The sequence below is a fragment of the Muntiacus reevesi genome, chromosome 1 (genome assembly GCF_963930625.1).
Source record: "Muntiacus reevesi chromosome 1, mMunRee1.1, whole genome shotgun sequence".
NCBI classification, from domain to species: domain Eukaryota; kingdom Metazoa; phylum Chordata; class Mammalia; order Artiodactyla; family Cervidae; genus Muntiacus; species Muntiacus reevesi.
Window position 1 is genome coordinate 104,108,345 of NC_089249.1, and position 271,599 is coordinate 104,379,943.

General features: G+C 39.9%; 2 protein-coding genes and 2 pseudogenes across 4 annotated transcripts; all 4 read right to left on the reverse strand.

The window, feature by feature from the left end:
* Positions 1–14,869: 14,869 nt before the first annotated feature.
* On the reverse strand, positions 14,870–18,282 carry GPR88 (G protein-coupled receptor 88). The gene is made up of 2 exons (XM_065927639.1): positions 18,234–18,282; positions 14,870–17,874 (listed from the first exon to the last, which is right to left on the reverse strand). The coding sequence occupies exon 2, from the start codon at positions 17,803–17,805 to the stop codon at positions 16,654–16,656; it is 1,152 nt and encodes a 383-aa protein (XP_065783711.1). The 5' UTR covers positions 17,806–17,874; positions 18,234–18,282; the 3' UTR covers positions 14,870–16,653.
* Positions 18,283–43,933: 25,651 nt separating this feature from the next.
* On the reverse strand, positions 43,934–224,613 carry CDC14A (cell division cycle 14A). 3 transcript variants are annotated; one of them, XM_065907964.1, is made up of 16 exons: positions 224,480–224,613; positions 223,591–223,681; positions 203,352–203,427; positions 191,607–191,699; positions 160,823–160,902; positions 138,114–138,180; positions 134,906–134,968; positions 117,355–117,442; positions 107,517–107,747; positions 100,251–100,389; positions 85,228–85,387; positions 67,443–67,558; positions 65,528–65,575; positions 62,909–63,031; positions 61,866–62,202; positions 43,935–46,098 (listed from the first exon to the last, which is right to left on the reverse strand). In XM_065907964.1, exons 1-16 carry the CDS (start codon positions 224,526–224,528, stop codon positions 46,069–46,071), a joined length of 1,791 nt encoding a protein of 596 aa, XP_065764036.1. In that variant the 5' UTR covers positions 224,529–224,613; the 3' UTR covers positions 43,935–46,068. The 3 variants fall into 3 exon arrangements, with proteins under 3 accessions (XP_065764046.1, XP_065764036.1, XP_065764029.1); XM_065907974.1 differs by lacking the exon at positions 65,528–65,575 and having other exon boundaries at positions 43,934–46,098; XM_065907957.1 differs by lacking the exon at positions 43,935–46,098 and having other exon boundaries at positions 61,680–62,202.
* LOC136156555 (U2 spliceosomal RNA) lies at positions 202,631–202,774 on the reverse strand (annotated as a pseudogene).
* Positions 224,614–254,184: 29,571 nt separating the features above from the next.
* LOC136163207 (high mobility group protein B1 pseudogene) lies at positions 254,185–254,816 on the reverse strand (annotated as a pseudogene).
* Between the last annotated feature and the right edge of the window lie 16,783 nt (positions 254,817–271,599).

The following is a 271,599-nucleotide window of genomic DNA, read 5'->3' on the forward strand; positions in this document are numbered from 1 at the left end:
CTGAAAACACTGGGAAAACCAGCCTTTGAGGAGTAGTGGGCAGAGAAGGAGGAGCCCACCACGGAGATCAAGATGGAGCGGCAAGAATGGCAACAAAGGATGACCTCGTTGTAAATGCTGCAGAGAAGTCAGTTAGATAAGAGATCATTGTCACTGATGAGCTGGAGAGTGTGGTAAAATGAGGGGCAGAGGACTAGGTGAACAAAGGAAAGTAGAGACAGCAAGAGAAAATACTTCTTTCAAGAAGCTGGGCTATAAAGGTAAGAAGAGAAATAAGGCAGTGTCTGGATGAGATAGCTAATCAAGGGAGGATTTCTTTGCGGAGGAGTCAGCTTGAACATGTTGAAGAGCTGACTTGAAGGATCCACGTTGAAGAAACAGGGGAGAAAGAGAAAGGGAAAGAGGGAACTTAACTGATAAATGGCTTCACCGAAGAGATCAGCGTCCCAAGGTCAACTGACTCTCTTTCACTCTCTCAGCATTTATCTGGTGTGTATTATATAGTAGGAAATATGTCACTGAATAAGACACAGTCTTGCCTTGGAGAAGCTTATGGCCTACAGGGACATACAGACAAATAAATAAACAAAACAATTGCTAAATATATGGAAGATATGAGCTACAGATTAATCACAGGGTGCTATGAGAGCATGTAATGAAGTGAAAATGTTATTTGCTTAGTTATGTTTGACTCTTTGTGACCTCATGGACTCTAGCCCACCAGGCTCCTCTGTCCATGGGATTTCCCAGGCAAGAATACTGGAGTGGGTAGCCATTCTCTTCTCCAGGGGATCTTCCCCACCCGGGGATCAAAGTCAGGTCTCCTGCATTGCAGGCAGGTGCTTTATCATCTGAGCCTCTAGAGAAGTACCCTAAGAGCATGTAGGGAGGTTCAATTTTAGGAAGTAAAGACAATTTCCAAAAGCCAGAAAAATGAAGGTAGTAGGAAGGAATCACCTGATTTTGAAACAAAAGATACAGTTTATGAAGTTAAGGTGGCTACAAAGAGCACTGATCATTTTAGAAAACGAATTTAGTGCTTTCCTTTATAAATGTACATAGCACTGACCATTTTTGCATGTTGTCACTTATCCCAACTGTAATGAATGTATAATTTGTGTAATTGCTTGCTTTATGTTTCCCTCCCCTACTGGACCTAAGTCCCCTAAAGGCAAGGGCCACAACTGTATTGTTTGCAGAGTAGCCATGTGATAAATGATTAGAACCAGAGATGTAATAATTATGCTTCTGATTATCAATGTGAGGAGAGTCAGAAGAAGAAATCACTGGAATATGTCCCACTTAGAAGCAAAGCACATTAAAACCAACTGTATCTGATTTTTGACTGCAGGCTCTGATGTTGTCTCTTTGCAGATGAAGGCTGGCCACACTGCCAACAACCCACGTGTTGCAAATGCATCAAGGTGGCAGTCTATTTTTAGCTACAGCAAATTACCATTCTTTTATGCTTTTAGATGTTCATCTCTGCAACTGAGTTGTCTTGTTCTTACGTTTTTCAGCATTAAGACTGACTTCTTTCATGAAGAAAGAAGATAGTCTTAAAGACAAAGAGCACTTCTCCTTTCATCTCCACCTCAACTTAGAGGTTCAAAGAGCCTTTTGGGGCTTCTTGTTGCTATTCTTGAGAACAAGGATGATCCTCCGTACTTTAAGTAATGACACTGCAGACTCCAACTGGGGTGTGGGAAACTCAGTCCAAAGAAAACAAAATGAAAATTGGACTGCCAGAGACATAGTGTTCCATGAAATTCTATCCAATTGGTTAATAAGAAATTGACATTGTATAAGTGTAGGTTTTTTTTTTTTTTTACTATATTTGTAAAAAGGTCAAGTCATATAAAAATGAGCCACAGGCTCCCGCCAACAAATGCAGCTTACATAAGGTCTTGAATATGGTGATGTGCTTCAAGGTCAGACAGCTTCTGGGTCAACAAATGTTATAGAAATGTTGTCAACACAGAGGAGGGAGCTCAGAGAAAGAATCCTGTTTAGTGATTGGGAGAGGAGGAGTTGAAGACAACAGTGGGCCTCAATAGCAGATAGGCTGTGGTGGGGAAAGGAGGTGTAGCTTTTTAAGTATATCTGTGGTATTATTTTACATTTTAAGAAGTATTGTTTTGTGATTGTTGTTGTTTAGTCACTAAGTTGTGTCCGACCCTTTTGTGACCTTATGGACTGTAGCCCACCAGACTTCTCTGGACATGGGATTTTCCCAGGCAAGAATACTGGCATGGGTTGCCATTCCCTTCTCCAGGGGATCTTCCTGACACAGGAATCGAACTTGGGTCTGCTGCATTGGCAGGTGGATTCTTTACTGCTGAGCCACCAATACAGTCACTAAAAATCAAAATTTGGTATACATTTCTTGATTAATAAAGACATGGATAAAAGTTTCAGAATCACTAGGAGTGAGCTTTGTGTTTAGTTTTAAGCCTAAAAAATCCAATCATAAAATATGTTTGGATCAATATCATCTTCCCTTCCTACTTAATCTTACCTCCTTCTTTTCTTTATGTTAACTTTTTCTTTGCAGTCAAACACCTGCAGTCAAACAGTCCTGCTGCCATGTCTGTGGTAGGGAGAATAATGCCTCCCTCCAATACATCATGTCCTAATTCCCAGAACCTAGGATGACGTTACCTACTGTGACAAAAGGGACTTTGTGCTAAGGTTAAAGTTAATGACCTTGAGATGAAATAATCCTGGATTATCTGGATTAGATTAGATTGAATTGATCCAATCTAATCTCATAAATTCTTTAAAAGTGCAAGAAGAATGAAAGACAAAAGACAAGAGTAGATCTACCCCCTACCCCACTGATGGCTTTGAAGCTGAAGGGAGGAGACCGTGAGTCAGGGAAAGCAACAGCCTCTAGGAGCTGGGACTCATCCTCAGTTTACAAAGTGTCAGTCGCTCAGTCCTGTCCTATTCTTTCTGACCCTGTGGACTGTAGTCCACCAGGCTCCTGCCTCCATGGGATTTCTCAGGCAAGAACATTGGAGTGGGTTATCATTTCCTTCTCCAGGGGATCTTACCAACCCAGGGATTGAACCCGGGTCTCCACCATTGTAGGCAGACTCTTTACTGTCTGAGCCTCCAGGGAAGCTCCAAGAAAATGTGGACCTCCATTCTACACCCTCACGGAGATGAATTCTGCCACAACCCAAGTGAGCAGGAAATAGATTATCCTCCACAACCTCCAGAAGGGAACACAGCCTGCCAACATTTTGCTTTTAGTCTGGTGAGATTGTATGAACTTCTAACCTACAGAACTGGAAAATAAAAAATATGTGTTGCTTTAAGACACAGATTTTCTGGCAATTTGTAATGAAAACAGTGAAAACCTAATACACTGTCTTTGCTCCTACCTCTCTCTGTGTTTACAATGCCCTTTTCTCTCCTCAGTTCAGTTCAGTGGCTCAGTCATGTCCAACTATTTGTGACCCCGTGGACTGCAGCACTCCAGGCTTCCCTGTCCATCACCAACTCCCAGAGCTTACTCAGACTCATGTCCTGTATATTCAGGACTAATTTCCTTTAGGATGGTCTGGTTGGATCTCCTTGCAGTCCAAGGGACGCTCAAGAGTCTTCTCCAACATCACAGTTCAAAAGCATCAATTCTTCAGTGTTCAACTTTCTTTATAGTCCAACTCTCACATCCATACACTACTACTGGAAAAACCATAGCTTTGACTAGATGGGCCTTTGTTGGCAAAGGAATGTCTCTGCTTGTTAATATGCTGTCTAGGTTGGTCATAACTTTCCTTCCAAGGAGTAAGTGTCTTTTAATTTTATGGCTGCAATCATCATCTGCAGTGATTTTAGAGCCCCCCAAAATAAAGTCTGTCACTGTTTCCATTGTTTCCCTATCTATTTTCCATGAAGGGATGGGACCAGATGCCATGATCTTAGTTTTCTGAATGTTGAGCTTTAAGCCAACTTTTTTATTCTCCTCTATCACTTTCATCAAGAGTCTCTTTAGTTCTTCACTTTCTGCCATAAGTGTGGTGTCACCTGCATATCTGAGGTTATTGATATTTTTCCCGACAATCTTGATTCCAGCTTACGCTTCATCCAGCCTGGCATTTCACATGATGCACTCTGCCTATAAGTTAAATAAGCAGGGTGGCAGTATACAGACTTGATGGACTCCTTTCCCAATTTGGAACCAGCCTGTTGTTCCCTGTCCAGTTCTAACTGTTGCTTCCTGACCTGCATACAGATTTCTCAGGAGGCAGGTCAGGTGGTCTGGTATTCCCATCTCTTTAAGAATTTTCGACAGTTTGTTGTGATCTACACAGTCAAAGGCTTTGGCATAGTCAATAAAGCAGAATAGCTCAGTTGGTAAAGAATACGCCTGCAATTTGGGAGACCTGGTTCGATCCCTGGGTTGGGAAGATCCACTGGAGAAGGGAAAAACCTACCCACTCCAGTAATCTGGCCTCGAGAACTAGTCCATGAGGTTACAAAGAGTCAGACAGAACTGAGCGACCTTCACTTTTCTCTCCTATATCTTTCCAAATCCCACATCATTAGTGAAGCCATCCTGACTTCAACTCCCTACTCTATTCTTTTTAACAGTATATATATTTATGTGGGGCAACTTATTGTTTGCTCCTATTCATGTTCTGTCTCCATAATGAGATTGTCAGAACCTTACACACAAGGATGATATATTAATATCTTCAGTCCATTGCAAAAATAGCCAGAACTTCTTTCCTTCCACAGTTTTGCAAGGTGACTTTGAAGCTAGCCCCTTGAAAAGATTATTACATTCCTCCCCTCTTTGAGGCAGGGTTAGTCCTGTAACTTGCTTTGATCCCTGTACATTGGCCAATGCAGAAGCAGAAACTTGATGCTGAGACCACCATCACAGGAATGAGCCAGGACTAATGCAGTTATCCAACTGCTAGCTCAGTCAAGAGCTGATCAAATGTCAGGCAGGTGTGTGAACCATGGACCACCACTGACTGCAGACTGGGTTTAGCTGAAATCTGCAGAAGAACCACTCAGATAATTCCATCCAAATTTTTGACTCTCAGATTCATGAGCAAATTAATGATTAATGTTTAAAGTCACTATTCCAGGGTACTTTGTTAAGTAGCAAAAGTTAATGCATCTCAGTGCCCTGCATTGGGCTATTGGTGACTAAAATTTTATGGTACTCATAATGATGGTAATGACAATAATAACAATGACAAAGATTAAAGAAAGCCATATTCACTTCCAGTAAATCAAGAAGGCACGTGACATTGTTTCCATATTCCAACACCAGGAAATTTCAGTGCTTATAAATTGAGGAGTTTCACATTTTTGTTCAAGTGAATTGGAAAGCACAGCATCTATAGCTTTTAGGTTTATTGATCTGTTATTGGTCTCCAACAAATCCACAATAGCTCTATTCAGTTTTTATACTGGTAGCTTTTAGTGTTTCAATCCATCTTGCATTGTGTCAGAACCTTGAGAGGAGTCAGTCTGTCACAGTGCAGCACCAAATCTGAACTTACAAGCAGACTTTGCTTCAGATCTGCTGGGGACTTCATTACATGCAAAAACTCAACCTGGAATTTTCAACAAACATAACTTTTATCCAGTAGCCAATAATAGCTCATTTCTCATCCAAATTTTCTTCTCAAGGTCTTTCAAAGTATTGTGTTTACGAAAGTTTTTAAGTGAGTTAGATAGTATGTAAGGCCCTGATATTTAGCCTGAGAAATTTTAAATACAATGCACTTCTTTCCATTTAAGAAAAAAAAAAAAAAAGTTTGGGAATGAGGTGGGAACATAAAGGAAATGAACAAAAATAGCTGCAGAAATGATGAAGTCACCAAGTCTGGTATATTCACGCCCAGAGAGAAACGTCCTTGGTCACCTAGGCTGACTTCTCTGTTGGCTGATGTGGGTAAGGTTTTAGCCAAACACAGTACTTTGGACTAATTATTTGAAATGTTATAAGCTCAGAGCGAGAGAGATTTTGTCACCTCCAAGCAGAAGAAATATTATATAATCTTAGAAATTTGATTTCAAAGGCATTTCAGAGTTGATTTGATAAAACTTTCCACATAATAGACATTCTTTCCAGAGCTAGTCCTCCACACCGTACTTGAATTCCTCAAGTATTAGGAGAGTCGCAATTTCCTAAGACAGCCTGTTCTATTTTAAGCGCATATTGAGACGAAGTTCTTTCTCAAATTAAGCTGAAATCTATCTCCACCCACTGAGCCAAATTTTGCTCCTAGAACCACACCCTTCACCCATTTCCTCCCTTCTCTGCAGCTGGGTGTTGTGTTTGCCATACCAAGGTTTGGAGTTAGCTGGACTTGAATTCAGTGGTCAGCTCTTTCTCTTCTCAGTTGAGTAAAGTTAGCCAAGTCTAACTTTTAAAAAATCAGCGTTTGCAACTACAATAATGGAGTCATCATAACTGCCTTATAGGGTTGTTTGAAAATCAGAAAAGGTAATATATATAAAGTGCATGACACAGTACTTGACACACGTTATGTTACCAATAAATGGAAGCTGGCATAATTATTTTGTTTGACAGCCTTTCAGATATTTGAAAGCAATTTTATTTTTTCGTATATTCTTCTCTTCACCACACTGAGGATCTCCTTCAATTGTACTTCAGAATATGGCAAAATTTATTCTTTCCTGGATCTGGATATTACATTTGTTTATAGTTTAAATTTGCATTTAGGGTCTAGTTTCAATGATACCAGGCTTACACTCCTAATACAATGGGCAGTTTACCTAGTCCCAGAAACTGTAAGCCATTTCCTTTAACAGATAAATCTGGATAGAAGAACAGCTCTGTGGCTCATCTACTGGAAGCCAGGGCTTCCCTGGTGGCTTGGGTGGTAAAGAATCCACCTGAAATGAGGAGATCCAGGTTCAATCCCTGGGTTGGGAAGATCCCCTGGAGAAGGTAATGGTTACCCACTCCAGTATTCTTGCCTGGAGAATTCCATGGACAGAGGAGCCTTGTGGGCTATTGGCCATGGGGGTCTCAAAGAGTCAGACACAACTGAGCGACTAACACATAGACACACACCGGAAGCCTGCCTGTTCCTCCTTACTGCACCCTCTTTCAGTGTCTTTTAGAAAAGAATGCCTTTTTCTCATTCGTCTGATCTCCAGAGAAGGCACCTTTGCTAGTACGGCCCCATCTGTTCATCTGTCCCTTGGAGGTGAAGGGGATAGGCAATCCCACCAGCCAAGTTCTCAGAGTAGAGCTAGTTTAACAAGGTCTTGAGCCCAAGAGATGTGCTATCTTCCTCCTTCTCACCTGGACCAGCGAGAGCCAGTTGACTTGCTTATTCCAAGGATTAGACTGGTAGGGAGACCATTATTAAGCCCATCTCAGGCTTTACATTTAGTTACATCCTCTAAATGAAACTTCATCAATATAGAGGTGATACTGTGGGTCACCATTTACATACATGTTCTTACGTATCACATGGTCCAAAACTCAGTGAGTGAAGAGGGGGTGCTATTTCCTGGCCACTTCCAGACCCCAGTACGTTCTGACCATAATACGGAAATAATCCCACCACTTGAGTCCTGATGTTTGAGGAAGCCTGAGGACCCTTATGGCAGAAAGTGAAGAGAAACTAAAAAGCCTCTTGATGAAAGTGAAAGAGGAGAGTGAAAAAGTTGGCTTAAAGCTCAACATTCAGAAAACTAAGATCATGGCCTCTGGTCCCATCACTTCATGGGAAATAGATAGGGAAACAGTGGAAGCAGTGTCAGACTTTATTTTTGGGGGCTCCAAAATCACTGCAGATAGTGATTTCAGCCATGAAATTAAAAGACGCTTACTCCTTGGAAGGAAAGTTATGATCAACCTAGATAGCATATTAAAAAGCAGAGACATTACTTTGCCAACAAAGGTCCATCTAGTCAAGGTTATGGTTTTTCCAGTGGTCATGTATGGATGTGAGAGTTGGACTGTGAAGAAAGCTGAGCACCGGAGAATTGATGCTTTTGAACTATGGTGTTGGAGAAGGCTCTTGAGAGTCCCTTGGACAGCAAGGAGAACCAACCAGTCCATCCTAAAGATCAGTCCTGTGTGTTCATTGGAAGGACTGATGCTGAAGCTGAAACTCTAATACTTTGGCCACCTCATGTGAAGAGTTGACTCATTGGAAAAGACCCTGATGCTGGGAGGGATTGGGGGCAGGAGGAGAAGGGGACGACAGAGGATGAGATGGCTGGATGGCATCACCGACTCGATGCACATGAGTTCGAGTAGACTCCGGGAGTGGGTGATGGACAGGGAGGCCTGGCGTGCTGCAATTCATGCGGTCGCAAAGAGTCGGACATGACTGAGCGACTGAACTGAACTGAACTGAACTGAACTGAAGTGAGGACTGCTCTCACCTCTGCCTGCTCCACCCCTGCCTGCTCCACCCCAGCAGGAGTTCTCTTTCATGGAAACCAACCCCTTTCTCATAGAAACCAACTATGAGAGGGTCAGAAACAGAAGGAGATCTGGTATATTGCAGCTTTTCACGTGTTCCATATGTTCACTCTCAAGAAGCTAAGTAATAGGAGTCAGAGAAGATCCTGTACCAGTGCAACAGACTTAACAATACATGACTTCTAAATGCTAGAAACTGCACAAGGACTCACTCATTTTAGCCAGCAGACCATCTGTAAGTTCCAAAAATGATATCAAATCCACTGAGTAGGTAACAAGGAGTACAAATAGCAAACCATAAATCCCATACATTGACAAGCACTGGATAGATTTTTCATGATATATATATTTTTTAATGCCAAATGTTCACAACTCAACTTCCTTTATGGGTAGCCATGTGACCTACGAGATCAGAGACATCTTTGGGAGAGCTTCTTAGCATTTCCTCTCTCATGAAAAAGAGAGACAAGCAAGGAGAAGCTTTTCCCCTCTCCTCTGTTTTGGGTTCTGACATGTGACTGCAGCAGTCATCTTGGAACCATCACACCACAGACCTGAGGCTGCTGGAGCAGAAGGATGCAAAGAACCTGGGCACTTGTTGACATCACGATGCTACAGAACAAACCTGTTATCACAGCGGCCCCCAAGCTGCCCAGTTTTCTCTCACTTAGGCACAGTGCCCTGCCAGGAATCTCTTCTGGAGCTATTCAGTTATTGGAGCCCAGGTGGCCCCATGGAAAGCAGTTTACATGGGAAGGTAGCCTGCACATGTAGGAGTGTTGCAACAAATAGTCAAATTCTGCAGGGCCCAGGCAAGGAAGAAATAGAAATGAGTGAAGAAGGCCAGGTGGTCCGTGTGGTATGGGCCTGTGTATGGTCCTCCAAAGGGCCACTGCTGCAGCTTATTTTTGCTCTGCAAGAATGTCGAGACCAGTGTGCTCAGATAGTCCACTTTCTCAAGGGAAGCCAGAATTTTGTATTTCTGTGTGTATTCTTTATCTTTAAATGTTTCCAATGAACTCTAATTTTAAAATACATAGAAGAACTGCTTATTTAAAGGCCTTATACCCTAATGGTTTTTGGAATTTTTTAAAAAAGAAAAGATGCTACTGAACAAATTCGGGAAACTGCCCGCAGACTTCTGAATTGTGTGATGATGAAATGCCATCATTGTTTAAGAGCTGCAGTTAGGTAGTCTACTAGTTATAGCTGGACATATGCCAACTGTCATAAGCCCTAGGCCCCTCTTTATAATGTCTTTCTTCTACTTACACTTTTTAAACATAAACGAGTGTATGAATGCACATACCTATAAATGCATGTCAATATATACTTTCTGGTTTATGTGCAATTAAATACATAGGAAAGAGATTTTTAAAGTAGATGAGTATAATAAAATGCTGAGTGGTAATGAATGATATAATTTCTTCTATATTTCCATATTTTACAAATTTCCTATGAAAATAGACATTAATCTTCACATAGAAAAACACACTGTATTTTCAGGAAATAAAACTTTGGTGGGACAAATTTTTTTGTAGTACAATAATAGAATTCAACCATGCCAACATTTCATAGACGTTTCATTTGGCTAAAAGCAGAGTATCCACTAAAGCATGACTATACAAAGGATCCTACATACTTATCTACTACCTGAGAACAAAAAAAATGGGGAATGGGCCTAATTTACAACAGGAAAGATTAAAAACTGAAGTTCTTTCTGTCTAATAAAAATAGCAGTGGTCTAGGCTGGCTGATCTCCCGTGAACTGACAAGAAGTAAAGACTTTACCACAGCTGTTTCTCCCAGGATTTTAGCAAAATTGCATGGGCATTGATTAGTAATGTTTAAAGCTTTTATAAAACAAAAATACAAAACTTTACTATGCAAGGCCCAGAGAAAGAAGTACATGACTAATTATTGAATATTTGTTCAGTAATTTGACCTTAAATTTAAAGTAGTAATTAGGACTGAAACTCCTTATTGTTGTTTTTGTCGGTGTGAACAGAGCTTGGATAACAGGAATGTAAATCTTCCCCCAATCAATCAGTCACAGTCAGTTCAGTTGCTCAGTCATGTCTGATTCTTTGCTATCCCCTGGACTGCAGCATGCCAGGCTTCCCTGTCCATCACCAACTCCCAGAGCTTGCTCAAACTCCTATCCATCAAGTCGGTGATGCCATCCAACCATCTCATCCTCTGTCGTCCCCTTCTTCTCCCACCTTTAATCTTTCCCAGCATCAGGGTTTTTCCAGTGAGTCAGTTCTTTGCATCAGGTGGCCAAAGTATTGGAACTTCAGCTTCAGCATCAGTCCTTCCAATGAATATTCAAGACTGATTTCCTTTAGGATGGACTGGTTGGATCTCCTTTCCATCCAAGGGACTCTCAAGAGTTCAAAAGCATCAATTCTTTGGCGCTCAGCTGCCATGATCATAGTTTTTTTAATGTTGAGCCCCACAATGCCACACATTATTACTCTCAGATATCCTTTGGCAATATGTGAGTTGGGAAATAGGATTTATTCTCAGTCTGTTTTAATAAGAGAAAAATATACAGGCAAGGAAATGATCAAATCTTTTTCTCTCTCAAAATTCTTATCAGCTATAAACATATATGAATTATTTAGTATATTTCAGGTAACTGGTTACTAAAAGATAAAAATGTGTAAAATTCTTAAAGAGATGGAAATACCAGACCACCTTACCTGCCTCCTGTATACAGGTCAAGAAGCAACAGCTAGAATTGGACATGGAACAACAGACCAGTTCCAAATTGGAAAAGGAGTAGGTCAAGGCCACATACTATCATCCTGCTTATTTAACTTATCTTATATGCAGAGTACATCATGTGAAATACCAGGCTGGATGAAACACAAGCTGGACTCAAGATTGCCAGGAGAAACATCAGTAACCTCAGAAATGAAAATGACACCACCCTTATGGCAGAAAGTGGAGAGGAACTAAAAAGCCTCTTGATGAAGGTAAAAGAGGAGAGTGAAAAATTTGGCCTAAAACTCAACATTCAAAAAATGAAGATCATGGCCCAATAGATGAGGAAACAATGGAAACAGTGACGGACTTTATTTTCTTAGGCTCCAGAATCACTGAAGATGGTGACTGCAGTCATGAAATTAAAAGACACTTGCTCCTTGGAAGAAAAGCTATGACCAACCTAGACACTGTATTAAAAAGAAGAGACATTATTTTGCCAACAAAGGTTCATATGGTCAAAGTTATGTTTTTTCCAGTAGTCATGTATGTATGTGTGAGTTGGACCATAAAGAAGGCTGAGTGTTGAAGAACTGATGCTTTTGAACTGTGGTGTTGGAGAAGACTCTTGAGAGTCCTTTGGACTGCTAGGAGATCCAACCAGTTTGTCCTAAGGGAAATCAGTCCTGAATATTCATTGAAAGCACTGATGCTGAAGCTAAAGCTCTAATACTTTAGCCACCTGATGGGAAGACGTGACTCATTAGAAAAGACCCTGATGCTGGGAAAGATTGAAGGCAGGAAAAGAAGGGGACGACAGAGGATAAGATGGTTAGATGGCATCACTGACTCGATGGACATGAGTGTCCAGGTGGTGGGGAAGGACAGGGAGGTCACAAAGAGTTGGACACAGCTGAGTCACTCAACAATAACAACAGCAAAAGATAAAAGGCAGCATTTGCTGTAAAAAGTGAAGAAATAAAAAATAAACAAAAAAAACCTTTCCTATCTAGTTTCAGAGATGTCACAGACATAAAGGCAGAGGTAACACAAGGGAGTATGCGGTAAGATCAGAGAGGTGTGGGAGGTCTGTAGGGGCAGAGATTATGACCAGGCGAGCTCTGATGAGGGGGTGAAACAAAAGGGACCTTCCAGGAAGGAAGGATGAGGGTTGGGTAAGTGATGAGACGTGAGGGGTCACTACCAAGGTCCTTGAAGGAACAAGTTACAGACACAAAACGTGGGCCATGTTTAGAAGGCAGTGTAGAGAACAAGTAGGCTATAGTGACAGGTACAAGTAGGAGAGACAGAGAGTGGGGGAATTAGGGAATGGTCACATCCTGGAATCACCGATGCAATGTACATGAACTTGGGTAAACTTCAGGAGAGAGCGAGGGACAGAGAGGCCTGAGGTGCAGCAGTTCATGGGATCAAAAAGAGTCAGACGCAACTGGGCAACTGAACACCACATCATGGAGGGGGTTCCACACTTGATTAAAAACTCTGATTTTATCTGACAGCACAGTAGTGATGTGCTGTCATGGTCTCTCATGTTCTGGATTCAGACAAAACTTTGAATCCCAGTTCCTCCCTTCAGGTTGCCAAATAATCTTAGGTACCTTAATTACTGTTCTTTCTTTACTTTTTCTCTTCCTTCCTTCCTTCTTCCTTGGCATCACTTTTCTTTAAACTTTTCATTATGAAAAATTTCAAAGATACATACAGTAAAGACAACTGTGCAAAACATCCCAGTTACCTATTAAGCCCTTTCAATAACCACCACCATCTGACCTCCCTGGTTTCGTTGGTATCCTTCCCACTCCCTCCCCACCATCCTCCTTACTGACAGCAATGGGCTTGATGTGATTAAGTACCTGGAGATACTGTGTATGCTGCACCTGTTTCAGGTGGGGGGAGCTAGGAAAGGACACCCGAGGAGGAAGTAAAGGAAAGCAGCCTTGCCCTTAGGTGAGAGATTCTGAGGGTCCAATCTGGGTCCCGTGCTTTAAAGAACCTGCTCCCGGCCTCCTCGGGCTAATTCCTTAACCACATAGAAAGGGGAGCCAAGGAAATGTGCCCTCCCCCAGGCAGAGCCCGTGCCTTGCCCTGGTACCAGACCCCCAGAACTCCCTTTCTAAATGGCTTGAGGTCACCTCTGCTCTACCCCCTGTATGTGCCATAGATCCTGGAGTTGGGCAATGGCTGGTTGAGAGGTGGAGGTGTGCAGAGATAGGACCTGGGCTGAGTCCGCACAGGGAGTCCCCTCACTCAGCATACTGATTGGGAAGGGAGAGGCAGAAAGAAAGGGTCCCTCCAGCCTTGTTTCTGCAAGCCGAGAGCTCCTACACGGAGATCCATTCTTACCCCAACACCCCAGAAACATTAAGGGCAGGCTTTTGAAAGTGAGGGACATCTACAATTTTTCTCAGCGTTCTTGAATTTAAGTTTATGCCACTGACGCCTTTGGTCAGGTCATCTCCCTGGACTGCCATTGAGCCAGATGAGCAGTGTCTGAGTCCCTGGGAGAATGGAATAAATGTTACACGGGAAACAATGAAGCTGCCCAATTCAGCGGTCATCAGAAGAACAGATTTACATTGAAACAGGAGGTCAGAGCAGACCCATGTTTTCTTTGGTGAGCAGATCTTTTCAAGGGTTTTCTCTATCAGAGAGTTAAAGCCCTATAGTATTAAAAAAGAAAAAAGAAAAACACCCATGGATGCCTCTGTACAAAACAGAATTATTGTTTAAGCACATATTTCATTTTGGAAGCAAGAAAGTGTTAGGTGTAATACCTATTACATCCTAGAATTTAGCCATTAAAGTGCAAGGATGGGTGAGTGGGGAGTGTGCTATATGTCTTAATAGGCATATACGTAAAGAAAAAAAGTAGAAAAAGTGAAGCAGGACAGCCCACAACAGCAATTAGGACTTTTCATTCCTGAGTGGATAATATGTAGTTTCATTTAAACAGGAACACAATCTTCATTAACTTAATTTGTAAAAGCAGTAACTCCAACTCCCAGATCTTGCCTGAGTAAGGCATTTTTAGACACATCATTTCTGCTTCTAAATTAAAAATGAATCAGTCCTGTGGAGTTAATTACCAGTAAATACAACCTGAAGTAGGTCTCCCACATGGCACTGAGCCAGCAAAGGTGGTTCTGTGTTAGCCAGAAACACTGCAAGATATTGAATACTTGATAAAGCTAAGTTTATGTGCTTGTCAACTATTTGCAGGAATAGCAGGGGAAATTGTTTGTAGCCTCCACCGCACGAAGGATAAAGGCCTAATTAAAAGAAGACCTTTTGATAAGGAACTTAGACAAGAGTCCCCCAGCTCCTCCCCACAAAAAAGTAAAATTCAGTTCTCTGTTGTTGCAGCCTTTCCCCCAAATCAGTTACACTTACAGAAAGGAAATTATACCTATTTCTTTTCAATGCTGGCATAGGTATCCTATTTAGTTATAAAAGATAGAAATAAATTTAGAAACTAAATGTAGAATCAAATAAAGCCAGAACAAAGAAGTCACTTTTATCACCAGTGCTTTGGGATACAGTATCATCTGTTACAGTGTTCTCAAAGAGATATTGAAGAAGACCAGAGACAGAAGAAAAAAACAGAGGAATAGTTATCTGAACTTTAATTAAATATTTAAATCAAGAAAAATGGGAGCAGATGAAACCTTAGTAAGAGAGAAATGGTGCATGCACAAAGGGATTAGATTAATAAAATGACTTAACTACTGGTGATGAACACATCTGTTTTGTTTTTCTGCAAACATGTCAAAGTTTCCTGCCACTCCCATAATTATTCAAATGTACAAGTGTTCCCACTCTGCTGGCTTACAAACATCCAGGAGGCCAACAATTTGGCTCCTGAATTACACAGTCGAGGCTGTTCAGCCCCAGACTGGATGTAATGAGCAGCAGTCAGAATTGTTGGTAACTGATTATTTTATTACTTTTCTTTCATTTTAATTTTATAGTGATTTCACACAGTTTTGCATTTCAAATATTGAACATCCCTAAATAAATTTACTAAAAGAGATGAAAATGGCAAGCCTCAAATTATACATTTTAGAACAGATTCCCACTTGAACTGTTCCTTTTTATAACTGAGTTCATTATACCTTCTTTAACATATATGATATCAATGTTAAGTGTCATGGTAATACATATGAACTACATTTAAAAATTGTTACTTTCTAATGTGTGGCTTGTCTAAACCCTAAAAGAGCACAGGTGGCTTTGCAGAGTGGTTCATTTGCAAGACAAAGTCCCACCTGGGAGTTTTCTCATAAATTGGATCAAGACAAGAATTCTTGGTAGCCAGAGGTGTCTCTATGTCTCTTTTCATATAATTGATGGCTGCTTCTTCTGGTGTCTGGAAGAAGTACAATGTCCTTGTCCAAGGAGTATTGCTTTAGTATACCACATGCCCAGTCAGTTCTAGCATCTAGGAGCATGCAATAGAGGTTAATATTAGCTATGCAATCATGGTGTTATTCGTGTTTAATTAAATCATGTGCATTGAGATATTTTAAATGTTAAAGAGAAAACAGAAGGACTTATTCTCCTTAGCAACCATTATAGTACAGAAATTTCACAGCTGCAATCACACTCACAAGGCAGGTAAATTGATGACAAAATGAGGGTAACAACAAATGTGCATGCCATAGAAAACCTGACACTGGTACCTAAAATAGATAGCGCCCTTATTTTTTTTTCAACATTCCATAGCTGGCTCAGATCATCAATCAACACAATGGAAACCTGTCACTTTAACACTTAATGTCAATTTTCAGTCTTAGAAGTGCAAAGGGGAATGTAAAATAATAAATCTGAGAGTTTCCCTCCTCACTGGCTAAGATTCTGTCTCATCCGGGAATGATTTTACTTTATAAAAACCCTTTTACAAAGGGCCTGAGGTCTTAATGACAACTTACTGGTGTGCATATCTGTGGCTTCATTCTTCGGGTCATTACAGAAAGACTAAATTGTAACAGAAGCATCATTAAAGATAGGTTACTTTCTAAAATGCTTTATAAATATTATTTCCTTCATCAATATTATTCCCTTTGGCTTATGCACACTCAAGGCGCTTTATATACATCATAAGACGATGAAGGTGGGAATGGTGATCAAGGTAACAGAGCTGTTTTTCCAAAACTGTTAAAAGAAAGTAACCGGTTCTTTCGAAAAGTCAGTGTGCAAGTTCCTGAAGTTTCCGGTGTTCTGACTGTAGGATTTCCCTAAAACACGGAAACGAAGGGTAAAAATCAGGTGGCCGTCTAAAATGACTTCGCAGCCCACATGTACACTGAAACCTCGGTTCAGGTATCCCACTGGTGTCGAAGGCGAAATCTTCGCACCGATTTATTATTGAGCTTCGCCCGCCGGAGTCTTCGTTCAGGCTGGGGATACTTTCCAAGGGCAGGAGGCGGTGGTGACCAAGGCCGTTGGAAGGCGGGCATCTCCGCTTCCCGCGCGCCCTGCCCGGGTCACCAGTGCTGGCCGGCGGCGCGAGTGCCCAGCTGAGCTTGGGACACCGCGGGCACGGCCGTGGCGGCGGCAGCAGCGGCCGCCGCGTCGCCGACGCCAGGCAGGACCGAGCGCACGGAGCGGCGGAACTCCTCGTTCCTCCACGTGTAGAGCAGCGGGTTGAGCGCGGACAGCGCGCAGCACAGGAGCCAGCTGGCCGCCTGCACGCCCCAGGGCACGGGCAGCGAGAAGCCGCTGGCCAGGCTCACCCACACCAGCGGCTGCGTGGCCAGCAGGAAGACGCAGCAGAGCAGCAGCACCGACAGGCCGCTGAGACGCCGCTGCGCCCGCCGCGGGTGCAACGCCGCGGGCAGGGGCTGAGCCTGCGCCGGGAGCTGGGCGCCACCCGGGCCCGGCGCGTGCGGGGCGCCCGGGAAGGCGGCGGCGGCGGCGGCGCAGCCGGGCAGCTGGTGCAGCAGGTGGAAGTTGAGGACGCTGACCCGCTTGACGCTGACGCGCACGCGGCGCACGATGCCCAGGTAGCAATGCAGCAGCAGCGCCGTCTGCGCCAGCAGCGCCCCGGCGGCCAGCAGCGCCGGGTAGTGGACGCGCGGGGGCGCGGCGCCCGGACGCGGCGCCCAGGGCGGGAGCAGCAGCACGAGGCCCAGGGCTAGCGCCCAGGACAGCGCCAGCATGCCCGCCGTGTGGCGCCGCTGGTACAGCGCCTGGTAGGTGGCAGGCGCCCGGGTGATGAGCAGGTAGCGGTTCAGGGCCACCAGGCAGTGGGACAAGAGGGACACGGTGAGCCCGAGGCCCAGCAGCCCGCCCCGCAGCAGGCGGTAGCTGCCCCCGGCGCCGTCCCAATCCCCGGGCGGCTCCGCGGAGCCCGCGGGCAGGAGCCCGAGCACCGCCTCCTGCGGCATCCAGAGGGCGCAGACGCTGAGGTCGGCGGCGCAACCGTTCACGATGAAGGCGTTGCTGGTCGTCTGAAGCTTTCGGAAGGACGACACGAGATAGATGACCATGCCGTTGGCCAGCGTGCCCCCGATGGCTAGGCCCGAGTACAGGAGGGACACGGGGATGCGTCGGCCCGCCCAGGACTCCTCTTCCTCGCAGAGCAGCAGCAGCGATCCCCCGGTGGTGGAGGAGGTGGACGTGGAAGAGTTGGTCATTCTGGCCAACTCTTCACACCTTGCTGGCTAGCGTCGGTTTCTCGCAGCGCGGCCCATCCTGAAGCCCTCCTGCAGGGAGGGCAGAGACCTCCCTTCAGCCCTCTGCCACCGACACAAAAGGCTGTGGCAGAATAATGGGCTGGGGAAGGGGGTAGAGGGAGCTCGAGGAGAACGGGGGTGGCAAATGACAAGTGCCTGCCTCGAAAATGTCTCCAGTGCCGGAGAAAGGCCTCTTTGCACTCCGCAGGCACCAGGGAAGCCTTGGGACAGAACAACACAATCCCTGTCCCTCAATCGCCCCTCTCCCCCTAAATACACACATAGATACACACGTGGGAATGGCAAATGGAGCCCCTAGTTTCCAGGAGAAAGCAGAGATATGCCACCTGGGGGAAATGCCAGAGGGAAAGGGGGTGGGGGTATCTTACTTTCTGGCTGGTCCTTAGCTGGCGGGTAGCAGAGGGAGGGAAGCCAACGGATACCTCCTCAGCGGCAGCATCTGTGGTCCTGCGATCAACAGGAGAAACTCAGCTGGGATCAGTGCCAGGAGCAAGTGCCTCCTTCCCAGGGCAGCATCCACACATGGCCCTCGGCAGAAGCCAGCAGCTGCAGGGAGACTCCTCAGCTGGCAGCAGGGCTGGAGAAAGTAAAGTGGCAGGCTGCAAGCCGGGGCGGGTGGGCAGGTAGGCAGGCAGCAGCAGCAGCAGTAAGGGTGCTTGGCTGCAAAAGCAGAAGCTGAGCTCAAGAGGAGAGCACCCCCGTGCTCAGAAGCTAGAGTGGTGGCTGATGCGGTGAACCCACTCGAAGCTCTCTCCTGCTCAGTTATACATCACCCAGGGAAAAGGCAGCCTTTCCATGCCGGTATGAATTATTCAATAGCTTCTAACTTGTGAAAGGGAAGAAAAATATCTTGCTCAGAAAGTCCTGTAATTAACAAGTTTCTCTGTCTTTTCTGTCTCTCAATCGCCCTATTTTTCACCTTGCTTCATTTTTCTTTCCTTCCCCCCCTTCCATCAATACTTGAATAAAATGTAATATACCCCCAATGTATTTCATCTTGGTCTGATGCATCCTGAGGATGAGATTTTTCTGAGAGATAAATATACTCCTAAGACCCAGGGCTGATCTTTCCATCCCACATTTTCAGAGAGGATTACTTTATGTCCTAATTGAAATTCACTTTTCTTTGGTAAGGTGGGATATGGTTTGTAATATACAGAAAATCCTCAAGTCTTAATTGCAATCAAAATTTCAATTTTCTTTCTCATCACCAAACTCCTTTCTAGAGTGTGGCTTCTGTTTCAGTAATGAAATAGAGGGTAAAAATGAAATGGTCAGAAGATTGCATACCAGTGGGTTTCTGGGGGAAAGCAAGGGGCTTGAATGATCCACACTGTAAAGAACAGAGTGATCTGTTTTTACCACAGGATTTTTGATCCTGTGGTCTTAGAGATTTGCAGTCTGATGTTGGAATCTTCCACAAGCGAAATTTTTCACAAAAGTCATCACCCTTCAGAAATCATTTTTCACTGGGAAAGTCATTTATTTGAAAATTTAACTTGGAAACATGGCATAATAGAAAAAAATGCTAGGTGGGCTTTCAGGACACTTGGGTTCTAAGCTGGACATCTACCAAATGACCTTGTGATGGATTGTTTTTATCTTGTCAAATAAGGAGTTTCACTCGGTGACTTCCAAGACCCTTTCTGTTCGAACTTTCTCTGAATGCCCATGCATAAATTTTACATATCTCCACCCTCCTCTGACACTTGAAATATCCCTACTCTGTCTAACATGTAACGTAGTCTCAGGTCACGTGGCAGGAGTTTTTTCCAGTCTGTTCCTCAGGGTGCCTGTTCAGGATGAAGCACAAAATGCCCCTCCTCTGCTTCCCTGTCTGTCCTTCAAAAACTGTTAATGACTACTAACTCATTAATAGTTAATAGTCTATTAACTATAGTCTATTGACTATTAACCCCATTAATATCGGGGTAGGATTAAGCAGGACCTAATTAATTTAGTCCATTTAGGTGATATCTAAATGCAATTAGTTGAACTGGGGGATTTTTTGCCAGTGTCTTTTATCTGTTGTTATTTCTCTTAAGGCTTTCAGTACAGCAAAGGCAATGAGCTTGCAAGAGAGCCCTCTAATCATTCGTAGTTAAAACTTGTTGAAATAAAAATTTCCTCTCACATCAGGGGGATTCAGAGTCCAGGTTCTTGGTCCCAGCTGTTGCTGCCTTACATGGGAGTGAGTGAGTGAAATCTCTGCTGGGGGACTCAGGTGTCTTGCAATCAACATACACTTCTGCCAAGTCCCTGCCTATTTAGCCCTGGCCTGGCAGGGGCCCAGTTTTTGTTTGGGGGTTTGTTTTTGTTTTAAGCTACTGAACTTACATGATATAGGGTAGGAGATTTTTCTATCTTATTTCCAGCGTCAGAACAGTATTCAGTTAGAATTAATATACTTGTTATTGAATCAACAAATGGATGAGTGTTTGTTATTGTTGTTTAGTCACTAAGTCATGTCTGGCGTTTTTGTGACCCCATGGACTGTAGCCCACCAGGCTCCTCTGTCCATGGGAGTTCCCAGGCTAGAATACTGGAATGGGTGGCCATTTCCTTCTCCAGGAGACCTTCCCCACCCAGGGGTGGAACCCTCATCTCCTGCATTGGCAGGCAGATTCTTAACCAGTGAGCCACCAGGGAAGCCCGTAAATGAATATATGAATGATTTCATTTGTTTTTCTCCATGGTGAAACAGTCAATAGTTTTCACTAGACACTATTTCCTCCTACCGCTGCAGCAACTTGCTCTGTGAACTACCCCATCTGATGAATCTTCAGTCTACCCTCCACCGCTTGCTTTCCATTGGCCTTACAAAAATGTCAATTTCATTACAAGTAGGTCTTCCTTGGTAGCTCAGTTGGTAAAGAATCTGCCTGAAGTACAGGAGACCCAGGTTCAATCCCTGGATCGGGACGATCCCCTGGAGAAGGAAATGGCAAGCCACTGCAGTATTCTCCCCTAGAAAATCCCATGGACAGAGGAGCCTGGTAGGCTACAGTTCATCAGATTGCAAGAGTCAGACACGACTTAGCAACTAAACCACCAAAGTTTCCTTTTCACCTCCTTCTCAGGGTGCCTACACAGCTCACACTCCTGACAAAACTGCTGTCTTTCTGCTTCTACTTCCTCACTACTTCTGCCTCTACATTCCCATTGAATGCCTGTGCCATGCTGCTTTTGGCTATCACCACTGAGACACTTTCTAACTGGCCAAAGATCTACCCAGATATAAAGCTGCCTACAGACATCTCCACGTCAGTGCTCTATGGGCATCTGAAACCCCAAATCTCCAAAACTGATCCCCTCCTCCTCTCCAAATTGGTTTCTTCTCCTGTGTTCTATCTAAATCTCAGTGACCAGCATCACCAGTATCCCAGTACCTCAGAATCCTAGCTATCACCCTTGATTCCTATTTTCAATCTTATTCCCAATATCCATTAATCACCAAGTGCCATTATTCTACTAGGTTAATCATTTTTCACTCTTTTCACTAATCTTTATTCACTCTTCCACTACCTGGCATCAGACAACCATCATCTCTTCTTTGTGTGTATGTGTGCTCAATCATGTACAGCTCTTTGAGACCCCATGGACTCCACCAGGCTCCTCTGTCCATGGAATTTTCCAGACAAGAATACTGGAGCGGGTTGGCATTTCCTTCTCCAGGAGATCTTCCAGATCCAGGGATCGAACCCAAGTCCCTTGTGTCTCCTGCATTGGCAGCTGGATTCTTTGCTGCTGAGCCACCTGGGAAGCCCATCTCTTCTTTGAATTATCCTGACAAGCTCCTGACTCTAAATGCAACCTTACCTCCCTCCAGCCAGTATGATCTTTCTAAAACCAAATCCCATCACTTGAATCTTAAAGATAAAATAGTTATTTTTATCTATCCCCCACCCCCGACTCTAATATACATTCATTGGAAATAGGAGCTTTATTTCGTTCACCACTATTATTGGCAGCTCCCAGAACAATGCCAGGCACAGAGTAGACCCTTAGTCAATATTTATAGAAAAAATAGTAAGCAAATGTCATATTCTGCTTTAAGTCTTTTACTAGGTCCATGTTGCCCTCAAGGGAATTGTTCAGTATCATCATTGCTAATGATGCACACATACCACATGTACCATTGTTTTGAGTATTTTTCATGTCTTCTTTTATTTAGTCTTTATGCCAGGCCAACACGGTAACCAGGCTTGGGCTTAAATTTGCAGGCCAAGGAGTCCAGCTAGAAGTCTGTAGGCCACATGTCTAAATATTTTAAAATCATAAACCAAGCTATCAAACTATTAACTGAAATATGTTCTATTCTCCTATCTTGACAAATATACAGAAAAGTTAGGCTCAAATTTAGAATTCTCAGATTTATAAATTGTTCCATGCCACTGAAATGTGACAACTTGGAGAGCTTGCCTCTGGCCCACAGTTCACCTGCCACCCCCCCTTGTTTTTTCCCCCACTCTCTGTTCAATCATCACACACCAGAGAGGCCTCATTTCAACACAGGACATGCCAGCCTGCCCATTCAAGTTTCACTCACATCTTTCTCCTACAGTCACTCCATGGTAACATCTCAGACCTAGGGTGGTACCTGGAAGGCACAGTCAGTCATCAGAAGGGCAGCGCCAGAGATGTTCATACAGCTCATGGAAGTGCATTCATGGTCATTGGGCACTGAGTTCTGTGGTCCTGGTGATGAACATGGTCTAGAAAGGGAGTGTGAGGTTTAGGGAAACTTGTCCACTTAAATCCATTTAATAGATGGGAAAACAGAGTCACAAGAGGTTAAAGAACTTACTCAAAATCTAGGAAGCTAAGGAAGTGGCATGACTGAGATGCAAATCCAGTTCCCCATACTCAAGGGTTTCCCCAGTGGCTCAGCAGTACAGAATCTGCCTGTAACGCAGGAGCCAAAGGAGCTGCAGATTCCATCCCTGGATCAGGAAGATCCCCTGGAGGAGGGCATGGAAACCCACTCCAGTATTCCGACCATAGGATGCTTATCCTATGAACAGAGGAGCCTGACAGGCTACATACAGTCCATTGGATCACTCAGAGTCGGACACGACTGAGCATGCACACACTCCCCATACTCAATCACTAGAGTGTACTACCTCCCTGGGTGAAGTGTAATATCCTTAACATGGATTAGCTGCTGTAGACTTAGCTGATGTAACAACAAGACCCAAAGCTATAGAGGTTTCAAGAAACATAGCAAGCAGTCCAGATGGAAGACAGATCTCTCCCCCACGCCCCCCCAGGGTTGTCCAGACACCCAAGTATCTTCTTAGTGCTCCACCACCCTTTAGGGGATAGTGTTCAAAGTGTGGTTCCCGTCCAGCAGCATCAGCATCCCCTGGAAACTTGTTAGGAATGATTCAGACCCAGTGACTCATAATTCCTGGTGATGGGGCCCAGCGATCTGTGTGTTAACAAGCCCTCCAGGTGACTCTGATGCTATAGGTCCAGAGCCACTGCGCTGGAGTATTACCCCTGTCTATGTGGCTGACATTTCCCCCCACTACCATGTCCATATTCCAGCTGGCAGAGATGGGATAAAAAGGAAGAGGGCAGCCAGCTTCCTTTTTAAATATATGAATGGAAAATTCCCCAGGTCGCTTCTGCGCACGGCCCAGTGGCCTAAACTTTGGTCACAGGGCTGTTCCTTGCTGCAAGAGAAGCTAGGGCCACTCTGAGTGCTCTCAGGCCTGCTGAAGGGAGAAGGGAGAGGATAGACCCTGGGCAGTGGAGGGGCAGTTATCAGCTTTATGCAGGTTTAAACCTGCAAGTTTAAAACAAAGACTTGTGATTACAGTCCTATAAGCATGGTGCCTAGAGCAGCATATCAGCTTTTCAATACCCTTTGAAGAGGTTTGGTATTTGGGGGGGGGGGGGCGGGGGTGAAAATTACTTGCTCTGAAATACAAAAAGGGAACTTTGAAATAGAAAGGAGCATGCTATTAAATAGTCAACAGAAATTCAACTCATTGTTACTTGTAAATTAGTTTAAGATGGAATCAGGATACATTTTCATGTTCAACATGACGGGGCTTTCAAAAGCATCGAGGTCTGCAGAAATCTTAAAACCTTCCCAGCTAAATCCCCACACGACCTCTTACAACCTCATCTTTCCATCTCACCTCTCTCCCCAATCTCTGCTCCAGCCTAGCTGTGGGTATGCCCTCCCCAAGAGTGCCCCAGAATCTCCTCTCCTTCCCATCCAGGCATCTCCATTTGTTCAGTGCCTGCTATTCCCGAGGCTCTCTCCACAATCTGCCCCGACTCTTGACCAGCTAAGTCTTACTGAGCTTCCAGGTCTGAGCTCAGACTTCACCAAGAAGTCTTTCTGGATCTCCATGATGGACTGTCTAGTCTGGGTGCCCCCCAAAGCACCTGAGCATGTCACTGCTACAGCCGAGCTTCCTGCCTATGGTTATTATCTATCCAGACTGTAACCTAGTCCAGGGCCAGGCTCTGTTTTTGATCAGAGTGTCTGACACGTTGTAAATACTTAAACATTTGTTTACTGAATAGGTCTCTTGGGAAACTTTGATATGTAGGACTGGCATTTGAATCTCAATTTCCTTCTCAGGAGATACAACCAGCATCAGTCATGCTGCAAAGCATTGTGATTTTTCTCAAACACTTTAAAAGCTTCCTGTAACCGTATCTTCATGCTTTGTTCCAATAGATTATTTTCTTCCATGTTTTTTTTTAAAATATTTTTAACTTTTTATTTTGTAATGGGGTACAGGCAATTAACAATGTCCTGATATTTTCAGGTGGACAGTGAAGGAATTCAGCCATACATATACTTGTATCCATTCTCCCCCAAACCCCCTCCCATCCAGGCTGCCACATAATATTGACCAGAGTTCCACGTGCTCTCCGGTAGGACCTTGTTGGTTATCCATTTTAAACATAATATCCACTAGATTATTTTTAAATAGAACTTTTGCTTATAACAGTCCCCCTCATATAACCCCACACCCGCCCCCAACGGCATCCAATGTTGACTTTTCTAGCTCTCAATTTCATAATCCACCAAACTGGATCAAATAACTGTCTCAGTTGGGCCGGTTGGATCTAGCAACTGTTTCAAGTGCTTTGGGAAAGTGACCAGTAGTAAGTGGCAGCATGACAAATTTCTCATTTCCTGTGCCTCCCCTGTCTGCTGCCAGCCAAGCCGCGGGGCCGCCTTGCTACACATAACATTGAGGCCATCTGACATCCCATTTCAAATCCCAGCTGTATTTCCTCAGACCTTGGGATTCCTCTCTGGGAATCGTGTTGGTATGGGCCAGTTTGGACTGTAGGAGAGGTTGTTCAAAGAGCAACAGCTTTTGTTTCCTCACAGCCAAATTTAGGAGTAGCTCAGCTGCATACACGCATTTTACCATTACATTAAAGCTCAACAGGAACATTTTTAGAAATTAAGAATTTAGGGAGTCATGAAGCTGGAAATGACCTATGGTTTGTTCCTTCCTGAAATACATGAGAGCTTGGCATGATGGTTCTTAACTTTTCTCCTGTCCTCAGAGAGAGTCCCTATTTTCTCCCCAGTGACTGCAGCCCACTGTAATAATGTAATCAGGAGAATGTAATGTGGTTCTCTGCTGGGGGCTAGTTTGCATGCCAGGGTATATTTGGTGATGTCTAGAGACACTTTTGTTGTCACAATTTGGGAGAGGTGGGATGTTATTGGCATCTAATGGGTAGAGGCCAGGGATGCTGTTCAACATCTCACAGGGCATGGGACAGACCCCACAACAAAGAATTATCCAGCAGAGAGGTTAAGAGCTCAGGGTCAGATCCAAAGTCTGTTTGTTACAAGCATGTGACCTCAGGCAAGTGATTTCACCTTTACAAACCTCAGTTTTCTCATTTATAAGTTGAAGATTATGTCACCTACTTCTATAGAGTCATATAATGATTGGATTTATGCAGCTTCATGAAGTGGTCTGCATATAAGGGTGCCACGCCTGTCGGTGACACAGGTGATGCCCCACACGGGGCAGGGAGTGGAGATGCCCCAGTGGAACAAATCTGAATGGGATGGGTATGAGACAGTTCAGATGAGCCAGCTCTCCAGTTCTGAGCATCACTGGCTCAGCAAGTCCCCGTAAGCATGTTAAGGGAACTGTGACCCTGCCTAAATTTGTGTGCAAAAATGCACATGTATATTTGTGTGTTTTTCTGGAGGAAAAAATGGAAGAATTTCTTAGCTGCTCAAAGGAGACATATCTCAAAAAGGTTAAGGATCACTGATATCATCCAGTCTCCTCACTTCACAGAAAAGAAAATTGATACCCAAAGACAGTGAATGATTTAACCAATATCACACACACAGTGATGGATCTGTGCCTCAAACCAGGTTGTCCCACTAAGTCAGGTGGCCCCACTGAGAGGGGCTAAGAGATAAATTGTGCTTAGCTTATAAACAAAATAGCTTCATAACAAAATACATGTGTGTATTTAGTCACGTCCAACTCTTTTGTGGCCCCATGGGCTGTAGGCCACCAGGCTCCTCCGTCCATGGGATTCTCTAAGCAAAAATACTAGAGTGGGCCGTCATTTCCTCTTCCAGGGGATCTTCCCAACCCAGGGACTGAACTCACATGTCCTGTGTCTCCTGCATTGCATTTAGATTCTTTACTCACTGAGTCATCAGTGAAGCAAAGCAAAACATCATAATTAACACAATTCCTCATTCTCATCCTATCAACTTTTATAAATCTCTGCGTTTGTCTTTTCAGTTAATTGAACTGTGATCTTCAAATCTCCTGTACCAAAAGTACCCAGGTCTGCGGCAGAGCTATTAATATTAATACAGTCTGCACCCTGAAATCTGCATTTTAACAAGCTCCCCAGGAGACTCTTTCCTTCACTAGTACTGAACATCACTGTGGTTGAGGATATGTAGACTGATCTTGTTAGTTTCTGAGTGTTGATTTGTAAAGTTGCCAAGGCATTTCTTTTCTGAACTACATTTTCAACTTTTCCAGGAAAACCAATTTGAACTAAAATTGCTTTGGCTTGGTCTCTGTCCAGAAGTGACTTATTTCCAGTAAGGGGTTTAATATAGTTTATTTTTTAAATCTGCTTAAAACATCTTTCTGTCTGAGAGAAATAGGAACTAGATGGAGAGTTTCATGTTGTCAAGTGTTTAGGAATATTTTAGGCAATTTTAATGATGAGAGCAATTTAAAAGAGTGCTCTGTATGTGTGTTCACATATCACTGAAAAGAAAATAGATCATTCACTTTTGGGTTTGTGAGCACAATTATCATCATCTTTAGTTAGAGGTCAGCCGAACTGACAAGATCACACTTGAAACAAGAAAAGTCTAAGAAATTTCCTTGTAATTTTAAAGTCTAAATTAGATCGATTAGGAAACAAGACAACCAGAAGCTACTATTTCTACCTCATTGAGGCAATCAGTGGTGGTTAGAAAAGCTAATATTTTCTATTTTCCTCATCTCAGAAATAAGGTGCCCAATCTCTATCAGTTCCCTGTCAGTTTTCTTTTCTTAGCATATTTTTTTATTTCCTAATCCTTGAAAACTTTCTCTGGCTAGTGGGCCAGCCCAGGGAACCTGGTGAAAGTGGCTTCAGAATATGTGTTAGAAACCACCCCGTCATGGAATTTGAGTCGAGGACATTGATCCATTTCTGACTGCATAGTACACACCTCCACTCAGGTGTCCCCCAAATACTAAAGGTAAAACTAACCCCTCCTTTTCTTGGTGCCTATTAAATTCGGAGGGCTTGATTCTCCGTGGGCTTGAGTGCGAGAGGCAGCCAGTGCCTCTCCCGGTGACTGAAGTTGCAACAAGAGCAGTGCCAGCAGACATACTGTTTGTGCAGAGATAGATGGTGCGCCTGCTCATCTAATCCTGGGTCCAACTCGAGCATAAGTTCAACCACTTGATGGCCTTTGGATTCTACAAGCTTCTTGGGTCCTAAGCTAGTTAAAGTTGGGTATCTCTCACAATCCAAAACAAACAAGCAAAAAATGCAGCCAACACATGATTAGATAATTTCCCCAACTGGGTTGTGAACTCTTTGAAGATATAGATGAAGGCATGGAGAAGATGCCTTCCCACCCTTGTCCCTCTTCTTTTTATTCTCTTATTTCCTTGGGTTCCCAGCACGATACCTTGAGCAAGATCATTGTTAACTGATAAGGAGGGGCACTAACTGTTTCTGAATCTAAACCTTGATTTTGAAAGCCTCCCTGAACAACTAAAAATCTTAGTTTAAAAGGCAGTGTTAAATGGCTGGAAACCTTGGCTTTCTCCCCTCAATTCCTTAACCCTACTGTACACCAGTAATTAATGAAGTTTCTTTTTTAACATATTTAAAGGCCAAAAAAGCAATTTCAGGCCACATACCCCACTTTCTTGTATAATTACTATGAAGTAAGACCTTGGTGTCACTATTTTTAAAACACTCCCCAGGTGATTCTCATGCAGCCAATATTTAGAATCATAGTTTCATATCTCATTTTACAATGTTTTAATGTTAAATCTGGCTTCTCAGATGTCACTAGTGGTAAAGAACCTGCTTGCCAATGAAGGAGACAGAAGAGACTTGGGTTCAACCCCTGGGCGGAAAAGATCCCCTAGAGGAGAGCGTGGCAACCCACTCCAATATTCTTGCCTAGAGAATCCCATGGACAGAGGAGCCTGGCGGGCTACAATCCATGGGGTCGCAAACAGTCAGACACTGTTCAGTAGACACTGAAGTGACTCAGCACACACACACAAAATGTTAAATTTATATACATCCTTTAAAGCGGCCAGCGGAGGAAATTGTGTCAGGAAAGTTACTGTCTGATAAGGCGTTTCCATGCCTCTATTCCTGCGGTCCCTCTGGGATCCCCTCCTACACACAACCCTGCCGCCTCCCTGAGTCGATTTTGTCCCTTTGTGAGAAGCAAGCAGTAAAGATGGAGCAGGCAGTTCCTCTTCTCTGGAGCCTACCTTCAAGTTTCAAAACTATAGACCGACCGTGTCGGGCAGAGAGCTGGAAGCAGTCACGGCAGCGGTTGGCTCTGCTGGGCTCAAGATTGTTGTTGCCTCTAATTCCTTGCCAACCGAACACATTCAGGTTTTTAATTAGGAAAAAAAAAATACCAACACTAATCCTACACCTCCTGCTGTCCTCAAAACATCTCAACAAATGCTTGTTCCCCTGGGAAGCCTCCTCTGCCCACACTCTCTCCTTCAGTTTGAGCTGCATTGCTCTCAGGACTGTCAGTGTTTCCCAGGAAAAATGTGTCATCAGACTGGATGCACGTTGCTAAAGTGTCTGTGTTCCTCCCAAGACTGAACTTGAGCACAGGGGCTTTTACTTTATATCTGTAGCTCCTTGTCAGCCTCTCATGAGCTTTGTTGAATAAATGAATGAAACATTGATCTACACAGTCAGCTTTCCAATCTCTGTGGGTCAATACAGGTTATTTTCTTTGACACCTTTCTCACCATCTCCATTCTTTCTAGACCAGCCAAGACACCAGAGACAGTGGCCCATTAAACTTTCCCAAATGCTTTCTGATTCTTCAAAGTTTCTTTCAGCAGAAAGCTGTCCTGAACCAGATTTCATTCACTTAGACTTCTAGATCTAATGACAATGAGTCTCCCTAAGAAAATAAAATCTCCATAGCTCTGAATTTCTGAAGCACTCAGAGAAAAATAGGGGCTTCTCAGGTGATACTAGTGGTAAAGAATGCACCTACCAATGCAGAAAACCAGGGTTCAATCGCTGGGTCGAGAAGATCCCCCAGAGTAGGAAATGGCAACTCACCCCAGTGTTCTTGCCTGGAAAATTCCATGGACAGAAGAGCCTGGCGAGCTGTATTCCACCGGGTTACAAAGAATTGGCCACAACTTAACGACTAAGCACAGCACAGCAGAAAAAATATGAAAAAAGGGTGAAGTGAAATAAAAGGGTCCACCCTATCCTTCAATGAGTTGGGGTACCTGGGATAAGTAACAAAGGGCACACAGTCTCAATCAAGGATGTCCTAGTCCAGTGAGGGGCAAAAAAATGACAGTTCACCAAAGCCACAGTAAGGAAAGGCTTTCTGAAGAAGGTGGAAAGTAAGCTGACCATCAGAAGGGTTGGCTTATGTGGCACTGAAAAATATGTAAGAAGAAGCCTTAAAGCATAACTCATAAGAGGATACAGGGCCTATTTTTATCCAGAACATCATTTGGAACACTGAGCCTATTTGTGCAGGAACAAGAGAAAACACATATTTTGGGTGTTCAGATAGAGTCATTATTTAAGTACAGAACATGCTTTTTTTTTTTTTTTCCAGAACATGCTTTAGAAAAAAAATTCTGAAAGTCAAATCTGTTATCACAGTTACTTCAGGCTAGCAGATTTGAGGGAAAGGAGGATTTGAATCTTTTACTCTGTACAGTTCTGATTATTTTATTTTACAAGAATCATATTACTTTTTTAAAGTAAAAATAACATACTGACTTAAAATCACAACATATGCTTTCAATGAAATATTAAGTGAAAGTGAAGTCACTCAGTCGTGTCCGACCCTTTGCGACCCTGTGAACTGTAGCCCACCAGGCTCCTCTGTCCATGGGATTCTCCAGGCAAGGATACTGGAGTGGGTTGCCATTTCCTTCTCCAGGGGATCTTTCCAACCCAGGGATCGAACCCAGGTCTCCCACATTGCAGGCAAACGCTTCTCTCTCTGAGCCACCAAGGAAGCCCAATGAAATAGTAAGTAGGATTCTAATTCTGATATGTCAGGTATATTAATGCACAGTGTTTGAGCCCATTAAAACTAAAAGAACAGTACAATTTGGGAAAAAAAATTGCCCAGGACTTAGTAGTATTTGTTGTTGTTGTTAAGTTACTAAATCGAGTCCAACTCTTTGTGAACCCATGGACTGCAGTATATACCAGGCTTCCCTGTCCTTCACGATCAACCAGAGTTTGCTCAAACTCAAGTCCATTGATTCAGTGATGCCATTCAACCATCTCATCCTCTGTCACCCCCTTTTCCTCCTGCTCTCAGTCTTTCCTTGACTGGCTTGATCTTCTTTCTGTCCAAGAAACTCACAAGAGTCTTCTCCAGCACTACAGTTTGAAAGCATCAATTTTTTGGCACTCAGCCTTCTTTATGGTCCAACTCCCATAGCTATACATGACTTCTGAGAAAACTACTGTACATGACTACTATAGAAAGCTTTGACTATACAGATCTTTGTGGGCAAAGTGATGTCTCTGCTTTTCAGTATGCTGTCTAGGTTTGTCATAGCTTTTCTTCCAAGGAGCAAGCATCTTTTATTTCATGACTGCAATCACCATCCACAGTGATTTCAGAGGTTTTATTATTTGGACAATGTAAGAATTTGTATAAAAAATTCTTAAAATGGCTTATTTATTAGATGTTGCTCATTGTTACGTGGCCTTTACTCAGGCATGTCAAAAGATACATGGCCAAGTGGCTGTGGAAACTACAAACCTGAACTTTGTCTTTTTGCCACCTAATCTTTTCAATGCTACATTAAAACAATTTTTTAAATTTTCAAGAATTTAATTATCTTTCATTAGATTCCAATGTATGAATTCATGGCCTTTTTAGTTTTTTCATACCACCTCAGACTCAGCAAAAGATGATTAATTTATATGTGTGTCTCTAAGACTCCCTACCTTGAAATATGCTCTACTTTCAAAGTAATAAAGCCTGTTGTGTCTGGTATTCTGTTTTGATGTGTTCTTTCATAGCAATCAGGTCATATTTAAAAGAGTCTGTTTGGTTACATGTAATACAGCAAAAAGTTTAGGTGATGGGCTTTGGCATTAAGGCTGTGTTTAATCTGGGCTGTCCCTCTTGCTAGATGTAGGACCTTTGACAAGTCATTTCACTTCACCTCTGTTTCATCTACCTAAAACCTCTGAGGTCTACATAGTAAGATACCTTACAGATTTACGGCACTTAGCCCATTGTCTGGCTTCATCACTCAAAAAAAAAAAAAAAAAAAATAGCATATTCTTAATATTCCCCCAAGGTTTAACAGCTTTTGCAGGTCTGCACATGACGGCCTAGAAATCTAACTGGGAGAATTTGAGCTGATAAAATATCTTGTTCATAGGTCTTTTCCTTGGAATATTCTGCCTGGGCAATTTGACTCTCACAAGACCTGATTAGGTTAACTGGGAGGCCAGTGAGCATCTGTAACTCTCTCTGCTCAAGAAGTCCTGTTGCTTTGTTCCAAGTGTTTTAAACTTACATTCATTTTTTATGTTTTACTGTTTTTTAAATCCAGATCTTTTTTGTTTGATTTACTCTTACTTAATTTATTTTAGATTATCCTACCTCATTCTTTTAAATCTTTAGTTCCTTAATGGCATTTTTCCACTGCATATTTTATTCTTTTATCTTATTTTAAGCAAGTCAATTTATATAAATCTTTTATTGTTTTAATTTTTTACATATATTAATTATATTTTTGATTTGATTTTCAATGTTTTTTATTTCAGTATTTTTTAAATTGCAATATTTTAGAATTATTCTGGTTATTTTTCCATACTAAGTGAAGTAAGTCAGACAGAAAGACAAACATCACATGATGGTGTCACTTGTACGTGGAATCTAAAAAAATGCTACGAATGAACTTATTTATAAAACAGAAATAGAGTCACAGATGTGGAAAACAAACTTACGGTTGGAGGGGGGAAGCAAGGAGAAGGATAAACTGGGATTGACACATACTACTATATTTAAAATAGATAACTAACAAGGACCTACTATATAGCACAGGTAAGTGTACTCAGTACTTATGATAACCTATATGGGAAAAGAATCTAAAATGAGTGGATATAGATATATCTGATTCACTTTACTGTACAGCGGAAACTAACACAACATTGTAAATCAACTATACTCCAGTAAAAATTTTTTTAAAAAGGAACAAAAAAATATATTAACCTGTATTTTTGTTTCTTTTTACATATTAAATAATGGGTAAACATTCAGAGAAAAAAATTTTAGACTAGTTCATTTCTTAAAGCAAAGTAGATTCAGAGAGGTTTTTCTCTTCTAGTTTTCCCTGAAAGAGATTAGAATACTGGAGACACAGGGTGCTGGCGTGTCTGCTACAATAAGTAGTGTTTAGTGAGGGCGAGTGTTAGGACTTCCTAATGTATCCATTTAAAAACAAACAGAAACCAGAACCCTGGCCCATGTGGAACAGTGGGGACTCAAAAGGATAGGTCCTGTCTCCTGGATCATAACTCATTCCATCCACAAAGAAGTCTTTTGATAACAGAGACTTCAATTCCACTTCATAAGGTAAGATTAACTGCCTGTTAATTTAAGTGGGCTTTAGTTACTACAGATCAGTTGGCTAAGATACAGAGTGTGCAAAATAGGGTTTACATAGCAGGCCTGAGACCAGTGTCCTTGGAAAAGCCTGCTTTCAAGGTTGGCCTTGGCTTGCATCTGGGAACTTGGCTGGTAAACAGATCCTTGTGCTGTTATCAGACTTCCCTTAATGATAAGGGTGCTTCATTGTCCTTGGACCAGGAAAAGAATAAGGTTTATGTAGACTGCCCTCCTGCTTTCCTTCTTCGAGTCTGGAATTTTGGTTTGTGCTGGTAGTGGTTACTTACATGACTAGCCCCAGTTAAAAAACCCTTGGGTGCTGAGTATCTAATGAGCTTCACTGGTAGATAACACTTCCATGTGTTGCCACCACTGGTTCCTGGAGCACATCCTATGTGACCTTCTGGGAGAGGACACTTGGAAGCTTGCACATTGTTTCCTCCAGACCTCATTTCCAGCAACTTTGCTGATTTTACTCTGCATCCAACTGGAATTAGTCTTAGCTGTCAGTGCAACCATATGCTGAGTCTTGTGAGTCCTTCTAGCAAATTGTCAAACCTGGAGTTGGTCCTGGGATTTCCAACAAACAGGGCTTCTTCTGTCCAGACTGGCTGATAACTAATCTGTCCTTGGCTTATTTCCTATTTTAGTATCTCTTCTGATCAGATGGGTGAACTTTCCTCTTTTGGTTTACCTTAGATATGAAAAATCCTAACCATCTGCCTCTTAGATAGGAATCCTTAATTCAGGATAATTTTCCCCAAGATTGGACTTTGTGCTAAGTAGCTTCAGTTGTGTCCAACTCTTTGAGACCCTATGGACTGTAGCCCGCCAGTCTCCTCTGTCCAGGGGGATTCTCCAGGCAAGAATACTGGAGTGGATTGCCATGCCCTCCTGCAGGGCATCTTCCCGACCTGGGGATTGAACCCAAGTCTCTTACGTCTCCTGCATTTGTAGGCGGGTTCTCTACCACTAGCGCCACCTGGGAAGCCCAAGATTTGACTTTAAAAGAGGCCAAACTATTCTAAAGCCTCAATTTGTCAGCTTTGTCAATTAGCAATCTTTCTCAGCAGTTCTACTTGTTGTGAGAGCTGCCATCTTGGGGCCAGTATCCCCCATGTAGCCTCTGGTACTATATCTGAGAAAGAGAACTCCAAGGCATGCTTGCTCTGTGGTGAGGGGACAGGAGAATCCAGGAGCCCAGTGATTCTGCCACCCACGTTTGCTCTATTTAATGGTTTCTAAAGTGTCCTCCTTGGACACAGCGCCAGGCATGTGTTCTTTGGTCATTGAAGTCCTGTGATCTAAATGGTAAGATAAGTTACTGGTAATTCTTCGCAGGAAAAGTCTGCAGTTGACTGCTATATTTGTGAAAGACGTGGATATGAAAAGTGGCCAAGGGAAAAAGTGAATTTTATATATTTCCTCAAATCAGGAAAGCTAGGTATTTCCAATTCTGCTGGTCACCATCAGTAGATGCCAGTTACTTTACAAGCCAAGCTCGAAGAGAAGCTAACTGGTTACCCTTCTAGAACTGGACAGAAAAAAAGGGCCTGGATCTTGCCTCTTGGAGTGTGGGATATCTCTGAGAATGTCCATGGGATTTTCCAAGCAAGAATACTGGAGTGGGCTGCCATTTTCTTCTCCAGAGGATCTTCCCAACCCAGGGATTGAACCTGAGTCTCCTGCATTGCAAACAGATTCTTTTTTTTTTTTTTTTTTCCATTTATTTTTATTAGTTGGAGGCTAATTACTTTACAATATTGTAGTGGTTCTTGTCATACATTGACATGAATCAGTCATGGATTTACATGTATTCCCCATCCCGATCCCCCCTCCCACCTCCCTCTCTACCCGCTCCCTCTGGGTCTTCCCAGTGCACCAGGCCTGAGCACTTATCTCATGAATCCAGTCTGGGCTGGTGATCTGTTTCACCATAGATAATATACATGTTTCAATGCTGTTCTCTCACAACATCCCACCCTCACCTTCTCCCACAGAGTCCAAAAGTCTGTTCTGTACATCTGTGTCTCTTTTTCTGTTTTGCATATAGGGTTATCATTACCATCTTTCTAAATTCCATATATATGTGTTAGTATACTGTAATGGTCTTTATCTTTCTGGCTTACTTCACTCTGTATAATGGGCTCCAGTTTCATCCATCTCATTAGAACTGATTCAAATGAATTCTTTTTAACGGCTGAGTAATATTCCATGGTGTATATGTACCACAGCTTCCTTATCCATTCGTCTGCTGATGGGCATCTAGGTTGCTTCCATGTCCTGGCTATTATAAACAGTGCTGCGATGAACATTGGGGTGCACGTGTCTCTTTCAGATCTGGTTTCCTCGGTGTGTATGCCCAGAAGTGGTATTGCTGAGTCATATGGCAGTTCTATTTCCAGTTTTTTAAGAAATCTCCACACTGTTCTCCATAGTGGCTGTACTAGTTTGCATTCCCACCAACAGTGTAAGAGGGTTCCCTTTTCTCCACACTCTCTCCAGCACTTATTGCTTGTAGACTTTTGGATAGCAGCCATCCTGACTGGCATGTAATGGTACCTTGTTGTGGTTTTGATTTGCATTTCTCTGATAATGAGTGATGTTGAGCATCTTTTCATGTGTTTGTTAGCCATCTGTATGTCTTCTTTGGAGAAATGTCTGTTTAGTTCTTTGGCCCATTTTTTGATTGGGTCATTTATTTTTCTGGAATTGAGCTTCAGGAGTTGCTTGTATATTTTTGAGATTAATCCTTTGTCTGTTTCTTCATTTGCTATTATTTTCTCCCAATCTGAGGGCTGTCTTTTCACCTTGCTTATAGTTTCCTTTGTTGTGCAAAAGCTTTTAGGTGTAATTCGGTCCCATTTGTTTATTTTTGCTTTTATTTCCAATATTCTGGGAGGTGGGTCATAGAGGATCCTGCTGTGATTTATGTCGGAGAGTGTTTTGCCTATGTTCTCCTCTAGGAGTTTTATAGTTTCTGGTCTTACATTTAGATCTTTAATCCAGTTTGAGTTTATTTTTGTGTATGGTGTTAGAAAGTGTTCTAGTTTCATTCTTTTACAAGTGGTTGAGCAGTTTTCCCAGCACCACTTGTTAAAGAGGTTGTCTTTTTTCCATTGTATATCTTTTGCAGGCAGATTCTTTACTGACTGAGGCACCAGGGAAGCCCCCTTAGAATTTGTGCAGTATGGTGCTAAAATTCTACCTGCAAGAAACCTAGATTTAAAAAAAAAACGGGTTTCTAAAAAACTGGAAATAGAACTGCCATATGACCCAGCAATACCACTTCTGGGCATACACACCGAGGAAACCAGATCTGAAAGAGACACGTGCACCCCAATGTTCATCGCAGCACTGTTTATAATAGCCAGGACATGGAAGCAACCTAGATGTCCATCAGCAGACGAATGGATAAGGAAACTGTGGTACATATACACCATGGAATATTACTCAGCCGTTAAAAAGAATTCATTTGAATCAGTTCTAATGAGATGGATGAAACTGGAGCCCATTATACAGAATGAAGTAAGCCAGAAAGATAAAGACCATTACAGTATACTAACACATATATATGGAATTTAGAAAGATGGTAACTATAACCGTATATGCAAAACAGAAAAAAAGAGACAGAAATACAGAACAAACTTTTGAACTCTGTGGGAGAAGGTGAGGATGGGATGTTTCAAAAGAACAGCATGTATATTATCTATGCTGAAACAGATCACCAGCCCAGGTGGGATGCATGAGACAAGGGCTCGGGCCTGGTGCACTAGGAAGACCCAGAGGAATCGGGTTGAGAGGGAGGTGGGAGGAGGGATCGGGATGGGGAATACGTGTAACTCTATGGCTGATTCATATCAATGTATGACAAAACCCACTGAAATGTTGTGAAGTAATTAGCCTCCAACTAATTAAAAAAAAAACAAAAACGGGTTTCCTTTCCCCCAGAGGGTTTTGGTTGTTTTTTTTTTTTTTTAGAAGAAAGAAAAATTGACTTCTTTAATCTCAAGTCTCTGGGACTCCTGTATCTTTCAAGTTTTACATCTCAATACAGAAAGGCACATGTTACACTTTATAGCTTAGTCTCCATTAGCTGTCAGTTCAGTTCAGTTCAGTTCAGTTGCTCAGTCATGTCCGACTCTTTGCAACCCCATGAATCGCAGCACGCCAGGCCTCCCTGTCCATCACCAACTCCTTGAGTCTACCCATACCCATGCCCATTGAGTCAGCGATACCATCCAGCCATCTCATCCTCTGTCGTCCCCTTCCCCTCCTGCCCTCAATCCTTCCCAGCATCACCGTCTTTTCCAGTGAGTCAACCCTTTGCGTGAGGTGGCCAAAGTATTGGGGTTTCAGCTTCAACATCAGTCCTTCCAATGAACACCCAGGACTCCTCTCCTTTAGGATGGACTGGTTGGATCTCCTTGCTGTCCAAGGGACTCTCAAGAGCCTTCTCCAACACCACAGTTCAAAAGCATCAATTTTTCGGCACTCAGCTTTCTTCACAGTCCAAATCTCACATCCATACATGACCACTGGAAAAATCATAGCCTTGACTAGATGGACCTTTGTTGGCAAAGAAATGTCTCTGCTTTTTAATACACTATCTAGGTTGGTCATAACTTTCCTTCCAAGGAGTAAGTGTCTTTTAATTTCATGGCTGCAATCACCATCTGCAGTGACTTTGGAGCCCCCCAAAATAAAGTCTGCCACTGTTTCCACTGTTTCTCCATGTATTTGCCATGAAGTGATGAGACCAGATGCCATTATCTTAGTTTTCTTCCTTTATGTATTTATTATAATTGGAGGCTAATTACTTTACAATATTGTGGTGGTTCTTGAAATACATTCACATGAATCAGCCATGGGTGTACATGTATTCCGCATCCTAACTGCCCCCCCACCTCCCTCCCCATCCCATCCCTCAGGGTCATCCCAGTGCATCAGCCCTGAGCGCCCTGTCTCATGCATCGAACCTGGACTGGTGATCTGTTTCACATATGATAATATTCGTGTTTCAATGCTATTCTCTCAAATCATTCCACCCTCACCTTCTCCCACAGAGTCCAAAGTCTGTTCTTTACATTTGTGTCTCTTTTGGTGTCTCGCATATAGGGTCATCTTTACCATCTTTCTAAATTGCATATATATGCATTAATATACTGTATTGGTGTTTTTCTTTCTGACTTACTTCACTCTGTATAATAGGCTCCAGTTTCATCCACCTCATTAGAACTAATTCCAATGCATTATTTTTAATAGATGAGTAATATTCCATGGTGTATATGTACCACAGCTCTCTTATCCATTCATCTGCTGATGGACATCTAGGCTGCTTCCATGTCCTGACTATTGTAAATAGTGCTGCAATGAACATTGGGGTAAACGTGTTTCTTTCAATTCTGATTTCCTCGGGAAACACAGTTCTTACCAGCACCAGATTGACTAACAATTAGAAAATGATACAAAACAAGAGCAACAACATGTGCAATGTCTATGAGGCCCCAAATCAGTCAGACACTGCTTCCTGAATTTAGGTTTTTAAAATGGAATATATAAAATAAATTAGGGACTCTCATTTGTTTAACTTATATCGTACAAGTCAGCACAAGGAAGACTTGAGAGTTTCTCGCTTAATATGTGTCCTCAAATTTGTAGTCGTGTTCTGGCTTTAGGACTTTTATTTATTAGAACAACTGTAGTCTGTATTTTGTAGGTTTATCACACTCTAAACAGACCCGATCCACCCTGCTAAAAACATTACTAGAATGGTAATCAGCATATAGCGAGCCCTGTAATATCCTCATTTGTCTCCTAGTCAGTAGATTTCAGTGTTAACTGTTTGCCCAGGGTTTTGCTCTAACCAGGGTCACTGAAGACAGAAGAACAGATTATAGTTCTCCGTCAACACTTTCCTCTGTAAGTGGGATCTTTTCTGATGCCTGTTTGTATTATGATTGAGAGCTTCTTTCGTCTTTTCAGTGTTGTAGCATAGTTAAACTTGATATGACAGACTCAGGGAACCATGGTGTATGGAAATGTCTTGTGGACATGGTTCCTGGGAAGGGGTGCTCTGTGTAAATGCAGAAATGAGAAGCTGTATGTCTCCTGAATCAGAGGGTTCAGGGGACGGTGTCCCTGAGGCAGCTGTAGGGATTGGGTATTCATGCTCCTTTTAAACAATCTATTCTGCTGATCTGTATTGTTTGGTGGATTCTTTTAACCATTCTGTAGTGAATTACATCCACAATGTCTTTAGAAGATGCAAGTTCTAATTAGGTGACCATTTCTGAGGAAAATTTTAACCTCTTTTAAGAGTGAAAGTCTTCAGTTGTGAAGAGTGAAAGTCTTCAGTTGTGAAAAGTGAAAGTCATTCTGTCGTGTCCAACTCTTTGTGACCTGATGGACTGCAGCCCACGAGGCTCCTCTGTCCATGGCATTCCTCAGGCAAGAATACTGGAGTGGGTTGCCATTTCCTTCTCCATATCTTAGCTTTTTGAATGTTGAGTTTCAAGCCAACTTTTTCACTCCCCTCTTTCACTTTCATCAAGAGGCTTTTTCTCTTCACTTTCTGCCATAAAGGTGGTGTCATCTGCATATCTGAGGTTATTGATATTTCTCCCGGCAATCTTGACTCCAGCTTGTGCTTCTTCCAGCCCAGTGTTTCTCATGATGTACTCTGCATATAAGTTAAATAAGCAGGGTGACAATATACAGCCTTGACGTACTCCTTTTCCTATTTGGAACCAGTCTGTTGTTCCATGTCCAGTTCTAGCTATTGCTTCCTGACCTGCATATAGATTTCTCAAGAGGCAGGTCAGGGGGTCTGGTACTCCCATCTCTTTCAGAATTTTCCACAGTTTATTGTGATCCACAGTCAAAGGCTTTGGCATAGTCAATAAAGCAGAAATAGATGTTTTTCTGGAACTCTCTTGCTTTTTTGATGATCCAGCGGATGTTAGCAATTTGATCTCTGGTTCCTCTGCCTTTTCTAAAACCACCTTGAACATCTGGAAGTTTACAGTTCACATATTGTTGAAGCCTGGCTTGGAGAATTTTGAGCATTACTTTACTAGCATGTGAGATGAGTGCAACTGTGTGGTAGTTTGAGCATTCTTTGGCATTGCCTTTCTTTGGGATTGGAATGAAAACTGACCTTTTCCAGTCCTGTGGCCACTGCTAAGTTTTTCAAATTTGCTGGCATATTGAGTGCAGCACTTTCACAGCATCATCTTTCAGGATTTGAAATAGCTCAACTGGAATTCCATCACCTCCACTAGCTTTGTTCATAGTGGTGCTTTATAAGGTCCACTTGACTTCACATTACAGGATGTCTAGCTCTAGGTCGGTGATCACACCATCATGATTATCTGGGTCATGAAGATCTTTTTTGTACAGTTCTTCTGTGTATTCTTGCCACCTCTTCTTAATATCTTCTGCTTCTGTTAGGTCCCTACAATTTTTGTCCTTTACCGAGCCCATCTTTGCATGAAATGTTCCCTTGGTATCTAATTTTCCTGAAGAGATCTCTAGTCTTTCCCATTCTGTTGTTTTCCTCTCTTTGCATTGATCGCTGAGGAAGGCTTTCTTATCTCTCCTTGCTATTCTTTGGAACTCTGCATTCAAATGGGAATATCTTTCCTTTTCTCCTTTGCTTTTCGCTTCTCTTCTTTTCACAGCTATTTGTAAGGCCTCCTCAGACAGCCATTATGCTTTTTTGCATTTCTTTTTCTTGGGGATGGTCTTAATCCCTCTCTCCTGTACAATGTCACGAACCTCCGTCCATAGTTCATCAGGCACTCTATCAGATCTAGTCCCTTAAATCTATTTCTCACTTCCACTGTATAGTCATAAGGGATTTTTAGCTGTCAGTAAAGGTCAGTAAATACTAGATGGATAGATGATACATAGATAGATAGTTATATGGACTATTATTATACTATTCTGGTCTCTGGTTTCAATTTGCCTTTTAAAATTTCTATTCCATGTACCTGACATAATCATTTTGGGAGATCTGAATATCCAGACTGACAAACTCACTTGAAGATAACCTCTTCATTTGAAAAAAATTTAGACTATTGAGGTATGATTGACCTACAGAAAGCTGAATGTATTTAATATATATAACTTGGTGAGTTTGGAGGTAAGTATACTTCCATGAAAACATCACCACATCTATGCCATAAACATATCCATCACCTCTAAAAGTTCTCTCCCATCTTTATCATCATCATCATCATCATTAGTTTTATTTTGTGGTAAGGACACAACATATGATCTACCCTCTTAGCAAATTACTCAAGCAAATAACAAAGCTTCAAGATAAATGAGTTCTAGAGACCCATTGTACAGCATAGAGCTTATGATTAACAATCATTTATTATATTAATGTTTTGAGGAAAATAAATCCCACTAAGGAGCCCTGCAGCTAAGGTGTGCACTTGGTGTAATGTGCCCAGCCTAAGAGAAGATCCATGTTCTATGACGTTTGGGAAGCAGTTCATCTCAGCTTTCAGTCTCAACCTCAGTTGCCTCCAAGTTTGCTCTCTGAATCCCTTTGTTTTCAATCCTCCATGCTATGCCTGCTCCAATCTTTGTGTGTGTGTGTGTGTGTGTGTGTGTGTGCTCCAATCTTTGTGTGTGTGTGTGTGTGTGTGTGTGTGTGTGTGTGTGTGTGTGTGTGTGTATGCATGCATGTTCAGTCATCTCTGACTCTTTGTGACTCCATGGAAAACCACCTTAAATGTTTTTGGGAGAGCCATAATATAAATAAACAGAACCCATTCAATAGATCGTTACCCCTGATTCTGAAGTTTAATGTAAATATAAACATTTGCAGCTGGAGTCATTTCCACAGTTAACTCATTTTTCACTTGTGATCCACCTTCTCAATAAAGCTTTGATCAACTTGATTCAAACCAAATGAGAAATAGCAAGTGATGATGAAAGTCATCTTTTTGGTGGTATTCAACTTAAAGCAAGACATGGTGAGTGAAAAGGTCAATTGATTAATGTTAAAGTAAGTCATGGTGAGTGAAAAGATCAAATAATTTATGTTCATCCATTAAAAACCAATTCTAAATAACTGAATTTTGCATTAAAAGCCATCTTCCGATATAAGTTTCTACTTGCACTAACCATAAAAAAAGTTTTAGATTCTCTAGAAAATTTATTTTTCTCCTTCTTGAGATGAGTATCATAATTCAATCCATAGAGAAGGAACTGGGTGGGAATAAATTAACATTTCAACCCAGCTCAAAATAATGCAATTATTTTCTACTTTCCTTTCTCTGCCATGGGTGCCACCTCTATGCAACTGATTTCTCTTATGCTGCAAATTGTATCCTGTTGTAATTGGATACCTCTCTAATTAATCTTCTCAGGAGACAGGCAGTGAGCAAATTCTTGCTTTGCTCAGTGTTGCCAAGAGCAGTGCAAGACTTTCACTGGCATCAACTCTGCCTTACGAGGGCACTGGGGAAAGATCAGGCTTCTTACATGACATGAAACACCACAGGGTATTGTTCAGCTTACACACTGAGCTTCTTCCTCCCAAAGAAAAGTGTAGAAACTTTTTAACATAGTGTTGGTTTAATACATGTCACCAAGGAAAGCATACAAATGAGAACAATCTTGAAAATACATTTGTAGAGCTTACTGTTGGTAAACTCATGTTCCTATTGTTATGTAAATCACAGCCAAATCCATAACAGGGTAGCCTCTCCAGGTGTATTTTGAGATTTAGAAATCATTTGATATCTAAGGTAACAAAACCACGTGAACTCAAGATTTCAATAGGTGAGAAATCTGCTGGAATTAATTGGTTTTTTCTACTACTTTTTTTTCATAGGCACTATATCTGTAGAAAAAGACTTTCTGCCCTTCTAGACAAGTTCATGAATTCAGAAGAAATCTCCTTCTCTCAGATGTGGGCTCATGACAACCTTGGTACCCCAACTAGATGTCTCAGGCAGTGTTGTGAGAACAGCTAATTGGCAGATTCCCAACTCAAGAAGTGAAACTATCTTCCCACCCACAACTATTCCTATGTGTTCTGAAAAATTTTAGAAGATAAAAGAAAGGTGACAAACGTCAGGAACATCACAACCCAAAGAGATCCAGTTTAATACATAAAATATCCCCAGTAAAAAGAATGCAACTTCTTCCTCCCAAGCCAGCTCTTCAGGGCATAGACCCAACAGTGGCAAGGTGTGTGATATCTGATTTATTTCTATAATTTCTCCCTTAAGAAAAACAGCTATTCTTTCTCAAAAGAAACAATGATTGATAAACATTGATTATTTCACAATTCCTGTTGCTCAGGAGTACAGGACCAGCTTATTAGCACAGTGGTTCTGTGCATGCGGGCTGTCGTGTCTGACTCTTTGTGACCCCATGGGCTGTAACCAGCCAGGCTCCTCTGTCCATGATATTTTCCAGGCAGCAATACTGGAGTGGGTTGCCATTTCCTCCTCCAGGGGATCTTTCCAACCCAGGGATAGAACCCGCGTCTCCTGTGTCTCCTGCATTGGTATGCAGATTCTTTACCACAAAGCCATCTGCGAAGCCTATGACCAGTAGTCATAAATGATCAAGCAAGCCCAAAACACTGATAATGAACAGTGTTTTATTAACAAAAAGGAAAATTATATATACAAGGCTGGATATTATCTGACTCTTGTGAAATTCAAAGTATAAGCATTTCTTTGTGCTCACTGTCACAAAATTCAGGAATGGCCACAACCTGGAAAGTCAATAAACATCTGGAACAGAGATTTTCAGAAACTCAAAAGTGAATTAAATGTAGAGTGAATTAAATGTAAAATTATAAAAATACTTCAGTACATTGATACTCCAAATCCAAATGACAAAAAACAGGGAGAATGTAAATTGCATAAAACTTTTATTATTTATTAGCAGTGTATTCTTCTACACCTTAAAATAGAACAAAATATCTTTTCAAAGGTAAACTATTCATAACAAAATACATGTCAATCTTTATTACTGGAGTAGAATCACTTTGCTATATACTTTCTATATTATACACATATTCTTCTTGATTTGTCTATGTATGTACATGTGTATAAATAATTTTAAGACATACCCATGTAGATACATATGACTAATATACACATATAATTATGGAAAATTTACAGTAGTCAATTTTACAATCATTTAGTAACTGCACACAATTAGTATTCACAGAACTAAAACTGTCTATATGGTTCCCTTTCCCCCACTTCTCAAATATCATCTGAATTACTTTTCACTGATAATTTTGAAAAAATACTATCATTTCCCTATACAATTAACTGATCATTTTTTACAATAACTCATAACAAAATATTTTACTATTTTAGCTTTAGAAAAGGTATACAATTTAATTCCGCTTAATTTTTGATTCCTAAAACATACAATTCCTTTTTTTTCATCAGTTTAGTGCAATCATTTGGTACTGCAGTTTTTGAAGGTTAACAAACCTGAGTCAAACATTCAAATGCCTTTTTTAAAAAGTAAGACATAAACAAGATGTTTTGCTGAAGCATGTATAACAGCCTCAAGGTACCCCCTTCTAATAATACCTGATAAATAACTCAGTGGCTGATAGTAAAGCACGTCATATGAATCTGCTGGACCGCCTGAGTAGTCCATTCTTGAGCAGCATGGAAGATAATGAGGATCTAATACTCCCCAACTCCCCATGAAAAAAAGGTTCACAGGCTTCTGGACCCTAAATATAAGATTACACTTACGTGAAAGGACTGTGAAGTACCTAGGAGTCCCTTCATTTTCATGTTAGGTTTCAGATATGCTAGCTTGTGTGCCAGGGGTTTTGTGATCTGTCTTAAACGTGTTTCCTTTACTAATACAGAAAAGTACTTAGCAGCATCCTTTGAATCCTCTTTGCTGATTTAAAACTTGCCAGACCATGTGCGAATACAGGCAAAAACCTCGTACCAAAATCAGAATACTCTAGTTTGACTAAGAATTCTTTTGTGAGAAGGAAAGAAGTAAAAGCATTTGAACTGTTGAGTCATTTCATAGAGAAAAACTATGCTTTCAAGGAAAAACATTCAGTGAATTTTGATCTTCAACTGGATGTTAAATTTTCTTAAACCTCCAAAGAGGCAAAACTAAATGGTTCAGCAACAAAAACAAAGGGAAAAGAAATGATCTCAATAAGCTGTATCAAACAATTGTACTCTTGCTAAGAGATAAACCTGGATAAACTTAAGCTAGAGTGAGTTCCCAAAAGAATGAACTGATCTGCCATATTCGTAGTGGAAACATACAAACCACTTTCTAAAAACTTTCTCCTTTACTTTTTCTTAATAAAGAGGAATTATTTATTCATTGTAGATAAAACCACACTAAACAAATTCAAAATACAAATTTTTGGTAGGAAACAGCAAGAAAATCTAAGTCAAAATATAGTCTAGTTTTTACATAATTTTATATATTTATAAATTTATCAAAATAGTCTTTTAAAGTTCACAATACATACATAATGTAACACTGTACATGTAAATGTAATAACGAATGTATTACAGAAATACATTAAAAATAACCTTCCAAAATACCAAATTCAACATGAAAACTGTCTTAAAAAGTTGACATCTCCATAAACATAGTTTCAGTGCATTTAGAGTAGTCATTAACCAGAGTTTTCTGGTTTCAAGTCTCATGAAGGTCTTATCTGAGTGCTGTCTTTAATTTAAGGTAAAAAGGCAGAGATATTCTTCCGGCAAGCAGTTGTTTTCTCTCTACATTGCTCATCCAGATGAGGAAACTGCGTGTAAGAGTGGAACAGCTTTCACCGGAGTGGCAAGGCCTTAGTAATGAACATATTCAGATTGAAGGGACTGTGTAGGGAGAGACATAAACGAGGTTAAATTCCATCACACACAAAATTTCTCCTACATCATGCAGCTTCTTCCTTCAATACAAAGCAGTTTGGATCTGTTATATAAAAGATGTATGAAACAAACTAAGAAAAACAGAAAAAGATGAAAGAAACAAAGGATTTGCTAAAAATGAGATATTCAATGAGGTAAAGTGATTACAAGAAAACTTTATATTTTAAAAGGCTTACTAATTTAGTACTAGTGATTAAAAATTAAGTATTATTTGGAAATTGATAGGTAGCATTAAACTCACTTCTACCTTTGAACAATACTATTGAGTTTTACTCAAAAGCATTAAATGACATTTGAGACTAAATTAAAGATTATTAAAGTATATTTAAGGAATATATTTTTTAATTCAACACATATCAAATAAATATTAATGCTTCTAATACAGTAGAATTAGCCATCATTTAAAAATAAGACTCCTTAAGAATGTTGTAAACACCTTATAAATTCTTTCCACTTAGGGGGACACAAAGCACTTCTAGTTTTGAAATTTGATCTTAAGACCCAAAAAGCTTTTGTGCAGAAGAGTCTTGCAGTCATAACATAATAAACAGTGGGCAACTTTCAAAAAAATAAACACAGTGTTTCCCACATCACATCAGATAACGACATATAAAAGAAGCATGCTTGGGATATGGAATCAGAATGCACTGTTAACAGACATAAGCCAGGGAAAGATAGAGGGGTACAGAAAAATTCACCAACAGTTATTTTTGAGCAGCAAATAACAGTTAGAAGAAACATAACATTAAAATTTTTGCACGATTCTAATCAAATACCTTAGGAAAACAAAGCTTACTTGATTTGCTACCAAATGCCCTTTTCTCTTCCTCCAATAAATATTTTTCAAATTTATCTGCAGCATTTTATTAATAGCTCATCAATTCTGAGACCAGTCCATTTTTTGATAGTACAGGTATCAAAAAAAAAAAAGGAATCTGTTCATTTTGCAAATAATTTACAAAAGGATTCAAACTATCTTTGATTAGCTTCAAAATCCCAGTGAATTTTATATCCTACCAACAGCCATTTACTATTGTACCTAAGAATCTATCAACACCATAAGTCAGAAGTTATGGTCCCTGCCCTCAAAGGGCAAAAGACCACACTGTCACACAGACATAAAGTGAAAAGACAAATGTGCCAACGTTAAGCAATAATATACACAGAGTAAGTAACACTGTTCACAAGCAAAGGATTAGGCAGAGTGGAAAAGGAAGGCTGGATGGGGGTAGGTGTGTTCTCAGGCTGCAAGTTGCAAAGAGGTTAAAGGTCAAGAGCATTAGGGAAAAAAAGGAAAAGGTTTGGGAAAATGACTACATGATGTAGTTTATGTAAAGGCTTCAAAACAGTAGAAGCGATCAAGACTTAGGGTACTACATTGTAAATATATCTGAATTCACAGAGAGAATATAAGAGAAAGTCCAGTGAAACTGGTCCAATGCCTTGAAGCCCATTTAACTTGTGAGACAACAGCTGCCAAACCTAGCATTTAGAGCTTAAAAGTGGACTATCATTTTTCTAGATGCTTTACCCCAGTTTCTTCTGAAATCTGGCCAGTAGGCCGAGAGGGCAGAGCCACAAGGTCTTTGGAGCTGCAAAAATGCCACATATGCAGGCTATACATTGGTCAATGTTTTCTTGGCAATATTTTAACTCTCACTTTTGTTCTAACTAGAAAAGTTACTCATGTTATCACTAATAGAAATTATAAAGCTCCTGTGATTGCTTGAAAATTTACAACAAAGTTGTTTTTGCAAGTATCTAAAAGTTATATCAACTCTCAATAAATAGAGATACAGCAAATGAACAGATGCTAGACAAGTGACCTTTGTGAAACTAACTTTCTTCCAGGGCAAAGTGTTTTATACATGCAACAATATACAGGGAGAAAATATGTCTGTACATATATTTACATGATTTATGGAATCATGATATACACTGAACTGAAAAATGGAAACATTTTCTAGAATATTAAGAATTTCAATCATTTGCGTGAAGTATATATTCATTAGTCTTCTGTCAAGCTGGTTAATTCATTCAACAATGACTGAACATCAGTAGTATGAATATATTAGGTGCTGTGGGATAAAAATATGATACCAAAGTTCTTAAAACCAAACCAAACATATTCCATGTTTTCTTTATATGGTGTAAATAAAGTTAAAAAAAATAAGAGATCTGTAAAACAGGTTTAGCACATTATTCTGACATCAATGTTTTTTATAACAAGTTAACTCCTCTTCATTTTCAGTCTAAAACGAAAATCTTAATGGAAGTGGACCTAGGGAAGGAAGAGAACTGTTAAAATCTACATGACCTATTCACTTGAAAAAAGTATAGCTAGTATTTCAAGGCCTTTTAACTGGGGGGACAATAGTGACAATAACATTTAGATTTCAAGCACCACATGTTTATATAATGGGGTTGTATTTAGGGTATCTGGTTCAATTGTTTTCTAAATATACATGTATCCTAAAGCTATTAATGTTCCAGAAAACACAATAGCCAGTTATTAGCATTTTTCATTTTTACAGTAAAAATGTAAATGCATCATGTACTGTATAAACAATATCATTATTGATTTTATTATTCAAAAGATGGACTTATTAAAGTACAACCACCTGGAATTCTTGATAAATTAGATATGCTACAGGTCAATTATTCTATAAAAGATACTTATTGAGTACTTTCTACCTACTAGGCACAATTCTAAACATCTTATGTGTGTTAGCTCATTAAATGCTCTGAACAGTTCATTTTAGAGATGGGGAAACTGAGGAAGAAAACAATAAAGCAACTTGCCTAAGATCATGCCACTAGGAAGGAATTTGAACTCCAGCAGTCTGGCTACAAAGCCCAAAGTCTTAGCCTCCACAATAAAATGCCTCAAGACACTTTAAGCATTCGTCCTGTGATTCAGTCCTTATCAACTGAACATTCTCTATCACCTGACACAAATAATGAGTAGTGATGAGCCTGAGTAAGTAAAGAAATATTAACAGACAAAAGAGAATGTACTATTTATTACTGTAAATAAGATTTTTAAATTATTTTCCATAGGACTGAACCCAAAAGAATTCTCAGTAATAGTCCATAAAGAATTTTCTTTTATTAGAACGCCCATGTTTAAATATTCTGATTAAAGTTTTAAATATTCTGATTAATGATAAAACTTTTTTATCATTACCATAAGGATACCTAATCAATCTGAAATACAAAACCAACAAAAAATCCTCAGCAAAGACAAAGATATGATTACAAAGGAAGGGAGACCTAAGGTGTAAATATTATTTTACAAAGTAGTACTTATTTAAATAACCAAGAGATTTTAATTTCTCAAATAGAAAATTCAAGTTCATGTGCCCATTGAGTTCAATAGGGTTTAGTGAGTTAAGACTAGATCAAGTTTAGCAAGATTATATAGTATTTTTACGGTATGAATACTGTAAACAAATAATAAAGCAATATCCAGCCTGCAAATGAAGGATAAAACTACCTTACATTGCAGTCCCCCAAATTTTTATGTCAAAATATAAGCTTCCATCAAGAATTCTTGCTCTGAATGCAGCTGGATTTGACGCAAAACATAGTGTTAGGTAAGGAGATCAAGACAATTTGTTCTGTTCTGGAAATGCGCTACTAATCTGTTTTGGCAGATGTAGGTAGTGACTTTAAAAATTTAGCTACTCTGGAGGAGTTTCTTTTTTAAACAGCCCAGTTATCTAATCATGGTAGAAAAATATCTAATAATTATAGATATAAATCCTATACAAATAGTTAACAAATAAAACTATAAATTGACTATTAAAAACAGCAAAACAACAAATAATTATAGTTAAGGTCTTTGCCAGCAAATCAGTGCAATAATGTCTTAAGGTTCAAACAACTTGAACCGAAAGACCCTATGATCTGGTGTAGGTCAAAATCGCCATGGGCTTTTGCCACACTTACTTCTTCTTTCTTGCATTTCCCCATTTTCCCAAGTCACTTAAGGAAGAAAAAAATAATCTACTAGTTACACTGGTTTGAGTTCTAACTACATAGGCAAAAAGCACCTACAAAGGAAAAAAGTGATTTGTTTCACACTTTGCCATACATCTGAAACTAACACAATATTGTATCAATAAATCAACTATACTCAATTTTTAAAAAGTGATTTGTTAAGTGATTGGCCTCCAACTAATAAAATAATATTAAAAAAATAAAAAAAATAAAAAAAGTGATTTGTTTTCATGGTATCATTGATAATTAAAAGAAAAAACACATTTGGCAATATGGTATCATATATGTAAGTCCAATATTTTAAGATTTAGTGAACAAATGAGAAAAAAATAAACACTGGGGAAAATAAGTTTATCTATAACTGCCTCTACACTCCTGGGCTTTTTATGGCTTTGTAATGGAGTTTCCAGTTGTAGTGCTTGTAAGTTAGCAACAAACAAAATGTATGCATTGATACATATTTCCACACTATATTCCCATATATACATATTCCCACATTGATACATGATTTCACACACTAGCAGAAGCACAGCTGAATAATGTTTTATTGGCATCATATTAACACAAAAAGGCTATGTTCTGTGATAAAATCAGCTTTGAAAGAGGTGTAAGTATTTTTCTATAGTGTTCTCTAAGCATGTCAGGGACCCAAAGACTTAACAATCTGATTTTGGTTAACTAAATGCTATATAACTATTCTTTCACCTTCCTACATAACTTTTAATAGATTCTTTTTTCTGGAGGAACTTAATATGTGCTCTTCAACAATCATAAAGAGCTCAATTGTTAGGTGACAGATTGTTGACACCCAACTTGACTCAGTCAACCATCACATGAGTTTTCAGTTCATCTGAACACCAAAATTATATTGATGCAAGCTTGGTTAAAATGTATTTTCTCTTATTTTAGTAAAGTCACATTTCTAGAAAAAAGCAAACTCTCAGATTATCGTGTATTAAAGCTAAAGCTGAAACGTTGTTTACTTACTAGTAGGGCTTCCTGCGCTTGCCATAATAATGGGCCCCTAATTAGCCCTCTGCTTAACATGTGTGAACCTAGATATGTTAACCTACGTTTAGTTCAATAAATATTTATTAGGTGCTTCCTATACTTTGGAACCTGAGAAAACAAAGATGCCTCTGAGAAGCTTTAAAGCTGACAGAAGAGAGAATCATATACAGCTGATTCTCTCAGGGTCGGGGTCTGGGGGTAGGGGGTTGTGAACAAAATCCTGTAAGAGATGAAAAGGTATTCTGCCTGGATGGGTCACAAATGCCTTATCAAAAAGAAAACTAGTGAGCCAGGCCAGGAAATATAAAACCAAGCAGAGACAGGTGGAAAAGCAGAGTAAACCACCTGTGCTAGGACTCAGCAGGAGGCAGAGCTTGAGTCAGGAAGCTGGCTGCAGTTGCTGAAGAAGAGGCGGTGGGGAGGCACGTGGACTGATGGAGAAGGTGCCCGAAGGCAGGCCAGGGGTCCAGATCAGACCCTGTGTGTGAAGTGGAAATACCGAATGATGCTGAACACAGGAATAGTTTGATCAGCTTGTCTCAGAAATCTAGCGCAGCAGCAAACTAGAGGAAGGCAATTTAAAGGGCCATTTCAATAGTCCACGAGACCTCAATGAAAGCAGCAGTGCTAAGAATGGACAACAAAATACAGATATTTCAAAGGGAAAACTGCTAGGACTTAGTGGCTGGATGTGGCAGAGGGAAAGGCAGAAACAGTGTCAAAGACAATTCCAGATTTCTAGCTCGGATGACTGGATGTACAAAGATAATCAGTTAGCCAGGAAATAAGAGGAGGAGAGGACCAATGAAGGAGCATGTATTCTCCCCCAGTATTGCCCAAGGGAAGGTAGAAATGTAAGTCCAATGCTCAGGAGATGATCACCCACACAGAGAAGTGGACCAAGGTCAGAGGCTGGGGAAAAATCATAAAGGGGCAGGCGGACAAAGACAAATAGGTAACTATTTAATGGGAAGGGGAGGAGAAACAGGAAAATAATATTCCAAAACTCAAAATGGACCAAAATAATAGGAGAAAAGGGTGGTCAGTACTGTCAAATGCTGCACAAAGACTAAGAAGAATGAAAACTGACAAGAGATCATCAGACCTGGTTTAAAGAAGTCAGTGGCAGCCAGTGGGAAAGACTCACCAGAACAGGTCGGGGGTGGGGAGGAGGTCCACGTGCCTTTCTGGTCCAAGTCTGGCCATAAAGGAGACACTGTGAGAGATGGCAGAACTGAGGGAAGCAATTGGTAAGACCGGCCTATTCCTGATTGCAGGTGAAGAGACAGGCAAACAGGGTGTAGGAGATTGAAGATATAAGAGAGCAGGGCTGTGGATAGGCCAGCTCCCAGAAACAGTCTGCAAAGAACAGTTCAGGTTCGTGGAGTTACCACTGAAAAAGAGTACAGCTTCTGTTTTTGAAAAGGAATAAAAGGACAAGTCAGATGCAGATATACTTTGGGGTAGTTAAGAGAAGAGTTAAGGGGAATTATTCCTGAAAAATTATATGTTCTCAGCCTCTGGAGGTTGGAGGATTTGTGCTGATGAAGAATGTGAAAAAGTTTTGGAGCAGTCAATGACTCATTGGAAAAGACCCTGATGCTGGGAAAGATTGAAGGCAGGAGGAGAAGGGGACGACACAGAACAAGACAGTTGGATGGCATCACTGGCTCAATGGACATGAGTTTGAGCAAACCCTGGGAGACAGAGGACAAGGAAGCCTGGTGTGCTGCAGTCCATGGGGTTCCAAAGAGTCGGACACAACTTCGTGACAGAACAAATGTGGGGAAGAGAAAGGAAGCCAAGATAGGCCAAGTAAACTCATCATGAGCACTGAAGGGTCTGGGTAAATTAGAAATTTATTTGAAATGGAATCAATGGACAGTCATGGGATTTTCTCCAACAGAGCTCAGAAGAGACTATAAACAGATAGGAGATGGTTGAACTGATCTAATTTTGGAGGCTAGTGATAAAGTGGCTACAGAAAAAAAGTTCGAGTGGAAAAGAGAATGTTGGAAAAAGGAAGCAGAAATGACTATGTGGGTTACAGAAGGAAGTAAACAGAGAGGGAACAGGCAGGGGTCATAAAGAGGTCACGCGGAGGAGTTAGTGGTAGGGGGGAGTAAATGTTTGAGAAGAGTCTTATAGAATCCAAGATATCAGAAGCAACGCTCTAAGCAGTAAGAAGGTCCGTGAAATGGAATTCCAAATGAATAAAAACAAAGATCACAGGAGTTAAGGAAGCAGCTGTGAGACTGAACAAGTCACTGCCTCTTTGAGTCTTGATTTCCTCATCTGTAAATTATGGGTTAAACAAATACGATGATGGTCTTCCCTCATAGCTCAGTTGGTAAAGAATTTGCCTGCAATGCAGGAGACCCTGGTTCGATTCCTGGGTTGGGAAGATGATGTATAAGCATTGTAGCTAATACAATGTGAGGTACATAGGAGGTAATCAATAAATCATTGATGATGATAAGGATTAGAAAAATGTTACAGTTGTCATGAATGCTCGTAGAAGTTTGGTAGCTAAAGAGTAAAGCTGGGGACTTCCCTGATGGTCCACTGGTTAAGACTTTGCCTTCCAGTGCAGGGGGTGTGGGTTTGATCCCTGGTCAGGGAGCTAGGATAGCTTGCAGCCCAAAATCCAAAACATAAAACAAAAACAAGTCAAAGAGATTTAAAAATGGTCCACATCAAAAAATCTTTAAAAAATAAATAAATAAAGCCAAACTCCTCAATATGATGTTATTAGGAGGTAGAGATTTGGGGAGGTAACTAGGTCATGAGAACAGAGACTTCATGAATGAGATTGGCATTCTTATAAAAGGGACTCAGAGAGCTTCGTCACCCTCTTACAGTTACGCAAGGATACAACGAGAAGATGACAGTCTGCAGTCCAAAAGCGAATACTCACCTGAACCTGAACACGCTGGCCCACCAATCTCTGACCTTCAGCCTCCAGAATTGTGAGAAATAGACTTGTTTATAGACTGCTAGTCTAGGGTATTTTATTATAGCAGTCAAGCTAACATACTATTTTTTTATATCCTTTCTTTCCACTCTAATAACCTTCAATCAGAGACTGAACCTGAGGATGCCAAAGCCCACACAGATGATGACCACATTAATATCACAGGAGGCTGAAGGCTCACAATGGTCTGAAAGAGGGAAGTATCTGCAAATACTGTGTGTATCTAAATAACATCTATGCACATTTAAAGGCATTATCGGGACCATGCTGACCTCAGAACAAGTCAATGCTTTGTCAACGGACATTACCAAGTCTCCTGGGAAGGGAACAAAAGAATACCAATGCTGAAAGAAAGCCAAAGGTGTGGTTCAATTCTGAGATCGAGCTCAAGATCTTGACAGTATTAGTATTTCTTGGCGGGAAAACTGCATCAAGTTTAAAGCAATGCCACCGGTGGGTGAACCAGAGCCTGTTACACCGAGTGAAGTAAGTCAGAAGGAGAGAAACAAATACATATATTAATGCATGTGTATGGAATCCAGAAAAATGGGACTGATGAATCGGTTTGCAGGGCAGGACGAGAGATGCAGACGCAGAGAATGAACTTGTGGACAGAGCAGGGGAAGGAGCGGGTGGGATGAGTTTAGAGGAGCAGCACCGACAGATATACACTGCCCTGGGTAACACAGAGCCAGCAGGAAACAGCACAGGGAGCTGGCTGGGGCTCTGTGACCACACGGCGGGGGATGAGGGAGGAGGGGCAGGGAGGCCAAGGGAGGGAGGATATGTGTGTACTTAGAGCTGATCAACCGTGTGGTACAGCAGGAACCAACACAACACTGCAAAGCAATCATGCTCTAATTTAACATTTGTTCAAAAGACTGAGTTAGGAAAACCACTGGCAAGGCTAAGACAACAAAGAAGATGAGGAAGCAACAGAATAGAGAAGAATGGGAAAATTCCAAGAGACAAAGAATGGCCATGACACAATCTGAAGCATCACTAAGAGACTAATCATAAACTGTTTGAAGATCAATATATAAGTAAATAACAAAGCTTAGTATAAGCTACTACTTAGTGAAAATTTTAAAAGTCACAAAAAAGATTTTAATAGGCGAAACCCAAAGCAGCTTTCAAAAGAACCTTATTATAGGACTACTTATCTTACTTATGTTTATATATTCTAGAGGTCAGTACAATAAAAGCTTGTAATAAAAGGCTTTCTCATAAAACAAAAATTAATGTAACCCCTGACACAGAAGTAATAAAAAAAATTTTGTTGCCAACATGAATATATATACATATTTTTATAACAAAACACATTATTTTACAACCCCTCATGTTCAAATGTTATAAAAAAATGTTTCCTAAAGACCATAATTTTTCCTCAGGTAGTTAAGTATCCATTTATAAAAATAAATATACCATTTAAAATTCATAATAAAAATATGTTAGAGCTGTTAGTCGTATATTATTTAATGTATCTGTACTATTATGGGCACTGAAATGCAGGTCATTATTTAAAAGCACAGAATATACCAAAGGACAATTGTTGAAGTATGGACTGGGGACAGCAGACAGGGCTCAAACTGGACTCCTGCCTTCAGGGTTTCTACCAAGAGCTCCCGTCCCCACGATTGCCAGGATTATCTTCATCAAATCGGATGTGATCAAATCACTCCTGCTAACGCAGTTCCAGCAACTCAAACTGCATCTCCTAGTTGGGAATCAGCTTACTTTTCCAGCCTGATTTTAGGTAACCACCTAAAGCTTGAGCTGCACCGGAACACTCATTGCTCTTTAAAAAAATCATAACTACAATTATTGAGCACCATCTATATGCACTGTGTAAACTACTTCAGATAACTTATCTCAATTAATGATCACAAGCACCCTATTACAAAGATTATCATTACCACTTTAGTTTTAAGGCCTCACAGGCACACAAACCCCTTTCATAGCACAGTCATATGTCTATAAAATTTACAAAAATTGTTTGTACTCTTTATCTTAAATAGGTCCCACCAAATTGTTTAAGTTTTAGGATGCGCAAAACCTAGCTATGCTCCTGATTATTATTATTCCCATTTACTGAGGCTCAGAGAGGTTAAGTAACTTGCCAAAGTACTTGCCAGAAGGAAATGGTAGAGACAGGATTTGAACCCAAAGAACCTAAGAACTATAGTGCTAAGGTTCTACCTCCGTTCTTGTAGCTCCCATTGCCTGAAATGACCATTCCTACTCTTCATATTTTCATCACTAGATTCCTGGAAGGCTCCTATTCATCCTCCAAAGCCCAACTAAAATGTTACCCCTTCTTCACAGCATTTCCTAACCCTTCTTGAAAAAAAGAGATATCCTTTACATCCCTCTATTTTAAACACCTATCACGCTACTTCATGGCAAATAGATGGGGAAACAGTGGCAGACTTTATTTTTCTGGGCTCCAAAATCACTGCAGATGGTGACTGCAGCCATGAAATTAAAAGACACTTACTCCTTGGAAGGAAAGTTATGACCAACCTAGACAGTATATTAAAAAGCAGAGACATTCCTTTGTCAACAAAGGTCCGTCTAGTCAAGGATACGGTTTTTCCAGTGGTCATGTGTGGATGTGAGAGTTGGACTATAAAGAAAGCTGAGTGCTGAAGAATTGATGCTTTTGAACTGTGGTGTTAGAAAAGACTCTTGAGAGTCCCTTGGACTGCAAGGAGATCCAACCAGTCAATCCTAAAGGAGATCAGTCCTGGGTGCTCATTGGAAGGAACTGACGTTGAAGCCGAAACTCCAATACTTTGGCCACCTGATGCGAAGAGCTGACTTATTTGAAAAGACCCTGATGCCGGGAGGGATTGGGGGCAGGAGGAGCAGGGGACGACAGAGGATGAGATGGCTGGATGGCATCACCGACTTGATAGACATGGGTTTGGGTAAACTCCGGGAGTTGGTGATGGACAGGGAGGCCTGGCCTGCTGCGGTTCATGGGGTCTCAAAGAGTCGGACATGACTGAGCAACTGAATTGAAACTGAAACGGTATATATATGATATGAAATAATCAAAAGAAAATGCTTTTTTGTAGTCAAAGTGATCCAGGTGCAAATTATGGCTCTGCAACATATTTGTGGTACAACCTAGGGCAAAATATTTAAACTCTCAAACCCTCAAGGTATTTATCTTTAAAATGGAAGCAATAATTATTAACACAATCATTCATTTAAATATCCAAACATCCATAATATTCAGGAAGTACTTGACGAGCACCTACTATAAGCAAGGCACTGAGCATAAAAGAGTGAAAAACAGAGATACCGTCCCTGCTCTCGCAAAGTTTACAGTGTAGTGGAGGATACAGATAAGTGGACAGATGATTAGAATGCAAAGTGAGAGTCTAAGTGTCACAATCAAGACCAAGGCAGGGTGTACAAAGGCTTACAGGGGAAGCACGGTGACCTAACCTAGACTTGCAGGGTCAGGCAAGGACAAGGCAGATGACTAGCAATTCAGTGGTAAGTCTCTTAAAAATAACATAGAGCAAATATTCAAGACAGATACCTCAAGCAATTTCAATTTAATAAAATACTTCCACCCCACCCACACCATAATCACACGTCCTTCAACTCTTTTAAGATTTGAAAACTCCTCTGAATGTCAGGGAGGGAAAACTGATTTTTTACAGTAAGTAGGTCAACCAAAATGAAACTTGGTGCATTGTGCTGGTCAGTAGAAACCTCAAGACAGGCCAAATAAATAAAAATAAAATCTGCTTCTCAGAATTCTGTCACAACCATAAGGATTCCTTAACATTTGTTCTTGTTTTCTGTGTTAAAGCATTTAATGACAGAACAAGGAAATCATTTCCACGTTTTTCTGGGGGCTGAATTGCTGCACGAAGTGAGAAGCAATTGCAGCTTTCAAAAGAGATGCTAATTGCAGCTTTTAAAATATTAGACGCCCTCTAAATACCCGCCAACCCCCGTTCCCTAGGAGTTTCTGGGTCTTTCTTAAAGGTAGAGGAAGGATACTGCAATCTAGACTTCATTTCCTACCTGAGGATTTAAAAACATTTTTTTGCTGAGTGATATAGTCCTATGTCTCACATCTTCAGAAGCACTGGAAAGAAAGACCATCTTATTTAGACAAGAAACCTGTAAGAGTTACAAAAGCTGCACTGAAGCAATAAAGGAAAAACACTCAACCTCCTACTTTATTCTGCATAAAATGGGAATTTCCATCTTAATTTAGACTTTCTGCCAGTGAGCCAGCAGGGATAGGGCTTGGACCTCTCCCTCTCACAGAGGTTTTCTAGGCAAACATGAAGGAAGAAAAATCGGCTATAAGACACCTACTGTTCTTATCTCCTGGGAGGGTGAGAGGGAGGAAAACGTTGTCCTGCTGGCAATTCTATTTATAAATGCTTTTCTTTGCAATAAGGTGACAAATTTAAGAAGGAGAAAAGGGAAGAGTAGCAGCTGCCCACACAGAGTATTACTTTAAATTTCATTATTGGAAAGTCACTCTCTTCAGGCCAGGAGAGGGATGAGGCACAGGAGGAGAGGTGAAGAAAAATAACAAAATATGGAATGAAGCCAAAATTAAGGTATACAGACAGAGTGGCTAGTGGGACCAACATGGGAGCTAGGCAGTCCCCACACTACCAACAGAAAAGAGGAAAACTGAGATCCAGAACAAGTAGAATGCTATTCTCATCAAACTAGCAATGCTTGTATTGGTAGGCATTCAGCTACCTACCAATTAGGTATTCCTAACTGAGCACCAAGCTGAATACCAAGCTAAGTGTTCAGCTATAAGTGTGGATTACAGTTAAGTCCCCTATATACGAATCTTCAAGTTCTGAACTTGAACACAGACACAAACGTGTGTTCGCGTGTCCAATCAGGTAAGTTAGTTCACAAGTCTGGCGTGTATTGTCCCATGCATGCACGCATCTTCTACAAGGGGTTGCACTTTCATGTACTTTACTGAACAGGACTGTATAGGGTACACTAGAACAGTATCTTTATTTCAAGCCCAGGATGTCCAGAAGCAAGCATAAAAGCAGCGGTGATGTAGCTGGTACTGCTAAGAAACACCAGGACTTGGAGGCCCAGAGAAAGGACAAAGAGAAACAAGAGGAAGAAGTAAGTGAAGAACCAAAGAGATTCATGATGCAGGAGATGGCAAGGAGATTTTTCTTTGAGGAGGCACTGTTAAGTTTTTGAGGCCAGGACCCAACCTACAACAGTACAGGAAGATTGCATCAGCCCTTCAGAATGCAATCCAGTGCGACCGTGTCATCTATGACGAGACAAAAAGAGTTACTACACAGACATCTTGGATTGCTTTTTTCAAGAGGGTAGATAGGATTGAATCCAACAAGGAAACAGAACCTGTGCCAACAACATAAAGGTACGAGTGAAATTGCATCCTGCCCTCCGTCTTCTATTGCTGATTATCTTTCGAGTCTTCCATCTCCCATCTCCTCTCCCTCCTCCAGCCAGTAACTCTTCTTGCCTGGTGACTTGATGCCAGCATACCAGCTGTACTGTACTGCTGCACTATACTATGCACTTGTCAAGGTACGGTGCTGCAAAATTAAAAAGGTTTTACCTTTTGTGTTTGTTTCTGATGTTTGTGTGAAAAGTATTATAAACCTATTACAGTACAGTACTATATAACTGATTGCATTATTAATAGTTGGGTACCTAAGCTAACTTTGTTGTACTTAAGAACAAGCTGGACTTGTGAATGCACTCTCAGAAGGAACTAGTTCTTATGGAGGGGACTTACTGCACATGAAACCTTTAGCCACAAAATCTGCAAGATATTCATGTAATTATCTACATGTGTAACACTTTTTCTGAAAATGGAAAGGTTCATATTATGGTCTAAAAAAGAGGCTGACCCATAATCAGTATATGAAAATACCGACTGAACTCAACTCCTGCTCTGAAGTACATGACTTGTAAACCTAGTTATGAAAATGTAAATACACTTCATTTTCCATCTAATCCCAGTTACTAGGATTTAAGGTATTTTTTGGGGGGGGGGGGATTTAAGTTTTATTGATACACGTATACCCATAACTCAGTGGGATTAGAGTCAAATTAAGGGATGGGGAGCCAGAAAGGACTGTGGGTGGACAGAGCGGGAAAAAAAAACTTAGAAAAGAGGCCTGAGGTAGGGATGGGTGTAGTAATGAGTCCAACACACACACAGAAGCACACACATATGAGTATGCATGCACTGTGTCTTCACATTAGAAAAGTGGTTTCTAAATTGCCATATGAGGAAAGTGGGTCCTCTTAGCTAATACCGTGGGGTATAGGTTTTCACAAAAGGCCCTGAGAGGCCCACTGCTGCCTGCATGTCTCCTCCTCTTCCCTCTCCTGCAAAAATCACCTCCCCAGAATAATGTTGCTTCAGTCATGTCCGATTCTTTGAGACCCCATGGACTGTAGTCCATGCCAGGCTCCTCAGTCCATGGGATTCTCTAGGCAACAATACTGGAGTGGGTTGCCATGCCCTCCTCCAAGGCATTTTCCTGACCCAGGGATCCAGCCCATGTCTCATGTCTCCTGCATCGGGAGGTGGGATCTTTACCACTAATGCCACCTGGGAAGCCCTCTCCCAGGGTAATAAAGGCTGAGGAAGTATCTGAAGAACAGTGGGCATGAGGGGCACCGAACCACAGCCTCCCCAGAACACTAGGGGCTTGCCTGTGCCTGAGGCGAGGTTGCATTCTAACATTGATTGATGCTGCCTTGTGTGGGATCTACGTCTTCCTATTTTGTCCTCGTTCTCTCCAATCAAAACTTACATTCCCATAGATCTCAATTCCCTTTGAAGCAATCAACATATGTGTTTAATGTGATTCTTGACAGGGGGGTGAACCAACAAAATTTTACCCTAACAAGGATTACTGGTTAAAAATTGGGCTTGGGGACCGAAATGAAGAACTCCTGGGTAAAATGTGTATGTAGATCCTCATCCTGTCTCTTAGAAGAATGAGAGCACATTTTAAACACCTTCCTGTTACCCCGCCTTCCCCTCTCCTACATCCCAAGTACCTACCCATCAGCCTTCCCTTATCAACACCCTCCATCTGCCATTTAATCAATTCTGGGTCAGTTTCCTGCCAGAAGGTGACACAGTCAGGGCTTAAATTGCCACTCCTGAGAAGATGCTGTTCATCAGCATGTTACATGTTTAAATACTCCACATTCATTGATATACAATGTAGAAAAAGCCAGGATACCACCACAACCACAGCAGATGCTGCCTGCCATGACTCAGCCCCTGACCTTGCACCCTATACTCAGAGTGATTGGAGAATGAAACTGAAAAGTAACTGAAGTCAACAGTGCCCACAGTGAAGGGAATGAAAGCTGCTTCCTTTCCTAGAGATATCACAAAGGAGAGGGAAGAGGAGAAGAAAAAGGAGGAGGAAAGAAAACCAGGTTGAAACTTGGCATTTACTTGAAGAGGAGCCAGCGGAATGTGCATGCAGAGACAGTTTCACGGCACAGAGGGAGGCGTAGATCAGAAGGCTTCCTTGGCGCTATTAAATTTCTTTGGTGGCAGCCTTGGCTGGGAGGGCAAGGCACAAAAGGTGAGCTCAGGGTTCGGAGGGCCAAGAGGAGGTGTCTGCGAACTTGCGGTCCCAGCCAAGGCACAGAAGTCACGTTCAGGGTTCTGGGGGCCAAGAGGTGGTGTCTGCGAACTTACGGGGATTGATCGGCTCAGGAACCTCGCTGAGGAGGAAGACAGGCCGGTGTAGGAGGGCCGCAGGGCGGTGGAGTGTTCCTCCGTGGTCTTAGCGCCGTGGGGGCCCGGCTGACTGCTTGGGGCACTCCCGCTGCTGCTGCTACTTCGGCTGTACTGGTTGTTGTTGGGTTCAGGGTAATTTCTGGCAGGCGGCTGGGAGCTGCCATTCAAGAGGTTGGTGAACGGGTTGGCGATGAAACCCATCTTGGAGGGTGATGCGGTCTTTTTGTTCTCTAGATCGTCAGCTGCAGCATTCAAGTTCCCTAGAGAACTGGCTAGCCGGGAGTTGATGGAAAAGCTGAATGAAAAACACAGGTCGGGGGGCGGGGAGGACATAGACAGCCATGTATACTCATGCAGAGTTCAAGTTTCTAGAACCCATCAATCAGAACATTCGGGGAAGGCGATGCAGACAGTTCGGATCAATGCAAATGGTGACAGAATAGTTCCTGGTGATCTTATAATATGTGGTCTTTAGTTATACCTGGCAACTTCCTCTGTCAAAATCAGTTAAGAATCTAGACCAGACTCACTTTGACCAGAGATCCTGAAATAGAATATGTGGGGGTTCTCTTTGCCCTGAGGCAGGAAGTAAATGAATAGGACTGTGTAAGGGGAGAGCACAGAGCTGCTCTAAGTACAAGATGTAACTTCTATTAATATATATTCAATCCTATGACTGCATAAAACATCCCTGCCCAGTTTAGTTCTGCCCCTGTGCATCAGGGAGGGGACAACAGTATCATATAATATCAGTCTGTGCAACTGAACACCATTCCCGGGATCACGGTAGGCCTGCTGTGGAAGGGCATGTTGGATGGCATTCCCTCCATGGCCTCCCCACAATTCAAGACAGGAACAGAAGCCTAGGGGGTCACAGAGCCTTTGGTGGTCCCCCCCCCCCAACCCTCCCGTCCCCTCCTCTGACAAACTTCAGACAAACTTGCGGTCGCTGCGGCCTCCCTTTCCTCCTGCAGTGCCTCGGGAGAAGAGAGAAAAATTACCTTCTTACACTGGCGCCGGAGGATACAGGGCCTCTGTTTATCCTCTTGGCCATCGCAGAAGGGGACAAAGCCACTTTCGAGGTCTTCAAAGTAGATGCAGATCCTTGTGGGGAAGAACTCAATCTTTGTGGGGGAAAATGGGCAAAGAATCACACAGGAACCGTGTTATCGTAACATTCAGTCATCAACTAGGACAAAGTAAGCTAACAAATGTTAAAAGAGATCAGGTCAGGTCCTAATAACAGCAGCCAAAACTGACATAGCCGTCACTCTGTGCTGGGCGCTCACTGAAGACCTTACAGGCATTAACTCAGCTCATCCTGACAACAACCCTACGAGGGAGCAAAGACTGCACTTTGCAAGTCAGGAAACGGAGAAGCAAAAGCTCCTCATTCAAAGCCTCTCAGCGAATAAGAAGAGGCAGAGCTGGGATTTAAATGCAGGAACCAAAGTCCCGTGGTAACCATGATCCTGCCATCCTTGGTCATTTCCCTCCCTTGGACTGGCGTTCATCCCTCCCGAGTCCTTAGATTCTACTTCTCTGTATTTTAAATCTCTCTTCTCCTTTCCAGTCTGCAGCTGCCCAGGGTAAGCATCATTATTTCTTATCCTTACTCCTAGTAGCCCCTTTTAATCTTGTTCCTTGAAACTCATGTTCTGAACAGCTTCTAGCAAAATCTAAGATATCTAATCATGTAGCTTCACTATTTAAGAGTTTCCCTGGTGGCTCAGAGGTTAAATCATCTGCCCGCAATGCAGGAGACCCAGGTTCGATCCCTGGGTCAGGAAGATCCCCTGGAGAAGGAAATGGCAACCCACTCCAGTATTCTTGCCTGGAGAATTCCATGGAGGGAGGAGCCTGGTAGGCTACAGTCCACGGGGTCCCAAAGAGGCGGACACAACTGAGCTACTTCACTTCCTTCCTTCACTATTTAAATCATTTTATCTTTCCTCAGTGCCCAGAAAAGCTAAACTTCTTGGCTTGGCTTATAAAAAACCCTCTGAAATCTGGTATTTTCCAATTCTCCACACGTTCCCATCAATTCCTCTATTCCAACTACATAAAATGCCCTGAGATACCTGGATGGATGACATCAATACCCCTGCCCAGTTTACATACACTATTTTCCCTGCCCTTACCTCACCCCCACACATACTTTTCTCTTCCACCGCCATCTGACTCACTCCTATTGCTTAGCCTTTCATAATAGTCCAATCAGCTGCTACGTCTTACAGCAAGCCTTCACTGAATTCCCAGGTGGAGTCAGCATGCAGTTTCATCATATATCCTCACAGTAAATCATAGCTCTTATACCATCTTGAATTGTTTGGTACTGCCTACTTTCCTCAAAATAAGCTCCATCAGGAGCAAAGAACTTTCTTTCACTTCAATTCCTAGTAACTAGCACAATGCCAGACTCACAGCAGGTCCTCAGTAAATGTTTGCTGAGTGAACGAAGAGGGAAAACTGACTCAAGTCTGGACAGTCAAGGCCCAGGCATGGTTTTAATACCAAATCTGTTTTGTCCTGGACAGATATTTTAATGAAGAGGGACTCTTTTTCCTATCTGCTACAGAAAAGCTGCTTTACTTGTAGACTCTTCCTTTCATCATATTCCCTCCAAACAGGAGCGTACAATATGGTTTGCCTCTAAATTAAGGACAGAAGAAGTTGAACAGGGAAGCAGCTCCAGCTTCTGGATAAGTCTGGGTCATCTCAGAACTGCCTCCAGTAACCAACCCTAAACCTAGAGCTGAATAAGAACAGAGATGAGGGGTGTATTAGATTTTTCCCCATCTGCTGATGACAGTTTTGGTCAAATATTTCTACAACCCTCACCAAGGTCGATGCTCAATCCCGATACCACCAAGACCACCAGAAGTGTCCGGGGAACATTTTTCCAAAGAAAAACACTAATGTTTCCTCCTCTAATAGAGACTCGGGAAGGAAATAAAACTAGAAAACGAAGGAAGGGAACGGACACATGCAAAAATAGGAGGAAAGAAGAGAAATGTCAACATTCAAGGCAAAATCTATCACAGGCTTGAAAGGCATGTTGCAGAGCAACTCTGTTCTCCTGAGAGACCCCCCCAGGCGCTCGGCACACAGGGTACGCTGGCATCACTCCCACAGCCATGCAGCCTGGCGGGCACCTCAGGAAAACGACACTCTTGCTCATGGTGAGCATTAACTATAAAGCCTATTACAACAATGTGGAACGGAAACAAAGGAATTTTAAAAGTGAAAAGCTGTGTGCAGCTTATTTCCGTGGGCTTAAAGTTGGGAAATGTATCTAAAGGGTCATAATCTAGTAACAGTCCAAGGTCTCTGCCATGGCCATGGCTGTCAGCGGCCTAGGTCACTCCCAATTGCAATGTGTGTGTGCTCAGTCATGTCTGACTGTAGCCCGCAGGCTCCTCTGTCCAGGGGATTCTCCAGGCAAGAATACTGGAGTGGGTTGCCGTTTCCTTCTCTCAACCCAGGAATAGAACCCCCATCTCACACATCTCTTAATGTTGCAGCAGGCATATTCTTTACCACTGAGCCACCTGGGGAACCCCTTCTAAAGGGTAGCATTCGCCTGTAACCTACTAGAAATTCAACTTGGTTGACTGTACCTGGAAGGCTGGGACACTGCTCTTGGATGCCCTTTCATATCCTCCAACCTACAGAAACCAAAGACAAATGTTCACTCATCACAGGGTCACACATTTAAGCCAAGACCAAAAGTCACATCCTCTGGAGTCAGACCAGCAAAATTATGAAATGGGCAAGAGGGATAGACCTTGCAAATGGATATTAGTATTTATTCACTTTATAAGTCCTAAAGCCAGTGGGAAATCCACTTTAGTCATTTTGTTTCATCTTGAATTTCATTTACAGTAAAATTCTTTTTCATCAGAAGCTGGTACTGCATCTATTCAGAGTGAGAAAAAATAAAGTTTGATGATGGGGCCATGATGCTGTTAAGAAAAATTATATTCAGAAAAATGAGAAAATCTCTAAGGCTGAAAAGAAAGAGATAAACCCCATCTTGGAATGAGCCTTCTGAAGTCTAGTGAAGCTTCTCTTGCTTCTTTTGCCATTTTATCGGTCAAGTTATACCCCGACTTATCCCTTCCTCCCACTTATGGCTTCTTACAAATCAAATATAAATCTGTTTGAAATTAATTTTAATTAATATAAAGCACTTTCTTAGAGTTTCAAGGAAAAATGGTGAATAACAAAGATTGGTAATATATTTATTGATCTTGAAGAAACTTTCACTAAGACAGTATATACAGTGAAAAGAATATGGACTTTGAACAGTATTCAAACTTTGAACTGGTTTGAATACCAGCTAGGAAAAATATGGACTTTGAACAGTATTCAAACTTTGAACTGGTTTGAATACCAGCTAGGAAGCGATTTACCCTCTCTAATCTCAAGCAACCAACACAAATGTGGGAAACTGTGCAACCTTTGTGTTTACTCAGTGAATCCTCATGTCCAAACTAGGCACCGAGTGTAACTCCTGGTCCCACAGCAGTTAGTCGGTAGATCCACATTTCCTCAGTCTCTCAGTGGCAGTTGGTGAGTATCACTAAGTACCAGACTTTCCATTCCATCTTCCCATTCTACTATATAAAACAATTACCTCAACTTCAAGCTATATATGAACCTTCATATTTCAGGGCAGGAAACCAGTACTCAAAGCACAGATAATGGTGTGACCAGACTCAATCTGACTTAAGTGTTATAATCCCTCCAGATAATACATAAAACTAAATTCTCTGTGAGTAGTCTGCTTAACATTTATCATAGCAAAATAACGTTCTTGCTATGCATTTCTCTCACTTAAAAGTCAAAGGAAAATAACCATTCCCTATGATATTCATTTGTGGACTTGCCACCTCTTACATTACAATAAAGAATCTTGATATTTAGAGATTTTTGAACCTACATTAATTCTGAAGCTTTATTTCTTCCACTTAGTCTGAATTAGCAGATCTCAAAGGTTGTGGTCTGAAGTTAAGTCCCACCAACTGATTCTGATGAGTAATTTCAGATCTCCAAATCAAGACTGTTTGTAACTTAACCGACAAGAATTGCTTATTCAATTCCCAGAAATAGTAAGTCAGGCTAACGACTTAGGGTATATCAAATGCTTGGCATACAATACTTTTCTGCACACTCTAGATTAAATACAAACGCTTGGCACACCTCTGAGGATTCACCACAGAATAAGAAGCCCATTCACAGGAAGAGAGTGGCATTCCCAACAGAATTTTGAACAGAGTCCCAGAGACAACCAACAACAGCATAGCAATTTTAGGGGGAATTCCAGAAATTAGGATGCAGCAGCTGCTTTTGATAAGTTTCTAAAATTTATCTACTCCCCAAAACATTAAAATAATAAATAACACAAATTAGTAATAAGTCAAAAAAATGAGAGATAAACATGGTACTTATAGAATGATAACCAGAAGAAATTAAATATTCTACCCACAAATAGAGGTAAAATACAAACTTAAAAGTTTAAAATAGATCTACCTAAATGCACAGGATGGTGAGGTGCGGGGCTGTCTCTGACTTTTTAAGGCACGTAGTTTGTCTCCCTGGGTTATACTATTTTTCATTTCCACATCTTCATCCTCTTCTAAATTATTCTGAAAAAAAAAATTCATGTTCCACAGAAAGGTCATTACAAATAATTCTACTTTATATAGAACTCTTAATTGCTTATAGATTATCTCTGTATATGGATATATTTTACATTGATTATCTAAAAAGGATAAAAGCACTATAAGTTCAGCAATGGTCACATATATACTAAAGAACACTGTATTAATCACCAATTAAATATACTAGTCAAATTCCAAATCAAAGAAGCATGATTATGGATGCGATAAATTTAGAAGGAGCTTTGTTGCAATTGACCACAACGACGGAGGCTTTCTTGCAGACAAAATCACACTTTGGAATATAGCTTAGATATAAGCTGGCTCAAAAGATACAGTATAAATATTTTTCCAGAAGTTACCAGAATCCATCACTGCAAATTCCATAATTTGTTTACATAAGTGACAGATAAAACAACTTAGTATATCTATACAGTAACTTACTAACATCGTTTAACACTAGTAAAATCACTCAAGATTCTTCCAAAAGGAGTTAAACTTTACTAGCCTGGGAAAGTGTGTTGCCTGATGAAATAAGTCTTATAGTTGGAAATAAATATATAAGTACCAAACTAGCTCTTTTTGCATGCCAGCTTACATTTAATTCTCGTAACCCAGGGAGTAGAGGACACTTAATTTAAAGATGAGAAAAGGAGGTGCTAGTGGAAGATAAGAAGCTCCCCTAAACTCTTCATGACAGAGCTATGATTTTAAAATCAGGTTTTCTGTCCTCAGATACAATGTTCTTTCTAAAATATATGCCACTGCACACTAACTTTGCACCATAAAAACTGTATTTTGTTTTTTCCTCACCTGAAAAAAAATCAAAAGGTTTGCATTTGCTAAGATCATTTCTAGCCACAAGGCTCCTTTCCTCTTTAAAGCTAGAATTCTTATTTGATGAAAGACGTACAAAAATACACTTCCCTCTGTCACATTCTAGTCATTTTTGATAGAAATTCCTGAATCAAAACACTTTTTTGTTCCCTGCCACCTATGTTGGGGTCCATGGATGCATCTGGAGCTTAGTAGGCATGTCTTGGGTAAAAAGATTACACCTCATTACTACAGCTCTGATCTTAAAAAAGAAAAATAGACAAAGGAAATACACAACCAAAAAAGAAAGACACAGCCAGTAGGAAAGAAAAAGAAATGAAGATGAAAGCTTCCCAGAGGAAGCAATTCCTTAGCTGAGTCTTAAAGAGGGAGTACACGTGAAGCAAACCAAACCAAGCCAACAGGAAGAGCCATTCTGGCAAAAAACATCAGTTCAACAGTCACAGGATCACAGAACCTCAAAGTCAGGGGGTTCTCTTAGTCATTGAGATATGTCTACCTATAAAGTCCCAAGAAATCAATTATACTATTCATCTTTGTCCATACAGTCCCAGTGGGAGTAAATCCACTTTCACCCAAGGAAGCCTGCAGGAATAGAGGTCAGGCATGCCTGCAGGCTAGGCTTCCAAGAAGCATGGCACATCTGAGAAGTTGAGCTTAGCTTCATCTAGCACCCAGCATGCTGGGTTGGTAGGAGTTACTTGCTCCTGATGGAAGGACAACACAGGACAACACAGCCAAGTGTCTCCAGAATATGAGGGGGACCAAGAAGTATATGAAGGTGAAAGTCACTCTGTCATCTCCAACTCTTTGCGACCCCATGGACTACACAGTCCATGGAGTATTTTGGGCCAGAATACTGGAGTGGGTAGTCTTTCTCTTCTCCAGGGGATCTTCCCAACCAAGGGATCGAACCCAGGTCTCCCACATTATAAGCTTTCTTAAGATAGGCAAAGAAAGCTTCTGGAAGGCCTCACAGGATCTTCACCCCAATCAGTTTCACAGTCTAATGAGTGTCTTTGTGGGCAAGCCAGGAACGCTCGTTTGTTCATTCAACAAGGAGGATCTTTGTGTTCCCAGCCCTGAAGTACCTTCAAAAGTCTAAGGAAAGTGATCCTCAGCTTGAGACTGCAATATTCAACCTATTTGTCAAGTGTAAAGGTAGAACAAAGGTACAAAAATTTACCTCTTACACACTCTTTCTGGGAAAATTACTATAGGATGTGCTTTAGGGGAAAAAAAGAAGACAATGTAAGATCCAGGAAAATCAGGGACCGGACTGAAGGCTGTGAAGAGAAGGTCTTGAGTCAGAACTCTATGTCTGCACTAGAGAACAGTTAGTCCAGGTTGGAAGGTATAAGTGTCCCCAGGAAAAGAATGGACTTGGTAAGATTTTTTTGCTGTGTTGAGATTTTGAAAATTTTTAAATTGCTTGGCACAATTTGTGGTGGGGGAGGGTGGAGAGTAGCATTCTTTTTTCCCAAATATATAGAAAACCATGCAAATAAAAATGGCAAATAACTCTAGGGAAAAAAGAGAGCTTCAACAAAGAAAACAGTCATAGTGGGCTATTAAACTCAACAGTGAGCAATATTTACATAGTAATAATGTATACATTATTTGGAAGGAAAGTTATGACCAACCTAGACAGCATATTAAAAAGCAGAGACATTACTTTGCCAACAAAGGTCCGTCTAGTCAAGGCTATGGTTTTTCCAGTGGTCATGTATGGATGTGAGAGTTGGACTATAAAGAAAGCTGAGTGCTGAAGAATTGATGCTTTTGAACTGTGGTATTGGAGAAGACTCTTGAGAGTCCCTTGGACTGCAAGGAGATCCACCCAGTCCATCCTAAAGGAGATAAGTCCTGGATGTTCATTGGAAGGACTGATGCTAAAGCTGAAACTCTAGTACTTTGGCCATCTCATGCAAAGAGCTGACTCATTGGAAAAGACCCTGATGCTGGGAAAGATTGAGGGCAGGAGGAGAAGGGGACAACAGAGGATGAGATGGTTGGATGGCATCATCAACTCTATGGACAAAGGTTTGGGTAAACTCCGGGAGTTGGTGATGGACAGGGAGGCCTGGCGTGCTGCAGTTCATGAGGTCACAGAGTCAGACACGACTGAGTGACTGAACTGAACTTAATTGAAAATTATAATATAGCTATATTGGGAAGCTGGAGGATTAAAGGTGATTGAGGTAGAAGAATTATTCTTGTCCACCATAACCAGCAGACAATAGGAAAATGCTCAAAATTGATAAATTTTTAAAAAGTGTTATTGTAAGATATTTAGAAATATGACAGGGAAAATATTAGTATAATTTGCTTAAAGGTTTTCCTCCTTTGAGAGTGGGTCTGGGGATACAGCAAGGTGGGATAGGGAACTGATTTTCTTTTTTATCAGAATTCAATACTTTTGAAATTTCAAAAACTGTTGTCATGATTTTTAAAAATAAACATTAATTTTAAAATATAGTTAAAGTAACTATTTTTATATTATAGTTACATGTGTTTATCTCTCCTACTTTATTATAAATCTTAAAAGTGAACATTTTTAAAATTATAATACATTTTAAACACATAGAAAACAAGTAAATGATGTAACAGCCAGTCATGACCTTACTATCCAGAATTGACATATTTTTTTTCTTACGTTCCTTAAGGAGTTTACTTCAGTACACTAGCTTTCAAAGAAAAAGAAAACATTATATATAAAGTCCCAGCTCTCAACCTCTGGAGAAAGAAACCATGACTTTTCTAAAGAAAAAATATATATATATTACCACATAGTACTTGTTTGTCATAGGCAACAACAAACTACAGAAAATATTGTCTCAAAGAAAAACATTAAAGCCACCTACATATTTATCTTCAAAGTAAAACACACTAGCATTCTGTCTTATAGTCTTCCAGACTATTCCCTATGGCACACATACCCCACCAACACATTTCTTCCTCACAAAGGGAGGTTGAATTATGCATGCTGCTTTGTAACTTACTTTTTCACTTAAATGTACTATGGAAGTGTTTCAGGGTAAATTTTTAAGATCCTCTACATTATCATTTTTATGGCTCTGTAAAATTCCACTGTCTAGATGTATCAAATTTTATATATTTTGCCCTAGGCCAGGCTGTTTTCTGTCTTTCATCATAACAAACAGTTCCAACAAACATCTTTCTATACAAGCACATGGTCTTTGAACCCGTCCTATTATTGCTGCCTTAAGATAAATGGATAGAAGTGGAATTGCTAGATTAAAGTCTCCTGCTATATATTATCAAACCACCCTCCAGAAAGACTACACCATTTTAAATTCCAACTAGCAATGTTTAAGAGCTTTTTAATCCCCAAAACCCTTGCTAATACAGCATACATTTCTTTAATCTCACATAACCTGACAGGCATAAATAGCATCTGTGTTTTCTTTACTCCTAAGGAAGTAGAACTTTTTTTTTATATTTACCAACCATAAGGGCTCCCATTTTATTTGCGTACATGGAGTTCTTAGGTTGATTTTTAAGAGCTCTTTACATTTAAAAAAAAAAAAATTAAAACCCTCATTTGAATGTGATGCAACTATTTCCTCTTAGTTGATTACTGTGAGGTGAGTAAATTAGAGAGATCAAGACTAGGGGGGAGGAACAGCAGTGGTCTGATGAGAGATGACAGACTGAACCAGGCAAGCAGAACGGCTTGGAACTCAGGACCTGGGGAAGGAAGAGGGAGGGAAAAAGAGCTGGACACACAATAGAGGTCTGAAAAAATCTGCTAAAATCTAAATACGCAGTTTTTATTTTATTTCTTTTGGTCTCGATCTATCACCCTTTATTTTATTTCTGTGGCTACTGTAAGAAGTTTTAGCCATTTTTAGGATGAAGAATATAAAACATATGAGCTACAAAATTCTTAGTAAATGATTAACAGCCTTCAAACTCTTGACAAAAATTGTTATACACAATGTTATTCAAAACACATTTAAATTAAATTACAAAATTAATTTAAACAAAAAGTCCTGCACCCCTATGGTCAGTTAATCTTTGACAAAGGACATACAAAGAGAAAAAGACAGTTTCTTCAGTAAAGGGTGCTAGGAAAGTTGGAGAGTTGAATGTAAATCAATGAACACACCCTCTCGTCACACACAAAAATAAACTCAAAATAACTTAAAGACTTAAACGTAAGACAAGACACCATAAAACTCCTAGAAAAGGTCATAGGCAAAACATTCTCTGACACAAATCGTACCAATGTTTTCTTAAATCAGTCTCCCAAGGCAATAGAAATAATAACAAAAATAAACACTTGGGGCCTAATCAAACTTACAAGATTTGCACAGCAAAGAAAACCATAAGCAAAAAGACAACCTACAGAATGCAAGAAAATATCTGCAAAGGATGCAAATGACAAGGGTTTAATCTAATACACAAACAGATCAGTCAACTCAACAACATAATATCAAACAATCAGATTGAAAAATGAGCAGAAGATCTAAATGGACATTTCTCCAAGGAAGAAATACAGATGGCCAACTGGCACGTGAAAAGATGCTCAACATCACTAATTAGAGAAATGCAAATCAAAACTACAATGAGATGCCACCTCGTACCTTCAAAAACTCTACAAATAACAAATGCTGGACAGTGTGTGGAGAAAAGGGAACCCTCCTACACTGTCAGTATGAATGTAAGTTGGTGCAGCCACTGTGAAAAACAGTAGGAGGTTTCCTCAGAAAGCTAAAAATAGAATTACCATTTGATCCAGGAATCCCACTCCTGGGTGTATATTGGCAAAACTTTAATTCAAAAAGATACACACACCTTTATGTTCACAGCAGTACTACTGACAATAGTCAAGACATGGAAACAACCTAAATGTCATCAACAGATGAATGAATAAATATTACTCAGTCATAAAAGAGAACAAAATAATGTCAACATTATTTTGGATAACGGATGCAACTAGAAATTATCACACTAAGTGAAGTAAGTCAGAAAGAGAAAGACAAACACCGTATGATATCACTTATATGTAGAATCTAAAGTATGACACAAATGAAACCATCTACAAAACAGAATCAGAATCATGGACATAAAGAAGAGATTGGAGATTGTCGAGGGGAAGGGGTTGGGATGGAGTGGGAGGGACGGAGCAGGAGGTTGGGGTTAGCAGATGCAAATTATTATATACAGAATGGACAAATGACAAGGTCCTACTGGTATAGCACAGAGAAGTATATTCAATATCTTACTGTAAACCATAATGGAAAAGAATGTAAAAAATGAATGCATGCATATGTATAATTTTGCTATACAGCAGAAATTAATACAACATTGTAAATGAACTACACTTGTTTTTAAAATATTTTTGAAAAGAAACAAAAAGCTAATATAGAAGGGGATTTGAGCTTCCTGGAACCCTGAAAAAGACATGCAGATAGGAATAGAACCAAATCCTGTATTTATCAGGGTATCTATAACATAAATTAGGGGGCTTTCCAGGTGGTACAGTGGTGAAGAATCTGCCTGCCAATGCAGGAGATGCAACAGATGAGGGTTTGATCCCTGGGTCATGAAGATATCCTGGAGAAGAAAATGGCAACCCACTCCAGTATTCCTGCCTGGAAAATTCCACAGACAGAGGAGCCTGGTGGGCTACAGTCCATGGAGTTGCTAAGAGTGGGATACAACTGAGCACAAGCGCAACATACACTGGGTCATAAGCACCTGCGTGGGGGAAGATGTATTAGAAAATACAGCTCCATTTGTCATGAGGCATAAGTCAATCCCAAGAACTGATAGACCTGGGGGATTCTGAGGATGTTTCTGATCGGGTACTGTTAGACCTCATTCTTTATACCAAAGTCATTCCTCATGATGACTAATGATGAACAAAGTCACAAACAGCAAAGGTTAACCCAGCCCTCCCTGTTCTCTTGGGTTTCAGCCCCTCTCTCCAGAGTCCCAGTGCAACCCCCACTCCCTGCTCTCAGCTTCTCTAGGAGCAGCAGATCCCCTGAAACAAAGCCGCATGGTTGCTGGTGATGGTGAAGAAGCCTACTCCAGGGAAGACCTTATGTTTTGGCTCCCCCAGGAAAGAGGTCTGCTCTTAGGCTCCCTGTTGCACTCTTGAGGATCTGAGCACCAGCAGCTTTTCATTTGGATGCCAGCTTGCCTTACATAAAGACAGGAAAATGAGAGTCAACTAAAACACATAAAGAAGGAGCATTTTAAAAGATATTCTTGGAAGACACTGGGCAGTGGGGGTGGCAGCCATGCCACGTGGCTGCTGGGGTCACTGTGCCTGCTGCTGAGCAGCGCCACAGAGATCAAGCCCTGAGCCTCTGGAGTGGGAGCACTACCTCCAAGACCCTAAACTACCAGAGAAGTGACCCTAGGGAGTATCAAATAGTGAGCACTCACACAAAGGAAATCACCTGAATACAAGACCCAGCATCACCCAACCACTCATAGCACCCTGTGCAGGACACCCATCTAAACAACAGATAAAACAAAAATACAAACCCAATCATCAGCAGACAGGATTACCACCTCACTCAGCCTTACCCATCAGAGAAAAAACAAACAAACAAGCAAAAACTCAGCACGAATCTCACCCTATATGAAGCTCACACAAACCACTGGACCAACCTCAGGAGGGCAGAAACCAAACACAAGAAAGAATTCAACCTTCTTCAAGGAAAGAATTCGACTCTCCTTGAAGCCTGGGAAAAAGAGACCTCAAACACAATAAGTTAAAAAAATAAAAAATTAAAAGGCAGAGAAATACTGCACAAATGAAGGAATAAACTAGAAACACAGAAGTCCAAATAAATGAAGAGGAAACAGGCAAACTACCTGAAAAAGAATTCAGAATAATGATAGTAAAAGTGATCAAAAACTTTGAAAACAAAATGCAGAAAATGCAAGAATCAATTAACAAAGACCTAGAAGAATTAAAGAATAAACATACAGAGACAAATAACACAATTACTGAAATTAAAAATACTCTGGAAGGAATCAATAGCAGAATATCTGAAGCAGAAGAATGAATCAGTGAGCTGGAAGATAAAATGGTGGAACTAACTTCTGAAGAGCAGAATAAGGGACAAAGAATGAAAAGAGCTGAGGACAGTCTCAGAGACCTGACCATATCAAATGCACCAACATTTGAATTATAGGGGTCCCAGAAGAAGAAGAGAAAAAGGATATGAGAAAATTTTTGAAGAGATTATAGTTTAAAATTTCCCCAACATGGAAAAGGAAATAGCCAGTCAAGTCCAAGAGGCACAAAGAGTCCCATTCTGGATAAACCCAAGGAGAAACACGCCAAGACACATACTAATCAAACTAACAAAGACTAAACACAAAGAAAGAATATTAAAAGCAGTAAGGGAGAAGCAACAAGTAACATACAAGGGAAACCTCATATGTTTAACAGCTGATCTTTCACCAGAAACTCTGAAGGCCAGAAGGGAACGGCAGGATAAATTTAAAGTACTGAAAGGGAAAAATCTACAACCAAGATTACTGTGCCCAGTAAGGATATCATTCAGAATTAATGGAGAAATAAAAAGTTTCTCAGACAAGCAAAAGTACCACCAAACCAGCTTTACAACAAATATTAAAGGGACATATATAGTCAAGAAATACAAGAGAAGAAAACAGATCTACAAAATCAACCCCAAACAATTAAGAAAATGGAAGAGGAACATATATATCAATAACTACTTTAAATGTAAATGGGTTAAATGCTCCAATCAAAAGACACAGACTGGCTGAATGGATATAAAAACAAGACTCACACATATGCTGTCTACAAGAAACCAACTTCAGACCTCAAGATACATATACACTGAAAGTGAGAAGATGGAAAAATATATTCCATGCAAATGGGAAGCAAAAAAAAGCTGCAGTAGCAATCTTCATATCAGACAAAATAGACCTTAAAATAAAGAAGATTACAAGAGATAAGGAAGGACACTACATAATGATCAAGGGATCAATCAATGCAAGAGGAAGATGTAACAACTGTAAATATCTAAGCACCCAACATAGGAGCACCTCAATACATAAGACAAACACTAACAGACATAAAAAGAGAAACTGACAGTAACACATTAATAGTAGGAGACTTTAACACCCCACTCACACCAATGGACAGATCATCAAAACAGAAAATTAATAAGGAAACACAAGTTTTCAATGATACATTAGATGAGATGGATCTCATTGATATCTTCAGGACATTTCATCCAAATGCAGAAGAATACACCTTCTTCTCATGCGCACATGGAACATTCTCCAGGATAGACCACATCTTCAGTCACAAATCAAACCTCAGTCTGAAGTCGTATCAAGCATCTTCTCTGACCACAATGCTATGAGACTAGATATCAATTACAAGGAAAAAACTGTAATAAACACAAACATATGGAGACTAACAACACGTTTCTAAATAACCACCAGGTTACTGAAGAAATCAAAAGGGAAATCAAAAAATTTCTAGAAACAAATGACAATGACAACACAAAAACTCAAAACCTATGGGATGCAGCAAAAGCAGTTCTAAGAGGGAGGTTTATAGCAATACAATCCTACCTCAAGAAACAAGAAAAACATTGAATAGACAACCTAGCTTTACACCTAAAACAACCAGAAAAAGAAGAACAAAAAATGCCCCTCAAATTAGTAGAAGGAAAGAAATCATAAAGATCCAAGTAGAAATAAATGAAAAAGAAATGAAAGAAACAATAGTAAAGATTAATAAAACTAAAAGCTGGTTCTTTGAGAAGATAAAGAAAATTGACAAACCTTTAGCCAGACTCATCAAGAAAAAAAGGGAGAAGAATCAAATCAACAAAATTAGAAATGAAAAAGGAGAGGTTACAACAGACAATGTAGAAATACAAAGGATTATAAGAGACTATTATGAACAACTATATGGCAATAAAATAGGTAACCTGGAAGAAATGGACAGATTCTTAGAAAAGTTCAATTTTCCAAGACTGAACCAGAAAGAAATAGAAATTATGAACAACCTAATTATAAGCACTGAAATTGAAGCTGTGATAAAAAAAAAAAAAAATCTCCCAAAAAACAAAAGCCCAGGACCAGGTGGCTTCACAGGAGAACTCTATTAAACATTTAGAGAAGAGCTAATGCCTATCCTTCTAAAACTCTTTCAAAAAACTACAGAGGAAGAAACACTTCCAAACTCATTCTATGAGGCCACAATCACCCTGACACCAAAACCAGACAAAGACAACACACAAAAAGAAAACTACACATCAAAATCACTGATGAACATAGATGCAACAATCCTAAACAAAATTTTAGCAAACAAAGTTCAGCAACACATCAAAAAGCTCATACACGAAGATCAAGTTGGGTTTATCCCAGGGATGCAAGGATTCTTCAATATATGCAAATAAATCAATGTGATACACCATATTAACAAATTGAAAGATAAAAACCATTTGATAATCTCAATAGAAAAGCTTTGACAAAATTCAGCACCCATTTATGATTAAAACTCTTCAAAAAATGGGCATAGAAAGAAACTACCTCAACACAGTAAAGGCCATATATGATAAGCCTACAGCAAACATTATTCTCAGTGGTAAAAAAGCTGAAAACATTCCCCCTAAGAGCAGGAACAAGACAAGGGCGTCCATTTTTGCCACTATTATTCAACATAGTTCTGGAAGTCCTAGCTACAGCAATCAGAGAAGAAAAGAAATAAAAGGAATCCAGTTCAGAAAAGAAGAAGTAAAGCTCTCACTGCTTGCAGATGACATGATACTGTACATAGAAAACCCTAAAGGCAGTAACAGAAAATTACTAGAGCTAATCAGTGAATTTAGCAAAGTTGCAGGATACAAAATCAACACACAGAAATCACTTGCATTTCTATATACTAACAATGAAAAATCAGGAGAAATTAAGGAATCAATCCCATTCACTACTGCAACAAAAAGAATTAAATATCTAGGAATAAACTTACCGAAGGAGACAAAAGAACTGTACACAAAAAATTATAAGACACTACTGAAAGAAATCAAAGATGACATAAACAGATGGAGAGATGTTCCATGTTCCTGGGTAGGAAGAATCAACATTGTGAAAATGACTATATTACCAAACACAATCTACAGATTCAATGCAATCCCTATCAAATTACCAATGGCATTTTTCACAGATCTAGAACAAAAAATTTCACAATTCATATGGAAACACAAAAGACCCCAAATAGCCAAAGCAGTCTTGACAAAGAAGAATGGAGCTGGAAGAATCACTTTCCTGACTTCAGATTATACTACAAAGTTACAGTCATCAAGACAGTATGGTACTGGCACAAAAACAGAAATGTATACCAATGGAACAGGATAGAAAGCCCAGAGATAAACCCATGCACCTCTGGGTACTCTACTTTTGACAAAGGAGGCAAGAATATACAATGGTGCAAAGACAGCCTCTTCAATAAATGGTGATGGGAAAACTGGACAGCTCCATGTAAAAGAATGAAATTAGAATACTTCCTAACACCATACACAAAGATAAAGTGGATTAAAGACCTAAATGCAAGACCAGAAACTATAAAACTCTTAGAGGAAAACACAGGCAGAACACTCAGTGATGTAATCAAAGCAAGATCCTCTATGACCCTCCTCCTAGAGTAATGGAAATAAAAACAAATGTAAACAAGTGGGGCCTGATTAAACCTAAAAGCTTTTGCACAGCAAAGGAAACTATAAGCAAGGTGAAAAGACAATCCTCAGAATGAGAGAAAATAATAGCAAATGAAACAACTGACAAACAATTAATTTCCAAAATATACAAACAGCTCATACAACTCAATACCAGAAAAGCAAACAATGCAATCAAAAAGTGGGAAAAAGACCTAAACAGACATTTCTCCAAAGAAGCTATACAGATGGCTAACAAACACATGAAAAGATGCTCAACACTGCTCATTATTAGAGAAATGCAAATCAAAACTACAATCAGATATCACCTCACACTGGTCAGAATGGCCCTCATCAAAAAGTCTACAAACTATAAATGCTGAAGAGGGTGTGGAGAAAAGAGAATGCTCTTGCACTATTGGTGGAAATGTAAACTGATACAGCCACTATGGAAGACAGTGTGGGGATTCCTTAAAAGACTAGGAATAAAACTACCATATGACCCAGTAATCCCACTGATAAACATACACCCTGAGGAAACCAAAACTGAAAGAGACACATGTATCCCAATGTTCAATGCAGCAATATTTACAATCACTAGAACATGGAAGCAACCTAGATGTCCATCAACAGATGACTGGATAAAGAAGTTGTGGTACATATACACAATGGAATATTACTCAGCCATAAAAAGAAATGCATTTGAGTCAGTTCTAACAAGGTGGATGAACCTAGAACCTATTATACAGAGTGAAGTGAGTCAGAAAGAGAAAGATAAATACCATATTCTAATGCATATATATGGAATCTAAAAAAATGGTACCGAAGAATTTATTTACAAGCCAACAATGGAGAAAAAGACATAGAGAATAGACTTATGGACATGGGGAGAGGGGAGGAGAGGATGAGATATATGGAAAGAGTAACATGGAAACTTATATTACCATATGTAAAATAGATAGCCAACAGGAATTTGCTGTATGGCTCAGGAAACTCAAACAGAGGCTGTGTATCAAGAGGTGGGATGGGGAGGGAGATGGGAGGGAGCTTCAAGAGGGATGGGATATACATATACCTATGGCTGATTCATGTTGAGGTTTGACAAAAATCAACAAAATTCTGTAAAGCAATTATCTTTCAATAAAAAATTAATTAATACAAAAAAAATTTTTTAAGATAATCTTATTTACAGGTGATGGTCTAGCTAAAGAATCAAATAACAGCATAAAATATGAAGATGTACTTTATTCTACCATTTGTCCACTATATACAGACAAGATGAAAACCAAAATCAAATAAATTGTGCCCACAGATTTCAGTTAGATAAATTACTGACCAACATATTAATAAAACAGGGAAAGCTACTAAGGAGGCCGTCGTGTAAGCCATTAAGAAAAGATCTTTTAGATGAAATATAGCACACTATGGAATAAGATGGAAGAGTTATAATAGAAAAATGACATAAAAGGAGAGTTTGAAATAGAAACAAGTAAAAATAGAAGTCAAAGGACTGAAAGAAAAAGACGAAAATAGCATTTTTTGCAGATTTAAATGATTTGGCCAGGAAAAATGACTGGGTCATCTCTAAAATTCTTTTCAGCTCTCAGATGTTAAGCCTATGAGATATAAAAGTTGGGGAAAGGCAAAGAGGTCATCTTCATAAGTTGCTTCTGATCAATAAAAAATTTGGATTTATCAGAGCCCCCCTAATTCATCCCTGATGCTGTGGAAGATTGAAGGTAGAAGAAGGGGACAACAGAGGACAAGATGGTTGGATGGTATCACCGACACAATGGACATGAATTTGAGCAATCGCCAGGAGATGGTGAAGGACAGGAAAGTCTGGCGTGCTGTAATCCATGGGTTCACAAAGAGTCAGACATGACTGGGTGACTGACCAAAAACAACCCAAATTCATCTTCCCTCCTCTTTCCTGCCCCTGGTTCAGACCTCTATCACCTGGACCACTGCTTTGTAACCTTCCACCTCTAGCCACACACAGACCCAGCACCCCTTCAACAGCACAGCCAGGGTGAGCTCCCCAAATGGTGAATCTCCCCTGACTAACAGCCTCTGGTGGATCCCAGCAACTCTCAGATTGGACCTGGAATGTCTCAGTGGACCTATGAGTGGAAAGAAAGGTGCTTAAAGGTAGGGCCTTTGTATTTCACAGATTTCTAAGACATACCCTGTCTTAGATGTTCACTGGGACATTTATAAATCATAGTAACTGAGTGAGGTAATTAAAGCACCACATTCTCATTTATCTGATTGTCAATTTATGTGAACTCGGCCACACATCAGCAGCACCTGTATCTGCTTAATATCTCTAAGTCAAGAGTATATACTGACTGATGTGCTAATACTGGACTATCACCCTGGAGTAGGAAAAGGATAGAAACAATCGTGATTCCAGGGGAAATTTCTGAGGACAGGCTGGCTAAGGTTATGTACTAGAGCCACACAGAGAAACCCATGGACAGGCAGTGGGGTACAGTGAGAGGCCTCCAGGGTTGGGGGCTAACTCTGGAGCCAGAGTCCCTGGGTTCAAATGACAGCTCCACTCTGTACTTTGTGATGTTGGGCAGGTGGCTTCCTCTGCCTCAGTTATGTCATCTGTAAAGTGGACCTAGTAAAGGTGCCTATTTCATACACCTGTTGTAAGGACTAAACTTAATCCATGTTAAGTGCTTAGAACACCCGGGCACATAGCAGGCACTGTTTAGGTTGCTATTGTTGTTGCCCTGTAAGCTCATTTAACTCCTTATATACCTGGCACTTTAAATAAGGTGCATTAAATTTCATCTTCTTGAAACCATTTTTAAAAGTCTTTATTAAATTTGTTACAGTATTATTTCTGTTTTATGTTTCGGTTTTTTGGCCAGGAGGCATGTGGGATATCAGCTCCCCAACCAGGGACTGAACACACACCCTTTGCATTGGAAGGTGAAGTCTTAACCACTGGACCTCCCGGGAAGTCCCTTAAAGCCATTTTTTATAAGCCCAATGCACAACGAATCCTCAGGCCACTGATGATCAAAACAAGCACTTATCCCTGGTACTATTTTGTATTTGAGTATGTGCTACCCTTGGATAGCTTGAATTATTATTCCCAATTTCACGTCTGTATTCTTATTTGTTTTCTGTGAAACTGTCCGTCTTTATTCATTCAGGTAATATTTACAAAGTCCCTGTGGGCTAGGAGTAGAATCATGATGAAGGCAGACAGACGCCTCCATCTTTGTAAAGAGTATCACCCAGCAAGGAAGGCGAGTGAGGACCATGAGGAAAAAGACCATGCAAAGGCAGGCGCATGGAGCAGGGAGCCTACTCTAGACCCACACACATGCACTGAGTGTATTTCATTGCTCCTAGGCAGTACTAACAGCCAGGTTCAATGAGGGTAAAACCTCTGTTTTTAAAAGGTTTCTCCTAACTCTGAGTGGACCAAGAGAATTCATTAAAACCACAGCCTATTCCATCACTATGGCCTGAATCATTCCAGTTGATACTTTTGCTTATTTTCCTTTTACTCACCCTATAAGCACTGGAAAACTACACGTTCAGGTTCTCCAAATCAGGGAACTACAGAGTTTCCTAAGCTTCCTAATAACCAATCACAGGAAAATTCCTGTAGGCCTAGAATCAAAAGATAATTTGCTATCTCTGCTTTCAATCTGACTTTAAAAAAGTAGATTTTAGAAGATTATTGCCTTTTGCAATTTCTTTGTACATAAACTAAATACACCCAGGGTTTCCACGGGCTTCTATCCTGAATGTTGGTATCGAACTTGAAACATGTTATAAAAACTTCTGCAGCATTCTTAAAGTATTTTCCCAATTACAAGAATGATAAAGAAACCACTAACTCATATACACTCACTTGAGTAAACTAACTCCCCACATTCATGGAGACAGCACCAGATAAGCATGGCAATAAAGAGATTGAGAATCATAAGAGGTGTTTACGCAAAGCATCAGCTAACTATAAACCCATAGATATGTCGTGCCTACAATCTTAACCACACCATCATTCCCTAGTATTTCTGAACCCTTTCATTTCTGTCCTCTAATTTCAAAAATAATAGCACTTCTGAATGAGAACTAAAGTAATTAATTTGAGGGGTGTTGAAAAGAAGGAGGTAAAACAACCAACATCTGAATATATGTTCATATTTAAAACTGATATTTTAAATTTCAATCATATTGCATTCATCACCCTTTCAGTGATAAATCAGTTGTTCACTGATCTCAAGTTCAACAAACTGGGTTCCAAAAAACTATGAGAACAAGTGTTCTAACTATCAGATGTCAATTTAATACAGATTATAATAGTAAAAGCATTATGTTTCTGCAAGATAAATGTATTTCGTAGATAGACAGACAGGTTTCACATGTGCCTCTTCAGAAGTCATAACTCAAAAGTCTTATTTACTTAAACTCAACGTGAAGAGGAAATGCTGACCAGAACAACAAAGTGTTCATGTTTAGCTATATTATCTCACTAAAATGACCATCCATATCCTTTCTGTTTGCTTTGAAAAGGTCAAACTATAACACAAAGACAAGAAAAGGTCTCCAAAGGCTCTAAATGTCAACGCGACCTTGGCTAAAAAGATTTACGCCTGGTCAAACCACTAAACTCAGCCACTTCATTGGTGACTGTCCTGGAGAACATACCACAGGGTTGAAAACTCAGTTCCTCCAGCAGTCTCCATCCTTCCTCTTGAAGAAAACACTCTCCCTATCTCCAAACACTTTCATTATCTTTCCTGGTGAAAGGAAATCTGCTTGATTTCCTGAATCAAACAGATTACTGAAAAAACAAAACTGTTTGGATTGCCAACTGCTGACCTAACACAGCTATGATACATTCCTTCCATCCTCGAGGGCTAAGCCTGTTCGAGGCCCCTGTCACTGCCTAATAGAATGTACATCTGCATTTGCTGCTTAAACATTTTAATAGCTTTCCTGCGTCTTTAGGGACATAAAAATAAATATAAACCAGGTGCTTACCTTCGCCTTAGTCAATACTGTGATGCATGTGCACATGCTCACTCTGTTATGTTTGATTTTTTGTGACCCCATGGATGGTAGCCCACCAGGCTTCTCTGTCCATGGAATTTTATAGGCAAGAGTACTGGAGTGGGTTGCCATTTCCTCCTCCAGGGGATCTTCCCGACCCAGGGGTCCAGCCCGCATCTCCTACATGGGCAGGTGGATTCTTTATCACTGAGCCATCTGGGAAGCCCATAGTCATATTGTGGTAGAAAAAGCTAAACTAGCAGCTAGACTACCTGCTCTGAAGGTGGTCCCACTACTTAAAAACTCTATAACCTTGAGCAAGTATGGAATTTTATGCAACTCAGGTTTCTGATTCACACAAGGTAAGAAATTAGAACAAATTATTTCCAGGTTGTTTTTAGTTCCAAGAATGCCCATGAGCCTAATTCTTAGTAAATCACTACCATTTTTATTCAGAGATAGGAGGAATAATAGAAAAAAATACAGATTTAAAATCAGATAGACCTGGATCGAATTATGTTTTTAACACTGAGATTAGAATTTCTCTAATATTCAATTTCCTTATTATAACATAGAGATAATGTTGCCTAAGTCACCTAATCTCTAGTTATACTGATTAAATCAAACTACGTATGTCAACTGTTTAAAGTGGTTTGCTTCTATTGGAGTCTCAAAAAAAAAAAAAAGTTGCCCCTGGTTATGCTTTCAACTCTGGACTTACTTTAGAAATCATGTATTTGAGGTTGCAATGTATCATTTGTGGTATGTACTATCCAATTATCACATTAAGATTTTTCTGATTAATATCTATTTCCATCTGCAAATAGAAAGTCTGCTTTTCAATTTTGCTTTAGCAAGTAGTTTCCAAACCAGAGTAGAATCCTTTATAACTGTATTCCTTAAATTACAGCTTTTTTTCTTGTAAGGATAATTACTTTCTTTGTTTTTATTCTTGCTTTATAGGTGGTGCCTCCACACCTAAAAATTTAGTACTGTCATCATTTAGAGAAGAGATATGGCTATGTTATGTGTGTTCAATTGAAAAATGAAGAAATGCAGAATGTCAGTTTTAAGGAGATAGGAAAATCTTCCTAGGAAAAAACTCACCTCTCCAAATCTCTCCATGTTTTGTATTTTAGATAAATTTCCACCAATAGACATATCATCCAAGCTAGAAAGAATTTTATTAATACTTCCTTCACTGGATGGTCTATTTTTCAGTTTGGATCGGAAAATGTCTCCTTGGACCCATAGTGATGCCTGTTTCCTGTAAAAAGGAGAAAAAAATAATAATTTTTAAAATAAATAAATATCATCTCTTCAGAAATATGACATCTCATAGACAAAAAGATATAGCAGACAGATATTTGCAAATCAGACTAAAAAGATTATGAAGTCTTGGAATAAAGAAAATAAAGTCATTTTCTGAATGACAAAATAAATTAAAGTTCCATATTAAACACAAACACCCTTCTTTCAATATATGTCTGTACAGCCCTACATGGGTTGACTTTTAAGGGTCTTAGATGCTTAGAACAACTTCCACAGTAATAAAGACACAGCTAATTTCTCTTTTGAATATTAATTTGAAATCTGTAATATATTTCTAAAATAGCAATTTGATACATCTGTGAAAATAGCTGGAGTGAAATGGACTCAAAGACAGGTGAATGAACTTAAGTTAGACGGAGATATCACCTTAAAAAAGTACTAACCACACACCTAATTGTACGTGGTATCATAAAAAGGCATGAACGCATAACTACAAACCCACTCTTATGATCTAAAAATAAGGTTTATAGCCTCAAATTGATTATCTTTTGGGAAAAAGAAAATGTAGTTGACATTCATCTACAAGCTTCCCTTTATTCAAACAGGGCATATTTACAGCTATTTTCAAGGCTATAAGAAAATAATTTAAAATGTGTAAGCAAAATGACAATTTTGGGCTACTGTTTTTATTGATGGGGTCACCTTCATACACCCCCATAGTTCCATACTATATCATACTGTACAGATTAGAATTCAACTAAAAACATTATAGTTCATCATAAGGAATACCAACAAGCAAAGAAATAACATTATCAAGGAGATGTCACCAATAAGAACACAGATTTCTTTCTTGAGGCAACAGGACAACCCAGTAGTACTTTCTCTCAAAGGTTCCACATATCACAGAAAATTCAGATTAAAATATGAGAGGAAAACAACCCTCCCTGAAATGTCCTGTCTCATTGGGCCTTCAGCAAAGGAATCCATCTTTCCTTCTAAACAAAGTTTATTCCCAAATCAGAATGTTAGTGTTTATGGTTAAAAATTGTTGAGAATCTTGAAGAAGAAGTTAACCTTTAAATTACAGCAAAATTTACATATGCAACCTCTCCAACCAAGCAAATCCAAACCTAGGCATCATACTACTGAAATATTCACTTGTGTACAAGATATAAACATGCTTGATACAATATTATTTGTAAGAGTAAAATAATAGAGGCATATAGTGGACAACAGGTTTATTACATTATAATAAAGCTATTCTGTGAAATATTATACAGTCAAAAAAGCCTGGGATGGCCCTACATGTGGTGACAGGGAAGAGTGGTCATGAAACAAGACATTAGTGAATGAAAAATTGAGTGACAGAGTGTGGAGAGCGTGATCCTGTCTTTTGGGGGGAAAAAAGCGAAAAATGTTACAATTCACAGTTCCCAGTTATTTGGAAGATTATATGCCAAAATATTAATGAGTTATCCTCAAGAATGGTAACAAAAGAGACTTTGCTTTCCACTTCATAATGTCTACACTTTTTGACCTTTTTTAAAAAAAACAATGTGCTGTTTGCCTTTGTTTAAAAAAAAAAAAAAGATTTGAAAATAAATAAAAATATAGATCAAAGCAGAACAAAGATAGAGTAAGTTTGAAAAGGAACCCTTAACATTGTTACCATAAAAGATAGCAAGCAGTACATTACTACACTGTCTTAACAAGAGCACTTTTAGAGGTCAGGAGAAGAAGAAATACCAAAATTTTAACAGCATAGGGTGCAACTGAACGGTTGAGGGGGGGCATTCTTTATTTAAATATAATATCCCACCCTACTTTCAAAGCTTCCCTGATAGCGCAGTCGGTTAAGAATCCCCCTGCAATGCAGGAGACCCTGGTTTGATTCCTGGATCAGGAAGATTCACTGGAGAAGGGATAGGCTACCCATTTCCAGTATTCTCGGGCTTCCCTTGTGGCTCAGATGGTAAAGAATCCGCCTGCAATGTGGGAGACCTGGGTTTGATCCCTGGGTTGGGAAGATCCCCTGGAGAAGGGAAAGACTACCCACTCCAGTATTCTAGCCTGGAGAATTCCAAGGACTGTATAGTCCACTGGGTCGCAAAGAATCAGACACGACTGAGTGACTCACTTTCACTTTTTCACCCTACTTTGAAAGAATAAGTTTTATTTCTCTGTTACCTTTTGTTCACTTTTCAATATTTTTCAAATAAAGCAAAAGAGAGAAAAAAATGCCTTTAGACACAATTTCTGAGACAGCCTTTATGGATATAAGTATTTAGATATAGATAGCTAGTATAGATATAAAATATGTTGTCCATATATAATAGTAACTTATCATTCCTAATATTGTTTTAAAATCAAAACTAGGTTAAACCATGTTTCTAACTAGATTAAATTTTAAAATAAAAATCTGGTGAATTTTTAAATATACGAATAAAATTAAATTTCCAGGAATTTATACATACCAATTCGCTAGGGAGTATGGCAATATCTACCTTCTACCATGGGAAATTTTTTTTTTTTTTTTGCTTCTTGGAAGCAAACTTCCGAGGATTATTTCCTGAACTTAGGATACATAACTGATGAGGCTGGCATAACCACTGAATCATATGTAATTCTTCTATACCAGTTGTAAAAATATATATGCAAAACAAACTCTTAACTTTTTCTTCCTTTGTGGAAATTTTCATAAAATCATACAGTAGCCTACCTGATACTTTGTAGTTTCAAAAATTCTTGCTTTAATTTTTCACTCCTCCAAACTTTTCTCACTTACTACTAACATCCGGCATAACCTTTTATATGATGCTTGAATATTATGTCCTTCCAATAGTAGTAAACAAAAGCAGAGTCCTTGGCACTGTACAAATCCTTCAAAAAATAAATTCATAAATAGTAGAGGTCTTGGGCCTCTGGTCAAAATCCCAGTAATAAAGAACTGCTTCTTCACAGGGAGAGAAGACTTAGCCCTGTCACAGATAATGAAAAAATCAGCTACATGAAACGCACAGAAAGGACAGAAATATTCAGATAAGACAGAATTCCTGTCCCTCAAGAAACTTCAGTTTAGTATGTGAAAAGTAAACAACTGAAATCCCATGGTAAAGCCCCATGACCACGATTTGCTTAGGAGCCTAGGGGAAGGGCCCCGACTCAAACTGAAAGACTCAGACACAAGTTATCTGAGAACCCAGAAGCACCTAGAACGATGAGCAGGGCTTAGCTAGCAAGGGTATCCCCTGGCAAAGAAAACCATGTGGGCTTGAAGAAACAATGAGAGCAAAGAAGACTGTACGTATGGAAAACTGAGTTGTTTGACTTGACTGAAGGCCCCCTCCTCCACAGGAGAGGAGAGGAGGTGAGAACCAGCTCACAAAGGGCTCTGCACGCCATACTAAGAAATTCACATGAGATCTCAAAACTGAAGGGAAGGCCCTGAGACGGTCTTGAGGTATAAAAAACACAGAGAGGGGAAGGAAGGCAAGAAGCTGGAAGGCCCAAGGGGATAAATTGAAAAAATTTCTAATTCTGAGATGTTATAAAGTGAAAACTCTGCTGCTGCTGCCAACCTAAAGATGAAAATGACAAAGTGACACCTTTCACTTGCTCAGTTTAAAAGACTCAATCTGTCCCATCAGTGGAAAGACTTGATCTGAACTTGAAAATACAGATGAATAAGGTGTCAAAGCTGATTTGTGTGTTGCTAAGCGATGCGATACTCAAGTGCTCCTTAAGAAAAAGCAGCACTTCACGCAAATACCTTTTATACTGACAGTGGAAACCACGCTAGCTTTTATTGTGGTATCTATTACTCCTTAAAAGCCTCATCTCAAATAGAAGAAGTAAAACATGTATTTTTAAGTAGTTAGCATTTAAAAATCAAATCCTAAGAAGCTAATGTAACAACTCAAAGTAAATCCTCCAGTAAAATAGTGCATTTTCTAAGACAGCATGACATAATTGACCCTCTGTTAAAAAAGAACTTGTGCTTTGAAGTGACTTTAAACAGTCTTGAGAAAAGTAGCCAGCGCTGGGGTCATTAGTTTGGCCACGTCTTGGCCCTGGGTTATTCAGGTTTGGGCCAGCCAAGCTTGGGACATAAGAAAAAGAATTAATTCAGACTTATTACAAGCCAATTCATAGTTAATTATGACATAAAACCTTCACAAGTCTTTAGAGAAAAAAATCTGCTCTCAGTTGCCTTGTAGATATTTCTGGTTTCGAATTCAGAGCACAGTGGCAGCCATTGTTGTGCAACTTCTGTTTGTAGCTGACCTCTTCTCCCAAACTTCCCTGACTGCAACTTAATCCCATCTCCACGCCATAACTCTTCCTCTTTATCACTTCTTCCATCCTCAACACATATTTCCCTAGTATGACCTAGCCCTGACCTCAGTGTCCATCCAAAGCCAACATTTAGTCATTTCATATGGAAACTCAACCAACTCTCTACCTCAACTTGGGCCTCCTCCAGCTGTGACTTGAGCCCCAGCCTTCCCTGTGCCTACTCCACTAACTGCTCTGTTATTATGGTAACAAGCAGTTCCTGGTTTAAAGAACTGGGCTAATGAAACGGCCTAACTTGATGTCAAAGGAAGACAAACTAGAGAGCAGTACCCAAGACTCAGTAGGCGGGAACAAGATAGGTAATCAAGAAGTTCTACTCTTATCTTGTATGAAGGGAAGATTTAATAGGGTTTAGGAAGAATTTATGAGGGAATGGGGAAAGTTCTTCTGAAATACAAAAGGAGAGGGGAAAAATGACTCAGGGAATCCCCAAAAAGATTCAATTCACTAGCTAATTCACATTTAGGGATAGAACCTCACAATTAGGAACTAGATCGCTGGTAACATATCAAAATACAAACTTTGTAGGTAAACCTAATGTTTTATGGTTTATATTTTTTCCCCAACTTTAACCCTTTTACACAGGAAACAAAACAAAAATCATTCAATCTTCTATCTCCAGTAACTGACAGGAGTATCTCAAGACAAATTTCTAATGCCACCATTGCCAAAAGTTCGTTTTTAACCTTATCTTTTGTGTGTGTGTGTAAGTACATGCTCAATCTCTCAGTCATGGACTGTAGCCCACCAGGCTCCTCTGTCCACGGAATTTGCTAGACAAGAACACTGGAGTAGATTGCCGTTTCCTACTCCAGGGGATCTTCCTGACCCAGAGATCAAACCCATGTCTCTTGCATCTCCTGCATTGGCCACCTGGGAAGCCCTTATCCTTTTTACTTAGATCCATGTTAGAATTTTACTTTTGTTATCCAGTAGATTCAATGCCAGCTGAGAGCCAATAAATAGATCAAGTGATACAGCAGTAAATATTGAAAAGCAACATAATCAAGTGTTACTGCAAAAAATGTGACTATCAAATAAATAGTACAAACTCAAGTCTATACAATGTGCTTGTTATTTTAATAAACAAATCACATTATTTCTTATTATTATTTTAAATTCTTTTGCTCACAATATTTCAGATTTTAAGTTCCGTATTTTAGGAAAGATAAGTTCTCAAATCTTCAAAAGAAATTAATAAAAAAAATTTAATCCATATTACTGGAGCTAGTCCATGTATCTTTAAAAAATACTATAAATAAATTATAATTTAAAATTCAAGCTGTTATTGCTAAACATTTTAAAGCATATTTCCATTTTTCTGGATAGGTTTTCTTCATCTTATTTTTGGTAATTTCCTGAAATGAAAAACAATGGTTGAACTATTCATTTCTTTTGTTGCTCAATCCAGTTGTGAAACTCAGTGGCTTAATCCAGCTGTGAAACTCACCAAATGCCATAAACACCAAACTAAATATTGCATAAGCTGCAAGTAAAAATGAGCCACAAACCCTTGTTATACAATGTGGCTGGTTGACCAGCAGCATCACATTCCCTGAGAGCTTGTTAGAAAGATAGAATCTCAAGTCCCACCCCAGATATCCTGAACCAGAAACCACATTTCCCAAGATCCCCAAATGAATGTTGGAGACCTTAGTATCTGAGAAGTACTGCAGACAACTGAAGGCTTATAACTAAATTACAATGTGGAAAAATATCCAACTTTACTGGAAGTTAATGAAAATATCTATGATGTGTTCAGTCATTTCAGTCATGTCTGATTCTTTGCAACCCTATGAACTGTAGTCCACCAGGCTTCTCTGTCCATGGGATTCTCCAGGCAAGAATACTAGGTTGCCATTCCCTCCTCCAGGGGAACTTCCTGACCCAGGGATTGAACTCGAATCTCTTATGTCTCCTGTATTGGCAGGCAGGTTCTTCACCACTAGTGCTACCAGGGAAGCCCAGTATCTATGATAAAATGGAATAGGTCAAATTCTGATTTATGGTTCTAAGAATAAAAAAATTCAACCACAACACTGATTCCTTAAAGATAACTTCATTCAAAGTGGAAGCTCTACTGTGCAAAGATAGAACTCCCTGTAGGGTCCAGATTTAAGCTCTGCATTCTTACTGTCTCGGGAGGAAATAAAAACATAAAACAATACATCATATGGGTGCATGCGCATATGCTAAGTCGCTTCAGTCTTGTCGACTCTGTGCGACCCTGTGGACTGTAGCCCGCCAGGCTCCTCTGTCCATGGAATTCTTCAGGCGAGAATACTGGAGTGGGTTGCCATTTCCTTCTCCACATCACATGAGTACCCACAAGTAAAAGATCTCTGTGAGCTAAAAGTCCCCACAGGAACTGCATGCCTGTCCTGCAAGGACCCCTTCTAATGAAAAAATGTTTTAATGGATCATGACCATTAAAGAAGTCAGCAGACTACCACAAAGCAAAGATTCAAACATTAAATCATAAAAGCAGCCTGATCCCATCTACATACTATCTATATTCTACAGGTTCTCTCTGAGAAGGATGAGTTTAGACTTAGCTCAGTAGTAAGAGTCATGTTTGTGCAGCATTTTAAGAACTTTGAGGATATCTGGTAGAAGACACATTTTGGGTGCAGAATAGTATTTTTAGCTTAAGAACATGAGCTTTTAGTAGAAGAAAAACACTTGATGGTTGTTTTGCAAATAGCTTTACTTATATCCAAGAAAAAATTTAAATATAAAATTTCAGACCACAACAAAAAAGATGTCTTGATCTGCTAGTACATATATTCACCAGCCTACAAGGATGCTAATAAACATCTTTCTTACCATCGGTGACATGAAAGGAAGGTTTCTTCATGGCATAGAAATCAACACCTGGACATATTTTGGTGTACAAGGACTAGAAGAATGTGAAAAACAGCTTTCATAAACTCACAGATTTAGAATTAACATTACCTAAAAAGCACTGATTGGAATTTTCACTTCTGAAAGAATACAATCCCTCTAACTTGTTCAGTCATTTTTGACAGGCAAAAACCTATCAGAAAACTTTTTAATCCTCTTCTTTCTTCCTTAATGAATGTGTTACTTATTCATGCTTTTGCGTCATCATTGACATCACGCTCTTCATTTCTCATACCATTAGTCAGACTTCAAAGCTCTTCATCTCTCATATCATTAGTCAGTCCTCAAAGCTCGAGATTTATCTCCTTGAAAGGCTCTGGTGCCCATCTCTAACTCTTCAGTCTAACTTGTAGCCCCTTCGACAAGTCCCCATCTGCTGGATTTTAGCAGTCTCCTTTTTAGTCTCTCTGACTCTAATCTCCCTCCATTAAACTCATCTTATACATTGCTGCAGCCCAATCTTCCTGAAATAACATGTCAATCATGGGACTCAACATCAAATATTCCAAAGCTGAAATATGATGAATAAGAGAAGTCTGGAATACACGAGTGCACATTAGGAACCTAATGCACATATTTACTGACTATCTACACAAATTTATACAATGTGCACAGATGGATTAGTTTCTTGTCTGCACAAAGCTGCTATCACAAATTACCACAGCCCAGAGGCTCAGAAGAGCACGTTTACTTTCACACAGTTCTGGATGTCAGGAGTCTATCATCAGTTTCACTGTGTATGTGCATGTGTACACCCAGTCATGTCCAAGTCCTTGAGACCTCATGGACTACAGCGTCCTCTGTCCATGGGATTCTCCAGGCAAGAATAATGGAGTGCATGCCATTTCCTCCTCCAGGGGATCTTCTGGATCCAGGGATCAAACCCTCACCTCTTTTGTTTCCCGCACTGGCAGGCAGATGGATTCTTTACCACTGTGCCACCTGAGCCAAAGTCAAATTGTTGGCAGGGTTGGTTCATTTTGGAAACTATGAAGGGAGAATCTGTTTCCTTGTCTTTTTCAGCCGTCAGTAGCTACCCATACTCCTTGGTATATGGTCCCTTCCTCCAGCTTCAATCTAATCTCTGTTTCCATCATCACACCACCTTCTTGTCCAACTCCTCCTGCGTCCCTGTGATTACACTCAACCTACCAGAATAATCCAGAATAATCTCTTCACCTCGAGATCCTTTACCTGATCACATTTGCAAAGTTTCCACTTATAAGATCAAATGGGGTTTATTCCAGAGATGCAAGGCTCAAGGCAAGGCTCATTCAATATTACAAAAAAAAAAAAACTGATTCAACAAAAAAAAATGATTCAACAACAACAAGAAAAACAAATAATTCACCATATTAACAGGCTAAAGAAGAAACTCACATGATCGTATCAATCAATGCAGAAAAAGTATTTGACAAAATTCAACACTCACTCATAATAAGAACTCTCAGAAATATAGAAATAAAGAGGAACTTCCTCAACTTGATAAACCTCCAATTAGCAAGGGAAGGATGTCTGCATTCACCACAATTATTCAACTTCTAGCTGGTACACCAAGGGAAGAAAAAGCAGTAAAAGACATAGAGACTGGAAAGGAAACAAAATTCTCCCTATTTGTAGATGACACACTTGTCTATGCAAAAAATCCCCAGGAATTCACATACGTATTCTCCTTCTCTCTCTCTCAAATTTCAGGATACAAAATAAATATAGATAGAAAATGAACTGTATTTCTACATATGAACAATTATTACATGGAATCTGAAATGAGAAAAGGTATCACTGATAATCACTTAAAAAATTAAATACTTAGGTGTAAATCTAACAAAATAGGACTTGTATGATGAAAGCTAAACAATACTGGTGAAAGAAATCAAAGAAGATAGAAAAAAATGAAGTAATAAGTGAAGAAATAAATACACACTGTGTTTATGGATTGAAAGACTCAACAACAGTAAAGATGTCAATTCTCCCAAAACTGATATAGAGATTTAACACATTTGTATCAAAATTGCAACATGATTTTTTTATAAATAGGGTCAAGATTATTCTAAAATTTATACGGAAAAGAAAAGGAACTGGCATTGCTAAGACAGTTTTGTTAAAGAAGGAACAATGGGAGGAATCATTCTTCTGTTAACAGTCTCTACATAAGTACAGTATCAACAGAGTGTAGTATTGGAGGAAGAATAGACACATATATCAATGGAACAGAATAAAGAACAGAGAAACAGATCTGTACAAATATGCCTATCTAATTTTTGAAGATCCTGATGCTGGAAAAGATTGAGGGCAGGAGGAGAAAAGCGGGTGACAGAGGATGAAGTGGTCGGATGGCATCACCAACTCAATGGACATGAGTTTGCACAAGCTCCAGGAGATGGCGAAGGACAGGGAAGCCTGGTGTGCTGCAGTCATGGGATCGCAAAAATTCGGACACGACTTATGACTGAACAACAACAAATTTTTAACAGAGATGTAAAAGCAATTTAATGGAGAAAAAGGAAACTTTTCAACAAATGGTACCAGAACAACTGGAAATCCATGGACAAAAACAAACAAACAAAAACCAATGAACCTTGACCTAAGTCTCACAGCTTACACAAAAATTAACTCAAAATGAGTCACAAACTTAAGGGGATCTATGACTAATCAAAGAGATCCTAGATTTGGTACTAATAGCATGAGCTAAAAAAAGGAAAACCGATAAATTGGACTTCATCAAAATTTAACTTTTACTCTGTGAAAGATCCTATTTAGAAGATGAAAGAAAAGTTACAGACTGAGAGAAAATATTTGTAAACCATTTGTAAGACAAGGGACTAGTACCTAGAACATTAAAGAATTATCAAAACTCAACAATAAGAAAACAAATAAAGAATAGGCAGATCTGAACAAATGCTTTGCCAAAACATTATAAAGATGGCAAATAAGTACATGGAAAGTTGTTCATTATTACTGACGATTACAATTTTAATGCAAACTGAGAAATGATAAATTATTACACAGCTAGCAGAACGGCTAAAAGAAAATGCTCGAAAATATGAAAAGAAATTCATTCATTCAAACACTGCTGGTGAAAATACAACATGATACAGCCAAACTGGAAAACAGTTTGACAACTTTCTTATAAAAGTAAACAGGTACCACACAGTCCGGTAACTGCACTCTTGGGCACTTAGCCAGGAGAAATGGAAACTTATGTTTGAACAAAACTGTACATGAATATTTACAGCATCTTTATTCATAATAGCCGAAAACTAGAAACAGTTCAGCTGTCCTTCAACAGGTAAGTGGTTAACAAACAATGGTACATTCCTTCCTTGGAATGCTACTCAGCCACTAAAAACAACTATTATTGATACATGCAACAATCTGAAGGAATCTCCAGAGAATCATACTGAGTAAAAAACACCAAGCCCAAAAGGTTACATGCTCTATGATTCCATATATATAACATTCTTGAGATGACAAAACATATAAAGGAAGAACAGATTGGCAGTTGTCAGGAGTCAAGGAGGGGATGTGGGCAGGAAAGAAGGGAGAGTAGCTATAAAAAGGCAACATGAGGGATTCTTGCAGGGATGGCAATGTTAACTATATCTATATCTTAACTGTATCAACGTCAATATTCTCATTGTGATATATTAGAGCTTTGCAAAATGGTAGTACTAGGAGAAAATGGGTAAAAGGTACACAAGAGTTTTCTGTCATTTTTTACAACTGCATGTTAATGTACAATTATCCCAAAGTAAAACTGTTAATTAAAAAAGTATCCGTATGTTTGTGTGGTATTGTAGTCAGATTGCATCACTCCTCTGCTCAAAATCCTCTGCTTTTTTTTTTAATACAGTGGTGGTTAAGGGTGGTGATTTTTTTTTTTTTTTTTTTTTTTTTTAGTATTTACTTGTTTGTGTCAAGTCTCAGCTTGAGGGGTGTGGGCTTAGTCGCTCTGCTGCATGTTTTCCAACCAGGGATCAAACCTGCGTCCCCTGCTTTGCAAGCCCAATTCTTTACCAGGGAAGTTCCCCTCTGATGTCTTTTCATCTCACCCAAAGAAAAGTCAGACTCCTACAAAGGCCTAGCAGAATGTGTATTCTGACCTCTTCCTCCTGGCCCCATAAGTCATGGTGGCCTGTGGAACAGTCCAGCCCAGAGCCTCAGCAGCTGTTCCCTTGGAGGGAAACCCTCTTCTTAAGAGCATCCACTATTTACTCTCTCACTTCTTCGAGGCCTTTGTTCAAAAGCCTTCAATGCAGCCCACCACTACCATGTTATTTAAAACTGCCTTCTCTGCTTTTGGCTATTCTTCTGTGCTTCATTTTTCTGTATCACATCGACCATGGTCAGAGAAACTATAATCGCTCAGTCGTGTCTGACCCTTTGTGGCCCCATGGACTGTAGCCTGCCAGGCTCCTCTACCCATGGAATTTCACAGGCAAGAATACTGGAGTGGGTTGCCATGTCCTCCTCCAGGATGTCTTCCCCACCCAGGGATGGAACCTGGGTCTCCTGCATCTCCTTCATTGGCAGGTAGATTCTTTACCACTAGCACCACCTGGGAAGCCCATATAATTGATACATTTGTTTATTAACCACATAACCAATCAACTTCTCCCTGCCCCTACCACCGCCTTCTTCTTCCTCCCCTCCCTCTCATTCTTTTTCTTCCATCTCCATAGGTCAGAAATTACTCTTTCACTGCAACATCCCAAGTGCAAAGAACACTGCCAAACACTGGCTTTCAACAATTATCAACAGTTGTTGCAGGAGGAAAGGAATAAAGGAAATGAGGGAAAAAAGGAGGGACCTCTGTAAACTGGGTCAAGGATGACATGGACAGATATGTTAAAAGCCACTGGAAAAAAACTTAAAATCAACAGAAAATTATAACAGTCATGTTCAGGATGGAAAGTTATTTTAAACTTCCATCATTAGGAACTTAGAGAAACTTGTTAAAAGAAAGTAGAACCATAAATGAACTCCTTCCCTCACTTCTAATGATTTATACATGATAGAGGAAGTAAATTTTATCAACTAATACAAGCAACATGAGAAAGGTAAGAGAAAAACTGATACTGCCATCAAATGTAACTTAGGAAAGAATGCCTGGAGAAAGGTATGTTAAATAAGCTTTCCCGGCAGGATGTTAGAAACAGTCAGGGGATGCACTGAACAGAAGTGTCTGGCCACCTAACCCCCCAGGCTCCCTGGGGCCCAGCACCTCCCCTTCCCCAGGGGACCTCAACCCTGCCCTGCAGAGCAGCAGAGATTACCCAAGTTCCTCATGCTCCCCTCCTACCCACCTAAGCAAGCGGCCCAGGAGAGAACCTTCCTCATTCCCCTAGCTACCAGACCCTATAGACTGCTGGGCAGAAAGTCATCAGATGGCTCATACATTCAGGCCTCTACTGATGACCCATCCAGCTCGAAAAGCTTTTCAGAACCAAACCCATCACGGCTCACATCCTGGTTTACGGTCAACCCTTCCAGACCATCCACAGCATCAAGCAGGCCCTTATTTCCCAATGACCCTCTCATTTCCATCCCACCCCCTCAAATCTAATAATATTATTTTATACATAGATTCTTTGTAGAAAACAGAGAAGGAAGGAAATGCTTCACAACTTGTTCTACAAAGACAGCATAACCCCGATACCAAAACTTAACCAAAGTATTACACAGAAAAGAAAATCACACAGCAATTGTCCTTCATAAGTACAGACACAGAAATCTTAATATGCTAATAAACACTGGCATATCAGATCCAGTCATATGAACAAATAATAGCACATCATGACCATCCTGGTTCTACATTCAAAAAATACATGCAACTCACATTGTTGTTTAGTCACTGAGTTGTGTCTGACTCTTTGCGACCCTGTGGACTGTAGCCTGTCAGGCTCCTCTGTCCATGGGATCTTCCAGGCAAGAATACTGGAGTGGGTTGTCATTTCCTCCTCCAGGGGCTCTTCCCGACCCAGAGATCAAACTCGAGTCTCCTGCATTGGCAGGCAGATTCTTTACCACTGAGCCACTTGGAAACCAAACTTAAAACTTGTATATTGTGCGCTCCTTCCACTGGAAACACCAGCGCCTAGGAGGAAGGGACCTGGCCTGTCGCCTTCACTGCTGCATCCTCAGAATCAGAAGCACTGCCTGGTGAGAGTGTGCACCTAACAGGTATCTGCTGAATAAGTGAATGTCACTAACGCACTCAACTGTGTCTTCCAAACGATGATTTTTTTTTTCTTTTCCAAATGATGATGTTAAGATGGCCTAAAGATCCTGGTTTAGGAATGTCTCTTGTGTTCTAACTGTAAGGCCATTTATTCAGCTTTAGTAAGTAATTAGTACAAGCCCCTGGCAAATACACAGCACCAAGTCCCTTGCTATAGGCACACATAAGGCAAAATAGTGGAAATCACGGGCAGGGAATCTGACAAAAAGAAAACTCTAAAAGAATACGATTCTTTTATTTGTATTAATATCTCACACGATATTCAACCTAGAAATTGTCTTCTTAATGGTCCTATTTTTGAGCATTTTTCCCCTGTGTCTTCACTACACTTCCACCTCATTCTTTTAGTCTAAGGTATAACTGCACATGTTTCAGCATTTATTTTCCTGTCACTTATTCCCTCTGGGATTGGCAACTTAGGTAACTCCTCAGCCAGCTCAAATTCTTTTAACCATTTGAATGCTTGTAGCTTACTTACAGCATATTTCTATGCAATTCATGATCATTTGTTTTTCAGCAACATAAAATGATTTAAATGGGAAAGGAATTATCTAAAAAAGAATGCTATTGCAAATTAATCCATCCCAGAAAAAGAAAAATGAAATTTCAGTATAAGACACGAATTGATAATATATTAGAGTTGGACCTAAATTAGCTCGTGCTAATTTTATCTCCTCATTTTATTAATGGGTAAATTAACAGTAATTTCTGAAATTGTAAAGGGAAACTAGAAAGGGGTGTACCCATACAGGTTAAACTTCTCCTTGCAGGCTGGGGTTTGACAAATAGTTAATGAATGAGTGAACAAATGAAAGGAGGAATTTATAAGTATTCTTCTAAATAATGGTCATAAAGCTAGTTAGTGGTACAGCCAGGACTAAATCCCAGTTCTCTTCCTTTCCTCCTTGGTTACTCATAAGTTGCAGCTACATGAATAGTGTAGTCAGTTGTCAGGGGAGCAGCAATGTCGCTGAAATCACTGACTGACCTTAGTCGTGTGTTTTTTTCTCATTCTGCTTTTAGACGTGCAAACAAAAGAATGAAAAGTGCCAAGTGGGATGATATAAGAAAATTGCACTGTAGCCAGATCATACATAGAAAATGACAGAAAAGAGGTAGGCAGAGATAGCTCTGTGATTTTCTTCTCACTCTCACCTGATCTAAGAGATATAAAAGGTACAAAGTTAGAATGCATTAGCTGTCAAATCAACAATGTTCCATTAGACTAAGGCTCAGCCTTCTCTAACAACGCAGCCACTTCACAGCCACGGGCTTGACAGGGTCCACAACTGGGCAACAAGAGGCAGAAATAATCAAGAACAAGGACACCATGTAATAACGGAGACAATATACTTACTCTTCCAGGAAGTGTTGCTGGGGTCCTATAATAGAGCCGGGCCGGCAGATTCTGATCCAAGCAATTATTTCTGCGTGTGTAAACCTGTAGTGCTTCATGACATAACAGGCTATCAAGGTCCCCGTTCTTCCAAGACCAGCTGTAGGAGAGGGGAAAAGAACAAGAAATACAAAATTCAGTAAATACATCCACAAACATACTGAAATCATACCATGTCCAGAAATTGCTATGGTTTGAAATACAATGCAAGATATTTAAACCCAGGCAATAATGTAATGCTTTTTACATGATCAGGGGCTAAATAATAATTCTAACTCAAGAAAAAACACAGATCATATGATCAAAATAAACATATGGAAATATATAAAGAGCAAGAATCTTGACAATTATGGACAGCTCAACTCCCAACGACCTTTGAGAATGATTGCCTTTGTGAACATTGTTAAGGCAATGCTGGTTCCAGACAAGCACTTGCAAAATATCAGCTGTCAGGCGTGCCTCCATGTTCCCACTCCTTAGCTCCAGTCCAGGCTGAGATGAACCTTCAGTTAACAGTTTGTGTGTATGCGATGCTGAGTCAGTAAGTGTAACTGATTATATTATCACGGTCATTTTTTAAACCTATTTAAATGGTGAGGTTTTTTTAAAATTTACTGTAGAATAAGGAATTCTAGAATCAAATAGGACAACACCATAAGCATCATCTGACCTCATCAGCTGTCTAGCCCAGGACTGTTTCAATACTATTTCCATTAGGTTGTCCTAACTTCTATGTAACTCTTCCAGAGACCAGGATTTCATTACTTCCTCAGCCAGCACGCACTGATGGAGCAGCCACTACCTGCCAGGTGCTGTGCTAGAAGCTGGGGATGAGGTGATGAATAAAACACACACGGTCACCGCCCTAGTGAGGACATACAGTCCCCCGAGAAAGAACCAAGCCAAAAGAAGTGCTCAAGTTTCATTTCCTGAGGCTCTGGCATTTTTCAAAATCTTTAGTGTCAGGATATTTTCCTTATGTCAAACCCAATTTCTGTTATGTAGGAGAAATCAATACAATTAGAAATTATTGTCAAAGAAGTACTGGTTACTATCATGATCAAAACATTCTTCAAAGTGTTTTCACAAATTGTGCTATTTTTTTCCTCTCTCCAGAGAAACAAAAGTGATAGGACTTTACATTTTAAACAATTCTTTTGAATCTACACTGGCTTCCCCCTTCCCCAAAATACTCAAAAATTTGATCAAACTAAAAAGTTTTCAAATACAGTGACTACTGTTTATACATCAGAACTGAGGCCCAAGATACTAATCAATTCATTCATATTAGCATAACAAACGACTATGGAATTTGGGACTAAAATTCCCTGGGGATTCTGCTGTCATCCCAGAGTTCTTTCCACTTTTGGCTCATCTGCTCAGTCACTCCATTCTACAAATACTAAGAACGCTGAGTATAAGACACTGTGACAGATGCTGGGGCCAGAAACATGAAGATAAGCAGGATGCCTGCTCTCTTGAGATATACAGCACTGAGCCACTATTGCTTATTTATAAGCATTTTCTAAATCTCTCCATATCTGGCTTCTTGGAGTTAAACTCAGCACTATAAACTTTTACTTAAGTACCACTTATGAGTAAGGCACTACGCTGAGTTATTTTTCCACTACTTAATCTCTTGCTATCATATACTTTTTTTCCTATAGAATGACACAGTGGCTCTATCTTTATTTTCAAACATTTGATTCAGCAGGTCAAATGTTTATTGACTGATCGTCTACCAGCTACCCATGTCAGGGCTTTGCTCAGAGGTTAAGAAGATAAGCAAGTAGAGGATATAATTTTTGACCACAATACTTTATCAAATAGTTGTAGACACAAGAATAATAACCAACAAGCGAAGAAGTTAGGTTTAAACTGAAGCTAGGCTCTCACAGAAAGGGACTGTGTGAGTTGCTGGTGTCTTCAAAGAATGTGTCATTGATGACAAGGACTTCAGCTGACTCTAAAGTATAGGAAGGTTCCAGACAATTTCAGCAAAGGGTCCAATGAGTGAAAGCCAGATGGCCTGGAGAATGTGTCAGTGTGTGTTGAGTGGAAAATAAGGTCAGATGGGTATAGAGGGGCCAGATTAAGGGGCACCTCTGAGTCAAGTGGAGGAGCCTGTACCTAGGGGAAGCAGGTTATCAACTGTGGGCTGAAGACACTAAGGATGCTGAGTTATTCAGGATTCTCCAGATTCAGATGCACAGCGCTCCATCTGCACACTGATTAGGTCACACCTTGTGCATATATGTGCTATTATTCCTCAAATATATGTAGATGAGGCTCTAATGAGCAAAATTCAGCTCATTTAGGAATTCATGATATTATCAACTATTAATAATAAACATACAACTATTATCATATAAATATCTGATTTTTCCTTTAACCAACAAAAAGCCCTAAATAAAACCACCATATATTTGGGGACAAAGAAATTGACATGATAAAAGCAGCTGGGTGAGGCAGCAGCATACCTCCAGGATGGGAAAGGTCAGAGATGGAAGCCAGAGAGAGGAGCAGGAAGGCTGGGGCAGAAGGAAGGCTGGCTGCCAGGCAGAGGCAGGGAGAGACAGTGATAGCAAGAAGGGCTGAGTTAGAAAGACATTCTGATTGGGTCACACGGAAGGTGAAAGGCAACTGATACTTTGAGCCTGGAAAACTGGTATAATGTCATCCGTGAAAACATGTAGTTAGAAAAGGAAACAGGAAAAACTTGGTGGCTTCATTTATATGTTTCAGAATCTCCCCAGCTCTAAAGGAGGTGTCCTTTTGTAGCTTTTCCTATCATTTTTCAAATAATAAAGACAATCTTCTCTAATCTCCTCAGCATTTGGAAATCCACAATTTTTCAGCCAAAAAAAAAAGTCATCTAATGGTGTGACACACACCATTATTTAAGTTCCACTGAGAAAAAAATTAAACTATGACATGCAATCAACTTTAAGATCCATCCTAGTCTCAAAAATGTGAAAGTGTAAAAAGGGAAGTCTCTAAATCAGTGTTTCTCAATCTTTGCCCAGCCAAGAGCCTCTCTAGGCATTTTTTTCCCTAATTGTCCCCCATGAAATTTTACTGTCACAGACAGATCGCATATTTCTATATGTACTGTGTATAAATGTGTTCTTTACACAGAAAAGGAAAACATTTGTTTACCACCCCAAAACAAATTTTTCTCCCTTTAGGGTAATATCACCTGAGGTTGAGGATACATATCAAAAATGCAATGAAATTACAATCAAGCTCAAGTTTATGGATGCCTGGCATTCCCTTGCCATTAACTCTTCGTTTTTAAAAATTATGTTTACACTATTTTATTAGATAACATGTGTGTGTGTGTGTGTCCTGTTTTCATCCGACGTACATTTTGCCCCCAAACATCAACATTCTTTAGAAAAGAGCGAAGCTTAACCATGGTCTCAGTAGGAAGCTCTTCCTTTAATATAAAAAATATTAGCTTTCATGTTTGTGCCCAGAGTGAATATGTCAGGTTTCTGCAGAGTTGTTAAGTCCTCAGACATCTGACAAGACTACTGTACCCGTAATCATGTTGATACAATACAGCTGGACAGCCTGAGGCAGGAAGCCCAGTGGGTTTCCAGAGTACTCCTTTAAGCCACCAATCTGGGTCTTGGCCTGAGGAGAAGATGGCCTTCTCCACAAGATAACACTGTCTCCCCCTGTATCCCTCCCATGCAGGAGGTTACCTGCTCCCTTGGTTAGGCTCTTCATCACACAAACTCACAACCAAAAAGAAAAAGGTGGCACAGAAATTTTTCAAATTTCTCTAAAACTAAAAGTTGCTTCCCCTTTTAAAGAGTCTATAATTTAGATCTATAAAAAGAACCTACTTAGCACTCAATAGTCAGGAGCTCTTACCACAACCCAACAGAATAGGAACAGTTCACTAAGTTTCTATAAAAACTTTAACAAATTTTTTAAAGCATTCATAATTAAAGGGCTCCCTGGCACAGGGAGAGAAGATGCTGAAAAGTCTTCTATTTATACCAAGTTAAACGCTGATTGCCTTACAGCTTCAGGCGTTTTCTGAAACCCCTACAAATCATCAAAAATCACATAGTGGAACATCACAATGTTGCCATTGTTTAATGATTATCTGTGCTGGAAAACTTCACAAAATCATGGCCATTTGTTTTATCACCAGAAGGCAAGCTGCAGATACTGAATCGTTATAAGACTTTGCACATTCCCAGGAAATTAGTTTCCAGTTTATCTCTATTTTTAGTACTTTACATTGAGGCATGCAATAGTCATTCTCTTTTCAGCAGCTACCAAAGTTCATTTGACATCGGATAAGTCTCTCTCCCTCCTCCTTAGAATTCAATTAAAATGCTCTGTGCTGTTTTAATTCCCAGGAAATTAAACTGACTTAATTAGGGCAGATGTCAAAATAATTAACAGGCCTATAGTAGCTAAGTATGCTATTAAAAGCATTACAGCTGTAATTAAATCAAAGGTGTAATCCTTGTGAAAGAATCCTACATGTGTATACAAGTGGAAGCAAATGAAATAACTCAAAAAAATGTCACCACCTGTAAATGTGACCTTCATATACAAGAACTGACTTCAATGCTAAAGGTTCTGATTAAAATATATTTTTTAAAAACCTGCAATATAAAATATATGTATTTCTTAAAATATTCCTTACAAGGTCGACAATTACAGCTCAAGGATATAATAAAGAGAATACCTGTAAAAAGAATGTTTAACACCAGAGCATCTTATGTTCCCAACGTTTGTTAGGTGAGGAATAACATCAAGAGATATGCTGAGCTTTAATGAAAGCTTTGCATTTCCCCTCCCCTGAATCTGTCAATCCAAGACATGACATAGCTCAACTGGTAAATCATCTGCCTGCAATGCAGGAGACCTGGGTTCGATTCCTGGGTCGGGAAGATCCTCTGGAGAAAGAAATGGCAACCCACTCCAGTATTCTTGCCTGGAGAATCCCATGGACAGAGAAGCCTGACAGGCCACAGTCCACAGGATCACAAGAGTCGGACACAGCTTAGCAACTAAATCACCAACACACAACAGGCTGAGAAACTACATGCCTTGGCAACCGTAAAACTAACTGATTAGGAAATAAGGGCAAATTAATCCCGTAAGAAATACTGCTTTTTACGACACAAAAGTAAGCTTTGAAAGAGAGCATGTGAATAGCTCCTATTAAACGTTAGCAACTGCCATATTCTCATTAGCTTTCGAGTTCCACCAACAGCTGACATTCAGTGGTCTCCTGGTATCCGCGAGGGGTGGTTCTGGAATCCCCGCGGATTCTAAAATGTGCGGATGCTCAAGTCCCTTCCAGTCACATTGGTGGATGCGCACCCCCCTATGCATACTGAAGCTGGCCAACGGCATGAGAAATGCAGGCTTTGCCTCGGCTCTAGGCAATCTTTAACAAAATGGGATGGAGAGGCAAAGCCAGGTGCCACAGGGATCACACGGGGGAAAGCCAGAGCACCGCCACCCCGCCGTGACCTAGGCAAAACGCAGAGCACCCGTCTAGAGACACCTTCCTAGCAGAGACACCCTCCCACTCCCTCACCACCCCGGAGACAGGAAATCCAGCCAGCCGGGGCCCCATCCTGCTGAGAAACGCGGCGGGGAGGGAGGGGTTTCCGCGCCCGTGGAGGCAGCCTGACCCAACCCAGGAGCCCCCAGCTGAACCCGGGGCCACACGCAGCTCGCTTCCATCGCCAGGCCTCTCGCAAAATGCAGCTTTCGGGTGCTGCTCACACTTTCAGCAAAGTACCTCCACCTACTCAACGCTTAAACATAGAAACAAGGGCCTACAAAGCGGTATTTTAATTTCTGTCAGAACCAAGGCCATGCTCGTCTGAATAAGTCAGTTACAGCAGCACTAGGCACAGGAAAAGAACAGTACAGTCAATCCCCAACACCTACTAGACAATCTGCAGAAAACGCCGCGGAAACCGGGTTCTCAGACGCAACCCCGGAGAACAGCACCACCCAGCGGCAGTACGAGAAGCTGCATGCGAGCAACGGGAGGCTCCGCCCTTGATGGCCGAAGCGGCTTCTCCTCGCTGAAACCAAAGACCCGGGTGAAATACCTTCCACCCTGCTGGAAAATCTCCAGTGTGAACCTCCTCAAAGCTCAACAACTAGGCTTAAAGCAACGATTATTTCATATTTTCTGAGTAGCTGACACATGGTTGCCAGGTAAAATGCAGAATATATGTTTGGTGCAATATTTGAGACATGCTAAAAAAAAAAAAAAAGTACTCGCTGTTCATCTAAAATTCAAACTTAACTGGGCATCTTGTATTTTTATTTGCCAATCTGGCGACTCCTGTCCCATAGTACCCTCTCCTGGAGGCCAGAGATGCATTTACACAAGTCTTTCCGTCATTCACAAGCAGTTACACACCTGTGGCAAGGAAGCTAGCGATGAGCCAGCCAGGGACACTACCGCTCCCTAGCAATGGGCAGGGAAGACACTCGGTTCCATGAGGCTAAAGACTAACGGGGGGAGGGATGCTGTGTACTGAGTCGCCTAGTCGTATCCGACTCTGCAGCCCCATGTACTGTAGGCCGCCAGGCTCCTCTGTCCATGGAGTTTCTCCAGGCAAGAATACAGGAGTGGGTGGTCATGCCCTCCTCCAGGGGATCTTCCCAATCCAGGGATTGAACCCAGGTGTCTGGCATTGCAGGCGGATTCCTTACCATCTGGGTCACCAGGGAAGCCCAAGAATACTGGAGTGGGTACCCTATCCCTTCCCCAGGGGTTCTTCCCACCCCAGGAATCGAACTGGGGTCTCCTGTTACCAGCTGCGCTGGGGCCGGGAGCGGCAGGCTAAACAGAGCTCCAGAGAGCCGGGCCATATAACGGGAGCATTATATATTAAATGGGTGGAGACAACAAACACCGCCTGCCTCCTGACAACGGTTGGTGACGCTGCTTCTGTGATCTCCGCTCCTCGTGGTACCGAGTGTCAGAGAACATGAATTGGGAAAGGTGAGGCCACGAAAACTGCTTTGTCCAGAAAGGCACACACCGCCGACTGTCCACATCCAGGCAATGCTTCCTCCAGGAAGAGCTTACTTAACGGGGCTTGTGTTCCAGGGGTCTGAAACCAGACCCGTTTGTTTCCTCAGAAGCTAACTGGCTTTGCTTCGCCCGCTGCGCTGCCCTCGGCCTCGCCCCTGCCGGCGCCCACCGAGGCGGCCCTCTCGCACCTTTGCAGTGGACGGCGATCGCCCCCTCGGTGTTCTCGCAGATATTCAGGAACCTCCGCACGATGTTGTCGCTGGGCGTGCTGCCGTCGATGAAGAAGAGGTCGTAGTGCTCGAAGCCCGCATCCGTGAAGCGCTTCGCCTCGTAGATCTTTTTGTTCAGCCTCACGACCGCCGTCACGTTATGCTTTTTGAAATAAGGAAAGTAGGCTTCGGGGGCGTGAAGAGGATAACCTAAAGGGAAGCAGGAGTTGTAAGCAAAAGGCACGAAGATCGTCTCATTGTAACCCAGGAACACGAACACCGTTCACGATAGAGATCAGTCTCAACAGAGCTTAGGAAGAAAGTGCATTTCTGCAGAGGGTGAGGTCGAAGCACCTTCCTAAAAGCGGCCATCTGAATAACTGGAGAAAAACACCATCCGAGGAAGAAATGAAAAAAAAAAAAAAAATCTGAGTATTGTAAAGAAACTCTTTAACAGTTCAAAACCTCAACCTCTTAAGATTCAAATCCCAGGAGCAGGCGCCCTCCAAGCCAAAAACAAAGGCATTCATGAGGCCCTCAGGGTGCTAAGCCTGGGAGGACTTGCGTTTTTTCTTCCTCTTGACAAATACTTTTGAACTACAGTTAAAGCCTTTTTGCCAGATGTATAGTTTTAATCTACAGTGCATTCCCCCACAAAAGAGTATACTAAACACCTACTATGTACAAGTCACGAGTGCGTGTAAGTTCTTTTAATCCTCAGAACAACCTATTATGATAAAAACAGTAAACCCCATGAAACAGTTAAGTAAAAGTGGTTGAGTAATCAGTTTAGGAGATGTTTTCTCTATTGAGGCAAACAGGGGGTCAGCCTCCAAATGCCTTCTATTGTGAGTGGGTCCAGCACATTGTGACTATTGCTGGGAGCTGGGTTACAGATGTACCTGTGCGTGCGTGCTAAGTCACTCCAGTTGTGTCCTACTCCTTGTGACTCTGTGGGCTGTAGCCCGCCAGGCTCCTCTGTCCATGGGATTCTCCAGCAAGAACACTGCAGTGGGTTGCCATGCCCTCCTGCAGGGGATTTTCCCAACCCTGGGATGGAACCCTTGTCTCTTACATCTCCTTCATTGGCAGGTGGATTCTTTATGACTGGTGCCACCTGGGAAGCCCTACGCACCGACACTTGGCCAATCACGAAGGTGACCACTGGGGGCTCTGACCACTGCAAGCCTTACCTAGTGGCCCCAGGGGTTAAAGGGACTCAGTTCTCAGCACACTGATTTCCACGGCTGTAACCCATTCAGGGCACACCAAGGGAGATGATCTCATTCAGGACTCATTCACCACTCAGGACTCCAAGCGTGGTGGGCAGCAGCAGCCAGCAAGGAGAACCAGCATTTTCTGCACTGTGTCCTTGGCTGTGTCTCCTGCTGTCTCGAACCTCGAATATGCTGGCTGTTTCCTATTTTCTCTCAGTTGCAAGCCAACAAGAGGCTTGGGTATACATGAAACATTTCCCAAACTACCTTTCCCACTGGCTTCCTGTCAGTTTGAAAAATGGGAGGCACTAAAACACAACTGGCACAACTGGAGGCCAGAGGAGGAAGACACACCTTCTGTTTTCCTGCCAGCATGGCTTCTGCAGAAGAGAGGCACTTCCAGCTTGGTTTGGCACTCCAGGCACCAGCCGAGCCTCACGGTCCCCACTCCTCAGGCCCCAAGTGCAAGCACCAGCCCTTCAGAGCTCCCAGGTTGCTGGTCTCACATTTTCCTTTCTGTTCCCCTAACCCTGGCCTTAAAGCCAATAACTATTTCTTCCTTAATATGCTGGTTTGTTTGTTTTTTTCAGTGTTTCCCTTTTAAACTTTCTAGCAAATTCCTTGGGCTCCCCTGGTGGCTCAGAAGATAAAGAATCTATCTGCAAAGCTGGAGACCTGAGTTTCATCCCTAGATTGGGAAGATCCTCTGGAAGTTGTTGTTCAGTCGCTCAGTCATGTCCAACTCTTTGCAATCCCATGGACTGCAGCACGCCAGGCTTCCCTGTCCTTCACCATCTCCTGGAGCCTGCTCAAACTCATGTCCATTGAGTCGGTGATGCCATCCAACCATCTCATTCTCTGTCGTCCTCTTCTCCTGCCTTCAATCTTTCCCAGCATCAGGGTCTTTTCTAATGAGTCAGCTGGTCCCATCAAGTGGCCAAAGTATTGGAGCTTCAGCTTCAGCATCAGTCCTTCCAATGAATATTCAGGACTGATTTCCTTCAGAACTGGCTGATTTGATCTCCTTGCAGTCCAAGGGACTCTCAAGAGTCTTCTCCAACACCACAGTTCAAAAGCATCAATTCTTCAGTGCTCAGTCTTCTTTATGGTCCAACTCTCACATTCATACATTACTACTGGAAAAACTGTAAGTTTGACTATTCGGACCTTTGTCAGCAAAGTAATGTCCCTGTTTTTCAGTTTGCTGTCTAGGTTGGTCATAGCTTTTCTTCCAAGCAGGAAACATCTTTTAATTTTAATTTTAATCACCATCTGCAGTGATTTTGGAGTCCAAGAAAATAAAGTCTATCACTGTTCCCATTGCTTCCCCATCTATTTGCCATGAAGTGATGGAATTGGATGCCATGATTTTCATTTTTTGAATGTTGAGATTCCAGCCAGCTTTTTCACTCTCCTCTTTCACCTTCATCAAGAGGCTCTTTAGTTCCTCTTCACTTTTTGCCATAAGGGTGGTGTCATCTGCATATCTGAGGTTATTGATATTTCTCCCAGCAATCTTGATTCCAGCTTGTGCTTCATTCAGCCCAGCGTTTCTCATGATGTACTCTCCATATAAGTTAAATAAGCAGGGTGACAATATACAGCCTTGACATACTTCTTTCCCAATTTGGAACCAGTTCATTGTTCCATGTTCAGTTCTAACTGTTGCCTCTTGACCTGCATACAGTTTTCTCAGGAGGCAGGTAAGGTGGTCTTCTTTAGGAATTTTCCACAATTTTTTGTGATCCACATAGTCAAAACCTTTAGCGTAGTCAGTGAAGCAGAAATAGACGTTTTTCTGGAATTCTCTTGCTTTTTCTATGATCCAATGCGTGTTGGCAATTTGATCTCTGATTCCTCTGCCTTTTCTAAATCCAGCTTGAACATCTGAAAGTTCTTGGTTCACATACTGTTGAAGCCTAGGCTTGGAGAATTTTGAGCATTACTTTGCTAGCCTGTGAAATGAGTGCAGTTGTGTGGTAGTTGCCCCTGAAAGAGGAAATGGCAACCCACTCCAGTATATTTGCTGAAGAATTCCCTGAACAGAGAAGCCTGGAGGGTTACAGTCCCATGTGATTCCAAAGAGATGGACACAACTGAGCAACTAACACTTTCACTTTCTAGCAAATTCCTTCTATCTCATCCCCTCCTTCTATTTGAGATAAAGTGGTTTCCAGTCCTGCCTGGATCCTGCTGAGACATGATCTTCTTAGATCCTGCTCATTTCCTAAACTTCATTTTCCAGCCTTCCCTTGGAGGCTGTGAGCTCCCAAGTGCAATTCCAATATGCCTTTTTGGTTTAATTTACCAGAGTTCTGCTGCCTTCAGTCAAGAGCCCTAATTGGTACACTTGGCCAAGGTCGCACAAGGGATGGAGGCAGAACTGGCAGACAGGCCTAACACAGCCCAAATACATGCTTTTCACAAACCATGCTACTTTGTAGCAAACAAGTAATACAGAGCTCATTTATAATCTTCTGTGTAGAAACAGTGACTTATACACATTTAGAGAAAACAGATTCTTTTCAACTTAGGAAAAAAACCCAGATCTGTTTCTCTAGTTGGTTTGTGTGCTCAAACCATTTCCTGGCCTAAAGGGGGGAATAACAAGAGCTCTTCTATTGTGTAAGGAATGGGAAGGATTCATGGGTTCGTGAATTCATGGCATGGGAACCTTCCTGTGGTATGATGGGCTGACAAGGGCTTCTGACCCTGGCTTCCTAGCATACTTGGCACCTCCATGATAGCACCTGTCATGAAGTGTGCTAATGGTTATTTGGTACTGTCCCTCCCCTCCTCCACCAAAGCTGTGAGATCTTCTCTCTTCATATATGAATTTCCATCATGAGTAAACAGCATTACAGATAATATACCTAAATCTACTATTAAGAGAAACTGTGTATATCTTTTGAGAGAAGAACACTGAACAAGTATCCAGATTTGGCAATAGGGCATTGAAAAAAATTACAATAATGGTAATAATCATACCTAACATATATTGAGCACTTTTATATGCCAGTCCCTAAGCTAAGTGTTTCATGTATATCATCTCAATAAACCTTACAATTACTCAGTTACCAATGCCTGGAAAAGTGAACTGACTCATGTACACACTGCTGGGAAGAGACAGAGGCAGCATTTGAACCTTAGCAGTCAGATTCCCAAATGAACGCTTTCAGTTTACTGTTGATAACAGGAATAAACGGGCTTCCCCAACAGCTCAGCAGTAAAGAATCTGCCTGTCACGGCAGGAGCTTTGGGTTCGATCCCTGGGTCGGGAAGATCCCCTTGAGAAGGAAATGGCAAACTACTCCAGGATTCTTGCCTGGGAAATCCCATGGACAGAAGAGTCTGGTGGGCTATGGCCCATGGGGTCACAAAAGAGTCGGACACAACTTAGCGATGGAACAGTCAGATTCCAGGGCCTGTGCTGGGGCTGATTTCAGGCAAAACCCAACTCCATTCTATGTTAGAAAAAGGGACATTATATGAACATTAAGGGCTGCACCTCCTACAGTTGGTGTGCATATATCTTAAAAGTCCTCAAAAAGTGTTTCAAAAAAGTTATAACCAACAATGACAATATCCTCTGACTTCTAAACAACTGTTTGTGGGTGTTTTTACTGTGTTCAGATGCTTCTGATAGGGGACTGGTTTTAGCAATGTCGAGTGTGAGCGGATGGAGCATTCAAACAAACCTTCCTCCATCTGGCCGCTAGATGGAGCCCTGGCATCATAAAGCCCAGGCACAGCCCTGGCGCTGACCAGAAAGATATTCAGAAAGGACTCTGAAAAATGCATCTCTTCCCGGCCCCCCATTTAAAGTTAGGAAACTTCAGAACAGTGAAGTCAAATGACCGATCCACCCATTCTTTATTAAAAGTTAAAACGGCAATATGGGCAGGCAAATTGGAAAGCAATAAATATGTTTCTTAGGTTCTCTAATGATAAAAATATAATCAGAGTATCTGCTCTCTAATAACACCTGTTAATGTGCCCAACACTGCAAGACACTTCCTAAAAAACCTCGGCTGTGTGCGCTCAGTTGCCCAGTCATGCCCGACTCTGTGACCCCATGGACTGTAGCCCACCAGGCTCCTCTGGCCACGGGATTTCCTAGGCTGCCATTTCCTCCTCCAGCGGAGCTTCCCCTCTCAGGGACCCAAAGCCACATCTCTTGCGACTCCTGCATCGGCAGGCAGGCTTTTTTACACTGTGCTATAATATCTGTAATCCTCACCAAATGCCTGCAGTGGGTATCCTACTTTCCCCTTCTGACGCTGAGAGAAGTTGAGGAACTGGTGTAAGTTAACACAGCCAGTTAACCGATGCAATGGACATGAACTTGGGCAAACCTGGCGAGATGGTGAAGGACAGAGAGGCCTGGCGTGCTGCTGGGTCGCAGAGTCAGGTACGACTGACGGACTGAACGACAACAATACAGCCAGTTAGGGGCAGAGCCAGGCTTCAACCGGCTCAGGCTCTACACCTTGAGCTTCTCTCCTTAAATGAGCCAGGTGACGCTTCAAATTGTTGGGATTCTCTGCTCCAAGCTGTCTTTCTCTGTGCCTTTTACTTTCTTTTTAAGGTAGAAATGAGAAGGGCACTGCCAACTGAGAATTTGGGGGATTTTTTTTAAAAATTTGAAATCGAATTTGTCCTATTGCTACATTAGCCAAGTTTATTAACCAAAACCTTTCAACCCGTCAAAAAAAATGTGAACAGATGGTTGAAAGGAATTCCTAGTTAGTCTCTGCTGACACAACACACACTTAAGACTATTATAATGCTTTCTGCCAGATCCCAAGATTTTAGGGCTTCCTTTTACTACATCCTAGCAACAGTTATTTGAGTGTTAATTTCTTAAAAGTATACCTTTTCCACTAAGAGACCCTCTAAAATGACTTTCAGCCTCCCCAGGAAACATAGGGTTTCTCAACTTAAAAAAGAAAAAAGAATGTGCCAGGATTTCACTGTAACTGGATCAAGTTTACTAATTACATAAAAAAATATTTTCTTAAGTTCAAAAAGGATGCTTTACCTTAAATTAAAACCCTCTGCAAAAAATATAATGACACTTTCAGTGAATATCACATTTTAAAATGGGGATTCTAGTAAAATATCAATATTCTACCAACTACAGCCTTAAATGAAATTGCTCTAGACATAAAAACTGACAAGTATTATATAAGCAGCACGTTTCAGACCTTTTTTTTCCTCTCAATGTGAGAGGCCACAATATATACATTCAGAAAAGAAAAGATGTATATAGAGTGATGACTTGACAGTGGTTATTTTTAGATAATATAATTACACTTTTTATCTAGATTGCTTAAAGTTTCTATAGTGAACATGTTCTTCCTCTGAAGTAAAATTAAAAAAGGACACAAAATTTGGAATCAAAGAGACCTATGTTTGAATCCACACAATGTTACTTTTCAGCTATGTCAACCTGGGCAAGTTAGGTTACCAAGCCTCCATCTTCTCATCCACAAAATAGCTACCATCTGCTCCAGGGAGTGGCTCTGATTATTAAATAGATGAGGTGTGCACAAGAGGCTTAGCACCACTCCTTGCACATAAGCAAATGGTAGCTAATGATTTCTCCATATTGTTAAATAGGACTGGAAATAATTTTAAGATTTTTGACAATTAAGAACTGACACATAAAGCATTCATGTCCTTTTACCTTGTGATTCTTCTGAGAATTTAGAAAACAAACTGGGGCTGCAAAAAGATATATGGACAAGTATGCCAACCACTACAGGTTTTAAAAAGTGAAAAACTATACTAACTCAGATCTCATTCAAAAATTATCAAGTGATTAGCAAAACTATGGTATAGTCATTGAATGCATTCATGGAAAATTATAGTGAAGATCTACATTTATCATGAAGATTTATCATTATCTATACTTATAATGAAGATCTCCTTGCCATAGAAAGGAGTCTGTGATACGTTAAGTGAAAAAAAGTTGCTGTAAGACATCAATCACTGTGGGAGAAGGTGAGGGTGGGATGTTTCGAGAGAACAGCATGTATATTATCTATGGTGAAACAGACCACTGGCCTAGGTGGGATGCATGAGACAGGTACTCGGGCCAGGTGCACTGGGAGGACCCAGGGGAATCGGGTGGGGGGGGGGGGGGGAGTTGGGAGGGGGGATCGGGATGGGGAATACATGTAACTCCATGGCTGATTCATGTCAGTGTATGACAAAACCCACTGCAATGTTGTGAAGTAATTAGCCTCCAACTAATAAAAATAATTGGAAAAAAAAAAGACATCAATCATGTCTTTAAAAAAAAAAAAAGAAAAATTTTTGTAAGTCTGTGTGTGTGTGTGTGTGTGTGTGTGTGTGTGTGTGTGTGTGTGTGTATTCTTTAGGGAAAAAAATATGTGCAAATAAAAAAAAACAGAGAAACGGAAAATTAAAATTCTCAATAATCCCACCATCAACTAGAAAACCTAGAAAACATAGTTACAATTATAGATCACTTTTTATGCTGCTTTTGAGTTTTTTTCTTTATTATTTGGGAACCTAGTAGCAGAATGGAGAAGGCAATGGCACCCCACTCCAGTACTCTTGCCTGGAAAACCCCATGGATGGAGGAGCCTGGTAGGCTGCAGTCCATGGGGTCGCTAAGAGTCGGACACGACTGAGCGTCTTCACTTTCACTTTTCACTTTCGTGCATTGAAGTAGGCAATGGCACCCCAGTCCAGTACTCTTGCCTGGAAAATCCCATGGATGGAGGAGCCTGGTAGGCTACAGTCCATGGGGTCGTGAAGAGTAGGACACCACTGAGCGACTTCACTTTCACTTTCACTTTTTATGCTGCTAATATTAGTTCATCTGCATTTTCTTCTTTTTTTAAAAATGATAATCAGGCATTACCTCTATAAAAATATTTTAAATGGTTTTTTAAAATTATACTCCTCAGCTGCTCTTTAAGGAAATTTCATTTAAAAATGAAATCCTAAATGGTAAAATTCTTTCAGCTTCACCAAATGAACATGCAAAAACAAAGCCACTACAGAAACCACATTCCTACTAAAGTTTTCTGGGTCTGAGTTGGATCATTTTGCACCAAACGGAGATTTAATCAATCCTGTCTTGAAGACCAACTCTGGAAAAGCAGTTCCCTCAGGCACTTAACAAGTTATTCCTAACAACCCAACAGAACAGAGGTTAATCAGTCAATGTCTGGAGTGAAAAAGACTCATGAGCAAATTTGTGAATAAGAAGATCTAACTCTGGCTTCAGTACAGCGACCTCCTGTTTGTCAGGAGGATTACCCATCCCCAGAGGAAAACCATAATTCAAGGAGAGTTTCACACATGATAAACACATGTGTGGAAACTCAAACAAATGATCAAATCCAAATGCATGAATAACCATATACAATGAAACTAGATTCTGGAATAAATAGTTATGATGATGATGATAATTTAAAGAAGAATAAATCTAGAATAGGGGTTTTAAATTATGTTTCTTTGGAGGACTAGAGTTCCGACTGTCATACCAGATGGGGGTAGGAAAAAGATGAGTTATTATGTTCATAGGTGATATTTTTTAACTTTATGTATTTCTCCCATAAATTATTCTTAAACCTTTGGTGCCTATCATTATTTGTGTTCTAGGGAATGTGAGGTTAAAAAAAAAAAAGTTAAAAAATATATGCTAATGAGGAAACTCACATAGCCAACCATATTTCATTCAAAAGGTTTATTTTTTATTAAATTTATTTATTTTTAGCTGAAGAATTGCTTTACAGTACTGTGGTGGTTTCTGCCAAACATTAACATGAAGCAGCCATAGGTATACCCATGTCCCTTCCCTCAAGAGGCTTATTTTTAGTCTTTTTTTTTTCCTGAATATGTATGCCTCTGGCAATACAAAGACTGCAAATAAGTAGTTTAACTTTTGTCAGCTGGAAGATTATTCCTGGTTGTCATGATGGAACTAAACAGATCAGTGCTGTAACAAGGTTTAGAAGCTATACTCTGGGCTGAAGTACCACCAGTTCTGCATATTACTCTGTGAACCTAGGCAAATTCCCTGCTCATAAGCCTCGGTTCCCTCCTCTGTGAAATGGAGATAGTGCCTACACCACATAGAATTGTGTGTGCACTAAATGAGATGATGCTATGATTAGCTGGTAACTAGCACACAGTAAGTACTTAATAAATGACACCTATCATCACCATCATCACATTATTAATCATGTTATTCCCAAAAGGATACTTTGATGTGCAGCACACCTCCACCACCAAATAAATCTGAGATCAGCTGATAGAATTCATCAACCTGCTTATTGCTGTGATCAGTTGGTTTCTCAGATTCTTCTTTAATAATTGGGTCAAGGTAAAGTGAACACCCTATTAACAGCAACCTATAAATTTGCTAGTTTTAAAACAGTGATTATAGTTCCACTTACTAAACTCTAAATTTAACATACTAATTACTACTGTTCAATTTTTTAATTAATAAATATTCTTTGGAGAATATTACCAAAAGAAAGAATTATCTTAGGAAACTAAGAAATGAAAGAAGATGAACTAAAACAAATTTTTGGAGGGTAAAGTAAAGAAAAACATACCATTTTCAATTTTGCTTTTGGGATGTGGTCCACTAAATGCTAAAAATTTTCCTGGAACAATCCAGTTGAAGTCACCATTTTCAACTCGCTGGGAGGATTTTGTGAGAAAAGAGAAGAAAAATATTTTATAATCCTTATACAATTTAGAAAACCCTTACAAATAAAACTGCTTTTCACTCTATTAGTACTAGACTAACTAGACATACATGAAGACAAAATAATACAGCTTAAAATAAAAACACATCTAATTCTCAAAATGTTTATGCATTCAATCTGCTTCAGAAAATTTTTATCTAGAAAAGTTTAGAAAATTTTATTTAAAGTGGAGATACTTCACTGAAAATAATTTTGTCTCCTGGCTACTCTGCAGTGAAAATGAAATGAAAACAAACATTGCTTGTCCTGGCAAGAAATAGAGGCAAACAACAGAAAACATAAAATACAAGCACTTTCCATGAATATGGTAAACATCCTTTAAACAATGAAAAAAAATCTAAAAATATCTGGGTCATGAGGAACACACCTCCATTTTTTGTTTGTTTTTGTAGGTTGCTATATTTTGTCAGTGCTGATCTTTAGACTGGGAAACAGAAGTCAGGAATGAGAGACAGAGGCTCATCAAACCCTCATGGTATACCACAAACTGGAGACAGCCAGGGTCTACTGCAGGGGCTACAAACCCAACAGTTACAAGGGTCAGGCAAGAGACATCAGGTCAGTTCAGTCACTCAATCACGTCCGACTCTTTGCAACCCCATGGACTACAAGTACACCAGGCTTCCCTATCCATCACCAACTCCCAGAGCTTGCTCAAACTTGTGTCCATTGAGTCGGTGATGCCATCCAACCATCTCATCCTCTGTTGTCCCCTTCTCCTCCCGCCTTCAATCTTTCCCAGCATCAGGATATTTCCCAGTGAGTCAGTTCTTCCCATCAGGTGTCTATAGTACTGGAGCTTCACCTTCAGTATCAGTCCTTCCAATGAATATTCAGGACTGATTTCCTTTAGGATCGACAGCTTTGATCTCCTTGCAGTCCAAGGGATTCTCAAGAGTCTTCTCCAACACAACAGTTCAAAAGTATCAATTCTTTGGCACTCAGAGTTCTTTATGATCCAACCAACTCTCACATCCATACATGACTACTGGAAAAACCATAGCTTTGACTAGACAGACCTTCGTCAGCAAAGTAATGTCTCTGCTTTTTATTATGCTGTATAGGATTATCATAGCTTTTCCTCCAAGGAGCAAGCATCTTTTAATTTCATGGCCACAGTCATTGTCTGCAGTGATTTTAGAGCTCAAGACAGTGGCTTGCCGCAGGGTCAGGACACTAAATACAACTATGTGTGCATAAGTCCTTTTGAAGGAGGTCACCATTACCTTCATTACCCCTACCATAGTTTGGCCTCAGGCCAAACAACAGGAAGGGAACACAGCCCAGCCCATCAACAGAAAATTGGATTCAAGATTTACTGAGCATGGCCCCACTCATCAGAATAAGACCCAGTTTCCCCCACAATCAGTCTCTCCCATCAGGAAGCTTCCATAAGCCTCTTATCCTTATCCATAGAGAGAAGACAGAATGAATCCGCAATCACAGAAAACTAACCAAACTGATCACATGGACCACAGCCTTGTCTAACTCAATGAAGCTATGAGACATGCTGTGTAGGGCCACCCAAGACAGACAGATCATGGTGTAGAGTTCTGACAAAACATGGTCCACTGGAGAAGGGAATGGCAAACCACTTCAGTATTCTTGCCTTGAGAACCCCACAAACAGCATGAAAACATAACAGCAAGAAACATAAACAAAGGCAAATGCTCTCCAGTCTTAGCCAACTGACCACAGGAAAGCTGATTGAATATGACCGATCTTCCAACTGGATGTTCATATAAAATCTCTCTATACTTGAAACATTTCAAATTAAGTTTTTAAATACTAACAACCCAAATAAAACACATTAGTGGACTGACTTTAATCAACAGCTATCAGTCTCTGCTCTGCACACTCTAGAATCCTCAGGAAACACCTGAAAACCAGGCAAGGGGTCGAGCATCCTCCCACTACTCCTTTATCTCCTTCACTTTCTTCCCTTCCTGGTGAGCCTCTGAACCCATGGAACACTGGGGCAGGATTGAGGGTACCCAAACTTTGCATGCTCCTGGGACACAGTTGTGCAGTGCATCACAAAACATATGAATCTCTTCTTCCCACAAGCATTGTTTAGCCCACCCCCAACCCTACTCCCACCCCACCACCAGGGGCAGCTCCCAGTCTCCAAGTCTCCACCCTCTATAGCACTACGTAGGCACCTCCCCAGGCAGGGAAGGAAGGCAGTTCTCTGCTGGGCCAAGGTAATCCACACAAAGGGCTCTGTCCTCCACGACTCGGCACAGACCTCAGTGCAGGCATCTGTCAAATACAGTCTGCACTCCGTGTAGGAGCTGATGTGTGCATGTGCATGCTCAGTTGCCCGGCTGTGTCTGACTCTTTATGATCCCAAGGACTGCAGCCCGCCAGGCTCTTCTGTCCATGGAATTTTCCAGGCAAGAATACTGGAGTGGGTTGCCATTTCCTCCTCCAGGGGATCTTCCCAGGGACCGAACCCACCTCTCCTGAGTCTCCTGCATTGGCAGGCGGATTCTTTACCACTCAGCTGTTTAGAATAATGCCACCAAGGAAATCTGGAGCCTCTACTTTAATTACTGATACTTGGACTTGATTTTCACAGAAATCATAACTTAGCTGTACAATTTTCATGTTTAAAATGCAGATGGTTCTTTCCAGATATAAAAAGTTATAAGTGAAACTTTACATGACACCTTGTAAATGTCTGAATTGCATTAATCTAATCATAATAAACATAAAATCTCTATAATGTCCTAAATAAAGTCTTAGAGATGCTATGAGTGTTCATGCCAAATTAAATGCCAAGCACAGCTATCTATTTAGAACAATTTGAATAAAGAATCTAATATATAGCTGTTTATGATAATTAAACATTTTCTCATTTTAATAAAGCAGTCAAATTAATGACCCAATATCCCTCTCAAGTAATTTCTAAGCTTAAAACATTTTAAAAATTCAAAAATAAAGGTATGCTCTAATCACCAAAAGGCTAAAACCAACTATTTATGAACAGTAGAAGAAAACCGGTTTCTATGTTTACTATTCCTATATCCTTGAACAGGAAGTGGGCCTACATAAATACATTGTGCTATGTCTGTTTATTCGGATTATAGACATCCATTTGGTTAAATAGTAACCTTCTGTAATCAATTATATGGAGAGAGGCAATGGACTCATTCACAGAACCAAAAGAATATGTTTGCAAGTCTCACTACCCAAAATGAAAAACATTAGATAATACTGGGCTATATTTAGTAACTTGGATAAGGTTAATGGTGTAAACAAAGAGATTTAGGTCTTAGATCCAAATCTAACAAACAAATAAAAAATTAGTAAGAAAATTACAGCTTTTAACTGAGTAATACATTAAACTTACTGGTAAGTTTCCAAAATTAATATCCATGCCTTCTTTCACAGTAGATTATGCAAATGTCAATATTTATCAATTATAAAATACTTATGATGACACAAGCTGGTTTTTCTAATTAAATGTATGTGCCTGTGCATACAAGTGTGCACATGTGCACATACATACACACACACACTTCCAAGAAACCTAGATCAAACAGGAACTTAAGGTACATTACCATATTTTACAAGCTAACATCTAGGCAAAGGTGAACTGAGAGAATGATTTTACCTCTTCCAATCTAAAGCCTACAACCTATGTAGAGAAACCGCAGATGTTCTTCACTGCAAGAAAATCCCAAAATGAAAATTTGAGTTCTTGAAACTGATATATTTATGTGTTAACATTCATGTAACTCTGGGATACTTGAGCTTACAAAAGACTCACCACATTTCTTTGGAATAGTTAACTCTCCTGGTGCATTTAATTTGCAAAAAAATTAATTTGCAAAAAGAAGGAATCAATGTTTCTTACAAAGTAAAAGAAAAACAGCATTAAAACTGAAAATTTTCTTGAATAAGAATTAAATAAAATCTAATTTGACTTGAACACCTGAATTCTAAGAAGGCATGCCTCTGTTGAGATGGTCACAGTTTCTGAAAAGAATACTGAAAAACATTTGGCCATTTTAACACTATAAAAAACAGACAGAGAGAAAAGATAGACCTTTGGGTTGACAATTACTGGACTGGTTCCCTTTATCGACAGATGTGTTTTCTAATACAATATGGATAAACAGTTTTTAAGCATGATTCAAAATTCATTAAAATATTTGCTAAGCCTTTATTTTTTTGTTTGTTTGTTTTTTACTTTTTCTTTTTTACGCCTCAGCTAAGCCTTTATTATATATCAAGGACTATAATTTGGTATCATACATAAAATAAAAAATATTCCCTCTGTTCTCTTAAGAAGTATGAAAACAAGTAACAAATAACATTAATAAGAATAACAGCAAACACACACCACAGGCTCTGTGCTAGGCACTGCAGTATCACATGCAACTTGTTTCTTTAGGGCAACCTTTAAGGTTGGTGTTATTACCATCTCCCTTCTACCTATTGCTACAAACTGAATGTTTGTGCCTTCCCAAAATTCACATGTTGAAACCAAACCCCAGTGAAATGGTATTAGGAAGTGGGCCCTTTGGGAGATTAGATCATGAAGATGGAGGCCTTATGAAAGGATTAGTGACCTTATAAGAGACCCCCAGAGAGCTCCTTCTGTGAGGACACAGGGAGGACATAGAAGAATCTGGCCATCTATGAACCAGGAGGAGGGCCATTTCCAGACAACAGTTCTGCCGGTGTCTTAATCCTGGATTTCCCAGCCTCCGGAACTGTGAGAAATAAGTGTCTGTTGTTTAAGCCACAGTCTATGATACTTTGCTACAGCAGCTTGCACTAAGACATTCATTAAAGAAAAAGTTGCAAAAAAAAAAAAAAAGAAAAAAGAAAAAGTTGCATTAAACTTTGATAAATGCTGTCATACACATACATTAAGAGGTTTCATGATGGCACAAAGATTATTTTAAAAATAAAGACAAAACTACAAGGTCTTTTTTATTCATTAAAACACCTTCTTTATATTTCCTTACTTTCTGAAACAATGAAATCGTGTTGACAATATAGCTGTATTACATAAACACAAATATGCTGTCATGACTGGCACTTTGGAGCTTAAAGCAGAGTAAATATTTGAGGTATCTGACTTAAGTTACCTCGCTATTTGGCTTTAAATAATAAACTTTAGATCATTACTTTAGATCTGCTTTTGAGAGGAACGGTGTGGTAGAGGGAAAGCGTAGCCCCATGTGGATGACTGCATCACCTCTAAATACAGAAAACATTTAGGGGCCTTCTCCCACAGCCCCATCTAGTGAATGCCCCTGCTGACGCAACCGCAGGGAGCAAGAATCTGGTGCCTGTGTGTAGGTGCCTTTCCAGTGCTCAAGACATCAAGATTTGAGGCCATCAGCATATACGTGGTTGCTGAATTTGAAGACAGTCCCCTCACTCATGGAGAATGTCTTGAACCAGAAATCACATGGCCTAGAGACCAGTAGTATTTCTGGTGGCCAAAGGAAGAGAAAGAACCTGCAAGGCAGCCCGAGACATGTCCAGAGATGGAAGGAAGAGAAAAGTGAGAGACAGAATTTTGAAGTCGGGGAAGGAAAGTGAGTTTCTAGAATTAGAGAGTGGCCACAGGGTAAATCAAGTAGGAAGAAGACCAAGTCAACCATTCGGTCTGGCTAACTCTTGCATTAAGCAAGAACAGTTCCAGTTGAATCATAAGGGTCAAGGCAAGACCCATTATCAGTTGACTGACTGACAACAAAGTCAGGATTGCTCTCTTTAGAAGTGGAGGTGAAAGGAAGGAGACCAAACAATATATAGAGAGGAAGAAAAAAAAATGGGGAATTTCTTTGACCTCAAGACACTTTACAGATTTTACCAACATAATCTTTGAAGCAGCTAATGGGTACAGTGTTTCAGTAGATATGAAAACACTGGGTCCAAGAAGGATTGAATCTTGCTTCCTTAAACTTGTGGTCTATGGGGGTAAAATCAACCCTACAGAACAGCTGCAGGGAAATGCTTCTAATAGCGCTCTGAACAGAACTATTTCTCACCCTGGGAGGCTCACCTCCCGAGTCCCTCCAAGTGTGAGGACATGCTCATATACCTGCATTCTGGAGCTTGCTTGACCCAGTCGTATGACAGGAATTCAAAACTACAGTGCCAGAAATTCACTTTTTTTTTTTCAGTTCTTTCATTCACAGAGGACAAACCAAGCAGCATTAGATTACATTCTAATTTGCTATGCAAATTCTAACTGAAAACAAAACCTTAAAACCTCATACCTCAGATGCTCAACAAATATTCCTGCCGTGGACCTGAGGTGGTACACTGCGAGATAAGAGTCCTGACAAACTTTATTTCCAAGGTATATACACAAGGGCAATATTGGGCATCTACCCCACCTGATCATTTGACAATTTACTTATTCACTGCAATGAAGGATGACATAGTCAACCTGGAGACAGTCTCTGTTCATGTATTAAACTAAACTGACATTACATGCAAGCCCTGGTTGAAGATTACAATATCTAGCAATCTGTGTTGCAAACAAGTGTCTTTTTAAAAAAAGAAAATAACAACTCACTCTTACTTCACAGATTGGCTGGTAATGAAAAAAAAAAAAAAAAAAGAAATGTCATTTCAAGAAGCTGCCTATCATAATCAATAAATTTTCTCCCTGGAGTGTCACTACAAAATCAGAATGGATTCTTAATTAATATGTCTTGCTCATTTACCATTGAAAAGTAGTTACTTTTAACAGATAATATAAAATATCTTGAAATGTGTTCTACTCCTGCTTTTAGAACTTATTCGCTCATTTATTCATTAGTTTTTTCACTTTATAAACATTTAATGACAGCCCACTATGTGTATTCTGTGCTACTGGGTTATTTATTGATACAAAAATGAGTGAGACGCGGTTCTTGACTTCAAGTACCCAGAGTGCGGGGATGTCACAGGTGTGTAAACACAGCATCACACAAGGCTATGTGAGAAGAGCTCCCATCAAGTTAAGAATGACTTTGTTGTTTTTGTTGTTGTTTTTCAGTTGCTAAGTCGTGTCCGACTCTTTGCGATTCCATGTGCTACAGCATGTCAGGTTCCTCTGTCCTCCACTACCTCCTGGAGTTCGCTCAAATTCATGTCCATGGAGTCAGTGATGTTATCTAACCATCTCATCCTCTGCCACCCCCTTTCTCCTCCTGCCCTCAATCTTTCCCAGCATCAGGGTCTTTTCCAGTGAGTCGGCTCTTTGCATGAGGTGGCCAAAGTATTGGCGCATGAGCATCGGTCCTTCCAATGAATATTCAGGATGAATTTCTTTCAGGATTGACTGGTTTGATCTCCTTGCCGTCCAAGGCTTAAGACATGCAAACACATAAATACTGTGCGCAGAGGAGAAAAGGTCACAAGGAGGAGGAAGAGGAAACAAGAGCATGTGTGAAGGCACAAAAGTATGAAGAAACGCTGCCATCCAGGAAGTTATGCAGATGGGGTGTGAGGAGGAAGGCACAAGGACAAACACGGGAAGATGGCAAAGCCCATGTCCAGAAGGGCTTTCTGCGCTGCACTCAGGGGTATGCATTTCCTCCACACTTTGCCTGAGGGTAGAGCCCATGGAGGACTTAAAGCAGGGGAGTGATATAAGCAGACTTAATTTCTAAAATGTGGTCTCTGAGAGTGATGTGGAGACTTGATGGAAGACACCCAAGGACCAAGAAAATCCCAGCCAGTCCCAAGCATCCAGAATCGACAGACACTTTCTCACAAACAGTTCCCAGATGGGCTCCATTGCAATGCAGCCAAGAAAATGTGAAATCACCTTCTAGAAGAGGCGATGATAGCAATAATGATAACTTATGATTGCTGAATTGCTAGAGTCTCAGAAGCAAAACTTTCCACATTCAGCCTGTCATAGATTAGCGAGAAATGCTGCACAGACAATCTGACAAACATAAAGACGGAAGCGTGTGGGAAGGGTCAAACGTGATAATACCTGCAGAAGAGGCACAAGAATATATGGAATGTATGACAGCAGTTGATAAGAACAAAGCCTCTAAACCCACCCATGGAGAAACGAAATTACAGGGCACCTTCTGAAAAAAATGTTGGCCTAGCAAATATAATGAGCAAATAGGAAGTACTTAATAAATGTCTGTTCAATAAATTAACTGAAAAGTTACCAAATTGAGGCCATAAAGAGTGTGATGCAGCTTCTTGGTTCTCATATAACAAACACTGACCTGCAGACCTTATTTCTGTAGAACAAAGCCTCCCGATCAGTTTAACAGAATGGAGTTGCCCGGGCTGGGGCTGGGGCAGCCAGGGTTCCCAGGTCAGTCGCCAAAAGCTGCAAACTATGATCACACGGTGCTGATCAAATACGGTCACATTTTCCACATGTGCCATGATGAGAGAAAACAAAAGGAAGCCCTGTACTGTGACTACACTCCGATCGGCAGGAACCAGTCTGTCTGTCATCAGGCCTGCCGAAGCCAAACCCAGCTCCAACCACTTCTATCAAGTAACCCGTGGTAAAGAAATGCCCCAGGTGTGCCAGCATGTAAAAGCACCAGATCAAGTTAATAATTACTTGATATTCTGGGAAATATCCTCATATTCATAAAATTATTTCATAGAAAGCATTTTTCTCAAAATAAAGGCATGACTTATGGAGGAAAAACATAATGGCAGAAATGAAATAGCTCAAAGAAAGAAGTCAAAGCAATCTTAGCTTCTGAAGTAGGTTTTACACTAACTTGAAGCTCTAGCTGATCCCAAAAAGATATTTAAAGCAGCTCCTCAAAGTTGCACAGGCCAAATTCTGGATGCAGTCATAAACTGATAAGGCAACTCCAAATGCTGCCATGGAAGTTCCATTTCTTTGCATTTCTCTCCCTCTCCCCTCCCCACAACTAGAAATACGGTGCCGCTCTGTGAGTCATCTGTGTGTGCCCGACAAAGGGACATCATCAAATATGGCAAGTCTTCTCGTAAGTAGTGGAAAGTCCCATCTTGTTTAGGGGACAATCAAAATAAGAAACTAAAGATACAACTTCAAATTCTCTTTGATGAATAACGACGGCTTAAGAGTAGCATCATTAGTGAGCGTTGGTATTCAAACAAGGTATTACTAGGTAAGGATAGTTCTCCATAAAGGAGCAGAAGTTGACCCAAGGCAGATTCTGTGTTGTGGGTGTTACTTCAGGGTCTTAAAAACAGAATATTTTCCTATATTTGCAATATTCACTAAGCTTTACTGCTAGAGAGGATACACGTCCTCACGTACCTACAGATACATAATTTGAATACTCATACTCTTTCATCTTCACTGTTTTTCCCTAGAGTAAAAGGGCTATTTTAATTTTTCAAATAAATTTATTGATGGTTAGATTTCAAAGGAGTGACTGTTCTTAGTTCTCAAGTTCTTGGAGAATACCTTAAGAAACCTGTTGGAAAAGGGGACACTGATTCCTAGCAGAAGTTTTTGGGCCCTCATGTTGCAGTTACTTTTTCCATCCTCCCAGCATAGCTCCCAGAATGTATCTATTTGATCAGTGCAAATATGATCAAAAATATAGTTCCACAACAGCTTGGCAAAGGACCTAAAGAGACCATATTTTAGAAAATACTTTTGTTTATCAATAATTAATACAATGGACTATTTGTAAGTCATATAAAAATAATGTAAGAGCCTGAGATATCTTAGTCTAAACCTTCTAAATAGAATAGAGCCTTGAAATTAATTCTTACATGCAAAATTAAAACACTTGAAGCTGCAAGATGTAACCTGTTCCGTCATCCTAGGCTTCATGTCATTTATGATGGTTCATTGACAAGCCTGTCCTTGAAGAATCTGCACTTTAGCTATGTCTGGCTACCAAGCACTTGAAATGTAGCTGGTCCAAACTGAGATGTGCCACAGTATAAACTACACACTGGGTTTCAAAGGCTCAATTCAAAATTAGAAATATAAAATATTTCATCAATAATTGTTACATTGAATATATGTCAAAATATTATTTCTGGTACAGCACATTAAAGAAAACACATTATTAAAATCAATTTCATCATATCTTTTTACTTTTTAAAATGCAGCTATTAGAATTTTTGAATATATATATTATATACACAAATATGATTCTTATATTTTTATTGGACAGCACTGCTCTAGACCCTTTTGCAGAAAGAGCAAAGTAGTTCTGTGTTCTGCTGACCTTGTCATGAACAGCATTAAAAGCAGCATTCTTATCACAAGACTCTCTTTTAGGATTTCCCTGGTGATACAGTGGATAGGTGTTCACCTCCAATGCAGGGAACATGGGTTTGATCCCTGGCCCAGAAAGATTCCACATGCTGAGGAGCGGCTCAGTCACCTCCAATGCAGGGAACATGGGTTTGATCCCTGGCCCAGAAAGATTCCACATGCTGAGGAGCGGCTCAGTCACCTCCAATGCAGGGAACATGGGTTTGATCCCTGGCCCAGAAAGATTCCACATGCTGAGGAGCGGCTCAGTCACCTCCAATGCAGGGAACATGGGTTTGATCCCTGGCCCAGAAAGATTCCACATGCTGAGGAGCGGCTCAGCCCGTGTGCCACAACTACTGAGCCTGACTGAGTGCTGCAAACTGAAGCCTGTGCCCGTGCTGCACAACAAGAGAAGCTACCACGGTGAGAAGCCCACATACAGCAACAGAGAGGAACCCCCGCTCGCCACAGCTAGAGAAAGCCCACGCGCAGCAATGAAGACCCAGCACAGCCAAAAATAAGTAAACAAATAAAAGACTCCCTTTTAATCTCACAAAGAACTGCTATATCATCATTTTAGGCTTTTTCTCTTTTTTTTTTTTAAGGTTTTTTCTTGAGTCATATATTAAATGTGGTTTAGTCAAGAAGTGCCTTTGGAAGCTTTAATTTGAGCATTTCCTTATCATCTAAGACTTACATTCTCATAATTTGCTATCAACGATAACACTTTTACTTTGAAAACCATAGACTTCGTTGGAATACTGAGTTTGTTAGAGCTAATGAAGTATATGAACTTAGCTATTCCACAAGTTTACCAAATGTCCAGACTCACTAAAGTAGAGCAAACAGTGGAACAAGTTATGACAAAAACCGATTGGGCCCACAGATTGTCAGGAAGAGTTCCTTTATTTATCCACTTGTTTCTTAAATAGCATTTATGAAATGCCCACTACCTGCTGATCACACATCTACTTGTGATTTTTTTATTTTATAGGCTTTATGATAGAATAGACAAATCATTCTCCAAAACAAAGTTATTTGATGGAAAACTTTTCAAGTGTTCACCAACTGCCTCCTCTCTTCCCGTTACCTGGCTGATGGTCATTGTTATTCACTTGGGTTAAGATGTGATCACATTCTTATCAGATTTTTGGTTAGTTGGTTGGTTGCTTCTCAAAAATAAAATTAAACTATGTTTATGTTTTTCAATAGCTTTTTCCACTAACTCTCAACATCACCATCAAAGTTTTGAAAAAAGATAAAGAAGTAAGTAAATCATCAACTAGTTTTCTCTCTTTATTGTGGTAGGTCCTTATCCTCCTCCCTCTCTACCTCCACCCCAATCTCTCCTTTAATTGAAATGGCTCCAGTGGTTTGCCATATATTTTTCTCCAGGTTCCTATACATGGGACAGAGATGCAGGTTCTGGGGGGACTTGAAACTTATCTAATGTGGAGGCCCATCTCAAAAAAAGAATACAAAATTATGAACACAAAAATGGTTTCCATGCAAATGGGGACCTATACAATTTAAACTTCACTCACTTCATAGGAAATTACTGATACCTTTGCTCATATAATACATATAGACAGATATATGTACAAGGTGGAGGAGGGTCTTGTTATTGTTTGTTTAAAAAATAGAAGGTTATAAGCACTCTTCCATATCAACAGTTTCTAATCAATATATAATAGAAATCATTCACAAAATGTAGCATAGCTCAAGTCAATTTCTTTAAATGGCTACATAACATTCTATGATGTATCTGTACTACAAGTAATTTATTCAACCTTCACCCTTAAAATGCAATCCTTTTGTTTCTAATTTTTTGGTGGCTGGGGGTGGGTAGTAGGATTCTTTTTCTTTGACACTACTATTGGGTTGACCAAAAAGTTCATTCAGGTTTTTCTGTACCATTGTATGGAAAAACCCAAACAAACTTTTTGGCCAACCCAATAAAAATGCTGCAATAACAATGTTTTTACAATTTAAGAAGAAATTCTTTGGAGATTTTTAATAAATTGTACTACATATATTAATTTAGGTAGAAGTGGCAGTTTTATGATGTTAAATCTTTCTATCCAAGAACACAGGACATATTTTGCATTTAGTCATGTTCAGTCCACAAGGAATTTACAATCTAGTAAGGAAAATAAAGCTTTTATGCAAATAGCCATAATATCAGAAAGATGGAAAGCACAAATCTTGACACATGAAATTGAGGGGGAGAGGATACTGTAAAGAGTGAGAGCTGATCTGTGTAGGACTTTACACACATGAGAGGAAAATGTTAAAGGTCACAGGTATTTGGAGAAAACAAGCTCAGCCAGGGTGCAGAGACATTCAAGACACAATAAATAAGCAGCCCAGCAGGGCTGGAACAGAGTGCACACACGGAAGAAACAGGAGACAGGCCGGCAAGGTGGGCTGGACCGCGTCCAAAGCGAACAATGCCAGGACGGGGGAATTTATCCCCATTTCAGCCGGGTAGTGGGAGTGGCAGCCAGTGTGGGGACAAGACAAGACAAGAACTCTGTTTATAGACCATTCGGTGAAGTGTGAAAGACCAAGAGGAGAAGGGCCTGGGCTCCTTAAAGAGCAGTTAGGGACGCAACACCTGAGCCAGGGGAAGGAAATGAGAACAGAGAGGAAGAGAGAGATGAAACACACCCCTGGGGCCCTAGCAACGGGAACTCAAATAGTCAACAGATTACGGAGGGGAAAAAAGAGATGTTTTTAGTCTTGAGCCTGGGTGAACAGTAGAATGGCGATGCCATTCACACAGATGGACAAAGCCAAAGCCCATGTTTGGGTGAAAGATGATTAGTTTCTTCTCAGATGTGCCAAAAGTAACATGGAAGCAGGATATCCGAATAGATACATCCTGAACTAGAGACCAGAATGTGAGGGCTACCCTTGTCCTGCTAGTGAAACTGAAAATTGCTCAGTCATGTCTGATTCTTTGTGAACCCAAGGCCTATACAGTCCATGGAATTCTCCAGGCCAGAATACTGGAGTGGGTAGCCTTTGCTTTCTCCAGGGGATATTCGCAGCCCAGGGATCAAACCCAGGTTTCCCGCATTGCAGGTGGATTCTTTACCAGCTGAGCCACAAGGAAAGCCCTGCTAAGAAGAGTGATAAATGTTATAACCCTGGAGAACTTTGAAAGAAAAGCTCATTTTCATGAATGGTCAACCTACTGAGAGTCTACAGGTGTCCCATATTTCAGGAAAAGTAGCATATTGGGTAGGTGCCCAATATGCGACTGGAGATCAGTGGAGAAATAACTCCAGAGAGAATGAAGGGATGGAACCAAAACAAAAACAACACCCAGTTGTGGATATGACTGGTGATAGAAGCCAGGTCCTATTGCATAGGAACCTGGAATGTAAGGTCCATGAAACAAGGCAAATTGGAAGTGGTCAAACAGGAGATGGCAAGTGTGAATGTTGACAGTCTAGGAATCAGCGAACTAAGATGGACTAGAATGGGTGAATTTAACTCAGATAACCATTATATCTACTACTGTGGGCAGGAATCCCTTAGAAGAAATGGAGTAGCCATCATAGTCAACAAAAGAGTCCAAAATGCAGTACTTGGATGCAATCTCAAAAACAACAGAATGATCTCTGTTCATTTCCAAGGCAAACCATTCAATATTACAGTAATCCAAGACTATGCCCTGACCAGTAATGCTGAATAAGCTGAAACTGAACAGTTCTATGAAGACCTGCAAAACCTTCTAGAACTAACACCCAAAAAAGATGTCCTTTTCATTACAGGGGACTGGAATGCAAAAAGTAGGAGGTCAAGAGATATATGGAGTAACAGGCAAATTTGGCCTTGGAGTACAGAATGAAGCAGGGCAAAGGCTAATAGAGTTTTACCAAGAGAACACACTGGTCATAGCAAACACCCTCTTTCAACAACACAAGAGAAGACTCTACACATGGACAACACCAGATGGTCAACATTGAAATCATACTGATTATATTCTTTGCAGCCAAAGATGAAGAAACTCTATACAGTCAGCAAAAACAAGACTGGGAGCTGACTGTGGCTCAGATCATGAACTCCTTATTGCCAAATTCAGACTTAAATTGAAGAAAGTGGGGAAAACCACTAGACCATTCAGGTATGACCTAAATCAAACCCCTTATGATTATACAGTGAAAGTGAGAAATAGATTGAAGGGACTAGATCTGATAGACAGAGTGTCTGATGAACTATGGACGGAGGTTCATGACACTGTACAGGAGACAGGGATCAAAACCATCCCCAAGAAAAAGAAATGCAAAAAGGCAAAATGGTTGTCTGAGGAGCAAACACCTTACAAATAGCTGTAAAAAGAAGAGAAGTGAAAAGCAAAGGATAAAAGGAAAGATATACCCATTAGAATGCAGAGTTCCAAAGAATAGCAAGGAGAGAGATAAGAAAACCTTCCTCAGCGATCAGTGAAAAGAAATAGAGGAAAACAATAGAATGGGAAAGACTAGAGATCTCTTCAAGAAAATTAGAGATACCAAGGGAATATTTCATGCAAAGATGGGCTCAATAAAGGACAGAAACTGTATGGACCTAATAGAAGCAGAAGATATTAAGAAAAGGTGGCAAGAACACATAGAAGAACTGTACAAAAAAGATCTTCATGACCCAGATAATCATGATGGTGTGATCACTCACCTAGAGCCAGACATCCTCGAACGTGAAGTCAAGTAGGCTTTAGGAAGCATCACTAGGAACAAAGCTAGTGGAGGTGATGGAAATCCAGTTGAGCTCTTTCAAATTCTAAAAGATGATGCTGTGAAAGTGCTGCATTCAATATGCCAGCAAATTTGGAAAACTCAGCAGTGGCCACAGGACTGGAAAAGGTCAGTTTTCATTCCAATCCCAAAGAAAGGCAATGCCAAAGAATGCTCAAACTACCACATAATTGCACTCATCTCAGATGCTAGTAAAATAATGCTCAAAATTCTCCAAGCCAGGCTTTAGGAATACATGAACTGTGAACTTCCAGATGTTCAAGCTGGTTTTAGAAAAGGCAGAGGAACCAGAGATCAAATTGCCAACACCTGCTGGATCACCGAAAAAGTAAGAGTTCCAGAAAAACATTTATTTCTGCTTTATTGACTATGCCAAAGACTTTGACTGTGTGGATCATAATAAACTGTGGAAAATTCTGAAAGAGATGGGAGTACCAAATCACCTGACCTGCCTCTTGAGAAACCTGTATGCAGGACAGGAAGCAACAGTTAGAACTGGACATGGAACAACAGACTGGTTCCAAATAGGAAAAGGAGAATACATCAAGGCTGTATTCTGTCACCCTGCTTATTTAACTTATATGCAGAATACATCATGAGAAATGCTGGGTTGGAGGAAGCACAAGCTGGAATCAAGATTGCCAGGAGACAAGGTGTACTGGGAAGACCCAGAGGGATGGGATGGGGAGGGAGGCGGGAGGGGATCAGGATGGGGAACACATGTAAATCCATGGCTGATTCATGTCAATGTATGGCAAAAACCACTACAATATTATAAAGTAATTAGCCTCCAACTAATAAAAATTAATGAAAAAAAAAGATTGCCAGGAGCAATACCAATAACCTCAGATATGCAGATGACACCACCCTTATGGCAGAAAGTGAAGAAGAACTAAAGGGCCTCTTGATGAAAGTGAAAGAGGAGAGTGAAAAAGTTGGCTTAAAGCTCAACATTCAGAAAACTAAGATCATGGCATCTGGTCCCATCACTTCATGGCAAATAGATGGGGAAACAGTGGAAACAGTGTCTGACTTTATTTTTTTTGGCTCCAAAATACTGCAGATGGTGACTGCAGCCTTGATATTAAAAGACGCTTACTCCTTGGAAGGAAAGTTATTACCAACCTAGACAGCATATTAAAAAGCAGAGACATTACTTTGTCAACAAAGGTCCATCTAGTCAAGGATATGGTTTTTCCAGTAGTCATGTATGGATATGAGAGTTGGACTATAAAGAAAGCTGAGTGCTGAATAACTGATGCTTTTGAACTGTGGTGCTGGAGAAGTCTTTTGAGAGTCCCTTGGACTGCAAGATCCCCCCAGTCCATCCTAAAGGAGATCAGTCCTAGGTGTTCACTGGAAGGACTGATGTTGAAACTGAATCTCCAGTACTTTGGCCACCTGATGCGAAAAGCTGACTCATTTGAAAAGACCCTGATGCTAGGAAAGATTGACGGCGGGAGGAGAAGGGGGACGACAGAGGATGAGATGGTTGGATGCCATCACTGACTCAATGGAAATGGGTTTGGGTGGACTCTAGGAGTTGGTGATGGACAGGGAAGCCTGGTGTGCTGCAGTTCATGGGGTCGCAAAGAGTCGGACATGACTGAGGGACTGAACTGAAGACTTCTCTACTAACCCGGAAGTGCTCTTCCCTAACACCTCCTTATAGCACAATGAAACTTGGACAGCCTTTGCCTAAACTGGCTCGCTGAGCAGGCAAGATACTATTCAAAACCTTTGTGATACTGTGTGTGTCTGTCTTTAGTCACTCAGTCATGTTGGACTCTGCAACTGCATGGACTGTAGCCTGCCAGGCTTCTTTGTCTGTGATATTTTTCAGGCAAGAATATTGGATTGGGTTGCTATTTCTTCCTCCAGGGAATCTTCCCAACCCCTCTGCATCTCACACATTGCAAGCAGATTCTTTATGGCTGAACCTCTGGGGGAACCCTTTGTAATGATGCCGTGGTAAAAAAAAATTCAACCAACTCTCAGAACTGAGTACATTCAGCCACATTTCTAATCAAGATATACACAGTCAAAAATATTACAAGGCACAAATCTGGTTTTGTTTTAATCAAAACCCGGATTTTAAAATACAAGTAACATGATTTTACCACCAAATTATACTTTTAAATTGTTTTTTCTTATAAACTAAAAGGTTCAAAATAATTGTCAATAAAGGTTTGATGAAAGAATATAGAAATACATGGTATTTTCCTAAACTAAAATTTTGATAACTCCTAGTTCAAAGGCAATAACCAAAGCTGAAAGGATGAAGCTGACAACTATAGAAAACTGCAGAATGCTTTTATTTAGCAGTCAATCAATTTACAATACCTGAGTACTAGGAATAAAAGAACAATTTAATCAATGTGAAATTATAGCTTACAAAAAATTAAAAAGTACAAACCTCATAATGTTCATATTCTTCCACATCAAATGTCTCAAAGTCAAAAAATCCATGTTGTAATCCCTAAAAGCAGAATTTGAATTAGTTTTTTCATGTGAAATTGATAACGACTTCTAGGCATTTCTCGAATTTCTGCTCACAAATGATCCTGCCTGACCTGAAGGAGAAAATTTGAAACTTTCAATTCGTAATACATATCTAGAAACCATCTAACATACATAATTTTGCTTTGGGACTGTCTTACAAGTGGGACTAAACACCTAGAAAAATATGAAAATACGTCCCACAAAATATGCTTCTTGAGTTCTAATATATATTAGTTTTTAATTAAAATTATTCATATATGTAAAATGGATCATACTAGCAAATGTATAGTTAAAACCTGTTAGGAACTACACAATTAATTCATACCTAACTATAACAGAATATTTAATAGTGATTAAATTTTCAGCTGAAAGAAAAATCAGTTATTCTTAGGTTTTTTTCCTTTTATCATTAATGAGATATTTGGTAAAAAGGGAGTTTTTACTTAATAGGCCCTTATTTGTTCCTAAAGTCTACAATGAGAGAATTTGTTTTACAGTGATAGTTTTTGAAAGAGTAAAAATGTACATGACTACTCTTACAATTTAGAAGGAAGAATCGATCTTTTGACAACAAAGAAAATTTTCATACTTCAAAATTATAACCAATGATTTAGAATTTAAAAGTATCTGGCTTACTCTGACATAATATTTTGAAGAGGTGTCTTTTGTTTTATAAGTCATGAAGCTATACAGATTACCTTAGAATACAAAATCAGTTACTTCTAAAAGTTACATGATCAAGTCATTAAAAATAGAAGAATCTTTTAAGCCAAGTTTAGTGTATCTAAATTTGAAAATACCTTAGAGACCAGTGTTTTCCAAAATGTAGAACACCTGCACTTAAGGTAATTTATATTTAAAATACAGACCCCTGGGTCCCATCGCAGAACTATGAAATCAGGTTTTTTGAGGGTGGGATCATCGTTTTTAAAATGCCTTCCTAAGTGACTCTGACAACACTGGTTCAGACAACCTCTACAGGACAAGCAGAACAACCTATCTCAATTATTTCACCTTTAAACAAAGCAACTTACTTCATCTTCATGTACCATTCCAGACAAAACAGTGAGAATACAGGCCCTAAACCACCACATTCCTTCCTCTTTTTTTAGAGTGTTTGTGTTTGTGTATGCCTCTATGTGTAGTTCACACACATACAACCTACGCTTATAATGATGCCAATACATCAAAATCAGAAAGATATGCTTTCTAAAAAGGCAAAAATGTGGACATACTCTACCTTCATAGGACATACAGTACTCACTGCCACAAAAATAGCCCAGCGTACAGTGCTTGATATAAGACTGTGTGTGTGCACACGCTCAATCATGCCCAACTCTTTTCGACCCCCTGGACTGTAGCCCACCTTACTCCAGAGGATCTTCCTGACCCAGGATCGAACCTGTGTCTCTTGAGTCTCCTGCATTGGCAGGTGGATTCTTTACAACTGCACCACTTGGAAAGCCCCATATACGAGTGTTCAGAGAGGAAATGTGTCCCAGTTACTTAGAGACATGTTGAACCATCTATCAAATCCTCTAAATCTCATCTACATTTGGGTAAAATAAACCCCAGCATTTAATGAAACAAGAAATTTACAGAAGACCTTAATGAACAGAGCCATGTCTTCCTTTCACACAAGCAAGGATGTCATAAACGTCTGTATCAAGTTATCAGTTACCATAACAACAGGAGGGAATCTCCAGTGAGAACTCTTCTTCAATTTCATATGTATTATAAAAGAAACAGCCTGTACCAGATGGCAGGATAGGCAATAATAATAATAGTAACAATAAACAAATTACCTTTCTCCATTCAGTCATATTTTTTAAATGCTGCAATTCTCGATTGTAAACAGGCTGAAATATGCATAAGGGTTCTTGGAAGTGTTATTGTAAGTGTAGGTTGGTGATATTATTTGCAGGAGATAGGCTAGAGTATCTTGATAGTTTTTAAGTGAAATGAAAAATGTTTGAAAACCATTTTAAAGTTTTACAGAGTTTAAGTTCATTTTAAAATGAAATAACAAAGTAAAAAACATACATACAGAAAACAAATAGCATATTTTACCATAGCAATTTTCTCAACTTAAAACAAGGCAAAAGCAATGTTATACTGCATCAGAGAAAGGCATCTAGAACAAAGCTCACTACTGATACTATATTTACAGTCCAAGATGACCCTTGCCAATGTATATGAAATATACACATTCCTGGCTGGTAAAAGTCGGAGCTATATGTTCGAGATGGAATGATGTACTCTGAAGCTTCTTTAGAATTCACAGCATAGCACACATTACTTAGACTGTAAATCAATGCTTCTAAAACATATTCCAAAGTTCTCAACAATCTTTTGGATTAACTTCTCCACAATGTATATAAATAACTAAATAACTATGGCTGTAAACTTTAGAGTGCATCAGATCACACAGACAGCAGGGCGCCACTCCCAGAGTTTATGGTCCAGCTGCTATTGGATGAGGTCTGAGCAACTGCATCTCTGCACAAGTTCCCACACTGGGATAACCATGGGTTTCCAACACGCCCGGATAAATATTAGAAGGAACTCCAGACTGATATGGAAATCTGAGTTAGAAGGAGCCCTAATAATTCCCTGTGACCCTGAGAGTGACTTAACCTCTCTGGGATTGTTTCCTCATCTGTAAAAATGAGATAATAATATATAACCTGCTTACTACTTCCTGGGCGTGTAATACTATCCAGTGAGAAAAACAAGGTGGAAACGTTCTCCACACTGACAGAGGACAGTTGTGGTTTAGATGACTTCCTGTCCCTCTCACACCAAGATCTAGCTTAATAAGGAAGCTGAGCAGATGACAAAGCAAGGTCACGGCAATGGCAGCGGATAGAAATGCTAACACAAATAGTTTAAGTGAGAAAGGGAGACCCCCCCTTCCACGTCTATAAGAAGAGTTATTCCCCAGAACACCTCCCGTGTTGGCCCTGTGGTCTGTGTTTTACAGATCAACCATCATTCAAGCAGTAGAAAGCCACCTTCTTACTGCCTCCTCTCCCTTCTCTCCAACAACAAAAATATCAACACCACTCCTTTTTCAAGTTGTTAAATTACGATATCAGCTACAGCAAGGAAATTGTTATTACCTTTCTGATTCCCTGCAAACAGTCAAGAATGGTGAGATTGTAAGTGCAATTTCCAAAGGAAGCATCCCTATGAAGACAAAAAAAAAAGTAACATTAAAGACATGCATTTTGAATACTCAAGTAATATGTCAGTTGAATACAGGCTTGCTTGGTTTCATAGCTGTCAACATGTTAAACTTCTATAACACATCATATCCTACTAGTTAACTACTCCTGCAGCTTAACTCAAAGCACTTCTGAAATTGCTTGAATCCAACAAGCTGAGTTAAGAGGAAGCGGACTTAGGAACCAGAGTTCTGGGATCAGATTGCCTTCAAATTCCAACTCTGCCACAGATTGGCTGGGAGCTCAAGCCAATTTTACCTCTATCTGTCTTGGTTTCCTCATCTGTGAAATGAAGTTACTAATTCAATATTCACAGAACTGTTGTGGGATTTCATTAAAAGAAATAATGTCCTTCCTATAAGTGCCTAGCACAAAGGAACCACTTAATAAGAATTATGACTATTATCCTTCTTATTAACAATGAGTGTTTCATTAAGTAAAACATGCATCATCATGAGAGGTATTCAGAAAGAGAAATAACCATCTGTCAGGAATACAGCAAAGTGGTGAAAGTGAAAATCATTCAGTTGTGTCCAACTCTCTGCAACCCTATGGACTGTAGCCCACCAGGCTCTTCTGTCCATGGGGATTCTCCAGGCAAGAATACTGGACTGGGCAGCCATTCCCTTCTCCAGGAGATCTTCCCAACCCAAGGATCAAACCTGAGTCTCTTGCATTACAAGCAGATTTCTTTACCATCTGAGCCATTAGGGAAGCCCATAAGGCAAATACAAACATAAAAGTTTAAGGGGGACAATGTATTCAGTCAATAAAACCTGGCAGTTACTTTCACAGATTAAATGCCACCACTTCCATTCTGCTCCCCTACCCTCACCTTCACCCCCACAAAAAATGCTAAGGAAAATGCCATCCTGCTTCCAAACAATCTCCTCTCAGGTTCTAGGAGTAGTGGAGACCTACTGCATCGAAAACTGAGTGCTTCATCCTTTATTTAAGTTTTTAGAGCAACTTAGCAGGCCTTCTTTAGGCAACATAAAACTCTAGTATCAAGTTCAGGTCAGTTAGCAGAACTGGCATTGGAGCTTTAACACTAACAATGTTCCAAGGTGTCCAAGGCAAGAAACTTGACCTCAAGGCTCTCAGTTGCTCGGCCCAGCCCCCACTGCTGACCTGAACGAACAGAGCTGTCAGGCACCTGCCAATCACAAAGTCAAATGTACCACACAAAGTGGATGGGTGGGGCCCAGCGGGACACCACAGAAGATGCTTCATGGGGAGAAAACGACCCTTTAAGGTTTTAACACACAATTAACATAAAACTAAGTCTTGTATCACAACCAGTCAAGGGAACTTGAGCCGATGGCTGCTAAGCCATGAACTGAAATGCAACATCAGCGTCGCTGAGTTTTCAGCATCCTGATGACCTAATTTAAAAATAGTAGGTCAAAAAAAAAATAAAATAAAAAAAAAAAATAAATAAAAATAGTAGGTCAACCTAAGCAAGGCAGCCTAACAGAAATGTTTAAGTCCTGAAACTTCAAAGTTAACCTATGTTAAGGAAGGGTTATTCTAGGTATTTCATCCTCATTTAAAGAGTTCTTTTTGAATGCTATCTGAACACATAGGGAAAAACAAAAGAGCCCCCTTTTCAAGCATCTTGTAAAGACATAAATCATATATTAAAAAGCAAATTTTAATGAATTAAGCTAGTGAAAGTAGTAGCTATGGATCTAAGAAAAAATATTAATTTACATAAATAACAACACATTCCTTTGCAGGAACTTGTCTTTTTAGGGCAGAACATTTTCTGTGTCATGGACCCCTGCAGCATTCTCATGAAGCCTGTGAACCCCTCTTTTCAAATGTTTTCAAATGAATAAAATGCATAGAACTGATAGAAGACAAGTGTAATTAAATGTAAAGTTATCAAAACATAACAAAAACAAATACATAGTACAATACTTAATTATGTATAATACCATACTTAATATATTAGTAGTAGGTCTGATTATAGTTTTAAAGGAGTGAAGATAAATATCTTAAGATATACACAACAGCTGTAATGGAATATTAAAATGTCTATAGTTCTATCATGAAAAATTCACTTATGTTGCTAATATTACTATAGTTTATTATTTACAACATTTATATTGGGTTACAAAAAAATTTAATTCAGGTTTTACTGCTGTTACATCTTTTGGAAAAATTATCTTACAGAAAAATCCAAATGAACTTTTGTGCCAACTCAGTTGTTGAATGTAATCTTATAAACTGGGACTTCCCAGGTGGTTCAGTGGTAAAGAGTCCACCTGCCAATGCAGGAGACACCTGCATTCAACCCCTGGGACAGGAAGATCTCCTGGAGGAGGAAATGGCAACCCACTCCAATATTCTCGCCAGGAAAATCCCACTCCCAACAAAGGAGCCTGGCAGGTGGTCCGTGGGGTCACAAAGAGCTGGACATGATTGAGCAACTGAGCACATGCACATTGTCTTCTAAGGTTAGTGAAAATAAAGAATTTTTATCATCTAAATCCACTGATCCTCTGAATTCTCTCCACAGACACTTTCAAAAACTACTGCTTTGGTAAAGAAAATAAAAAACAGCATTTAAAAAGAATAAAAGAAATTATAAGAATTGAAGGTGCCCTTTACTTCCTCAAGTATACCTTCCCACCTAGACTGAGCTAAACAGATGCACAAATATAGGTCATCAGACAAGCTCCAAATCCAGTCTTTCTTACTGTCTGCAAAGCATGGTGAGATGATGATATCTCTTGTCCTAGCACAGCCACAGTCTCTATCAACAACTGAAAAGACAACTCTAGTGATGTGGTGATCAAATGTGTAGACTTGAGGGTGAAGGGAGAGTTAATAGGCCATCTGATGAAATTAAGATACAAGGCAGTCACAGCAGGCTAGAAAGACAGGCAGACATTTAATATAATGCAATAAAATTAAGGCACATCCTCAGGACTGAGGGAAGTTGATGACATACCTTTTTGACCAAAACTTACTATGCTGGGTAATTTAGACACATTAACACATTTAATCCTCATGAAGGCAGGATGTTCCCAAAAGCTACCCTCATAACTAGGCAAGAGAAAAATGGCTTATTAATGGCACCTGGCACATACACAATCAAAGGAGAGCAACCATAAAAGTGAAGGAACATGAAAACACGCTACATATTCTCTGTGGGAAAAAGACAGAGAAAATGATGAAGGTGACAATAAATATATGTATCTACCAAAAGCCCACTAAAAGGAGAATTCTAAAGGACTTTTTAAAATGGAATCCAACAAGGTCAGGAAGAATCAATATTGTCAAAATGGCTATACTACCCAAAGCAATCTATAGATTCAATGCAGCCCCTATCAAGCTACCAACAGTATTTTTAACAGAACTAGAACAAATAATTTCACAATTTGTATGGAAATACAAAGAACCTCGAATAGCCAAAGTAATCTTGAGAAAACAGAATGGAACTGGAGGAATCAACCTGCCTGACTTCAGACTATTCTACAAAGCCACAGTCATCAAGACAGTATGGTACTGGCACAAAGACAGAAATATAGATCAATGGAACAGAATAGAAAGCCCAGAGATAAATCCACAAACCTATGGACCCCTTATCTTCGACAAAGGAGGTAAGGATATACAATGGAAAAAAGACAACCTCTTTAACAAGTGGTGCTGGGAAAACTGCTCAACCACTTGTAAAAGAATGAAACTAGAACACTTTCTAACACCATACACAAAAATAAACTCAAAATGGATTAAAGATCTAAATGTAAGACCAGAAACTATAAAACTCCTAGAGGAGAACATAGGCAAAACACTCTCTGACATAAATCACAGCAGGATCCTCTAAGACCACCTCCCAGAATATTGGAAATAAAAGCAAAAATAAACAAATGGGACCTAATGAAACTTAAAAGCTTTTGCACAACAAAGGAAACTATAAGCAAGGTGAAAAGACAGCCCTCAGATTGGGACAAAATAATAGCAAACAAAGAAACAGACAAAGGATTAATCTCAAAAATATAAAAGCAACTCCTGAAGCTCAATTCCAGAAAAATAAATGACCCAATCAAAAAATGAGCCAAAGAACTAGACAGACATTTCTCCAAAGGTCAAGACATACAGATGGCTAACAAACACATGAAAAGAAGCTCAACATCACTCACTATCAGAGAAATGCAAATCAAATCCACAATGAGGTACCATTACACGCCAGTCAGGATGGCTGCTATCCAAAAGTCTACAAGCAATAAATGCTGGAGAGGGTGTGGAGAAAAGGGAACCCTCTTACACTGTTGGTGGGAATGCAAACTAGTACAGTCACTATGGAGAACAGTGTGGAGATTTCTTAAAAAACTGGAAATAGAACTGCCATATGACCCAGCAATCCCACTCCTGGGCATACACACTGAGGAAACCAGATCTGAAAGAGACACGTGCACCCCAATGTTCATCACAGCACTGTTTATAATAGCCAGGACATGGAAGCAACCTAGATGCCCATCAGCAGATGAATGGATAAGGAAGCTGTGGTACATATACACCATGGAATATTACTCAGCCGTTAAAAAGAATTCATTTGAATCAGTTCTAATGAGATGGATGAAACTGGAGCCCATTATACAGAGTGAAGTAAGCCAGAAAGATAAAGACCATTACAGTATACTAACACATATATATGGAATTTAGAAAGATGGTAATGATGACCCTATATGCAAAACAGAAAAAGAGACACAGATGTACAGAAGAGACTTTTGGGCTCTGTGGGAGAAGGCAAGGGTAGGATGTTTCGAGAGAACCGCATCGAAACATGCATATTATCTATGGTGAAACAGATCACCAGCCCAGGTGGGATGCATGAGACAAGTGCCCGGGCCTGGTGCACTGGGAAGACCCAGAGGGATCGGGTAGAGAGGGAGGTGGGAGGGGGGACAGGGATGGGGAATACATGTAAATCCATGGCTGATTCATGTCAATGTATGACAAAAACCACTACAATATTATAAAGTAATTAGCCTCCAACTAACAAAAATAAATGAAAAAATAAAATAAAATAAAATGGAATCCAACAAGGTCAGGGAGATGAGAGCAGACAACATCAATAAAATTCTGAAAGCTGGAAATCAGATAAATGAGTGACAACAAATTAGAAGACTAAGAAAACTGAATACTATGGCAACAGTGGAGAAATCAGCATCGACCCAATCAATACCAGATAATTCACAAAAGGCTCAGGAAGCACTGGGTTCTTCAGGAAGTGAGGGTGAAGGACTAAAATAAATTTGAAGGTACACTTAAGAAGCTGGAAGATTTTACTTGATAAAAGCAATATTTTTTAATTAAATTTACTTATTTTTAATCGAAGAGCAACTGCTTTACAATATTGTGTTGGTTTCTGCTATACATTAACATGAATCAGCCATACGTATACACATGTCCCCACCTTCTGGAATCTCTCTTCCACCTCCCACCTCATCCCCTCTAGTTGTTATAGAGCATCTGATTTGAGCTCCCTGCATCATACATCAAATTTCTACAGGTTATCTAATTTTATATATGGTAATAAATATGTTTCAATGCTACTCTCTCAATAGGTCCCAATGTCTCCTCCCCCATTGTGTCCACAAGTCATATTATCTCCCATTTTATAAATAAATCTTTCCTGTTGAGTTTTCTCAACCACCCGATGTAGTCAGCACCATCTAAAAATAAAACGGTTGGTCCTGGAAGGCAGCAAGATACCTGACCCATACAATGTACAAGTTTGAATTGGAAGATGACTTGCAAGGAATATTTTCCACCTACATTGTTGTGTGAAATGGAGGTGAAGGTTAGGAATACACCAGGCTCTAGTAAACTCAAAAGCTCTTCCCACTCTGAAACTGCATCATTATTCAACACAATGGATGATTTCTTTCCTTCCTATATCTCTCTCTTGGCTCCTTCCCAAAAGAATTTTAACACTTTTCAGGTTCCTACCATCTTTAAAATAAAAAAATAAAAATTTTTCTTGACTTCAACCACTACCCTCTCTTTGGCTTCCTCTTTAAAATAAGACTTCTTTGAAAAATTACTCATCTTCCTGCTATCACTTTCTCTTCTCTCACATCTTAACCAACTCTGCTTCTACCCTCATCCATGCCAAGAACATATCTCACTAAGGTCACCAATGATCTCCTTACTGCTAAACCCAGGTGACATTTTTGTAATGAAATAAAATTTATCATTTCAGCCTTCCTAAAGTACACAACTTAGTGATTTTCAGTGTATTCATAGTGTTGTGATTTTTAGTATAGTCACAATTCACAATTTCAGTACAGTCACAATTCAATAAAGAAGGTTGAGCGCTGAACAATTGATGCTTTTGAACTGTGGTGTTGGAGAAGACTCTTGAGAGTCCCTTGGACTGCAAGGAGATCAAACCACACCATCCTAAAGGAAATCAATCCTGAATATTCATTAGAAGGACAGATGCTGAAGCTGAAGCTCCAATACTTTGGCAACCTGATGGGAAGAACTGACTCATTTGAAAAGACCCTGATGTTGGGAAAGATAAAAGGCAGGAGGAGAAGGGGACGACAGGATGAAATGGTTGGATGGCATCACCAACTCGATGGATATGAGTTTGAGCAAACTCCAGGAGATGGTGAAGAGCAGGGAAGTCTGGCGTGCTGCAGTCTGTGGGATCGCAAAGAGACACAACTGAGTGGCTGAACAACAACAATTCACACCACTAATTTCAAACCATTTTTGTAACCCCAGAAATAAACTATACTCATTTGTAACAACTTTTCATTCCCTCTCCCTCCCCTCTCCATCCCTGACAATCACTAATCTACTTTATGTCTCTCTGGATTTGCTTATTCTAAATCCAGGGAACATTCTGCAAGCATCATTTTATTTACTATTAATATGTCAGGAACAGGTAATTCCCTCTGAATATTCTCTTCATTGTTTCTGGATTCTACCCCTCTCAACACTACTCCATCCCAATGTCCTGTGCAAAGTCATCTTTCACCTCCTAGTTCCCCTCAAGGTTCAACTCCAGACACAGATTCTTCATACTCCATACTTTCCCCCGAGCCTGGTCACTCTCAAACTTTAATGTCATCAGCACCACCCACCAAGATGGCTTCTTAGAACACAGAATGCTGGACCCCTCCCAAGTTTAGGATTCAGTAGGTCTGGGGAAGGGGCTGAGACCGTGCATTTCTAACAAGTTTCCAGGCGCTATCAGTGCTTCTACTGGGAGGCACCACATTTTGAGGATCACTGCCCTTTACAAACTCATTGACATAAGTTACCATCTATCTGCCAATAAGCCTCAAGGGCATCTCTCTAGCACAGATTACTTAAAACTCCAAAATGGTACAGCCAACCGCACACATGACATTTCCATTTGGGTGTCTTAAGGCATCTCATGGGCTTTTCTGGTGGCTCAGAATCTGAGTTAAGAATCTCAGATTCTAGTAAAGAGTCTGCCTGCAATGCAGGAGACTTGGGTTCCATCCCTGGGTTGGGAAGATCCCCTGGAGAAGGAAATGGCAACCCACTCCAGTCTTCTTGCCTGGAGAATTCCATGGATGGAGGAGTCTGGTGGGCTACAGTCCATGGGGTCTCACTGTGTAAGAAGAATCTCTTGAATATGCCCACACCCCAAAATAGTAACAACAATAACCTGGCCCTCCAACCCTCTCTAATTCAGTAAAAGATACACCTTTCATAACCACTCAAGCTAGCACCCAAAAGTCCTTCCATCTCTCTCATTTTCATATCCTATTGTGCTCGGCCTTGTTTTTCCCTCCTAAGCATCTCTTGAATGCACTTATTTCTCCTCAGTTCTGCTAACTCTCAGGCAATACTTCTCATGCAGACAATAAGAGCCTCACCATGTCCACTCCTTGCCTTCCTAGAGAGTATTCTTCACGGCAGCCAGAGTTATAGCTTTAAAAGGCAAGTCTGATCAGCAGATGAATGGATAAGGAAACTGTGGTACATATACACCATGGAATATTACTCAGCCATTAAAAAGAATTCATTTGAATCAGTTCTAATGAGATGGATGAAACTGGAGCCCATTATACAGAGTGAAATAAGCCGGAAAGATAAAGACCAATACAGTATACTAACACATACATATGGAATTTAGAAAGATGGTAACGATAACCCTATATGCAAAACAGAAAAAGAGACACAGATGTACAGAACAGCCTTTTGGACTCTGTGGGAGAAGGCGAGGGTGGGATGTTTCGAGAGAACAGCATCAAAACATGCATATTATCTAGGGTGAAACAGATCACCAGCCCAGGTTGGATGCATGAGACAAGTGCCCGGGGCTGGTGCACTGGGAAGACCCAGAGGGATCGGGTGGAGAGGGAGGTGGGAGGGGGGATCGGGATGGGGAATACATGTAAATCCATGGCTGATTCATGTCAATGTTTGACAAAAACCACTACAATACTGTAAAGTAATTAGCCTCCAACTAATAAAAATAAATGGAAAAAATAAATAAAAGACAAGTCTGCTTCAGCCACTCTTCTGCTGTCACCCTTCACTGATTCCCACTGGTCTCTGAAGGGAAGGTTCAAATCCTGAAATGGACGCTGTAGCCCTTCACTGATTCCCACTGCTCTCTGAAGGGAAATTCAAATTCTGAAATGGATGCTGCAGCCCTTCACTGATTCCCACTGCTCTCTGAAGGGGAAGTTCAAATCCTGAAATGGATGCCGTAGCCCTTTACTGATTCCCACTGCACTCTGAAGGGAAAGTTCAAATCCTAAAAGAGCTGTGATCTCTGGCTCTGCCTGCCCCTCCAGTCTCTCCCTCATTTCACACTCCTTTCTCACTCTCTGCGCCCATCTTGTGATGGGGTGCCCTTCCCTGAGCTCCTTGGAAAAGCACTCAGCTCCCACCACAGAACCTTTGCCTCTCAAGTCACACTTTCTCCAATCGCCTGTGCCTAGGTTACCCTATTCACCCTTCAGCTTCCAGCTCATAGATCACTTGTCTCAGGTAGAAAAACCTCCAACCCCACTCTCTGGCTAGATCAGATCCCCAACATTTTTTCCCCACTGGACTTAACTACAGTTTGACATTATATCCTGTTGTGTTCATTTGATTCTCTGCCTCTCAATATGAGTCATGAAGAAGACAGAAGATATGTTTATTACCCCTATTGTCTCCTTAGTACCTATTACAGTGCCTGGTATGAAACAATCAATAAATGTTTGTCAAGAAGTGTTTAAATTAAAGAAGCTTGGAAGACCATCCCAAGAAAATGTTGTATAATATCCTACAGCTACTTTTGCTATCTCAAGGGCTTCTTAACACTTCAATTCTCATTAACAAGAAGAGCTTTCTTTGCATTAACCCAAAATTCCTTTTGTCCATTAATATCATCCCTCTGTTCTCTTTGCCAAAGAGTATTGATTGAATAATGCTAAAAGCATTGATGTTCAAAGTAGTTTTCTTTTCTTCTGTCAAGTGGTATTAAACACACTTTTATTTTAAACCAGATACTTGAGAGAGGTTATACGAAGCTTTTAGGATTTAAATCACTACACCAATGTGCTACAAAGTTTTATACTCCCACAGTTTTTGTTGCAGTTATGGTTCCCATTTGTTTATTTAACTCCTGATTTGCTTTTTTACTCATTCATTCATGCATTCATTTATATTATTGAGCCAAGTAGTTTCTGAGTTGAATAAGAGGACACGTGTTTTTCCACCTTCCTCACAAAGGACCACTGAAAGCCTACAGAGATCAACCACAGGAAAAAGGTTGCACATCCTAGGCTGCCTGGGAGAACTACAGCTCTAACCCTTATCCTCCGTGACAGTTATACCATGTACTGCATTACTCACTTAGACGGGTAAACATAAGGATGCTCTTCATTCAGGAGATAAGGTAATACCCCAAACACCCAGGACTTCTAATCATTCAGCTTTGCTGAAGAAGAAGTCACGTGTCTATAACCCCCAATACAGAAGACTAACATTAGGGCCAATCTGCTGCTGCTGCTGCTGAGTCACTTCAGTCGTGTCCGACTCCGTGCGACCCCATAGACGGCAGCCCACCAGGCTCCCCCGTCCCTGGGATTCTCCAGGCAAGAACCCTGGAGTGGGTTGCCATTTCCTTCTCCAATGCATGAAAGTGAAAAGGGAAAGTGAAGTCGCTCAGTCGTGTCCGACTCTTCGCGACCCCATGGACTGCAGCCCACCAGGCTCCTCTGTCCATGGGATTTTCCAGGCGAGAGTACTGGAGTGGGGTGCCATTGCCTTCTCCTAGGACCAATCTAGAGACATCCAGATACAAATTTAGCTCAGTCTCATGCTTGACCATCCAAATTCTATCCACCTCAGCAATTCTATCTTTCTAAATGTGACTTCTGGCATAATAGTCAACTGAACCATAAAACTATTATGAAGTTATCATAAAAAGTCCCTGGCAGTCAATAAATATTTGCTGAATAGAAAACTAAATGTATGAATATTTTAATAGATGAAACAACTGGAGATTTTTGCTTATTTTCATATTTTTACATTTATTTTGCAGAGAAGTAGTAGCAGAAAAATTAAAGAAAACCAGAATCACTATCCACAAAGAGATACAAAGAGGAAGGACTTGATTGTCCTAGTGCTTTTTACAGGCTCTCGAGTCAATTGTTAGATAATCAAAAATTTTGAGAGCCCAAATCAGTCTTGGTGGGAATATTTACACCACAGAAATCAGCAAATATTCTTTACTTAAAGAGCTGGTTTACCAGCACACCCATGAATCTAAGAAATCAGCCTACAACCTACAACCTGTGAATCTAAGAAATCACTCAGAATGAAGCAACCCTGCAAATGCTAATAATGAGCAGATGAAACCAAAGACGAAAGAACATATTTACACAAAATAGTAAGAAAACATTTCTGGTAATGAAGTTGTCTGAACTGAAGAAAAAAATGAAAAACAGAGTTGCACGGTTTACAGTGTGGAGACTACATTAAAGAATAAACAAGAGCTATAGCAAATGGACTAAGAAATAACTGAAATGCCTCCTTTATATGTCTTGATTCTATGATTCTCTGCAAATCCTCTGGATAGCAAGTAGTTACAAGTTAGGCAAATATCTGCAGGGCAGTGGGTTAGAAAGGATCTCAAAGGTCGTCTGAGCACTCTTCCAGCCACTGAACTGAATCCCGTCTGCACAACCAGCACAAAATCACAAGCTTCCTAAGGACAGAGAATGTGTCCTTTACGCTGTATGTCCAGAGTCTAGTACAGTATTGCACACGTAACTATGCTGCGGCTGTTGTATGAATGAATGAATGACCATTACCAGGAGACCATTCAACATATGACCAAACAATTCTAAGTGGCTGGGAACTATTGATATTTCAAAGTAAAAATTATATAAAACAATCTGTAATCATCTATATACAGTCACAAAAATGTAATCTAGCTCATAGTTTTCCAACAGAAATATAATGCAATAGAGAGCCACATGTGTAATTTTAATTTTTACATAACCATACTAAAGTAAAAAGAAATAAATGACATTAATTTCAATAATATATTTTGTTTAATCCAGTCTGAAATATTATCAGTTCAGTACATAATCAACATAATTATAAGATATTTTTCTTTTTTATACTAAATCTTTGAAATCTAATGTGTGTTTTGTAGTTTTACAGTCTATTTCAGTTTGGACTAAGCAAATTGCAAGTGCTGAATAGTACATGTAGGTTGTAGCTACTGTTCTAGGCAATTCAGCTCTAGACTAATTTGTATGGATACCTGGGAATTAGACAATGTACTAAAATACTTTATACAACTGTCCAAAGTACATCTGGCTTTCAGTCTCTGAACACATCCATGACATATATGTACCAGGTCCCTAGAAAAGAATAAGCCAACTGTTTAATATTATCTAGACCTACAAGATAAAAATGTATTTGATAAAAACTAGTGGGGAGGACAAGGCTATTTTCCCACTCAAGAAAACAAAATAAAAAAAAAAAAAAGAAAGAAAAGAAAACAAAATCAAATGGCTTCATGGGGCTGAGCCAAAAATTGAGCACGACCAGTTCCTAACAAAAAAAATGGGACACAGAATCTCTTCTTTTCAGATTTAACATAAAGCTATACACTAATCATTTTGCTCATCTAAAGAAACAGATATATGTGAAAATTCACTTCTAAATCATGGCTTAAAAGGTCATATAAATCAGCAAAACAGAATCTGTCTAGAAGTAGCAATTACAGGCACCAGAAGGAGACCAAGAGCTGTGCTCTGGGCCTTTTATCAACATCTGAGTGTCCTCCACTTAACCACAGTAACTTTGGTTAAAGACAAAAATACTAGTAAATTGTCTTTGGCTCCACTATTACTATTGAAAATAAGAGCTTCATATATGAGGCATTCAACAAAATATCTATGCTCATTAAGGCAAATGACTACAAACTATTCCAAAGCACTTTCATCAACCAAGGCTGGCTATTGGAAAAGTACTATAAAGGGTACAAAAAATTTGGCACTTACCCCACTACAGAAAGTTTGGTACCCTGATCCGAAACCATAAAAACAGGAATAACAAATAAAGTAATCTGAGCCAATTTTCACAACTCAAACTACTGCCATGTTTCAAAAGAAAAAAAAACACTTCTGTGTATTTAGTGGGTCATACAGACAGTTGTTTCTGTTCTCAGATTCTGAATAGTGGTGCTTCTTTACCACGTTCACAAGAAAACCTGATAAATCTGCTTCTCATGGTGGTCCAAGCTGCCCAATACACCTCAGCTGTTGAGAATAGACTCAACAGTCTGGACTGAATAATCTGTTTTCTTCTGTTTTCAGGACTCAGGAAACTAGCCCATCCTCACTATTCAAAACTAATGCAGGGGCTTCCCTGGTGCCTCAGTGGTAAAGAATCCACCCCACCAATACAGGAGACCCCAATTCGAACCCTGATCTGAAAAGATCCCACATGCTGAGGAACAACTAAGCCTGTGAGCCACAACTATTGAGCCTGTGAGCCTGCTCCAGAGCCTGGGAGCAACAGCGACTGAAGCCCGCATGCCCTGGAGTCAGTGCTCAGCAACAAGAGAAGCCACCTCAATGGGAAGACCACAACTGAGAGTAGCCCCTGCTCACCACAACTAGGGGAAAAAAGCCCGTGGAGCAACAAAGACCCAGCACAGCCAAAAATAAATAAATAAAATTATTAAAAAAAAAAACTAATCCAGATTTTTTTCCCCAGCACATCAAGCATCAAAAGCAAAAAGATTCATGGAGGCAGAAATGTCTCCAAAGATCAACACTGAGAAGCAGAGAAGTGGCTATCATAGAGAAAAGTTGAGAACGAAAGCAAAGTCTTAGAGCATAAAATAAATTTTGTTTCTACATTTTTGATACTCAGGGAAAAGAACCTGGTATTAAAGACAACTTTCCTTTTGAAATACAAACAAAAATCACAGTATCATATTCGAGCTAGCAAATATCTGGTTCAACATTTTATGTTAAGAGATAACATTTTATAATTACATCTAACATCTACTAGCACATATTTACTTTGCTTTAGAAGAAAGTAGGCAGCCTAATGTCAAGTTCTAAGAGGTTGACCCCTTTGAGCCTTTGTTGAGACCTGCAAGCTCTGGCATGCCCAGAGAAGATTTTCCATGAACACTGGGCCGCATTACTAGCTCAGCAACTGATATATCACTAGGGGTTATCCCCAAAACACAACAAACCCATCCCTGAACACAAACAGTAAGGGCTCATTTTAATGACAAATGTCACTAAAGAATTGCTAGGGAGAGGTTTGTGGGTTCTCTATTAAGGGAGGTTTTCTGATGTCAAGTCAGCTTTAAGAGAAAACTCCTGTTCCTATTGCTATTAAATAAAATACCACTATTTGATACACCACCTATTTCTAAGACTAAGGAAACAGCACAAAAGCATTTCCACAAATGGCAACTTATTATTCTAATCCCAAGAGATCTATTTTGTCCCACACAGGTGTGGATCAGGAAATGTGCCCTAGAGTTTCAGAAAGCTAGTTCTGCTGGATGTTAATAGAAAGAGCCCAATCAATCCTAAAGGAAATAGATCCTGAATATTCATTGGAAGGACTAATGCTGAAGCTGAAGCTTCAATACTTTGGCCACCTGATGTGAAGAGTCGACAAACTGGAAAAGACCCTGATGCTGGGAAAGACTGAAGGCAAAAGAAGAGGGTGTCAGAGGATGAGATGGCTGGATAGCATCACCAATGCAATGGACACGAACTTGGGCAAATTCCAGAAGGTGGTGAGGGTCAGAGGGGCCTGGCATGCTGCAGTCCATGGGGTCCCAAAGAGTCAGACACAACTGGGTGCCTGGACAACAAGAACAAATCTTATAGAGCAGTAGATCACAACCTTGGCAGCATACTGGAATCATTTTGGTAGTTTTTAAAAACCCCAATACCCAGACTTCACCCCAGGCCAATTATACCAGAATTTCTGGGAATAGAACCAGCATCAATCTTTTTTAAAAGCTTCCCAGACTTCTAAAAAACAAGTAAATGGGGCTTTCCAGGTGGCACATGTGGTAAAGAACCCGCTTGCCAGTGCAGGTGACGTAAGAGACATGGGTTCGATCCCTGGGTCGGGAAGACCCCCTGGAGGAGGACATGGCAACCCACTCCAGTATTCTTGCCTGCAGACTCCCATACACAGAGGAGCCTGGGGGTCACAGTCAGACACGACTGAAGCGACTTAGCACACACACACAGGAGAAGCAATACACCTCAGGGAAACACTGACTATAATAAGCCTCTTATTCGCAACTGAGCACACAGATGTAATTGATGGTTGACCAAAATATCTAATTTTATTGTTACTAAGATTTTAACAAGTCTTTTATAAAATGTAATTAATAGTTTTACAATTAAAAAAAAAAAAAAGCTTCTTATTCAAGCTAAAATAAATTTGTCACACAAAAATATGTTCCTGGATCTATACAGGATGAGACCAACTCAAAAAAAATAACAAAACAACAAAACACACACTAAACTTAACAACTGGTGACAAGACAGCCAACATTCAACTAGCTTTATTTCATTGCATGTCAGCATAGCACCCTATCTCATCCTCACCTCTGCACCTAAAAGTCATTATTTTTTAAGTCATGCTTTCTGTATTTGTCTTTGAAACTGGGACCCTGATGTTATTTTATTTTCTGTATGGTTGTATTCCCCATTTAATTTTATATGTCATAGAAAAATTGGGTTTTAGCAGATTTATGAATCATTAATACCAAAAAAGTTACCAAGCTAATACATATGGACCAACAAAAAAAGAAGTGCAAAGTGAATTTAAAAGCACAAAAAAAGATATAAGAGCAGAGTTGTGCAATTTAGACGGGTTACCTTCTCAATGTTCTGAGAGATTTAGAGAGTTTTCACAAACACTGTTTTATGAACACTCAAAAATGCAAATTTAAAAACCACTGCCATTGACTTCCAAGAAAATAATCTAAGAATTCCACTAAGGGTTGGTGATTTCATGGAACTTTAGACAGGCAACAATTAATATGACTTTGTAGAATGATTGGTCAACAGTACAGACTATAAATTTGGTAGTACAGTGACTGACAGAAGAGAACAAGACTCATATCAGGCTCGCCAATTCAAACTCTGTGACTCTGGCCCGAGAAATAAAAAGCCCCTTGTTCCTTTGCCGGCCAACTGCCAAGCCTACAGTAAAGATGAATGGACTCAAAGAATTAAAGCAGGTGAAATATACACTTTTCCTCTAGTTTTAAGCTAAAGTCACACTCGATAAACACATTGGTGATCTTTAGTAAAGTGAAAAGTATAGCCTTCGACACATTTACTTTTCAATTAAATGGAACACCCTAAAACTGCAAACATAACATCACAACAAATACCCCTTGAGTGTCACACCAAGAAGAAACTTAAGTGCCACCAAAGTCTACTATACTTATAGTAATCAAGGATAGGCAGCAAATGGAGGTGGGAGTGGGGGAATTGAACGAAGATGGTCAAAAGGTTCAAACCTCCAGTTAAAAGATAAACAAGTACTGGGGATATACAGTGCAGCATGATGACTCTCGAGTTAACACTGCTATATGGCATATTTGAAAGTGCTTAAGGGAGTAGATCCTAAAAGTTCATCATAAAAAAAATGTAACTACCTGAGGTAATAAATGTGAACTAAATTTACTGTGGAAATTATTCCACAATATATGGATGTCAAGTCATTTTGCTATATACTTTGAATTTATACAGTGTTGTCTATCAATAATATCTCAATAACACTGGAAGGAAAAAAAGAATAAGCAGTAAATCCATCTAAACCTTTTCTTAAATTTGCTTCATCTTTAGTGAATTTTTAGCTAGGTTATTTAAAATTTGTAAGATAAATCCAAATAGAAAAAGTCACATTATTCCACAGTGATAAAAGAACAGGCTCTGCATGATTAAAATACCTTTAGACCATCAAATTTTGCACTGGTCTTATGTCCTTGGATATGTTCCAGTGTCTCCTAATTTGTAGTCTATAGGAACTTGAATAGCATTTGTATCCTACTAGGGCTTCCCTTGTGGCTCAGCAGGTAAAGAATCCGCCTGATATGCGGGAGACTTGGGTTTGATCCCTGGGTTGAGAAGACCCCCTGGAGAAGGGAAAGGCTACGCACTCCAGTATTCTGGCCTGGAGAATTCCATGGACTGTATAGTCCATAGGGTCACAAAGAGTCAGACACAACTGAGCGACTTTCACTCACTCATTGTGTAAAAACTGTATAAATCTTAATTATGTTGAATTGGTTCATACTGCTTTTCAGGTCTACTCTATCCTTCTATTTCTCTGTATATTCATTGTATTAATTTTTGAGAGTTTGATATTGAAACTCTAACTAAAAATCTTAATTTATCTACTTAAACAATTGTAATATATAGTAGAACTATGTAATTTTGTTCTGTATTTTCCAAGTCTCCTGTAAATGTGTTACATTTTCATAATTTAAAAAATAAAAGCATCTACAAATAGAAAAACTCAATCAGATAGTACTTTTAGTTAAAACAATACACTGCAAACATTATATTACACAGTATTCTACCTAATCTATCATTATAAAAAGATATTCTATGCCTTACAAGTGAAAAATTTCAGCACCTAAGACCAATTCCTGCATTTTTATTCTCCATTTTCATCTTAAGGTGAAAGGCATTCATGGTACCTATCCCTAACATCTCCAATCTCCAGTTCCAGTGTTAAACCTCCTTCCTCAATATTCCCACACCTCCTAATTCCAAACTTTAATGAGACCCTATAACTACTTTACATACCTACACATATACAAACTATACACTGAGTTCCCTGGAGCATGTACCTGATTGTCCTAATAACCTTTAGATCCATAGACTATCACAGTGACATGCACCAAAAAAAAGCAATAAATTAATTAGTGTATGTATTATTCCCTGGCACACAAATAAGAAGAGTCCAATCCCAGTCCTTGAGAGAAGACTCTGCTATATTTGATGGAGAGTCAGCTCTGCAAACAAATAATCACAGTATAAGACATTTGTTTTCATGGTTTATGTAGCAAACATAATGGGCCATGAACAAAATGTAATAGTAAATTATAGGCACAGGACCTGCCAAGCTTCTCTAGAAAAATAAGCCAAGTCACTACATAAGAGACTGCTCCAAAAATGTTTGTTAAATCAATAAAATGCTGAAAAACAGTATCATTTAAATTTAAACCTTAAAACACTTTTATTAGAAAGACAATAAAACTATGTATAGCACAAAGAGCAACACAGGCATTTCAGTAAAGAGGGCATATAAAGATATCATTCACACTTCAACAGGCCTTCAAAACTGTCTTCATTTTTCTTAATTCTTAGACGATAAAACAATCACATTTAAATAGAAGGTCCTTTTGCCAACTTCCTGTTTTTTAAATAAAAGTGTTAATGCAGAAAGATTAATGCAGAATTATGCATATATGCAATTAATGCAGTATTATGCAAATTAATACAGATTAATGCAAAAGCATTAATGAAGAAAGAAGGATTTTTTAAAAATCTAGAGAGTGAAGACAGAAGTGTAATTTAACAATAAGTGGAAAGAAAACCTAGCAGATAATAGAATCCAGATTATCAAAGGAAGGCCAAAGTGATGATGGCTGACCAGAACTAGTATAAAAATGATTCTTAATAGTACTGCATCAGCCTTAAGCTGATCTGGGCTGTAGACTAAAATCAATTCACATCTTATCCCAGCATTAAGAGAAAAAACTGTTTCTCTAATAAACTTCCAGAAAACTAGTAGTATTCTTTCAACTAAATTTTTCACTGAATTATAAATGCACATTGTGTGGTATTTTCTGCTTCAAATGTATGATTTACAAAGAGTATGGATTTAGAAATGCAACTTAATGTAAATACAACTCATGGTGTTATTGAAAAATACAACATACAATATGTTCAAGATCAAACTTTTAGTTGGAAATAGGTGCCTAAACTAAGAAAAACTGTCTGATGTCTGTGTTAAGCATTCTTTTTTCAGGTAAACAGATTACTAAAACTTTTTATGTCTAACAGCAATGCTATAATATTCTCCAGAGTATTATCTCAGTTTCTTCTAAAAGACATGTGAGATCATCTGAATTAAAAAGGGTACAGTTTAAAAGACAGGAATGATCTAAATGTCTACCTGAGAGAGATTAGTTAAATGCACTTTGTAAATTATATAGCAATATGACAAAATGAGGAGGGAAGCTCTCTATGTACTGGTGTAAAAAGATACCCAAGATGAGTTAAGGGGGGAAAAAAATCAAAATGTAGAATAGTATATATAATATGTTACATTTTGTGATAAAATGGGAAAAATAAGACTGTATATCTTTATTTGCTTATATATGCATAAAGAAACTCGAGAAGGATATAGAATAAACCAATATCAGAAAATACCAGAAAGGACTAGATAGATAAGAATCAAGGGTGGGAGAGAGATTTTTCAATAACACCTTGTCATTTATTTTAAAAATATTTAAACCACATTAATGTATTTAACCACATAAATATTTTCAAATATTTAAATAAAAACAATTTGGAAAAATAGACTACAACTATGAAAATTATGATTTAATTCTATGTAGTAATAATAATTTTCTTACTATCTTTTCTTCCATTCCAATCTTATCAATTATTGAAAAATTCTAGTTCTCAGGAAACTAATTACCTACCATATATAAGCTAAAATAAAGTTATGCTTAAAGGAAGAATTCATTCTTTCCTTCTCCTCCTCAACATCTTCATCTAAAGTGACAATTAAGGATAACAAGGCTCATCTGGCTTGTGAAACAAATACATCTCCCATGAATTTTGAGTGGATAACATTAAAAGCATAAAAATTAATACATATTTTCCATTTAAAATGCTTGAATAGACACATTGCCCACTGGGCCTATTGATTGGAATTACAATTTTACCACTGTTACAGCATTACAATTCCGAGGTGCATGTGTTGTTTTCAAAAAAACAAAAAGCTATAAACATTTTTCTGATTTAAAAAAAAATTTAAAGAATCATCACTGTCTCACGGAAAAGTACATCTACGATCCCTTCACAGTTGTTGGCCCCCTTCTCACCATGGACGCTATGGTTCCTACCAATGCTGGAAGTTGTCTCAGATACAATGTCTTCTAGGACTGTCCAGCAGCGCACACCCATGGCAAACTTTCCCTCCTCCACTCTACCTCCAAACCCTTTAAAAGTTCAGTTTAAATGAGTCTGATACTTTCTCACATTGCTGTCAGAATCTTTTCTTCTATTTTTACACAACCCAACTTTTTAATTATTAATTATGTGCCTATAGAGCTGCCTGCCCCTACTAGAATGTGTGATCATTAGAAACACTTCCTATTCATTTTATATCCTATGGATAATCCTTATGTCTTATTAATAAATAGCAATAGTACTAACAACAACGAGAAAACCAAAACCAGGTACTGCAGCAGGACAGTGATACAGCATTACCTCATTTCATCTCCAAGATAACCTTGAAGCCATTGTACAGAAAAGGAAGCTGAAACTCAGAAAGGATTAGTAATTTGGCCAAATTACATGTACTTATTTACTATATACAGAAAAGAGCAGAACGAATCTTCAAACCAGGCAGAGTCTCTGCCTTCAAATCACACACTCTTAACCACTTTGCTTAGAATTTAGGAAGTAACTAATATTATCATTACTGCAATGAACTGAATGTTTGTGTTCCCCAAAAGTCACGTTGAAAACCAAACCCCCAATGGGATCACGTTAGAAAGTGGGACCTCGGGAAGTAATTAGGTTATGAGGGTGGAGCCCTCATGATTGAGATGAATGCTCTTTTAAAAAAGAACCCCAAGCAACGAACCCACGAAGTTTTATCCGGTAAAGCCAATGATTAGAGGTCTTGGGGCCGAAACAATCTCAACCTATTCTCAAACTTTAAATGGGTAAGAAGCCCGGCTCGCTGGCGTGTAGCCAGGCGTTAAAAAGTAAATAAATAAATAAGAACCCCAGAGAGTTTTTCTACCGTCTCTCCAATACGTGAGGACACAGAGAGAGGTGAGCGGGCAGCATCCCTGAAGAGGGCTCTCACCAGAACGTGACCATGATGGTCCCTGATCAGACTGCAGAACCATGAGAAACAAACCAGTTATTTACAACTCCCCCAGGCTATGGTACAGCCCAAACTGACTAAAACAATTATGCTTTTCTAAAACCAGAATTACACTGTACAAAGAACTTTCAAATTCTAGAAGGCATTAGAAGTGGAAGAAAGTAACTGCTTTGTCATCACCATTAAAACTCTCCTCTCATAATCCTGGGCTTCCAGGTGGCGCTAGTGGTAAAGAAAAGTGAAAGTGAAAGTTGGACAATTGCAGCGTCCTACTCTTTGTGATCCTGTGGCCTGTAGCCCGCCTGGCTCCTCTGTCCATGGAATTCTCCAGGCAAGAGTCCTGGAGTGGGTTGCCATTTCCTTCTCCAGGGGATCTTTTCCTGATCCAGGGATCAAATCCGGGTCTCCTGCATTGTAGGCAGATGCTTTACTAACTGAGCCACTAGGGAAGCCCGGCGGTAAAGCATCTGCCTGCAATGCAGGAGATCCGGATTTGATCCCTGGGTTGGGAACATCCCCTGGAAGAGGGGATGGCTATTCACTCCAGTACTCTTGCCTACAGAATCCCAAATCCCATGGACAGGAAGGCCTGACGGGCTACAGTCCATGGGGTCGTAAAGTGTTGGACACAACTGAGCGACTAACACGCATTTCTCATAATCTGCCCTCTTCTATCTGCCCTTCAATGGCTAATTAGCTTATCCTCTGGACTGCTTGAGGATATCTTCCTCTCACTGTCCCAATTCCAGTTCTTCACTCCTTGCTTTCACTGAGAAGATCTAAGCATACTAGGCGCTGAAACCCCCTATTCTTCCTCTCCACCTTGACACCCACCCTGTGTCTAATACTACTCCCTTCTGTGGTCAAGAAACAGAGGTGGGAATCCTCTCAATCTCAGAGGATTCAGTCTTCATTTATTCATTAGAATAAACATTTACAAAAAACAACTTTAAGTGTGAGGCACTGGGACCTGCTTTCTGTGAGTTTCCAGTAAAGTAATGAAGACAAAGAGGTCTCCTCAGTTTTTCCTGTTCTTTTCTTTCTTTATTGTTGGTAATTTTGATATTAGTAACAATAATAAGCAATTCACACGCTTGTAGATTTGTACACTAATAAAAAGGCAAAAATATTAGACTCATTCCCAATTCTATCAGAGATGTCTGTTGTGGAAGTTCTGATGTATGTTCCCTTCTACTCTGCAAGTAAGCTCAAGTTTACCTGAAATTTTAAAACATCTTCAAGTGATACTTACAAAATATTGTTTTCCAACACTGTAACGAGAGACAGCCCTTCTCAGGATGGAAGCTAGATGTGTCTGCTGAACAAGTGACTTAGGCTCCCCACTAAAGATGTGAATCTGGGAAGGTACTTTGAGGGCCTTATTCTATATTTCCAGCCCCTGACATTTGGTCAGAGCTCAATCAATGCTCACAAAATCAAAGAAAGAATGGATGAATCAATGACATGTGAGTGAAAGTCACTCAGTCGTGTCTGACTCTTTGCAATTAAATGGACTATACAGTCCATGGAATTCTCCAGGCCAGAATACTGGAGTGGGTAGCCTTTCCCTTCTCCGGGGGTTCTTCCCAACCCAGGGATCGAATCCAGGTCTCTCACACTGCAGGCAGATTCTTTACTAGATTAGTGAAATTTAACAAATCTTGACATGGTTAATTAGGTCATAAACCAGGTACTCTTGATGCTTAAATCATCAAGATACAGAAAGAATTCAAGGAAAAAAATAATTCCTAAAAAGAGAAAGCTATTTTATTCTTACTAGATGGGGGAGGGGATCTCTAGAAAAACGAAATAATAAACACTAGTCTCATTTCATTCCACATAACATCACAGTCATAGTCTTAATACAGTTAAAAAACACAATAATCCAACTCTAAAATAGTGAGCTGTCTAGCAAAGTGCCACAGCTCAAGTCTCACAAGCAGTAATACCTGAATGGAAGATAGGGGGGGTTTGAGCCAGATATGAGTGCTCTGTAGGCTTCTTCTGGTGTCTTCTTTAAATAGATTACCTAAGACAAATAAATAGCAACATTTAGAATACGACCAAAGAATGACACAAAACTAGTTTTAATTACTCACCAAATTCGCATTTCCCTTCCTTCACTCTGAATGTGACAACTGTCATGGTGATGATGCTGATCTTTAGACAGCAAGAAGGCTGCCAAACTTTCCTTTTCAGCTTAAAGCTCAACAGCAGCCTTTGGCTTAAGGATGAGTAAGAGCTTAAAGACACAGGAAAGAAAGTGAAGTTGCTCAGTCGTGTCCGACTCTTTGCAACCCCATGGAGTGTAGCCTACCGGGCTCCTCTATGCATGGAATTTTCCAGGCAAAAGTACTGGAGTGGGTTGCCATTTCCTTCTCTAAAAGACACTGGGCAAACCCATAAAGGGGCCATCCAGGGCTGTTTAAAGGTACGTTGAACAGAAATAATGGCAGGGTTTTCTCTGGGGTACAGAATAATTGTACCTACATGATTGAACTGTGTGTTCACCAAAGACCAATATAGAGTTCTCTGTCCTTCACAGAAGATCTGATGTGAAGTAATTTAGTTCCTGGTGAATTCTGAAAGACAGCTTAGGGTACAGGACCCAAGGGAGATCTACTGAGTTCTCTGTCTGCTCTAAGGAACACCTATGTTGCTCTCTAAACAATCAATAAAATCACAATGAAATGAGAGGAAATGCATGCAGGTAAGAGCACTGGAAAACATACTGGCTTGGCTCTTGATGTCGAGAATGTTTAAATCCCTCCAGACCAGCAGGATAAACTATCTTAAAGAAACAAATAAAAAAGAGTTCTTAAAACCAGTGAACTATTTCCACTTAATCAACTTATTGACTATATGTAACAGATGCCAGGCACTGTATGAGGAATTGCCACCTTTCTTAATAGAATTTATGTTCTTGAGAGGCAAAAACAATAATTAACAAAAATAAATACAGTCTGAAACAACTGCTGAAAAGGAAATAAGCAGAGTCCTGTAACAAGAAAAAGAAAGTGAAGTCGCTCAGTCGTGTCCAACTCTTTGCGACCCCGTGGACTGTAGCCTACCAAGCTCCTCCGTCCATGGGATTCTCCAGGCAAGAATAGTGGAGTGGGTTGCCATTTCCTTCTCCAGGGGATCTTCCCAACCCAGGGATTGAACCCTGGTCTCCCACATTGCAGGCAGACGCTTTAACATCTGAGCCACTTAATACCTCAAAGTAGTCAGGAAGGGGTCTCTGGGAGAGAGGTAGGAGACCCATGGAATAGCTAAGCGAAAGTGGGGACAGAAGGGGCTAGGTCCTTGAGTGGGGAGAGCGCCTGGTGAGCCAGACAGAGAGGATCAGAGGCTAGGGAAGGGGGAAGAAGGGAAAGGCAGACAGTGGTCAGATTGTGAAGAGCCCTGCAAACTGTGACAAGAGTTTGGTTTTATTCTAAGTGCAGTTTAATGTTTCAATTCTCAGACAAGAGCACCGATCCTTTTCCTCTACAGTTTGAATCAAATGTGATCCCTAAAATCCTCTCTACCTGGAATTAATGGCATTATTTCCTTAACATGTCCCAACATCAAAACCCTAAGCATGGAACTTCCCTGGCAGTCCAGTGATTAAGACTCCATGCTCCCAGTGCAGGAGGAACAGGTAGGATTGCTCTTTGGGGAACTAAGGTCCTGAATATCACACAGAACAGCCAAGAAACAAAAACAAAACAAAAAACCCTATGCCTTTCAATAACAAAAATGACAAGAGTCCCAGTTCTTAAAAAGTAGGGTTTATTCTTTTCTTACAAAGTTTCTTTGAGCTTTAAGCTATTCCAGTAGCAATATATTACATGTATTTAATTATTAGTAAGTTCAAGACTAGAAAACATCTCAATTCTCTGAAAAAAGAAAGCTAAAATAAATATATAAAAAATACTTCTTTTATTAAGAAAGTTCCATATTCCTATGACAAGTAAACAAGGTCTGATAAAGCACACACCAAACAAAGTGAACTGAATATGAAACAAAAACAGCAGAGAAAATGAAACCGTGGTAAAAAAATGATCAAGACAGGAGACAGATTCCACCAGTGGAGAACCACATCTCGAGTTGCAGCTAAAATGATTACAAAAATTCACTTAAACCAACCATAGCTTTAAAAACCTTTTTCAGCAACCAATATTAAAATAGGAGTTTGTTGTTCCCTAATGGGTAGATTATATAATACTCAACAGGTTTGGTTATAATGCAATGATTTTTCAAGCCTAAAGATGCAGCAGTATTTGCAAATTGACTACGCCTGCTAAAAGAGAAAGCTGCTTGTAGAAAGCTCTTGTGTTTGGATTAGATAATTAAAGCTTATACAACCATCTTTGAAAAGCAAAATACATTTCCCTTCTCAGGAGCAATTACATTAATTCCATTTAATTTTGAGGCAATCATTCTACAGGAGGGAGTTAACAGCCCACATGAAAGACTTCTCTAGACCGGTTACCCCACTGAGTTTTGCTACTCATCTTACCTGCATGACTTAGCACACATGACCCATATTCTCACACTGTAAGATGAGAGTCTTTGTTTTTATTTTTATCCCAGTGCTAAATCATTAACAAGTGCAAAGTGAAACTCAACAGAGGCCATATAAATTCCAGGAATATTCCAGGGGCAGGTAAATGCAATGTCCTTTTACAACCTGATGATAGGTACTTGGGAGAGTGGTGAACTATTCTATTTATAAAGGAGTGCATCACTGAATAGACGCATGCTGGGGTCATTAAAATGACAAATTCCATCTTTCCAGGAGAAAAAATGTCTTGGATTCTTATGCCAGGTCTTCTTTGATATGTCACTAATTAAAAACAGACAGAGAGAAAGACTAGAGTTCAGAAAGAAAACAAATTTATTAAGCCTTTGCTGTCGAGGAACCTAAAGCTCAGAAAGGTAAGGAACTTCCCAAACTCTCATGGCTGCTCTGTGATGCATTAGAATTCCAATTCAGATCTCAGTCCAAAGCCCACAGTAATTCCACACATCACATCTGCTTAAAAATACAGATGTAGGCAATGCAAGCAGAATCTGGGACAACAACAAAGATTCTTACTCTTCCAATTTACAAAGGCCATTACACTTGGCTTTTAAAATTATGTGACTTCAAACTGTTAACAGGAGTTGTGTGTAAGGAATAGGGCTGGAGAAGAATTAGTGGGAGGAGGGAGGACTTCATACTTTCTACTATCTTCACATTTCTTGTATTTTGTACTAATGTATATTCATTCATTTTTTTTTAATGAATAACTAAATCAGTTACGAAGTATTACATGTGTATCTTCCTAAAAATAAAGTCTATATTTAACTAATACTGAAAAACTTGTTCCTAAATACTCTGATATTTCTAAAAGTAATTACTGAATAAAATTAACCCCGTAGCATCTTCTAAATATCCTGATTTTCTTTTTCTGTTTCTCAGGAAAAAACAATAATACACTGTCTACTCTTCTCACTAGATATTAGCATATATGAATCCAAACTAGAAGAATCTTGCCCAACTTTTGATTGATAAAATTTAACAAAAGCCCTTTGTACAGTGCTTGGTTTTGTTGTTGCTGTTGTTGATCTTTTGTGATCCTGTGGACTGTAGCCTGCCAGCCTCCTCTGTTGATGGGATTTCTCAGGCAAGAATACTGAAGTGGGTCACCATTGCCTTCTCCAGGGATCTTCCCCAGAGATTAAAGCCGCATCTCTTGCACTGGCAGGTGGATTCTTTACCACTGAGCCACCAGGGAAGTCCTTTAACAATTTACCCCGAAATTAGTGAGTACATGCATGGCTTTTATAAAATTTTCCCACTCTTTGCCAGGAAGTTCTATAACTCTTCTCAATAGAATAACATTTGACATATATGTTCTTACTGCTAACTTAGTGAAGTGAAAGTTGCTCAGTCGTGTCTGACTCTTTGCGACCCCGTGGACTACATGGTTCATGGAATTCTCCAGGCCAGAATTCTGGAGTAAGTAGCCTTTCCCTTCTCCAGGGAATCTTCCCAACCCAGGGATTGAACCCAGGTCTCCCACATTACAGGTGGATTCTTTACCATCTGAGCCCACATTTAGGAGTCAACCAATTAGGATGATTTTTTTCTGCTTCATTAATACTGATGCAATGTGGGAAAGCTGGGTTTGATCCCTGGGTTGGGAAGATCCCCTAGAGGAGGGCATGGCAACCCACTCTGGTATTCTTGCCTGAAGAATCCCCATGGACAGAAGAGCCTGGCGGGCTACAGTCCATGGGGTGGCAAAGAGTTGGTCATGGCTGAGTAACTAAGAACACACACACACAAGATGCTGATGCCACATACCAAGACCCAAATAACTCTTCTAACTTTTAATAAAAGATTCTTAAAGAGGTAACATTCTAACATATATGCATGATATATGTTATATATATATATATCTATATATATATATATCTCAATAGCTGTGAGAGTTTTACTTAACAATTAATTAAAATTACAGTACTATAAGCAAGTATAATATATATTATTTTCCAATAAGCCAATGTTTCACAAACTCCAGTTAATCATGCATCAACTTTCTCAACTTCTGCCACCACATGTAGCACCATGTATTATCATTTCTATTTATGTTCTTCTCTCTATAAATAGACACAATCTTTTAATTTAATTCATTCTAAAGTAGTTTATACCATTTCTATAAATGGAAAACTAATATCACTTGCCAGAGTCTACACATAAATGAATTTTAAAATATATAACTGTTAAAATTAAAAAATGTTTGTGAAAATTAATTGCACATACAAGTATGAGTTCATTTCTGAGGTCTCTGTTCTGTTCTGTTCTACTGATCTGTGTGTCTGTCTGTTTTTGTGCCAGTACCACACTGCCTTGATAACTATGGCTCTGTAGTATAGTCTGAAGTAAGAGCAAGTGACACCTTTAGCTCTTCTTTCTCAAGATTGTTTTGGCTATTTGAAATCTTTGTGTTTCCGCACAATTTTTAGAATTATTTATTCTAATTCTGTGAGAAGTGCCACTGGGCAGCTAATCTACAACAAAGCAGGCAAGAATACACAGTGTAGGAAAGACAGCCTCTTCAATAAATGATGTTGGAAAAACTGGACAGTTATAACGCAAAAGAATCCAAATGGAAAACTCTCTCATATTATGCACAAAAATAAATTCAAAATGGATTAAAGACTTAAATATTAAAGACTTGAAACCACAAAACTCCTAGAAGAAAATGTAGGCAGTACTCTCTTGGACACTGGTCTGAATAATATCTTTTTGTCTGTGTCTCCTCAGGCAAGGGAAATAATAGCAAAAATAAATGGGACTACATTAAACTAAGAAGCTTTGGACAGTGAAGGAAACTATCAGAAAAACAAAAAGACCACCTACTAAATGGGAGAAGGTATTTGTAAGTGATATATCTGATAAGGGGTTAATATCCAAAATATACAAAGAACTCATACAACTCAACACCCAAAAAATAAACAACCCAATTAAAAAATGGAAAGAGGATCTAAATAGATACTATTCCAAAGAAGCCACTCAGATGGCCAAGAGTCACATGAAAAGATGCCCAACATCACTACTCATCAGGGAAAACAAATCAAAGCCCCAGGGAGGTTATCACCTCACACCTGTCAAAATGGCTATTATCAAAAAAACAACAAATAACAAAGTAGGGAAAACTAAACTCTCCTGAACTGTTGGTGGAAATATAAATTGGTACAGTTGTTATGAAAAACAGTACGGACAGTCCTCAAAAAATTAAAAATAAAACTACCATGTGGATCCAGAAATTTCCTCCCTGAGTATTTAATCAAAGAAAACACAAGCACTAGTTTGAAAAGACTATACACTCCTATATTCATTGAAGCATTATTCAGAATAGCCAAGATACAGAAGCAATCCAAGTGCCCATCAATAGACAAATGGATAAAGAAGATGTGGTCACATACACACTGGAATATTACTCAGCCAGAATGAAATCTTGCCATTTGCAACAACACGGACGAACCTAGAGAATATTATACTAAATGAAATAGTCACAGAAAGACAAATAGTGTATGATTTTACTTATACAAATAATCTAAAAAAACAAAAAGGAACAACATAAGAAAAAAGAGTTAAAGACAGAGAACAAGCAGGTGGTTTTCTAGAGATGCAGGCAGTGGGGAGGGAAGAAAAGAAATAGGTAAGGGAGATGAAGAGGCACGAGCTTCCAGTTGCAAAATAAATAAGCCATGCATATGAAACATACAATGTGGGGAATATAGTATACAGCATCTTTGAATGGCAGAGTCCTGAATAATTGATGCCTTCAAACTGTGGTGCTGGAGAAAACTCTTGAAAACCCCTTGGACAGCAAGGAAATCAAACCAGTCAATCTTAAAGGAAATCAACCCTGAATACTCATTGGAAGGACTGATGCTGAAGTTGAAGCTCCAATATTCTGGTTACCTGACACGAACAGCTGACTCATTGGAAGAAATCTTGATGCTGGGAAAGACTGAAGGCAGAAGGAGAAGAGGGTGTCAGAGGATGAGGTGGTTGGATGGTATCACCAATGCTATGGACATGAACTTGGCTAAACTCCAGGAGATGATGAGGGACAGGGAGGCCTGGTGTGTTGCAGTCCATGGGGTCGCAGAGTCAGACACAACTGGGCAACTGAACAACATCATCCCTGAATGGTGGCATATCACAACTAGACTTATCATGGTGAACATTTTGAAATGTATAGAAATACCAAATCACTATGCTGTGTAATAGGAACTAGCACAGTATTATAGGTCATTATACTTCAAAAATAAACATCTCATACAAAAAAGAGATCAGATTTATGGTTACCAGAGATGGGGGCTGACAAGAGGGGTAAGTGAATGAAGGCAGTCAAAAGGTACCAAGTTTCAGTTATGAGATAAATAAGTATTAGGGATGTAATGTACACCATGATAAATATAATTAGCACTACTGTATGTGAAAGTTAAGAGAGTATATCCTAAGAATTTTCATCATAAAATTTTTTTTCTGTTTCTTTAATTTTGTATCTATATGAGACTATGATGTTCACTAAACTTATAGGGATAACCATTTCATGATGTATGTGAGTGAATCATTATGTTATACACTTAAACAGTGCTATATGTCAGTTATATCTCAATAAAACTGAAGAAAAAAGTTAAATGTTTGTGTTCACAACACACTGAGGACCACTGTAACAAATATGAAGCTTGGACTAATTTCATAGAACAGTAGCCCAACCTGGTAAGTTAAACAAAATCCTCTTAGAACTAATCTGCAAATACATCTAAATCATTTCTTTAAACTATATCCTATGGTCATTAAATCTTTAAAGCCTGTCAAAAAATGGTACATGTAAATTTCAGAAGCAATTTGGAATTTACAACAATTTTCTTACTCAGATAATTTAATCTATCTGATATACAAGGGATGATTCTTTAAACAACACATGGCTTAATACAGAAGTCTAAACCAGACTCTGAGTCATGAATTTGCTAACGGTCCTTCCCCGGAAATATTTGCTTCAGATCTTACTATGTTTTTAGTTTTGTTTTTAGGTATTATTATTTCCCCAAAAAAGCCTGATGGCAAAGCCAACATCCCCCTGGCCCCACCACCACACACACCCATAATGTATTTAAAAGTGAAACCTGAGTGTATCTGTCAATTATATTTATATTTTGTGATCTGGAAAGCGAAGATACTCCTGAAGATTCAATTTGGCCATCTGAGACAGTATTCTTCAATCTTGCCTTTTGATTTCCTGTTATTTAATATTTTACTTTGTTTATGAAAAAGGAAACAAAATGCTGAGAACAGCCTTTCCCAGTCAGGTACTGCCACAGGAACACTAAAGCAGCCGTGAAATCAGCATTACCAACCATGTCTGAGTTCATTAAACTTCAAGATAGAAGTCTCCAGAAAAAGATGTTTCAACTTGAAAATAGTCTAGAAGCACCAAGATTTGCTGAATATAGAAGAATCATACCAAAAAGGAGAGACTCTCATTAAAGGTTTCAGAAAACTAGGCTTAGCCTATACGGCATACTTAACGTGGACATTACAAAGAAATCCCTATGATATGTGCTTTGGGTTCTAGCCTATTAATTAGCAGTCATCTTTACACACCTTTCTCCAGCCTCATATAACTTAAAATTATCATACTTGTACAACAGCAACTGAGGACAGGCATGTGCAGAGATTTTATTTAAAAAAAAAAAAAAAAGGAAAGAAAATGTTTCTCTGCCTGGAGAAGCTAACCGTCTGGAACATTCAACTTGGTTTGAGACCAATGCTCTCTAAATGGCTTCCCCATTATCCCTCTTTCCCAGCAGGTTCCTCCCCATCACTCAGATAAAATCTCAAAAGTCATTTTTTAACACTTGCCTCTCTGCCTCACTCTACCCACCCTCATCAAACCAATACATAGACTGATTCTTTCTCCAGTCTCTTTCAATTATGGGGTGGAAGCAGTTTTGGGGGATTGAAACATATTATTTGGGGAAAGAAACAGAAGATACAAATATCTTTTCAAATTTTATTAATACAAAACCACCACTAGGGTTCTGAGCACAGGAGGGGCCCTGAATTTTAAGTTTCGTTATTTTCCAGCAGATATGCACGTGACCTGTTTTCATCATTATCAACTTATTTCAAACCCTTAACTCCATATGCTATGACTCACACCATTTCTCTCTGCCTCCACTTCCCGCCTACTCTCGTAATTCTGAAGCAGAACCTGAGAGATTCAGTTCTGCTCAAAAGTCCAGCCAGTCCTGTCAGTCCTTCCCCAAGATAAGGTCCTAATCCACCTTTCCAGGTGAACTTGTCACTGTTCCTTGGATGAACCCCACTCACTAGCCTGGACTCCTCACTGTTCCCGAATGATACTTGACACTGTCTAGTATCTGAGGTTTGTTCTGGAATCCTCTCCACACCTTCTCTGCCTATTAAAATCCTTCCTGTTTCGTTAGATCTAACTCAAATACTACCTCCATGATGCCTTTTCCTTTAGCTCAGAAACCCTTCCCCTTACTCTTTATAATGACCATGACAGTGATGACGATCATAAAAATAAGAAGTTATACAGTTTATAATATGTGGCAAGCACTACTCTAAGCAATTTTCATCATATGGATCATTAATCCTCACAAGCACAATGTGCATTTTACATGCAAAATGCAGAGAATCAGTTACCTCAAGGCCACACAGCTAAGGTGGAGTCAGGCAGCCTAGCCCCATAGGCCCTCCAGATCACTTCCTGATGGGCCCCTCACAGCTCTGTTGCAATTATTTTCCTTTAGCCTAAGTAGGAAGCTCCTTAAGTGCAGTAACCAAGTGTTTCATACTTCTATAAGCCTCATAAAGCCTCCTTTGTAGATGCTCAATAAATACATATATATTTAGTGAATATAAACTACTTTAAACTGTTAAAATACAAAGACTGCATCTGCCCTAGGGGTTAATTCAGCTTATTTAATATTCAGTGAATGAGATCTTTTTTAACATGTCACTACAACTTTGGCGGTAATGCCCAGAGGAGCTAGTGAAATTAACTTTCTGATCCCAGTTATATGAAAGCATCAAACCAGGTACATAGAAACAAGACTTCAATGGTGTGCTAAAAGAGAAAGTAAGAAAGACATTGATTTCAAACATAAGGGCTTTAGATCAAATGATCTGTATAAGCTTTTAGAAAGTATTTTGAGAGCCAAGGCATGCCACCTGACTGAGACATTCATTCTCCCACTTCCCCCTATCTGTTTTGAAGTTACACTCAGCCACTCCCAACATGTGATAAAAGGCAGGAAGCAGGTGGAAGAGAACACAGTCACCAAAGACCAACATGTGTCTACTTAATGCTTACAATCTGCATAGGAACCTGCACGCATGCAGGGACACAAGGAAAGTCTGCAGTCATTCTGGTGTTAAGATATCGAGAACAAGGGTTTTAAAGGGGGATGGGGAATGGTCCATAAAGACAGTAGAGTCTACCTGAGTCTTCCTGGCATCACTACAGTATTTAGATGGTCTCCTGCTCCCCTTGGCATCAGAGCTCAAGGCACTTTGGGAGGGCAGCTTTCTCTGGCACCTTTATGAGCTCAGGCCCCTGCCGTATGTTCTCAACGCTCCCTGCCCTTCTCCTTCAAATTCTTACCCTCGTTTGTCATCACAGGTTTCTGTGGTTATTTCAGTCTGTCTCCCTGGCTAAGCTTGTAAATCTGAGCAGGATTTCTTGTCTCTTCTGTATCTGCAAGACTCACCACTATGCCTAGCACATAGCACACACTCAAAAAATGTTTGATGGCCGCAGGAACAGCGGAGGGAAAAAGAGCATTTTATATGAGAACACGCATGACGTGATCACAGAATACTGATCCCCTACCTAGAGAGTAGGTGACACAGCGCAGCGGTTAGGCACCCCAAGCCCAGAGCCAAGCTGCCAGGCTTTTCACTTACAAGCTCTATTACATTAACTCTCTGTGTTTCTATTCCCTTACCTGTGAGGTGGGGATAACACGGTAATTGCCTCAGCAGGCTATTTCTGGGGATTAGTGAATTAACAATGTATATCAAGTGTTCAGAATTGTACCTGCCACATTACTCATCTATGTTAAGGGACCACAGGAAGAAGATAAACTTTGATCTCAAAACTATTTTTTTCTTCTCTTTTCCATCACCTGTATCCATCTGAATATGGACCCATAACTGCTATTATTTCTGACACCTTAGACCAAAGCCCACGTATGCATACAAACATCAAAACATGAGGCTGTAAACGTTCTTCACAATTGCTCTACACCAGAGTCGTCACACAGACCATCATTTAGTTCAGTCCTCTCATTTTTTGATGTGCAGATGTTGATGCTACTCTTAGTTCTTTCTGTTCAAAGGGCATCCTGAATCTCCTGGTGACTTAGTATCAACAACCACAAAATACATGCACTGGCTCCTGTTTTATCAATCCACTGTCAAACTATCAAAAGATCACTGTTGGCTCACAACTCTCTCCAACAAAGTAACCAGGAGAGGGCTGTTGTACTCATTTTTCCTTATGCGAACTTCTCATGAACAAAACAGTAAGATTACCAGGTTTGGTTGGTTTTTTAATTAATTAATTTATTTATTTATTTTTTTGGAGAGGAGAGTAATTACCAGTTATCTACAAGATGTAAAACCACGGAAGTCCATGAAATGAACATCTATAAAAACATATGAAGAGGTGAGACGCTCTACAAAGAGCTGAAACATAAAACTTTTAAAGTCTCTTCCTTGCCTCGCAAGACTTGGTTGTCAGACTTCTTAAGTGTCAGGGCACTTCATTTATAAACTGCTTTTTCTTGAAGAAAGCATCAAGCCTTGATTGTCATATACAAGCACAAACAAAATGCTTAATTTTTTTTTTTTTTAGCAACATTTTTCTCCTTAATCATTTCCTCCCATTATAACCAGTGACTAAGAAAACAATATCTACATTCAATTTTAAAATAAAATTTTAAAATAGGAAAAAGGGAAACATTTTTCAAATGCACAACTGATTCTACTTTTGTTCTAACTGCTTACAAAAATGAAAATATTCAGTGTTAAACAATCACAAATTAGATAGGTAAGACTAATTACAAACCAGAAATGCAACTGTACAGTTAAAACAACTTGCATTATTCAGTCTATTTTAAGTTTCTTCTACTGGTTTAACTGAATGAGAACAAGAAGGAATGTATGTTGTCTCTTATAGTCTTTGAACACGCCTTAAAAGAAAGTCAGTCATACTTCCTGTTCTTCAAGTTTTGATTCTATTATAAACCACAGGTTACAAGGCTTGCAGAATATTAGACAATGCTTCTGCTTAACAAGTAATGGAGGCAACCCCAATTATAGAAGAAAGGCAGAACCTCATGTCAGGTCTCTATCTCCATCGCTTATTTCTGCTTCCAATATACTTAAAAATTATCCTCTTAAGAACAAGGTCTAGAAATAAGTGTGCTTCTTGGTTAAGGTGATGTCTGCTCTATAATACTCTCACCTGTTGTTTCACATTTGAATTTGAATTGGGGGTTTGATATTCAGTGAGTAGTCAGTGACTTTATTCTATTTATGTGATAATTAGTTTAAAATAGAAATACTCTCGCCACCATTCTCAGGGGTGTAATTAGAGTGAAACCACTGGGAACTCTTTGATGGGTAATTTAGGAAAATTGCAGACAACATCAGCCATGTATATCTTCTCATCTAATTGGATGGGAAACAGAACTTTCATGATCAGCTTGAAAAGATGTCCTTCCATAACTGACAACCACAGCCAGGACAAACACACACCTCCTGCTAGTGGTGTCTCAGAGCCACGGGCTTCTCCTGCTTGAGGAGAGCTCGTGTTCCAGGACAGATATTGCTGAGCACGTTGTATTTCATTGAAATAGCTCAGCCGCTTATTAAGCAAACTGAGGAAACACTAAGCCAATATTCTCAGCACATGGAAGTCTACAGGGACCCTTCAGACAGGAAAAGGAGAAAATACCTGGTCCTAACAAAAGCTGAGTCCTTGGTCTCACACAAACTGAGTACGAGGCTGTTAGGCGACAACACAGGGATAAACACAACCCTGCATATCAACTCTCAGTCATCATCAGAAACCAGTGTCTGCATAAAGCACAAAAATAGACTCTCTCCAGAATACCACCTGAATAATACGTACTCTGAAATGAAATGGTTTCATATTAGAAACTTCTCGTGCTGACTTTTCACTGCTTAATTCTGGGTATAGAATGAATTTTGCTTCATAAAACCTTTCAAATTAAAAAAGAAAAGTTTTTTAAAAGTGAGAAGAGTAGTTCTTTAAACCAAAGACTGAATTTTTGATCAAGCTTAGATGGCAAGACCTGTAACTTCATTTATGATGAAGATGCAGATAATAGATCCATTGCAACAGATCAACAACCTGTGTTTAAATCCTCTTAACACCTATGGCCCATTATAGAAAGTCTTTAACTTGCAAATGAGTTCTATTCCAAAAGCCTATTTGTAAAAGCTAACATTTATATTTCTGGAAATAGTTTCCCAAAAATAAATTCTTATGGTTGTTAGTCTTGTAGCCTAGTCCAAAAACAATATTGTATTTCATATTATCACTGAAATCAGATATCTAAAATAAAATATAGTAGAAAACATTATTTCAAAAACTAAAACAAAAGAATCCAATTAACTAAGTTTGTTTGCTTTTTAAATTATTTTCTCTCAATGCTAGTACTTGTCGAAAAATTAGGTTAGAAAAACATGAGGAGATCAACGAATATGTTTATAATGAGTCTAAAGTGAACCGTGAATTATTTTAAATGTTTGATTGGTACTTTATTACATCTAATTCCACTTCAAAATGCAATAGCTTTTCTCAATATTGGGCAATATGATTAGGACTAATTTCAAATCTGAGGCACAGGGAGGCAGGGCAAGTATGAGAGGAAGAAGATTTTCTCAATGCAAATAGAGCAAAATAATTGGAAGACAAATGAATAAGAAAAGTCAGAAACTATCTGGGCACATACAAGAGTAAGATGGCCAAACCTGCCAGCTATGGAACCCAACCTGGGTGGGAGAGCAGTACAATGACAATTCATGGCTGCCTAAGACGTCCTAGGAGAGAAAAAGGTAGACCAGACAACCCACTGTATTCATTTTAGTAACTAGAGCATGCAACTGAAGGACCAAAAACAAAATAGTTTTTTTTTTCTCCTTTTTGAATATAGTCACCTTACTCTTTTTCAAACTGAAAACTTCTAAGACAGAAGCCACACAGCATGTGAACTAAATTTCAGATTGAGAATCTCATGGTTACTTGTAAGCTACTGCTCTTTTGAATTGACTCAAGAATAGAAAAACCAACAATGAATACAAACAAGGAACCGGTTGTTCTCCAAAGAGTTGCTGCTTAGAGAAAGCAGGAGAAGCAAGGGCTTTGCCCACCGGTCAGGGGTTTGCAGAAAGTACGCTGTGGCGATTTTACTGTGCATCAGCCCAAACTGCTCAGACGCCACATGACAGACGTATCCTTCAAGAACATAATAGGATTTATCATTCTTAAATGTACAGACATTTTTAAGAAGTAACCACTGTTACTTCTTAACCGTATAAACTAACCATGTTCCCTAAATAGTTTACTAATTTCACAAACAGTAGAACTGAAACAAGTGAAGGAAACTTCAACTTAAATAAAAGTAATTTAAATCCATCCCACAGATCATTGCATACATTGTTTAGTCACCAAGTTGTATCCAACTCTTTGTGACCCTGCCAGACTCCTCTGTCCATGGGATTTCCCAGGCAAGAATATTGGAGTGGGTTGCCATTTCTTTCTCCAGGGGATCTTCCTGACCCAGAGATTGAACCTGCATTGACAGGCAGATTCTTTACCACTGAGTCACCAGGGAAGTTTGAAACCATTAAATGTATATCAATTGACAAACTATAAAAACCAACAAGGAACCCTATGGCTTCAATCTGATTAGCATCTTTTACAGATTTAGAAGCTCACTTCAAGAAAATTTACTTACTGACACAGACAGTACAACTCACAACAAAATCTATACATCTCTTCATTAAAACACATTGTTAGAATCCAACACTGCTTCATGATAAAAAAAAACACTCAAGAAACTAAGAACACAAGTTCCTCAACCTGATTCATGGGCATCTGTGAAAACCCCACAACTAACATTATACTTAATGGCAGAAAACTAGATGTTTTCCCCTGAAGATCAGGAATAAGACAAGGATATCCACTGCTACAACTTCTACTTGACATTTTACTACAAGTTCCAGTCAGGGTAATTAAGCAAGAGGGGAAAAAAAAAAAAAACAGTAAAAAGTAAAACCCTCTCTCTTTACAGACAATACTATCTTATATATAGAGAAAATAATTGTTAAAATCCTCAAAAAACAACTAGAATAATTTCAGCAAGATTACAGGATATAAGATCAATATACAAAAATCAGCTGTATTTCTATATACTAGCAATAAACAATCCAAAAAAGAAATTAAGAACACAATTCCATTCATAACAGCATGAAAAAGAATAAACACAAGAATAAATTAAATCAAAGCAGCACAAGACTTGTAAACTGAAAACTAGAAGACACTGGAAGAAATTAAAGAAGAGTTATATTTTAGGGATATGAAAATGAAGACAGGGAAGTCAGACATGTCAATACACAGATCATCACGGCATTGCAGCATAAGAGAAATCGAAACACAGAGCTAACTGCTATCAAGGAGAGCTTTGAGTAGAGTTCTAAAAGATGACTTTTTAAAGTTCTTTTAAGTGCAAATCAGATTCATCATGTCATGGAGTATAAAGTCCAAACTATTCCCCTCACATACAAGCCCTGGCAGGGACCTCACACCTTATGGCAGGGACCTCACACCTTATGGCAGGGACCTCACACCTTATGGCAGGGACCTCACACCTTATCACAGCATCAACCTCCTCATCCTCTATGCTCCAACCACACGGGCTATCTCTTGGCTCCTCAGTCATACTCAAGTTCATGTCCACCCTAAAGCCTTTGTATATCTGCTATTACCTCTGCCTAGAATGTTCTTCCTCTTTCTCAGCTTAACTGTCATCACCTCAAAGACAGCTTCCCTGAGCTTCCAACCTGAAGTAGCCAGAAAAACACCAGCATAGCCATTATCACCAACTTTTCATTTGTTCATCTGTCTCCCCCAGCAGAAAGTAAGCTCTATGACAACAAGGATTTTTATCTCTCTAGTTCATTGCTATATCCTTAGAGCCTAGAAAAGTTATCTGGCACAGCTGCTCAATAATTACTTGCTCAATGAGAGAATGAACAAACAAACCAGACAGGAGAGAGGGAAAGACTATTTCCCATTAAAATAAATAGAGAGTTTTTATTAAACAGTAAAGGCCACAGGCGCCCTCTAGCTCCCTCTTTTGATTACCAGAAAATTCATCTAAAATTTTGAACCTGAGCAAGTCAGAGCCAATTTCTGTTACATGTAATCAAAAAACTCCAATTATGACAACATTGCTATTCTATATGCCAACCAATTAAGATAGAAGGAGGGGGTACTTCCCTGATGGTCCAGCGGTTAAGAACCTGCCTTGCAATGGGGGCTATGCAGGTTCAATCCCTGGCTGGGGAACTAAGATCTCACATGCTACTGGCAACTACCAAGTCATGCCTGCCTTGAACAGGACTGGTTGCTGTGATATAAATAAATAAATATTTTCTAAAAGATTGAATTAGTTGACCTTTAAAAAAAAAAGAAGGAGGGGTTAAAGGAAAGAAACTAAGCAACAGGTGAGACGTGATCAGAAACAGAGGAAGAAAAAGAGATGGAAAAAAGTGGGGGCCGGAGGGGGAGGGGGAAGCAAAGATGAAGATGGAGAGCTACACAGAGGAATGTGAATGAGTAACAGGCATACAGGACAGCCAAGAGCAAAGTGTAAGAAATGAGGTCACTGGTTTTTACACACAGGGGACTAACTTGGACTATGTGTGTCTACCTAGGGAGGCGGGCTGCTGATGCAGAAGGGAAGGACTAGAGTGCCAACTACACAGGGGTTCCCATTCGTCCCTGCTCTCTCTGGTGGCAGGTCACTTAATTTCTCTAGATCTCCTAGTACAATGAGGCGAGGAGACCTAGAGAAGAGGACAGGAGGGTAGAGTTGGGCAGGCAGGGCAAAAGAGACCTATCTAAGGTCTGTCTGTTTTCGTCACTTAGCAAAGAATTGCTGAATACAGCTCCACTGGAGCGGTTCTTCAGAGGAGAAACTCTCTGGATGGCTAGAGCAGACACCCGGCCCCCACCCCCATCTGATTCTGTAATCTCTGTATTTAACTCAAAGTCTATGTCAACTACTGTTCCTTTAAAAAAAAAAAAAAGGTAAAATAAAGTTTATCAAAGAAAACCACTTGCTCGTATTCTGGGTAAACCCCAAAATTTTAAATTGTAGCAAAATGATCTTAATCAACAACTAAAATCTAGCTTCCTCTTCCACAAATTCAGAAATAAAATACTGTCATCAGTCAATACACACATATAAAATTTAATCTCTAATATATTTTTAAGCTTTATGTTAATGTCATAGCCCAATGTCAGACTATCCTAAATTATTGTGTTTTAATTCAAGTAAACAAAATAATTTTACAGACTGTTTTAAAATGTCAAGCACAGTTTGTCACTATTGCCATTATTTCACAGATGTGTTTCCCGAAAAACAATAAAACTTAAAATTTGGCTCCTGGCAAAATATGCAGCTTACTGCCAAAACTACAACTCCCTTACAAACAACTGAGAATTTTCTCCAAATTTCAGGCATTTCTGAAGGGAACATAAATACTTTACCACATTCAAACTAATAGGATTTAAGGCTTTTCCAACCCTAAGACACACAATAGCCTCCAATGCTATTAGGAGAGTTACCACATAAGCCTAAATTCCTCATATGGGTGGGTCCATTCCCATAGGTTTTAATAAGCATGGATTTTAAATTGAAAGTACTGCAGCTGAGACCTGGGTTACAGAAGTCCAGGGCAGGACCTGGGGGCAGGAGTGCTACAATGAAGGCTCAGCTTGGAGTCTGTCTGCATCAATTATCACAGTTAACACAGGACCTCTGGGAATCAGAACTACCTCCAGGGCTGTCTCCTAGCTTGTTTATTCCTTATTCCTTAAAACAACAGAGACAAGTAGTGAAGGTAGGAATGTGAGCAACAGTCATACTTTTACTCAAGGAGCTCTCTAGTAGGAAGAAAAGCAAAGCAAGTAACAGCAAAGAGCTCATTCTAAGGGGATTATGTTACACATAATTAGTTACAAGACAAGGTGAGAAAAGCTATAATTAAGCCAGGTTCTGGGTCAGACAATAAGAAATGACAAAATAAACATAGGGGTGAAGAGAGGAAACTGGACCAATTATGGGGGGAAAAAATCAGAAAAAGTTTCTGAGAAGGGAACTGTGGGTTTTTGTGTTTTGTTTTGTTTTTTTCAGTCAACTTACAAATTTCCCAAAGTAGGCCCCACTAATTGACTCACACACCCACTTGTGAAAGAATTGTAAAGTCTGATTCATCCTACAGGAGGTAGCTTCACATGGAAAGGCTTGTCTGTCTGCTCATTAATTTGAAACTATGAACCATAAATGTTTCTCCCCTATTAAATAATTCTCTGAGGTACTGCAGCAACTCTTAAATATTTCTTTCAGGCTGAAGTTAGACTTTCTTTGCCCGTTATTCACTTTAACCGGAATTTGCTGACTAACTATAACGCTGGTTTTAGGTGCTCACCATAAAAGCTTGGTTTTCCATAATGAAAATTTAAAAGCCCGACAAGCATTTATTACGAAGGGGAGAGGGGGTAGGCCCCAGGAAACAAGGCTGAGGCAGAGCGCAGTGGAGGAGAGAACTGAGAAAGATCCAGGGACAGAGCGGCGCTAACACAGACCTAGCTGCCGGCACGGACAGTCTAGGTTTACGGCAGCAGTGACCATATTTGGGGCAAAAGCATCTTTAGAATAACTCAGCACACAGCAACCTCAACAGGAGCTGCAGTTAGCTCCTCTTTTATTTAAAATTTCAGAAAGTACATACGGAGAGGGCTTTTCGTTTATTAGTTCACTGCCCATACTAGGGGAAAGGTCACTATTTTATTCACTATGTCAAATAGAAAAAAAAGTCTTGAAATAAAATTTATATAAATTAAAAGTATGCACTCTCTGTACAGTTAAATATGGTTAAAATCATATGTTTTATATCATGTGACTTTTACCACAGTATAAAAAATTTTTTTAAAAGAAGATACATGTGGGAAAACATCATTTGAGGTATATTTAAATAAAGCCAAAATTCTTAAACATCAAAAAACAGAAGGAAAAACTAAATCTTATATGCCATTTTAGCTCTCATCTGTCAGTAAGTTTAGGTCTTCCCGTTATTTTGTGAGTATAGGTATACACTCACAAAAAACAATAATCTGTGTTATTTTTATCTTGTAGAGTTATTATTTTTTTAAATTGATCATTTAAGCTTCATGGATGACACTTCTGAGAGTAAAATAAAAAATTAAAGTAGCTAAATTCTAAATTATTTAATTTCTCTTGTTGGCAGTTCATTATTAGTGCATAGAAGTGCAGCAGATTTCAGCATGCTGATTTTGTATCTAAATTTAATAAGTAAACAGTTAAACTCATCAATACATAAACGGACAGATTTGAGACATTTTATTTGTGGATCTGTAATATACTTTCATTCTAAAACTATTTCCTTAAAAGAAGTTCTATAACTCTAAAAATAATGTTTATGTACATTAAACAATAAAGCATTCTTTATATAGATTATCTGAACATTTTTAAAAAATAAGTGTGAGAATGTTTCTTGGTTTATATTCATGTATTTCAGTCTGTTTCTTAGCTCTATCTTTATCGTATAAGGTGCATCTGATTTCTTGATTTTTAAATGTATTTTAATTTTTAAAAGTAAAAGTACCTTCATTCATCTTCAAATCTGCATGTGTTGCTTAATAAATGTGAAACTGCACATTACAAAAAAAGTATGCATTCAAAAACCCTTATAAACCTAAGATTTAAGACTAGACATCATGAGGTCAATGGGGTATTATAAGCCATGAGCACAAATTTATAAATCAAATTGGACAGGCACTCACATAACAGAGCCAGGGGCAGGCTCACTGCTGGATCCTCAGGGCCCCCACGGCTGACCCAAGCACAGGCGTTTCTCATTCAAGGTTGTCCCCAAAGAATAAATGCACATTTGGACTACCAGGAAGAAAGGGATGTGTAGGAGAAGAGTTTGAGGAAAACAGAGAGATTCAAATGGAAGTGCGATATGAAAAGATAAATTGTATTATTTGAGGGCTTAAACCAAACTCAGATTTTTCTAAGGATCAAGTAGCAACTGAATGAAAATCATGTGGGAGCCAGCAGTACATCTTGATATTTAGACAGGAGCCTCTGAGAAGTTCAGAACACTTTCAATCTCCTTAAGCTGTTCATTTTAATTGAAGGCTAACCCAGATGGGCCAAACAATCACCTGCACATTCAATGCCAAAATCAGTGCCCTAAAAAACATCCAAACACATTTCAGATCTAAGCACAGTAAGCAGTAAGCACAGTAATTCAGATCTAAGCACAGATTCTCCAATGGCAGTGAGCAACAAAAATCAATTTAATGGATAAAGACTTTTCTTTTTTTTATTAAAATAGGACAGAATATAAAACACCAGTATACCTCACCCATCGTAACGTAAGAATTGTTTCATTAATCTTTTGTTTCAATTATTCATATGAATGGTGTGTGTGTGTGTGTGTGTGAGAACTAAGCTGCAATATAAAATACATTTCTTACTATGGATTATAGTAAAAAAAAAAAAAAAAAAAAAAGAAGTTTAAAAGACCCAGTCCTGAATATCAGCCTAAACTATGTCATGTCACTCTTTGGTTCTCCTGTGTCTCTATCACTCCTGACACTTTGAACTACTTGGGGACATCCACAGACATCACTAAAGCAAATGTGAGGAAAACTGCCGTTTCACCTGGCTTGTACACAAACATGTGGTGTTAGCTCCATCAGCCAGAATTAAAGTTCAGATGCTGCCTGGAAGAGAAACTGCGTGACCAGTGTATTTGAAACGCTGCTTTCCAATGCAAAAGTTCTACCCTTCCACACTGAATACTGCTTTGATTCTTTTGCAGAACTGTCCTGAAGAATTCCATGGACTACTGTACAGTTCATGGGGTCGTAAAGAGTCAGACAGGTCTGAGCGACTTTCGCTTTCGCTTTCACTTAGTTCAGAGACAGTATTATTCCAAGCTTGGCACTGCTCAGCTTCCTGCTGTGAGGGGATATACCCCCAACTGGGAACATGGGGGCAGGTTCTAGTCTTTCTCTTTCACTAACTGGATTTGACCTTGGGCAAGACACTTGACCTCTCTGGGCAGAGTTTCTCCATCAGAGAAAGCAATACTGGAGCAGTTTTTTTTTCCGTTTCTTACAGAGATACTTGAGTGGTTCTGCAAGTTGAGTCTTTGGGTGTTTTTAGCACCAAGTCACACGATGTAACAGATAATGTCTTCAGGGGCTTTCAGTGCTTCTTTCCTAATTTTCTTTCATAAAAAAATAGCTAAATTTTTTAATGCAACTAACTGAAAATTTTTCCAGTATTCTTTTCTTGAGATTTTGAGTTAGTTTTTACTGAAAAGTATGTCGGGAGTACAAGGACAACTGTTTAGAAATGTCTGACATTTTTAAACAACTACTTATGCATAAATAAGGATTTTCCCCTATTGAGAAAAACAGAAATAATGCTGGGGTTAAAAATGAAGACTATCACCCATAACACTGATTTCAAATGTTAATATATATAAAGTCAATTTCAATTCTAAAATTTTAGAGACATATAAAAACATCTTATTTTACTCAGTAACTTTAAAAAATAATGCCTAAAAACACTGTGATTCTTTTATTTCTATAATTAGTACTGACTTCATAGTTTTTTTTTAAGCACTCAAGCATTTTAATTGCTCCATATCAAACTTTCAAGAATCGTGGGACAAAATTTATTTATCCCACGATTGGATAAATTATCCCACATTGGAAAAATTATCATTATCCAATGTACATCATTATCCATCTACCCCAATTAACATTATCCAATGTTACTAATGCTTATCAATTAAGTATTTAGTCATTCAGGTAAGTGTTTGTTGAGCACTTAGGATATGTCAGACACTATTCTAGACTCTGGGGCTGTTGTGGGAACAAAACAAAGTTCCCTGTACATTACAAATATATATCCCCTTAATTCACTATGTAAATGAAACAAATGGACACAAGATTTTCAGATAGAAAGTATACGTCTTTTCAAGACTATAAGATTCAAAACTGGGTGAGCAGACATAGTATCAGCCTTGAAATGTATAGTCCTAAATACAGTGTGTGTGTGTGTGTGTGTGTGTGTGTGTGTGTGTGTGTGTGTGTGTGTGTTTACAACACAGAGGAAACTTGTTAGAAGGAGAAAAGGAAAAAAAAATACTAAAAAAACATACTCAGTTAAACTTGAGAATCAAACCTTTCACAAGTGAAAAGCAAAGTGCTGATTTTTCTAGCCCACAGCTAAATGAAATATGCAAGGAGAATTGAAAAAGATGATACTGCTCTATCCACATGCAGAAGACAAACAGAATTTCCAAATTCAAAGAGTTTGAAATTGAAAATGCTGTATGATTTTAGGGATACTGACCTGCTTAAAGATACCAAAAATACTAGCCTGCAAGGATAAAAGCCTCTCTGGCCCATTTACAGGCACTCTCACAACAGCATTCATGCCTATCAAGCTATAAAAGGAAGGAACCGCAAACAGGATATTGCCCTGCCCCAACCCTCCTCCCTTCCTCCACAATTTCTGTAAGCAGAAGAAACACTACCTGGGAGGTTTATCAAGAAGCAACAGAGAGGGACAGAACACTGGTAGCTAACATCCGCTTTATTAATATTTTAATAAGTATTTAAGGAAAACACCTTCTTGTTTTGAACCAACATTTTTCTTGATAATTTTACCTACATTTTAAATAACATTTCTTTAACCTATAATTTTTTAATGACAATTTAAAGTAGTTCTGAAATTGCAATTTATGGATGAATTATGAGTCAGAGATTAAGGAAATGAACATGCTTGGTCCAGAAAATAAAGACAAAAACAAATTCAGAGTTAGCTGGCCTGGTTTACAATTTTCCAATGTTTTAAACACACACACACACTAACCATTTTTAAATACCCACTATGACAAGGTATATAACACTGAACAGTTTACATGATAACAAATTTAGTTAAAACTGGCTTAAATATGGTAATATACTTCAAGAGCCTAAACTAATGCTGATTTGTTTTTAAATAAAAGACTATTAATCACAGTTGTAGCAATCTAAAGATGAAAATCCACAAAAAGAAGCATTTATAATGCAAAAAGTTGTTTGTCACATTATAAAAAATTTTGAAAGGAATCTAAAATGTTAAAAATGGTATGTATTCTATAGGGAATATTATTTGGTCAGGTGCTGCTGCTGTTAAGTCTCTTCAGTCGTGTCTGACTCTGTGCGACCCCATGGACAGCAGCCCACCAGGCTCCTCCATCCACAGGATCCAGGCAAGAACACAGGAGTACGTTGCCATTTCCTTCTCCATTTGGCCATGTAGGTAGCAAAAAAGGCAAAACACACGCTGTTGTTTCGTCACTAAGTTGTGTCTGACTCTGTAACCCCATGCAGAGCAAGGGAAAAACAGTTCACAAAACTACACTGCAATTATGCCTACGCTTAGAGAGCTGTAATTGCAAGAGAAGTTTCCTACTTTTCTTCTATAATGTAGTTATGCCAATTTTTAGACTGAATTCATTAAATTATCCTCTTTATAAAGAGATGTTTAGAATAATTTAATCATCCTCTATCTCCTCCTAACTGCCCCCCACCACCACCAAAAGCACCCTCCCTTCCATGCCAGGCCCCTGTCTGATACTCCCTTCCCTACTTGGCCCACTGGGGCTGGTCATCCTTAATCCCTCTCAGATCTCTCCAGATTTGACCCTGGTCTGCCAACACCCAAACCAGAAGGCAGGGAGCTATTCACCTTAGTATCCTCAACTCCTAGAACAAGGTCTCATGTGTGACAAGGGCTGGAAAAACACTCTTTGAATGAATTTTTATTCAAATTTGACACTTACTACACACTTTTCCCAACTTACTTATTGCTCATCTATTCCCCTATTTTAAAGCTAGGCATTCCTTCTTTCTGTTTTTGATTATTTTTTTTATTTCTCAGAGTTCACTACAATGCTTAGTAGAGCTCATCCGAGCTAAATAAATATTTACTGCACTAACAAATACCTGAACACAGATCTCAAAAGTGAGAAATTCATCTGGTTCAGGCAAATTCTTCCTTTAGAATACAAACAACTTTCTGGAGAGTTTTTATCGTAAACAGGTAACGAATTTTATCAAAAGCTTTCTCTGCATCTATTGAGATGATCATATGGTTTTTATCTTTCAATCTGTTAATACGGTGTATCAAATTGATTTCATATACTGAACAATCCTTGTATCCCTGGGATAAAGCCCACTTGATCATGATGTATGACCTTTTTAATATATTATCGGATTCTGTTTGCTAAAATTTTGTTAAGAAATTTTGCATCTACATTCATCAATGATACTGGCCTGTAATTTTCTTTTTTTGTGGCATCTTTGGTTTTGGTATCAGGGTGATGGTAGCCTTATAAAATGAGTTTGGGAGTTTTCCTTCCTCTGCAATTTTCTGGAAGAGTTTGAGCAGGACAGGTGTTAGCTCTTCTCTAAACTTTTGGAAGCCACCTGGCTCTGGGCTTTTGTTTGTTGGAAGAGTTTTTTATTTCAGTTTCAACCTCAGTGCTTGTGATTGGTCTGTTTATCAGTTTTGAAAGGTTATACTTCATCCTAGGAAGCAAAAAAAAAACTCATACGCGGCAAAAGAAAAAACTCATACACACAGCTTCACACCTTCCAGTGAATTATTCCAAGTAATCATCAGAGTAACAATCATATGAGTGTCACTGAGTTAAGGAAGGATCAAGTATGAAATAGATGGAAAGGAAGGAAGACAAGAAGACAAAAAGAGGCGAGCAGCCTTGGTTCTTCAGGGGAAGTAAGACAAGGGCTCAGAAAACAATCTGGAGGGCAACCCAGCTCTCCCACCTAGCGCACCAGCTGTTCCCAAGTGCTTACACGCTGCAAGGCCGGGCACGGCCCTGACCCCTTCACGAGCATGACCTCCCCAATCCTCACCACAACTATGCTGGGCGGGACGTTATTATCTCTGTTTTAAAGATGGAAGAAGCAGGAGTTTGGACGAGTTAAAGAACTTGGTCAAGACATACAAATAACAAGTGAATTCAAGGTCAAGCTGTGGCTCAGCTGAAGTCTTTGCTCTCAGCCTCTACACCAGAGGGAGAAGGGCTTCTTTGCAATTAGTAGTAGACTTAGAGGTATAATATAACTGCTAAGGCCTTAAGTATAGTCTACAGAGGGAAGAGCAGACACAGACATGGTTAGAAAGTCTACAAACCTCAGCTTTGTCATCCCTGATTCAGACATGACATCTGGGTCAGGCCAGTCCCAGTTAATCCATAATTAGAACCCTTACTAAGCAATGTGAAACCTTAACAAGCGTGTTAAGGAACATACAGTGTGGTTACCATCTTTGTTTAAGTATCCTCCACATATCTGAAAAAATTCTTAATTCTTTAACCCTGAATTATTTTCCAGTCCTTCAATCATCATGGCCTCTGCAAATTCCCCTTGACCTCTTTAGCACAGTTCTGTGAACTGAAAACAGTACAGAAATCAGTGAGGATTTGGTCTTTAAGCATGTGACAAGAAACCAGTTAATTCATGCTTGTAATTTTTTAAAAGCCATCTTTAAATTATTAGTCACTCAGTCATGTCTGACTCTTTGCAACCCCATGCACTGTAGCCCACCAGGCTCCTCTGTCCATGGAATTCTCCAGGCAAGAATATTGGAGTGGGTAGCCATTCCCTTTTTCAGGAGAACTTCCCGACCTAGGGATCGAACCCTGGTCTCCTGCATTGCAGGCAGATTCTTTATTGTCTGAGCCACCTGGGAAGCCCTCTATGACCTGAAAACAGTATAAAAATCAGTGAGGATTTGGTCTTCAAGCATGTGGCAAGAACTTAACTCATGCTTATAATTTTTCAAAAGCCATCTTCTTTAAACTCATCTGAGAGTATTTTGGATGCTATAATGATCTAAGCTTCTTAACTCTGAAACTGCACTGTGTATTGTACTGGAAGGGAAAAACCTCTTTTCAAAAGAGTTGATCTGTTCTTAAAATTTGAACCTTCCATCTCAAGGAGCACAACGGCTCAGCTTAAGGGGTAAAGAGATGCTTCATGAGTGGGGACTTCCCTGAAATGGATGTCTGTCATTTGGCAAGTGTCACTGATCTCCAGTGGCCACATCATTCCAACAACTCTGGCTTTCAGATCACCCACAGAGAAGGGTTTGTGGATTTCCTACTGAACGTGATGTTCTGTATTTTATCTCCTTTTTGATACTCATGACAATTCTAGGAGATAGAACATAAAAAGGTTCTCCCTCACTTACAGATGAGGAAATAGAAACACACAAAAAAGAAAGCTGCTGTGACATACTTAAAGTCATGGTTTAACAGAGAAACCACAAGCAAAGCTCTGACTCTACAGGTACATGATGTTTGCACAAGCTGTCACACTCAAATGCAAGGTATGATAGTTGCACAACAATATGAATGTACCTAATATCACTGAACTATACACTTAAAAATGCTTAAGATTAATCAAAAAGAAAAAGAATTTTGGTAACTATATATACCAACAGATGTTAACTGGATTTGTTGTGGTGATCATACTGTAATGCATACAAATACTGAGTCATTTTGTTGTACCTCTGAAACTAACATCATGTTATGTCAGTTATAACTCAATAAAAAATAATTTAAAAGAAACAAAGAAAAAATGATTAAGATAGTAAATTGTATGACATGTATATTTCACCATAATAAAAATAAATGAAAAAAAGTTTTATCAAAAGAGAAAAAAAAGAAGTAAAGTAATGATGTGACTTTGTATACAGACACTTCCCTTGGTCCATAACCTTTGCTTTGATCCTGCATTTTTAAAGACCATGGTTGGCTCAGTCATTAGGGCAAATATTTCTAGTAATGAGGAAGATACAGCTTTAAGCTATATCCAATTAATCCAATCTGATCATTTTCAGTTTCTCTCTGAAGCTACCCAAAGGAACTTATCTTCCTTCTTTCTTTCATATTTTATCATTTCATTATTCATTCATTCAGCAGATATTTATGGAGCACCTACCACCGACTGGGCACAGTTCTAAACTGATGTTCAGTGTTCAAGTACTGGAACAGTTTCATACCAGCGGCAAATAGCCCAGAGCAGCCCCCTCCCGCCCCCCACTGCTGGCCACCTCGTCTCTTCCCTGGGACACCCTCCACCCTGGACTTCCCGATGATTCAGCACAGCAGGAAGGCTCCATTGTGGCCAGCTTCCAGTTCAACTAGTGGATGCCTGGGCCTAACTCCTGACTAAATATTTTATCACTTCCTAGACACAGCAGTGAACAAACCTGACAAGGTCCCTACTCTATAGTCTAGGAAAGAGATAATAAACAAGTAAGTACACAAACAGACCCGATCATTTCGAGTAGTAGAGTGCAATAAAAAAATAAATAAATAAAATATCAAGGACTAGAGGGTACTGGAGGTGGGGGAAGCAAGGTAAAACTCAAGAGAAAGTCTCTCTGAGGAGGTGATATAAGATCAGAAGGAAGAAGGGATATATAAGTCTGAGGTAAAAACATTCCAGAGAGAGAGAACAGAAATACCAAGCCTTGTGTAGGGAAGAAGCTTGTGATGTCACGATTAAAAGGCATCTAGAGTAAGGAGACCACAGAGGCAGCAAGGGCTAGATCAGGGAAGATCTTAATGGCATTGGGTAAAGAGGCGAATTTCATCCCAAGACCAGTGAGCAAACATTAGACAGATCTGAAAGAGGATAATGATCAAATTTATAGTTTTAGAACTACTCTGACAATTGCATGGCCACCGGACTAAAGGAAAGCGAGGGTGTGAAAAGGAGACAATGGATGAAGCTGTGGTGGTCACCCCGGTGAACGGTGACAGTGGCTTGGACGAGGTGATAGCCATGGAGATGAAAAGAAGCATTCTGACTCAGTACATGCTTCAGAGTTAGAAATGACTGATGAGTACCATGTGGGGGACACAAGAATCAACACGACTACTATCCTTTGATTTAGTAAGCTGCTGATGGTAGCTCATTTACTAAAAAAGTCAATGAGTAGGGGAATAAATAGATTTGTGGAGAGGAGGAGTAAAAATGTCTGCCAAGATTAGAGAGGCGGATGTAGAGAATGGACTTGTGGACATAAGAGGAAGAAGAGGATGAGACGAACTGAGAGAAACATTGACATATATACACCATCAAGTGTAAAACAGATATCTAATGGGCAGTAACCGTATAGCACAAGGCACTCAGCCTGGCACTCTGTGACAACCAGAGGGGTGAGGCTTGTGGGGGGGGAGAGGCTCAAGACAGAGGGACATATGTACACTTACAAATGACTCATGGTTCTGTGCAGCAGAAAACACCACCACAATGGGAAGCAATTATCCCCCAATTAAAAATAAATTTTTAAAAATTGTGCCACAATAAATGTGAGATATCACTTAGATACATGATATGGGGCTATCCAACAGGGAGTTAGATATCTCATTTTGACAATAATCCTATGAGACAGACCAGAAAACCCTGGTACTAACCAAATTTTACTAATGAGAAAACTAAGGCTCAGAGAAAAAGTCTTGTCTTAGTACAAAGTATTTTTAGTAGTCAATGCCCCTTGATAGAACAATGATAACCCCATTTCAAAAAGGGAGACACCTTCACTGCTGGGGACTATGAAAAAAACACAGGTACATAGTTCATGCCATTTGACTATACAGCCGTTCCAAAGTCAAAGTCTTTTATGTCCAAGAAGATTCCCCTAGGAGATTATGACTTATCCCAATAGCAATAATGTAATATATGTGAAACTTAGCTGAGACGTATAATGCCATTACTGTCTTCTTAAAATATCTGAATCAACAATTAAATGCACACATACAATACAAGGTAAAGCATAAAATTCTCTTTCAGGAAAGACTGCAACTCCTGGTTTTCATTTTTATTAAGTGCTGTGTCCAAAAGCTTCCTGGGGAACACATTTCTAAAATTAGAAAAGAAAATCAATTGGGAAATGACTAATACATGAATAATTACCCTGCTTCTCAGGACTGTAACAGCCTGTAAGACAAGCTCAAGCTGCCCTCAGCACTTCCCCAGACTGCTTTCCTCTCCTTTGATCGCTTTAAAGTGGTGGACACTTCTGCATTAGAAGATATATTTTACCCCCAAGCTCAACACATCTGTTAGAACTAAACTTCCGTTCAAAATCCCAAATGTACCATGCTGAACTTAAGGATGTCACTAAAAACAGGAAGGACAGGCACTAAGGAAAAAAAAACAAAAAGAAGGAAGGAGGGAGAGGAAGAGGGGGAAGGAAAGGACGGAGCAGCAGACAGCCCCTTCCTGACAATTACTTGTGATAAAGCCCTCATGAATAACATGCTCAAAGGTAGGACAAAACCCCTCAGTAAGACACGATGTTTACATGGCTTGAATCCAGAGGTTATTATAGACTCTCCATATTCTAAATACACAGTGTCAATTATCAGTTTCAAATAAATAGCAATCATCAAAGGTAAAATGAAAAATAAGCATGCCTGCTTAATTCAGCTTACCAGCACTTCACTGAACCTTCATTCCAACTGCCAGCTTTTCATGCATGCTCTCCAAATAAAAGCAAGAGCCTGGCTGGCGCTACAAATAATCCTAGTGTCCTCAGAATTGGGAGGAAACTTAGAGGTCATTATATCCAACCCTCTCCTTTAACAGGTAAGGAAACTAAGTAAAGCTAAGAAAGATAAAGTGGTTTACCCATCATCCCAGAGCCTCTTCAGGATGAAAAGCAGTGTTTCGGATTCTTAGTCATGACTCCAAGTACTAGAGCATGCTGTCTATGGAGCAAGGAAGAAAGGTACCACTAGGGATGACCCAAGGCTTTCTGGTAGCCACATCCTGATGAGAAACGGTGGGCAGAGCTGGGCACCTCCATTTGGAAACAAGGCCCCAGACCACAGGCTGGCGGTCAGCCTGCCACTCTTTTCATCCCACACCCTGCAACAGAGGACAGTCTCTGCAACAGCACAGCTGGGATTTTCCCCCCAGAGCTTTTGGTTTGATGTGGCAGAGTTTGATGTCTGGTAGCTGGAGCCTCCTTCCATCAAGGTCTTCAGAAGGAGGCCCTTAAAAGGTCACACAGCAGTGAGTTTCCAGGCTTTAGAGACACAGACCCTCCCAAAGGATGAGAAGGAAAAGGACACCTCTCTCCCCTCCCTGCCCAATCCTAGTATGTATAGAAAATTCTACAAGTGTTCATGCCAAGGTTGTGTAGCACAGTCATGTGGAACTCACATTTACATTTCAGTGTTTACAGAGGACAAAATTTCTAATCAAGATTAATTTTGAAAAGCCATGTCTAGTTATTAGGGAAGCTATAGTATATGCAGGATTTATATTCAGCTTGCTTATTGTAAATACTTGTATAGCTGAATAAAGGGATTGACAATAATAATAATAATCCTCCCCCATGCAATCAAAGATTTCCTCTTATTCCCAAGAGGAAACCCTTAACAGTCTTTAATAATCTACTATGTATTGTTTCCTGTAAATATCCTTTCTTTTTATAAAACACCTATACAACTGTGGGATACAAGTTATATGTTGTAGTCCCAAGATTCTCTCATTAGCTACTGGAAAATAAGACCCAAGAGTAAATGGTTCATCAATATCGGTCCACACTTTCCATTCCAGATCAATTTGCAAGTTGCTAATAATCTTCACCATCTCCCAAATCTACTGAAAAAGTGTCCTGGATTTTATTTGACAGTGTTAACATTCCAGTGACCTAATTATAGAAAATAATCATGAAAAAAGTACTTACGGCATAAGCACCTATCAAAAATGCAGCATTTGCCCTTTTCCGTTGGTCAAAACAGGTGTAGTGCACTATTCTCTTTCTTGATAAACTGTATGACTAGAAAGAGGGAATAAAAAGTTAGTGTGACCACAGAAACAATGTACAAAAAAAATCATCTCTTAATGTACAGAGAAGTGTCATAATCAGTGATATTTAACAATTTCTTAATTTCTGTGGCATTGGTGTATTAAGTATTACAGGATGAAAGGTTACCAGCTCAGACATTTTATAGCTCAGTCATCATATAGGAACTGACACTATATCAAATATGTTTCTCTCCAAGAAAGGAGACTAATACAGTAGGAAATAATTAAATTATTGCCATTTTTATTAGCCAGAATCATTTTTGAAGATTTACACTTGATCTTGCATGTAAAATTTATTCATCATCTTTCATTCCCTAGCATAGCACACTCACTCCAGAAAAGTTATCCTTACTTTTCACATTATGCCATTTATTTTTAAATGTGCCAACCAATCTATTTTCCTCTCTAGAACATTTTAAATGCCTATATTAACTAGAGTGCCAATATTAATATTTTCTTTTTCTAACATTCTATAAAAATCCCCATTTAATTACCTGAAAATAAATGGTTAATGGAAAAAGATGAACCATCAAAAGGCTTATGTCAGCAAACATCTTAACACAATAGCCATACATTAAATTTATGGATTCAAACGAACAGTTATTAAGCACCCACTGCTCTTTGCCAGGCAATATGCTGCATGCTCAAAACAACTCCAAAATAAGCAACACAGTATTTTGTATACATGCTAAACATGAAAAGAAGGTAAAAATAAAAAGATTCATTAAAATAAAATCAAATTATTAATAAACTCAAACATAAAACAATGAAAACATGATACAGCTGAATTTCCTCATATTTCAAAACAGTTATTTGGTTTTCCTCATATTTCAAAACAGACAAATGGTTCTCAAAATACAGACACATAAATGCATTTTAAAATTTATCTATAAATTCATTGCTACTGCCAAAGCAGCTTTTTATACTTTACACACGGACTACAACCCACAGAATATCTGCTTTGAAAGCCCCTTTAAAAATGTAGACAATCAGGGAAGCCCCTGGTGGCTCAGAAGGTAAAGCATCTGCCCACAATGTGGAAGACCCAGGTTCAATACCTGGGTCGGGAAGATCCCCTGGAGAAGGAAATGGCAACCCACTCTAGTACCCTTGCCTGGAAAATCTCCTGGACGGAGGAGCCTGGTAGGTTACAGTCCATGGGGTCACAAAGAGTCGGACATGATGGAATGACTTCACTTTCTTTATTTTCTTTCTTCTTAAAAATATAAGAACTCAACTATATACCTTTCTTTACCCTGCTGTTTTCTATAAGGAAAAGAAACTCTTTCAAAACACTGAAGTCAATTCTAAGGTGAAACTGCAACATTCTGGTTTTAACATGTAACCAAAGAAAACTTGGTTTCATGGTTTGTGAGCCTGGAAACCCTCACCGCCCCAACTTAGGCATGTCTTTGATAACCAAGACTCATATTCTGAAAATAGCACTGCTCTTTAAAATTAAACTTTGAAAAATAAGTGTCTGCCTCTAAGAGAGTATCTTAGTACCAAAGTCCTTATTTCCAGACAAGCTCACTAAAATACCTCTATGAAATAAAGTTTGAGTTCATTTTAAAAATAAGAGTACATTTTATTCAATTCCTTTCAGTCAAGTTAATGCACACAAGTTATCTAAAGACTACAAGGTCACCATCAATGGTCCTGACACCTGCCTGCTTGCTTCCTCCACTGGAACTATATTATCTACTCGACATTTCCTGTTTGTGTCTTTGTTTTTGCCAGGGATTTATCTCCATCAATAAGTTATGCTTTATTTATTGAAAGGAGAATCAAGGCTCTTAAGACCTAAGCTTCTTCTATGGTCTCTAAATCCCAAGCCACCTAAAGACTGCCTTACAGAGCCCAGGCCTCCACTAACATGTCAGATGGAACACCAGGACTCAGCTCTTCTGGCTCCCAGTCTCTCACTATTTTTATTTCCTGACTATCTAACACACCTGTGAGGAAGTTTAAATTACCTGTCTGGAGGCTCCTTTCTACTAAGAGTTTAGGTTTCATGACAAACTGCTTAAGTTATCACTAAATAATGTGGAATTACATTTATTTTACCAACCTACTTGCCAACATGACAAACTCATATTACTGTACTTTTATCACCAATGGTCTTTACTGTTGGCTTGTTTTTGAATTTTCTGTATTTGTTTGCTTTTCTCTCTAATTCTAAAGTATACAGAGTGCAGAGCACCATCCTACAATGGGAACCATGAAACTGAGGACAGAATTCTGAAGGAAATTTTCTTTTCACTCTACATATAATTTTTAAGTAAATATAATACAAATTAAAATTTTAAGGATTTTATAATTTACCTTAAAAGCTTTAAGAAATTACATCAGATAAGGAATAGTCTTTATAAAATCTAACTAGAAATTTAAACTATTTTAAAATGCCTCCTATTGGAAGCTGCCTATGAGCTGGAAATATAATTGACTTTTTAAAACATGTCATCATACCTATTCACAAAATTTTCTTCTCATGTGATGAGAACATTCAGGACTTACTCTCTTAGCAACTTTCACATATACAATAGAATATTATTAACTGTAGTCACCATACTGTATATTACAATAACTAACTTTTTAAAATGAGAGTTTTCTGTCTGATTTTCAGGGACATTTTTAAAACTCCTAGTATTTATTCTGCTTAGTGATTTTGGAATTCTAGTGTTTTTCTCAGTTAACTCTCAAAAGCACTACAGTCAAGAACCGATCTGTTCAGTGAAGCCTGGCCAGTATCTCAGGTCACACAGAGTTGAGTTCTCACTCAGAGAATCAAAACTAATTCAAAGTGAAGGACAACAGAGAAAAATCTTAGACATTACAAGCCTTGTCCTAATTTCCCTCCTTGTCACAGCCAGGCCCTCCTCTTACGGGTCAGCCTGCCCCAGTCTTGAGCAGCAATGCTGTTCAACAGAGGAGATATTCTGGTACTCACATGAATTTTTCAGGGATAACAAAACATTCTGCCAATTGTTCAGCTGGTGCTTTACATGATTTGGTTGATATACACAAACTCTTTAATGTCTCCTCCTTCCAAATATTAAACATGCCCTTTTTCTCAAAAACACACACACACACACAAACTACCTATTATATATCAAACTGCTCTAGAAGGAACAATACCATCCATTGGAGACGTGGATGACTAAAGTGCCTTTAGAGGAACATGCGGCTCATCCTTTGAGAACTTTCATGGTAGAACTTTACCACACAAGAGAAGAAAGGTACAGTGTGCAGACAATAACAGGACTCTGTTTTATAAATGAGCCCCGTAGGTATTTTCTCAAGTTCTGCCCTAATATCAAGAGAACTTCCTGCCTCCAAATTGGACAGTTGCCTCTGCCTTACCTGGCTAGTCTCTTCTAGAGTCCAGTGTGCTGGCCAAACCCCTCATGGACATTACTTGCTAAATCATACCATCACCTCTGGCTTTCAGTGAGTTCCTTGCTCTATTACAGATTCTTCCTGCTTTACATGAGGAGCTTTGAGATTATAAAAACACTGTGTACAATAGCACAGTAAAGTTATAAACGAGTAAAACAAATGAATATGGTCTTAAATATAAAGGGGAGGATGTCACAGAAGGAATACTAAGACCTCTGAACTGTTCATCTGCTGTGCAACAAGACTGCACATGACTCATTGCAAATTATAATGTGCAGCCACTATTTATACTATATTATAGATTTCTATCTAGAAACTGGAATACATAGCCTTCTGAATCTTCTTACCAAAGTGGACTCTCCTCTATAAAAACAGCAACAACAACCTAATATTTACTGATCACTTGCTATATTCCATCATTTCTCAAAGCAGTAAGACAGGGCGGGAGGGGTCCAGTTTGACCAGACACAGAGCAAATCCCAAACCAGAGGTCTTGGGCAAGGCTACAATGTAACAGGCAAGCAGTGTATCTCTTTTACCAAGAGAACATAAGCCTGTAGCCATAGAGGACCTGGCTTACCACAGGACCCAGAGCTCCAAGGTCAGATCATAGAGAGCTGAACGTTCTCTGCAAGTGTGGCAGACTGGAGAAATTCAGAACTCTCTTAGCTTGATAACATGTGTAAACCTTAATGATCAATCATAAGGCCATAACAAGTTTCATGGTTCGAAACTTAAATAATTCTCAGATTGAACTGGTCAATAATTTTAAAACTTTTCAGAAATAAAAAAACAAACTAAATTTCAATCTAAATTATATTTTATTACTATATTATTATGTTGCATTTCATTCTCTTAACATACTGGTTCAGAGTCACCAGGAGAGCTTAATAAAACACAGACTGCTGGACCCCATCCCAAGTTTCTGATTTAGCAGGGAAGGGCCCAAGAAGTTGCATTTCTAACAAGTTCCTCAGTAATGATACTGAGGCTGCTGGTCCAGGGACCACAGACTGAACTCTACTATGCTAACATATTGCTAAATGTTGAAAAAAAGCTGCATGAAAATGTGTGAATAGGCCCTACACCTGGAAATGTACTATATGGACACTAACATATTGTCCATCTGGTCAAGTAGCTCCAAAAGACATTTGAATTCTTTTAGGAACTCCAAATCATGCCATATGACTTTTTAAAGCATGTTATAAAAAACACAATTCCCCAGATTCTCAGAAAAATTTATTACAATTTATAAATTGTTACATTCCAGCTAATAACACCTAAGGAAAAAGTTCCTTTAATGATTCAGTAACCAAGCTGCTTTAAATGGTATATTTACAGAGGTTCCAAATTCAGATGCTCTGAGAGGCCAAGAATTTGAAGTGGGTCAGTTGGCAAACTAGAAAAGTATGCCCAAAGCAGACCTAGCTCTTGTGCAGGAGTCTGGGTCCATAATCAGATGCTACAATATTTAAAAGAAGTCAGAAATTCATAGTGTAATGAAAATTTTCATAAATTGCAATGTTGATCATGAACTCAAAATTTTTAAACAGCATTCATGCTCCCTCCGCAAAAAGTGTCTGTGGACTGAAAGCAGCCCACAGGTAATCAGTTTGCTGAATCTAGGTACTGGGATACTGCAGTTGAAGAAAGTTCTGATGGTTCTCTCAGCACAAACTGAATAGGTGATGTGTGTCAAGCAGAGCACTGAGCAACCTGGTAACAAGGGGAGCAGGACCCCAGTCTCCAGTCTCATAAGGCTCACAGTCTAATGAATATTTGATGCTAAATGAGGGGAAAATACAGGCCAAGGCTTATGACAAACAGAAGAGAATAACTACCTAAGGATGCATTCATAGCACAGGAAGGACCAATGGAATGATCTTAATTACAGATCCAATAACTGTTTCATTTAACAACGTAAAAAAATAATAGCTAAAAGATGGGATTCAGTATTGAATATCCATCAATTAACCTAAGCAAAGCTATGGAAATTTCCAGACCTGTACTGTTTCCCTGAGTGAGAGTTAAAGTTCTACTACTCTTATGTACATCATAAGAGTGTGTAATACAGCAGATAAATGTTTAATGGTACTTGTAAACCAAAGTACAATGACTGCGATCATAGAAAAACACAAATGGAAATGAGGATACTGACCCCAGGCAGACATTTTCTATCTCAGAAAGGAAAGCTATGTGAAAGGTTGCATTCTAGTGAGATCACTGTGAAAAAACAAGCCATGGCAACTCAGAGACAGAGAAAATGATGACATGTTACACAAATCACAAAACCACCAGGCTATCCTTCGATTATGATGACAGACACAAATCATGCACTTCTTCAGTTTAGGTTAGAAGACTACAAACTACACAGCCATTCAAAATCAAAGGTGATACAATTAAGCTCAAAGCCAAAACATACAAAAACAAGAGAGTTAATGGCCAATTTAAAGACACAGATTTTCAGGGCGCAGCCATTTGGTCAAGTTGCTTGCCATGCTTAAAAGTAAAATCTTCAAGTCGTGTGGTTAGCATGTGGTGTTTCATCAAGCTGTGTGAATCAGCCTGGTTGAGCTAAATAGAAGATATTCGTGCAGCCTGGATAATATGCCCTTTAATGAAAAACACAGCCCATGCACTTCCCTAAACAAGCAAGCTCTGCCAATGATGGTGGTCAGATTAAGTAGATTACAGCACAGGGACCACGGTGACCAAGGCGTCATTCTCTTACAGGTGACTAGTCTAGCCCAGTAATGGCCGCAGCAATCAGCGTCTCCATAGCAATCAGTGGTCATCCCATTGCAAAAGCGATAAAATGAACAGGTCTTCCTGTGAGCAGCCATGACCTCTACATGTTTTACCTCCAACTTTCCCAGGAAAGGGATATTCTTGAAAATTTTCTTTGGCTGTGCAAAACAAAATATGGTTTACGTTTTTATTCAGAGCTAAAATAAAGCAGGTTGAAGAGTTTCTTTTAAAAAAAAAAAACAGTGTCCCTTTATGGTCCATTTTGTTTCAAACCCAGTATATTTCATTCAATTAAATGGCACCTTGATTAAAGCAGAAGTCAAAATGTCAAGAAAAGTTGCTCATAAAGATTATTCGATCAGGCTTATAAAATAGGTGAAGGCATTTGGGGTTGCTCTATAAAAGGGGGTTTTCTTGCTTGAGGACTGTGAATGGGCATAAAGGCTCCAGGCCTTGCAAACTCTATGTATGATCACTCCCATGGGCATTAACACTGCTTCAGCACTCCTGATACCTCTTTAAAACTACATGAACTCTCTCTGGAATGTAGCTTGCTTTTCTTCCCCCAGAAGTCCATGAATCTACAACAGAAGATAACCTCATGAAGAAATCTTCCACATGTTTTTGTAGTTGTAATAAGAGGGTGGTCTGATCATTGTATCAAGAGTTCCCGGCAGTTGCCAGACAGGATTACTGCACTGATCCATTCAGCAACAAGGACATTCCCTGAGCCCCCGCCATCTGCCAGGTGCTGTCATTGTTTTAATACAATCATCCATTTCACCATGCCCACTCCTACTCCCTTTGCTCCTTTTACCCTGAAAGGGTCACCCAGGACATTTTGTACATTTCAAATTACATTTCTGGCAATATTCTGTTAAATCTTTTTAAAAATAAGTCCCCAAGATTACTGTGATTGTCTTGCTGATTCATAGAGCAGGTATTAAAAAAAAAAATCAGTGCCCTAGAAAATGTCCCCCTTTTTCAGCAATGCTCTTAGGTTTTATTTTTCTCTGACGAAAAGTGAAATCAACAGTTAAAACTGTATTTATTTTAGAACAAGCCATTTCAGCCATCTTATGTTCACAAAACTGTCAGATTATTAAATCAGTAATTTAAAGGTTTTCTTAACTGGTTGACTATGAAAAAAGGTATTTTACTTTTCAAAATACCACTACTTTGTCTTGTATTAATAGAGTCTTCTCAGAAGCTCTTATGTTCCAGCCCAGTGTTCTTAGCATTGTGTGCACCAAAAATCCCTTTGAGAACCTATTAAAAAGTTATGAATCAGAAGAAAAATGTAAACACATACAAAATTTTATATATAATTTCAGGAGTTTATGGATTCTTTGAAATATCGATTAACAATTCTTGGTCTAGCCTATTAATCATTGAAGACATTTTAAATTAAATAATGTACACAGTTTTGCAAATTGTTCTCACTTCATTAAATCTTTTTTCTTTGACTGGTTCTCTTATGGTAACTCTTGAGCAGAAATAACAAACTACAACCTATTACTGTATAACTCTTGGTACTTACTCTTTTTAAAATACAGTTTAAAATAAGAAACAGGGTTTCTGCTGGTGATGGTGGTTTCTGGTTTTGGTTTTTCAATCTAAGCAGACATTTGATGAATAATTCTCCATTTTAATTCACAAAATTAAAACAAAGGCCATTGGGAATAGAATGCATACTGACACGCACACACACACAAAAACAGCAATAAATCACCTCAAATCATCAACTTGAAAAAAATCTTTTAACATATAAAAAGTAAGAAATTTGGGTTTGAGATAAATAGAATGTACTGTAAAATACTACCTATCTACATAAGGTATCAGAGAAAGGGGAAAAATTCATGAGCGCTTTATTGTGAGAAATAAAAATTTCCAAAGTAGAAAATAAAATGCACCTAAAAGAGTTAGGAAATCACACAGAAGAAGAATTCTAAGAAGCTATTATTTGTTAAAATAGTGCCAATTACTCAGAGAAGTAAAGGACTTTGAGGACCAAGTCAGTGCCACCAGACTGGGTATTTACGATGTCACTAGAGCAGTTTCAGTAGGGTGAGGTAGGCAAAGGTGTAATAGCAAATGACTGAAGAATCAGTACACGCTGAGGATGTAAAATGCTGAGGGCAGGTTACTGAAACTTCTTGAGGCAAGAGAAAAGAGGATGTCTAAGTCATGGGGTCATAATAAGATCAACAGGTTTCTTTGTGTTTAGCGTCCTTGTGCTGGACAGTTGGAGACACAAAATTATAATGCATGCCTCTATCCTCTAGGAGCTCAAAGTCTAGTGAGAAAAAGAGATGCAATTAAAAGGTGCAAATTAGAACTGAAATGATTATTTCAGGTAAAATTAAAACTCATCAATAATAGAGCTATGCACAGAGAATTACGGGAAAACAAGGCAGCACCTCCCACCTTGTCTCGTAGCACAAGGAGATGCTTACAAAACATGCAGGTGCCAGAACAAGGTCTTAAGGAATGAGGGCTTATCAGAGGGCAGGGGCACTTCACAGTCAGACTAGACGTCACATGCAACTGTGTGGAGCAGCAACATGACTGGGGTAAAGTACAAGGCTGGCAGAGGCCGGGGGACTGCAATCTTCAGGAAATCAGTAAATTGGTGCATGAAATCACCTGCCAGGAAGGGTGGGAGTTGTCAAGGTGAGAAAGTCAAAAGGCATGGAAGCAAGGTGCCAAAGGCCTCATCAAAATGAGTGATCACGGGCTGCAAACAAGGACATCAGAAGGCAGCTGACAGGACAGGGAGTGAAGGGAACAGGGAGAAGAGGCCTGGAGGTTACAAAAGGCTCAGAGAGACGACGTGGGGGGCGCGTAACAAGGAGGGCACGTTCAGCATCAGAAAGCCGAGAGTCTGGTTCCTGGGGGCAAAGCAGCCAGAGTGGCGGCAACAGTCACTGGAGCCAAAAAGAGGCAGGGGAGCCATGAGGCCACAGTGGGACAGCGAGGGGAAGCGAGCCAGGGCTGGGCGTGGGTGAGCACAGGAGGGTGACAGACCAGAGGCTGCAGCCACCGGGGAGGGCGGAGACGAGAGCACGAATGATGCGGCCAGGGCCTGGGAACCTGGCCCCGACTTTACCTTGCATCCTTGAGCACGTCACATGCCTCTCCGGGGCTTCCCTGTCTGCACTTACGAAACCAGAGGGCTGGACTCAGTGGTCATCTAGATTCCTAAATTATGTCAGACAGCTTTCTCATATGGAAGTGATAGCTGTGAAACTGAGAAGGTGTTCATAAACTTTGTTGAAGAACTGTCTTTATCGTAGTTTCTACCAGAGTTCACAAACGTTACCTGCCTTTTGTATAGGACTTCAAAATTCACAAAGCTTTCTTAAACCTGTTTTCTAACCTCTAGACATATATAATCCCAACCGTCTCTCTGAGAGCTCTATAATCCCTATTTTAGAGGAAACTGAGATTCCACAAGGCTGAAGTGACTGTAGCTTTGAATTGGTAAAGCAAATCTTTTTCTTCTAATAAACAGATTCTATCTGGTATGCTTTATTGAGATAACCCATGACTTATTAACATTTAAAATTCATTCCCTCAGCAAGCAACAAGGTGCCCATTAACTGCACTAAAGCTAAAAATGTCATTCATTCCAGGCATCCATCGGATTATCTGATCACCGAAATGAACCGAGAGGACTGTTCTGAACCTTATTTAATTTATATAATGTTGAAAGAAAGCTTTGTAAATGAAAGCAAATCAAAACAAGTCCTTTATACATTTACTCATACTGTTTAGTACAGAATATGATAGAAAAATCACCTTAATTCAATCCATCTACTTTTATGTAGTTGGGAGATGGTATGAGACAAAGAAGCCTTGAGTGTTGTAATCCATGGGGTCTATAAGAGTCAGACAAGATTGGGCAACTGACAACAACAGCATATAGAACACTGAGTCAGACCAGAAGTCTTGTTTCCCTAATAATGACTCCTTTCTCTTCAGTCAGTCTACATAGAAGACTGGTTCCACTTTGTTGATTATAATACCCAGCTTATACCAATTACATACTACTAATCAAGGAAGTGAAGTCCCAGGTCTTCAAAAGGAAGAAAAGGATTTCAATTATTTATGAGTTATCTTATCCCTGTTAATTTATCTATTAAAAGTCCACTAAATATTTTTATTAAATCCTTTGGGGGATATTATTTGCTTCCTTGGTGATTATAAAAACTTTATTAAAAATAAAAAACTGAACATCAAAAAATTTTTTTAACTTTATCTTTTAAACTACAGAGAGTACCTTCTTTTCTGAAAAATGTTAAGTAGGTTCAGTTAAAGAAATGTACATACTATGCATTTTCAAGTTAGACAATAAATTCAAAATCAATTCCCTACAAAGGTGATTACAACAGATCTTACATTATATGTTTGTTTACTTTAAAAATATCTCTTTAGTTTCATTCCATGTCCATTTATCATTTTGAGTTAAATGACAAAAATTTGTGAATTCATATTTTACAGGAAATTCTCCGTGACAGACTTGCTTTTCATGCTTAAATTGGATAAAAATCAATCAAATAAAAAAATTACCACTAAGCAGATAATATGTATAAGGCATTGTACTATATCACACCAGTAACACTGTGCCCAGCAGAAAGATTAAACTGAGAGTTATAATTTAGTGGTTAACACTTAAACTGCTGTGTAGATTTCACCTTCCAAATTGAAACATTTTATTTAAGATCCTCATTTAGACAGGTGAGAGAAAAAGACAAATATTTCCTTCTATGTGATGAAACTTGTTTACCAAAACTAGGAGTATAGATATCACTTTTCCTCATAATATGTTTAGAATTTGAGGGGGGGGGAGCTACATGTAAAATACACTTGATCTTAGCCAAAAGGCCGAGAAGCGATGCTACATGTAAAATAAAAACATACAGATGAACAGTGAATGTATGACCCAAATTCTTTCATAGTAGGTAAAGTTCAGTCTCTGTTGCTGCTAGTTCATTATTTTCACTCGGCTATTAACGCTACAGAGACGGCACTCAAAAAAAAAAACACACAAACATTTCAATCTTGATCAGACAGAAAAAGCCTATGCTCCAGAACTCCTGCTGTGCAAAGATGAGCCAGCCCCCTTTTATCACCTGGTAACAGCATCTAGGAGCAGACCTGAAGGTTTCAGAAAAATCATCCTAGGAGGGAACTTGATAGACTCATTAACAACAACCTAAAAGGATTTGTGCTTTCTTTCTTAGATCACTATTCCAATGGCTCAAGTTTCCATTGATCCTGAAAAATGAAAGAGGTTAAATGTCCTTTGTGGGGTAGTCAGGTAGATCAGTATCAACTTCTAGGTGAACTACTCACTTCAGTTTCCAAAGATCAAGATTACCTAACGAAATGGTACGTGCATAGCAATCCCACTGGTTAGATTTCACAGTTTAAAAGTTTAATATCAAAATATAAACATCAGCACAATACTCACTTTTAGTTTCTTGTTTAGTTTACAGCAGTATCTGTACACCATTGCCAAGTTCAGAGGTCCAAAATCTGCATAGAAACTGAGATTTTTTTAAGTGGTATTTAGTAAAAATATAACTTTCATTAACATCAATGTTCAGCTTTATTTTCATTAAAGTTGCAATCGAGTTTCAATTATTTTCAGGAATAAGGGTCAGTATATAACTGATTCAGAGAGACCCAAATAACTAGTGACTTCACCCTGCCAATACCCTCCAATTACTATGAAGTGAAGTGAAGTGAAGTCGCTCAGTCGTATCCGACTCTTTGGGACCTCATGGACTGTAGCCTACCAGGCTCCTCTGTCCATGGAATTTTCCAGGCAAGAGTACTGGAGTGGGTTACCATTTCCTTCTCTAGGGGATCTTCCTGACCCAGGGATCGAACCTGGGTCTCCCACATTGCAGGCATACACTTTACCATCTGAGCCACCAGCAGTCTTATAACAGGTCACTACTTAGACTGCTTTGAGTTCCACCTCCTTTTATCTCCCTGCCAGGACATTAAGTAAAAAAATTAAAAAGCAGATACTGAAAGAACCAACATGAACAAAACATATATGTGGTCTGTACTTCCTGGTTTTATTTAAAAGCTCATGCACCCTAGGTTCCAATTCCAACTGCTCCTCTCAAACCTTGCTCTCAATTCTCAGATACCTTAAGTCCAGTCTTTTTTCAGTTTCATTCTCCTTGAACTGACTGTATGCCATAACACCCTGGCTCAGCTCCCTCCCTCCACTCCTTTACATCCCCTCCAGGATAGAGTCACCAGTCTGCCATTATAAATTAAATGATAACACCATGGAAAACAGACGGCTTTTAACCTGAGATCCAGCATCAGTCTTTCCCATCTTCAACTACCTGCTGGGCTTTCCATCTTTGGGCCTTTTGTCACCTGGAACTCAACCCATCTTTCCTTCCAATCAGCCTTCCAGACTGAAAACATTTTCCATCTTCCAGTCTCCTGATCACAATGGGGTAGCAAGTAAATATTAATTTAGTTCTTATATATCAAATAAGCTATTACTCTAAGTCACCCTTCCTCTTCTATTCCTACTTTGGCAACAAAAGTCCAGGTCTTTCTTCATCTCACATCTTTAGTACTTAAATTTTTTCTCTCTCCTACCCAATCAACCTGTATTCCACACTAGAAATTAATTTTTAGAATATCTTGCTTCTCATACATCCTCCCACTGTTCAAAAATATTTAATGGCTCTTTACTCCCTTCAGAATAATTCTTTGACTCAGAAATCACACTCCTGGCTTCCAGACCAATCTCTCCTAACAAGTCCCATACAGAATCTTCATTCCAAACATCCATTCTTCATTCCCAAATACTCCATGCACATTCCTAATCCAAGCTGCCGCTCACATTGGTCTCCTTGCCTGGAATGCTCTCCTTTTCTTTTTTAATACCTTCTAGCTTCCACAAAATTCAGTTCAAGTCCTAACTTCTCCACTCATTCTAAGGGAAAACTAGCCATCCTTCTGTCAAAGTTCCCAAAACTTATCATCTAAGCCATTCTTTTGGACCACAACACATACTACACAGGAGACCCCCGGTTCTATTCCTGGGTCAGGAAGATCTGCTGGAGAAGGGATAGGCAACCCACTCCGGTATTCTTGGGCTTCCCTTGTGGCGCAGCTGGTAAAGAAGCAGCCTGCAGTGTGGGAGACCTGGGTTCAATCCCTGGGTTGGGAAGATCCCCTGGAGAAGGGAAAGGCTACCCACTCCAGTATTCAGGCCTGGAGAATTCCATGGACTGTATAGTCCCGGGGGTAGCAATGAGTAGGACACGACTGAGCGACTTTCACTTTCATTTTCTTTTCATATACTATCACATACTATGAATTATCTTTTTAAGTGTGGATTCTACCTGGCCAACTATAGTGCAAGCTTTTCACTCAGTGATAGTATCTCATGCCTAATATGCTTAGTAGAATGTACTGCTCATAATAAACTTTAACAAATGAGTTTGCTTCCCTGATGGCTCAGATGGTAAAGAATCCACCTGCAATGTGAGAGACCTGGGTTCAAACCCTGGGTTGGGAAGACACCCTGGAAAAGGGAACAGCTACGCACTCCAGCATTCTTGCCTGGAGAATTATATGGACAGGCGAGTCTGGCAGGTTACAGCCCATGGGGTCACAAAGACTGAACGACATTCACAGACAGAAATAAGTCTGCATTATGAACATTTTGCTCATTAATGCCCAAATTCAATCTAACCTAGACTGTAAGTTTACTAATATCAACACGTTTCCCAAAAAAAGAATCTCCCAAAGACCCTTATTTAAGTTTTTTAAATAAAAACTAGGGTTTATTTAATTTTTTCTGTTACACAAAATACACTATCATAGATATGTCATTACAAATCTGCCAACAGTCTCCTGCCTTACTTAAAGCAAAGAGTACTAAACTTGTTTATTTTACCATGTCAGACAACTTGACAATATTTTGGTAACATGTAATTTATATTCAAGGTAACACAAAAATTAGGTGTCCCTCCACACAGGCTTCATGAGAGTTGAGTAGAGTTGCCAAAAAGGAAAGCTGCAACAATTTGAAATTTAAAATTATTGATCTATTTCTAAAGTCCCCAGTGTGATACTGTGCTCTAAGTATAAACAAAATACCCATGAATCCAAAAGGAACTATACCTATAACATTTAATTACTGACCAGTTAAGCCCTGTTGACAACAATTCACTTAAGAGAAGCAAAAAGAAAGTGAAAGTGAAGTTGCTCAGTCGTGTCCGACTCTTTTCAACCCTGTGGACTGTAGCCCACCAGGCTCCTCCGTCCATGGGATTCTCCAGGCAAGAATACTGGAGTCTGTTGCCACTTCCTTCCCCAGGGGATCTTCCCGACCCAGGGATTGAACCCGGGTCTCCCGCATTGCAGGCAGACGCTTTAACCTCTGAGCCACCAGGGAAGCCAAGGACTGTGCAAATAAGCACCTATCAGCACTGATTAAGGCAGCCTTGTTTCTATCACACAGATTTCCCTGTCCCTGGGATACTGTAAGAAAAACTCTTAACTAATATATCTGATTCTTTTGCTAGTTGAACATAAATATTGAGATGTAGAATTTCAAGGTAAATCTAGAATTTTTAGTTAAGATTATTTCAGCTTTTTTAACTAGCTGTAAACAAAGTTTAGGAAAGCATAAAGAATTCAAGCCATCAAACTCTAATTTCATACTAACCATCACAAGCCAACTTCAATCCCAAACTCAAAGCTGCTTCTAACATTACAGCCCGCTTAGCCATGAATACTTTTGGAAGGAACATGGTTAATGAACAAACTTACTTCACCAAACACCATGAAAATAAATTGGTATACTCCAATAACACAGGAAAAAGTAAATCAAATACAGACCTTATTCTTAAGGTGATCTGCACTCTCCAATATGGCAGCCACTAGCCACATGTAGCTATTTAAATTAATGGAAGTTAAATTAATAAATTTATTTCAGTAAATTAATTAAAAATTCACTTCCCCCATCTTATTAGCCCATTTCAAGAGTTCAAAAACCACATGTGGCCAGTGTCTACCAAGTTGTACAATACAGAAATGGAACATTTCCATCCCTGCAGAAAATGTTCTGTGCTGAGAGATGACACTGATCAAGATTTTTTTAAAAAGAAACAAAAACAAAAAAAACAACTAGAGATATATATCTTCCCTGTAGCTCAGACAATAAAGAATCTGCTTGCAATGCAGGAAACCTGGGTTCGATCCCTGGGTTGGGAAGATCCCCTGGAAAAGGGAAGGGCAATCCCCTCCAGTATCCTTGTCTGGAGAATCCCATGGACAGAGGAGCCTAGCAGGCTACAGTCCGTGGGATCACAGAGTCAGACACGACTGAGCAACTAACACTACTAGAGATATATAAATAAATAAATTATTTAAAATAACGAGAGGCTTCCCTGGTGGTCCAGTGGTTGAGAATCCGCCTGCCAATGCAGGGGACACGGAACCTTGCTCTGGAAAGATTCCACATGCTGTGGAGCAACGAAGCCCATGCACCACAATGGTTGAGCTTGCACTCTAGAGCCTGCGAGCCACAGCTGCAGAAGCCCACGTGCGCTAGAGCCTGTGCTTTACAGGAGGAGACCCCACAGTGAGAAGCCTGCACACCGAATCTAGACAGTAGCCCCCACTCGCCTCAACTAGAGAAAAAAGGCCTGACAGCAATGAAGACCCAGCACAAAGATAAATAAATATAATTTTAAAAACATTTTGCACAGCCAAGAGTAATTCAGAACAGGTCTTCAAAGTTCAGAATTGTCGCAGACAAATATAAAGCCAACAAACTCTATCTTAAGGTCATTCTATATTGCACAAGATATAAGAGACACAGGTTCAATCCCTGGGTCTGGAAGATTCCCTGAAGGAAGGCACGGACAACCACTCCAGTACTCTTGCTTGGAGAATTCCATGGACAGAGGAGCCTCGCAGGCTACAGTCTATAGGGTTGCAAAGAGTCGGACATGACTAAAGCACCAGCACCATATATGTGGATGTATGCATATATATAATGTATATATATATAATTTTCTAACAAGCTAAATACATTTCAAAAATGTCAAGAGCACTAAAAACCAATCACAGCTGCTCACTGCTCACACCAAGACAGATTGTCACTGACTTAGGTATAATAAAATGCCAGGAACAAAGAAGACACCTCCCAACAACATATATCTTTGTAAGAATTTTCCTCACCAGAGGTGGGGAAAATGGAAATGCATTTATAAGACAGACCATTAGCTAGAGGGAAATGTGAAAACAGAAAAATCAATTGGTAACAATTGAAATACTTCCTAGAAGGCATAAAATATGTACTATGGTAACTTGGAACCGAGGCAGGAGAATAAAAGAATTGGGCTCAGGGTAGAAAAGAACTGGAAGGTCATCAAGCTGGGGACACTGAAAATGGGGAGGGGAAATGGCACAGATAAGCCCTGTAGAGATGCAATAAAGAAACCCAAGGGCTGAGTGGGCTCCTAAGACTGAGGTTAATGACCCTTCATAGTGTCTTCTCCTTTTTGGCAACTCCCAGAAAGGAGGTCACCAGAGTCACAGCCAAGCAAGGGCCCAGACTTGCTAGAATGAGGGGAAACATCTCCTTTGGGCAAGGAAAACCATGGATGTATTATTTATTATTGTAGAGTACCCTGAGCTACTCCTCCATGAGTAAATATCCCTTGTCTATATATCTATCCCTTATCAATACATATATATCATTGTTGTTGTTTAGTTGCTAAGTCATGTCTGACTCTTTCACAACCCCATGGACTATAGCCCACCAGCCTCCTCTGTCCATGGGATTTCCCAGGGAGGAATACTACAGTGGGCTGCCATTTCCTTTTCCAATATATGTTGTATCTATATATAAATTTCCCCTTGTAAGGTTGGCAAATTATAGGTCAATATCTAGAATGAAACTCCTGAATTATTAAGTGAAAATCAACACTTACTTTTATTCAGTAAGTGTTAAATAGCTAAAATCAAATTCTTCCCTGTTTTGATAGAAAAGAAATGAAAAGAACTGGAGTCCTACAAGTGGGGAAGAAAGGGAAGAGAAGGTCATGTGGATAGGATGAAGAAATGGGAGCCCAAGGACAGAGCATCACCCATGACCCACTGATTTTAAGGAAATGGAAGTTAAGCCTAGGAACTTCCCCTACGGTCCAGTGCTTAAGGACTCCACCTTCCAGTGCTAGGGGCACCAGGTCAGGGACCTAAGCTGCAGGGTGTGGCCAAAAATTAAATCAAATTAAAAAAAATCGGGCTTAGAAGCATTTCTATTATACTCAATGCGTCTACCTCTTCTCAGGAGATTCATGACAATTAGGATGTATCATTATTTTGGGTTGTGTTTGGCTTTTCTAACAAACTCTAATTTAAGTGGGTCTGTTCCTAAGGAATCATTGTTTTGTTTACAGTACAGTTGTGTTTTATTCTTTTTTGCTGCTGTTCTTTTTTAATTGGAGGATAATTGCTTTACAATATTGTGTTGGTATCTGCCACACAGCAACATGAATCAGCCACAGGTATACCTATGTCCCCTCCCTTCTGATACCTTATTCTATATATCTATATATCAGAAGTTTCCTCTGAAAATTTTCAACTCTTCAGCAAAAAAGATAAAACTATATTCCAAGCAACACTCACTAAACAAAATTTTGCCCATCTACTCTGAGCAAGGCAGTAAAAGTTAACATATTAATTAAATGGTGCTGTCCAAACCAAAAATATTTAAAAGTCTGTAAGATGATTATAAGGCATGCCAACTCTGCAATTTTTTTTTTATCAGCACTGCTGACATGTTTCGTCTATTCATTCATTCCATTACTCAAATATCACTGAGAACCTGCTGACCACCAGTCCTTACCCACAAGGAGCTCATCACCCAATGACAGACAGGGAAACATAATTACCACTGATAAGCACCAAGACAGCAGTCTCCTCCAAAGCACAGTGATATGTGTGCATGTATATGTATGTACTTATGTGCAAAATGTAGGTGAAAATCAGCACAGTCCTCTAGGCTACACGCTACACGTAATATTTCCCCTATTACTAAAATTTATCAGCATCCCTCCAGTCTGATGATAAAGATCCTGTACATAGCTGAAACTCACAACAATCAATATTCAAAAAGGCCTCAAATGCTCAGCAAACACTAGCCTAAGATCAAAGTACAATTCTGAGTTGTTGCTCGTGTATAATAAACCACAGTCACAAGGATGTCAACTTCCTAGGGAAGAAAAGCTACACATCTAAGAAGCTTCCCAGCCCCACATCAGTCAACTACAGATGGGTGGAAAACTAAAGACCATTGGAAAGCAAGGGGTTCCAGTCCCAGCTGAACCACTCAATGCCCCTGGGCTGAAGCCTTAGCCTCTCTGCAACTCTACATTCTCATCTATCGAATGAAAATGCTCAATTAGCTTTCTGCCTATTATATTATATTAAATTTTCCTATCACAGTCATTTCTATATGACTATTATAGAATATATATTAAAATAGTCTAGATAAGTCATGACTCTGTTTATCCATATTGGACAAACTATTCAACAATTCAAACATTTCTCAAGATCTGCTCACTTTAACTGATGCACTCTGCTCTCTCAGTATGTTGGATCTGGGTTCAGAAGGTATGTCCCTCAGAGTATCCCCCTCAGAGAAGGGGAAGACCCTCACAGTTTTCTCCCTGAAATTCACTGTGCTTTCAACATAGCCAGAGAACAAACCAACAGCTCAGAGAGAAGCTTTATAAGATAGGAAAACTTGACATCACTACTATTTATTTACCTACATAAAGTCTGACATTTGTTGAGATCACAAAGAAAGGAGAGAATCCCAACATCAACTCTCACTCCTGTCTTTTGGTGCACCATCCAGGGTTTTAGGGACGTTCAAATACAAAACACTGGGAATACACAGAACCCTTCTCCACCTACTAACTTATTAACCTGGGGCAAGTAGTGGGGCCACCCGAGGCTCCAGCTGCAGCTTCTGTAAAATGGGTTAGTGCTGCCACTTTGCCTTAAAGCCAAAGAGAAACCTGTATGCAGGTCAGGAAGCAACAGTTAGAATCGGACATGGGACAACAGACTGGTTCCAAATCGGGAAAGGAGTACATCAAGGCTGTATATTGTCACCCTGCTTATTTAACTTCCATGCAGAGCACATCATGAGAAATATTGGGCTGGATGAATCACAAACTAGAATTGAGATTGCTGGGAGAAATATCAACAACCTCAGACATGCAGGTGATATCACTTTAATGGCAGAAAATGAAGAGGAATTAAACAGCCGCCTCTTAATGAGGGTGAAAGAGGAGAGTGAAAAAGTTGGCTTGAAACTCAACATTCAAAAAACTAAGATCATGGTATCTGGTCCCATCACTTCATGGCAAACAGAAGGAGAAAAAGTGGAAGCAGTGACAGATTTTATTTTCAAGAATCACTGCAGACAGTGACTGCAGCCACAAAATTAAAAGATACTCCTTCGAAGGAAAGTTGTGACAAACCTAGACAGCATATTAAAAAGCAGAGACATCACTTTGCTGACAAAGGTCCATATATTCAGAGCTATGGTTTTTCCAGCAAGCATGTGCAGATCTGAGAGTTGAACCATAAAGAAGGCTGAGCTTCGGAGAATTTGATGCTTTCAAATTGTGGAGCTGGAGAAGACTCTTGAGACTCCCTTGGACTGAGCAAGGAGCAAACCAGTCAATCCTCAAGAAAAACAGCCCTGAACACTCATTGGAAGGACTGATGCTGAAGCTGAAGCTCTAATACTCTGGCCACTGGAAGACTTTGATGATGGGAAAGATTGAGGGCAAAAAGAGAAGGAGGTGGCAGGGGATGAGATGGTTGGAGGGCATCACTGACTCAACGAACATGAATTTGAGCAAACTCTGGAAGATAATGAAGGGCATGGAAGCCTGGAGTGCTGCAGTCCATGGGGTTGCGAAGAACACAACTTATCGACTGAACTACAACAACAACAAAGACAAGACTAAATATCAGAGAACCTTCAGCACCAAGGTTCTGTAATCCTGTGACTGCCCTTTTTGAAGCAAGTCAATTAATTAAACACTCCCACTTTGAGTCTCAGATTAATGAAAACAAAAGAAGACTTCTTCAGGAATGCACTGGCAAGATTAAAATTCACTCCCATAGAAATATTCTCAAGCTGTGTAAATTAACCCCTTTATTCAGTGGCAGGTATTAAAGGCAAGAGAGCTATGCAGAGAGTATACATGTGACTTTGGTAGAAAACAGATTGGTGACTGATCCCCTGTACATAAAAGACTAACCCTCCTCACATGTCATAAAGCAAGGGAGGCCCTGAAAAGGAAAATAATTACCCTAACATCTGGCAATGATCACATTGCCTCTCTAAACTCTTGGAATTAAAACCAAAACCCTGAAACTTGTCTGTGAGGCCAGGATGATGTAGCCCCCACCTATTTCTCTTTGGGCCTCATTTTGTACCACTTCCATTTCAGTACTAGTAAGCTCCAAGCAAGCTACTTCTTTTCATTCCAGCCTCAGGCCCTTAGCACATTACCCTCCTTGGCCTCATTAACACCCATTTACCCTTCAGGACTCAGCTCCAGTCACACTTCCTCAGGAAATTCTTCTCTGATCCCTCCTCCATCTGTATCCCCACCTCTACCCTCACCCCACTTCACACATACACACACCACTCCATCCTACAGGCCAGGTTCTATTATGTGCTTCCAAAGAAACATAGGTCTTTCCTTGAGAGTTTACAAACTGTCTGATATCTCAATATTCATTAATAGCCTCCCTAAGGCCCACCAGACAATTAACTCCATGAGGGCTGGGTTAAAATCTGCTCAGTTATGTATCCCTAGCACCTGGCACAGAGACGAATGAAATGGCACAGTAAATGAATGAAATGTTGACATGATTGGTTCATCTGCAAAGCTGTTGTCTTCTTCCATTTAATCCCTCTAAACCAGGTTAAATCTGGGGAAAGATATCAGGTAGCACATTGTGTTGACTTTGGGTACAAAACTGGACTAGACTGAAAAAAAAATTGACAAAAAATAACCTAAGAAGGAAAGGACAGGGAAGGGGATAGAGAATGGGAGGTCATCCACCTCTCCAGTGCAGGGAGAATCGGGGAACACCCATTTCTCCCCCCGCCACAGCCTACCCTACGCCTGTATCTCTATTACTAGGGTTTCCCAAGTGGTGCAAGTGGTAAAGAACCCACCTGCCAATGCAGGAGATGCCAGAGATGCGGGTTCAATCCCTGGGTCTGGAAGATCCCCTGGAGGAGGGCAGATCAACCCACTCCAGTGTTCTTGCCTGGAAAATCCCATGGACAGAGAAACCTGGTGGGCTACAGTCCATAGGGTCACACAGAGTCTGGCTTGCTCTAAATGTGACCTGCTCCAGAAGTGGCACCCAGTCTAAAAAGACTCACCCCAACTATACATCATCCCAACTTTTTTTTTTTTTTTTTGGTTAGCAGCCCCTTCAGTGGTATCTGAGAGTTTTGCCAAGCTAAAATCATCCTAAAATTTTACTTCTGAGTTTTCTAGAGCTGTAGGCAATCTGCTATAGAGCACATAGAATGAAGTACATTTGACCTGAAGTGTCTGGCAGAACAGAAAAGGCACTATTTTACAATCACACTAGTCACAGCTCCCCAGAAGAGACATTTTTGACCCTTTTTCTTTGCATCACACTTAGATTAAAAATAAAATGCTTTTAGCTTTTCAGATTAATTCAGCTGCAGATGATCAACAATTTGATTATGAGGACTCAGGATAAACGCTGTATCAATTTCACACTCTCTTAAAAGAAAAAGAAATGTGTAGAATAAGAAATCAGTTATACAAGGATCCCCAATTCAGAAATCTCAATCAGGAATATAAATAAGAATCACAAGTAAGCCAAAAAACAAAGTCATATTATTTCTTTTAAAGCCTGCCACAAACCCATGCCCTTTAGCAACATTTGAGCCTCTGGCTCACTTGGAGTCTACTTAGCCTTATACTGCACCAAAGGCTAATAAAATGAGATATCTGGTTTCTATGCCCATAGCATATTAGACTCATCAGACAGACCACAGGCAGGAGGCAACTACTGGTGGCTGCTGGTACATTGATAGAAATGTCAAAAGCTAATAGCTCAAACTGTAAAGAATCTGCCCACAATGTGGGCACCTGGGTTGTATCCCTGGGCCAGAAAGATCCCCTGGAGAAGGGCATGGCAACCCACTCCAGGATGCCTGAAGAATCCCATGGATAAAGGAGCCTGGTGGGCTACAGTCCATGGGATCTCAAAGAATCAGACACAACTGAGCAATTGTACACAATCCAACAGTAAGTAACACCTAGGAAGTACTCAGTGAGTTATTCATCAACAAAAACTAACTAGATTAAAAACACTAAAAGATAAAAGATGCTTACCAAATAAAAGATGTTTAGCAAATCTGATACTTAAGCAGAGCTCTCTTTATTCCTTGTGCTGTGCTGTGATCAGTCACTCAGGTGCTCAATCGTGTCCCATTTTTTGCAACCTGTGGACTATAGCCCACCAGGGTTCCCTGCCCACGGAATTTTCCAGGCAAGAATTCTGGAGCGGGTTGCCATTTCCTACTCCAGAGGATCTTCCAACCCAGGGATCAAACCCAGATCTCCCACATTGCAGGCAGATTCTTTACTGCCTCAGCCACCTTTAGGAGCTCCTAAAACTATACCTGAATTACAATGAAACTGTACAACCAATGCACTCATAGTAATAAAGTCTCACAGAAAAAATAACTAAATCATAATCATTAAATTCTTTAAGAAAGCAACAATGTAGATTCATTTTAGAAAGGTTCCCATAAATTATAAAACTATTTTGATATTTCAAGATGTAGTTTTCCATCTTTTTGTAGAAGCTGCCCTACTGAAATGCCACATTCCCAGACAAGACTAGATAAATGCATTGTAAGAGTATATCTAGCAAGGAGAGCAAATTTGAAATATACCATCTCTTCTGGTTCTCAAAAGAAAATTAAATTTTATAAAAGAACATGTCCAAACTAGCAAATTCTTCAGTTCATCAATAGGACATGAAGATCTTTAACACCAAAATATTAAATTAATAAATGAAACACTTTATTCAAAAACTATAGTTTATGAAACTATTTTCCATAAAGGAATTCACCGACCATCACAAATAATTGTGATGCTTTACCAGATGATTCCTAGTTTGTCAAAGACTGGGATTATTACATGCTTTAATAAATAAAATAATATTTTTGATGGTTCTCATTCAACATCTGATTCTTTGGTGGTCCTGGAAGTATTGGGTCGATTAACAAAACCAACTTTTTTAATGTAAATTGAAATTAAAGCTTAAACATTTTTTAAAGAAACAATGAACTCCACACTTAAGCCCACTGCAAATCAGTGAGCCAGAAAGGAACTTGAGATCAGCTGTCCCACCCACCTCCCCAGATTTTTAAAACAAGCAAATAGCTAGATATCCAGGGCAGGCGTTGTCTATTTTCTGCTTAAAGATCACAAAAGACAATGACTCCTCTTTTACTTTCATTGGAGACTCCCCTTTTTATTTCTCCTCCCCATCCCCCAAACAAAGCAACAAAAAGGTAGCTTCTCCCTCTGATTTACATACATCCCCTACCTTAAGGTGTCACTTCCTCCCAGTCACCCAAACCATCAATCTTGAACTTAACCTTCAATTGCCCTGACCCCTCAAATGCCTCAAATACAGTCAATCCATCCCGTGTAGCCTCTCTCTCACCTAGCCTTTCTGTTCCCTTGCTGTAACCATAATCCAGTCTTGCCACACCTCCCAGTCACCGGAGTATCCTAAGCAGAGCTCTGTGCAGTCTCCCTGTCATTCATAAACCAGCAGAACTGAGATCCAAACAGCTTTCCATAAGCCAGTCTCCACTCATGCGTCCAGCCTCACCCATGACCTCTCTGCACTTCAAGTATTTTGCCTCACCTAACAAAATCTTGCTATTCCCCAACACTGAAATCTTTCTTTCTTTCCTCCTTCTCTCATTCATTCAGCTAAATTTTCTTGTACACCCTCTAAGCCAGGCTCCGTGCTAAATATATGTATACAGTGGTGAGCAAAAATAGGCAGCACTTGTCCTCACAGATATCATAAAATATACTCATTGCTCTTACACACCCTTCAAAAGCTAGTTCAAATATCACTCTATGAAGTCTTTATCACTCTGCTAAGTAATATCTCTTCCTTTCTTGGATTTTTAATATATTCATTTACAACTTTTGTCATTTCTCGCCTTGCACTGTATTTGTTTACACTTCCTTCTTTCTGTATTTGTGTATCCCAAAAGCATTAGCACACGGCTCTGTACCAAAATCTATCCCATCTAAATATTTTGTTTGTTTGTTTGTTTTGGGGGGAGTGGGGATTTTTTTTTTTGGCCCCGCCATGTGGCATGAGGGATCCTAGTTCCTCCACCAGGGATCAAACCCATGCCTCTGCGGTGGAAGTACAAAGTATCAACCCCAGGACGGCATTGTTTCCTCGATTTCCAACCACCTACAACTTTTAAATTATGCAGTTTTCACTTCCCATAAAAACATGTCAAGAGTCTTTTTTTCTTTCTCTTTCTCTTTAAAGCACAAAGATGCATTAAGCTGTGGCTAAGTGTAAGTCATTTACTTTCGGCTTTGGAATGTTTATGAACTCACAAATGAGAACATCTGATGTCTTAGGGATCTACTTCAAACACAATAATGAAGCCGCCCTGTGGTGACTTGGCCAACAAAGAACTTGGCCGGCACACAGCTCCTCACAGGATTCTCCAACCCACTTGAATCCCTTCTCAGGCGGCCTGATTAAGACTAGCCCTGTCAGTTTTAACTGAGTCCTCAGCACCTCAGTTACATTTTCCATTTTCACCAAGCTTGCCTCAAGCAAATTGAAAGAACTGAGTAACAATTTGTCCTTATGAAGAACAGAAATCGACAACCCCACTGTGAATACCAAAAGGGTCAAAACAGCAAGTATTTAATAAATCAGTATCCTGAGAGTAAAAGTTGACTCTAGCGGGTCACAGAATTAAGAACTGACTGGTATAAGTATACAGATATCTATTTCCTCATGACATATACAGCATAATAATCCTGGTTACATACACAGGTACATATACATAAGCACACGCCTAAAACTCTTGTGTTCAAAACAGAGAATGGAAAAAGTGGCCCTGAACAAAACTGTGTTATTTCTGCAAGATTAGGATGAGAGAAAGGAGAAAAGGGGAAGAAAGTAGAAACCTATACCATCTTTTAAAAGTTAAAGAGTTTTCTGAGTTTTTAGGAGAATTCTATGCAAAAATCATTGCATCTTAAGTGACACCAATTAAGCAGCAAGAACATTTCACAGTCTGCCAGCAAAGAATTTTCTTAAGCTTATAAAAACTGGGCTTCTTTTGTTTTCACCTTTCCTACTAACATACAATGATAATTAACTCAATTTATTTTCTCTCTCTCTTTTAGGCAGGGTAGTCCACTGAAAGGAGAAAAAGCAAATTCATATCCACAGAAGTGGAGTTGCAGGAAAACATTTTAATTACTACCACACATATCCAAATACAGCCTGGACATAAATTGGTGGACACAATGTCAGCAGCCGTTCCTTGCCAAAGCCATCACCACTCAAGTTAGAAGGGTCACGTGAACCAGGGAGGGGCAAAGCTGTTCTCCACCCTCTTTACCAGCCTCAGGCTCAGGACAAATGGGAACTTGCTGGAAGCATGAGAGCGTGACTTCAGGGTAAATTTACTAGCTCAATGACCTTCAGCTCTATATAATCCTCTCTGGGTCTCAGTTTCCTCATCCATAAAGTGGTGACAATAATAGCACCTAACTCCTAGGGTTGTTCCCAAGATTGAGTTAATGTATATAAAGGACACTGCTTGTCATAGGACTATAAATATTAGCTTGTCATGGGACTATAAATATTAGCTGTTGCTGTAATTTTATTTTTATTCTCACGGTGAAATGTGTCTCTGAATTCAACTCTATCTCCTGTTCTGTCTATATCATAGCAATTTATAATGAGATTTGAGGTACCAAATGATGGCCTCCCTGGTGGCTGAGAAGGTAAAGAACCTGCCTCAGTGCAGGAGACTCAGGTTTGATCCTTGGGTCAGGAAGATCCCCTGGAGAAGGGAACAGCTACCCACTCTAGTACTCTTGCTTGGAGAATTTCACGGACAGAGGTGTCTGATGGGCTACAGTCCATGGGCCACAGAGTCAGACACAACTGAGAAACTTTCACTTTCAAGGCTCTATATAAGATCACATATCTATATATCTGTATATGTTCGTATGCTTAGGTGGCATTCAGCTTTCCGTGACATTAGCCTACTTGTTACACATTAAATTCTAAATAAAAACTGAAAAACCAAAAGGGTTCCTTCCTACCTCTATCTAACCTAAATTTTCTATTCCTACAATATTTCTGGGCAAGAGAAGTTTTTCTGGCTTTCTCTCAAAGATGTCCTAGTCTCACACTTCAACTCAAGCCTATGCTACAAGCTACATATAAGAAATCATTCTTTTATAAATTATTTATCCCAAAATTACCAGTTGTATTAATATCAGGCCATTTTAATAAAGTTTAAATGAAAATTGGACATTTTAAATTATTTAAATCTTCAAGTTAGTTAATTAGTCCTCATTAGAGGCTGCTCATTCTTCCATGCTAAAACATATTGGTGAAATTCTTTGAATCATTTCAGAAACTGCTTAATATGCAGTCCCCAGTGTATGTCCATGAAGAGTTCTCTCCTGAATTTTCAGTACCTTTGCAAACACGAAGACAGAAGAAATGAAAATGGACAAGACTTCTACAGTCTCCTTTCTATGCAAAAACATTCAACTCTATACCCATCACTGTTAGGAGGGGCCCACAAAGTTATAGCAATTAACATATTTGATTTTGCTAACTTTCGAGCCAAAAGGAATTTGAGCCAAGTTATAAAAAGTAAGCCTCTATTTGGATTACACGGCCCAATTCCAAAACCAAAGAACTAGCCTTTCTGAAAAGTTGTGCATTATTTGTAGCTTAATCAAATACAGACAAATCTTTAAAAGGCTCCCTTTTTCGGGGGCTGCATTTTCCCCACAAGTGTGGTAGTTTATACTCTGATATTAATTCTGATCTGTGAAATCATAACCCAAGGATAAATGTATGCTTTATTATCAACCACATTTTACTAAAATTGCTCATGCTTTTATACTAATGTGGTAACTTCTGTTTAAAATTCAAAGAGAAAATTCATTTCTAATAGACAGTTGGGATCTCATAAGGCCATTTTGTTAACCCTTCTCCACTAGCTTCCCGGACAGTTGCTAGGGGGCGGGAGGGCGGGTAGCGGATGCACCTGTGGGTCTGGGTTGCCAATCTATGCCTCCTTCCCTGACAGGTGTCAGGGCTGGTAGCTACCAAACCAGGATTAAGAAACTTCAGGGCCTTTACTGCCTTCCCAGATCCAACTCAGAGGTGTGGGCTATCACTACAGCGGACACCCCACTCCAACAACCCCACAGGCAAAGTCAGCTTGAAATCAGTTCTAAAATTTTAGCTGGGAGAAATTTTGCCCTTAGTTCCTTTAAGAGGAACAAAGCCTTATTATTTAAATATTTGTTGATTTATTTAATTCAAAAAATAACACTTGCATTTCCAGGATGATAATTTAGCCAGAAAGGCAGCATTTCACTTACACGTTCTGTAAATAGGTAGAGGGCTGTATAAGGCCCTGTGTGATCACATATACTAATAATCTCTTCTCCTTGCAGGCATGCTAAGTCGGTTCAGTCGTGTCTGACTCTTTGTGACCCTATGGACTATGGCCCATCAGGCTCCTCTGTCCATGGAATTCTCCAGGCAAGAATACTGGAGTGGGTTGCCATGCCCTCCTCCAGGGGATCTTCCCAACCCAGGAATCGAACCTGCGTCTCCTGAGGCTCCTGCATTGCAGATAGATTCTTTACCGCTGAGCCACCAGGAAAGCCCTCTCCTTCCCTTAGAGAATTACAATCTGATATGATAGTCCAGGTTTTCCTCACCATAAGCTATCTGTCATAGAAGAATTTGATATTACTTCCGATAGAATAATAGAATCTGATATTACTCGTCCTTCAAAGTTCTCTGCGGTCTAATTCAATACGTCCCAAAAGCAATGCTGACGAGATGGATGCCACTGCGTCTGTTCCTCTCTTCCTCTCCCCTCTCTTCTCTCTCCTTCAGAGTTGATCCATCTTTTTGACTGCTTATTACTACCTCTTTCCCTTGGTTCCTCTCCTCCTGGTCATGCCTATGAAATATAGCCCTTGATATTTTTCTCTATCTCCCAGAAATTACATCATCCTCACAGCTTTATCATCTTTTGGAGGAAAACCTCCAAATTTAAGGACTTCTAATTTATGTGATAACCAACCCTGATGTGCACATCCCATAAACTCCCTCCCTCCAACCTGACCAATAAGGAACGCCTGATCTCCCCACGAGAGCCAGTTCTGCCCTACTTCTTGCTTCAGTCAATGGTCCCAGCAGGTTCACGGTGACCCAAGCTGTCTTAAAGACTTCTTGGACCCCTCTTTATCCTCAGCACCGCACCAACCCACGCACCTGATCTGTTGCCAAGTCACATGGATTCAGAGCTCTTCTTTCCACCACCATTGTCACCAGTTCTAATCTAGGCATTTGAACATTTCAGAATTTCTCTAAGCGGGTTCTACTTCCTCTCTAATCCATCCAAAATGATGCTATCATATTAATTTTTTGAGAGAAGATATATGTACTCTAAGGTTTCAAAGATGGCTCAGTGGTAAAGGATCTGTCTGCAATGCAGAAGACACAGGAGACTTGGGTCCAGTCCCTGGGTCAGGAAGATCCCCTAGAGGAGGAAATGGCAACCCATTCCAATATTCTTGTCTGGAGAACCCACAGACAGAGGCGTCTGGAGGGCTACAGTCCAAAGGGTTGCAAAGAGTCAAACACAACTGAGCGACTAAGCACAGAACACACATACGTACTCCAGAACTAGGGGGCTCGATTTCAAATTCCTGGTCCACTACTTCTTACTTCTGTGACCTTGGGCAATTTACCTAACCTCTCTGTCCCTTATTCTCATTGTTTGCACACTAAGGATAATAACAGTAACTGCCTAAAAACCGATGTGAAAATAAAATAAATTAATAGTTGTGAAGCACCAAGCACCTGACATGCATTTAAATCCTCAATGAAATGTGCCATTATTTGCAGTTAGCATAGGACCAGTCATACCCTGGACTGCTCTCAAATCCTCAAGAGAGTCCCATGGCATACTATTGGAACCCTGGCACTCAATCTGCCCAGCTGACCTTTCAACTTCAGATTGAAGTTGAACCTGTATACACACCAGAAAAACCAGAGGTCTCACTATTCCCTGAAGACACTCTAGAGCCTCCCTCCTCATCCTTGCTTTTCCTGCTTCTGGGATCTCTCCTCTCCCATCTCTGTCCATTCTGCAAGCCAGTCTTAACTCCTCCATGAAGCCTTTTCTGAACCCCTCAACCAAATGTGCTCCCCCGGCCATGAATTCTCCCCAGCCCAGGGGGTTATGTGGGTCTATGGCAGTTATCTTTTCTCTCTCTTTCTCACTGCAGTCCTGTCTTTCTGGAGCTCCGTGAAGGTAACATGTACCCATCTTCATTGTATTCACTACATCATCTAACCCTGTACAATGTTCAAGGTGACTGAAAAATGGAGTTGTGGATGATCAGAACTATAGCTACTCCTGTGGCACAGTAGTTGGGCACCTCAAACAAAAAGAAGTACACACCGCCCGGACTGAAGTCTTTATCAAAGTTTCAAATGACATCAAAATTTCACATCATAAACTGGATGGTCTTGCCAGCAAGTCTTTCTTTACAGAAATACAGTAGAATCAGTATAAGAAGAATGTGATTTGAAGTCCTATCCTAAAATGCTAACATTAAAATCACACAAAAATCTTTCCTCATATATCAATATCAGAATCAAACCACTGAGCACTGTGTTTAGTTGACTAAACGTAATTTCCTGTTAGATCTAGATCTATCATCTAGCAATCCCAAAAGAAGCAACTGAGACCTTAATGCCTGGGGTTTATTCAGTGACATATTAACCTCCAGCACATCACTGAAGAACTGAACATAACAGCATATACACTGTCCCTACCCTCAGACTCACGAGAGGTCCCCAAACTCTACACACAAAAAAGACAGCGATAACAATGCACATTCACAACAACAGAATGAATACTCCAGAAACACTGCTGGCAGTGACATCAACCAGGTACCTGAGGTCAGGGAGTAGGCAGTGCAGTACTCCATTCTGTCTAGGAGCAGAGCTGTAATCCGACACCAGGGATTCAGACCTCTTTGCTGCAGCAGCTCTGGGCATTCATGAGCAGCAGCAAAGGGCCCTTTCATTCCCACTTCTGCTTCAGCCATTCAAGGAGCATCCTGCTCCCAGCACCAGTAAGAGAAATGTCCTGAAGACATCAGTTTCATGAATCCCTCTGATAAAGTGACAATTAAAGATTGTTTTCCCTCAAAGAAAAGATATGCTCTGGATGGTCGAGAATACTCTCACTTTTCGAACGCCTGGTGGTACTCACAAATCCTTAGGCAGAACTCCCAAAACTCCCTTAACAGCACAAGTCCTAGGACACTTTCTATAATGAATACAATTTATTTAACTATGTTCATGTAATTGGACATTTGGTTAAAGCATCAAGGAAGTAAAATTTTCTGTTAGAATATATTGACTACCCTGAAACACCAGCTCTTTTAATAAAAGGACATAACCAAGCCAACTCAGCCTTCTTATTCCTTACTATTATATTGCTTTTATTAAATCAAGACTTCTCTCTCTTTGAATTAAATGTTTACTATACTATAATCTTTTCCACGTAGATCAACAGTCTTTCACAGAAAACAGTTCCCTACATGCATCTTTCACTCTTAAATCCTAACCCCACAAAGCCAAAGTAACCAAAGAATGTAAATCAGCACTCCTATACCACTTCCTCAAAGGCAAAAAATAATAATGCAATGACGATTGAGACACTCAAATAAAATAATGCAGCAATTTACCACCCAGGTAAAATCTTACTCATAGATATGACTGGGACTCAGCTAAGTGAGTCCCACTTTCCAAATATGAGCTGCACAAACAAAAACATCCTGAGATACAGCAGACGTCTTGTGAACCGTAAAGCTGAAGCACCTATAATACACACACTGCCCTGTACTCTGTACGTGCTCCAATAAATACCCTGTGACTGATTCACATGCCTATTACAGAATCTAGCAAGGATAGAGGGTGCCTCTCCGTGGCCCTGCTCTGGGGAGTGTTAGGAATCTACAGTTGCAGTTTACTGTGGTGGTAGGAAGAACTAATACAGACATAGGACTAAAAGGAATGAGGTGATGACAGATTCAAATTACCTTAACTTTCCCTGCACCTCTTCCCCAGCCTCTGAGCCTAAGAAATTGGATTTGTTACTTGCACCACTGGGGAAGGAGAATAAAACTGTCATAAAGGTGCATGGCATTTCCTTACCCAAGAGCCAACAAGTTAAATAGCTGAGATTAAAAAAATATATAGAAACTTACTTTTCATAGACCAGCTCCTCATCGATGGAAAAATAGTGGGTATTTACTGTGCTTTTTGGTCTATTCCTTAAAGTAGCAAAATATAACCGATCTGAAAGACAAGTTTAAAAGACGGGAGAAAATATGAGAAGCACGGAAGCTGGTGGGGTATGGGGGTGCTAATACACGAGGATCAAAATAACAACTGCTACCCGGTATTTAAAGACCCCGTTAGCACGCGGAATTCTTGCAGAAACCTGATCTCTCCCGGAAAGACACAGAGATCCAAGAGCACATCAGTTAGAGAAGCGAGTCGAGGGCCCGACTGAGGGACTCAGTGGGGTGCAGGGGTCCCAGGTCTCCCTGGTTTCAGGCCAGCGGGAGCAGGTAGAAGCTGAGGGTACCCGTTGAACTGGAGATGCAAGTTTGGTTCAGAAATCTCCAGACCTCTGCGGAAGGGGAAGAGAGAGGCGAGACTCTCCCCTACAGCTCCGGAGACTTCAAGAAGAGGAAGGGAGGAGAGACAGGGGGGTGTGGTTGGAGGTGTCCCGAAAACCAAGATCCAGCAACAGTAGGATAAAGGCAACTGAAAGGGTCCCCTGGAGCAGGATCCCCTCGAGCCGCTGCGTGGTGGAGCCCGGCAGAGGACGGTGCGGTCCCTTTACCGAGCTGGGAGGCCTTCCGAAAGTGCTGCAGAGGGAACGAGGGACGCAAGAAAGGCAGAGAAGCCGGAAGCGGGGGGTCCTCGGGGGAAAGGATAGTACGGGAAAGGGATAAGAGCGCGCGCAGCGATTGTAGTACGCTGGGGGCCTCAGAAGAAGCCGGAGACAGTTGTTGGGACACAGGGGCGAGAAGTGAAGAGCTGGGGTGTCGACAGAGGGTTGGAGGATGCGGGGCGACTGCTCCTCACCTTTCATGAACTCGCAAGCCCCGATTAGTTCCCCTGTCTCCGCTGCCATCTTAAGCGAGATACGCACGGGGGAGGGCTGGGTCGTGGCCAGCTGAGGTCACCCGCCCCCGGGGGCTTCCCCACTGCCCAGGAGCCGGGAAGCTTGCAGTCCCGAACACCAAGCCCGCCCGAGAGAGGCAGCAGGCGCCGAAGGCGGAGGCGGCTGGGGGGTCAGCGCGCCGGGCGCCCCGGGGACATTCCGTGAGGAACCCGAGCACGCTCCGAGCGGGGCGCACACGCCCCGGGCTGTGGCCACTCCGATTCGGACCCGGCTGCTGCCGCTGCTCCACCGCCGCCGCGCCTGGGAAACGCAGACCAGCTCTCACGGCCGGGCAAAGTCTTCCCCCGGCTCCCAAAGTGATCATGGAGGAGGAGACGTCTGGCCCCGATCGCGCCCGTGGCTACTCGTGAGGCAGCGGGCAGGACTCCGGTGCCCGCCGGCTGGCAGCAGCTGCTGCGGCTCCTCCTTCGCCACCTCCTTTCAGCAGCAACTCTTCCTCCTCCTCCTCCCCCCCTTGGGTCCGCCCCCAGGCCTTCCTCCCCGCCCTCCCTCAGATCCCTCCACTTTCACGGCTCCGCGGCCATCCCTTAAAGGGGCAGCCCAGCTCCTTTCTCCGCGCCGGCCCTGCGCCCCAGTTACCAGGCGCCCCGCGGGTCACTAAGAGCCAGTTGCTAAGGCTTTGTTGCCGTCCACCAATTGCTGTACGGGATACGCGGCCCGGGGCCGAGGAGCCAGGCGGGGCCTCCAGACCCGAAACTTATGAATGAAACGGTGGAGTTGGGAGTGGTCCCGGAGAGCGCTGCTGTGGCTTCTCAGGCAAGGATGAGCCCGCGCCCCTTCGTTTTCTGCACCCCACTGGGTCTTCTTCCCACTCCAGAGTTTTCTCCTGTCTCTCTCATTTCTCTACCTCTCGCCCCACTCACCCTTGTTCCAAACTCTTGCATGCGCCCGTGCACACGCACACTCTTATAGATAGGATCTCGGTGCCCCACCTTTCCTACAGCTAATCTTTCAACCACCGCCCATCACACCACTGATGGATCTCTATCTTTATAAGAAATAAAAATCTGAAAGAGGAAAAAAATAAAAAAGCCCTACCTCCTAGCTCAGAACACCTATTGGTTTCCTCTACACATACTGGATTCTGAATTAACTTGTGCTTTGTTTTCACGGGGTAAAACGTTCCCATCCGGTTCCCCACGTCCTCTCATTTGGGTCGCCGCTGTGGGCGCAAAATCATCACAAATGCCAAATCTTAACATCGCTCGGGTCCCCGAGGTGGGCGGGGCGGAGAAACGCGACCAGCCCGGGGGCGGGGAGGGAACAGAGGAATGGGAGACGGCCACCTGTCCACGGGGAAAATAAACACAAAAGAATTTCTTGACGCAGTCTCAGCTGAAGCGCTGGGAGTGGTTCATCTCAAAGAAGCCTTTGACTTGATTCTGTGAGGCTTTTGGAACAGCTCGAACAACTTTAACGCCGGGTGTTCCTACCCGCGTGCTTAATTAAAGGGCAGTCCCTGCGATATGAAAATGGCGCTCCGGACCCAGCGCCGGAAGAGCATGCGCTCTGAGCGGTTTCTCCAGAAACAGAAAAGGATTTGTGCCAGCCTTCGGTTTCCGCAGTCGTTTGTTTACCCCTTGGAGGAAGGGGGCGCACCAGAGAAGAGACGGCTGACTGCAGGAGCGCTCTGAGCCCAGCAAGTAAAACTCAATTTACCAGTCTTAGCTTTGCTGGCTATCCAACAGGCTGAACAGCCGCAGAACAATGATAAACGAATATTACTTGGATGTTCAGAAAAGATACTCGGAACATCTCAGTAGTTCTAATCGAACAAGCCCTTGCAAGATAGTTAAAAAGAAAAACCTACCCTAACATCCACATCTTTAAGGCAGGAATCATATAAATTTAAAACTGGGGGACTCAGTAAAGACGACTTCCTGCCATCCCCTAGGCTTGAGTAAAGACTATCTCAAAAGAGTTTTTAAAGCCGAAAAAGTCCTGAAAAGATGAATTCTAATGAGTCTTTCACTCTGCTGAGATGCACTTCTCGTTTTACGGGCCCCTGGCCATGACTATGGAATTCTAAAGAACGAAGTATCTCTAAATGTACTGTTCACATTCAACAATTGTTTGCATTTTGCCTGATATTTATTTCCACAAATCGAGTGTCAACAATCATGTTGGCCAGTTCATATTATTTTGCTGAAGTTTGAGACTTAATATGTGAAAGTTATGGAAAAGCAAAGTATGTGAATGTCTCAATAAACTTACCCACTTTGTTTAAAAAGCTAAATTAATTCAGTGCTGGCAATCTGTTTCCAAATTCGATGATATAAAATTCATGTAGACTCTAAATTCCTTAACAAAATTCCTAACAACTTTTCATGTAAGTGTTGTATTAGAAAAATTGCATTAGAAAAAAGAAGCTCTGATTCTCATTCAATGCATAAACTTTTGATTTTACTAAGTTAATAGTCTGATGGAAAGAACCTCTATACTTTCAGGTAAGTCAGATTTAATTAAACATTTCTTGCTATTTTCAAGAATGAATTTATGAAAACATTTTCTTTCATATAATTCTCTTGCTTAGAAATTTTGGTCATGAGGAGTGAATTATGACTTGAACAAAATAGGGTTCTTAAAATTAAGATCTCAAAATGAAAATGTTTATTTTTCCTTTGGCATATTTATGAGTATTCTAATGAAATTTTTCAAGTTGATAAGACTTTATAATGTTTTTTTGAAGCTTCATAAAGGAAAATAAGTGATTGTCCATATAATCAAATCTCTCTAAACCAAAGTCTTCACAATCTAAATGGTATTTAAAAAATCCTACAAGAAAAACTGTGAACAAAATAGTTTGCACAGAGCACACATACATGTCAAGGTTCTAATGAGATCATAAACACTTTATTCTCTCAATTATCATGAGGTCAAAGTTCCTAATGGTTGTAGTTTCATAATAAAGGCATGATTTCACAGTCTATGGAGGAAGATAATGGGAAAAACTTCTTTCTAATCACTCAATATAAATGTTAGAAACTGACTTTTATCTTAAACAACAATAAGGAACAGTGTTTCACATATAAAGAAAGTACTAAGATAATTCAGACATCACTGAGCTGAAGAGAGGGAAAGTAATGTTATACATAGGAATTTAACTAAGTATAGAAGCGTCTCAAGTTGGAAAACTTGCCTTTATTTATTCCAATTCTGCAAACAGCTTGAATCCTGCCTCTGCAGCCCTGAGGGGCAGTCTTCAGCCTATGCTTAGGCACCTGCAGAACTAGAAAACTCCCTGCTGGAAGCAGTTCCAAAATAGGTTATCACTCTTTGGTCTAATTCTGTCCCTTAAGACTGTGCTGAACACTGTTTGTTATTCGTGTACATGACAAGTCTTCAAAAATGCAGAGGCAGCTCCCTTAGGCCACTTCTTCCTCCTTACTATTTCCCATATAGAAATCTCCATTTTCTTCAACCTTTTTTTAAATGACATGGATTGCAAGCCCCTTTGTTATCTAGTCACTCTCTTTTCCAGCTTGCTTGCCTGTATCCTTCATAAAGTTTGTCCCAGGACCAGATGCAGGCCAGTGGTGACCTGGTGTGACTAGTTCTGAGATCAGAAAAAAAGGCACTGATGAAGATTCAGATGGGAATAAAAGCATTGAAAACCATACAAGAACTGTTTTATTATTTGGCTGCCAAAAATAAAACAAAAATATTCTCTCATTAGAAGAGAGGAGAAAAAAGTTGCTCAGAATAGTCAAAGGCCTGACAGCTATGATATTTACACATTCAGTTCTGTTAAAATTATCATTATTTCTCAGACTATAATTTTAACTTGCTCTTTTAGTTGCTTGTTCAGTCATGATGTTATCTACATAAATAAAAGCAAATACACAATATATCTGTTGAATTCTTTCTAAAAATTTTCAGTTTAACTGAATCAAGGGGCAGTAGAAACCTACACTGTTGAGTAATTTGAAATTCAAAGTACTTTTAATTGTTTCAATATTTTGATAGATTGCTTATCTAATGTCAAAAATAATTTATAGCAGCTTTTAATAAAATACAGACACACAAAAAATTGTAAACGGTGTGGCTGCTCACAGATGCTAAGATCTTGGCCTGACCCCGTCAGGCATCACACTAATTCTGTTTAAGAATTTCAAGTCAAAAAAAAAAAAAAATTAAATAAAAAAAAAAGAATTTCAAGCCAGAATCAAAGATAGTAAAAACCAGAAGGGACCTGAAAGGTTAGCTCGGTCCAGTTTTCAAGCAGATTCCATGGAATCAAAGGGAGCAGAGGCCCCACCTGGGGATGGAGGTGGAGAAGGAAGGATTAGCACATAGGATATCTATAAAATATTTCATTTGTAAAAGATAATGTGTCAAAATATAGGAAAGAAAAAAGAAGAAACTGAGGTTCACAGTAAAAAATCAGTTTCCCAAGGGTATGTAGCTGATTGGTGGTAGAATCAAGAATTCGTTATTTGCTCTATTATCAACTATCTTTTCTAAGTTTTCCCCTAACTTAGCTTATTGACATTGCTTAGTTTTAGATTCTGAAAATTTTGAAATGATAAAATATCAACCAATAATGTCCATTATTAACTATTTTCTTCAAAATTTTAGAGAAAATAATTTAAACTCGGAATTAAAAAAATAAAAGGTGCTTAATTATCTGCATTGCTATTGTTGTCATGTGGCTTCTATAAAATTCTGAATTATTTGTCCACCCTTGTGATTTATCAATAGTATACCAGCATTCTACATAGTTTAAGAAATATTGTTTCAGTGAACACTAAATAAAATAATTCAGTAATTACCTCATCCTTGACTAATGCAGTCAGTAAAGAAGGATGTAGTTTTAGAATGTACAAGAAAGTTCCATGGGCAGGTCACTATACATAAGATACATACAGTTTGTTGACCAGTTTGCTACTTTTTCAAATAGTTTAAAATAGAGTTTTTAAATTTACATTGTTTGGGACTTCCCTGAAGGTCTAGTGGCTAAGAATCTGCCTGCCGATGCAAGGAACACAGGATTGATCCCTGGTCTGGGAAGATCCAACCTGCCACAGGGCAGTTAAGCCTGCACCACAGCCTCTGAGCGCACGTGCTGCAGCTACTGAAGCTGGTGCACCTAAGAGTTGGTGCTCATAACAAGAGAAGCCACAACAGTGAGAAGCCCAAGCACCACAGTGAAGAGTGGCCCCCTCTCGCCACAACTAGACAAAGCCCGTGCTCAGCAGCAAAGACACAGCACAGCCCAAAACTAAATAATAGATTAATTAACTTTTAAAGTTTATATAGTTCATCCATCTATACTTACCTGTCATCCTACTCTGGAGAACAAATAAGAAGTGAACTTTTTTTCCCAAAAAAATTATATAAAATAATATTCCTCCCACCATTCTTCACCCTGATCACCACTGCTTCAACTTAACCACCACCTCCTTTACCATCACCCTGATGAGAAATATCATTAGCGAGCTCACATGTTAATCTTGTTTCCAGTGTTCACTCCCACATGTACATTTAATGCTGTCGCTACTGTACTCTATACATGTTTTTATCAGGAAAACAATAAAAGTTGAGTTTATTGAAAACCAAGCAGAGCAATTTCTATCTCAGGTCTCATATCAGTTGCTTATGAGGCAGGTACTATTATTAGTCACACTTTACAGATGAGAAAACTGCCACAAAACAGATGCTCAATGAATATTTGGAGAATAAATAATTGAGTATTTAAGATATTGGAAGGTGGACTTATGTGAATCACTTGGATATGTTAATTGGTTCCTTTGTAGCCTAGATAGCAGAAAATAAATACCGGGATTTATCATTGGAAGCCTGGATTTCAGGCATCACTCTATCACCAAATGTATGCATTATCTTAGACTGTTTCCTCTGGTGTTAAATGGGGATTATAATAACTTCTAACTCACAAGAATAATTGTAGAATTCAATAAGACTACTATGTTATGATGCCATTGTATACAAACATTCATTACTGGTGTTAAAGCCTATATTAAATACTGAATTATTTCCAAAATCTGATGTTCACAAGCCTCTAATTATGTCTTTTTGGATCTATGGATTGTTACTTAATTTTTACCTAGATTAAAAACACAAGCAAAATATACACTCACAGGGAAGCTGTTTTTATCAACTGAAGACAGTTCCACAGGATACAAGTTAAGGTTGTCCTTCGTTTTGGATTGCCTGCTGCATGGTACTGTCCCTAGAATGTGATTGCGGCCAACGACCCCATTCAAGCAATTGCCATGGATTCCTAAATTGCCCTGCTCTGGCTCACATTCTTTGAGTCGTTCTGTTCCAGAAGCCTGAAACACAAATGTTGTTCCCTGTGGTTCCCATGGTGCCCCTTGGTGCCCCTTTAGAATCTCAGGTTTTGCCTACTCCTGTGCAGAAACTCCAGGAGAAAATAATATTTCAACAGACTAAAGGGAGACTCTTGGTTTCCATTTTTCCAATCACAACATACTATACAATTATTGAACAATTCCTGATGGTTGTTCTTGCTGCTGTTGTTATTAACACCTATGCTGCTGCTGCTGCTGCTAAGTCGCTCAGTCGTGTCCAACTCTTTGCAACCCCATAGACAGCAGCCCACCAGGCTCTGCCGTCCCTGGGATTCTCCAGGCAAGAACACTGGAGTGGGTTGCCATTTCCTTCTCCAATGCATGAAAGTGAAAAGTGAAAGTGAAGTCACTCAGTCATGTCCAACTCTTCGCAACCCCATGGACCACAGCCTACCAGGCTCCTCCATCCATGGGATTTTTCCAGGCAAGAGTACTGGAGTGGGTTGCCATTGCCTTCTCTGATTAATACCTATAACTGTATTGAAAAAAACACAATATCTTCTGTGTAAAAAGCCTTCCTACTAAAGATTCTATGTTATTCTTTAGATTATATCTAAAGTATAATTTGGACATGTTAGTGTAGAATAATGATATGAATAATCTACTTTGCACACAGACAAAAATAATTTCTGCTTATCCTAAAATATATATAAGATATATAAAAATGTATTTATATATATACAACATATTTTAGGTAAAACATTTCTCTTCATAACCATGTTTTATTTCCCATAACAACAAGCATACATTTTCTTTTTACATTTATACATTCACTCATTCAACAAATAGATACTATTTGCCTGGCAGTGTACTAGGTGCTAGGATTATTAATACAATCAAGGACAAGGTAGATTGTTTTCTTGAGAAATATATATTCTAGACAGTATATAGATAAGTAAGCTCCATAAACAAGATACATGATAGGTTGGAGTAAGTGGAGAGTATTATTAGGAAGCTTTTGTGGACAGCATTAGTGCTGAGAAGTGAGGGAAGACTTCTCTGCAGAAACCTAGACTTGAGCCTGAATAAGGAGGCGCTAGTGGTAAGAATCCGCCTGCCAATGCAGGAGACACAAGAAATGCAGGTTTGATCCCTGGGTCCAGAAGCTCCCCTGGAGTAGGAAATGGCAACCCACTCCAGTATTCTTGCCTGGAAAATTTCATGGACAGAAGAGCCTGGTGAGCTACAGTTCATAGGGTCAAAAAGACTCGGACACGACTGAACTACTGAGCATACACTCACACTCACTACCCCTGCACAAGAGTTAGCCAGATGGAAGGACCCAGCTTGTGCAGTGAGCAAAGGGCAAGGGAGGTGGGAAGGAGGAAGATGCAAAGAATCTCAGGCCGAGAAAATAGTCTATACATAGGCTGGGAAACATCATGAGAAAGGCTGCTTTAGAAATCTGAAACAGTTTCATTTGGCTCCAGAATAGTGTGAAGAGGTAGAAGAGGGAAAGGAATCTTGGTAAGAAATGGTTAAAAATTTGGACATTATCCAGAGGCAAGAGGGCACCAAAATTAAAATATATTGAATAGGAAAAGCCTAGTCACGTAGGGATTAAAAAATCGCTGGAAATAGTGTACAAAGTAGTTAAACTAATTGTAAACAGATTGGAGCTTACCCAGTAATCCCCAAAGAAGCAGAATTATAACAAGAATATAGACTAAGGCTCACTTAATAGGGTCTTTCATTCTTTCCTTTTCTTCTCACTGTTAAAAAGACAAAGTCGAATTTGCCCAATTTTTGCAGAATGTAATTAAGTGCACAAAAGAAAGAGTTATCTGAGATTCTTGAAATTTAATTTATATATATTCAGCAAAGGAAACCATAAACAAGATGAAAAGACAGCCCTCAGAAAACACTTGCAAAGAAGCAACTGACAAGAGATTAATCTTCAAAATATATACATACCTCACAAAGCTTAATACCAAAAAAACAAAAACAATCCAATCAAAAAATGGGCAGAAGATTTAATACATATTTTTCCAAAGACATAAATGGTCAAGAGGCACATGAAAATTGCTCAACATCACTAATTATTAGAGAAAATGCGAATGAAAACTACAGTGAGATATCACCTCACACCATTCAAAATAACTATCATCAAAAAAATCCACAAATAATAAATGGAGAGCGTATGGAGAGAAGAGAACTCTCCTACATTGTTGGTGGGAATGTAAATTAATATAGCCACTATGGAGATCCTTAGAAAACTAAAAATAAAACAACCACATGAAAAAAAGAAAAAACCAACCATATGATCCAGCAATCCCGGTCCTGGGCATATACCCAGAGAAAAACGTGATTCCAAAAGATACACGTATGCCAATGTTCACTGCAGCACTACTTACAACAGCCAGCACATGGAAGCAGTCTAAATGTCCATCGACATTTGAATGAATAAAGAAGATGTGACACATATTTATGACAGGATTTTACTCAGTCATGAAAAAGAACAAAATTGTGCCATTTGCAGAGATGTGGATGGACCCAGAGACTGTAATACTGAGTGAAGTAATTTAGAAAGTGAAAACAAACATTGCATATTAACACATATTTGTGGAATCAGAAAAAAATGGTACAGATGAACCTATTTGGAAAGCAGAAATAGAGACACAGCATAGAGAACAAACATAGACACCAACAGGGGGAAGAGGGGTGGGACCGGGTCTAATGTATACATACTACTAGGTATAAAATAGATAGCTAATGAGAACCTACTGTATAGCACAAGGAACTCTACTCAGTGTTCTGTGGTGACCTAACTGGGGAGGAAATCCAAAACAGAGGGGACATATGTATAGGTACAGCTGATTCATGTCACTGTACAGTAGAAACACAATACTTTTAAGCACCTATACTCCCAAAAGAAATTTTTAATAATCTGCATATTAATAAATGTGGATAAGGCAATGTATATTTCCTCTAAATTGTGGGTATTTTTACTAAAGGACCCTAAGCAAATGTAAAAGGTAAAGTATACAAGAATTACACTTTATTAAAATACTCTAATTAACTGAAAAAAGTAAGATTGTATGTATGAGAAGTTGATCTCTATAAAAAGTTTTTTTTTAAATTTTAGGAAAAATAAGTTAATATGAATAATTTGATTGACTTCTTAGAAGACAAGTTGATGGTGCCTAACGATTAAAAAAAAAAGCAGGGGGCTATAGGGCAAGACGTATTGTTGTTGTTCAGCCACGAAGTTGTGTCTGACTCTGAGACCCCATGGACCGCCAGGCATCCCTGTCCTTTGCTGTCTCCCGGAGTTGCTCCAATTCTTGTCCATTGAGCTGGTGATGCTATGTAACCATCGCATCCTCTGTGACTCTCTTCTCTTTTTGCCTTCAATTCTTCCAGCATCAGGGTCTTTTCCAATAAGTCGGCTCTTTGGAAAATCAGGTGGTCAAAGTGTTGGAGCTTCAGCTGAGGCATCAGTCTTGCCAATGAATATTAAGAGTTGATTTCCTTTAGGATTGACTGGTTTGATCTCCTTGCAGTCCAAGAGACTCTCAGGAGTCTTCTCCACCACCACAATTTGAAATCTTCAATTCTTCCCTGCCCCCAGAGGGACAGCCATCTCCTCTTAAGACAGATAAGTATTCACCAGTGTGCACACACAATTCTAATCTAAAGGCTCCGTCTGTATTGTACATGGTACCTTTCTTAGTTTTCTTGAGTGGTTTGCTTAGTCAAGCTTTCCTAAGGACTTTACCTCATCACTGCCATTTATAGCATTCCTCTGAAAGTGATTTTACTACTTGGAACATCATTAACCTAAGCATTATCCACTTGCCTACTAGAAAGGAAAAAAAAAGTCCTGACAAAAAGAACATTCAGTTACCAAGCCGACTCAACCCTTTTCCTAATGTTCTGGTCTAGAATTTTTTATTTCTATCCCTAAGCCTTCTCCTCCTCCAGAGTCCTTCAGCTCTGTACATACACCACCATGCACCAGTTGCTCAAGGCAACTCCTAGCTAAGAACCATCCTAACTCATCCCCTACATGTAGTCATTCCTCAAGAATTGCTTGCTATGCCTTATAACCTATCCTGAATCCTTCTACTTTTGTCTCTTCATCACCTCCCCCTGGACCTCTGCAATCCACAAGACTTGTGTTTTGATCTGTAGGTAGGACTCAAGGACAATGGTCCAAGGAATTCTTTCACCATTGTGTCCTTTAAAGGCGGGAGTAGGGAGCAGTTACTTTGTTAGTTCTTCCCTTCACTATCCCACAAAGGTATCCTGGGGAAGATATATCCAAAAAAGCCCCTTACTTTTTGTTACTAAATACAGTCGGTCAGTGATGAATGGGCTTAGAAGTTAGATGATGAGAAGGCAAATTAAAAACCTCTTTGTCAGTTTTGGGGGCACTAATGTTTTCTTTGAGTGAAAAGTTTCTTATGTAATGAGATAGAGTTTACATAGAGTAGAGGCTAAGATAATATTTTTGGAACTCTGAGATATACAGTGATGAGATTGAATCACAGGATATTTTTGGATAATAATATTGGTTCTGAAGTGACCATACAAGAAATTCAAAATATGGAAAGCAATTTCTGAACACAATAGAGGACTGTTCAATAAATGACTTTAGGATAATTGATTAGAAATATATGGGGAAATATTTAAATGTCTCACCCACATTAGAATGGATTTCACATGTGTGAAAGAGTTAAATATTTTAAAAATCAAATAATTGAAAACAATACTAATCATTTATCCAATCACTTAAGGAGGTAAAACCTTATGCCTAGTAGAAAAAATTGCAGAGGAAAATATCAATAGGTTTGACTGTAAAAACTAATCACAATGAAAAGATAAGCATCAAATCAGAGAAGACATTTTCAGGAAAGATGAAAATAAAGAGTTATGTTTTATGTAGAAAATATACACAAACCTATATAAGAAATCACAACAATCACAGTTGAAGCAATGGACCTTTTCTGTCTTTAATACAATAAGTTAAAAAAGATGGAAGGGTTAAATGTATAAGTTATAACTCATCCAATGAATTAACTATTATGAAAAAGTCAAAGTGATGATTACGAAGGTTATATACATACATATATACAGCAGATAATTGGTTATTTTACTGATTATGCTGGTTATTATTTTTGAACACCCGTTATGTTCCAAACTATACGGCAAGCCTTTCCCATACATTATCATTTAACCACAATATTAGTCATACATAAGCATTTTTAGATTGTGACACTGAGGCTAAATTGAATAGTTAATGCACCTGCAACTGGAATCCAGGTATGACTGTCCCCAAAGGACATCCCTTGAACCATTATAGTATGACATTCTGTATCAAGTTCTACATTTTAAGGTGTTACTAAAATTGTTATATTTTAATACTATCCCTAAGAAACAAAAATTTAAGACACTTAGAAAGGTGAATAAAAGGGTATACATCACAAGGATGGCACTGGAATTAATGATTATAAGTTATTTGTATATATATACTGTTCCATTATTGTTTTATGCCTTTTAAAAAGTTTTATAAAGAACAATGCCTTGGTTTTAGAAAACTATAATACATTATTCAGTTTATATCAGGCCCTACTCTAAAACTTGACAAAATAACACTAAAAAAAAATACATGCCCATTTCATTTGTGAACTTCCTGTGATTTCAAATATAATTGTAAAAATAAAATCATGCATTTCATTTGAAGGGTAATTAATTTTGACCAAGCTATGAAAATAGTTGCTCTGTTAGGGCTGTGAGTTATGAGATATAATTTTTTTTACATTTTTTAAATGTCATTTATAAGATTATTTTAAGAATAAATAAAAAGAATTTAAACTAACGTGCACAAAATGTTTTCAATATGCAGCCAAAAATGAAGGTTCATTTCCTTCACTCTATGTTGTTGTCATTTAAAATTTCAGCAACAACAAAAAAATAAAAATAATAAAATTTCAACAACAGTATATTGTACGTGAAAGTTGGACCATAAAGAAAGCTGAGTGCCACAGAATTGATGCTTTTGAACTGTGGTGTTGGAGAAGGCTCTTGACAGTCCCTTGGACAGTAAGGAGATCAAAGCAGTCCATCCAAAAGGAAATCAGTCCTGAATATTCATTGGAACGATTGATGCTGAAGCTGAAGCTCCAATACTTTGGCCACCTGATGTGAAGAACTAACTCATTGGAAAAGACCCTGATGATGGGAAAGATTGCAGGCAGGAGGAGAAGGGGATGACAGATGAGATGGCTGGATGGCATCACCGACTTGACGGACAGGAGTTTGAGCAAGCTCTGGGGGTTGGTGACGGACAGGGAAGCTTGGCGGGCTGCAGTTCATGGGGTCTCAACGAGTCGGACACGACTGAGAGACTGAACTGAACATTGCACCAGATGCTGAGTTCCAGTTGCAAGGGAGAAACATCACATATCACCAAGCAAGTCTCTTCCCTTCAAAAGGATGAAACCTGGCTTTATTTGAACAAACTCATCGTTTCCTCTGCTTTATGTTGAACTTTCCTGCTCTCTTCATAGACTTCTCTTTTCTTTTGACAAATCGACTTTTGGAGAGCCTTCTTTACTAATTCATCAGATGTACCCAAGCAGGTATGAATCCTGATCGTAGATGAACATGGTTGATGCACACACTGGGACCCCTGCTACTCGGTAAATCAGGAAAGAGACGATATGGGTAAATGGCAGTGGGCATAAAGACAGGGCCAGATTCAAGGCATGTTTAGGAAGTGTAATTAACAAGATATGTAAAACAGATGTACATAGAAGTTGAGGAGGGAAAGAGGAGCCAGGAATAACTTCCAGAACTGTGACTCTGACTGACTGGATAGGATGTTTATGGGGAATAAAATGAGTTCAGTTTGTGTCATCTAGAATTTGAAGTATCTGTGGAGAAGTGAGATGGAAATACATATGAAGCACTTGAATATACAGATCTGAAGTTCAGGAGAGGTGGATAGGCTTGACTAACAGGTGTAAGAATCACTAGAGAATCGACATAGTCTAAATTGCAGGATAAGCATGGTGAAGGGAAAGAGTACGGCCTCTAGGGACACTCTCTGATTCCAATCTTGGCCTTCTTCTTCCCAGAGCTGGGACCCTAGGCAATTATTAACCTCTCTGTGCCTCAGTTTCCTAGTCCATAAAATGGGAATAATGAGTACCTACTTCATAACACCATTAAGATAAAACCATCTTGTTTCCTTAGAAAAGTACATAACACACAGTAAACATTCATACACATAGTTTTTCAAGCAAAAATTATCTCTAAGAAAGAGTATATGAAATCAATTATGTGTGCGTGCTGTCACTTAAGTCATGTCTGACTCTTTGCGACCCTATGGACTGTAGCCTTCCAGGTTCTTCTCTCTATGGGATTCTCCAGGAGTGGATTGCTAAAAATAAAAATTAATTAATTAATTTAAAAAGGTACATTTCCTGCATTTTAAAGGCATTAGCACTCTATGAGCATTGCCAGGTATAGGGATGAGAGGAAAGCCTAATTTCATGCCAGGTGAATTAACTTTGTATCTGTGGTATCTAATCATGTAAAGTCTCAGTTCAGTTCAGTTCAGTCGTGTCCGACTCTTTGCGACCCCATGAATCGCAGCACGCCAGGCCTCCCTGTCCATCACCAACTCCCGGAGTTCACTCAAACTCAAGTTCATCGAGTCGGTGATTCCATCTAGCCATCTCATCCTCTGTCGTCCCCTTCTCCTCCTGCCCCCAATCCCTCCCAGCATCAGGGTCTTTTCCAGTGAGTCAACTCTTCGCATGAGATGGCCAAAGTATTGGAGTTTCAGCTTCAACATCAGTCCTTCCAGTGAACACCCAGGACTGACCTCCTTTAGGATGGACTGGTTGGATCCCCTTGCAGTCCAAGGGACTCTCAAGAGTCTTCTCCAACACCACAGTTCAAAAGCATCAATTTTTCGGCGCTCACCTTTCTTCACAGTTCAACTCTCACATCCATACACGGCCACAGGAAAAACCATAGCCTTGACCAGACGGACCTTTGTTGGCAAAGTAATGTCTCTGCTTTTTAATATGCTGTCTAGGTTGGTCATAACTTTCCTTCCAAGGAGTAAGAGTCTTTTAATTTCATGGCTGCAGTTACCATCTGCAGTGATTTTGGAGCCCAAAAAAATAAAGTCTGACACTAGGAAACTATTAATTAGACAATAAAACTCAGTGCCCTTAAGTGATTTTCCTTTTGGAACACTTTATGAACATTAATTATTCAACCTAGAATCTGTGAAGTAGACACCATTTTATGGTCAGAGTAGTTTTACTCCTCTTGAGAGCCTGTGATTTTTTCTAAGGCAGCAAACTCAAAACTTTTCAAATGTGAGGCTTCTTTATAACCGGAAAAGGACACCAGACCCTTTAAAATTCAGGAAATGTACCTTTTTAAAATTAATTATTTTTATTTTTTGTTGAACTGGGTCTGGGTTGCTTCGTGCTTTCTGAGTGAGGGATTTCTTTAGTTTTGGTGAGCAGGAGCTACTGTTTGTTGTGGTACACTAGCCTCTCATTGCAGTGATTTCTCTTGTTGCAGAGCACAGGCTCTAGGCACACGGACTTCAGTAGTTGTGGAGAATGGACTTATTCTTGTCTGGAAAATTCCATGGACAGAGGAGCCTGGCGGGCTACTTCTGTCCATGGGGTCCCAAGACTCAGACACGACTTAGCGAATAAATCACCACTATGTGAAATCTTCCCAAACCAGGGATCAAACTCATGTCTCTGATATTGGCAGATGGATTCCTACCCACTGCACCACCAGGGAAGTCCAGGAAATGCACCTTTTAAAAATACTTTTTGGGAGTTCTCTACTATTTCTACTCACAATACTTCTAACACCAAATAAATGGTTGGTTGTTTTTTTTCCCACACCAATTCTCCAATTCTCTGTGGATATTAACTAGATGTTCTGCAGTTCAATTCAGTTCTGACACTATCTACCTAGAGACAGAACAGACCCCACAGCTGTGTCCCACAAGGCTGCCCCTACATCAGATGCCAGTCACAGGTCCCAGGTTGCCACCTGTAATTCTAATCAACCAGCTATAAACAGGGGTTCCCAGGACTCCCTCTTAGGTTCAATAATTTGCTAGAATAGGTCGCAAGAGTATGGAAAACATTTTATTTACTACTGCCTGTTAATTACAAGGGGTACAATCAGGAAGGGCCAAATGGAAGAGATGCATAAGGCCAGGTCTGGGGAAGGGAGAACCTCAGAGCATCTGTGTCCTCTCTGGGCATGTCACCCTCCCAGCACCTTGATGTCATCACCAACTCTTGTTGCTGTTGGTCTGTTGCTCAGTCATGTCTGACTCTTTCATGACCCCACGGACTGTAGTCAGCCAGGCTCCGCTGTACATGCTATTTCCCAGGTTGGAATGTTGCAGTCACACATTCAGGGAAACAAACTCACTCAGAAGGACAATGCAGATAGTGGAGTTCAGTTTATTACACCGGCAGGCCCCAGGCAGACTCTCATCTTAGCCAAGGACCCCGACCAGTTTTTGTGAAAACATTATATACCCTGAGTGTACATGCCCAAACCCACCTCCCCAAATTCCCTGAAACTAGTCTGAACAAAAGAAAGATACAATCAAAGTTAACCCGTGATTCATATGCCTTAAGCCTAGGTAGTTAACAGTGGACAATTATCAATAGGCCTGTGGTCATACCCCAATAAGCATAATGGAATTTATGGCTCTATTCGGTTACACAGATAATCAGGGTACTCTTTTCGGCCAGGGAGAGTCTAGGTACGAGCCCTGGGGCTCTTCCTTTCAGGGGTCTGGCTTTCCATTTGGTATGTGGTTTCCACAGATACTGGGCATATAACTCAGTCCACAGTCCAGCTCAAGATGGAGTCCTGCTTCCAAGATGGAGCCTGTTCTGTCTATTTCCTCATTCAGGAATACTGGAATGGGTTGCATTTCCTCCTCCAGGGGATTTTCCCGACCCAGGGATCGAACTGAGGTCTACTGCATTGGCAGGCAATTTCTTTACCACTGAGCCACAGTTGGGAAGCCCTTCACCAACTCTCAAGTTCTCCAAACCCCTTTTTTTAACCACTGGCCATTAGGGTGTTCAATCTCAAGCCTCTCTCCCCTTCTCAGCTGTCCAGGGGTGGGGCTGAAAGTTCCAACCCTTGGGCCGAGAGAGGATGAGATGGTTGGGTGGCATCACCAACTGAAAGGACCTGAGGTGGAGCAAGCTACGGGAGTTGGCGATGGACAGGGAAGCCTGGCGTGCTGTGTCCATGGTGCCACAAAGAGTCGGACACAACTGAGCTACTTAACTGACTGACTGAATTACAAGGTATCCAACACCTACACCCTCCAGAATGTATCTGTAAGCCCACCAGGAGTCACCTCATTAGCATAAACTCAGATAAGATTTGTTATGAATAACAAAAGATCCTCCTCTCACCCTTTCACTCAGGAAATTCCAAGGGTTTTACAAGGTTTTTGTAAGGGTTTTTTACAAAGGTTTTTCCAAGGGTTTTGTCAGGAACAGACTTCCCTGGTGGCTCAGATGGTAAAGCATCTGCCTACAACTCAAGAGACTGGGGTTCAACCCCTGGGTCAGGGAAGATCTCCTGGAGAAGGAAATGGTTACTCACTCCAGTGTTCTTGCCTGGAAAATCCCATGGAAAGAAGAGCCTGGTAGGCTACAGTCCATAGGGTCACAAAGAGTCGGACACGACTGAGTGACTTCACTTTGTCAGGAACAAAAAAAGGCTAAATATATATTTCTTACCACAGTTAGAAAAAGGAAAGCTGCCTAGGCATTATTTCAGAAAGGAGGTTTTCTAGTGCTTGGGTACGTTGCCCAAAACTATTTGTTAACAGAGGCTTTTAATTGCAAATATGTGAACTATAAGCCAAAAATAATAGAATGGGAAAGACTAGCGATCTCTTCAAGAAAATTAGAGATACCAAGGGGGAACATTTCATGCAAAGTTGGGCTCAATAAAGGGCAGAAATGGTATGGACCTAACAGAAGCAGAAGATATTAAGAAGAGGTGGCAAGAATACACAGAAGAACTATACAAAAAGATCTTCATGACCCAGATAACCATGATGGTGTGATCACTCATCTAGAGCCAGACATCCTGGAATGTGAAGTCAAGTGGGCCTTAGGAAGCATCACAAGGAACGAAGCTAGCAGAGGTGATGGAATTCCAGTTGAGCTATTTCAAATCCTAAAAGATGATGCTGTGAAAGAGCTGCACTCAATATGCCAGCAAATTTGGAAAACTCAGCAGTGGCCACAGGACTGGAAGAGATCAGTTTTCATTCCAATCCCAAAGAAAGGCAATACCAAAGAATGTTCAAACTACTGCACCAACTGCACTCATCTCACACACTAGCAAAGTAATGCTCAAAATTCTCCCAGTCAGGCTTTAACAGTACATGAACCATGAACTTCCAGATGTTCAAGCTGGATTTAGAAAAGGTAGAGGAACCAGAGATCAAATTGCCAACATCCACTGGATCATCAAAAAAGCAAGAGTTCCAGAAAAACATCTACTTCTTCTTTATTGCCTACACCAAAGCCTTTGATTGTGTGGGTCACAATAAACTGTGGAAAATTCTTCAAGAGATGGGAATATCAGACCACCTGACCTGCTTCCTGACAGATCTGTATGCAGGTCAAGAAGCATACATAGTTAGAACTGGACATGGAACAACAGACTGGTTCCAAATCAGGAAAGGAGTACATCAAGGCTGTATATTGTCACCCTGCTTATTTAACTTACATGCAGAGTACATCATGAGAAATGTCAGCTGGAAGAAGCATAAGCTGGAATCAAGATTGCTAAGAGAAATATCAGTAACCTCAGATAGGCAGATGACACCACCCTTATGGCAGAAAGTGAAGAAAAACTAAAGAGCCTCTTGATAAGAATGGAAGAGGAGAGTGAAAAAGTTGGCTTAAAACTCAACATTCAGAAAACTAAGATCATGGTACTTCATGGCAAATAGATGTAGAAACAATGGAAACAGTGACAGACTTTATTTTTTGAGGCTCCAAAATCACTGGAAATGATTAAAAGACATTAATGTAAAAGACATTAAAAGCCATGAAATTAAAAGACAGTTGCTCCTTGAAAGAAAAGCTATAACCAACCTAAAGAGCATATTAAAAAGTAGAGACATTCCTTTGTCAACAAAATTCTGTCTAGTCCAAGCTGTGGTTTTTCCAGTAGTCATGTTCGGATATGATAATTGGACTATAAAGAAAGTTGAGCACTAAGGAATTGATGCTTTTGAACTGTGATGTTGGAGAAGACACTTGAGAGTCCCTTGGACTGCAAAGAGATCCAACCAGTCCATCCTAAAGGAGATCAGTCCTGAATATTCATTGGAAGGACTGATGCTGAAGTTGAATACTTTGGCCATGTGATGTGAAGAACGGACTCAATTGAAAAGACCCTAATGCTGGGAAAGATTGAAGACAGGAGGAGAAGGGAACGACAGAGGATGAGATGGTTGGATGGCATTACTGGCTCGATGGACATGAGGTTGAATAAGCTCCGGGAGTTGCTGATGGACCAGGAAGCCTGGCGTGCTGTGGTCCACAGGGTCACAAAGAGTTGGACACAACTAAACTGACTGACTGAAGTAAAAAATCTGTATTGATTAATGTGGGCCCATTTGAGCTTTATTTCTTAGATTATATCCGCATATGCAATGTCTTAGTTTACATTCCCCAAGGAGTAGATTCTGAAAGAAGGGTTCAAATGCAAGTAATTTATTTGAGAGATTCAAGGAACTTCACGTGGGGAGTGAGGACATGGGCAAAGAAGGGAAGTCAACCAATGGAGGGTATGTTTCAAAGCCAGCTACCACTGGGTCCACAGGATGATGGTGTAAAATCAGCTGTCCCAGAGTACCCCCAAATCAACCAAAGGACGAAAGAGCTCTGATATTTGTCTACCACCTCCCACTAGCTATTTGTTGCAGGCTGCTCCCGTGGATATCAATTCTCTGACATTTTGCTTTGGTGTATGCCTGTTTCAGAGAGGCTCCATAGGCACAGAGATGCAGATATTGACAGAAGGAAGTTTTAGAAACCAGTGGAGGTGATCACACCATCGTGGCTATTTGGGTCATGAAGATATTTTTTATTTAGTTCTGTGTATTCTTGCCACCTCTTCTTAATATCTTCTGCTTCTGTTAGATCCATACCATTTCTGTCCTTTATTGTGCCCATCTTTGCATTAAATGTTCCCTTGGTTTCTCCAATTTTCTTGAAGAGATCTCTAGTCTTTCCCACTGTATTGTTTTCCTCTATTTGTTTGCATTGATCACTGAGGAAGGCTTTCTTATCTCTCCTTGCTGTTCTTTGAAACTCTGCATTCAAATCAGTATATCTTTCCTTTTCCCCTTTGCCTTTAGTGTCTCTTCTTTTCTCAGCTATTTGTAAGGCCTCCTTAGACAAACATTTTGCCTTTTTGCATTTTCACACCATCCCCAAGAAAAAGAAATGTAAAAAGTACTCTGTATGCAGAATATACAGAGAAATTTGTATGCAGGTCAAGAAGCAACAGAACCAGACATGGAACAACAGTCTGTTTCCAAATAGGGAAAGGAGTACATCAAGGCTGTATATTGTCACCCTGCTTATTTAACATACATGCAGAGTACATCATATGCAGAGTACTTTGGCCACCTGATTCGAAGAACTGATTCATTGGAAAAGACCCTGATGCTAGGAAAGATTGAAGGCGGGAGGAGAAGGGCACGACACAGGATGAGATGGCTGGATGGCGTCACCGACTTGATGGACCTGAGTTTGAGTAAGCTCTGGGAGTTGGTGATGGACACGGAAGCCTGGTGTGCTGCAGTCCTTGAGGTCCCCAAGAGTCAGACTGAGCGACTGAACTGAACTGAACTGAACTGAACTGAAAGTATATTATGCAAAATGCTGGGCTGGATAAAGCACAAGCTGGAATCAAGTTTGCTGGAAGAAATACCAATAACCTCAAATATGTAGATGACACCACCCTTAGGGCAGAAAGTGAAAAGGAACTGAAGAGCCCCTTGATGAAAGTGAAAGAGGAGAGTGAAAAAGCTGGCTTAAAACTCAACATTCAAAAAACTAAGATCATGGCATCTAGTTCCATCACTTCATGGCAAACAGATGGGGAAACAATGGAAACAGTGACAGACTCTATTTTGGGGGGTTCCAAAATCACTGCTGATGGTGATTGCAGCCATGAAATTAAAAGATGCTTGCTCCTTGGAAGAAAAGTTATGACCAACCTAGACAGCATGTTAAAAAGCAGAGACATTACTTTGCCAACAAAGGTCCATCTAGTCAAAGCGATGGTTTTTCCAGTAGTCATATACAGATGTGAGAGTTGGACTATAAAGAAAGCTGAGCACTGAAGAATTGATGCTTTTGAAGAATTGATGTTGGAGAAGACTCTTGAGAGTCCCTTGAACCACAAGAAGATCAAACCAGTCAACCCTAAAGGAAATCAGTCCTGAATATTCATTGGAAGGACTGATGCTGAAGCTGAAACTCCAGTACTTTGGCCATGTGATGCGAAGAACTGACTCATTGGAAAAGCCCCTGATGCTGGAAAAGATTGAAGGTGGGAGGAGAAGGGGACAACCGAAGATGAGACGGTTGGATGGCATCACCAACTCAGTGGACATGAATTTGAGCAAGTTCCGGGAGTTGGTGATGGATAGGGAAGCCTGGCATGCCGCAGTCATATGGTTGCAAAGTGTCAGACATGACTGAGTGACTGAACTACACGGAAGAGTCCATAGTGTCGAAGATAACAGACAAAAAACACGGAAAGGACTTGTCTTTGGATTTGTCCCTTAGAAGTTTTTTTCACTGCTGCCTTTCATGGCAAAACTCAAAATGTTTCTTTCCTCCCTGTTACCAGTTCTTCCTCTCATTCTCTTGAGCACACTCCAATCAGGCATCTATACCCACCATTCCATCAAAACTGCTCTTATCAAGGTCACCATTGACCCGCATAGTGCTAAGTTAAACAGTCAAGTCTCTGTCCTCCTCTTACTTGACCTATTTGCAATCCTGGACCCCCACTGTTTGCTTCCTCTTCCTAGAGTCACTTCCCTCACTTGGCTTACATGACACCATTTCTCCTGATTCTCTGTCTCATTGTTTGTTGCTTTTTTGGACTCTATTCCTCCTCATTTTCTCAATCTCTTAAAACTGGAGTACCCCAGGACACATAGCCTATACACTTCTCTATCTCAGTCACTCCTGTTACAATCGTAGCTCATTTTTGGCTTTAACTTGACTACCCTGATGGCTCAGATGGTAAAGTGTCTGTCTACAATGTGGGAGACCCAGGTTCGATCCCTGGGTTGGGAAGATCCCCTGGAGAAGGAAATGGCAACCCACTCCAGTACTATTGCCTGGAAAATCCCATGGACAGAGGAGCCTGGTAGGCTACAGTCCATGGGATCACAAAGAGTCAGACACGACTGAGTGACTCCACTTTCCACTTTCTGATTGATATGCTGACCTGCACAAGTTTATCTCCAACCCTGACATCTCCACTGATCTCTTGACTTACATATCCAACATATTCACTTGAATATGTAAAAGGCGTGTCCCAAACAATCTCCTGATCTTTCCCCCCAAACTTGTTCCACATACAAACTTCTTCTCAATTAATGGCAATTCTACCTTTCCAGTCCCTCAGCCTAAAAACCTTGGATTTATCCTTGATGCCCTCCTCTTACGTGGCACTAGTAGTAAAGAACTCGTGTGCCAATGCAGAAGATGTTAGAGAGGCAGATTCAATCCCTGGGTTGGGATGATCCCCTGAAGAAGGGAATGGCAACCCACTTCAGTATTCTTGCCTGGAAAATCCCACGGACAGAGGAGCCTGGCAGGCTGCTGTCCATGAGACCACAAAGAGTTGGACATGACTCAAGCAACTAACTACAGCCCCCCTTTTTATGTCATATACCACATTTAATCTGTAGCAAATCTTGTCACCTCTACCGTGAAAATATAGTGAGAACTGGGACAGCTCTTCCTCACCCTACCACATCCAAGCCACTGTCACCTGGGGATAGTTGCAACAATCTCCCAACTGACTTTCATCATTCTGCCTTTGTCAACTCTGGCCTAGACTTAACAACCACCACAAGGATCTTTAAAATGCTAAGTCACATCGTATCATGTCTTGGCTCAAAATGTCCCAAATCATTCAGGGTAAAAGCCAGAATCCTTTAAATGGCATATGGGGCTCTAAAGGACAGAGTGTCTCCTTTACCGCTGCAGCCCCATCTCCTATCACTCTGCCCTTTGTTCCCATCACTTCAGCCACATTGCTCCTGAACATCCTAGACATACACCCACTTCAGGGCTCTTGCCCTTGCTGTTCTCTTTGCCGGGGATTCACTCACTCATGTCCTTTAGATCTTTGTTCAAATGCCATCTTCTCATTGAATCGTTCTATGACCACTCCTTTAAAATCTGAACTTCCCACTCTCAACCAGCACTTCATATCTCCCTTTCCTGATTGATTTTCCTTAGTAGTACTTATCACTTTCTAATATGTTGGATATTTTGCTTTTTTATTTTGTTTACTGTCTGTCTCCCCAACCAGATTATAATTCCTCATGGCAAGAATTTCTGTCAATTTGGTTTACCCAATTGTGTCCTCAGAGCCTAGTACAGAACCTGGAACATGGTGGCAACCCAACAAATATTCTAATTGATTAAATAAATAGTGTAACTGTTAATTAAACTGATTGGTTTAATTAACTAATTAACAGCAAATAATGAGGACAAAATCAAGGCTGAAGTGATTTGAGGAGTAACTAGAAATTGAGGAATGTGAGATCAATCATGAAAGCAACACTTTTAAGAAGCAGGTCAGTAGGGAAGACGAGAGATAAGGCAAGGTCCTGAGACTTGAAAGACCAAAGGAAAGTTGCATTTTGCTTTATTCTGTTTTGTCTGAAGGCTGGTATTTTGAGCATAGCATACTGATAGACTGAGGGAAAGGGGCCAAGGGAGTTGGAGAGGCAAAAGGCAAAGGGAAAGCCTAAATGATCTGAAGAAAGAGAAGAGAAAAAGACTAAGAATGAAAAAGATTAGCCTTGATCATGTGAGGACCATTCCATCTTCTGAGACAGGGATTAGCAAACTTTTCTTAAAGGGCCAAATAGTAAATACTTTAGGGATTTTTGTGTCACAGAGTCTCTGTGGTAACTACTCAGCTCTACCTTCAAACTGCAGAAAAAGCCATAGGTAATACATGAACAAGTGGACATAGTTACCTCCCAATGAAATTCTATTCACAAAAGCATTCAGCAGACCCAGATACCATAGTTTGCCAACCTCAATTCTAAGATTAGAGGGGTGGAGGAAAGAATAAGACCAAACGTACTTACATTTATTAACTGGGTTGGCAAGTGGTAAAAATGGTATACTTGTTTAATCACTTCTATTTTCTTTATGAATTACAAATTGGGATCATCTTAAAGGAGATCAGTCCTGGGTGTTCATTGGAAGGACTGATGCTGAAGCTGAAACTCCAATACTTTGGCCACCTCATGCGAAGAGCTGACTCATTGGAAAAGACCCTGATGCTGGGAGGGATTGGGGGCAGGAGGAGAAGGAAACGACAGAGGATGAGATGACTGGATGGCATCACCGACTCGATGAACTTGAGTTTGAGTGAATTCCGGGAGTTGGTGATGGACAGGGAGGCCTGGCGTGCTGTGATTCATGGGGTTGCAAGGAGTCGGACACGACTGAGTGACTGAATTGAACTGAACTGAACAACTTTGGGACTCAGTAGAGCTTCTTTGGAGAAGAGTGAATATTTGAAATACTTAAACTATAAAAAGGAAATGGATTTCACTTGACTATGAACTATCTGTTCTTCTTTAACTTTCCACATATTTAAGGAATGCCTTGTATCTATTAAATCCAAGACAAATTTGTTACCTAAAAAGGTAAAGCAGGGACTTCCCTGGTGGTTCAGTGGTTAAGACTCCTCACTTCCACTGCAGGGGACACGGGTTCAATCTCTGGTCAAGAAACTAAGATTCCACATGCCACACAGTGCAGCCAAAAAAAAAAAAAAAAAGGTGAAGCATGCCTGGGGTATGATGAGTAATCCAATGTGACGTGACTGGAGTAAAGGGCAAATGAAAGAAAATTCTAGGATATGAGAAAAATAATGGGGACTTTCTAACACCAGCTGAGGCATTGGGAGTGTTACAACACAGATACCACTGAGGCAAAACTGAAAATATTGACTTTGGAGTCAGACCTGTGATTGAGTATAGGCTCTGTCACTAACTGTGCTAGTTTCCAAATCTCACTGAACCGCAGTTTTATCATCCATAAAAGGGATGACACTATTACCTACATATTGGGTTGCAAGAATGAATAACAGTGTGAAGTACCCAGCTTTAGCACTGGGCCAGATAGTTGAGTGCTCAATAAATATTAGCTATTATTAGACATTACACTGAAGTACCAGCTTATTCAACTACTGCCCTATAACCTTCTTTTGCAGATGAATCAGTTGAAAATTTTGCAGGTTTAACAGCTGAGTCAAAAGCAGGTAAGAATCAAGAAGTACTGGAAAACATTCAAGAAGAACGAACATTTCTATTTCCCCCTAAAGATTTATGGTCTGTGAAAAGACTGCAAAGCTGAAGTATCGGGAAACATCTGTCTAAAAACATTCAGACTTTTGGATAGAAATTACAACTCAACATATTATATCTCTGATCAAATGACTACTACACTTGTAGTAGCTTCTTAGGTAAGTCTTACTTAAACTTTTATTTGCCCCTTAAAGGGAAAAGAGAAGGGAGAGAAATTCTATCTGAAATAAGCCTGAGATCTGTAACACTAGTAAAATGATCTAAGTGTGTGCCCTTAAAAATGATGATTATGAAATATTATACTGTATATCTGGAAGGTGACATCAGCTTGCCTAGAGCACATTGCCACTTTTTAGAAGTGTTGTGAAATACAGAAGCAGAACCTGGCTGAAAAAAATGGAAACAAACTGCTATCTGTCTCCTGGTGGAAAGTTTCATTCCTTTACCCCTGCTCTATTCTTTCACTTCTTATTCCTTTTTCCTTATGCTCTATAATCCTTCAGCTAAATTCTGAGCCCAAGAAGGATCCCCAGTGCAGGAGAGAGGCTAATCACAGGAAACTTGGTATCAGCAGACATGCATTCAAATCCCAGTCTAGCTACCCAGCTGCCTTCTTACCACACTTAACCCAACTTGTATTGCTTAATATAAACTTTTCTGCTCTGTAAAATGAGGATGAATAAATAAAAGAGTTGCTGTACAGATGAAAAGAGAGAGCACATTTAAAGCATTCAGTACTGTGCTTAGCATACTGCTATCAATAAATGATAGGGGCTATGATCTCTACTTTATTGTCATTCAGTCTGAAATATTCAATGTCTCTGTAACTTTTTAAAGGACAAGAGGAAAAAAAAAACGCCAGACACTGACCCCAGGAATTCAGAGAGGTAATTAATGAAATAGTGTCTAAGAGACCTACTGAATGATATGGGGGAGAGGTAACACACCGGTCTTGATAAGAAGAAAAACAATGCTCACCCACCAAATACCTTCACCCGCCAACCTTCCTTTACATGATCACAGCTCATGCTATCAACACAATAAAAAAAGAAAATCAACATCTTTCACATTTAGCCCCCTCTTAGAAGCTGTTACTGGCCCTAAGACAAAGGTGTCTTTCCTGTCAGCCAAACAGGAATTCTACAGAAGTTACTCTAAAAATTCCTAGGACCTCAAAATGAAGCACACATATACCGTTCTCAGAGCAAGTCATTTTAGAAACTTCCTGGGACCAAAACCACACTCGCTTCACACTAACCTGCTATCGGTGGGGCCCATACTTCCGCTTCTTCATAAGGATATCCGCTTGGGCTATACGGACCCCACATATTCTGAGTTACCTTTTCATTCTTCTAGGTGGCACAAGCCTGTTGTACTCAGGTGAGAAGACAGAAGAATTCTGCCCTATCACATGGGCAGATGTGGTGTTCCATTACCTTCTATCAGCTAGACTATAGGGTTAAGGAACTAGATCAAATTACGGTCTAGAAGCGTTCAGGCATCGTAATGCTAGCAAAGGTATGGATGACAGTGGACTGTTGCTTTGCCCTCGGAGAACACCAAACTGACAAAAAGCACAGTCTGAGCCTAAAAACCTTACCCCAAACTGCCCAGAAGCTCTTAGTAAAGCAGAAGTGTAAAACCATGAAAAGTAAAACTGAAGTGTAAGCTAATGAAAGCTGACAGCATCAGAGCCTATTAGCTCCATTCTGCTATATATAGTGCTGTGGCTCACTCTATCAACACAATCATCGCTAAATTAGATATGACTAACAGTTTTGGTTGATCCAGTTTAATCGGGTCAGATTAATGAGCCAGCTGCACACCCATGTGGGAGAACCATTCATCCTAAACGAGATGCTGATGCTTAATGTAGTATCAAATTCTCCTTTCCCAAGTTTGGGCTGAATTATACTGTTAAATTCTTGCCTGGAGAATTCCATGAGCAGAGGAGCCTGGTGGGCTACAGTCCATGGGGTCACAAACAGTCGCACATGACTGAATGACTAACATACTGTTAAATTAACCTGTCTTTCCCTCCAGCAGGCCTCCAGCAGAAGCCTGTAGCCAGTGGAGGACTCAGCTAGCTCAGGCTGTCATGCTAGCAACTTCTCAGGAGCTAAAGCTCAGCTGAAGGGAGTGCTTGACTCTAAGTTAGAGATGCTAACCATTTCTGGTAGTGAAGAATGAAGAGCCAGGCGTCCTGGATTCAACTCCCTGTGCTGTCACTTGTTAGGAATTAGGTCTTGGCCAAGTTTCTTAATCTCAATAAACTTGTTTCTTCATTTGCAAAGCAGAGCTAATACTACCTACTCTAGAGCAGGGATACACAGTCTCTGGGATCTAATGCCTGATGATCTGAGCTGGAGCTGATGTAATAACAATAGAAGTAAAGTACATGATAAATGTAATGAACTTGAATCATCATAAAACCATCCCCCTCCCTGCCCCCTGTCCATGGAAAAGCAGTCTTCCATGAAACCTGTCCTTGGGGCCAAAAAGGTTGCGGACTGCATCATAGAGTTTGTTTTTGTTTCTTTTAAACCTCTGAAATTAGTTTATTAGTATCATCCAGGACTCAGATGTTCAGTATTACTCCTGAAATTACACAGACAAAAGCAAATGGAAAGAACCCAAGTCAAAATTCTATAATAAAACAGCAGTCTCTCACAAAAGCATGTAAAGTTATAAGAATGTTATTTTAAAACACCAGCACTTTAAGAGAACAATAATCTCAAAAGCCACAAAATTGCCAAATTGTTCGCCAAACTGCTAAGCAGATAAACATATGACCCTAATCAATGAGCTTGAGTTTTGTAAATGAACGTAAAATTCAAATAAATCAGATAGTTCATACTGAAATACAAAGTGTCTTTTTCCCTCAGGTTTATTCAATTTATAAAGGGGCAACCCATAATATAGAAAGATATACCTGATTTAAAATGTGGTATACAATTTTTGGGCTCCAAAATCACTGCAGATGGTGATTGCAGCCATGAAATTAAAAGACGCTTACTCCTTGGAAGGAAAGTTATGACCAACCTAGATAGCATATTAAAAAGCAGAGACATTACTTTGCCAATAAAGGTTCGTTTAGTCAAGGCTATGGTTTTTCCAGTGGTCATGTATGGATGTGAAAAATGGACTGTGAAGAAAGCTGAGCACCGAAAAATTGATGCTTTTGAACTGTAGTGTTGGAGAAGACTCATGAGAGTCCCTTGGACTGCAAGGATATTCAACCAGTCCATCCTAAAGGAGATTAGTCCTGGGTGTTCATTGGAAGGACTGATGTTGAAGTTGAAACTCCAATACTTTGGCCACCTCATGCGAAGAGTTGACTCATTGGAAAAGATCCTGATGCTGGGAGGAATTGGAGGCAGGAGGAGAAGGGGACGACAGAGGATGAGATGGCTGGATGGCATCACCGACTCGATGGGCATGAGTTTGAGTAAACTCCGGGAGTTGGTGATGGACAGGGAGGCCTGGCGTGCTGCGATTCATGGGGTCTCGAAGAGTCGGACACGGCTGAGCGACTGAACTGAACTTATACAATTTTAAAAGTCAATCTAATTAATTAAAAATACCTTTAACCAACGGTCTCAAGTTTCCTAAACAGTCTGTATTTAGATAAATAGGAGAAGACATTTTTTCCCCCAGCACTTTTTCCCCCAGAGTCTTTGCTGGGACAAACATCAACAAAAAAACAATACAGCAGTCTTGTATTTTAAGCTCACGCTTTTGGGGATACATTCTCAAGTCTTTAACATGGGAACTGCAAATAAAACTGCCATTACATGGTAACAGGAGTTAAAGAGTATAGAGTCTTCATGTAAAGATTAGAACATACTTTTCTATTAGCCCTTCAAAGATAGACTTTCAAAATGTTTGATTCTAATAATCCCATGCTGTGAGTAGTGCCATTACTCTTCACTTTGGAAATGTAACTGGGCTATGTGAAATCTGCTATTAACTGGTCAAGATTTAAGTTTCAGTTATGGATGAAAACTGTCTCAATTCAACTTTTATACCCTCATCATGGGTATGCAGGGTGCATAGACAAACGCTTTTTATCAGCTAACTACATGAAAGATAAGCACTGCAATAATTCGTGTGATCCAGAATAGGCAAAAGCAAAAGACTAGCTTCCCCTTAAAAAGAAAAATTTTCAGACCTATGAAAAGGACAATACTAATTTTAAAAATTGTGTTTACTTAGAAGAATTCAGAATGTTAACAAAACAGCTGCAATTTTTTCTTTTTTTGTAATTACAGAGTGGTATTCAGTTAACAGAACAACAATTATTCGTATAAGCTGCATCAGAGACAACTGAAGATGAAAAAACTACCATCCCCATATATACCTAATTTACGCTGTATACCAACAAGAACCTGCTTTAAATTTCCATGCCTATCTACAACCCCCATCCTGCACCAGGTAAGATTAGTGGCTATTGAAAATACCATCAGGACACATTTGGTACTGTGTTAACTATACAAAAAAAGACACTGTACAGTTTAAAAACAAATCTTACACAGCCTTACATTTCAATGTTTTTCTTTAAAAGGAGTGAGTTGTGTACAGGGGGGTTAAACGCTTTGTAGACAAGAAAAAAAACTGCACTAGAACCAACTTATTCATCATCATCATCTTCTTCTTCCTCCTCATCCTCTTCATCTTCTTACTCCTCTTCATCCTCTTCATCTTCCTCATCTTTCTCCTCTTCCTTCTTTTTCTTGCTTTTTTCAGCCTTGATGACTCCCTTTTTGCTGTATTAGACTTCCCTTTAGCTCGGTATACAGCTGTATCCTTTTCGTACTTTTCCTTCAGCTTAGCAGCCTTCTTCTCATAGGGCTGCTTGTCATCTGCAGAGTGTTATTCCACATTTCTCCCAGTTTCTTTGCAACATCACCAATGGACAGGCCAGGATGGTCCCATTTGATTTTTGGATAATACTCAGAACAAAACAAGAAAAAGACTGAAGGAGGCCTCTTGGGTGCACTGGGATCCTTGAACTTTTTTGTTTTCCCTTTAGGGAGGATATAAGTCTTCATTTCTCTTTCATAACGGGCCTGGTCCGCCTTTGCCATGTCTTCAAATTTTCCTTTCTCTGTAGCAGACATGGTCTTCCACCTTTCTGAGCACTTCTTAGAAAACTCAGAAGTTGGCTGAAACATCCGGGTGCTTCTTCTTGTGCTCCTCCTGGCAAGTTTGCACAAAGAACGCATATGATGCCATTTTGCCTTTAGGATCTCCTTTGACCATTTTTAATTATCTTTCCTCCGAGAGGCAGAGAGTTGCCAAGTGCCCGTCCGGCTTTCACTTGCCCCGGCACTGTCCCTATCCAGCATAGAGTTTTTGATGATTAAATGAAATAATCCATTTAAACTGTTTACAATAAATACCTGGCATATAGTAAGCCCTCACTGAATGTCAGCTGCAACTAGCAGTAATAAACATCAGGCTAAAGGAAGCTTTCTTGATAGTTGCTTTCTCAGAAACATACAATTGACACATACACTAGCCAAGGATTCCAAAGTTCAGAACTGTTGGCATTTTAGACTAGATAATTCTTTGTTATGGGGGACTGTCCTAAGCACTGTAGGATGTTTGGCAGCATCCTTGACATCTAATCACTATGGAGCACTGTCTCAGTTGTAACATCCAATAATGTCTCTAGACATCGCTGTATGTCTCTGGGGCAGGAGAGGGAAGCAAAATTGCCTCAGTTTGACAACTCCCGTGCTAGAGCAATTAATAGCTGCTATTCAGGACATTGACACTTCATCTTTGTCTTATCACTCTTGCCTAAATATCCCATCAACTATGTCTACTAGGTAACTCAATGATAAGAGAGTCACATACATAAAAAGGCTGCCTTAAAATGACTTCCTCCTTTGCTGTTAATTCAATTCTATGAAGACACACGTGTCTCCACACAGTGTCTATTATTTTTGCCTCAGTGATCTCAGTACCCAGCACACAATGGACAATGAATGAATGGTGAATGAATTATGAATATACCCTTGCGCTTTTTTGTTTTGCTAAACAACTCAGAGTAGCACTCAGGTTTCCTCACCCTTGCTTGACTCCAGTCAAAAAACAAAGGAGATAAACCCTGAGTACACCCTGAAACACTCACATGCCATGAGGAAACATGATCAGCTGAGCTGAGCCGGGTAAGCAAGAGCAGGAGAGGGCAGGAACACCCTTGCCACAGAGCTTCAGGGCATGGAGTCAAACTGAACACCAGCCCATCTCCATAAAATAGCACCAAGGGTTGAGCTGGAGAAGAGGATCCAAGTAGGTCAGTGAGCAAAAGACCTGCAGCAAGTCCTGAGATGAGAGGGTTGAACCAGTGTAGTTACAGAGCAGAGCAAGGAACAGAAGCTCAGAAGAATTATCTGAGAAATCCCATGGACACGTGGAAATGTGCTTGGCTGGATGTGAACATGTTTCAGACAACTTGTGACAGGGTCACTTCAGTTCAGCTCAGTTCAGTTGGTCAGTCGTCTCTGACTCTTTGCGACACCATGGACTACACCATGCCAGGCTTTCTTGTCCTTCACCAACTTCCAGAGCTTGCTCAAACTCATGTCCATTGAGTCAGTGATGCCATCCAACCATCTCATCCTCTGTCATCACTTTCTCCTCCTACCTTCAATCTTTGCCAGCATTAGGGTTTATTCAAATGAGTTGGTTCTTTGCATCAGGTGGCCAAAGTATCAGAGCTTCAGCTTCAGCATCAGTCCTTCCAATGAATATTCAGGACTGATTTCCTTTAGGATTGGCTGCTTTCATTTCTTTGCAGTCCAAGGAACTCTCAAGAGTCTTCTCCAACACCACAGTTCAAAAGCATCAATTCTTCAGCACTCAGCTTTCTTTATAGTCCAACTCTCACATCCATACATGACTACTGAAAAAACCATAGCTTTGACTGTATGGACCTTTGCTGGTAAAGAAATGTCTCTGCCTTTTAATTTGCTGTCTAGGTTGGTCATAGTTTTTCTTCCAAGGAGCAAGGGTCTTTTAATTTCATGACTGCAGTCACCATCTGCAGTGACTTTGGAGCACAAGAAAATAAAGTCTGTCAGTGTTTCTATTGTTTCCCCATCTATTTGCCATGAAGTGATGGAACTAGATGCCATGATCTTAGTTTTATGAATGCTGAGTTTTAAGCCAACTTTTTCACTCTCCTCTTTCACTTTCATGAAGATGCTGTTTTCATCGGGGGTCACTTAGGGTCTCAAAATGAAATGAGACCCAGATTCTGTCATCCATGGTTCCAGTTCCTCCTGCCAGCTTCATGTCCAGTACAGTTTTAATCCATATATTCTCTCTTCAGGTCAATAATAAACATGCTGAAAAAAACTTTTCCTTAGAAACTATTATTATTTCCCCAGTGGCCCATTAAATAAAGGTGTTTAATTCTGTAAAGAACTTAAATACACTATAGAATAACAACATATATCACAAAGTTCAGCAAACAGAATTTTCAAGTGAAATCACTTCAATTATTTTCATATGAACCCCCAAAGTGATGCAACTGTATCAGGTGATTGCATGGTATTTCTGAAGTACACAATGAGGATTCTTAAATCCCTGGTTATTTGTTACTGAGATATAAACTAGTAAACAAAGACACAGTTCTCTCAAGTCATGTCAGATATATCTACTGTCCCTTCCTTGCCCAGTGCTCCATTTTAATTCAGCTAAAATTTATTTTTTCTTTGGTTCTGTGTCCTTTATTTTCAAAGGTATGTAGATTTTGATGTGATAATAAAAGCTTATAATCCGGGTGAGAAATTTCTTCTAGGGTCATATGTAGGAAAAGCTATATACTTCTTTTACAGAAAATAGTGGGTCTGGGGGAGGAGATGAGAGGGGGAGGGGGAGAGGGAATAACTAGTAACATATCATGTCTCCTTTATCACTTACGCCAGGAATCCTAGACCATACTTGAAAGACACTCAGTTCTAGTGGTTCATCTGCTTTTATACCTGGGGACAACTTTCTATTCAAGTTTTTATTTCTCTGAGCCTGATTTTTAATTTATTCATAGTTCACCACTTTATGGTATGTGTTTATTACAAGTCTGCAAAAATAGTTTGTGAAATGAGACAAAACATGAATAAAAACTAAGCAATGATCAAAATTTTATATTATGTAGATGACATTGTGAAATGAGAGACAAGGTTAGCTTTAGTAATTAGTCAAATATAAATGAAAGGCAAGAATGTTAGACAGCATTCAACATCTGTTTCTAGCATTGAGGGTTTGATTTTTTTTTTTTTAGGATTTCTGATAAAAGTGAAGAAATGCAGAAACCTCTTCGAGGGTTAAATACCTTAAGGCATTATCAGTAAATTAGCAGCTTACTGAAGACTAGCTAATAAGTGCGCAGGATTATATACAGGAGCAGGTCCACCAGGGAAAAAATATAGAAAGGGTAGGTAAGACAGGATCAACCTCACTTCCTCATTTTTTTTTTTTTTTTTTTTAATATTATTTTATTAGTTGGAGGCCAATCACTTTACAACATTTCAGTGGGTTTTGTCATACATTGACATGAATCAGCCATATAGTTACATGTATTCCCCATTCCGATCCCCCCTCCCACCTCCCTCCCCACCCGACTCCCCAGGGTCCTCCCAGTGCACCAGGCCCGAGCACCTGACTCATGTATCCCACCTGGGCTGGTGGTCCGTTTCACCATAGACAATATACATGCTGTTCTTTCAAAACATCCCACCCTCACGTTCTCCCCCAGAGTTCAAAAGTCTGTTCTGTATTTCTGTGTCTCTTTTTCTGTTTTGCATATAGGGTTATCGCCACCATCTATCTAAATTCCGTATATATGTGTTAGTATACTGTAATGTTCTTTATCTTTCTGACTTACTTCACTCTGTATAATGGGCTCCAGTTTCATCCATCTCATTAGAACTGATTCAAATGAATTCTTTTTAACGGCTGAGTAATATTCCATGGTGTATATGTACCACAGCTTCCTTATCCATTCATCTGCTGATGGGCATCTGGGTTGCTTCCATGTCCTGGCTATTATAAACAGTGCTGCAATGAACATTGGGGTGCACGTGTCTCTTTCAGATCTAGATTCCTCAGTGTGTATGCCCAGAAGTGGTATTGCTGGGTCATATGGCAGTTCTATTTCCAGTTTTTTAAGAAATCTCCACACTGTTTTCCATAGTGGCTGTACTAGTTTGCATTCCCACCAACAGTGTAAGAGGGTTCCCTTTTCTCCACACCCTCTCCAGCATTTATTGCTTGTAGACTTTTGGATAGCAGCCATCCTGACTGGCGTGTAATGGTACCTCATTGTGGTTTTGATTTGCATTTCTCTGATGATGAGTGATGTTGAGCATCTTTTCATGTGTTTGTTAGCCATCTGTATGTCTTCTTTGGAGAAATGTCTGTTTAGTTCTTTGGCCCATTTTTTGATTGGGTCGTTTATTTTTCTGGAATTGAGCTTCAGGAGTTGCTTGTATATTTTTGAGATTAATCCTTTGTCTGTTTCCTCATTTGTTATTATTTTCTCCCAATCTGAGGGCTGTCTTTTCACCTTACTTATAGTTTCCTTTGTTGTGCAAAAGCTTTTAATTTTCATTAAGTCCCATTTGTTTATTTTTGCTTTTATTTCCAATATTCTGGGAGGTGGGTCATAGAAGATCTTGCTGTGATTTATGTCGGAGAGTGTTTTGCCTATGTTCTCCTCTAGGAGTTTTATAGTTTCTGGTCTTACATTTAGATCTTTAATCCATTTTGAGTTTATTTTTGTGTATGGTGTTAGGAAGTGTTCTAGTTTCATTCTTTTACAAGTGGTTAACCAGTTTTCCCAGCACCACTTGTTAAAGAGATTGTCTTTTTTCCATTGTATATCCTTGCCTCCTTTGTCAAAGATAAGCTGTCCATAGGTTCGTGGATTTATCTCTGGGCTTTCTATTCTGTTCCATTGATCTATATTTCTGTCTTTGTGCCAGTACCATACTGTCTTGATGACTGTGGCTTTGTAGTAGAGTCTGAAGTCAGGCAGGTTGATTCCTCCAGTTCCATTCTTCTTTCTCAAGATTACTTTGGCTATTCGAGGTTTTTTGTATTTCCATACAAATTGTGAAATTATTTGTTCTAATTCTGTGAAAAATACCGTTGGTAGCTTGATAGGGATTGCATTGAATCTATAGATTGCTTTGGGTAGAATAGCCATTTTGACAATATTGATTCTTCCAATCCATGAACACGGTATGTTTCTCCAACTGTTTGTGTCCTCTTTGATTTCTTTCATCAGTGTTTTATAGTTTTCTATGTATAGGTCTTTTGTTTCTTTAGGTAGATATACTCCTAAGTATTTTATTCTTTTTGTTGCAATGGTGAATGGTATTGTTTCCTTAATTTCTCTTTCTGTTTTTTCATTGTTAGTGTATAGGAATGCAAGGGATTTCTGTGTGTTAATTTTATATCCTGCAACTTTACTATATTCATTAATTAGCTCTAGTAATTTTCTGGTAGAGTCTTTAGGGTTTTCTATGTAGAGGATCATGTCATCTGCAAACAGCGAGAGTTTCACTTCTTCTTTTCCTATCTGGATTCCTTTTATGTCTTTTTCTGCTCTGATTGCTGTGGCCAAAACTTCCAACACTATGTTGAATAGTAGTGGTGAGAGTGGGCATCCTTGTCTTGTTCCTGATTTCAGAGGAAATGCTTTCAATTTTTCACCATTGAGGGTGATGCTTGCTGTGGGTTTGTCATATATAGCTTTTATTATGTTGAGGTATGTTCCTTCTATTCCTGCTTTCTGGAGAGTTTTAATCATAAATGAGTGTTGAATTTTGTCAAAGGCTTTCTCTGCATCTATTGAGATAATCATATGTTTTTTATCTTTCAATTTGTTAATGTGGTGTATTACGTTGATCGATTTGCGGATATTAAAGAATCCTTGCATTCCTGGGATAAAGCCCACTTGGTCATGGTGTATGATTTTTTTAATATGTTGTTGGATTCTGTTTGCTAGAATTTTGTTAAGGATTTTTGCATCTATGTTCATCAGTGATATTGGCCTGTAGTTTTCTTTTTTTGTGGCATCTTTGTCTGGTTTTGGAATTAGGGTGATGGTGGCCTCATAGAATGAGTTTGGAAGTTTACCTTCTTCTGCAATTTTCTGGAAGAGTTTGAGTAAGATAGGTGTTAGCTCTTCTCTAAATTTTTGGTAGAATTCAGCTGTGAAGCCATCTGGTCCTGGGCTTTTGTTTGCTGGAAGATTTCTGATTACAGTTTCGATTTCCTTGCTTGTGATGGCTCTGTTAAGATCTTCTATTTCTTCCTGGTTCAGTTTTGGAAAGTTATACTTTTCTAAGAATTTGTCCATTTCATCCAAGTTGTCCATTTTATTGGCATAGAGCTGCTGGTAGTAGTCTCTTATGATCCTTTGTATTTCAGTGTTGTCTGTTGTGATCTCACCCTTTTCATTTCTTATTTTGTTAATTTGGTTCTTCTCTCTTTGTTTCTTAATGAGTCTTGCTAATGGTTTGTCAATTTTGTTTATTTTTTCAAAAAACCAGCTTTTAGCTTTGTTGATTTTTGCTATGGTCTCTTTAGTTTCTTTTGCATTTATTTCTGCCCTAATTTTTAAGATTTCTTTCCTTCTGCTAACCCTGGGGTTCTTCATTTCTTCCTTCTCTAATTGCTTTAGGTGTAGAGTTAGGTTATTTATTTGGCTTTTTTCTTGTTTCTTGATGTGTGCCTGTAATGCTATGAACCTTCCCCTTAGCACTGCTTTTACAGTGTCCCATAGGTTTTGGGTTGTTGTGTTTTCATTTTCATTTATTTCTATACATACTTTGATTTCTTTTTTGATTTCTTCTATGATTTGTTGGTTATTCAGAAGCGTGTTATTTAGCCTCCATATGTTGGAATTTTTAACAATTTTTTTCCTGTAATTGAGATCTAATCTTACTACACTGTGGTCAGAAAAGATGACTGGAATGATTTCAATTTTTTTGAATTTTCCAAGACCAGATTTATGGCCCAGGATGTGATCTATTCTGGAGAAGGTTCCGTGTGCACTTGAGAAAAAGGTGAAGTTGATTGTTTTGGGGTGAAATGTCCTATAGATATCAATTAGGTCTAGCTGGTCCATTGTATCATTTAAGGTTTGTGTTTCCTTGTTGATTTTCTGTTTAGTTGATCTATCCATGGTTGTGAGTGGGGTATTAAAGTCTCCCACTATTATTGTGTTACTATTAATTTCCTCTTTCATACTCGTTAGTGTTTGCCGTACATATTGCGGTGCTCCTATGTACTTCCTCATTTTTAAATGGTGCCGCTGCAGTCACAAGGACCCACCTGGAAACACTTAATAGTTTCTTTGTGTTGGTAAACACATCAGTCATGGTGACTGCCCCACCCATTGCCCTCCTGAAGGGGCAACCCCGGGACCCACGCTTCAGCTCATGAAGACAGCCCTGACCAGAAGACCGTCAGCTCTGACTCCCATCCCAGCCTATGATAAATACAAGACTTGCTATTTAGCCTAATTCGGCAGCAGAAAACTAAACACAGGGGAAGTCACTTCCATAATTATCTTGCTTCTCCCAACATTTTCCCTCATTAAATTAGAATGGTCAATTCTGAGCTAAACAAAAATCTCTGCTCTTTAATTTTGCTTTCCATGTTTTGGGTAGTTAATATACAAACATGGTTCAGAATTCAAAAAAGACACCCTCCCTCCTGGGCCTAGAGCTTTTTAGTTGCCCAATGAAAGAAACAATATTGTCCGTTTATAGCTAGCCTTCCAGAAATTTTCTATTAATTCATACAAACTTAAGAGTCTCAGAAGCTTTTTCAGTTTCAGGAAACTGAGAAAAACTCATTTTTTCCCTTTAAACTACTGCATTCAATTCACATTCCTAAATTCTATTTCAAAAGACTTGTGAGCTTTGTTGTCCTTTCCCATTTTATCACTACTGCAAAAGTGGCTTTTATTTTCTCCCTGACTCTATTAATCTCCCTTCATCCACACGGCCACCAGAGTAATCTTTACTGTCACTGTTGTTGTTATTAAATATATTATGAAATATGTATACTACAGATATGTACATTATAAATATATTTTACATACAAAATGGCATAGATAATATGTGTGTGCTTTTTAGAACAACATACCACATGCCTACCACCAGCTTGAGTCATAGAATATCAACAACACTTTGAAAACCTGCTTTGTGCCTTTTGTTGCCTATTTGTCTTTCCCTCCCTCTGCCCCAGAGTAATTACTTTTCTGAATACTGAATTCTCCCATTATCTTGGGATTTATTGTACCCCAATAAAGTAAATGAATAGTGTTGCATGGTTTTGAAGTTTTCATAAGGGAATTACACTGGACATATGTCTCTGTGACATGTCAGATATCTTTGTTTTCATCTCTCAAAGTTCCACTGTCTTTTAAGATATTTTGAAAGTGAAAGTGAAAGCCGCTCAGTCGTGTTGGACTCTTTTCAACCCCATGGACTATAGAGTCCATGGAATTCTCCTGGCCAGAATACTGGAGTGGGTAGCCATACCCTTCTCCAGGGGATCTTCCCAACCCAGGGATTTAACCCAGGTCTACCACATTGCAGGCGGATTCTTTACCTTCTGAGTCACAAGGGAAGCTTAAGATGCTGTCTATGTCTCTAATTAGCATTTAATCTTTTCCCTAGCTTTTTGAACATATGGAATATAGTCATATTTTAATGTTGTTATGCATAATTTCATTTATCAATTCTGAGTGAGTTTCTACTGATGTATTTTTTCCTAGACTTAAAGTTCATATTTTCCTGCAACACTGATTGCCTGGTGATTTCTGATTGGATGGCAAACATTGTTTTTTCCCTTGTTAGGAGTTGGATATTTATATATTCTTGTAACTAGCCTGGAGATTGGTCTAGGCCATAGTTAAGTTAGTAGGAGACAGTTTGGCTCTTTTATATCTGTCTTTCAAGATTGTTCTGTGTACGTTTGCTTAGTCGCTCAGTCATGTCCGACTCTTTGCGACCCCAGGGATTGCAATCCGCCAGGCTCCTCTGTCCGTGGAATTCTCCAGGCAAGAATACTGGAGTGGACTGCTGTGCCCTCCTCCAGCGGATCTGCCCAACCCAGGGATCAAACCCAGGTCTCCCACATTGCAGGTGGATTCTTAACTGTCTGAGCTACCACGGAAGCCCTCAATATTGTTAGGTGGGCCCAATTCAGTATTTATTCTAGGGTTAATTATTCCTCACTTCTGAGCCACGGCTGTTCTGAGTTCTCTGTACAATGTCCTATGAATTATGAGGATATCTCATTTGGCAGGAGGTGCGGGGAACGAGAATGGGCAGTGGACAGGTACTTTCATAGCCCCATGTGAACACCAAGTGTCATTTTCTTGGGTGATTCTTTCAAATCTCAGGTAGTTTCCTCATGTACATGCACTCTTTAGCAGCTCTCTGCATATTGGAAGGGAAGCCTCTGCAGGTCTCTGGACTGTTCCATGATGCTCACTCTGTCTCTTCACCAGTACTCTGTCCTGAAAACTGTAGCCATCCAGATTACTTCAAGCTCTCAGTTGGTATCCTCAAATCAGAGGGCTCACCAGGCTATACCAGGGCCTTCCCTCCCTCTGCCATGGCCTGAAAACTTTCTCTTGGCAGTCATCTGGGGCAATCACAGGGCTCACTGTTTTTTATCTCTCAGAGAACACTATCCTTCATTGTCTGATGTTTAATATCTTGAAATTTATCATCTCATATATATTTTTTTCACTTTTTAAGTCATCTCAGGCAGAATGGTAAATTTACTCCATGTTGGATGCAAGTGGAAACCAGATAAATTTCTTTTTATTATATTACATAAATATCCTCAAAGTTAAAAGTTTTAAGTCCCTCATACATAAAACTCTTATACAACTAAAAAGTTTTAAAAATTTATAAATTAATTATAATCAAATCCAAAAGGGAATCAGTAACATTAAGGTGATTAATGATGTGATTTGGTTTAAACAAGACATGTTATTAATTGCTCCAGCATAAGTTTGCTTTAGTTTGGCTGTGGTGACTCACTTCTCCCATCAGTTCTCTGTATTTCAACCACTGAAAAATATTCATCTCATTCACCCTCCACTTTATTAAGTTCACTCCTGCTCTCTTTGGTTTCTATGCAGTTATATGTGCAACTGTGGATACTGAAATTTCATAACAGTATTTAGTTATAAAATGGGTACCCAGATGGTCATGAATATGCTTACCTTAATTTTTAAATAATCACTGAAGTGAGAAAACAAAAAAATTCTTTTTCTTTATTTTAAATTCTTGTGTAGAACATGCAGTTTGATAGCACTGATTCAATGCAAGACAATAAAGCTTCTGTCAAGTTGGTAGCCACACTGAAAAGACTAAAGATGTATTTGAGCCAAGAAAATTCTTCCAAGATAATCTCTACCTCATGTAAAATGATTGACAATGAGGAGAACCAGGGACTGAAGTTACAATGAGCTAAAAAAATACCCTCAAGAGAAAGGTGGGAAAACTCTATGAGAATAACCAAAATACCTGCTAGAAAAAAGCACAGAGTATAAAAGTGAATGTGACAGCAGATCAACTGTGAAGGAGGAAAATAAGAAGAGAAACTAAAGAAGAAGAATCCAAAGAGTATCACTGATAGGAAACAAACAAACAAAAGAAGAGACAGGGAAAAAGAGATTATCTAGGATGTTTATGGATAACACAGGAGTGACAGAAAGAGCTGCATCTCCAGGGCAGGAAAGGAGAAGCTACACCAGCCAAACTGACAAAGGAAAGTCAGTGCAGCTTTTAGCAAAAGCCAGAGTATAGATATAAATCACATACAGAATGCAACCAAGTTCTTTCACAGGGGGCAAGGTTGAGTTTTTCAGCCCTGCATTGAACCAGCCTCTCTGGAAAAGTAAGTGACTTGCATCCCTCATATGACAAGAATTCAGCAAGACAGCAAAAGAGAACGCGATATGGTGCTTCCTTTCTGCAGAGACTTGAGCTCAGTTTTAAAGTTTTGTTTGTGGTTCTCTATTTCTGCTTCTGGTTTCCTGAGTGCTCCCCTGGTTTGACCTATAACTTCTCCATGACCCTGGACTCTCACGAAATTTTTCCCACTGGGGAATTTTCTAAATTGCGCTTCACTCTGGCCTTTTCACTGGTTTTCTTGAGCCTGGTGGCTCAGATGGTAAAGAATTCGCCTGCCATGCAGGAAACCCAGGTTTGATCCCTGGGTCAGGAAGATCTCCTGGAGAAGGAATAGGTACCCACTCCAGTATTTTCGCCTGGAGAATTCCATGGACAGAAAAACGTGGTGGGCTACAGACCGTGGGGTCACAAAGAGTCGGACATGATTGAGAGGCTAACACTTGCCTTCTGGCCTTTTCATCGACTTTCTTGAACCTGGTTTACTGTGTTTCTCCCTGATTCAGTGATGCCACCTGCCACCCCCACCCCCCCACCCCCGCCCCCCAAAGTGAGGCAAAGTCCTCCAGGAAACAGAAAGACTCCGATTATGGAAAAGGGAGAGAGAGCCATCAGAGTAACTATACTCCCAGTGGTGAAGTCCCCACAGAGACCTAAGAGATAGGTGGGATGCCAAGATCTGTTTAGTTGTTTGGCAAGGATGCATATCTAGGTGATCTAATAACTATGTAAACGAACTGAATGTTATGAAGACTAAAGAGTGCTCCTGCCTCAGAATCCCCACTACGCAGCAGGGGTCAGTTGTCTACATGAACCTAGACGATGCATTGGAGTGGACAAGTGGGTGCCAGGAAAATGAGAGAAAACGGGGAAAGGCAGGACTCTGGGCTCCTGGTCTTTGGTTGGAAAATCTTTCCCCTTTGTATTGTCTGGTGGTGACAGAGAGTGGGGAGAAACCTGAGACACATCAGGAACGAAATGAGATGCCATGTCCTATTTTAGCTCAAAGGCTCCTGAGGAATCCAGCGTCACCCACTCTCCACACGCTCCACTTTGGAGGTGGTAACGTCAGGCTCAGCGTGACAGAACTCTCTTCACTGGATACGCTTTCATGACAGAGAGTCTACTGAGGGCATCCACCGGATTTGTCTGAAAAGGCAGCACTTAGGTAGGTCCAAAGACTGCCTGTAATTCAGGAGACCTTATAGCTTCACCATGTAGGCTCATTTCACCGGAAGAAATCACTGCCTTATTCTTATTTTATTTAAGAATACACTAATTATTTAGAAATAAAATTCTGCCCAAGAAAGCAGAAATATTTTAATGGCTTTTAGCTCTATATTGTCATTTTTTGTCCTCTGCAAGTATCTGAATGTTTCCACTTAGTTTATAATAAAAATAGGATCCTAGTAAAATATACAAAGAATTTTAAAACTGGAAAGACCATCAGACTCTAGTGCTCTTTATTTTTATAAAAGAATCCAAGTCTAGAATGATTAAATATTGCAATAGAAGTCATACCCTGTAAAAGCTCAAAAATAGTATTCCTGTGAAAAATCCAAGGCTCTAAGGACTTAGTTAATTCACCCAAAATCAAAAACTAACAAATGATGAAGCGCATACTCAAATTCAGATGTCTCCACTGGCTTTGGAGACAGCTGCGACATGGTTGTGAAAGAGCAATCCGGACACCAGTACCCGTTATGCTATGCAGCCTTTCTCATGCAGATAGAGAACTATTTGCATACCTAGATTGGTAATGTGCCACATTCTGAATCAATACTAAGCAAAGGCAAAAATCTGGGGTTGTCTACTTGTGTTTCTGGAATCTAATCTTACTGTAAACAGAGTAACAACTTGCACCTGTTTATTCCCCCAGAGTCTTAAATTTAATTCTTCCTAGCTATTCCTCAGCCCTGGAGATTCCTAGAGCAATGTTCCTTTAAGGATGTTATGTGGACCACCTCAATAAGGGTCATGCCCTTGAACTCCTTTTTAAAATATACAGATTCCAATAAAATAAAATAAAATATACAGATTCCTGTGTCCCACCCAGAATTACCCAGCCAGTATTTCTAGGATGGAGGGGTGGATTGGGAGTTGTCATCTTTATAAGTCTCCCTGCAGGCGTATGTACATTGAAATTTGAGAGTCACTGAGATAATACAGAAATGTCACTGACTGAGACTGTCACGCTCAAAGTAATTTTTAAGTAATGCTCAAAATTCTCCAAGCCAGGCTTCAGCAATACATGAACTGTGAACTTCCAGATGTTCAAGCTGGTTTTAGAAAAGGCAGAGGAACCAGAGATCAAATTGCCAACATCCGCTGGATCATCGAAAAAGCAAGAGAGTTCCAGAAAAACTTCTATTTCTGCTTTATTGACTCTGCCAAAGCCGTTGACTGTGTGGATCACAATAAACTGTGGAAAATACTGAAAGTTATGGGATTCCAGAGCACCTGACCTGCCTCTTGAGAAACCTATATGCAGGTCAGGAAGCAACAGTTAGAACTGGACATGGATCAACAAACTGGTTCCAAATAGGAAAAGGAGTACATCAAGGTTGTATATTGTCACCCTGCTTATTTAACTTATATGCAGAGTACATCATGAGAAATGCTGGGCTGGAAGAAGCACAAGCTGGAATCAAGATTGCCAGGAGAAATATCAATAACCTCAGATATGCAGATGACACCACCTTTATGGCAGAAAGTGAAGAGGAACTAAAAAGCCTCTTGATGAAAGTGAAAGAGGAGAGTGAAAAAGTTAGCTTAAAGCTCAACATTCAGAAAACTAAGATCATGGCATCTGGTCCCATCACTTCATGGGAAATAGATGGGGAAACAGTGGAAGCAGTGTCAGACTTTATTTTGGGGGGCTCCAAAATCACTGTAGATGGTGACTGCAGCCATGAAATTAAAAGAAGCTTACTCCTTGGACTACAAGGAGATCCAACCAGTCCATCCTGAAGGAGATTAGTCCTGGGTGTTCATTGGAAGGACTGATGCTGAAGCTGAAACTCCAATACTTTGGCCACCTCATGCGAAGAGTTGACTCATTGGAAAAGACCCTGATGCTGGGAGGGATTGGGGGCAGGAGGAGAAGGGGACGACAGAGGATGAGATGGCTGGATGGCATCACCGACTCAATGGGCATGAGTTTGAGTAAACTCTGGGAGTTGGTGATGGACAGGGAGGCCTGGCGTGCTGCGATTCATGGGGTTGCAAAGAGTCGGACATGACTGAGCGAAGGAACTGAACTGAACTGAGACTGTAACAGTTTGCCTGGAAATAATAGAACTGAAATCATGATTAGAATAGAGTTGCCTCTGGGAAAATCCTTCCTTAGTTACAAAGTTGAACTTTTTCAAGAGTGCAATTTAAAAACTATCTTCAACTGCCTTCAGAATCTATTTTATGGATTATTGCAGATACACAATAATCTGGAAAATACCGAAAAATGAAAAGGATCAGCAATTCCCACTAGACAGCTACTTTTAATATTTTGATATATTACCTTCTCTATTTCTTTTCTTCAAGAAAGCAGCCTTTCTGTAACATTGAGGATGACTTAAAAATGAACTCCTTAGTCAAAAACAATATTGTGTCAAACCTCCTTTAGTACAAGGATAGTCACATCGGCAGAACTGATAGGGTCAGAGTAAAGGGACAAAGTAGGTGATTAAATAGTTAATCCCACTAGGGGCCTGTAAGTAGAAAAAATATGGGAGACCCCTTTAAGTTAATGACTACTCAAGAAAGCAGGTTTGCTTAGCCACAAAATCAGGCACCCTTGCTTAGCAACAAAATCACAGAACAGAAGCACAGGACACGCCCTAAAACAATAAAACAATAGTGGCAGGAGACCTATATCCCGCCCAGTGAGCTGAGTAGTTAATGATCCCTAGAACATGCTTTCTGCACACATAAAAACAGTAATTTGTGGACCTAGCTTGACCATGTAGGAGACAAGAAAACTCCCCTGCTCAACCTGGAGGAGGAACTGATGATGGAAGCAAAATATCTGCCCAAGAGAGATAAAAGTTCTCTCCCTCCCCACCTTTTCTTTGATTATAAAACTAGCCAGGTAAGTTCTCAGGGAGTGGCATTTCTCACCCGCCTGCTTTGTAAACCTCACAAAAGTCCTGTTCTAATAAATCACTTCTTATCTATCATTTTACCTCTTGCTGAATTCTTTTCTGCACTGAGACATAGAGAACTGTGATACTGAATCTCTTCAGAGCCCCGGGAAACACCAGTTTCAGAACCATTGTGGTCAGGGATGATAAAGCTATATCCTGACTGACTCCTTTCCAGGGAGGACAAACTGCTGCCCCCTGCATGATGACCAACCTGTCATGAACCTGTCATCAACCTATCTTCTGATCTTTCTCAGAGAAAAGCACTGTGTAAAGGGCCCAGCATCAGTCTACTGCTGGCAGGTTATGCACTCAGCCAGACCAGCCTTGATGGGGTTAAGCCCACCCATAACCTTTGCTCCCACCACTGTGGCTGGTGAGCACTAAGGTAACTGCAGAAAGAGGCTGACATTCAGAGTGGGTTATTTTGTCCACCTTTTTATTTAAAGTCTCTGCTACATGGATGCCATTTGCTGAGTAATGTGGGACATAAACTTTTTTCACACTCTGCATTCATTCTGAAAGTTTCATCTATGTAACTCTTTCCCCATCCTCTTTGTCAGCAATCTGCCAAAACTTTTTTCTGGGTCCCCACCGTGTAAACAAACTGCCAGTCACTGTCTGTGAATTAGTGTATCTGCACTTTTGACCCTCTCTCAACCCAGACACAAACATATTGCTCAAAGTTCTACCCACAGAGAGGATTTTCCATCACAACTGTCTTGCAGGGCCACCTCTGAATGGGGTTATAATGCTGCAGCCATCTGCCGCCAGTTGATGGCAACACATTGTGAAAACCATCTATAAACTAGGCCTTAGCTTTTTTTTCTTCTTCAGTCAAATGGCTTCTCCTGATGCCTAGCACCGGCTCTAGAGCGCGAGCGCTTCAGTAGCTGCGGCTCCGCGGTTGTGCAGCGCACAGATTCAGTAGTTGTGCAGCATGGGCTTAGTTGGGCTTCCCACGTGGCACCAGTGGTAAAGAACCCATCTGCCAACGCAGGAGACACAGGTTTGATCCCTGGCTTGGGAAGATCCCCTGCAGGGAGGCATGGCAACCCACTCCAGTGTTCTTGCCTGGAGAATCCCATGGACAGAGGAGCCTGGCGGGTTACAGCCCATAGAGTCACAAAGAGTTGGACATGACTGAAGCAACTTAGCTCGCAGACATAGCCTTAGTTGCTCCATGGCATGTGGCATCCTCCCCAAAGAGGGATCAAACCCAATGTCTCCTGCATTGGCAGGCAGATTCTCTGTCACTGAGCCACTAGGGAAGCCCTTTAGGTTTCTTTGAAGGAGGATGGAAAGAGCTTTGTAAAAGGACAGCGGCATCTTGTTAAGCAAAACCAAAGGATATCATTGTTGTAAGAGAGAAACACATAGATACTAAATGGCCAAAAAAATAGATTCTGCTGGCTATTTGCTGTCTCTCAGCTCCAGGCACTCCATTCGAGACTCTGCTCATGATGTTTGGATGTATGTACTAAAATTTCCCGATGTCTTGCCAACCAGTTTCTGGTTAGATTCCACAAAACGGAAGCCTAAGGTGGAGGTTGGAAAGAGGAAGGACTCCTCCTGCTTTCAGTTCCTCTCAGGCTTGCTCCAGCAGCAGCAGCAGCTGCTGCCACTGTCAGCTGTGACTCGAGCTTTTTTCAGCTGACCCTGCCACATATCCTGCTGCGCTCCCTTGGGCAGTGAGAACATTAGATCCACTGTGCTTCCTCAGCTGCTGTATCATGCCGCCTGAACCACCTAAGCGCCTGTCAGGTTACCTCCCTCTCCTTTGAAAGTCTGAGTACCAACCATAATGCTTCTGAGGTCTGAAAAACCAGCTGCATGTACTCCTTCTTGAGAAAGTATCACCAGCCCCAGAGGGCCTCTCCTTCAAAGCTGCGCTGCTAAGTTGCTCCAGTTGTGTCCAACTCTGTGCGACCCTGTGGACTAGAG

What these genes read in the sequence shown, in the direction of transcription:
- CDC14A (XM_065907957.1), bottom strand. Translation starts at nt 224,528, where the DNA reads ATGGCAGCGGAGACAGGGGAACTAATCGGGGCTTGCGAGTTCATGAAA. An exon ending in GGCTTGCGAGTTCATGAAAG is followed by an intron (nt 223,682 to 224,479) that starts GTGAGGAGCAGT and finishes CTTGTCTTTCAG; the next exon opens with ATCGGTTATATTTTGCTACT. An exon ending in TCCGGCGCCAGTGTAAGAAG is followed by an intron (nt 62,203 to 62,908) that starts GTAATTTTTCTC and finishes TTTTTCATTCAG; the next exon opens with CTTTTCCATCAACTCCCGGC.
- GPR88 (XM_065927639.1), bottom strand. Translation starts at nt 17,805, where the DNA reads ATGACCAACTCTTCCACGTCCACCTCCTCCACCACCGGGGGATCGCTG.